Genomic DNA, 233918 nt, shown 5'->3' with positions numbered 1-233918 from the left:
CCTCCCACTGCCTGCTTGCAGGAAAAGCCACAGCAACTGAATAAGTGTAGCCTCGCTTTCGCCGGCTCCCCGTTTGGCGTGGATTCGGCGGCGCGGTGTTGCACGCGTATGCAAATCGGGCCGCGCAGACGCGGCGCCATCTTGGGCATGACAGGCGACGGCCAGACTGAAAGGCCGCGGCCCCTTTACTCACCTTGCCGAATGACAGAAACATCGTTACTCGCCATACGGTTTGGAATGTCTCGCGGCGTTACGCTTGGAGATCGCTTCCACGGAAAGACGCGGTCGGTGGCGCCTTGAGATATGAATTTGATTCATTGATGGAAAACACTTGTGCCTCAAATCATCTTTGGAATTGCTTTTTCCTTTCAAAAATCAGTGTATAAAAGTTATACACATTATATACATTCATTGCATGGTAATTTATATAAAGTTATTTACTATCAGGATTTTATGCTACAATTCAATTAGTTGTGCTTTCACTTTTGCAGTGCCTGTCGCGGCCATTAGGAGGCAGTATGATACAGTCTTGCAGACACCAACTAAGAATTATATCGCTAGTCCATCCATCCATTCATTCATTGTAGTAGCCTTATCCTCATTATGGTTGTAGGCCTGCTGGTGGCTATCCCATCTGTCACTAACCAATCAGCTGCTGCGATGGGTGGGACGGTGCTGGAGCGACGCTCCATTACAGACAGAGAGAATTAGATCATCAGAGGTATAATGATGGAGTTTATCGGCCATAAATTGAATAAAAAAATGCTCTGCCTGTCCAATAATCGGTCTATTCGTACTTGAAATACATTGTGGGTAACAAATGCTATTTTACTCATTACAATTTTTCAAATCGACCTCATCGGTAACGTGTATATTTTTCTCCTGCAAAAAATCGGCACCAGCCTAAAAATAATCCGCAGAATTACACGTCGGTGAAATAGATTCGATTAATTGTTCAAGCCTAAAATTTCGCCACTCGGGCTTATTTTCTCCCCCGTATAGTGCGATTGCCCATTGAAGTTGTGTTGCAATTCTTCTCCGGGACTAATCAGCAGATTTCCTGGATAATAGCATCATTAGCTGCCCCATCGGTGGTAGGGGGCCAGTCTCTGGTGTACGCGGCTGTCAGGTGAGGCCTCGGTGTCATTACGGCGCCCCTGTCCATCAAGATGAGAGCCGTTAACCGAGGCAGGGCCATTCTCTGGGCTTTTATCACTTTATTTGGTGTCCGTCGTCCCACTGTCTGCAGACGGCGGTGGAGGCCATCCATTTCTCCCCGCCGACATTGATGGGGAGGAAGGGCGAGGGCCGCCCCGACGGCGGCGGCATCGGCCGGGAGAAACCCCAAAGAGCAGGGAGGGGTTGTGTTTGTTAGCCTGGTAATTAAGGATGGAGTGGCTTCCGTACGGCAAGACAGGATGAAGCAAATTACCGGAGTCTTTGTGAGGAAATGCTCCTGCCGTTCTCTCCCTCTCTCTCTCTCTCTGTTCGTCCTCAAGGGAGCTCATCATCTTCTCTAACAGTCAGGATGGGATTTTGTACCCTCTATTCCCCGCACCTTCTCCTCGCTCCTCTCTGTCTTGGCGCTGATATCGTTTCACCTTTCGTTGACACCGCTCCTGAAGGCACCTCATAACTGACCACAGCATGGAAATGTAATAGTTAACCTGCAAACTATCATTTGGCTGATTTTTTTTTTCAAACTCACTTCACAACAAGCAGTACTTTGGCAGACAAATTTTAACTAAGCCTTTCAGTTATGTAGTGGTCCTTTCGGCAACGCATTAAACACAAACGGTGCGGAAAAACACGTAGACAGACATGTTATAACAGCACTTAGTAGCCATATATTCTTTATCCTCTGCGAATATTTGTGCTTATTAGTTCCATACTGGCAAACTAACAAAGTTCTACTCTTAATGAACAGTATAACCATGTGTACTGTACTATAAAAAATAGGCTCGAAGGTGTGCATTGGCACACAGCGGAAATTTACCGTCAAGTTGAACATGAAATAACAAACAAAGAGCATAGCTTATCTTTTCAGTCTGCTAGCTTGCCATGCTAAGTAGCATCTAGCTGCGTAACTTTGGCCAATGGATTGAACACAAACAGTGAAGGAATGTAGACAATACAACCGCACTCGTCTATTTTGCCGACCTTTAGGTAATAACCAACGCAAAACAATCTCTAAAATGGTGTTGTTTAATACAAAGGTTTGGTCGGATTGCCTCAAATATTGGGTTGTTCGCTTTTGACCCATAGTCGGGTTATTTTAGAAGCAACCGGTTTTATACTGCATTTCTGGCATGGCTTCCAGATGAGCAAAGTGGATTCCGAACTTGTGCAGGGTTACAAAAAAGTTTCTATTTGACTGTGTCACCACTGCATGGTTTAAAAAAGTACGATATTTGTGAAATATAGTGCTAGTTTTCCGTATTAAAGGCTGGAACAGATTAATGGCATTTCCATTCATTTCAATGCGGAAAGGTGATTTGGAATCTGCGGGTGGGCAAAAACCACGGAATCCATCTTGAAAGGATTAGCGAAATTCAGGCGCTGGCCGAGGAAGCCGAGGCCCCGCGAGCGTTAGCGACGCCTGCAGAAAGCCTTCCGGCAAAGGCGGCAAAGCGAACACTCCGGGGTTTAGAAGTACCCAAAGCATCCTGGGTAATTAGCCATTACGGTGCTGTCACAGAGGGTTCTGCAGTCAATACAGAGATAATTTGGGCAATGGTGAATGACAGTGCTGTCCAGGCTTTTGGGATGATCAAGGACAGATCCAGCTGCACCGGGCATCTGTCAGGCCCATGAATCACTCCCGCAGCCGGCAGCCCGAGCGAGCGAGCGAGCGGAGCAGAGAGAATCGCCCGAGAGGAATGTGCAAGACGCACAAATAAACACGTTCCCCACTTCTCTCCCCCTGGCCGCGCCGGGAAATGGCTATTAAAGGTCTGCCGTTACACGGCAGCCGCTGGAAAAGGCTTGTTACCTTCACTGGCAAATGAATGACATTGGGAATGAGGTGAGGAATAAAAGTCACACCGAGGGGACGTTTCTCACCGTTGTTTTGGCCGCCCGCCTCAAATTGAGCAATGCGCACAACCCGCGCAATTCGAATCATCGGGAATTTAATGTCTGGCGGCAAATGAGCTTTTGACTAAAACGGCCTCGGAATCGAGATGCCGCCGCATCTCTCCGCGCCGTCTTCCGCTGACTTATTGGCATGTTAAAGGCATAACTCTGTTATGATCCCGGCAGGTTTTTTTATGTGGGTAACATGCCATTTATGTCGAAGGACAAGCGCTTTACTGTGCGTTGGGGGTGGCGGCCCGCAGCAATATACCGGAATAGTGTTTTTCTACCATTTTGTCAAAACGGCTTTTTTTCCTCGTGTCCGTCACTCGAGCTGTCAAAATGCATCGACGGGTAATTATCAAATGAATCTGCAGCAGTTGAGCAATTGTTTAACTTCAATTCGTCCAAATCTTTAGATTTCAGCAACTCTCTGGTAACCAAAATATAAGAAAATGAGACATTTGCAAACATCTGCGTTTGCAGAACGGTAAAAATATTACCGGTTATTGTAACAGCATCCCAATTGGTTTGTTTGGGTTGTATAACTTCAATCTGTGTGGCACTGCTTTGTTGTTATTGTTTTTTGCACTAAACACTATTGATGTAACAGTACTGTAGTTTTATTTTTAAATAATAAATGATTTGGCAATATACTATTGTGCAAAATGGAATTTTATCACATTAATCTAAGAAATAATGGATTCTAAAAAAAAAATTTGTAGTGACGGCCCTACCTGTCACAACCATGCTTTATCGTGCATCAGAAATGCCTTATAATTCAATTCTAAAACATTTTGTGGCAAATATCCGAGACATCGTTGGAAAGGCCTGGATGTACTTCAGTGAGGACACTAGGAATTAGTAGCTGGAAAGATATTGACCAAAAATAAATGTCCATAAGGTTGGCCCAAAGAAATAGGCTGCGTCTCAAGAAGATCTTTTCCTTGATTGCTTTTAACCCTTTTAAGTGGTCATGTTATGTTGAATTTTGACATGTTGTCACGGTCTGGGTGAAATTTCAGCTTCCTGGTGCATCCCTTCAATGCTTTCCTTTGACTCTGGTATTGTTTTATTGTACTTTCTATTACATGAGTTAGAGAAAAATTAGTGTCGTCTATTATCATTCGCAGATTTGTATCTTCTGAAGGTATGCATACGTACATTTATAAAGCACAATATTGTTACAGTGATTTCAGAAATGGCTGTAACAATAAGCTGTTTTATAAAGGTCATACTCACAGAGGGTTTATTTCCGTTCTAAAAAATACTCTAGGTCTTCACATTGGTGCAACAGATTTAATCACGGAGGATCCACCCAGGGACTGGAGCTTCCTCTTATCATTCTTAAATCAATATTTTCCCCTCCATGTTAACACAAAGCACACTTTGAGCGCCGGAGTGCAGCAGCCCTATTCTGAGGAGAAACGATATCAGTGGTGAATGCAGAGAAATACATTTTTGACCCTCCAGGACTGCCATCTGTGCGATCGTCTCTATTTTCATACAGTGTTTTTTGTAGTCATGTTATTAAAGGTTTTATGCCCAAGTTTCGTATTGTTTTTACACAGCATTAAAAAATTTACGTAAATTTCCGCATGGTCGAAAGTGGAACAGGAGAGTGTATTTCCTCAGGAAATTGCATGTGAAGGCTGAAAGTTTGAATAAAAAGCGCGGAATGATGTTGAATATATGGAATGATACACAATGACCTATAGGACAAATTAGAAAATTGTAGAAAATTACATTGCAAAAGCCCTTTAAATAACAGATTTTTTTATTTTTTGGGGTGGTATTTACAGTTTGAATTTTTGGTGAACGTATGGAAGCATCAGTCGGTATCAGCGATAATCTGGAACAGTTTGAAATCACCAAAGAAAAATCTAAGAAAGAAATACAGAATCAAATTGACTGTTGGCGCTCCAAAAGTTTGATTTTCGTTTTTCTTAAAGCATAAAAATCGGTAGAAAAACGAACAAAATGCAAATTCGACGTTTTGACATCAGGTTTTCTGCACAGTTTTGTCTATGTGCAGGGAACAAAATAAACACAAAAAATGAAAAACAATAGGGATAACTCACACCATAACTCAATCAAATCACCTAACCTTGAATTATTTGTGCGGTACTTTGTTCAATTTTTTGATCTTTACATGCATTTCGCATCAAAGGGAAAGCATTGAAAAAAGACAAGAAGCTGAAATTTCACCTAGACGGTCACAACATGTCAAAGTTCAACACCATCACTGAGTTATCACACAACCAGGAGTGTAGCGTCCCTTAACTAGAATACTGCGAGAATGATGTGGAAAAAAAAATGAGCCCGAAATGTTCAAAATACCGCACGTGTGTTATTTACCTGAATTTCCCGTAGCAGCTTGCCGCTTCTTGCGAGAAGACATTTTAGTATTCCTCCGGGGTCCATTCCCATATACGCGTCTATAAAGGGAATTTGCAGAGAGTAAAATGAAGACGTTATGACGCTCGTTTGCTGCGCTAGGATATTTTCCTACAAACCGCGCTTTAAACGCCCTTTAATTAGCGTGTCCTTCCTGGCTTTCGATAGGCCAGCGGTAATAACTCACGGGAACTAACGACTCCTAATTGAAATGCTTTACAGTCCAACGCGAGCGATTTTTTTTTTTTCATCGGATTTGGGAGAAAAATCACCAAATGTTTAGCTAGCCAGCTTAAGCTGTGTTATCGCGGCCGGACTTTGTGTGGAAGAGCGTGCCGATGTCAGATCGTGCTCTTTCCGTTGCGTCGGGGGAGGGGCACGCCGGCTGGATGGCGGATCATTAAAATCTCAGTAGATATCGATTTGATCTTTTCATATTGTCAAGGAGAAATCTAATCATAATAGAGCAACGGAGAGTGATATCTCCCTCAAACGCTGCTCGTTATTAAGCCGACTAAAACCGCGCCAAAGACTCCTTAGCGGGAGCGGCGTCTTTAAAGGCCAGCGACGCCGCTTTGACACGTTGAAAACCGATGGAGTGCTATACTTCGTCAGGAGGTCAATATCGTAACTGGGCTTGATGAGGATGAATCATTTAAAAAATAAGAGCATTTACGCAAATTTGATCAGCGGAAACGGCAGATGTTTTGCATTGTATGCAAAATCGCTGTTCGGCTCTCGTGTCATACTTTTTCCGATTTTAAAGATGTCAACCGAATCCCGGTTTACGGCTTACGTTTTTTTTCTTGTTACGAAGTGGAATACTATGTTTTTTTCCTCCCCTTTTTACACCATTTTTCCCTCTTTACAGCATCAGCGACGATTACAAAATTCAATCTATTCAATTCATGCTCATACGTCACTACGCGTCGCTGCATACGTCACGAAGATGCTCGTCTGCTTTCGGTCAGCGCCGCGGCGTTGATGATTACTACGGAAACGAAGCTGGAGATAATCAAGAAATACGAAGAAGGCTAGGCTAGAGAATATGGCCGTAACTAGCTCAAGTCACATAACTCCAAAGGTAAATAAAATGTCATTTTTCCTTTATATATTTTTTATTTTTGATGTTATTTAATGATACACATGAATATTAGATATTAAATGTAGTACTTACTATTATTATTTGGCTTACTTACTTACTATTATTTTGTTAATACATTTTAATATGTATATAAAAATGAGATTTTTTTACACTTCTTTGCTAATTAGCATAGGTTTCTGTTGCCCGCCATATGATTATTATCCCAACTCCGGAACAGATTAATTTTGTATGGCGGGGGTCCACTGTTTGCTATAGATATTGCTATAGATATTTGGAAGATGAATGTTCCTCAAATTGTGTTTTTCTCAACGCTAGGGATTTTCACTCAGCACCATTCAAATTGCTGCAACTATGTCCATTTTCGAGATACCGCCTACCGCGTATTATATGATACATCATTTTAAAGGGAATGAAGTGTGGAATTGAGTCTCAATTTTTATTTTCGGAGACATAAGCCTGGTTTGGGGAAAACATTGCAATAAAATCAGGAGTGGCTTCATTATTTTTTTCATATCAGGCACTTCAATGTGCTTGGTTATATCTTTCAGCTTTAGACTAACCTGTGACCTTTACGAACGCTGTAAAAAATGTACTTGTTTCTTCGAATATAAAAACGGGTGCAGTTTTGCGCTCAAGTTTTTCTCTTTCCTAGACCAGGCTTTGCAAAATATAATTGAGAAGCGCCGCGATAACACCACGTCTTGCCCGATTCTTATCGCCCATATTTCATCGCGCCCCCCAAAAAAAAAAAAAAAAAACGACAGCCATAAGAAGCCGATCATGTCGGGTCACCGTTTGAAAGCGGCTCCTGCCTCCGCCTGCTTTAATTAAACCCACCCAGCGCTCTTTCATCCCGCATGGCCGGGACATTGCTACTCATTATTTCTTAAGTCTCAACACCCAAGACTATGTCAAGAACGCATCCATCATTGACACGCTCGTGGGAGTCAGCAGAATGGTGCGTTTTTTTCTCCACTGTCAGCATCTTTGCCAATTTGCAATCTCCATAGAGGAGCTGTGGGGGGGGAGGGGTGACATATTTTTTTTTTTTATCACCAGAGATGATGTTCAAATGCAGAGATCATGAGCACGGTGGCTTGTTAGTTTTCTAATGGCTGTAATTAACAGGTCCGCATTAGCGCGCCATTCGAAGGAGGCGCCTGACTCTTCATTTGCATGACGGAGGCTCGCCGCGTGTGCAGCAGTGCGGCGCCGCCGCCTTTTTATTTTTTTCCCCCCCTCTCCCATTCATTATGTGCCTAAAGCTTGAGTTATCCTCTCCTTGGCGCGGGGATGAATGTTATTAAAGGCATAGCTGTCTGACACAACTCTAATGAAAAATAGGATGTTTCTGAAGGTTATGTTGCCAGCAAGCTCAGAAATGCCTGCTTCATTTTTTTTTTTTTCCCCCTACCCGGCACAGGCCAATGTAATTCCCACCTCTTGATAGATCTTTTTTCTTAAGTTTTTTTTTTTCTCGTGTGTGGCTTTGTGCAAGGAGCCTCATCATAAAGAGACCTTTATTATCTGTGTTTGGAGATGCTCAACAAAGGGCGAGAATGGACTTTTTGGCAGATCATACACTGGTGAAAAACTGCATCTACGCGTCGGAAAGCGCCGGACGCCGCCACGCTGATTTAATTGGCGTGCGTGTGATGCCGACGTTGGTTCTGCCATAAGGGAAAGGGTGGCCCAACTTTTTCCTCCGCGTAGAGAAAGTTTAAGATCAGTAATGTGTTATATAGAGCTGTAACTAATGCTATTTGATTTCAAATTGATGTTGCGAAAGTCCGTTTTTTTTAACCCTTGTGGCATCATGGTATAAATTATGGAAATTCCTTTAATTTTTTATGGTATCTTAAAAGAATCAATGTGGAAAAAATGACCAGGGAGCTTAAAACATGTAAAATTTTAAAATGCAACAATCCTGACATTTCTATGTGATTGCAGCTGGACGTGTGAGATTTTGTGTGCAAAAATAATCACTGTCCAAATTTTGGACCATATAAAACCTTTATAATTACATTTCTTGAGATGCATTTTAATAGGATTTATGACATTGATTTTCCTGCGATTTTTACAACATTCCGTTAAGCGGCTGTCTAACTATGTCAGCAAACAGAAAATTCTTTGTTGACTTGTGTTTCACCTCAAGACAGTAGGTGGCGGTAGAGACCAGTTAATGGCTATGTCTTAAAGCGTCATCACACGTCATGGACTACAAAGACAGACCATACCATTTACAAAAAAAAATGTTGGTGAGCATTTACAAAATTAGGTAAAAAAGAAAAAAAAAAAGCAACCTGTATAGTTTGCAAAATGTGTGCCCAAGGGTTAAATTGCTTGCCTGTTTGGTTTGTAACATCAGAAAATCAGCAAACAAGTTGATCTTGTTTCCAAATAAATGGCGGTTTGCAAATGTTATATTTTAAACTCAGGCTACTTAATTGGAGGAGTAAAGAAATTTGGGAATATTTACAGTCAAGGGAATGAAGTTCTATGTGGATAGTTTTAGGTATAATCAGTGTGAAAGTAGGGCTGTCCAGATCCAATATTGATATCAGATATCGCTCTGCATCCGCCCAAAAAATAATATCGGACCTCTAGAAAACGGACGGCGGGCCACAAATGGCCCCGGGGCCCTCCTTTGGACACCTCGTCCTTTCACCCGCATCGCCAAGCTTCGTGGCGGACAGCGCGCTGATGACAGCGAGGGACGACCGCTCCGACTCCGGGTCATATTGCGCTTTTCGGTTCTCTGTCAGAGGTGGCGGGTCACGCCAACCCCCCCCTCGGTCGGCTCGGCGCGAACCTTCCCTCCCCCTCGTTTGGCCCCCTCGGTCCCTAACAGCCCCATCAGAGTCACGCGGGAGGCCTGTGACAGGCGCTCCAGATCGCGGCTCAACTTTTACACTTGTATTCCAGCGTGCGCTTTCCTGCAAAGTCACCATGTCAACATCTTTTTATAAGTCCATGACTGTTTCCATCAGCGGGGAAGGAAGGGCACGCTGCAAAATGCAAACTTCACCAAAACACATTGTTGGCGGATTTTCAGTCGGGAAAACTGAGTGTCTTTGTATTAGAAGATTCAATTACGTCAAAGTTATCTCGTTCTAGCGTCTAGGCTTTTTGTTGCATATTTTGTGAATTTGATCAATTTCGGTATTGGCGTAATCCGAAAAATCAATCCCAGGGTGTAATGTTCATAAAATCCAAAATCCACAATGCTTTTTTTTATGTTTGTTTAATGAAAGTCTGCGATAGAGTGAAACCGTTCTAACCGAACCGCCATATAACGAGGGAACGCCGCACTATAACGTGCACTGGATTATAAGGCGCACCTTCAATGAATGGCCTATTTTAAAACAATTTTCATATATAAAGTGCACTGCATTATGGGGCGAATAGAATAGTAGTTACAGTCCTTGCTGGGGTTGCACTATGCATCCACTAGGTGGAGCTGCGCTAAAGGGAATGCCAACAAAACAATCAGATGAATTAGTTCAACTTTATTAAGAGACAATCAGAAATGAACAATAAAAGACGATTTGTGAAAAGTTCTATTTGAAGAATGGGGAAAAGACCTTATGCAGCCCATTAAGATTTTTAATCTGGCCCGCCAAATTTGAAAAATGTATCAATCAGGAGAGTGATAATGTGATCAATGCCGAGATGAATCAAGAGTTGAAAAGAAAATCATTATGATTCAATTAAATATTAAACTTGCAAATTTAAATCAAATTGCAACACAATCTTGTTTTGCTGATTTAAAACCAGTTTCTGGATTTATTTATTTATATAAAATCCTTTTAGTACGGTAAATCCGTGAGTGCTGTCTGTTCTTTTTTTGATGTTATTTGGTTTAAAAACATATACTTCATAACGCCACGGCCTGTCATATTAAATCTTCAGAGTTCTAGCAGCAGCCGAGCCCTTTGCGTGTAATAAACGAGCGATTCTAAACGCAGATGTTTCCGGGTCAGCCACCAAGACCTCGGACAATTTGGTCAGCACCTCTTAAAGCATGGAAATCACAGACAACATCAGGGCGCCCGCCGTGTGTGTTCCCCTCGCCCCCCCCCGAAATTTCTTACAATCCGACGCCGAAGCCGTGACGCCCCAGCGCTGAAATTTCGGGCTCATGACTCATTTTAATTCTTATACGTGGAAATTGAAAGGCCGCGTCCATAAAATATTCTCGGAACAGTTCTTCTGAGAAACTTGGGTCGTCAAATGCAAATACTTTCGTTTGTTGACTTGCGAGTGCTTGATAGCTCCATCACTCGCGCGGCGTTAAAAAAAGAATGTAAAAATGAAAACAAAACATGTAACTATCGTCTCTTGTGTGGCACGCTGGTTTGTTAGGGATGTTTTTGAAGCGGCGAATCTCCGTGTCAGATTATGCCACACCATCCATTTGACTTTCATAAGGTGTTTACGCTTCAGAAATTGTGGCAGTGGCTTCTCTCTTGTGCAAAGGTTTTTACATATGTTGTGCGTTTCAGAATTGCTGCCCCAGTTATAGCTATCATTCTTCAAAAAAAAAAAAAAAACCCTCCAAGGTGGAAAATGGGGCTTGTCACTTAAAGTTTTGTTGTTTATTTTTAAGCTCCTTACTGGACAGCGTAATGGGCCACTTTTTTTGGACAGCAACTAAAAGGCCGTTTCGCTACGAGCTTTGTTATTTTAATCAAATCATTTACACCGCTGATTTATAATTATGGTCCTAAATAGGTGGAGAACAAGAGGCGAGGTGAAATTATTTTCACCACTTGTGTTAATAGATGAAATGATTTCTCAGATTTATAGTCCACGAGCCAAACTTTCCAACAACGACAACAATGTTTTTGGACATTTGTTGTCTTGCTGAGACAAAATGGACACAACAGTGGACACAAATCAATCGGCTTAGTTTCAGGAAGATATATTGTTTGTTTTTATTTTGTCAAGTATTTGGTAACAAGGAAAAGAGAAATCACATGGTGTGGTACCTCAAATACGCACAGGTGATAAACCTAAGGCCCGAGGGCCAGATCCGGCGCGCCACATTGTGTTAGGAAAACAAATTGTGGCAAAACGGCTTGACTAGTCTTTAAATTGCGCAACTTTTGCAAACGTTGTTCAATAATGTTCACTCGCCAAGTTTCTTTTGTTGTTTAAATTGGAATTTTATTGTATGACTGTTGCCAGCGTTTAGCATGATTTCTAGCGTAAATTAGCAGCTAGCTAGCAGTGCTCCTTATTAGCAGTTGAATTACTTTTCAAAAGTAGTTTGACAGATGTCGACTTTGCAGAATTCATGCTGACAATTTGTTTTTTTTTTGCTGTCTACTCAAAAAGAATATATTTAAGAAATACAACTTTTATGTAAAGCATTATTGTATATTAAGAATGTTGTGAAAATCTCGTCTCACTGTCATGGATTCAATTTCGTGAGACATGTTGTCTCGTCACCTTCCTATCATTACTTTACGAATTAAATGCTATAATTCTTGCCCTTTTAGTTTATAAATGTAAAAATAAGATGAGACGGTTAAATGTTTATTTGTCGCAACGGCCCAATGTAACCCTGACTTGAGGTAAAGTAATACAAACAAAAATATGATATATGCAAGACAGAGAAATGACATCAATTCTTTGTAACTACATCAACGGGAAAAAAAAAAATCGATGTAACTATAACAGTGATGATTCAAGTTGTTTACAAATATTTTGCTCATTATGTGCAACACAATTGATCATGTCCAATAATTACTTTTATAATATAAATATGGCCGCTTCAGTACTTTTCAGTTTTCATTGCTATTTTTTGGAAATAGTGAGGCATATTTTGAACAGCTACTTAGTTTCAAGAGTCCAGACATGCAAACCTAGGTATTTTTTTTTTTTTTTTCACTTTTTTTCAGGTGTTTGGCTAATGTAGGCTCTAAAAATTCAATTGAATGTCCGGACTTTGAAAAAAAAAAATACATATTTGGGATCGGATGAGTTAATAATACAAATTCCTTGAAAATTTGGCTCGATTTTTCTCAAAGAGCGATCACGTTTATGGCGGATGATTTACACAAAGCCCGGTACTGATGCCTTTTATACGGACAATATTACTTAACACCTGGGCTCTTGTTAGCGAGGGCAAGTCTGCTGTCGGGATCAGCGGCGCTATCCTTAAGGGATGGGAAGGATGAAACAAGTGCAAGTGTGAAAGGGGAAAAAAAAAAAAAAAAAAAAAAAACCCACAGTGTGATTCCTGTTCAAAGGCGCAGACGACCTCTGACTGGATTAACATTTATTGACAACTGTTCAAGCTTTCCTTTCTTTTCTCTCTCCTCTTTTTTTTTTTGCTCCAGGACAAAAGATTCAAACGTAATCGCGGCGGCTGTTCCGACAACTGATCAACAAAAGCCTCCCTAATAGCGGATTCATTAAGGATTAGAAAGTCTCTATTACAAAACAAATTAAGCGTGCTCTGATCTTAACATATAGGTCGAACGGCGTTCCCGCAAAGTTTAAGCTGTTAGATGGCTGAAAAACTTATTACAGCTTAGCGCTGAGGTAGCACTTTGTTATTGATTTTACGATAGCTAGGTATGATGATTTATGGAGTGCTTGTGTCAGTATAACAAGCTGAAGGACACACAATATCATCTCCAACATCATTAAAATTCAGAGGTCTCCAGAGCTAGCTCATCAAGTACTGTTCACCACCTTGGAATTTCACGCGCAAGACACACACACGCCAGTCAGAAATGACCGGATAAGGTGTGTATCGTGGTGTCCGTTTATCGGTTCATCGTGCGCACCCTCGCTAAAGAGAGAGTTTTTACGCCATTGTTTTTATGGGGTCTTACAGTACCTCAACTTGTAAGTTACCTGACTTGTGGATTGAATTTGCAATACCGGCTGTCGTCCAAGTGAGTTTTTTTTTTCTTTGAAGCTTGATGCTAGCACAATGTACAAACCACTATAGACAAGCTAACAAAACTAGCATCAATGTTGTGATGCTTGTTGACTATGTATTATTCCATGCGGATTTTTGAACACAAACGGTGCAGCAACACACGTCAACAGACACTTCAATACCCAAATGTGTATATTGCAAATCATCTGTGAAAAAATGGTAAATTTTACTTCTGCTTACTGAACTGTTGTGGCAGACGAGATACACACCAGAAATGTGGATGAATTAAATTATAATGTATAAATTATAAAATTATCCAAAATTCCCCAATGTTGGTCCTGTAGTGCTAGGGTTATGAAGTTTTTTATGAAGTGCATTCATGTTATTAAATATAATTGTAGGTTCTTTTGTAAGCTGAAACAATTCAGTGGCATCTCCATTGATTTTAATGAGGAGCTGTTTGAAATTCAAAAGTTTTCAGAAATAAGCAAGTCAAGGAATATTAAAAAAAAAAGAAACTGTACTAGCAAATCCTGATTTACGTTTTCAACAAATATGACAAACTGAAATTAGACTGAAGGTGTATAATCACTGTAATAGCAACAATATGCTTGGCTAAGCTAAACCATTCAATGGGATGTAATATATTAGCATTAAGCTAGCATACTTTCATAGAACGGAGTGGTTTGGTGGACCATAAATGTTTTTAAATACACAATTTAATTTTCTTCGCTTTGAAGGCTTAGTTTTCCTTGAAAAGTCATCTTGAAGTGAAAAATATACAGCTTGGAGCAAACACGGTGCCTTTTGGAGAACAGAGAACAGGTGCTAAGGAATGCTATAAAAGTGTCTTTTAACAAGTTTAACTCTTTTTAATACATCGAAATGTGAATAAAAAGTTACGGAAAGGAAAAACCATTTTTTAAAATGTTTTTTTCATGGGCGGTGCAGTACTCGTGCCATGGGGTTTATTTTTCAGTTTTCTGATGCCATGCTACATCTTAGCCTGACTGTCTTACGCATCCGTTTGAACTGTTTTCACCCTGTTTTGCATTTCACGTGTTTTCCTACAGCATGCTTATGTTGTGATTTGCGTCTAAGCCTGCTTAATGTGCGTATCAATGGCACAGCAGTGCAGTTCAAAAGGTCTCCCTTGAACACGACCAGTGTGCGGCAGTAAACCACCAGACTTGTATGTCAGAAATTTGTGGTACACTAGAGCCCCCTGTGGACAGCCGGCGGTACTGCAGCCTCTTGCTTAACGAGCCCTGGTTGGATGATTTGGCCAAATGCTTATCATTATCTGACTGCTCCTTCCTATTGTTTCTTTGCCGTTTCCAAATGATGCCGTGCTAATCTTCATTTCTCGCGCGATATTTAGCCAATAGGTGAAGAGACACGTGACTGCTTTTCTTAATGCGGTCTACGTTTGTTGCGGGCCGTAAAACATTGCGTTAGTTTCTCTTCAAGAATTAACAAGTCTATAAAGAGGCCAGTCCATTTATTCCTCGTCTTTATTACAATTGCAGGAGAGCTGGAGCCTATTTATGCACAATTTAGACTCTTCATTGACCCTAATGTGCAATTTGTTGGGGAATGTGAGAGGAAACTGGAATACTTTAAAAAGGTGACATTAATAGGTTGAAATTGCTTTGCGAACATGAATATAAAGCTAAACCGGTCATACAGTATATTTATAGGGATTTTTATAGACTCTTTTCAGACCCATACCAGTACGAGTACTCAACAAGTTTGATACCAGGAGACACACAAAAAAGACAAATACTTTTAAAGGTGAACTTAAATGTTTGTGAAATTCATTGTAATTTCCTTTTATTTTACATTAGAGTTCAGTATTGCAAAGTTCTGCCAAAAGAAATCGGTAAATAAGGCCTGGTATTGGCCCGATACCAGTTCTTGTTATCAGTACTCATCCAGCCTTAATACATTTTATTAGGGATGCTGAGTACAAGTATCTTTTTTTTGGTCGCCCAACATGAGTACAAGTACTCACCTCCAGTAGTACCAATACCGATACAAAGTTCTGATACCACTCGTACTTTTGATACCCTCCCACCCCCCCCCCCCAAAAAAAAGTGACACTTTGAAAGAAAGATGATCATAACTTAGCAATTTATAAAACATTGTATGCAATGTATTGTCATTTTCCTTACCTGATATAAAGCTAGGCATCAGCTTGATACTGCTACTTGCGATCGATACTCGGCCATCCTTATACAGACTCGCACACACACACGGACCCATATCAAAACAAGTACACTTGATTGTCACACAAACCAGGTTCTGATACCAATATCACTCAGCAAATATCAAAATCCTCCAAAAATCAACAACAAATGAGACCTATCCTAATTTAGCTTTTTACTTATGACTTTATGAAATTAATTGTAATTTTCTATTATTCCAATTTGTATTTTTTATTTTGTTATTCTAACACTCACACATTTTCATTTATTTAATGTATTTTGGATCAACCGCACCATATACCGTGAAATAAAGTCAGATATCGGCCCGGTATCGATACTTTGTATCGGTACTCGTTCACTCGAGATAGATAGATAGATATGTTGTTTTTTAATTGATTTCTTTATAAAAGAGACAAATAACTAGGATGAGCTTACCGAGTTTGGGCCGCGAGTAGGACGCATGTAGACTTCCGGACCGTGTTTTTCCAGATTCCTCTGGATCTACACCTCCTCCTCCTCTTTGAGGATGCCAGATTCTCTCCATCATCTCCTCCAGCCGCGAGGTCTAACCGGCAGGGCAGGGGCGTGCGCGCGGTCATGCTGGGCGCTGGCAACGTGCTCCCGTCTGCTTGTGAGTGATGCAAGTTACGGGCGACCCCCACCGACCCGACCCAGGCGCGCACGCTAGGAAAAAAGATGGGCTGTAGATGGTGAGACGGGGGGCACTCCTGCTGTGACTTGGCGCACCCCGCTGGACAGCTGGAGACTTAGGGAGAGGAAGCACTGCCAAAGCGGGGCTGACAGAGTAAAGGGGGGGCGCAGGGCTGGGCGAGGCCTGAGGTGGCTCCCATACCTGCAGCTGATCACCGGCCCATCATCTGTAATTATCTCGCGCGGCGAGGTAGAGGGGAAGCGGCTGGACACACATGTTTAAAAACGCAGTCATATACTTTTATCAACCTCATTATGTTGTGTTAGAACAGAGTAGAAATCATCGTCATTTATCAATGGATACATCGCATTGTGAAATTATTCACATTGAGAAAATAATGCTGTTTTTTTTAATGGGATATCTATTGATGGACAAATAGTCTTTCAAAAGTTTCCTCGTTTTTTTTTTACCCCCACAAATTAAAGGACCGTGATTAAAAAAGTTTTTAATAAAACGCAACTAAACACGCCAAAAGAATAAAAAAGAAACGCAAATTTGTCAATGTTGTCCTATAGGTTATCACCACTCCACTTTGCTGTTTCCAAATAAGAGGTCAAGTGTGCTTGCTTCAAGCTGTTCACTACAAATCAAGATGAATGACAATGAAAAAAATGGAACATTGTATTTTTAAAACCAATATGTTTACCATAATTGGATTAAATGGAAAATCGTTTCATATCCCTAAATATCTTAATGCTGACTTAAAACGGGAAATACCATTGAACTCACAGAAATTTACTTTCTACTTATTTATTTTCTAATGGAATTTTCTTTCAGCTCATAAAATGGTGAAAGAATTCTGATTAAGTTATATTTTTATAATAAAAAGCAGCACAGGTTTCTATTGAGCAGGCTTTGTTATGATTTCAAACCATCACATCCTTTAACCCTCCAGCAATACTGTCCCTGGGTCATTTTGACCCAGAGTGTATTTAGTCACCCAAACGCGTCCAAAATGTGTGTAATCCAATATTTCATTTTAAGCAGTGTTTTATGTTCATTTCTATAATAATAACATAAATAACATATATAACATACAATAATAATTCCGGGTCAGTATGACCCGGACTTGTGTTAAATTATCCCAAAGTGTCAAAAAGACAAGTCTTGTGTGTGGAAAGCCCACTCACGTAGTAGTAAGTTTTTTATACCCGTGTTTTACGTTTATTTCCTGGGAATCCTTAAAATATCCTGGGTCAGTTTGACCCGAGGTGATTGGTATTTATCCAGAAGTTTCAGAAACCTTTTTTTTTGTCTGATTCTGCTAATTAACATTTCTCCTGATAACTTTTCCCCCCGAGCCAGCATGAATATTCCCGGGTCATTCCGACCCGAGTGTATAAATGCGTTTTTTTTAATCGATATGACGATTTCACACAAGCCGAGCAGAGGTCCTGTCCTAAAAACTCCATTCGACATTGACCTTAGCTTTCAAACGGGTCAATTTGACCCCCAACATAACAGGCCGGTTTCAAAGCTCAAGGAAGCATTCCGGCAAGCCACCACATGGCCACGTCGCCCGCCGTGTATGCAAATTAGCGCAAAGCGTAGCAATTTACCACAAGACTCTTCATCACAACGCCGTCGAGCCGAAGCCGTTTTACGACGGCGCGCGTCCGTCCCGGTAAGGAATAACTCGGCTTTAATGTGGCGGATACCAAGCTAGCCCTCCCCCAAGCCTCCATCTATTTGCTTAATCTTGATTCATCAGTTACGCAGGCTTATTATGGAGTCCTGACAGCGCGCTCGGGCTCTTGATAAATGACAGCGCTGGAGCCGGATTCAAAACGTGAGGCTCAAGTGCCAATTATCTCGGCGGACCCGGTTAATAAGGGGATCTCTTGTTAACTATGCGATCTCGGCGCGGCCGTCGTTTGTCATTGACGTTTACCTCCGAGGCGGCGGCTCCAGACGCCTCCTTCGCCTAACATATGTAAAACCCGGATCTTTGTTCCTTTAATAACCTTTTATTAACAGCCTGACATCATGATTAAGTCGGGTCCAAACACGCACACAATGAAGTACACAATTACCCCACGCGCCCACGCGCCGGACGATCACAGTCAGCGCGGAGAATAATGAATATCGAGCCGGCGTTTGATCCGTTCTGCGTGGAGAGCCCAATTTGCCAGAGCACCTGGAGCCGTGCCACCGCCTCGGAGTTTTTTGAGTCGGTGACGGATACTCACGGGAGCTTATTTCCACCGGCGTGTCTTCTACGGATTTGTAAAGATGATAAGTGCTTTGACCTTAACTCATCATTACAGCTCGTTAGCGCTTTTGTTTGGAAGGAGACGCAAACAAAGCTGTTTACCGCTAAGTCGGAAACTGTGCGACGGAGGTTGGAGGGTGTTTTTTTTTTTTTTCTTTCTCTCGAGTGAGGTCTCGAGGTCTCGGATTAATCAACGCTTGCTGTGGTCGGTCCTCTCTCTTCGCGCGCGCTAGCGTGCCGTCGGACATGTCGAAGGCCGGCTAACGGGGCCCCTTAATCTGTATTTGCTTTCCTGGGAAAGTAGCAAATAAAATATTTTGTTGGTCTGCATAGCCGAGGGACTTTTGTCTTCCGTCATGAAACACCTCCAGCTCGTAAGAGCAGAAGTTGTAAAGTTCTTCCAGGCCGCGCATGGAACTTTAAGAGTAAAATAGCAAAATTGGTGCCATGAGATTTCTGAGATACAAGCCATCGATTGCTGTTTTTTTTTTTTTTTAACTCATTCAATGCCAGGGACGTATTTTCACGTTTTTTTTTTTTTTAGTAGCGATGTTATAATCCCAGATATTTAAGTATTAAATTTGTACTTAACGCCTTCGGTGCTGAGCGTCATTGGAAAAGGATACCTCTAGAGGGCCAGTATTTTTTTGCATTTTCACTCACCTTTCAAGGCCAACAGAATATTGTGTCTATGTAAATATGGGTGCTGCCATTGAAAGATTGACTTCCATTCTTCACTTACACTTGCATGTCGGTAACAGCTGTGTTGTAAGTGTGGAAACACTGCCATCCAATGGTCACAGTTGTCACTACAGTGCTCAATTGGCTTATATTAGGTGGGCATCAGTCAAGGGTGGCATCTCCTCCAGAAAAAACGTATTTGACAAGAATTTTATTATTTATTATTGTAAATACTATTTTAAAAGGCGAGAATCCTCATCCCAGTAAATGTGTGAAGTACACCAAGCATGTTTATTTCCCGATACTTAAGTATCCAGGATTGAATGTCTGGACTTCTTAAAAAAATGTGAAAATGCGTCCCTGGCATTGAATGAGTTAATGTTTGGAGATGTGAGCTCTTGATCTCTAAAAACCTAGTCACTTAGATTTTATTTATTTATTTTTTCCAATCAATCATTTGCATTATTTAAAGGTGCAGATATTCAGTAGCTTTTTATGGTTTTTTTTTGGAATATTTTTTCAAGCTCTTGTCTAAATGAGGGTCGAAAATGGCTGGTACTAAATGACTTAAGGACGAAAGTAATCAATTCACTTCGTTAAATTAATACAAAAATAATTGATTACTTTAGCTACCTAATTACATACTAAGATTATTGCTTACTTAAGGTAATTAAGTACGAAAATAATTGATCACTTAGGCTCTTTAAAATATAAAAAATATATAATACACAAATATATATCAGTATAAAAAATTATAGTGTTTTTTTTTTCTTTGTGGAAAGCACAGACTGGAACGATTCATTGGCTTTGCTCGTGTGGATGAGAAATTGATTTAAGATACAAGTCTTTTAAGTTCCAAAGACATGTTGCATCTCCAGGCACCACTGTTAAAAACAAAAGAAGTGAAATTTGGAAATAATCAGCTGTTTGTTTTAAACGATTGCCTAAATAAGGAGACCATAGGTGGCCAGGTGGAGTGAGTGGATCTTCACAGCATCCCCACTTCCTGTTAGCCCCCCCCCGCCCCGCCCCTTCTCTTCCAACAGAATGCACGACTGTCTAAGAAGCATCTGCTGATGAAAATAAAGCCTCTTTTCCCTCACATGTAGTGAAGATGATTTGCATAATATCCCCCTCTGTAAGGTGAAAACAGAATAATAATTGGCTTGCCCTTTTCTCTCTGCGTGTTGTAAAACAGTTAGGAATTAATTTGAGGATAACTGTGCAATTAATTCTAAATGCTAAAGATGGCGCGAGGGCTTTGATACGAACGCGGGGAAAGGATACGCAGACGGAGGTCACCAAACGAAAGACGAGTGAAATTGCTGCATTTAAATATGGCGTGTTTTTTTTTTTCATTGGATTCGGCTGAGAAGATGTGTAACATTTTTGCGCCCGTGTATAAGCTAAAACAATTATTTAAATTCATGTTGCAATGTAGTGCAATGTAATTTTGGAGATTGCAAAGACTGCAATCGGGCTTTATTTTTTATACATATATATTTTCTTATATCGTGCCCACATACGATCAGTGCTTTACTCGTTCGATGTCAACACCATAATAATGGATCGTTTTTTTTTTTTATTGTTGTCAGCGACATAAATTGCGTTAAAGAGGGACGTCAATCTAAAAAAAACCAAACAACCTTGACAATATTTTCTGAGTGGCCTCACTTGTATAAACATGTCATTTTGATTGGTTTTGCAAGGTATTATGGGCAAATGAATGTCAAAATTGTTCTGCTTTTGCCATGTGTGTTTAAATCTTAACAAATTCCGCACTGATTTTTGTTTTTCGCCTGTTGGGCTTCTCAATATCAACAAATAGGAACAGGGGAAAATCCTTCGTCTCGATCCTCGTCAGGCAAAATTCTTAATTCCGCGTTCAAGATGGAACCCGTGCTGCCTCCTCGGACACATTCCAATTAGAAAAGCGGCTTGCGCGCCCCCGCGGGTTAGCATCAGAAAGGCTAGTTTGACTTGATAATATTGTCTATCTGACACAAGACTGATTTGACACAATGTTGTAGTCCCATGTAGACCATCCGTGGTTGTGATCGCAGAAGGTGTCATTAGCATAGCGGCGGCGTGTTGGCTGTCCTACCAGGAATAGCAGCTTGATTCCACTGAGAAAAGAGGAACATGCCTCGCCTTGAGTCCCAATTACACCTAATGATGGTGCGAGGATGGAGCACATGCAGATTCCGCCGCACCTCCAAAGTCACATCAGGTACAAGGCCCCATCATTTATCACTCCACTCTTATTCCGTGCCCCTCCCTCAGCAGCCACAGCAACTCACGTGTGCCGTTATTTGTGTTTAACTGCCAAGAATAGGAAAATAAAGCCATTTGCACACACCTGGCTACCGTATTTTACGAACTATAAGGCGCACCGGTTTATAAGGCGCGCCTTCAATGAATAGCCGATTTTAATATGTTTTTATATATAAGGCGCACCGCATTATAAGGCACGTAGAATAGAAGCTACAGTAGTGGCTGGGGTTGCGTTATGCATCCACTAGATGGAGCTGCGCTTAAGGGAATGTTAACAAAATAATCAGATAAGTCCTAAGACTTTATGATTCTGATGAAGACAATCAGACACTAAGAATAAAGATGATTTGTGGAAAGTGCTATCTGAAGAATGAGGAAAAATACAGCTAGATTATATTAAAAGACTGTTTAGATCAATGCCAAAGTTTAAAAAATACATAATTAAGATTCTATTAAATCTTAAACCTAAACTGGATTCATTTCATAAAATTTCATGCTTTCTTTTACAAGGATTTTTTGCGTCTTGTCCCCATATAAAATGCTTCAAAATTGGAGCATATATAGCATATCAAAATTTCAGAGGATTTAAAAAAAAAAAGATCATACAAAATATGTTAATAACTGAAAAATGGGGGTAAAAATGGAAGAACTTTCATGGTGATTAAGTTATTTTTCCGTCCCCCGCTGTATAAGGCGCACCGGCTTATAGGGCGCACTGTCAGATTCTGAGAAAATTGAAGGCTTTTAGGTGTGCCTTGCAGTAGGGAAAATACGGTACATCCTGTTTGAAAACTCCTCACCCTCTGGGAGGAAACATCCCCTCAGAAAAGATCTTCCCGACAAAGACTACGCAGGCGATAGTCCGCCTTTGACCTCACCCTCGGAGCATTGCGCCTGTGATCAATTTAGGCTTTGAAATTCATATTAGCCAAGCGCGAGGGATCTGTGTTACATGTGTCGAGGCAGAGGGGGAGCTAAAGCGTGAGATTTGGCCGGCGCGGCACAAGAGGCGTCTCGCAGCTCGTCGCCGGCTTTTTCCTAATCCCGGCCTGATCTTTGCGTTTGATCCGCCGCGTGTGCCTGAGAGGGCATGAGCGCCAGCGATTGCCGTAATTTAAAGTCGATACTGTGCTCACGAGCCTTCTCCGCGGACTCGCCGAACCTCCTCGGTGGAGGAAGCTGGTCTTGCCGTTTGGCGGAAACTTTCGCAGTCAATTCTGTTTAATCTCCAAACGAAAATGTTTTGTAGCGGGATTTTCATGTACCGTGCAATGGAAAATTTTGAGGTAGACTGAGCAGCACTTCTTTTTGGATTTCCTGAACTCTTTTGTGTACTGTATTCTCCGCACTATAAGGCGCTCCTAAATTATTTTAACAAGCTGATGGTGCGCCTTATAATCGGGTGCGCCTTATATAGGGATCAGTATTGAGTTTGGGATTGGTAGATGCGGAATAAGTAAGCTTTACCTGTTTCTTTTGTGTGTTTACAGTTGAACAAGGTTGCTCATATTGACAGAGTTATTATGCTATTGAGAGTTTAGAGTTATTATTTGAGTTTTTAATGTTATTGCTTTGAGTATCACTATATTGTGATGGAAAAAGTTTTCAAATATGTCATTAATTAAGGGTGAGCCTTATAATCCGGTGCGCCTTATATATGGAAAAAGTTTTAAAATACGCCATTAATTGAGGGTGCGCCTTATAATCCGGTGCGCCTTATAGTGTGGAAAATACGGTCATCCATTTATCTTTGAGAATCCTGAATACAACACAGATTTTCCTTTTCATACTAATTCTTCTCTACTCTGACACAATGGTGACATCACCAGCTCTGATGTTTCTACCCTAGACGCTCTCATAGATCTGAAATTAGAAACGGGGGTCCGATCCACAAATCTGCACCTATGTTATTACACCGTCGCGTGAATGACATGAAATACGGAAGGGGCGGGAGGGCCTGTTGAATCCGTGCGTGTCATGATGTGCGGCGTGTTACGTTGAAACTTTCTTCCAAATGCGCTTCTGTCAAACACTTTGATTGAAGCTGTACATTGCGCTACATTTACGAGGCCAGGGTCACCGAACTCTCGATAGACAGAGGTGAATTGATTCTTTTCGGGGCTAGATTTTCTTTTGATATAGTGTCGTGCCTTTTACCGGGGTGTGGTTTTGCTATTAACGTTGTGGTTTGGCATCCTGCTGATGGCAATGAATGAAAATAAGGAAGCTAGATGTTTAACCCCCGAGCGGTATTTTGATCAGTTTTTGGTCATTTTCTCCCACATGGTTATGATGGTGTTTTAGCCAAGGGGAAAAAAAATGAGCGAATCATAAATGCCTGTCCGTGTGCTCGTCCGAACACCGCTGGCCCACTTATAACTTAAATGACTAGTTTAGTTAACCTTCCTGATTAAGCCTAACACAGTTATGACAGCAACGGCGCACTGTATAATTTCCACAGAATCACCATCAGTCACGGCGCCGGCTCCACCCGCTATAAATATACTCCACCTTGCGGCGGCAGTTTTTGGCCGTCCGATTTTTTTGCGCAGGGGTCCAGAGGTGAGGCACTTTGATAGAACAGCTTGTGAAATATTTGCTGACTTCCATCACCATTGGGACGGCTGTTCTGATGGAGCCAATGATATGTGCCCCCATTAGTCTCCGAGGAGAACCCTTAGCCCACTTCTCTCCCCGATCCGTGCCAATTAAGTAGTAGAATTATGTATATTAGTTGGAGTCACTTGCACTTCCGCGCATATAGGCATAGGGATGACATCGGGATCCCGTTGAATAATTAGGGGGAATTTTCGGAGCCCGGCGAGCTCAATCATATGCTGCCGCATGCTAACTATTTATAACCTGTTAGTTCTCCCTTTTCTCTGTTCTCCTTCTTCTGCTTTTTTCTTAATGTAGTCTCCTGCTCCACTGCTGCGACATTGCCGGAGGTAATTGCCAAAAGTCGACACGGGATCCAAGTCAAGAACGGAGTGCTACTTAAAGAAAAGGGAAAAAGGGCATGGCTTTTTTTCGTATCTTTAGATTGCCCTTCCCTAATTTCAGTTAATGAAGTGAAATAAAATGGAAAATGCTTTAAAAAAGCAATGGATGTAAACAATATCTGTGTATAAACCTCACAGAAAATAATTACATTTACAGCAAAAAAATCCTTTGTGTTTATCTTTGTCAATGATCACCATACATTAGCTTTTGGGGCTCATTTAAATTGATTTTTTTCATGTAGTATTTCTTACAACAGTACAGATGATCCATTTTCAGTCATTTGAGAAATGTGGTTTATTACACAATACTTTGCAACTTTTTTCATTTATCTTGGTAAACACTCCATATACTAAAAAAAGACAAAAAAAATTCCGGAGTTTAAGACACACTTTTTTCTCGTGATTTGAGCCCTCCAGATTATATTGGAGTGTGCTTAATCTGCAGGGTTTTTTTTGTTTTGTTTTTTTGCAAGCCACCAAGAGACAATCCAACAGCAAAGCAAATATATATGTATAAATGTATATGTAAATGTATGTTAGTTCAATGTGTCAACGAGGAAATAGAACTGAAAATATGTGAATTAATGGCTATGATCAAAAAGAGTTTAAAGCATAGTATTAAATATATTTTAAAAATCACTAGAAATTGAATAAGATCTTGTAGAAACATCTTGAAAAGAGAATTGATGACTCCGGCTCTCCTTTCCCACTTGCCAGGGCATTAGAGTAAAAGCAATGTAAAAAGCCATAGAAAAAATTGCAATTACAAACAATGAGCAGAGATAAAGTGGAGCATCCCTAACATAGCCCTGCCCTGTCTGTAAATCCGTCACGCCATGTTTGATCCGTCATCCGTACGACACTCGCCTCCGCGCCGCTTCCTCTTTACGAGGCGGCTGCCGCGCGGAAACGTGCGGTGTCGCGAGCCGGCCTCTTCTTCCCACAGTCATCAGTATTCTAATGACTCGCCACCGCCGTCCCAGCGTGTTTATTTTTAGAGATGGAGAGATTGATGAGAGGCTCGTATCGTCCTTAACCACCAACTAATTAACTAATTAGGACATTCAAATGAACACTTGCAGCGTGGCGCAGGAACGGGCAAACAGCTTATGGCTGTTGGGTAGCACGGCGGTTTGCGATTACGTGAAGTGATGATAGCATCAAATGCTAGTAGCGTCAAGTAGTTTTATACAATTATTTGATTACTGTACGTGATTTCTTTCAGGTTTCTATGCTTGATTATTTTTCTCTTATTACTTATTTTGGCATTTATTTTATTGAACAATGCTATGGCAAAATTATTGAGAGCGTTAGCTAAGCTAATGCTAGCTATTGAAGAAAAATCGGTTTTATTCTCAGTATTTTTCGTGTCTGGTGAGCAACTTATTGTTGTGTGAAGTTATTGAAACAGATATTGCATATAATTGTTGAAAATTGATTGGCAGAGTTTTGACCTACAAATCCACTGCTCATGAACAATATTTTCTTTCCAAATGTAATATTTGTTATACGATCAAATATGATTCGTTTGCCTCCGCTAGCCTAAACACAACATCGTGACTATTATAGTGTTTGTGAAATATGAATCAAACAGCGAAATCACATGGTTTTCATCCACTCAGAGGCGGCCATTTTGCCACTTGCTGTCAAATGAAAGACATCACAGTAGCTCATAAGTAATGACTCTGGAATGAGGTAAGAATATGTCTTTGAGATTGAATGAGTTAAATACGTTTCAGCCTGAGTCAGTACTTTGATCGCCCCCGCAAAACGCTGCATTCCTGTGACATTGCTAGCCGAAATGAGATTCATGAATTCAAGCGCTAATCAGAGCATGTACTCTTGCTCTCACAAGTGTTTGCGCCGATCAATGAGGCGTCATTAATGTACGTCTTATCTCCTCAGCGCCCCAAACCTCATTGTTATTAGTCCCAGATTCCCAATGATTTTTCAAACACGCCCCACTTAGGTTGACTTTGACCTCTGAACTCAACCGAGCTGGAGGTGAAAGTCTGTGAAGGCAAATGTTTTCTTGTCTGTATCATAATTAGTTTTTGTACATTGATATTTTGGCTGATTGACCTTGTGTTTGTCTGTCTGTTGGCCAAAGTTTATTGATGATTAGAATGTTGAGTGTTCGCATTGCCTTTAATGGTTGTGCTGCATTTTGACAATCTTTGGCTCATTTTTTTTCTTCCAGGTCATTGTCAGACAAATCTATAAAGAAGATTAAGACAAGCCCAAACTGGACTGTATGACAGTAAACTCAGACCAACCAAGATTGACTTTTCTTACTTGCGAGGGACAGCGAAAGCTCACCCTCTCGTGTTTGCTTCAGGACTGTCAAATGAGCTGCCGCCCTCGTTTGCTTTTTTTCAATTCGGCAAAGCATTGCACAATACAAACCTAACAAAAAGCCCAAACGCAGATAGGCAGGTGCCGCTGATCTAATTCCGCGCCCCCCTCTGGCAAAAAAAACATTATTTGTACAGCCCTAAATCACCGAAGTCTCAAAGGGCTTTGGTGTAAGGTACACAACAGCGTCCCCTGTCAAAGCTCCCAGAAGGGGAAGGAAAAACTCCAAAAACCCAATTTGGGGAAAATCCGAAACCTTCAGAAGGGACCACAGGTGGGAGGAGCCCCCTTCCAGGCCCACAGCTTGAAGTGGATGCTGCGTGTAGCAAATACAGACAAATAGATAGACATTACAAATACAGGTACACAATATAGATTAGAGAAAACATATTACAGCTTTTGCGCCACCACAGGATATTTTCTGCCCTGGATTTAGTATACTAGGAGAGGATGTTCATTGTATATTTTGCTGTATTCTCTCACTTAATTAGTTTCTTTCCTTGGCATTTGAGCTTGCCAACAGCATTGCTGAATACCCATACACAAGTAAATTGCATTTTCTAGTGCGCTTTGGGGAAAATGCTAACATATAGTACACCAGCTCTAAGCCATCTGAGCGCCTGAGTCCTTTCTAGGGTTAAACTATAGATGTTCTAGCTCATTCCTATCTTTTTTTTTTTGTTCGTAAAGGGAATACAGTACCTTCATCACATGTACTCTCACGCGGTTGTGTTTTAAAGGTTAATAATCCTTTTAATTAAAGGATAAGCCTGCTATCGAGCACAAAATGTAATCACCCAAGGACGGAGAGCTAAAGAGGGAGAATATAGCCGTTGCAATTAGCCCAATGATTAAGGTTTTAGTGCCGGACGGAGATGAGGGAGCTTTGGTAATGTGTCATAAAATTCACCGAGATGTCGGGGCGCCGCCATGATGTCGCCCGGAGCTTTACAGCATGCGCAACGCATGGCCTTGGCGAAAAACCCGGGCTCCCCGGCGCAACAGCTGTTGCCGCTTCAGCGCCGCGTTTGGCACAATATGATCCCGCCATCGGCGAGCCGCATCTGTATTCATCCGAAGCGCTTATCAATAAACACGCCCACGCGACAATAAATGAGCTCTGAGAGGGAGGGGGAAAGAAAGTATCAGACATTCGCTTTAATCGCCGTCGCTGTTAATCAATAAAACGCCTTCATATATTTTAATTAAAGTTTTAGATGCCGCAAATGCCGGCCAAATCTATACGCGCGGCGTTTTGCTTCTTTTTTTTTTTTTTTTTCATTAATGGAGCCAGTTTGGATTGGGGAAGTGAAGCGGCAGCTGCTGATAACTCGTCACACAAGGCAACTTTGTGTTTGGAATTGCTTATTTTTTTTATTTAATTTTTTTTATGGCCCAAAAATAGAATCTTGATTTCCTTCGATCATTCTTGATTATTACAATATTATGCGATTTGAATGAAAGAAATAAACCCAACAAATATTTAAAGATTTGTTTGATTTAAAAAAAAAGGTGAAAATATTGAGCTAAAAACGATTACAGAAGTTAAGTTTAACTATAAATTTAACTGATTTTGGTTAAAAAAAAATTTTAAAAATTAAAAATATTGCCAAAATTAGCATTATTGTAAACCTATGTACAATTTTGTTTGATTTTAATGGAGAAAAAAAAGAACGTACGAAAAGAAATACAAAAAAAACGTATTTGACCAGAATTTATTATTGTTATTACTATTTCAAAAGACGCAAATTCTCATCCATGGCACTGAATGACTTATTTATAGACAAAACATGAACATTTTACTGTTAAAATGCCCGAATACAGATAAATAATAATCAAACACGTCTTATGACCAACTCATCCGGCATTCCGCAACTTTAGCAAAATCTCAATTTGACGATTGAGCTCGTTTTCATATCTTGGATTTTGAAAAAGGACAAATTCATTGAATTTATTGCCCAGAGGATATTAAGAACCCCTGTTAAAAATGGGGCAAAATCTCACAATGCCAATTATTGCCCAGCAAATGACCAGGTAGGCAATATGGAAGCTGTCAGGAAAGGTTAGGAGAAATGAGAGGAAGAAGATGGACTATTCAGACATTCATCATGGCCATCGTGGCCGCTTCCAAATTGAAAATTGGAGGGAAAGCATCCTTCATTTTCTCCAAATTTCAACCAGTTACACTGATTATTGCGGAGAGTGACAGAAAGGCCCAGATAAATAAATAGGATGGTAATTCATCCCACATTGTTTTTTTTGTTTTTTTCCCCCCCTCCTTGCTGTGACAGTAAATGACGAATGAGACTCACATGATGCCTGCGCATGAACTTGTATTAATAAAGCTGATCTGGCCCCGGCCGGAGTTTCTTCATTGGCCGCGCAGCGTTGCCACGTGAGAGCTCTGCTTCGCTCCGCCATCTGTCTCCTTGTATATTCCATTTATACTGCATGCGTGGAAAATGTCTCTTCTGCCTTTTAATGGGATTGTGAGCCAACCGTAAAATGAATATTCTCTTCTTCTGGCCACCGCAAGCGCGCCGGAGCCAAAAGCTTTTGTCGATGTTCATTTCCAACTGCGTTGTACTTTGAATTGCATTTACGGTGTGCTGTAAATTGAAGCGTTGGAAAGCGATGGATTTTTTGTTGGTTTTTTTTGCACGGCATCAGTGTTGTAGTAAGAAGGGTCAAGTCAGTGAGTTGTAAAAACAATAAGCAAGGCTGTGAGTTACGATTGGTTCAATATTTAGCTGACGGAATTTAAGGTAGTTTAATGCAGTGGTTCGCAACCTTTTAAACCAGTGCAAAGCATTTTGGGGTGAAAAAAAAGGGAAAAAAAAAGACTTAAAACATGCCATCAGTGTCTGATTTATTAACATTTGGACCCTTTCAAACTTCAATTGTATTGGTCCATAAAAAAAAAAAAAATCAACCTGAAATGTCCTCTTTTGGATCAGAAAGGAAATCTGTTATCTTAATTTTTAATAAATATTGTTCCTCAAAATAATAATGTAAAGTGTCAGACCTGTTCTCAAAAAGAAGAAATATTTATAAATAAATAGTTGTCCACAGAAAAATATTATATAAACATAAAGTCTCCTTTTTTGGGGTTACATTAGAGATCTATTCACAAAATTAAATCATGAACTTAATTATTAAAAAATATTTGTTCCCCCCCAAAAAACTAATCACAAGTATCAGAACTCTTCTCAAAATAAATATTTGTTCACAGAAAAATACTCAACCTAAAGTATCCTCTTTTGGGATCATAGTGGAAATCTGTTCACAAAAATAAATCATCAACTTGACAGGTAACGAGTGGTGGCACCTACAAAGTTGGGTTGAACCATTCTATGTGGAATGGAGGAAAATCTGGGTTTTTACAATAATAAATTTGAATAACCTAATGAACATAAAATTTGTTAAATGAACTTATATTTTCCTAAAACAATGAATTATTCAATAATTATTTTTTGTTTGTTAATTTCACTTCAAATCTCGAGTACCCCTTGAAGTTCCTTCAAGTACCCCCAGGGGCACTAGTACCCCCATTTGAGAACCACTGGTTTAATGTGTATTCATAGCTTGTTTGGGTTTTATCGATCGTGGGTTTTTAAATGTATCAAGTTAAAAATATGCGATGGGAGGCGGCACAGGTTTATTATTTAGGGACATGTTCTAGTTTGGCAGAAAAAGTAGGCCTCAAGCTGAGGGAAGAAAAAAGTGGGTGTCCCATTAACTGCTGTATGTGTGTCAAGTTTGAGGAAACAATGGTGCCTTGAGATACAAGTTTACTTTGTGCTGTGACTCCGCCCATGACTCAAAAGACTCCAATAAGCCGCAGGGCTCAAATCATGAGAAAAAAGTTAGTCCGGAAAATACGGTATGTTGCTTGAAGGCTTCCAATATTGCAACATTGATACTAACCATTAGAACATCTATAGCATAGGTGTGGAACTCCAGTCCTCGAGGGCCGGCATCCTGCATGTTTTCCGGTTTTCTTTCCCCAACACACCTGATTCAAATAATTAGCTCATTAGCAAGCTCTGCGGGAGCTTCGAAATGATCCCAATCATTTGAATCAGGTGTTTTTGAGGGAAAAGGTTTGAAAACATGTAGGATACCGGCCCTCGAGGACTGGAGTTTGACACCTGTGATCTATAGGTTAGCATTACCATTGCTACCATTGTTTTCAATACACCACATATAATTTTTTGTTTTATGTTTGCTTTGATTGTAAACCTCAACCGAAAGTGGGAGCTTGAAGTCATTTGTGAGTTTCACATCATACGGTATCCCCTTTTTTTTGCCGAGCAAAAAAAAAAAAAACTGCAAATGATGGCTGCGGCACCATGATATCCAATTTGAAAATGTTATTTTGATCAAACCAAATGCATACGAGCCTTTTTTTTTTCTCTCTCTCTCACTTTGCAGCCGGCGGTGGTTGTTGACTCAAGGTGAGACCCGGTATTATCGGCAATCCGGGCTGCTGTTTTTATTGTTATTTTCAGGAACGGGCCCATTTTGTCATTTAATTGAGGCTCATGGGCTAGGCTGTGTAACAGCACGCCGGGGAACAAGACGTCAAGCGGCTGAATTTCCACAGCCATTAACTGTTCCGCACTCAATTAGAATGCATAGGATCCTGACATTTCATAACTTATGAGTCTCGGGGCCGATATAACGGCGCGCTATAAAAGAAACCCGATTCGAAGACACACAACCCAGATCCTTACGTCCTCCTTTATTTTCCGCCGCGGATGAAATCACGACCGGGTAAAAGGTTGTCACGATAGGATCAAAAAAAAAGGCAACTGTGGTTATTGCCGCCGTTTTGTCGGATGTAAAGACATCAGATTACCTTTTGGATGTTTTCTATAGCCGTCAATTAAATGCGGTTTCATGGCAGCCGCCTCCCGTTTCCACGTCGAATAAATCATGTCGCGCGGGAGGATTAACAAGCACGCGTGAATGACGCCGTCATAATACGAGAGGAATGTGAAACGGCAGCAAATCAGCCACTTAATAAAAAGACGGGATTCTAATCTCGGAAAAGGTGATGCTGACAATTAGAATTATGATGATAGAAATGTACTTTGATCGCTACTTGCTTTTCTTTGGTGATCCCTCACCGCCACTTTGCCATCAGACAGCTTCCATTTACCAGGTAATTAATAGCAAGCCATTGCAGCAAAAATGAGCTATTATTTCTAATGAGTTGTGAGATTTCCATAAAGCGTCCTTTCCAGCAGAAACGAAGCTTTCATTTCAAACTAGTTATTTAGCAATTTCTTTTCCCGAGATGGTATTTTCTGTAAGGTGAGGAAGGTAAATTTAAACCAATTTGCAAAAAGGATGCGCCGCTCTCGCTGTTAGCAATTATTCCGCATTGATTGATCGGGTAATTGACCAGGCCCCGGCCGATTAATCGGTTTGTTTTTTTAGCCGTTCGGTCACTAGGTGGTGTACCAAGACAACAAATGACGGCAGGGATGTCTTCGCTTCGGGTGTTTTCTGTTTAAATGGGGAAACAGTCGAAGTGCGGCTGTGTTATGGTAGATCTCCCTTTGTAATGATTGAATGTTTCTTTATTTTTGTCATGGTTCCGGCTGAGCTTAGAGGTGGATATTTTTGAAGATGACTTACCCTACTTGGTCAACTTCCCCCCCGGCCCTAATCATGACCCTTTCGGCATCAGCCAAATGGCAGATATTTGTGAATTATTTTTCCTTTTTTTCATTTATCGGTACCCTTTGATTTTCTACTTTTTTTCAATAATTTACCCCAAAGAAGAAAAAAAAACAAAACCTAAACATGTCATTAGAGTCTAATTTATTAGGTTTTGGAGCCAGTACATTTGTAATGGTATTTGTATGCATATTTTATCCACAAGAAAGAGCGTTATGTCCCTATATCTCATATATATAGAAAACCCAACAAAATCCAATGTTTTGCAGAGGAGCCACTATAGCACAATTTAGCCGCGAGTTGATTCATGTTCCAATTAATTTGCTCTTAACTATGGAGCTGTTCCTGTAAAAATAAAATACAAACATACTGCAGCATAAATGGAGCGTGAATGTGTTCAATTTTTACAGCTGACCCCTGCTATTCGCGGAGAATAGCTATCAGGCCAGTGAAAATCTGCCTATAACCGATGTCCATTGAATGCGTCGAGGGGGAACAATATTTTCTTATAACTAAATTTGCCTGCCTCAGAAAACAAAATCCATATCGGCCTCGCTCTATAAATTACCAACATATTACAAAGACGGACGAGGCAATGTCATTTCTCCACGATAACCTCCGGTCCTTCACACCGGCGAAGAGGCGATGAGTTATACAAGAGAATCACTTCCAATCATAAAGCACCTAACGGGGATTAGAAGCACAGCGGAGGAATTGAAGTCGGGGGGCTGGGCTGATTGATGGCATTTTCTTTGGCTTCTCCGTTGGTGGCAAAGCAATAAACTTAAAAAAGGTGAGAGCCACTGCCTTGAACAACAAAGCGCCTTCGGGGCGGAGCCTCCTATGGGCGACCGCGCCGCCACTCCCCACGATATGACGGATTAACGACAACGGGTTGAGCCCTGCACTTTGGGACGCCCGCAATCTCAATTATGTCCGTCTTAATGTGCGCTGAACAGCCACGCCGGGCCGGGCCACGGACGGGGTAAACACACTTGCAGGAAGCACACCGGTGACAGGATAATAAAGTGCCATGATTGATTCGGCTTGCCGGGGGTGCCGGATCGCTTTGTTGTGCGGGCGGGGTTCTACCAGATTGCGTGTGGGCTTCTGGTGTCTCGTTGCAAGATAAGAGCAGTTTAAGAACGTTTTGATTGGGACGTTTGCTTTCTTATTATGTTTAGACCTTCATAGCTTGTAAAATGTAAAATTGGTCATAGTGTTTGACTGGCGTGAATTTGGTGGTGCTCACCATATTCAGCAAGGTGTCATGTGAGGCGCAGAATTTAGACCTAGAAGCAGACAGAACACAGAAGTGAAAAAGTAGAAAGTCTTTATTCACGAAAATCCAACGTAACCGCAATAATCATGGGAAAGTAAATTAGACTCGCAAACTAGACCCAGAAGCAAACTTGGAATATGGCCTGATAGGACAGCATGAAATTCTGACAATTTCACTGATTTCATTGATTTGTGTCCACTATTGTGTCCATTTTGTCTCAGCCAAGCACACGAGACATCATTGGAAAAGCCGGGACGGTTTCTATTGGACACCCCTGTACCTAGTAGGGTAGCTCAAAAGTGTCAAAATATATAAACCAAAAGCAAATGTCCACTACAGGGGACACAAATATGAATAGTGTCTTTGGAGGCTATATCAATGACCTCAAGCGTATATTCTTTATCCTCTGCAACGAACAACTAATGTTACTGCTGTTACGTATATGTGTGTTTTATACAGTACAAGCAAATGTCTTTCAATAAAAGCAAAACAAAACAAACAAAAAAAAAAGGCTAAAATATTTTTTTTTACATTTTGGTGAATCAAACGATCATACTTGACTCATGGTTACAGGCGTTGTTTCTTATTGTCTTCTCATAAAATTTGAGCTGGGGTTTATGTTCTCATATAAGTAGTTCAGTTAAGTAAAACTATGTAAACGCCCATTTTGGTTTGTCTTTGTGTCGGTGACTCTCCTCTGAGTTTGAAAAGTTAGTTGAAAGGTTTTTTTTTGTTTTGTTTTTTTAATCCTTTATGACATTGAAATTCATCCTCCAATTTTACACTTTAAAAAAAACAGTTTCTCGCGGTATTTTATCCAACGGATGCCACATCCTGGTAGTGCGACAACTAAGTGTTTGTGCCATTTTCAACTTCAACATATTATCACCTTTTGGGTGAAATTTCAGCTCCCCAGTGCCTTCTTTCAATGCTCTTCCTTTGATGTGAAATGCCATTGATTTAAAACTCAAAAGGATTCGACAAAACACCGCGCAAGGGTAAAATCTTAACGCAAACGAAATTCCTTTTTCTAAACGAATCCCGGTATCTAATGACCGCTGCTTGTATGCATGCGTTCACGTTAGTAGTTGCGGCTCTAATGTGGCTTAAAAAAAATTGGAAGCGTTACCTGGCTGATAAGTTGCGAGCAGCAGGCCGTTCCTCTGCGACCGCTGTTGAAAAGAGAGCTAATGTATATTAATGAGGCCTATAAAAGCAACTAATTGAGCATTCCAGATCTTGCTGAGTCGGGTATCTGTGAGTGACACTGTGCAGGTCCAGGACCTCCACCAGACTGACTTTATTAGTTCTCTGAACTGGGATGTAGGTCAGGCCATTAAAAGCAGGAAGGGCTCGCCCACACGGCGCTGTTGGGACAGCCCCAAGTTTGGACAATGTGCTCTAAATAAATAGAAGAAATTTGAAAAAGTTTATCCTTGCTTCAAGTCATTTAATTGTGCGCAATAAACAGTACATCTTGTATATCATTTGTGTTGATACCGTGATTGTTGCTAAACACAGCTTGCATTTAAATTAGGGCTGAACTATTAATGATATTTTAATCACAATGAAGTAGAATGCAATATTCAGGTAGGTCTTTTTTAATGCATTCATTGTTTAACCTTTGTGCAGTGTTTTCATCATGGGGGGGGTATTTTTCTTTTCTGGGTGAAATTTCAGCTTCCTAGTGTCTTCATTCAATGTTTTCCCTTTGAAATGAAATGCTTTTGATGTAAAGCACAACGATTTTTTTTTAAGATTCCGGACATTAAGTCCCAGATACTCAAGTATGAAATCAATACTTTAATACATTAGGGAAATTGATTTCCGGATACTTAAGTTTTAAACGGATACTTGAATATCTGGGATATAATGTCCAGACTCTAGAAAAACGTGAAAATACGTCCCTGGCATTGAATGTTACTTGACATAACCATTAGAATGGAAGTCTAAAGCCATGTTATTTGATAAGGTATCGTAAATCTTAGTGACTTGATTGACCATTTATTTTAATTCACTAAAATGTCAAATAGAGTTTCCAGCATTATTCTTGATATATTTCAACGTTTATAGATTGATAGAAAACTCACATTCATTGAATGTTTGTAGCTTTCAACGTTTAATGCATAGATGGCCCTTTTTTCTGTCTCAGTTTGAAATGCCCGACTGTATTTGAAAGCACCGCGTAGTTAGCAGCTAGCGCTAACGCTAGAGACTTGTGATGTACCCTACAATGCCAAAATAATTGTCTAACAGTTTCTTAGCATCCTAAATCAGTTATTAGGGTTTTTTTTCTTTTTTTTTTTTCTTTTCCAGTGTGCCAAAAGTTATAGACCAAAAACCGTTGTCCTCTGCAGTGGACACAAATAAACCTGGCCGGCTCTCCGGAGGACATTGAAATCACATTTCAGTGTTTTCAAAATCAGTCAGCAGTAGTTTGTATTGTTTGTTTTTTGTTGTTGTTTTTTTTTCAAGATTGCTTGAACCGTTATAAAGATGTACTTAATCAAAATCCAAATGGAGATACATACAATAAGTGTCCACTGGGTACGACACTGAAAATAGCAGTGGACCAATTGAGCAATAAATCACCATCAACAATGGCGATGATATTTCAATAGGGGGCAGCACAGCAGAATTGCAAATTGCTCTTAATATTTAATTGCTCTTTTATAAGGAGACTCAAGTGCAATTTGACTGCAGATTGAAGCACAACATTCTCTTAATCTGCTATCCGCCGTGCGTCATATACGTCAATCAAATCCATTTCCCATATGTTGCCTTAACAACCTTCTGCGTGCTACAACCGGCGTGGATATATCTTTGCCGGGAGCGCCGTAAAAACAGACAACAGTACATCCCGGTAATGGCGCGCACCACGAGGTCAAGAAGATTCCTCTGAGGGGCCGTGTTGTTTTCTTATTCTGTCATCAGCTTTTACTGAAGTGTCATAAGGCGTTTGATTGTAAATCTCGGTGACCTTGAAGACACCGGAGAAAGCGGCGCTCCGTAAACCAATCATCGCACAGCTGCCCCTGTCAGCCACGCTTGTGTTCACACAGTCGCTGTCTGCATTTCCTGATGTTGAGCAGAGGAAGGAAGGAGGAGCTCCTTTCGTGTTTGCGAGGAAGCCTGCGCCGCGTCCTTATCGTGTCAGTAGAAATCCCGTGCGTCAAACGTAATTGAATAAAATACATCTGTTCTTCATTTAAATACGTACAAATGATGGTTATATTTTTCTCTTTGCAACAAAATACCAAAAATACCTCTTACAAGATTTTTAATCGCTTTAATGCCATAAGATAGCTGCAAAGTACAATTGAAGCTAAATGAAACTACTCAAATAATTACAACGTAGTTTCTTGACACCTAATCTTAACCGTTTGTCCTCACTAGCCAATCCCAGTTGTATTTGGGTTGCAGGCAGGGCACACAAACGACCGTTCGCACTCACAAACATACATCAGGGCAATTTGGAGTGTCCATGCATGTTTTGGGGAATGTGGGAGAAATTGGAGTACCTGGAGAAAACCCAATTGGGCACGAGGAGAACATGCAAACTGCACATAGGAAGGCCCAAGCCGGAATTGAACTCACAAACTCCGCATGTAATACAAAATTAAATTGTTTAGTGTTTTGATTGAAATGTATTTTTGAGTACTATATAAAAAAAACTATACAAATTCAATGTCCCATTTTTTATGTACTAAAGTTGTTATGTAGTCATTAGCATTGATTTTTATTAACATCCTGCTGATGTTGTTTCTTTTGAGTTTCTTGTTTTTTCATTCTGCACCTTGCGATTTGTTTGAAATATAAAATACTTTTGGTTTGTGTATTATTATTTTGTAATAAAGTAATAGCAACTAAGATTAAGTATGTATCAGAAAAAACTGACATACATAGCCAAATCTCTAGGTAGCTAGCCTGTTAGCGATGACTAGCTAGCGAGCTACCTAGAGATAGCTGGCTGGGTTTTTAGCTAACAATCGAAAGCCAGCTCGCTAGTTAGCTTTTAAGTCAAAATGTGTATTGTCTAGCAAGAGAAAAATATCTAGCTTGAGTTAGCTGGCTAGCTAGCTCTAGTTAGTTATTTTCTCTAGCCAGCTAGCTCTAGGAAAAAAAAACATTTTTTATCAATATTATATATAGGCGAAGCAGAGATGTCAAAATAGGATTCATTTAAAATTATTAAATTATTCATTTAGGTCTTTTTTTTTTTTTTTTTTAATATTTCCAGTGCGGTTTGAATAATGCGCAACGCTATGTTTAATATTGCTAAAGGTTTCGACACTTTACCAAATGCGAAAATCATTTTAACACTTTCCACACCCAACTGTCGCACCTAATGGAAGAATTTACTAGATCAAGAGAACTCTTGGCAAAAACAACAATCATGTGGCGTATCCTCGCAGTAAAACGTCATTGAGCAACATGTGTGAGTCTTTCAAGAAAAATACTGTTATTTTGTACATTTCTTTTGGTGATCCAAAACAGATGCGGCTCGCTGTTTTCTATCATGCGGACAAGCTGCCGTATCCAAAGCAGCCATATGCTTTCATCACAGTCCGTTTGCTTTGAACCGCTTTAGCTCCACGCAGCCGAACCGGGGAAGTCGACGCGGCCGCTTCGGTACGTGCGAGGCAAGGGAGACCAGGTGGAACACAGATAAAGAAAAAGCGCCGGCGTATGTATTTCCATGCGGCATCCGAGAATGGAGATTAGCATTGAGCCATCAGCGGGGCCGCAGTCCCTCCCCGCCGCCGCTTTTCCGCTGTCAGGCCGCCGCCTCCCCGCTTGTCAGGAGCTCCGACGAGGAGCTGTAAAAACCTTTTCCTCCCCTCCTTAACAACTGCAAAACAACACGCGCTCACCCCGCCCGCCCGTGCGAGGTGCCTGCTTTTTTGAGGCCTCTTGACAGGACGCGCTGCAGGCACAAATTGTAATTCATAAAGGTTAAGGGGGTCAATGCCTTTTATTACCAGTCTGAGTGCATCCAGCTTGATGGGGCCGGCATGCAAATGGAATGTCTCCGAGTGTTCTGTGCAAGGAGTCAAGACAGCGGGTGCGTGCTCGCTTTTGAATGGGAGGAAGTGGAAGGTGTCGAATGGGGCGGAGGGGGGGGCGGATGGCCGCCTCTCTCCGCCTTCCTTCCACAGCCGTGTAGGACCACACAGCCAGGGCCCGGTTAATTAGACGGTGTGACATTGACCCGCCGTAGTTAACGGCCGCTTTGATACCGCCGGCCTGCAATTAATTCATTGTAAAGTTCATGTTTTATCATATGGTTAGCTCTGACCTGGACGGGGCTGCCTTGGACTGGGACCTACTGGTGCAGCTGGGCGTCAGGGGTTTTCGTTCGCAGGCGTAGGAAATTAGCAGCACACTTCTCTGGCGTGCAACATGAATTTGTGCACTATATCACGTTTTATTATTGGCTGGATGGATGCTTTAATGGACATATAGTCTAATTATGTTTTGAAGCGTTTGATTTCTCGGATGTACAGCATGAATAGAACTTGATGTCTTGTCTACACGTAAATGAGGCGCTTTAAACCCGCATATTTACCCCAACGTGTGTAAAAAAAAAAAGAGATAAACTGTATTAATCCTTTCTTGGGAATTAGGTTTTTCTCACGTTAGTAATAGGTATTTGGGATGACTGTTGATTTCGATATGTAGATGATTGTTTACTTTGCTTTTTTAATGTATTTTGAAGAAAAATTTCTGCAGATGATATAGGTCCAGTTGCCCTTACATCACAGCAACATTAAAAGGCAGTGCTCATTAAACTCAATGGCGGCCTCTACTGGGCATTTGCTAGAATGTATTTTTTGTGGGCCATGCTACATGTGTTCCATGCCGCTAGGGCAGGGGTCACCAACCATTTTGAAATTGAGTTTACATGTATAATTGTTAGAAAATCGAAAATAGAAAATCACCACTGTTCTATTACTTGTAAACTATTTGCACAACAGGCCTGCGAACTACTCACGTGATCTTTGGGGGTTACCAGGTGCCCACGGGCATTGCGTTGGTGACCCTTGCACTAGGGCAAGTACATGTAAATATGCAAAATAAATAAATACATTAATAAACAGTAAAAGGCCACAGCTGAGAATGCAACCCTGAACCTCAGAACTGTGATGCAGATTTGCCAACGACTTTTCACTATGCTGCCTTAAGATTGTAATAATTAACTTTACTGTATTTCGTTTGGGGCATATAAAACGTAAACATTTAATTGTTTGATGTATTTAACCTCGGCATCAAATGTGTTTCAGATCATTTATTGTACAGCAATATTGTACAGCAAAATTCACCCCACTCACAAAAAACAAAACCTTGTTTTTACCAACCAAGTTTGTTATGTTTTTTCATAACGCATTTTTAATATAAATACACAATTTGTTTATTTGTTTGACGATAAACAAAGCAGATTGTGTCGTTTGGGAACTGGTTGAATTTCCGAATTGTTCATTTAAATAAAGTTAGATTGAAATGACCTTCCGCTGTCATCATCCGGGTCTTCGCGTTCATCCCTTTACGCATGCGCACTCTTCCACTGTGTTTCGACCTCTGCTGTCGGTAAGTTTGTAATGGCAGTCCGCGAGAAAAAAATATCCAATATCCGTCATCATCCTCTTCCCAGACGTATAATTGTTCCATGCAAAATGCGACAGGCTAAAGAACACTCATCGATGTTCACTTGAATTGCTTTATTTTCTTTGTGAGGCATTTTAACACCCGCTTGACCTTAGTTCTGTCCGCTCTTTCCTCCACAGAGAGACCCGGGCTTCAACCAGACTCGACCGAACCGGTTAAAAAAAAAATACTACCTGCAGTAGAAAATGTACGCCTGTGCAAAATTCGTCTCCTCGCCGGCTCTGGTGAGTTTCTCTTTCTGTTTGTATTTGAACGATTGAAATTGAAAGCGCTGCGCTTTGAATATCGCCGTCAAAGCACGGTGGGCCTATGAATGAACTTGACTGCAGCTTGAATGGCAAGGGTATCTGCAGCTTTGCTAGGTGGCTAATGCTAACTCGGACTTTGACAGTTCTGTTCACAAGATGGTTCAATTTCGATGTTAAAATGTTTAACGTTACATTTTTATTGCAAACTACAAGTTGCATGTAATCTTTACTTTGGGGATCGCGGGCAATGGGGGCTTATTGGCTAAGGTCATTTAGCCTACGCTACAATTCAACTTGTAGCTACCGTCAAGCTAATATTTACGCTTGTTCTAGCTCATTTTAATGGACGTTGTTGTTCAAATGTGAAATGTTCGTCCCCTAATGGAAAAGTTATGCTGTCAATTGCTACAGGTTGATTTAAAAATAAATGAAGGTTAGTACAATGCTGCTGATCATAGTCCTTTAAATGTGCTGCTTCTCTTTTGGGTTTTGTCTTTTTATTGGTTATATTATTGCAATAAATAAACAGCTTGTGTTGTTGCAGGTCCGTGCTGGTTCCCGGGCTCTTTATAGACCCCTGTCTGCCTCTGTGCTGTCCAGGCCCGAGGTCAAAACAGAGGTAAGAACGTATGTGCTTTAGGGGATCTTGCTCAAGGCTGCAAACTCCCTGCAGCTCTTTCAGCCCAAGTTTTTTTTGCTCTTTACTTTTTAATATATAAAAAGCTCACTCATTTTTTTTAATTTACCAAGCTATGATTGATTGATTGCTGATGTTTTAAGGGAATGCACATTTTAATGTTTTGTCAGAACTGTGTTTGTTATTCAGCATGATCATATTTGAGCACTACCACAAGCGAAATGAGGGCGATAAACTTTTTGTGTGTGAGTAAAGAAAACAGCTAATTGGTGATTGGATAGTTTTCAGTAAAAGAAAATATCGGAATCAGTTAAAACACACAATTTGTTGTAACTCCTTTTAATTATGTACTTTCTGAACAGCTTAAAATTTGCCTTTTTTTAATAGACTACATAGATCTTAATTTTAAACTTCCAACAAATATTTCAGGGTCATTACCATGTTTTAAGACGTTAAAACCTGAAAATTAGTTTACGGCGCCCTTCAGAAAAGAAATTCTCAGGAATCATTTAAATATCAGAAGTGTTCAAACTTATTTAACATTTTTTTTTACACAGTGTCCCCAAGGTTTGCAAAATCTCAGTTACCCAAAAAAAATTATTAATTCGCTGAAGTTAATAGTTGTCTGCCACCCAATTTATATAAATATTCAGCCAACGGAAACATTTGTCAAATTGCCGAATATCGGAAAATGGTTGTTCCATCCCTAAGTGAGACCTGTTAAAAAATATCTAATTGTCTATAGATGCCACAAGATGGTGACGAAACACTTTTATTTGAATAAACAAGGATAAACAAAACAAAACTCCTCCCCTTACTCCAACTTAGTTCCTTATCCCCGAAATGCCAAATCAATATGCTTATTAGGAAGAAGGAAAAAAAATCAGCCTGAATGCGCCCTTTTATATTTCAGAGCACCGTTGCCGTGATGCCACAGAGCCCCCTCGCTCAGGTCACACTGAGAGGCTTCCAGACAAGCGCCGTGAGCCGAGACATCGACACGGCAGCCAAGTTTATCGGCGCCGGAGCCGCCACGGTCGGTGTAGCCGGATCCGGTGCCGGAATTGGGACCGTGTTCGGCAGCCTGATTATCGGCTATGCTAGGTGCGATTTCTATACACAGCATAATTGAGGGAATTATTCTATGTACTGACAATTTTTTTTTTCTTCCCCTCCTCCCTCCGCTTGACAGGAACCCATCCCTGAAGCAGCAGCTGTTCTCCTATGCCATCCTGGGATTTGCCCTGTCTGAAGCCATGGGACTGTTCTGTTTGATGGTGGCTTTCCTCATCCTGTTTGCTATGTAAAACTCTGCTGTCCAACTTTCATTACAGATGTGACGACACTTTGTGGCTTCCTAAATTTTGTTCCGTGTTGGTGTCAAGGAAATGTACATTTTCAAGTCGTTCAGGCACTGTCCAAATGAGCGAAAACATGTACAAATGTAAGAGATTACGTGATTATAATTCATGTTTTTGGCTATGTAACAATGTAATATCTGGGATAGGTTGAAAACAACCAAAAAGAAAACATTCTCTGAATGTCATCTATTGTGTGATCAGCCGCCAAAGACTTGCCTGGCTTTCTGAGAGATCTCACGGAAGCTTTTTTTTTTAGGGGGTACATCTATATAAGTCTGGTTAAGTTGCAGTTTTAATAGTTCTGCTTTTGGGCAACAGGTGAGTAGCTTTTGTAAATGGCATTGAATAAATTAGACAATTTAAAATGTCGCTGTACATTGTTTGATTCTTAGTTGTATTTCCATTGTGAAGGATTTCAAAAAGGTTATGAAATATTACTGTTTACTACATAATTGAGTAGAAAAGTTAAAGAGAATTCTATAAATGTGCATAAGTTATGGCTAGGAAATTTAATATCTGAAGAGGCGAAAGGGAAAAATTGAGGTCAATAGAAATTAAAGGGAGATGGGTGGAAGTATTTTAAAACCTTGGCATGTTTTTTTTTTAATACTTATTTAAAATAGCCTCTGCCCATGGTTGTGCAGAATTTTAAACTTTAATATACGGTATACATATATAAAAATATATCATCCTTCAATCGGTATGGCCTCTGTGTATGATGTCATTCTTGTGACGAATGCGGAAGCTGTTAGACACTTCTCGCGATACTTGGCTTCAGAAGTGGGATTTTGGAAAAATCAAGAAGGGTAGTGGCTGGTGGAGGGGGTAAGTAGTGTCCACATCAATGGAGGAATGTTTACGTCGTTACTCGTATGACGTTATCCCTTGGAATATTGACTGCCGAATATGTTGTCGCTCCTGTTATTTTATTGATATCTAACACCCCTTTGTTATAACGGTATTTAAATATGGCGACGGTTGTATGTTCACGAAAGGCTAAGGCTATTTCATGCAAGCGATTGCCAAGTGATGCTCGTTTAATTTTCGCCATTATTCGTTGCTGTGCTTTATTGCAATTTGTACAAACTCGAAGTTTAAAACGTATTTCTTTAGCGAGAGGTGACAGTCGCTCACTGGAACGATAATAGTAAAACGGGAGGATGTGGTGTGAGGATGAGGCATAGGTGTCAACAACTGTGGAAACCGCCCATTTTCCACTTGCTTTGTCCGAATCTTTGCTCTTTTTTTCTTAGCTTCTCCATCTTTTGACTTGGTCTCCTCAAATTTGAATTCGATTGTAATTCTAGCTGCGCATAAAAAAATTCAGTCGCGTTGTCAAACCTGCCACAAAACAATTTAAACCACTTGTTTTTCGCCTCACATTTCAGGCTGACATAACGCGAAACCCTTAATATGAGTGATGATAAACCTTTCCAATGCACTGCTCCTGGCTGTGGACAGGTACATTTTTTTTTACCTTTTTATGTTTCTTTGTCGAATGCAATTGTTTAACAACAATGAGGAAGGTAAGCCCTAATCATTGTCCTGTTTGTCCTCCCAGAGATTTACAAATGAAGACCATTTGGCTGTCCACAAGCACAAACATGAGATGACCCTCAAATTTGGTCCAGCCAGGACCGACAGTGTCATTATTGCTGGTAAAATCTAAGAAAATGCATAAATCCCCCCACAATATGGGAGGGCCATATTGTATTTCTAAATTTTTGTGTCTGAACAGACCAAACCCCCACACCTACCCGCTTTTTGAAGAACTGCGAGGAGGTGGGACTCTTCAATGAACTCACCAGCCCTTTCGATCACGACTTCAAAAAAGGGTCTGAAGATGATATTAAAAAGGTTGACAAGCCCGCCGCTCATCTTGTGTTTTTTCTCACTTCTTGCCCAACGAGCTGATTTGACTTCTCTGTAGTTACCACTGGATTTGTCACCGCTTGCCACCCCTGTCATACGCACCAAAACTGAAGAACCCGCTTCCCTGGAGGCCCATCGAGGCAGCCCTCTCCCTCACCCGGAATCTACCACGAATGATGACAAGGTGAAAAGCTACCATTTTTCTTTGTTAGACCAAGTCACGGGGGTGAATACTGTATGCATCTGATCTACCTCTTTAAATCCACCTCCTAACTAATATCCATATAATCATTCATTCGGCTGCAGTGGAATATCCAAAGTGAAACTTCCAAAAAGTCGTTAGATCTAGTCGCCTTTTGCTTATTTCTCCAAGTATTTTTACTACGATGCTTGCCGAGTACATGTTCTCACTAGCAGAGTTCTTTCAATAAGGCCAAGCATGTTTACTCTGTCAACGTTCTCTTTCTCTGGGCAAAGAAAACAAGAATAGGATTCAACACGTGTTTTAATTTTAACAGAGCTATAAAACACCACTGTGTAAACACGACTGTTTTATCACTTGTCCCTCAGGACTTGTCAAAAGATCAGCATTAAGATGTTTCATGACAGTTTGACATGCTGTCATTAGTTGACTTTTTTTTTTTATGGGAATGAATATAGAAAATGCTTGGACAGCTCTTTAAACATTAAAAAGAAAAAAAAACTAAAAATTGGCTGTCAGGTTGTCTTTTTAACAAAATGGCTAGCCATAAAAGTCATTTAAAATACTGGATATATAAAAGATTTTATCAATTTTTATTTAGCTTAAACATGTTTTAAATGTTATGAACTGGTCGTTTTTTATTGGTTACACTTAATTGAAAGCTGATTTGGGGGTAAAAAAAAAAATCAAAGGTGAATTCAGCCCAAATTTGTTTCCTTTGCAATGAGATGTTCTATGCAATCCCACATGTCTAAACAGTATTAATAATGTGTATACGGAATGTATTAACCTGTTAAGGTTCATGGGGGTGCATGCAATGTATTATAGTTTAAAAAAAAAAAAAAGGCCAGACCAAGGAAATCACATTTTGAAATTTGCGATCGTAAACCATCACGCACGGGATGGTGTTGAACTTTGGAGCTTCCACTGTATTGTCATCACTACACCAGCTTAAAAATGTTCAGCATTTCTAATACCAATAAGCAATTGTTTTTCGAATTTCCCGAAAACTAATCCTATTTTCTCCTCTTCTTCATCTCTTTCCTCGTAAACCCCGGGGCAAAAAAAAAGCGACGTTGTCCGCCGTTGTTGCAGCTGAGATGTTGTGTGATGTTTCCAGGACTTATGTTTGCAGCCAGCCTCACTGCCAACATCCACTATAGTCCATCCTGCATCCCTCCAAGTTCCCAATGTACTGCTAGCAACCTCAGAAGCTAATGTCGTTATACAGCAAGCGCTCCCATCGCCAACATCTAGCTCTGTTATTACCCAGGTCCCATCCACTAGTAGGCCCATAGTGTAAGTAACTTTTAGAAAGAACAGAATCATAGTTAATTTCTTCAAAACTTCATTTCATTTGAACTTTTTTTTTTTTTTTGGTGCAGTTTTGTCTTAGTGGGGCATGTGCTTGTTCTGTTTTTAATTTAAGTGCCGTTTGCAGAATCTTCATTTTGGCTGTAGTCGTTGTTGTTTCTTTTGTAATGTAAAATGCGAATTCCCGGTTTGTTTTCTTCTCATTGACTTGAACTTGAAACAAGTGTAGAGGAAGTGATCGCGTTTGTGTTAAACAGTACAAATGTTCTTCAGATGAAAGCCTGTATACAATCTGTGGACTGTAAATTTCGGACTATAAGCCGCTACCTTTTGTTCACATTTTGAACCCTGTGGCTTATATTGTGATATATCTGCAGGATTTTCTACTAGCCACCAGAGGGCACTCTCCTGGTAAACAAAGGGAGACAGAAGAAGACTTCCAAAATTTTGATTTTCAATTTGAACTGCCGTCTTCCTTGCTACTAGAGTCATTCTCTACTAGTAAACATAAACAGGGATGTTACTATTGTGTTGGTGCAGTATTTTAACAATGCAAGTGTGTTGGTGTTACATCGAAAATATGTTGCTCCTGCTCGTTTCTAAACGTGCAGATATGTTAACTCTGTCGAATGCATGATGTTACTGTGTGCAGACAGTTTCAAAAGAAAGTTTGACAAAAAAACATAAATTAAAAAAAAAAGAATACATGCACCATCCTTATGCTTAAATATCTGCTGTTACAACCAGCGGCTTATAGTCTGGTGCGGCTTTTACACGACAAAATCAATTTTCTACTACATTTTTTTGGTGCGGCTTATATTTTAGCGTGACTTATAGTCCGAAATATACGGTAGTTTAAACAGTCGTTGGTTGTGTGCTGTGCCGCCATATGATTGGTTGGTTAGATTCACAATAATGCTTACTTAAGAGAATCGACATTGATGCCATATAATATCGCAGCAAAACAAACAGTCATATTGCCTGAGCTTGGTGGGTGTTTCTTCATTCTCATCAGTTGCTTGAATGTGACAATGTTTTTATCTTGCCATCACTGCCACTAATGTGCGTGACTTCTTTTTTTTAATTAATTTTTTAACTAACCTCGTGCACTTTTGTTTCCTGCCGCAGGCCAGTGTCTGGCACCTTCCCTGTGCTTTTACAGCTGCCTAACGGCCAGACAATGCCGGTCGCCATTCCAGCCTCCATTACCAGTTCCAGTGTGCATATTCCCACTACGATCCCAGTGAGTGCTGCTCTAGTTAAATATCCAAAGTAATGATCTTCACCTCTTCTTGCTAATCTTTTAACTCATACGCTGATAGCCATTTTCCAGCATTTAGACATTTACAAGGTATTGTATTCAATCTAAAATGGCACATCAATGCCATCTACTGGTGGTTGTGCATTAGATAGTTGTTTCAAAGATGCTCCCCTGCTCATCTCCGTCAAAAAAAAAAAAAACTGACATATTTGTTAATGGCATTGAATAAATTACCACATATTTCATATACTTTTGCTACGTCCTGTTTTGCCTTTTTTTGCAGCGGACTTATGGGGAAATCTATTGCAAAATTTTCATTTGTAGAATATGAAACTAAGCACCAAAACCCCCCTGTTTTTAATGTATCTCTGGGGGCAGCCATCTTGCCACTTGCTGGTTGTCTTCTGAAAATGACACAGCTGCCCAAGTAACAACCAATCATGGAGAAAATGTGTGAGCCGTGATTGGTAGTTACCTCTGCCCTGAGCAACTTGTCAGTCCACTTATTCACTTAAAGTAAATACTTTGTACATCATTAACTTGATAACTAAATTGTTTTTCACGTACAGTTCATACCTTTTAAAACATTTGTTCATTTTTTACATTTCTAATGCCGTGGATTGAAATGACATTCCAACCAATTACAGCTCACCTGTTGATCATGTGGACGTTCGCTGTGATTGGTCGTTTCCTGAGCCTTCAGCACATGCTATTTTCAGTCGAGAGCGAGTGGCAATGCGTTTTTAAAAGCACGCGTTATACCCAAAAAATTATTTAGTCATCAAATGACTTTTTACTGCCGAAAACAGTTAAATAAGTGGAGCATCTTATTTATATTCGACAGACTTGTGGGGGCAAAATTTGGCGGTTGATTCCCCTTTAAACAGAAACTTAAGTTGATCTTGAATTACTTTGGTTGAAAAAAGTCGTGAAAGGGTAGTCGCTGCTCAACTTTCCTGATACCGATCCTTTCCGCCAAACCTAGTAATAACGCTTACTGTGAATGCGCATAGCGAGCCAGTGGTGACAAAATACTCTCACCTTACCTCCAGAGATGCTCGCAAAAAACACTATGCCGGCGTCTTGATCGCGTTTGGTCTGCAACATAGATGCGGGTCACATTTGGATTCCGCATGCCAACGGAATGCGCACCTCAGGTGATGTTCAGACAGCACTTAGTGATTGATTAACGCCACGTTTCGTCCTTGCTCGTTTCCCGTTCTCTTGGACAGCGGGGACTATTTACGACATTGGCACGGCAGATTTGGCAGTCAATTTGGATCTGGGGAGCGAGAGAGGAAAGTAATGGACTTTGTATGGCTGTGACGAATGCGGCACAATTGGCTGAAGCGCAACAGGAAGCGGTCCAGCACACTTTGTCATTTGTCCTTGTTCAAGTCCAATCAACGTTCTTGATTTCTGGCAGAGCGCTTGGATTAGTGCTAATGGCTTTTGCGATTCCATTATAAGTGCGGCTCGCGTTAGGCTTGTGAATCTTGTGCCATAAAGTGGTTGTAAATAAAATGTTACCTTGACTCATCTGAGTTGGTTTAGTGAGGAAGCTCAAATCACACTGAAATAAGAACGCATGAGCTTAACTTCAAAATATTGAAGTAATACATCACAACCAGTATTCAAGCTTTGATCCGTTGAGAAATATTTCACTGCTGGTATGCCAATAAGTTACGATCATGTTTTTTTTTCCATCGTACTCGTGTATTAAACCAGTAGTTTTCCCCTTTTAAATGAATTGACATCCCAGTAGTCTGTTCCAGACCCTATCAAACAAATATTCAGTCTTTCACAAGACTTAAAACATTTAAAGTCTAATAAATCCGATATTTATTTATTGCTTGTGTTTGTTTAAACATTTCATTGGAGGAAGCCCTTGGAAAAAAATAACGCATTTGAAAACGCAATGCAGTGTTCCCTCTCTACATCGATGTTCGCGTAATGCATCTTCAGTTTATTGCAATTTTTAAAATTTATTATTTATTTCATTACTTTTGCAGGTGTACATTCCTATTTTTCTTGCAATTTTTCTGTCTTTTAAGTCAAAAAATAGCAATTTTACTTTTGAAAAAACAAAAAAAATCAACCTCTGCTACATGGATTTTCATTCATAACTATCGATGCTTTACTTGTTTTTTTTTTTTTTTTCCTCCTGTTTTGGCCGGATAAACAAATATTGATTTTGTGGGGTTTCTTTATCATCAAACAAGACAAACTTAAAAAAAAAAAAAAAAGAAAAGAAGGAACAACAACGAAAAGTTCAGTCTACTTTGCCCATTTTGGTTACTGTGGATATTTTTGGGACCGTAACCCCCGTGATAAATGAGGGAGCACTTTATTGAGGAGGGAAAAATAATCGCCATTAAGATTACATTTCAAAGCGCTGAGCTCTACCGCTGACTGCCAACCATCTGATCGGCGGCTCTGAGAGAACAAGTCCTGCTTCTGGACCTCCAACTTGCCTCTCTCATGGCCTCTTCAGCTTCCCTGCCCATATGCTCTCACACAGCCAGGCAGAGGTTCATTAGTGAACACACACACACACACACACACACACACACACAGCGTGTCCATGTGGCGCCGCCTCCACAAAATAACGGCCCATCCGACATAATGAGGCTGAGATATGAGGGAACTCTGCTGTGTGTGCGCGCGCTTTTGTGTGTGTTGCGGGGGGAGCGCGAGGCCGCCTTTTACCGTGGATGACTAATTTTGCGCCGGCGTGTCTCTGTGTGTGTCTGCTGTCAGCTTGTCAGACCTGTCACCGTCGTGCCTAACGTCCCCGGCATCCCCGGACCCCCCTCGCCACAACCGCAGCCCGCCCAGTCAGAAACAAAACTGGTATTTATCATCATTATGTTTTTACATCAATTATTTAGGTTGCTTGCTTGTGTAGAACGTTCCATACGCAGCAATATCCGCTTAGTAAGATGAAGATATCTCATTACATCAGAAATGTTATCAATGGTCTTTGTTTATATTGTGAAAAGGCCTTATGATCTTCTGAGCGTGTTAAATGTCGACGTCCCGCAAATGAATCGCATCAAAAACTATGAACGTTTGTATTTGTGTTAGCTATTCGTTACTAGTTTTTTTCCAAAAAGTGTGAATTAGCTGATCTTTAAATTATTCATAACCTGACCAAATGCTGAGTGACGTTCAAAAACTTGAAAACACAAAAGAATTTGAGAATGAATCAATGCCAATTTCCGTTTGGGGTTTTCAAGTTTTACGCGCAAAATTATTTGTGCACTTCCAAAATGTACGTTACGATAGATTAATATACTAGAGCAGCGGTGTCATTTATTTTATTTTTTTTACTTTAGTGTCTGAAACTTTAAAAATCAACAATATAAATGAAGGCAACATCTATACTTTGTTTATAAAATGTAGTTGTTAAAAATGCAATGTCAAGGCTTTCTGTTGACAGTGATTAATTTTTACTCTTCCAACGCTGCTTCCCATCAAACTTTTTCATTACATTTTAAAATAGCATTTGAGAACATGTCCAGTTTTTGACGTGACAGCACGCTAGTTAACAAGCGGTTCAAGAGACAGTGTGATTGGTTTACAGCAGCAAAATGTATGTGTTTTTATCTGAATATGTACAATGTTAGCTTTAGCTAACGTCAATTTTATGTTTATTCTTCTGTGTAAAAATTTGGTGGAAAGACTATTTTTCCGGAGGCGTTTTTCATTTTTCATGTCATAATTCATACAGAGAGGTCTAATAATAATCCCAAATACAAGCAATTTATATGGATTATTTTTTTTTTTTTTTATGAGAAGGTTAAATAAAGAATTCGAAGAAATCTCCATAGTGCGTTACGAGCAAGATGTTTCGCAATGTGATGAAGCGGGAATCACAGAACCTGTAAGCCTTCCCAGCATGCCTTGCTTTTGGCAATTAACAGATAAACCGCGGACAGGAAGCGAGCGTCTTTGTCGGCACGGAGCGATTGATCGTGACCGGGTTGGAAAAGGAGGAGGAAAGCGAAGGAGGTTTTGCTGGGAATCACGGGATGCGGGGATGACAAACACGTAGACAGCGTTCTCCCCTTTGGCGGAGGGGAGGGGGGCGACGGGCATCCCGCCGCACCCTCAGCGAGACACACCAAGTCGGCCTCACCCCGCATGGAACCTTTTTGTTCAGCAGAATCCTGCCTGACCCGCGTCCTCCCCATCTCCCTCTCTCCCGGCGCCTCCCACGGCACCGGGCTCATCAGCAAACACCTAATGAGCCCACGTCAAGGAAACAGACCCCCGCTCAACCTGGGGGCGGGCGAGACCGCGTATGGGGGAGGGCGGCTCAGAGACCGCTCTTTACAAGGACTGATGATGCTGCAAAGACCACAATAATGATAATTAACTTGCTGAATTTAGAAGATTATACTGTTAATTAGTTGCAAAATAAAGATAAGTAATATAGTAGCAGATGGTTGAATAACACCCATGAGAGGGAGGGTTATTACACTGATGAGCTTTCCATGGCAGAGATGAAATATGAATCTGACTGGCTTCCCCCTTTTTCTCGGGCCCATTCCAAGAGAATAATATCTTGTTTCTGCCAGAAGAGCTTCTGGAAGGGTATTACACCATAAACTCATTTGGTAGATAAATTGGGCTGGCAAAGGTACTTGTTAGAATAATGCGCTCCTCTGTTTTCTCATGTAAATGTATCGCCTCTCACTTTGTTAGCGTTTCCGAGGGCTCATTCTCTTTCACCTTGTTGGCTGCTGTTTGATGCCCGCGCTTGTGGGCGCTGGTGGCTTGAATTATTGTTGGGAGGCATTGCGCGCGTCTGCTAATGAGTGGAGAGAGTTTCGCAAAGTCGAGCTAAGAATGGATCAAGCTGGCAAAGCAGCTAGCAAATATTTGGGGGGGGAAACTGATAGTTCTGACGATTATCCCATTAGTTAACGATCCCAAAGACATATTTGTGTGGGGTTTTTTTTTTGTTTGTTTGCTTTTTAAGAGTCCAAACAATCGATAATTGGTTCTTATTTATAGCATTTTCAAAAAGCATCAAATGTTTGGCTAAAATAAAATGTTGGAAAACAGCCGGTGCAAAATTAATTAAGCACAAAGGAATAAATTAATTACTATTTACCTTATACATCAATATCGATCAATATCATTGCTTTAGTACGTAATTGATTACTTAGTACCTATTCCCTCAAAGTAATCATTTACTTTAGCTCTTAATTACTAAAGTAAATAAAAATAAATACATCAAACAGCACTGAAATAATTGATTAATACCTAACGTCGTTATACATCAGGACTTGACTACCAAAAGTAAGCGATAACTTCTGTACAATTTATTATACATGAATCAATATTATACACTTTAGTGCTCGAGTGTCTCAAGTAAATGATTGCTTTAGTACCAAAAGTAAACAATTACTTTAGTACTGTTACTACCTACTGTCTTATCAGGTAGTAAGGCGAGTCAATTTCTTTATACACAAATCAATATAGATTCATTTCATACTTTTTAGTATCTGAATCAATTGATTACTCAACACTTAATTACCTAAGTAATTGATTGCCTTGTACTTAGGTACCAAGGGTAATCAATTACTTCAGTACTATCAATTGTAAGTTAAAGTAATCAGTATCAATAACTTTAGTACTCTAGTAACTACTTAAGTACTCTAGTAACTTTAGTGTTCTAGTAACTAAAGTAACTGATTACTACCAAAAGTGAACAATTATTTCAGTACTTTTACTATCTACTGCCTTATCAAATAGTAAAGCAGGCAATTACTTCATACATTGAATTAATCAATGTTGATTACTTTAGTACTTTGATTAAGTCATTGATTACTACAGCACTTAATGACCACATCAGTACTATTGGTTACAAAGGTAACCAATTACTCTAGTACTTACCTAAAGTAAATGACTATAGTACCACTTTACTACTTTTACTACCGACATTAATTTATTACTTGCTTCGTAAAGTCGTAAAACATCAGATTACTTTGTACTTAAAAGTTATCAGTATTGATTACTTCATACTTAATTACCGTAATAATTGATTACTTTAATACTTATTGCTTAATGTACTGTAATTTAACACCTCATTTCTCAATTACCTTTGTCATTAATTACGGCTGTGCCTAAAGTCATCGATTTCTTTAGTCGGGCTTTCGTGCCTTTATGCACTTTCCACTTGGACAAACAAAAGCTAGCTTGTGTTGTTCGCTCATTTTGCAGACACCAAAAGGCTCGCTAAGCCAGCAGCTTTCTCCACTCACCAACGGTGACGGCGGCGAAGTCCAGAGCAGCGCCATAACGCACACTGCTGCTCCTGCTTCGCCGGCCCCGATTCCTACTCCTACTCCGTCCACATCCATGTCCTTGTCCCTCGGTCTGACCTCCGACCCGCCACCCGCCAGTGAAGAACCCTCAGCGCATCCTCTTCAGCAGCCGGCCACCTCCACCACAGAGACTCCCGTAAGCGCTCACGCATTCTACCGATTCTTTATTTTTTACCCAAAAATAACAAACAAAAAATGTGTGGCTTATATTACTCCTTTATATGTCAAGGATACTTCCCACTTTCATAGGCAAATTAATTGTAATTTGAACCAATATTGCTAAATTTTGTGATAAGTGCCCTGTTGCCAAATGTTGTCTGCCTCTATTATCATTAGCGATGCAATTTTTCAGCGGATGAACCAGGAATAAAACAGTGGATATTAAACGATATATCTTCTGGAGTTTCTGAAGAAAATACTGTATACCTTGAGATACCACTTTAAATGTCGTTCAAAAATGTATTAAGTTGGGCATGAATGGCAAAGGACTGTTTTCTCTGCTTTTTCTCAATCCGTAAATGCTTTGCACTGGGAACGGGGTACTTGACTTTAAAAAAAAAAAAAAAATAATAATACTTTCACAGGGTTTTTTCCATTTAAAAAAAGTTGAGAAGCCCTGTTCTAAACTGTAGTTCTTTCATTGGATCTTGATAAAAAAAAAAATGCTGAATGTCTTGCAGGCTTCGCCGGCACCCCCTGCGCCAAACCCTCCGAGCGCCGGGGGGCGGCGGCGCAGAACCACAAGCGAAGACCCGGATGAAAAGCGGCGCAAGTTCCTGGAGCGCAACAGGGCGGCGGCCTCGCGCTGCAGACAGAAGAGAAAAGTGTGGGTGCAGTCCTTGGAGAAGAAGGCCGACGACCTCAATTCAGTCAACGGGCAACTTCAGGTACTCCGCCACTGATAATGGCGTGCGCTTACTCTACTGTCAAGGCGTGCAGACTTTTCCTTCTGTCGTGATGAAGTCATTAAAGCCCTTTAATAAGAGAAGCGGCGCCGTGCGTGGGGCCTTTCCATCGATACGTGTCTGTCAATAAAGACGTATCCTCCAGATGTCAGCCGCACGCAAGAGCGTCCTCGCTTCCGTCTCGGCGGTTTACCGAGTGGCCTCCAAACTCTCAGAGGGAAAGGTGTCTGCTCCAACGTGAATTTCGTTACAAGCAATTAAGAATGCAACGCTGACAAGTTCGAAACAGTTCACGTATCGTCTGCGTTGATATGTATGAGTCGGCGGGGGAGGAGAAATCATATCGGTGTTCCAGACAATTAACTCGTTCAATCCCAAAGACGTATTTTTACGTTTTTTTTCTTCATCAATCCATACATTTAATCCATGGTTCTTAGGTCTGAAATGGGTGGTAGAAAAATGATTAATTAAGAAATAAAAAGTATTGAATTTGTAGTAATTTGGTACTAAAAGTAATTGATTACTTTCCGCAAATACTAAAGTAAATGATTAAGTAACAACTTAAAGTAATCTATTACTTTAACAACTAAAGTACTTTTACACTCTTGCGCTTTATTCATTCAGTACAAGCCATTTTTTGGCTTTTCTTTAGCTAAACACAACTAGATACCTGAATGTCTCGCCCCATAAAAAATGTAAAAATACATCTTTGGGATTGAATGAGTTCACGAAGATGTGACGCTCGTGTCGCACCGTCTTGATTTTTTATTTTCATTTGGAGCCTGGAGGAGGGAAAGGACATCAAGAAGATTGAAGTAGTTGAGATTCAGGTGACGGGCTTTTCAACGGGAGAAATAGAAATGTTTAAAAGGGGTGAATAGGGTTGTACCCCGAGTTCAAAGGAGGAAACGGCACATGGAAAAAGAAGAACGGCACATTTTGCACAAAGACATTCATCTGCAGGGCGCTTTGATGCAGACACGGCCCAGTTGATCAGAAAAACCGTCTCTGATGGGGCGCAATTATTCTAACATCATCCTTAACTGGCTTTTTAACGAGGTGTCAGGCCCGGCAGCCCTCGGGGCTCCCAGCATCGAGCAAAACCCATTTGTCCAAACTCTTTTATCTCCGAAACCAAAGCAAGTTTCCTTGATGGCTTTTTGTTGCACCTTTTTTATTCTCGTGGATGAATATTATGATGAAAATAAGCTTATTTCGCAGATCTCAGCAGAAAGGATGTTCTGTTTTGTGATCACAAACAACAAATTAAAAATGAAAAGAACACAAAAGCACCATTAAATTCTTGAAAATGTAAGTAGTAGGTTTTCTTTAAAATAATTGCCGTTTTTTGGTCAATTTTGTGTATCGATGCTTGGTATCGGCGATGTTGGAGTTGAGCATTCGTACTGGTTTCTATCTGAGGAGGAAAAGTGGTGTCGATTCTTGGTATCGGTGATTACTCGAGCAGACTACTCGTACTTGTTTCAGTCTGAAAAGACTCGAAGATCCCTAGTTAATTTGATGGCAAAATTATTTTTCATGTACAGTTACTACTATTAATACTCAACTTTTGACTAGTCATCGATACAGCAGAATTATTTTGTCAACCACAAACCAGTATGAGTATTCGATACCACTGGTAATTTGATACACACATTTTCCCTCCAAAACCCCAAATAATTTAGAAAAAAATTAAATTAAATTATGGAACTTTTTTATTCACGAACATAAAACTGCTTTAAGGGAGCGGCCGGAACTGGTATTAGTTGTCATCGTGAGTACCGATACCTTGAAATAAGGCCAGGTATTGGCCCGAAGGGGATCTGTACACGCCCATCCCAAATATTAATTACCAAAAAAAAAATTTTGCGCCTCCAAATGGCTAATTAAGTGTTCTATGTTTGAAATGGAACAATACATGTTATTCATTGTTGCTGTTTGCAAATTGCACATTTTTGGGCTACCTTCTAAATCGCGTCATTAATTCACACCTCGTGAACTAACACTTTTGATATTTATAAAACAGTCTCATTTCATTGTGCGTGAAAGGTAATGCCGAGGCCAGTGAGAGCACGCTATTAATCAGGCCGGCCAAGACATGCAAATGCGATAACGCCAGGTCCCTCCAGCTGTGTTTAAATCTTTCTTACAATACTTTGATCCCGCCAACCCCAGCTTAGTTAAAAAGATAGAATCGAATCCATCGGTGCCTTTTAGACTAATAGATTGAGCCACTTGCAGCCTCTTAAAGGCAAAAAGAAGGAGCTTAAATCTGCCACCGGTGTTCCACGCGCCCCGCTTGCTTTAAATCCAGTTAAAGTCACCTTCAGCCTTAATGTGGAGTGCTTTTTTTTTTTTTTTTTTTTTTACGACATGCAGAAATCCTGGGCTCCACTGGGAGCTTCAACATCACATGAACGTAAATCTCGGTAGCATTTACAAAATTGTCACCTTTTAGTACACAAGCACTTGTCAAAAAGTACCAAATTGCAGATTTGGGTCATTGAAAATTTATTGTCATCAACTCATTCAATCCAAGTCATATTTTTATGTTTTTTTTTTTTCTTCAGACATTTAATCCCGGCTATATATTTTCTAAATGCATTCATCTGTTTGCTTATTATCGTGTTTCAGAACATCCGGTACTAAAGTAATCAATTACTTTAGCTAGTTTTGTAATGAAGTGTTTGTGTAATTGATTGCTTTGGATACTAAGGTAATTAATTAGTGCTTGAGTACTTACTCAATTACTTTTGTGTATTTATTACCTAAATTACTTTAGTATTCACGTATCTAATGCAATCAATTACTTTAGAACTTTAAGTACCTAAAGTAATAAAATTAAAACTACTTTAATACTATTTGGACCTAAGAAATCAATTACTTTATTATCATTTATCTAATCGTTCACTTCGATACTAAATTACATTAATGATTGCTCATGTTAGTATTGTAGTATCCAAAGTAATCAATTACATTAGTATATTTAGTATATAAATTACTTAAGTACTTTGATACTTGGGGAAAATAAAAAAATGCAAATGTATTTTTGGGAGTGAACGAGTTAAAAAGAAATAAACATAAAAGGGATTGAATGAGTTAAATGTTTAGACGTATTACGGTACCACTGTACTCTTTTTGTTTTCCAACTTGACATTGATATTATGTCAGTGTCGAAAAAGTGGCGCCATTTAACAGTGTCCCCATGCGTCTCCTTTTTCCCCAAATAAGAGTGAAGTCACCCTGCTGAGAAGCGAAGTGGCTCAGCTGAAGCAGCTCCTCCTGGCTCATAAAGATTGTCCTGTGACGGCCATGCAGAAGAAATCTGGATATCACAGTGAGTAATGCGCTATTATTCTCACTTCCGGGCGCCTCGCCGTCAACTCCTCAGAAATGAGCTTGGTGGAATGGTGACTAGCAACAGGAACAGATATTGATACATGCCAACAAACCAGCATTTTCTGGAAACTTGGCAAAAGTTGACATGCTATTAGACAGGCATACTTGGAGACAAATCCTTGCTATGGTCCTTGAATTCATCTAAGGGACCACAGGTTGTTAAGATTCTTATATGACACCTTAATAAATATGTGGTCGGCCGAACCTTTTTTTTTTTCTTCTCTAAGAACATTTCTCTTAAATTCACTGATCAGAATTTTGTGCAAGCCCAACCAAAAGTCATTCTTTTCTGTCTGAGGAATCTGTGGTGTCTATATTTCCAGTATTTATTGTGTTTGTAAATATGCTGCTCAGTTAGTGTCTGCAAAGTTTCTTAAGTCATTCAGTGCCACGGACGAGAATTCTCGCCTTTTCAAATAGTAATAACAGTAATAAATAATAACATACTGGTCAAATACGTTTTTTTATGGAGAAGAGCTAACACCCTTGACTAATCCTCACGGAATATAAGCCAATTGAGCACTGTAGTGCTAACTGTGACCATTGGATGGCAGTGTTTCTGCACTTACAACACAGTTGTTACGTACATACAAGTGTAACTTTAGAATGGAAGTCATTCTTTCAATGGCAGCACCCATATTTACATAGACATAGCCCACAATAATCTGTTGGCCTTGAAAGGTGAGTGAAAATGCAAAAAAAAAAAAATACTGGCCCTCTAGAGGTTTCCTTTTCCAATAGTCCTGTTTTTTTTTCTTTAAGTAAGACTGCAAAGTGAATTGCATCTTAGCCAAAACAGACAAAATTGGACAGTCCAGGATGTCCTCTAATGTGCACAATAGGATTCAGTAGTGTGGCTCCAATGAATCTAAAGCTATAGACTAAAAACAAATGTCCACTACAGTGGACACAAATCACTAAGTTGGGTCTCAGGAGGATACAATGAAATGAAGTTAATAAAGTTGAATATTACATGGTTAGACATGAGCTGATATCCCAAGAAAAAACTAAATAAAACATTCAGAATTTAACAACGTAATAAGAAAATGTAATATGCGAAAAAAAATAGCAGAACGTTACACGTTGAAAGTAATATCACAAGAATCCATTTTTCATATAAGCAGAATAATAAAGTTACACTGATAGTTACACTTTTGTTCGTGAAATCTTTTACTGCATTTATGACAAAGAAAAACGACTTCATTCATTCCCTTAACTTGATTCCGGTGGTGCATTTTATTCTTCAAACATAATAACATCTATCATTACAACTTTATGAACATGGTCCTTTTTCCTTCCCTAATATTCCTTCGTGAATGAGCGGACAGATTTACGTGACTTATTTAGCCTTGTTTAATTAGCAAAGTCCCTCATAAATATCACATGAATTTCATCATAACTTGATTCCCAGCATCTTAGAAATGTCCAATAAAGGATAGAGAAGAGTAATATTTGATGCATTTGTTCATAAGAACTCTTATTAGGAGAGGCCTAATCACGTTTTATTGTAGCGCATAGTGAAGCTAATTGGCTAGCTCGTCGGGCTCGAAATCTCACTTGGATCCAAGTCAGATCCTGACATGACTAATTGAGTAAAGTGCATCATTTCCTTCTGGCTGATCCGCGGCTGCCTCGAGTCTTCCCCGCAAGACCCGAAAAAAGCTTCCTCCTTCACGGTGCTGCCCGGGCGTAGCTGTGGCGAGTCGGAGTAAATTACTCGAGGCTGTCCTTCCAGCTAGCCAACTTGCGCTTGGCACGCTCGGTCCGCCATCTGCTCACTGCAAAGCATAGAAAGCGAGCAGGTAAACGCTTATTTGAGAGCTGGGACATCACAACATCTTTTTGAGCAAATTATGCCCACCTGAACTCACCTGAAATGATTACAGTTGGGAAGAAACCCGAGCTGGAGTTGTGGACAAGCTCCCCACCTTTCGCTTTTTGTAGCCTCAATGAAAATCTTTTGAGGGGAAGCTAACCCAGAAATTTTCAAAAAAATGTTTTAACTCTTTGGGTGCCATAGATGAGAATTCTCGTCTTTTAAAATAGTAATAAATAATAAATCCTCGCCTGATACTTCTTCTGACTAATGCTTACGCAAAATAAACCAATTGAGCACTGTAGTGATAACCGTGACCATTGGATGGCGCTGTTTCCACACGTACAACATAGCTATTACCGACATGCAATTCAAAGTAAGGAATGGAAGTCAATCTTTCGTATGATAGCACCCATATTTACATTGGCATGGCACACAATATTCTGTTTGTCTTGAAAAATGAGCGAAAGTTCTAAATATACTGGCCCTCTAGAGCGTTCCTTTTTCGATAATAAGAGTTAAGGGGCTTCATTAATATAAACACAACACTCAAATTCACTCATTTCCTGGCCAGCTCAGGAAAAATCGACAGCCATTAATGGCGGTGAATGTGTTAAATGTTCTTCCTCGAAAAAATGCCAGCAATTTACAGTGATAGGATAATTGACTGTCACTGCCAGCCCTGAAAATGGATCTTTGATGTCTATATCCGTCAATGGCAGTGAATGAGTTAATATTGTGTACGTTGAATATAAACAAAGCAGCAAAATCGGCCTGTTTTTATTAACTCTGGGGGCGTCCATTTTGTCACTTGCTGTTCACTGAAAATGACATCACAGATCACTTTTTTTTTTAGTTTGAACATGTGACATTGGCAAGCTGAGCCGTGATTGGTCCTTACGGATCCCTGAGCCATTGTGATGTCATTTTCAATTGAGCGCAAGCGGCAAAATGTTTGCCGGGTGGAATTCGCGGCGATATTTCTTAGAATGGCGGGAAATGTACAGGAGAAAATTGGATTGAATTTCCCTTTAAAATGTTAAAAAAAAAAAAAAAAAAGTAGAGCCTGCTTTATTTTGGCAGAAAATGAAAAGGCGGTCTGGGTTCCCTCTCCTCCCCATCCGGATCCAATTAATTCAAGGCGAGTGCCTAACAGCTGGTGGCATTTTGACTCCAAGTCTTGCCTACTCTCTAGTGTGAGCATCATTAAAATCAGGTGCCGTAATCATCTGTCGCCGCAGTCGTTGGCAAGGTAACCAACAACAAATGATGTACATTTGACATAGGGAGCTGTAATTAAAGAAAGGACGTAACGGGGATTAACGAAAAGGCTTTTAGCGCTTTCGCCGGCTCCTCCAAGACGTTTGTCCTCCTCACCGCAGTCGGCGAAAAAGACGAGGGCTGCGAGGAGATGTCGGTCCCCGGCAGCCCTCGGGCCGAGGCCATCCAGCACAGCTCGGTCAGCACCTCCGACGGGGTCGGCTCCTCCTCGGCGGCGCCCGCCTCGGCCAATCGGAGCACGGATGACGGCGGCGCCGCCCGGCCGCCTTCCGGGAGCTGATCGTTCCCGTCCGGTGATAAACGCGATCAAGGGATTGTCCTCCCGCCTCTTTTCGGAACGGTGACTTTTTATTTCGTATTCTCTCTTTGCGTTGATTTTACTCTCTGTAGGCGATGGAGACAAAAGGAAATGGCACTTTAGGTGTATTGTAATGTATGAATTATTTGAAGGAGGTTTCTTTGACACTTCACGGGCAGGGATGGGCATAATCCCTTTATTCATTATTATATGCGGTGGATTTTTCATGTAACACGAGATAAAAGCGGGAGTGTGATTTCCACAGACGGAAGAAGCAGGTTCTTCTGAGATCCGACCTGATCACTTGTGTCAACGTGAAATGGACGAGAAGCTTGAAAAAAAAAAAAGAAACCAACTTTATGGGTTCTTTTATACCCAAATCGGGCAGTGTGTTTGGTGCAAAAAATGGACACAAATATTGTTTTTCTTTTTCCAAGCCATAATTGGGTTATCTTTAAGCCGTTAGTTTTAGAATGCCGGAGAAAATTATAGTAAACTTGTGTCAACAAGTGTGTAGTTAACTAGATGGTGCACAATGGCGCCAAAGCACTGCTTTGATGGAGCTCACAGCTTCGTTCCTTGGCACCAAGATGCAACAATTATCAGCACTTAACTCGTTCCATGCCAATCTTTTATTTGTTTATATTTTTATTTTGTTTTTTTTTTTACTTATATAGCTGTCATTGGAACTTATTTACTACCAGCACAATAAAAATGACGTCTATAGCCGTCATTGGAAGTGAATGAGTTTGGGCCAAACGTTGGTGCTCATGGACCACTTTTAATTATTTAATATTTATTTTTTAATGGACAAATCAGCTTGGTCGCATGTTGAATAATGTTAAAAAAAAAAAAAAAAAAAACGTCAGAATCTACAGTAATTGGTCCTATGTACATTTATTATTGCTACTACAATAAATTCTCATTTTTAAACAATTATTTGCTTTTATTTTTTCGTTTTATTTATTATTTAATTACATTAAATTATTTAAAACAGTTTGAGACGAACTAGCAGGCAAAAGCGAGTTTAAAACATTTAGACTACTGTATTTTTTAAAGTGTAAGGCACACCAAATTGTTAGGCACACTCCAGAAATATGGTGCACTGGGTGCATGAATTAAACCAGTCCGGCAAATGGTTGACTTTTTCAACGTCATAACGACTATATTGATTTTTTTATTTTTTTTAATGAATAGATTTTAAGGGTGCAAATATTCTGAAAATTACGGTAATGTCATGCATGATTCATTAATGTTGAAATTTGAGTCCAATGCCCATCCCTCGTCAAGAGGTTGAATGTTTTTTTTGTTGTCATTTTTTTAACATTAGCACTATTAAAGCAGACACTTTTTTTTTTTGCTTTCTGTATTTTGCACATTTAGAGAAACTTAACGGGTTTACTTTTTTTTTCTTCCAAGCAGTGGCAGCTTTTTGTCACACATACACAATTGTATATGAGTGAATCCGATGTTCCCATTGGACTACTTTTTTATTCGTCGTCGTCGCATTGTGCCGTTTGAATGTTCACTGCGAGAGGATGTTTCAGCAACGTGTAGTTGATTGTAGTCCTGCAGGGGCGTTGCCATGACGACGACCTCTCGCGCAACGCCTTTCATATTTTGGTAGAATTGGTTAGCTGACATTTAAGGGGAACTGGCTGGCGTTTGCTATTGAAATGAGTGTAAATAGCTTCGTGCAGCACACGTGACAATTTGATGCTCTTCTGATTGGTCCTTTTTGAATGAAATCGCGTGAAACACTTCACTGATACAATTGTGTGTTTTAGCTGTTGTACTTTCTAGTTCTTCATAACAATTCTAGCTGAGAGCTCTTTATGAACAATTACTTTTAGGAATTTTCACTAAAATGAGTAATACAATAGGCCCATCGTGATGTTAAAATGAATACTGGTTTACTACTGTGTAGTCATCCAAGATGTTTTTTTTTTTTAGTTTATTTATTTACCTTTAAGTGCTTTCTGCATGACAATAATTCTCTGCGAGAATTCAAGGTCTCAGTCGAATATCGGTCATCAAATAGCGTTATTTTAATTGAAATGCTAAATCAGGGTGTGGTCGTGTGTTCAATGTGTTCTCGTGACTTGTGAATGTTCGCTCTGAAATTCTAATTGATTACTTGTTGTAATAAACATTTTAATAGCTATTTATATTCGCCTGTTGTTTTTTATTTGTTTAGAAATAAGAGAGGGTCTGTGACTTTTAATCAATATCTGAATAATTATTGTATATAAACCGTCAGTCAATCGTAAAAACACGTTGGCTTGGTTTATTTTCATAACCAAATATAGCAAATTAGAAAAATTCTAGTTTTTTTGTGGTGTGTACTGCCATCTAGTGGCACTCTAAAGATCGTTTAAAACGTGAAAGTTGAGGTAGCGGCCCTAAAAAAACATTTTATATAAATATGACAGGTCACCTATTCTTCATTTTCCCTTCAAAATTGGCACCACTGTTTGTGGCAAACTTTAATTAGGAAAAGCAATCCTCCAGGTTTGACATCCATGTTAACAAACAGGATCAGCTTGATAAAATGAGAGCATCACACGTTCTTTTAATTCATTATTGTATGTTTTATTTTTATTTTTTTAAAAAAAGAAGTAAAAAACAGCTTACTGTATTTTGCAATTTTTGAGACATTACCAACAGATGATTAACCAAAAACAATCTTCAAATATTATTTGCATGACGGCATTTTTTTAGTCAGGCGCTACCGTGTTTTTTTTTTCAGGTAGTTGTACTAGCGCCATATTTCCGACAGGTGGCGCCGTAGTCAAGCAAATATGCATGTACCTCTTCCTGGCAACATGTTAGGAATGAGACGAGCGGATTCGGTATTATAAATAGTGCTCAATGACCATAAACAACATTGAATTACAGTGACTACACTACTGTCGTGAGTGCCCAAAATACACTTTAATTGAAATATATAATATTTTATAAACATTGCCCGGTATAAAAGCACAAATTTCCCCACTGCAAAAAACAACTATTATAATAAACATTGTGACATTAATACACACTTAACCTGAAACCAACTTGAATAAGGTGCTATTTAAAGATTTGAATTCACAAATTTGGCTCAATTCTGCCTAGCAACAAGGCGTTTCTTGACAAGTGCATAAGTAGGCCATGCTTGATTAGCTACTGATCACACAAGGGAGAGTTGTAAACATTACTATGTAGGTCACGGCATTCACAAATAACATGTTTGCTTTGGGAGCCGGGGGCTTTACATATACACAAAGCCACAAGCAAATGTTGCTGCTGCGCTGAAACATGAATCTTTCAGGGGATGATGAGTACAAAGCATCGCAGTGTGACGCTTTTCTTCGTGTCGACTGAACATTTGACGCGAAAAGATGAATGGGGTGGGTGATTCTGTTTTTATTTACAACTGACACAGTTGCATTTTGAAGCGCAACAAAGTTGAACTGATGTTAAGGATGCGTTTTAACAATGCATTTTTGTGGGGTAAAATGCATGATCTGTGGGGTTTAAGTCTGGGGATTGACTCAGCCCGATGAAAACTCAATTTTGAACGCCTATGTTGATTTGTGTCATACTCACAGTTTGGTTGCCTCTTTATTTAAACTGCCAGACGAGAATTTCTTTTAACATTTATGATAAGAATATAACGTCCGCCTAAATATGACCAGCTTTTTCAGATGGTCTTTATCGTAAAGGTCTGATTGGAACTTTTTCCCAGGTACCAAATTCAACTTTGGAATCGCAAACGGCGGTGCGAAACGGCTTATTTGGAGCCTCGCAGATGGTACAGTGACAGGCAGATTGATTCCATAATGTGGCAAACGTTTGACCCTTAGCGGTGCGCCCGTGTGGAGCAGCACTTTTAATTAAGCGAGGATTAAGGCCAAACAGCTTCATTGACAGGCAAATGTATCATAAATACAAACGGAGCGACGCCCTGCATGTTTTTCTTCCTTGGGGCATCAGGGGCAAATTTTAAAAAAAACGCACAAGCTGCTGAATAAAAGACGCCGCGGGCTAACAATGAAGAGCTGCTGAGTGCCACTTTTTTTTTTTTTTAAGAATGGGCTTTAACCCCTCAAATCCAGAGAGACGTAGATGAAACAGCTTGATTTACATTTAATTCAGATTATGTAAATACGCTGCTTGTGTCCCAAACCAAACAGGAACAAGCTGCCTGCAGCAGCCACTCAAGATGGCCTCTATTATGATGCAAATGCGCTGCAAGAGAAGATTTGGTTCACACATCATGGGGCCGTTCATTTATTCAGTCAGTTGAGAGATGATAAAAACTCATTACAAGGAGAGGCTGGACAGCCACTTTTAAGTCTGGATGGGCCTAGACTTTTTAAGGTGGAATATTCCGAGCAAACTGGGGGATTTGGAAATACAGTGGGAGCTTATTTAACGGACGGATTGGGGCAAAAGGTTGTCCGTTAAGTGTCCAACATTGGCGTGTGGTTGGCCAAGATAACGGCTCTCTCTATCTCGTCAGGGTTTGTCCAAGATTGCAAACTTCCTTTTGTCTCAAGGAAATGTTGAACGTGCAAAAAAAAAAAAAAATGACACGTAGTTGTTTTTGCAGAGGGCTTACTGTACATGGTATTGGAAAGGGTTTACCTTATCCAAAAATAGCAGGAAAAGACTCGTACCTCTTTGGAGAGTTGCGGAGGCGTAGCCCCAGCGGGCACGTGCACGCGCTCCACTCCGCCAATCCCTCCCCTGAGCATTGGCCTTTGAAAAACGGCTCCAGGAGGTCTCCTCCATTAGCCGCTCGCATTAGTATTCATGCCAGGCTGGTCCGGTCTAGTCGTTTGAGCGCTGCGTCTGCACATTGTCTTTCTGCATGAAATTTGCCTACGCTGTCGCCACTGCTACACCACGCTACACGCTGATGCTAGCATGCTACACCTTTTGTTTGCGTTCCGTTTCAAGGGGTCGATCTTAACACGGAAGCTTTGACCGCGGATGGGGAAGCAATTAGAATTTTAGGGCACCATCCATAGCGCTTCAACAATTGGACCTTTAAAAATATATATATATATTGTCCATATTTTTTCACATGAACTCATTGCAGATTCGACAAAATAATACAATAAAAAAAGTCATCACTCTCTAATGAACAAAAACATGTCAGAAAATTCAAAAAAAGGAAATAAATGAACAAAACAATATATAAAATTAAACAAATACTATAGGATAAACAATTGTAAGTCAAAGGTTTTGCCCGTTTTATTTGTTTATTGTGGAAAAAACAAAGGGGCTAATTTCGCCATTATTTTCATCTAATGTATTTTTGTAAACAAACATCTGTTTAATCAGTTGCCGTAATTTATGGGAATGGACTTCCTAAAAAATCCATATCAGTTCCACCCTAATACAATCTGTACATACCCCCCAATCCTGCATGGAAGCTTTTAAAGAGAAAATCAACCCCCAAAATGTTTTCCTCATAAGAAATTGCATGCAGCTCCATTAGTCCAAACACGGCATTCTGATTCAATCATTCAATCCCAAAGACATATTTATTCATCTTTAGAGTCTAGACATTCAAACTTTGGTAATTATTTACCTTTTTTATAATAATTAGAATAAAAGAGGGTCTGAAAAATAGCTGACAATATATGCTAATAATCCAGTAATTGGTTAATCAATATCAAGATTAAAAAAAAGAACTGTAGTTGTTTTGTTTTAATCGTTTCAATCGTTGCAATTGTTCGCTAATCAATTGTAAAAATATTCGATTGAGCGCTCTCACATCCGCAAGCATCCACTTGCTTACCTTTTCACAATGAAGTGCAACGTTACCACATTCAATGCCATTGACGTCCATAGACGTCAAAAATCCATTTTTACTGGACTGCAATCAGTGAATAAATATGTCAAAAATCCATTTTAACTGTGAATGGGTTTACAGTGCATTTACGAACTATGAATTCGGTACTGCCTGGCGACCGAAAATGACACCGCAATTCCTCAGGGCTCTGATTACGACCAATCACGTGACGTCACATGACCTAATTCAGAAAACGGGCGAACATTTCTTTGGAAGAATCCAATTTCACGCTTACCTAGGAACAAATGAAAGCTAAGATTCAAATCCAGAACCTCTTAACTGTGAGGCAGAATTACTTCTCACTACAGTAGTCTTTTCAAACTGTGTTTGTCTCCGTACTGAATTTGAATGGCGGTGCGAGCGGCCAGCGCTTCTGCTATACACTTCCGACATCAAATTTCAGATCTCACCGTCCTTCCTGTGTAGTGTAGGCTGAACTAAACCTCAAGAGAACGTCAGGATGGTTTTGCCCCTTGAGCTACGACTTACAATGATGACCATATTCCTATTAAGCGCTTTAATTAAAAAAGAAACCTCTCATCCTGCAGCTTCTTCCTGGCTTTCATATTCTGCCTATAAAATGTTACGATGCTCTTTCAGAAGCTGTAAAACATTCCCTGCGCGCTCACTGACATTGACCGCATTACAATGTCAACCCATGGCGCACCTGCCCCCCCCCCCCCACCCCACCCCACCCCCACCCCCCTCCCCCAATCGACCACTGAGTGTGCCCGTGCCTTTGTAAGCACAGTTGCGTTGATTGATCGGCCGTCTTCATCTCGCTCATTAGCGCCTTCGTTACATCGTTCGCCATATTGTGCGCCGCTTTTATGGAGCCGCTTATCCTCGAAGTGGGCACGCCGGCCGCTTTCGGACCATCGTCCAAACAGGCAAAATGGCCGAAAACGTCCGTAGCAGCTGTTGCTTAAGTTCTAACGTACTCCTAAATTTCTCTAAAATCCTGAAAATTCTTGTCCGTTTCGGACTTAAAAATAGAAAAGTAAAAGCCGTTTTTGCCTGTTTAAACTATCGGCTGAAAGCCACTGCTTTGTAAAGGGTTAATGATGCCACTTGTGTGTGTGTGTGTGTGTGTGTCAAATTTCAATAGATATTGCAATGGGAAATTTGAGTTGTCAAATTTCAAATAGATATTGCAATGGGAAATTTGAGTTAAGATTTTTGTGCCTCTTAAAACATAAATAAACAGTTGGTGTGGCCTTGTGGTGACCAGAAAGTTCTATCACGGGTATTATATCGCAAATGCATTTGATCATGTAAATAAAATCGCATTTTAAGGGTTCAACACAGTTTTGTTTTGATTTTTTTTTTGTCCTCAAAGTAATAAGTATCACAGCATTGCAGGACTTAAAAGTATCTCCCAAAATTTGCTGAGGACTGAATTTCTTTCTCATGTCATATTTGATGTTTACATCTCATCCCAAATAAGTATGCAAAAAAGTGGAAATGTGTGGTTGTAGCTCTATCGCCTTTTAGATTTATTGATTCACACACGTGTCAGTGATGTGTCATCAATAGCAAGTAAACATCACAAGAATGACGACTTTGAGGAGGGATCAAAAAAATGTTTTAATTACATATTAGAATGCTTGATTTCTCAAAACTTGTTTTTGTCTGAATCGCCATCCAGATAGCGAGCTAGACAGATGGACAGACCACTCCCACTTGCACCTTTTACGACCGAAGATCCACCTGTAGTTGTTGGATGGTGCAGGTGTTCCTAATGTTGCGGTCGGTGAGTGCATACACACAAATCCGTTTTTTATTTGTACATCAGAGGCCTTTCGCCGGAATACACTCGACATAAATCAGCCGGCCGCGTTCCAATAAATGTCCACGTCGGTGCTTAACAACGTGTTTGAGGATCCACCCAGTTTGCCACAATTAGTTCTGTCTGCTCGAGCTCCCGCGCGGCCCTGTGCTCGTTTCCCCGTGCAGGCCCAGTTAATTTAATGGGATTACGGGCCCCGCTAAACTGGGATTTTCCTATAAAATGTCCCAGTGAAGCTACCGAGGGACGTCCGTTATGAGCTTGACCCAAAGACAAAACAGTCTGAGGGCTGCTAGGTCATTGCGTTTAAGAGGCCGCGCTATGCTAGGCGAGCCCGTAAAAATCTCTGACTGATGACAAGAGCGCAGAGATCCGACTTTCTCTCACGCCTCGTGCGCCAGCTGCTGGTAAATCGGAAAAGTACGCTCCATGTTTGCTTCGCCCCAAACTCAAGATGTTTGTGGACATGGATATAAAAAAAAAAAGTAACAAAACGCTACGACTTTTCAGTGACTGAACAAAGTGATAGAATAACAGTAAAAAAATCATTGCAGCTCTGCTTACCTTATCACTACAGTTTCTGGATTTTAGTCAACTATGGGTGACTTGAAAGTGGCTCTGGATCTTCACCCACCCTCTGCAGATTTTGTCACGGCTGGAAAAATCCAATGTGTAATGTCGATTCACAATGGCTCGATCTCACACGCACATTTTCAGAAATACAGTTGTGCTCATAAGTTTACATACGTTAAGACCAAGCGGTGCTGTACGTACTCTTGAGGCGTGTAAACTTATGAGCACAACGGACTATCGGCATACACCGCAAATTAACACACACAGTTGTGCAAGATTACTAATCCCTAACTAAATTTATGAGCACAACTGTAGGTCATTAACACATTATTTAATTGGTTGTGCAATTTCGCACTAGCTAGCATAGACCACCCAAAGACTCAAGTAAACATTTTCCATATGTCCTTTTTAAATAGACCTTATACCTTGAAATAATGGAAATGACAATTGATTTTGTTACTGTTCTGTATACCAGAAACATCCCCAGCACCGTCAATAAAATTGAATTTCTGATTAATATACAATAATTACATCGAGCAAACAGTGCTTTTCTGTAATTGGTTTTGAATCATTTTTCAGCCTTGGGTGTCAGATTTACATTCAAGAGATTTGATCATTTACATATTGTCATTTTATGGAGATTAACTTCACTACTAGTATTGATGTATTTGGAGCGGGGGTTGAATAATAATCGTAGGCAGGCTATGATGATTTCATATTTTTTCCGCAGGTCCACCATATGATTTCCTTTGTTATGACATTTTTGAGCACTCGCTATGTGTGTAGACATGAGGAAAAAAAAACTTTTGCTGTACTGTTTATTATAAAAAGGTAGAGTCCAGACACGGCATTCTAATGAATATCACAGTTTGAAAATATGAATTAAACAACACACCGTAAAAATAGATTGAGCCAATATTTGGGTTGATTTGACCCGATATTATGTGTATTATGTGTAACAATATGTTTTGAATATAATCCGAGGTCTAGTTATCGTGAAATGATAGTACATGTGGGGTGGCACTTCTCTGGAGGAGGCCATGTTTGTTATAGCTACATACAATGGTAAATGCAGCACCTGCAGCACCCCCTGCTGGCCGTAATGAAAAACGCTCTAAATCTTACGCACTATCCCTTTAAGAAGGATCATTTTAGAAGTTTTTAAATATTTTATTATGATCCGTTGTACCATTCCGTGCCTCAGTTTGTAGTGCTTAGTGTTTGGTTTCCTCTCTGGAAGACGTCGGTAGATGATAAGTATCGACCCCGCAGACATTTGGTGGTCTGTTCACCCATTTTATTGCATCTCTCTGAAAACAAAAATCTTATTAGCCTCCCGTTGTGGGGCACATGTAAGATGGCAACTCCGGCATTCCCTGGACAAGAAAGCAATATTATGGGATTAGGGAGACTTTATCTATATTCATTCAAAGCAAGTCATAAACCCGCCCTGACAGATGCTGGCGATTCCTTGTTTATTGCGCAGATCTGCTCTCACGTCACCCCGTTTGGTCCCAGAGCAAATAACGCGGCGGTTGCCGCGTGAACGACGCCGTGAAGCCGCAGCCCTTCTCGTCTTTGTTCGAGGTGGTCGATGCCGTCCCGCGCGCCAGATAGCCACGGTCTCCTTTATCCCGCCTTTATCTGAGGACGTTAGATAACGGCCCGTTACGAGTTTTTTATTTATTTTCGACCGGCCTTTGGAGGAAGTAGCGGGAGTGTGAAAGTGGAGCCTGAGCCACAGGCAACAACAAACGAGTTTGTCTTTGTGGAGGAGATTACGTAGCATAATTTCTCCGGAATAAAGTGGCGCAATGGAGCATGCTTGGGGGGTGGGGGTTGGATAACCTCTGACAAATGATTCTCTGCTATGGTGCGAATCCAAGTAACGTTTCAAATGCGTGGTTGGATCAAGGGTTCAACCTCTGGTGAAAAACCAGGCAACCTTCTTTGAAAATCCCCGTTATTCCACCGCTTGTGTAACGTCCTTATCTGGATATCATGTGACCGTACGCCAGACAGTGAAGTACGACTATAGATTGTTGGAATGATGGCTTGATGTAACAAGCTTGAAGTGAGGGACTTCAGGGTAAGAGGTTCAGTCGGAGCTTAGATGTTAAGTAATACATCACTGGAGGATCATCATGCGCTAGTATAATATTCAATCAACCGGGAACTAAAAGTATTGTTGTAATTTCTTGATGGGTTAGTGATGGAAGATTTTGGAATGTTTGTTGGAGGAGACAGTCATACGCAAAAAAATTAGTAGCAGGGGATACAGGGTAGAAGATTACTTGCACGGAGGCAGATTCCTTTTTGTAAGATGGTAAAGAACACTCTGGTTGAGAAAGAAATCAAAGACAAAGGAGCGAGTCTCTCGTCATAACGGGTTTGTTTGAAAAAGCGAACTCTTTTTTTAATAAGTTTTGACTCCGATTGGGTTTTTAGTCTCCGGTCTCGCTTATTGATAGCTTTGACAATTATCCGCAATGCATTTGTGACTCTCAAAAGACAGTTAAAATCCAGAAATGTGTACGTTTCAACAGCTTCTGGAGTTGATGGACAAAATATGTTTAGAGTTAATGTAATTCCAAAGTTTAACAAATCAGGCATGGAAGTTTTTTTGGATCTTTTTTGAGCTTTTTTTTCATCCACAAATGCTTTGCGCAACTAACAGGGTATTTGGCTGAAAAAAAAAAAAATTGCAGCGGTTCTGTTATTGTAAAAAGCTTGCAAACACCAGTCAAGGGTAGATATTTAGCTAAAAGTTTTGCGTGGCTATTTGCAGTGTAAATTTGGGACCTGGCGCCTCACGTCAACACATTACCTGAATCAATCGCCTGTTGAAGGTCCCAAATGTTAATTGTAACGCACTACATTGCTCAACTTCAAAATAAATTCCGCTTGCTGCTGACACGAGGACAAAGCGTATGTCACATTCAAACGCGGTCGGACATTTCAAACTCATAAATGCATTGCACATTGATAATTGAAATACTAATATTAATAGTGTCTGTTAATAATGTCATGTTGTTGTAAAATTTAAAAAAAAAATGTTGCTTCAGGTCCCTGGGATAAACCAGCAGAAAAAAAGCTCCACAAAATTTGAAAATTGCTCCACAAATTCAGTCAATGATTCACAAAACTGCTCCGCAAAAAAACAAAAAAAAAAAAAACATGTATGAGGCCAAGCATTTTAAATGGGTTACTTTTATAGAATGCGTAGTGTTTCAGTCAGATTATATTCTCCGGAGACCCAGCCCATTCATTTCCGTCCACAGTTATGTCCATTATGTCTCTGTAAGAAAGCAAAGATGAAACTATCCCACTTGAACACATTAGACATCATTTGAAAGTCCGGATCTCTTCTTCTGAGCGCGGGAGGTCTCAGGAGGGAGGATATGCTGAGTGCTGCCGAAAATAGACATATGGCCCCAGGGCCGAAGTTTGGACACCACTTCAGTAAAAGATTGCTCCAGGGCCAGATATAGCTGAGCATTTTAGCGCAAATGAATCAACCCCCAAAAATTTCCACTTAAGAGGATACGAATCCATAGGCTGGGTCTCAGAAGGTATTCCCTCAACCCTTTAAATAAATTGTTTATTTGTATTTAGTTTGGTTTATTACCGCATTAAAAATCACAACATCGCAGATTGACTGGTGGATATCCAGATGATATTTTTCAGCCATATCTCCCACCGCTTGTTTAAAACTCAACATCATTTATGATTCATGGCGTGCAAATCCCAGACAGAAAAGCTACTTAATGAGACGACGAGATACCACCTCGCCTGAAACTGTGGCCCCAACAAGGTTTTTTTTTTTCCTTTTTTTTTTTGCTGAGCTTGCAACATAAAGCTGCAGCAAATTAAACTCAATTTCTGCAGGAAAGATAAATGAGCATCATGTGGCCGCAACAGCCTGCCTTGAGACAGTGATGTATGGCGCTCCGCTATCATGATTCGCTATTCACGAGCAAGGTCAAAACGCGCTAAGACACACCGCCAGCGACGCAAATGAAATATCGGCTGTTGATATAAGCACGAGCGGCAGTTTAACGGCGGATTCTTTCAAACGCTTTGACACGAGACTATTATGTGAACAAACATGCTGCCGTGCTTGAATTAGCGCCTGCTGTTTGTTTAGGACAATGACGACCCCAGTGAAGGCTATCAGGACGGAGGGAAATTAATTTTATAAATGCGCTGTCATTTAAGGGATATACCCATATGGTCGTCCTGCGGTCTACTTTTTTTTTTTTTAATCATATATTTTCATCGCAAATTCAAGGTAACGCAATAGAAACAAAACCGGTTCCATCCAGTTTTATCTGGAGGAACATTTTTGGTCTCATCAACGGACTTGGGAATCTCCCAGGGAAAAGTGAGTAATATATAGGCTGCCAAATGATAATTAAAATGTTTTATCTCGGCGTGGCCGCACAAAGAGAGCCGTTTCCTCCGGTGAGAGTCAGAACAAAAGGCCGCCGGCGGTGACGAATGGCTCTTTGTGCCCGGGATATTTTGGCGACAAGTCAGGATCACAATCGCCGGTTCATTTCAATATTGCCCGAATAATGTTGTCATTAAGCGTTGAACTGAATCTGAGCTTTCAAGAACCCAATCCGACTTCCTTCAAAGAAGGTAGTCCCACGTCAAAACAGTTTTTTTTAACCCATTCAATGCCAGGGACGTATTTTTACGTTTTTTTTTTTAAGAGTCCAGACATTCAATCCCAAATACTTAAGTATTGATTTAATACTCAAGTATCGGGAAATTAATGCTCTTCAGTATCTATTTAATACTGGGGTTTAATGTCCGGACTTTAAAAAAAAAAAACGTGAAAATACGTCTCTGGCATTGAATGAGTTAATGCAAATGATCAACTACGGGAAATAGAAGAAACCTAAAGTTAAAATGTGGCAGTATATCTATCGTAATACCCTGTTTATTAACTTCACATACTTGTATGCTGTTTATGGAGTAACAACAAATATTTATGAAATAACACATTTTTTTTCACATAAACAGCCACACAAGTGCAAATAAAAGCCGTATTCTTGCCCCTCAAAACATTCATACAAAGTATATTTTGCAGAAACGCTCAATTACAAGCGCTTCATCCAGCATTTAACGCTCACCAAATGAAATTTGAAAATCACATGCGCTAAAAGATGATAGATACAACAAGCCATCTATTTTTTCCATTCTTACATAATTGGACACTCCAACAAGGTTGAACCGTCAATGGGGCTTTCATTATCGCGCCAATTTAGAGGGCTGATTGAAATCAATTTTTCTGCCGTCTTTTGCCATGGTTCATTGAATTTCTTCGGAAAGAAAAGTCCTCTTCTTAATGACTGGTAACAAATGAAGAGTAAGACCAAATCGTTGTCCCCCTCAAACAATTGGAACAGTTTTTGATAGTAACCAAAATTGATTGTTTTCAAATGAATCGACCAAATTTTCTGTTCAGGTTCAAAGCCTTGAATTTGGGACAACAAAACTACATGACTGTGAGAAACATGAGATTTGGTGATCATATTTTGCATTTCTTGTCCATTAATGTGCCCTTAAAGGGACAGTGTGTAAGATTTAGACTGTTTTACATTAAAAAGGAAAAAAATGATTATAAATATCAACAACTTGTAAATAAACATGTTCTTAACAACCAACAGTATGTTTTAAATATAATATTATGTCTAGTTATCATTAAATGTTAATCCATGGGGGGTGGCACTCCTCCAGAGATTTTGCACCAAGTCAGCCAAGTAAACACCATTGTTTCATTTTTTTCGTTACCGTATTTTCCGCACTACAAGGCGCAAACTCCATTAATGACATGTTTTAAAACCTTTTCTACATATAAGGCACACCGGATTATAAGGCGCACCCTCAATTCATGACATATTTTAAAGCGTTTTCAATCGCAATATCGTAATACTCAAAGTAACAACAATGATAACTCAAATAATAACTCTAAACTCTCAATAACATAATAACTCAATGTCAAGCAACCTTGTTCAACTGTAATCACACAAAAGAAACAGGTCAAGCTTACTTTATCACTTCATTCCCCATCCACGAATCCCAATTTCAATATTGATCCATATATAAGGCGCACCGGATTATAAGGCGCACCATCAGTTTTTTAAAAAAATTAAGACTTTTAGGTGCGCCTTATAGTGCGGAAAATACTGTAGCTGAAATGATCAATTACCGTACTTACGTCATTACTTAATTTGTTTATTACCAGCCATTTTACCTCCGCCCCCTCAAAAAAATAATAATGTATATCAAAATATATCTGTTGTATTGAATCTTTGGTACGGAACGTGATTCATAGGCATATATTTAATGGCGGAAAGTGGAAAAAGCATCATCTAGGCCCTTCAATGTACAGCTCAGTACTATAGTTTAGGGACAGCTGGCAGCGCCTTCCATTTGGCAGCAGGGCTCCATTATGTGATCTGTAATCTGCTCAATGTCTGACTGGGCTGCAAAGGACGCAAACCTGTGGCACGCTCCAGCATATTGCAGCCTATGTTTCGCCGGCTGCAGATAAACAGCATCTGCTTGGATTCGCTGGTTCCCATGAGGAGCTATTGGAATTCTTTTATACACCGCCGGTTGTCTTGTTAGCTTAGCTAGCCGGCTGGTCACACGCCAAGTCGATTATTTATTTATTGAGGCTTTAGAGGTGCCCGATGTCAAGGACGCCGGAAGGTTTTTCTAGGTTGTTCTTGGGAGAATTAGCAGCCGAGGTCTTGTGCAGTATTTTTTCCGTCCCTTTGATCTTTACATCAAAGGGAAAGTATTGAAAGAAGGCACCAGGGAGCTGAAATTTCATCCGGATGGTGACAGCATGCCAAAGTTCAAAATGGCGCCACCACTTAGTTGTCAAATTACCAGGAGTGTGCCATCCATTGGCCATTATACTGCGAATAGAATGTAGACAAATTTGTCCAAAAAAAATGATCTGTTGTGTCGCGGGTCAATTCGACCCATTGGAATGTTTGAGTAAATCTTGAATGTATGTTTTTGCGGCAGGAATTCTGGTTATCTTTTTTCTAAACAACATATCAAATTTTAAAAAGATGGCATTTTTGCTCATTTTTGATCGTGTATTTTATTTATTTATTTATTTAGATAATTAAGCTAGCCACGGGTCAGAATGACCCGCAATCCTCACAAATATTACTTCCATTCCTAAGGAAAAAAATAAAATAACGCAAGTTGTTAGTCAGTGTGGTTACACACAAAAAATAGTTTGTGACACTTTAGGATAATTTGACACACACACACTTCCGGGTCATATTGACCCAGAGATACTTTATTATTGCTGTTTCCCAGAATTACCATAACACACTAGTGAAACAAAGTGCGGAATTTGGATTTCACACTTGAAAACAAAAAAAAACGCAGTTTCTTTGCAGTTTCTTGCAAAGAAATGAATATTTATTCATTTTCAAATGTTGAGGTAAAAGAATTAAAAGAAGTAAAAGAATTAAAAGAATTTTGGGAAATGGCCGGCACTTCATCACACATGTCTTGTAAAGCATGTGTCCAGTATGATGCAACTCCTGCAAAACATCCATTCCACGAGTTAGCACATTTTCAAATCTTCCATTTTTAAAACGACGAATTAATGGAATTATTTCCATTTATTGCCCATCCCTTTTCATTGTGAACATCTTGTTATTTTTTTAAAGCTTTTTTATCACTTTGAGCTCACTCTCACTCACTCACTGTTTTTTTTTTTTTTTTGCTTACGTAAACGATTACATAACTTTGTCATTCCCGCAGCTTAACTTGAGGTCGGTTGAACATCACTAAAAGTACATTTTAAGTTTATTGCTGTGAGCCAGGATTTTCAGATTAGGATTCTTACGGCTGTATATGATCCAGAACATGATTATCTGTACGTCTATGATGGACATCCAAATCATATCGAGCGCGGCTGGCCTTTAAATGGGTCGTGCAGTTCAGCGCAGTATAAGAGGAACATTTCCTTATGTAACAACTTTCATGCTGCAGAAAAAAAAATATATCACCATGTACGTAATGGCTTAGTCAATTGCTGTCACAATTACATATTTTTTTAACTGGTAATGCAGTCGAAAATTCCATCACATCATTGATTAAATGAATAATAAATAATAAACAGTAATTGTGTGTGTGTGTGTGTGTGTGTGTGTGCGTGTGTGTGGCATTTATAATCACTATACTGTCCTCCTAAGACTTAGCTATTCATTTGTGTCCACTGTTGTGTCCCTTTGCATACCACGCAAACAAACGAGACATGAATGGAAAGGCCAGGATGTCCTCCAGTGAGGACACTGGGACTTGAATGAGTCAAAAGAGACAAAAAAAATTACAATGACACAAATGAATAGCTGTCGCTATTCCAACAGTCAATTCATCAGCGATTATTTTTTTTGATGGGTCAACTAATCACCACTATTTTTTTTGCCTAAAATTAGGTAAAGCTATGATCCTGCTTCCAGAAGACATTAAAGCGACTGGCCAGATCGATACATAATATACGTTGTCGACTATTCGCTACACAAATGAAGGATATGCCGAAAACCGCGAGAATATGGACAGCGGGCCGAAAATGGCCCCCAAGCCGCAGTTTGGACACCGATACTTGAACCGATTTCCCCTTGGCCGGATATGGATTTAGCATTTTAACGACGTGAAAGATACCGTCCGTCATACATTCTCCCCCTGGAGTCTCATTTCTGGACAATTATGAGAGCCAAGTAAATCAATCAGCGTCAATTAGAGCCCAAGCACTTCCTGCGAGCCAAGCGCGCCGTACGCGCTCTAGAAAAGCCCTCGCAAGTGAACCGGGAAGATGAAGTGGTGCGTTCAAAAGCTTTCCGTATCTTTTATCTATTTGGAACTCAAATTCCCAACCGAGTGAGGACATGAACCGAGCAGGAGACATGCTAGGGAAGCGCTCGCTTTGATTTCTTTTATGTTTTGATGTCACTCCACATCAGTTCACTTTTCTCCAAAGCTCTGCCTCTCAGATTTCCTTTTTTTTTTCTAAACACCCACTGTGAGAGGGAAAAAAAAGTGTAAAAAGGAGTTGGCGCGTCGGGTTTCCGGTCGTGCTCCTGTAGCGCTCAAGTCAATGTGTAAGTGTGACTGTTGCACCTTCGCCGTCTAAAATAGGCTCCGCGATACGGGGGCGTAATCACATTTGACTTGCGGTGCGAATTAAAGAAACAGGCTGCAGATAGGACTCCCGCATTGCTATGGCGACGCCATATTTGATAGAAATCTGCAATGTTGCGTAACGACAAAGCAGGAGAAAATATTTGCGGTTAAGGACAAATAGCATCATGTTAAAACATCACAATACGGTGGCATTTTTTAAACTATTGTATCAGATTTTGAAATGTGCTCATAATTTATGGAGGTTTGTCCTATATACGGTGTATTCTATGAACTAGCCATTACACTTATAAAATATTAAGAGAAACAAAAACATGCCCCCTTTTCATATTTGCTCTTCTCGGAAAATGGAGTACAAACATTTTTCCTTTCAGCTAGAAGATACAATATCGCACTCTATGTTTTCTGGTTCTTAACGCGTATCATGTATATTTGATCGACTTTATTCTATGCCAACCCAGTAAAAATTGAGCGTCGTCTGTAGCCGTCAATGGCAGTGAAACGGTTAAAGGTCCTCTTTTCGTGTATTTTTTTAAATTTACACAAGAAATGAATCATTCTGTTTAACAGTAAAGTGGGTCCCCACCATACGACGTGAATCCGTTCTGGATTTGGGATCGTAAGGCGAAATTGTCGTATGGCGGGCAATAGAAACCGATGCTAATGCGTGCAAAACCCCAGGGAAAAACGTCAGCATTTTATATACGTATTAAAAATGAGTAACAAAATAGTATAGTAAGTACTATTTATGTATAAACATATGTATAAACACATGTATATACATGTATATAAATTAATAATATAACTAAAAATATATAAAAAAATCATCTAGTTTCTTCAACTTTCACTTATTATTGATTACATAGGTTGTATGTGTTTGAAATGAGCAAAGAGGTCGTGCCATGTTGAACTTTGACATGTTGTTACCATCTGGGTGAAATTTCAGCTCCCAGTGTCAATTTCAATGCTTTCTCCTTCATGTGAATTGCCTTTGATGTAAATATCAAAGGTTAAATAGCATTGCAGGTCATGTGAAACATTTTTTTAGCATAGGTTGCGGGCCGAAAAATGTGTCTGGCGGGCCACAAATGGCCCCTAGGCCGTAGTTTTGATACTATTGATTTATATGATTAATTTATTTACTTGGAGGCTAATGAAATTGATGTATTAATCTGAATTGCGATCAATTTGCCAAGAATCCAGAAGGAGGGCAAATACGGCCCGGATTCTTCTTTTTAGGTCATTTTTATTTGACACGTTTTCCAAATTCTTTGGGGTCCATTCACTACCCAATTTCCCAAATCAGTTCTCTCCTAGTGGAAAGCACTCCCATACACCCCTCATTACCAGCGCCGGGTTATCCGACGGCGATGGCCGGTGGGGGGCGGGGTAGCAGCCAGCGTGGCCCGTGAACGCGCGCCGCCATTGGCTGGTGGGATCCATTTAATCAGCCGCGACTACTCCAGGATCCACCCCCGTACTCCTCCCCCTCGCTCCGCCAGCATCCAAACAGCACGCCGCCCGCTTTCCAGCGAGAATATCAGCTCGGCGCAGGGAGGAGAGGATTAACGCCGCCGCTCATCTCATCTCCATACGTCTTGCGGGAGAACCTCACGAGGAATGATCTAGAACCTTTGTCCGTTCCCACCAAGTCCACTCTCAGCGGGAACCTTCTTGTTTTTGGACTCGTTTCAAATCTCGTTCTTCATGTTCGGACCCCGGGCCGTCCCTTCACCCGAGCGAGCTTAGGATGCCGTCCGAAGAGCCCGACGAGGCTCCCAGGGACGACAAGTCTGTAGTGCAAAGGGCCAAACGGGAGGCCAATCAGGAGGAGATCCTGGCGGCCGCTCTGGGCATGAGAATGGGCCCCGAGAAAGCCACGGCGACCTTCTGGCGGCCGCTCAAACTCTTCGCCTATTCGCAGATCACCTCTCTGGTCCGCCGAGCCTCGCTGAAGGAAACGGAGCGGGCGCCCCTTTCGGAGAAAGTCCACAACTTCAAGGTGAGACTGGAATTTCAAGCTTCATTTGTGGCCGGGGGGCAGCTTCTCACGCTTCCCCGGGGGGGGGGAGGGGGTGTCGACGAGGAGAAGATGCGATTATAAACTGTTTCGGTCCGTCCGATGAAAAGAAAATCTGCGGGGTGCCCTGTGTACCGCCGCTGTTAAATTGAACGCCAGATGGAGAGATTAAGCGGATGGAAAATTGTGGTCCAGTGTACGTGTTCTGTACGCCGTAGTTCCAACGCTCCTGTTTTGGTCTGCTCGAAGCTGGAAGAGAAACGTTAGCAGCAAGGCTTCGAACTCTCTCGCCTCCTCCGTCTTTGTTCCCGTCTATTACTTAATGTTCCTTTCGTGACAAAACATGAGCACGGTTCCGGCGTTTAAGAGGCCATTAACGAGAAAAGCACATCTAAGACCCAGGCGGAGCCTCCTCACCGCTGACTTTCTTCCTATCGATGTTCTTCTTTCAAAAAAGGACAACGTTTCACCAATTATGTCAGAAATGGGGCAACCAAACTTAGAGTTACGTTACTTAGGCAACTTTTTTACGTTCTTTAAGAGTCCATTAGATTGTTACTATATTGTAATTAAATCCCAAGTATCTATTTATATTTTTTTCCGGAATTTGGCTAAGAATGGCTATTACTACTGTACATAATTTTAGTCATAAAGTATCAATTACTTTTGGTAAATAACTCATTCAATCCAAAAGACGTACTAATATGTCTTTACAGAGTCCAGACATTTATTGCCAGCTACTCATTTATGATTTTTTTTTGTGTGTAAAGGGGGTCTCAAAATAGTTTTTCGTATATGAAAATGATGGGCGAATAAATTAATTTAGTACCTGAAATCGAGTCGTTGAGACTCTTGAAAGTCCCGTGAAAATACGTACTTAAGTAACTGACTACTTAAAATACCAAAGTAATTTTGTTTTGTAATAGATTAGTACCTAATATATTACATTGGTATCTATTTACCGATGGTAATTGATCAATTTTATTGGTTTAGTACCTAAGTACCAAGATGAATTGATTACTTGACTATTCAATCATTTAAAGCAATTGATTACCGTGTGCTTATTTGCCTAAAGTCATCAATTATTTTAGGAAAATTGCTACTTAAGTAATTAAATACTTGAAGACTAAAGCAACTTAATACTTTATAGTACCTAAAGTAATCCATGACTTTGACAACTAACTACCTAGGGTAAATGTTTACTTCATTAAGTACCTCAGGTAATTGATGACTTTAGTAATTAAGTTCCAAAAGTAATCGATCGCTTGGAACTTAAGTACTAAATTTATCAAATATTTTAGGAAAATTACTACTAAAGTAAATTATTACTTGAATACTTTATTATTACCTAAGGATAATCAATTACATTGCTACCTAGTTGCCAAGGGTAAATGATTACATTATTGCTTAAGTACCTTAAGTAATTGATTACTTCAGTACTTCATTTCCAAGCGTAATTGATAACTTTTGTACTTACCTAAAGTCACTGATTACTTGGCGCTAAATTGATTAAAGTGATTGATTACTTTCGGTAATTAACTACTAAAGCATTGGATCACTTGAAATACTAGTAATTTAGTACTTTTATACATCCTATCTAAAGTAATTAATTACTTTGCGACTACCCTAGAGTAATCAATTACTTTATTACACACTATCCCTTTAATACATGAAGTATTTCTTTTGGTGCTTATGTACCTCAAGTAATCAAGTACTTATGTACTTAAATACCCAAGTAATCAAATACTAAGTGCTTAATTGCATCAAGTAGTAAATTACATCAGTACTTAATACATTTAGCATCTTCTATTTTTAGACATTCCTTTAGACAAACAATAAATTGAATGACTACATTGAATGTAATAATTCAATAATATATTTATGTTGCAGTAGAAATAAATCATATTTGCAGCCAGTAATTTTTCACAACAGGGGACTTTTTCACCTTAGCAAATCTATGTCTCGGACGTAAACATAAAAAACCGTGTTGTGCATTCTACAATTCCAAAAATTGTCCTTTTTTTTTTTTGGAGGTCTGACACTTTATATTGATTATTTTTGGATGGGAAAATATTTGCCACCATATATTTATTAATAATTAAGTTATTTCTTTTTGATAACAGATCTCTTTTAAGAGCCAAAAGAGTACGCCTCAAGTTGCTCCAACCGATTTGATTTTGAAAGCTACAATTCCAGTTTGTTACGCGTTTTATCACGGTTAAAAAAACCAATCCAGAGAATGACGCCCACGTGATAAAAAGGACTCCCAGGAGCTCCCTCGTCCGCATCATGCTCCATAATCACTATAATCTGTCTTTGTTTTCTGTGCTGCAGGTCCATACCTTCCGCGGGCCTCACTGGTGCGGGCACTGCGCCAGCTTCATGTGGGGGCTGATGGCTCAGGGGGTCAAGTGCACAGGTAGCGTTTCGCATCGCTCGCGTGTCTCCCGCTTGATTACAAAGTGAGCATTGCCGTATATGGGTTACTTGGTTTTTAGTACATCTGGAGCTGGATTATTTCCCCTTTTAATCTACAATCCCAACAGTGAAAACATTGGATTAGTGGGGGTCGTTTGATCAAGTGGAACCAGGGCTTCCTTGCTGGGATGTAAACGTCACTCGCGTCATGTTTGTGACAACAAGTTCATTTGGAAAACATGGGATTTGGGTGGGGAAAAAAAATCGTTTTGAACCCAGACTTTTTCTATGTTGTTGTTATACAGTACTGGGTAAAAGGAACGATTATTAGGCTCTAAAAGGCACTCTTAGAAACTGAAGTCGTTCCACATCAAAAAGCATCATCCACATCATACAGATGGCAAAATAAATGCCAAGATGTCTGAAGCTATCATCTGCACAAAATGTGCCTTATTTGAAGCTCTATAATACAATTTACATTTGATTTTTGGTTGCCATTAGCCACATCATACATGTGACAAAAAATACCGAGATGTGGAAAGATTTTATCTGGAGAAAAGTCTCCTGCTTTAAATTTGGCTTAAGGAATGTATAAAATTGATTGTTACTAGTCAATCATTTAATCGATTGGTTGAGTAACTACTACAGTAATCGATTAGTTTTACCTAGAGTAATTCATTACTTCAGTACTTGGGTTCCTAAAATAATTCTTACTTTACTACTTAAATATCTAAATAATTGATTACTTTAGTACTTAGTAATCAATTCCCTACTCCCAGCCATTTTTAACCCGTCCTTTGGCAAAATACTTGAAAAAAAAATACTTAAGTACCTGAGATTGAATTTAAAAAAAAAAAAAAAAAAACGTAAAAACACGTCTTTGGCATTGAATGACTTAATAATCTAATCTGCTTTCCAAATATCGCAGACAAATTTAAACCAAGCTCAGGTTGAATTTGACCCACGTAGCTTTTTTTTTTTTTTTTTTTTTTTACCGTCTGCATCTATGATTATTTACTTTATCCTTATCGATTCAGTTAAAATTCTGTGACCACCTTGTAACAGAGATGAGTCTCAGCTGTTCGAATTCCCACCGTTCTCCGATTCCTTTTTGATGTTTAATCGATGAAACGAAGCGTGCGTGTCACACGTGCGCTCGCTTCGCCGTTAATTGTCGATGCTTCCGTTTTGAAAGCTTCGGCGGCAAGCAAATGGAAAGCGGTACGTTTGCAGTCTGGCTTTCGAGAGTCTGCCGCTGCCATTCCTTCACTCTCCGACACCGGCGCCAGAATCTAGGGCGCCCGAACCTCTCATGGCGCTCACATTTGCATACCAAAAATAAAAAGCGAGCTACGCCGCCCCCTTTTTCTCCGCTTTTGTATGAGCTCAACTGTTTTTGGCTGAGCTCCAGGGAGCCAGCCTTTTTGCTTGGTGCTTGTTGTGCCACATTTGCTCATCACCCCCCACGACCCTGCCCCCCCCCCCCTCCCCCCCGACCCCCCACCCTCCCCTCCAGCCTCATCTCATCATGCCCGTGAAGCAAAACAAAGCTGGCATGTCTCTTTAATGAGGTGCCGAGCTCCGAGCAGCTCTGTTTCCCCACAAATTCAAATGAAGCCGCTTCCACCAATCAGGCGGGTCGCTCAGGCCATCCTTTCAGTTTTATTAAATATGAATTATTTAAGCACAAAAACAAGTGCGGGTCACACACAGAACTCCCTAAAAAAAAAATCACCATTCCAGACTAGGCATGGGCTGATGTTATACTCTTGTGGTGCGACACCCATGAGAATCGATTTTATTTTTAAACAAAATATTGAATATTTAGTACATTAACAAATGTGTACCGCGTTTACAACAAATGAATGAATAAACATAATAACAATCTCCCTGTTTTTTCATTGTTCGTTGCAAATCACAGTGTCAAGAGGCTGAAAAAAAAACTTGAGTCAACTCTGCAAGCAATCGTGATACCATATCACTAGTTCTACTATTGACAAACTGCACTGCATTTCCATGACTGCCCACTTTGAGGTGTAATTAGTATGTAATTATTTTCAAAGTGGCAGCTTGTTGAGTCAACTCTGCAAGTACTAGTGATACCGTATCACTGGTCCTATTATTGTCAAACTGCACTGCGTTTCCAATGAATGCCCACTGTGAGGCGCACTAGTCTTTGACAAAATGATCTATTTTCAAAATAACATTGACAGATATCACTTGTAACCTGTAAAATTATACAGAGAGCAAGTTTGTTTGCCTAGCATGAGCATAAATATGAGTTTTGAAGTTTTTGAGAAACGTCATGTAAGATCCAAAAAAGGTACGAGGTCTTAAGCTTGTCTTTATTTTGATTGGTAACGTTTGGTCCAATGATCTCCCTGAAGTGGTGGCATCATCAAAATCTGGCGTATTTATTGGTTCAGACCAGTGTTTTTCAAATGGGGGGGCGGATGAGCCCAGGCAAAAAGATTTGTTTTTGCCGTGTGAAGTGTAATTGTGATAAAATACAGCTTGGCATCTCTTTTCACGCACTTTGATGCACTTGGGTTTTTTTCTGCTGGGACGACTCTTTAACCTGTATGAATCCTGTAAAAAAACGTAGTTAACAGTTGTTGAAATATTTTTATACCGCTTTTTCCTTATGTCAGTGTTAAAAAGGATACAGCTTTAGGTATATTTATACAATCATTATGTTTAATAATCTTATTTATGGTCGGCATGGCAGATGGGGGGGGGGGGGGGGCGTGAAATGTTTTCTCTTTCCTCGGGGGCTTTGCAAAATATAATCGAGATGCAAACAAGAAAATAAGCAAATTAAAAAAAAAACGATTGCTATCTAATTATCTTCAAAGAGACGGCTTGTCGACTCAACTCTGCAAGCATATTCTGCTCCGTTTACACGCCCCCTTTTTTAGATGTAGCAAAAGTGGAAATCGTTCATTACCAGTGATTATTAGGAGTTATTAAAACCTTTAACTCCTCACCAGCACAGTAAACCTTCGTTTTGGTTGAAATGGCCCATTCCTATTCCAGACGCATCCATAGCAACCAGGCAAAAGCGCTGACGGCACAATAAAAATGGCATCCGCTGTCTGCCGGTGTTCCTCGGACGTCCACCGAAAGCCTCCCTCGGCCCACCTGGGACCCTCGGAGGTCCGCATGGACACACGCAGCACAGGCCTCCTCTATTATACTGCCTGTCAGATACCCTTAAGAGAATCATCTCTTAAGGTAATTACATTTCTGCACCAATGCATATAAACGCCGCATCCTTCACTCCTGGGACCCGCTTCATCTAAATAATGTCTGCAGATCCTGGGAAGTACGCTTTAAAAGGTGCAGGCTTCAGGAAGGAAACCAAAAATATTCAGGGGTGGGTGGAATTAAAAAAAAAAAAAAAGATGAAGAGCTTTTTGAAATGAGACTCAAAAAGATCTAAGAGCTGGAGGAGCTGCTCCATTTGAGTCTGCGAAAGTAGGTCTAGTGTAGCCCGCAGCGGCTGAATTGCCGCTTCCGTTGCCATTGTTGCTGCGTGAACAGCGTTTCTGTAATTCGCAGCGTGCGCCCGCCTCTTATTGAGGCAAGAGTTCCCTGCTCTCCAGTGGTCCCTCGCTCGCCAAAACAAGATGGCCCTGAAACAGCTGTGCCCTCAACCGCATCCATTACGCAATTGACAAGTATATAATCGTCTTTACCCGTTTGTAATAAAGATGTAAACAGGAGTTAGGGTCCTACTTATATGATTTTCTTAGGCCAATGCTGATTTTTGGCAGAAAAAAAGACAGATTTATTTATTTATTTATTAAGCATTTTCACTCACTTTTCAAGGCCAACAGAAAATTGTGTGCTAAGTCTTAAGTGCGCTTTGGCCTCCGTGTCTTTTTTTGGGCTAACGATTCTTCATAAAGTGCTTGTGATATTTTTTGACTCCTCTAGATGGCGCTCTTAGTTCAGAGGCAGGGGTAATTAAATATTTTTTCCACTGCGCTTGTGTTTATTTCTAAACCAACCATTTTGAAAAAAATGCTTCATGAAGCTTCACTTCCTAATCTCTATTTTGTAAGTACATTTTATCCGCCAGAAACACCCATCACTCATAATGATAATGCACATCCATGTAACCTAACAAAAATAATGATGTGCAACTAGATAAGTTATTTTATGTGCCAATTCATTTGTTCTTAATTTGAAAAGAAAACTCTACTGGTCGTGCCGTCGCAATAAAAAAAAAAAAATCCAACATTGGGTTGATATTCCATGAGTATTCCTCCAGTTGCTGTTGAGTGATTTTTTTCCCCTTGTTCATTTATCCCTTTGTTTAAAAAGCCAAAGGGATGGCTGCACCTGTTTTTAGCCTGCAATGAACCTTTCATCCAACATCTGCTCCGTTTTATTTTGCTGTCTGCGCCCAGGTCGGCTTGGTAAATGAGAACGCGTTCTAAATCGCTCCGTAGTTCAGATTCAAGCAGCCGTCGAGGACCGCCGACTGCAGACTCTGTCGCGTATAATAACGCTTGTAGGGAAGTGCATGGCGGGGGGGGGGGGGGGGGGGGGGGGCTTCATGACATTCCTGGTGTACACGTCGATGAGAACACCAAGTCCTTTGTTGTTGTTGTTTTTTTCCTCCTGGCCTAAACACAAAAAAACCTGCAATTATGTCATGTTCTGAATCAAAAACAAAAGCTCAATTAGGTTGGTGAACTGAAAGAATCCATCAACAAAATCTATTATATAGCGCAACAAAGGGCAACTGGGTGTTTTTTTTCTTTTTTGTTGTAGACTGCGGCGTGAACGTCCACAAACAATGTTCCCTTCTGGTTCCCGACAACTGCAAGCCCAGTCTCAGACACATCCGGAAAGTGTACAGCTGCGACCTCACCACCCTGGTGAGCGCCCACAACACGGCGCGACCCATGGTCGTCGACATGTGCGTACGAGAGATCGAGTCAAGAGGTGAGTGCGCCATACATTGTATATTTGTATATATTAGGGACGGGATGACACACAAATCTCACGGGACCAGATATCTCGCAAGATAAAGCCCACAGAAGCCACAGAAGGCGCATTGGACTCACCCTGATATCTTCAAAAGTGATCAGTAGCAACGGCAACCATGTCGGGATGTCAGCATCAAAGTGTGCAGATTTGATTTGATATATATATATATATATATATATATTAGGTGCATCTCTCCAATAACACACGATTCCATATTTATCTCAATGCATGTACACAGTAGTTCATTTTTTTCTGAAGCATCTTCCTTGTCCTTCAGGGCTGAAGTCCGAAGGCCTCTACAGAATCTCAGGATTCAGCGAGTCGGTGGAAGAAGTCAAGACGGCGTTCGACAAAGGTTCGCTTTCCTCTTTTATCCGCTCATGGAGCCAAGACCAACTGACTTGGTGGCACGTCCTCAAACTATAACGCGGGAGATGAATTATAAAGTGACACATCAGAAAGAACTCAAGGGCCTCCTGGGAGTGACGGCCGAGTGTCCCTCACATGCAATGTTGATGCCAAGGCCCTGCGGGGGGAGCAGCTCCAAGCCAAACTTAGAATTCAGAATATTTCAACATCAGGGAAATAACACATGGCAAACATTTTTGATGAGCAAATATGTCCTTATGTTAATTTGTTTTGTATTTCATTTGACATACCTAACATTATGTTCTCTTTAATAGTGTAGCTTGCGGAATGATGATTTTTGAGACATAAAAGCGACCCAGCAAAAAACTAAACAATGGCATATAAATTTACACATATATATATAAATCACAACATTTTTAACTGAGGATTAGCATTTTTCTTTTCATTTTTAAGGGCGAGAAAACTACAGAGATAATGCCAAATAAATATATATTTACGTGTACTTTACGCAACATGTCAACAGAGCCAGAAACAGCAAACGTAAACACAGCGGTGGGAGAATGTTTCAGCCTACTTGGTTTTAACCACAACTTTGCTAGGCCTATAAAAATGTTGTTGAACAATTTACAAAAATATGAAATAAAAAAATAGAATAAAAAATAAAATAAAAATAAATTAACGTTGTTGAACAATTTACAAAAATATGAAATAAAAAAAGGTAATATGGAAACGTTTTCTTTTGCCTTTAATACATTGCTGATGCATCAGCAGATCCTCAAAATCCTGCAAAAAAATGTCATCAGGACATCCCTAATATATATATATATATATATATATATATATATATATATATATATATATATATATATATATATATATATATATATATATATATATTAAAAAAAAAAACTGTATAGGTGTTGACTCTGTCCAGCTGCGTGAAAAAAGCGTTGCTCCAAAGCGATCTTTCAAAATCCCACATGTTGGGCTGTGAATTTTAAGTGGAGCAGCGGACTTTCCCAGACGGGTTTGCGTGAGATGATCCATGACAGAGTGTCATTCCAGCTCACAGCGCTGTGATGTTCAGCCTGCCAGCACAAGTAGGCCACGGCCCGCTCGCCAAAAAGCGCGCAAACCCGCGGGGAGCGGCAATCAAACTGCAACCGACGCTTCCGAAGACACCGCGGGCGTTAATTCCGCGTTCGGTGCCAAAAGTTCGCCTTCTCATCCCGCTTTGCTCCTTCTGTCCTCCCGCCCGCCCGTTGTCCCGTCATCGCAGCCGGCGAGAAGACGGACATCTCGGTGAAAGCCTACGAAGACATCAACATCATCACGGGCGCCCTCAAGCTCTACCTCCGGGATTTGCCCGTCCCCGTCATCTCGTACGACGCCTACCCCGGCTTCATCCGGGCCGCGAGTGAGTCTCGCCCCAAACGTCGGAAAAAGATCCCTCAAAAAAAAGTTGACAGCCGTGTTTATCGCAGAGGTGTCCAAACTACGGCCTGCCGCCCACGTTATTGCATCCCGAAGCGTTTGCTAAAAAAAAAAAAAATACATTTTGACATGTCCCGCAGTATTATTTAATAAACTAATGAAAAGGTTTATTTAAATTCGGTTTCATTAAATAATAACAATCCAGAACATCACATTATACACAGTCTGTAATCGCTTGCTTTATTGATATTTGCCCCGAGGGGAAATTTTGACCCAACTTGGGCTGTTTGATCTTTTAAGGTGTGATATCAAAGAAGAAGCATCCAAAAAGAATCACTAGGAAGCGAAAATATTGTCAAAACATGATGACTTTCAATATGCGTCGCTGCCATCCCCCGCGGATGTCAAATTTAGCCCATGTTGGGCTCATTTACTGCCATTAAAATTTGAAATATTGTCAATTTTGGACGTATTGAAAGCCCGATGATTTATCACGCATTTCCCCCGATTTTTGCATGAATCTTAACGGCGACTCGCAAACGGAGCTCAATAGAAATTTTTCAAAAACCACCAAGCGGTGGTTAATATTCCTATTTTAATTTCATATGTATTATTATACAGCATAGTTACTTTTGCTAGCTGTTCCAAACACTTTACAATATTTTTCTGAATCACTTTAATAATGTGATTTAGAAAAATACCAGTACAACGTTTTATACTATTTTCTTCCGAGTAAAATGTTTAAGGTATTGGTGTTAATCTTCCTGATATATTTACCTGAATAGTTATCAAACAATTCAGTTGGTCAAAATTTGAAATTTGAATAAGGGTTGACATTTTTTTACAATTTTTTTTTAGCTGTTTAAGCTTTTTTTTTTTCAGATTCAGAATAAGCTGTACTTTGTTGACACTTTGTAAAAAGTCAAGTTAACATATGCTGGATGTCGATTTAAATGGCTTTTCTTCTTTTTTTTAATGCTAAAAAGGATACGATTTTAGGTGTATTTCTACTATTTTCGTAGATAAAATCTCATTTTTGATCAGTGCAACGCAGAATGTTTTCCCTTTCCTTAGTTGAGAAGCACTAAGCTAAAGTAAAAGATAAATAACATGGCCATTATGTCTTCACATTTTTCTGTATGCGGCCCTCAGAGGAAAAAGTTTGGACCCCCCAGTTTACTATAAAATGCATTAGCGCACTCTATTTAAAAGGCTAATGGCTTTCACCCATTGATTCGATTTATTCCTTTTTTTTTTTTACCCTGAGCCGCGCCCACTTTTTAATCATGATGTCATTCATCCCTCAGAGTTGACGGACCCGGAAAAGAAGCTGGAAGCGTTCCGAGAGGCGCTGGCCCTGCTGCCCGCCTCACACCACGAAACGCTCAAGTATCTCATGGCGCACTTAAAAAGGTGAGCTATCGATAAACACACTGGGAAAGCAATTACTATTCACTCAATACATATTGATCGCTTCAAAAATTTATTGAGCTAAGGTCCCCGTTTAATACATCGTATTTTTCAGACTATGTCATGTTTTTTTTTTTTTTTTTTTTGTTAGTCTGGCCAGGGGTGTGAAGTGAAATTACCATATTTCACATATATAATTTCATTTTTTTACCTTAACATTGGAAAAAATAGATAAATAAGGGAAATGAATGTTTCTATAGAGTAGAGATTTAGCACAGATTTAATCTTATAGATATACAGTATACTGTAATACTAACAATAATAGTAAAAATAAATACAATATCTTATTCGACTTGTACATTGTATGTCTTTAATACTATATTTATTAAATTCTTTTTAGCACAAGCTTTGAGTCGCATCTTTTCAAATCTATTTCATAGTTCTTCCATAAATTAACACATTCGCTTTACTGGTGGACTGCCCCCTGGTGGCTTGTTAAAAAAATAAAAACCTGACGATAAGCCACACTGGACTATAAACCGCAGGGCTCAAACACTGAGAAAAAAGTTGCGGTTTACTATCTGAAATTCATGGTAAATGAAAAAAAACGTCGAAAAAAACGTATAAATATCTCTTTGGCATTGAATGAGTTAATGATGTTTCTCTTTAGCATAGATTTATCCCAGATTTCATCTATTGGTGGCGGGCCTGTGAAAACACTTGCCTGTCTCGGTTCGGCGTGACCAGATTGATAAATTCAATATTTTCCAATGCTGTATCATTTCCAGGGTGACGCAAAACGAGAAGTCCAACCTGATGAACGCGGAAAACCTGGCCATTGTTTTCGGGCCCACCCTCATGCGCACCCCGGATCTCGACGCCATGAGCGCCCTCAATGACATCCGTCACCAGAGGCAGGTGGTGGAGGTGCTCATTAAAAACGTCGACGCCCTCTTTTGATTCGTTTACTTTTTTGAATGCCCCTCGTATGGACTCTGTATAGATGATAAGTCTCACACTGTGTATCGTACGCCTCCCCATTTCTGTCGGGGGATTCCAGCGTGTAGCTGACGTACCGGCGCGCGGCGGTGCTTTGTGGTCGTATCTCAGCATGCGGAAAAGATTGTTTCACTGTGAGGTTTTTTTTCGTCGCTGTGTGCCGTGGTAGATTTTAGTCCACGTTACTTTCCGCCTATGGCGCGGTCGTCTTTTCAAACGTCGCGGAAGTTCAGCTAAAAATAAGCTACTGATTTTTGGAGGAATTTTGAATACGTCTTATTTTTTTAGGACCTCTTTGTCGAATGAGCCTTTCGGACTTTTTCCTGTCAGTGTGTTCGCATCGGTGCTTTTGCCTGACTTTTGATGTTACTGTATAAACGTTAATGCATTCATTTTGTACGCTCGTCGCAACTTTGCTATGATCGGTTTGAGTGATTAAACTGGTAAAAATTATGTCTTTTGGGCGTGGTCATTTATAACCTGGGCCGTAATTGGCCGTGACCTAAGCACTGAGCAACGGTCGTGTCGTTTTCAGTCGGAAGTAAGGCTGCACGATTAGCTTATAAAGAGTTTATCCTCTGTGATATTGACAAATAAAAAGCCTGATACCGTGCGTGTCAAATAAAGCACTTTGTCATCCTACCGCTAGGGGGCAATGTTTCTCACGTGTTTGCATGGTAAAAGCCCCTGCTTTTCTCACCCTAATCAATTATTTACCAGTATGAAATGGCGTTGAGTTTCTCACCTGATTCCTAATATAACAGTGCTAGCTGTAATTGAGATCCAAAATTGGAATAAATTTGGTTTGAAATGACGAAAAATGACATTTTGATTCAAATTTGCTTAAAAGTAAATAATGTGCTTGGATCTAATGTAATGAATGTGTCACACAAAATTGATTAAAAATATATTTTCGCTGAAAACTGCAAAATTTTTCACATTATGAGAGATATTAAATCTTGCGTGTTGCAGCTGGCTGCGGGGTAACCTTGAGCGAGGCGCCGTTTGTCCTTAGTTATGCCTAATTATTGCCAATGACAGGTTGTCCCTGAAAGCATCACGCCATGTGACTGTGCCTAAACTCCTCCATCACTCACACTAATTCGGTGTGAAACGCAAATCTTGGAGCACACGCGTGCAGATTTACACACGGAGTAACGCTAAATACAAAACACATGCCGTACCTCATTTGTTAAGTTACAACAACGTATAAAGCGTTTAAGAATTATTCTTACTCTATTTGCTCAATATTCTACTCATTATATATTTTTTTCTCACTCATTCACTCCCAAGGACATTTTTTAACGTTTTTTTTTTGTTTGTTTTTTTTTTTTATCAAGAAATTATATATATTATATATTATACAGACATGAAATCATCAAAAGCACATATACTGGTTTATTTTTTTTTTCTTTTTGTGCGTTGGGATTGAGGAGGATCTGAAATAGGCTGGTACTCGGTACCGATTAATTGGTATTTTCCAAGCGAAAAATTGAGATTGGTTGAAAAACATTTTTAATGGTATATATATATATATATATATATATATATATATATTCCTGATACTTGATTCTTCTGTGTGTTTTTTAATTTATTTTTTTATTTCCATCCCCCATAGCACCCAAGACACAATCAATGCTTGACATGCAATCAGTGCGCTGTGGGGCCCTAGCGTCACCTTCATTTAATGTGAGCCAAAGCCTCACTTGTCTCCCGGTGATTGTGCGGCGGAAAAATTGGATTTTTCATTCAAGCGTTTAGCATCCCCCAAATTTATCATAGCGTCATCTCCGCGCCGCCATCAAGCTCCTCATGGATGGCGTGATAAGCCGGCGGCGGGCGGGCGGCGCTTCGTCTACTTGCGCTGGGCCCCGTTGTCACGAAGGAGAGTTCGTTGCAGTGATCCATGAGATAAGTGACCTTTGTCGGCCGTGTTGGCCCGGCTGAATAGATTTATTTTGTTTCGCCGTTGCTCTGGTTTAAATAGCGTGTCCGCGTCCTCCTGTTATTGCTCATTGAGGCGTATGCGTTTAGTAGCCTTGTGTTGTACTCTTTTATTAGGCTTGCCTCACAGGCGTTACATTTTATTTTCTTTCAAATTCAGTGACTCATTCAAAGACTCGGTTATTTAAGATTAAATCATAAATATATGTTTTTCACCAAAGGAGGGGTAAAAGCAGAAGAAACGGTCAAAGAAGGGCTGCACGATTATGGCAAAACTAATAATCGCGGTTATTTTGGTCAGTATTGAAATTATTATTCACTGTGATTCATCGTGTTTGGTCAACATGTCTATTTATTGGCTTTTTTAAACAAGCAGTATATAGACAAGGCTTCAAGGCTCCATACTTACAAATGAAAATAATCAAAGTAAATCATAATTATTGTATAAACACACAGCTCACGTACTTGCTGAGCGCAAACCAATGAAAAAATTGAAGCCTGCGGTATTTAGAACCAAGCACATTCTATTTACTTTTAAGCAAACTGTAATCAATTAGCAGTCAAAATGTCGTTTTCGGTCATTTCAAACCAAATGTATTCAAATATTTTCCAATCGGATTTTTCAAAATGGGTCTCAATTGACGGCTAGCACTGTATATATTAGGAATCAGGAAACTCGACACAAATTCACACTGGTAAATAATATATTAGGGTGAGAAAAGCAAAGGCTTTTGTCATGCAAACATGTGGGAAATATTGCCTCCTGGTGGTAGGATGACAAAGTGCATATATGTGCATATATGTGCGTATATATATATATATATATATATATATATATATATATATATATATATATATATATATATATATTGTGGTGTAAATTTGTAGAATGCAGGGGAAGGTTTGGGACAAATCTCTCTTAATTCAGGCGTTGCCAAAACGGTGATTTGAGCGCTAAGTGAGATGAATGAGGCCTGTGGTTGAGCGAGCAGTTGATTGAACACATGCGGGTTGTGAGGATATTGAGTTGACTGACCCGTCACGGGGGCACCGGCGGAGAGAAAGTACAGGACGCGTGCCTCCAACAAAAGAAAATGTAAAAAATAAATAAATAAATAAAAATTATGTTTTGATAGCATGTTTTTATTTTAAACAAATTTGACTGAAAAAAAATTAATATCGTAAAAGAAATGCATGTCTATGACTTATCAAAAGAAAATCAATCAAACTTGCTGAACACCGTTATGAACTAGTTGAACAGCTAGCTAGCTAGAAAGCTAACAGTCTAACGTCTGTCACTAAAACATATGCCAAACCAAACAAAATGGAGCTAGCTTTCTGAAAAGGATGATTTAGCTAGCTGAACAGGTAGCTAGTTAGACGGGTAAGAGTCTAGCATCTGGTTAGCATGTTATTATTTAAAGCTTTTCTGATTTTTTTAAATTTCAAAATAATGACAATAGCTTTAATATTTTAAAAGAAACGTGAAGTTATGACTTATTTGCGAAAATATCACTAATATGCCAAACAAACTACTGTAGATCTAGCTGGCAAGCTAAAGCGCATGATTAGAATAGCTAATAATTTTGACTTGCAAAACTGCTACCAGATTTTTATTCATCACTTTTTTTATTTTGAAACAATTCAAATATCTTCAATAAAATAAAAAAATGCACATTTAAGACTTCTCTAGGAAATGTTACAAATATGTTTGCCAAACCAAACTAAAGCTTTCTAATTTGATGAACAGCATGATTAGCTAGCTAAACGGCTAACTAGCTACAGTAGTAGCTAACATTCCAGCATCTGGTTGGCATTTTTTTTTAAAGTAAAAACTATCTTCAATAAAAAGAAAAAAAAAATCCCATTTAAAAACTGTTGGGAAACAAACAGATAAAACCAAATGTAGCTTGCTAGCTAGCTGGACAGCTAGCTGCCATCCGTTCTTTTTGTCCAATCAGATTTCTCCATGTGTTGCTATGTCAGTTTAATTTTCTCAGAGCCTTCGGAACGAGTGTTGGAAAAGTAACCTCATCTGTATTAGCATTCTTTTTTTTGTTTGTTTGTTTAAGTGAGTTTAGCGAGGTCATTTATTGCGTCCCCTCGAGGTCGCCGGCCACCAAGTTGGTCACGGTGTATTTTAGTGCGGGATTAGCGCGGCACGCTGTTCTCGCGAGGCACGCCGCGGAATGTGTCCCTCTCGAGTAACCGGCGTCAGCCGTTCACTCGCCCGTCAGCTGCGGGACGACAACAGCCGGGCGTTGGGCACTTGGGAAAGAATGTTTTAGCTAGGTGGACGCGTTGCCGTTCTTCAGCGGTCGAGAGGCGAGAAGACTTTTGGATAACTCCGTTGGCGGCGATGGACGTGCTGGCTTTCCTTTTTCACCTCAGCGTCCTGGCGGGTAAGAGCTGTTTAAAATCAGATTGGAATTTGTCTTTTGTTGGTTTTGGCGCCATTAGCTTTTCAAAAGCGCATTGTTTTAGGAATACTTTTTGAAGAGAATGGCCGAAAACCGAAGCTTGACCCAAATCAAAACTAATGTTGCTATTTGAGTGACAGGGGCACGTGCGCGCCTCCTCGTTTGGGTTTTACTGCCCCCCCCCCCGCCCCCCCCATCTTCTCCTTACTATTGATGGGAAAATGAATCATCATGAAGCACTTGTAATATTATTTTCTTCTTATTTAGTGTAGTATATATTGTAGAGTGTATATTTAGTAATATGTTGTTTCCTGTTCCAATTCATTTGCTCTTAATTTGAAAAGAAACCTGTTTTCCTGTCTCAGAATTTGAAAAAGCATGACAAACTCTTTCATGTTTAAAAATACACTTCTCACTGTTCCACTAAAATGAATGGACATGAGTGGCACGCGACATTCTTTCAAAGGAGTCATTATTTAGTAATATTGTATTTGGCTTCCTGTTCCAATTCATATGCTCTTGATTTGAAAAGAAAATAGTTATCAGAACATAGAATTAAAAAGAAGCATCATTCATTCATTCCTTCTCATTTTTATCGAAAATATATGTTTCTCAATGTCCTATTGAAATAAATGATAGGCACACTAAATTTTTCAGAGGAACTATTCTGTATTTAGTTCAATGTCGGCTCCTCATTTGCTCTTAAATTGAAAAGAAATAGTTCAATTGAAAAGAATTGACATGTTTGGCTGGCTATCTTTTTTCAAATAAGTCTAGTAATAGTTTCCTTCCTGTTCCAATTCATTTGCTCTTAATTTGAAAAGAAAATACCTTTCCTATCAGAGAATTTAGAAAAATCATGACATTAGCTCAGTTATAATCCTGTTAACATTTAAAACACTTCTCAAAATCCCATTGTCCCCACCAAGCCCAAATCAATTCATAAAATGTTCACTTATATGACGCACTTTCATCCTACTGTGAGCTTGCCACTTGCCGCGTTTATTTCTGTCACGTCCGAAAGGGGACACAATCGCTTTGCGACACAATTAGTACAAGCAAGAGCCACACAAGTAGCAAATTGTAAAGGAGCTTTTGTTTGTGGTGAAGCTGGCGCCTGGGCTTCCAACGACGAAACCCGCCTGGTCAAAACCCTCTTCAACGGTTACAACAAGGTGGTCCGGCCCGTCAGTCACTTCAAGGACCCGGTGGTTGTCACCGTGGGCCTGCAGCTCATCCAGCTCATCAGCGTGGTAATATTTCGCGACGCGCACAAAAAAAAGACGATTCTCCGCCGCGATTTAACGTCTTATCGGATGTCGGATGATATTTCCGCAGGATGAAGTCAACCAGATTGTCAGCAGCAACGTGCGACTCAAACAGGTTTGAGGAAGTCACTTTTTAACCCTAAATCTTGCCGTCGTTGAGCTCGTTCATCGCTTTTTCTTGTCCAGCAATGGAAAGATGTCAACTTGCAGTGGAACCCGGAAGATTATGGCGGCATCAGAAAAATCAGAATTCCCTCCACGGACATTTGGCGGCCCGATCTGGTGCTCTACAACAAGTACGTCACGAGGACTTTGATTTTGTTCATATCTACCATTTGTGATTGATATCCCTCCCGAGAGCCAAAAATTCATTCAAAGGGTCCGTGAGCCTGAACGTTTGTCCCAAAATTTGCGCCGTGGAAATTTTACAAAAACTATCATTTAATCTAATGTATACATTTTACAAAAATATCATAATTACTGGATTAAGTGAACGAGTTAAGCGTCACATTTTTGTTTTGTTTTAGAGTGGTGACAAAGCTATTTCCAACTTTTTCCTGAAAAACCTCCAATTTGTTGATTTTTGCAGCCATTTTTGAAACTATCTTTCCAAGGAACTATGTACAATTGATCTGAAAGCTTCATTTTGACAAAACTAGTGCTTTGGTGCCATTATGTGGCATCTATAGTACGAGTCAACAGTCTTCCTGACTGCCAGCTTATTCGTTTGAACCAACTGTTGTGTCCATTTTGTCTTAGCAACGCAGCAAAGAGTTAAAATGAGATCAATGGAAAGGGCAAGATGTCCTCTAGTGAGGACACTAGGACTTAATGGGGTAGTTTACTCAAAACAAATATCCACAGTGGGTACACATGACTAGGTTGCCTTTTTCAGTTGTAAGGTGTCCTCCCGACACACAACCAATGCGTTTGTGTCCACCGTCGTGTCTGCTTAGTCTCAGCAAGACAGCAAAACACAAGACGTCATCAGAGAGGCCAGGACGTCGACTGAGGACACTAGGACTTTATAGGGTACCTCCAATAAGTCAAATATTACGGACCAAAAACGAAGTGGACAAATAAAAAGATCTCAGGAAGACATAGTGGGTGATCTTTTGAAAAGAGGCAAAAACAGCTGTGGGGCTTGTGTCCACTTGCATGTGGACGCTTGGGTAAGGTTTCATTAGGCTAAATATAGCCTGTGTGGGAGACCTTTCACACACACATGCTCTATATGTTATGTCTGACACATAGCGCTCTACCCCCACCGCAACCCCCTCACCCCTCCCTCCCAGGCGCTAGTGTCACCTTGCCTTCTCATTAAAATCACTTGTTCAACACTGTTTTTTTTTTTTTTTTTGGTGCCCGCAGCGCCGATGGCGCCTTTGCAATCGTGCATGAGACCAAAGTGCTGCTGGAGTACACGGGGATGATCACGTGGAATCCTCCAGCCATTTTCAAGAGCTACTGCGAGATCATCGTGCTGCACTTCCCTTTCGACCTGCAGAACTGCAGCATGAAACTGGGTACCTGGACCTATGACGGGAACTTGGTCGTCGTCAATCCTGTAATGACACAAATTCAGATTTATGACTTTGTTTCCGCCGCAATCTTAAAAAAATCAATACATCAAATTCAAATTGGGTAAAATAACCAGCTGAAGGGGTTAAAAATTACACATCGCGTCATTTCAATGGACTTTGTGTTGTTCCTTCTGCGGCGTGCTCTATGGCCACCAGAGGGCGACATTATGCAATATAACCGATGCTAATTGTTAGCTAGTGTTTGACATTTTGCGTGACAACCCCTCTGTAGTAATTTTAATGTATCTTAACATCTTCTTATCAATATTAACCTCGGTCTGACCTTGTATACGACTTGCTGAACTTGTGATTTCATCTACCCAGGATAGCGACCGCCCCGACTTGAGTAACTTCATGGAAAGCGGGGAGTGGGTGATGAAAGATTTCCGCAGCTGGAAGCACTGGGTGTACTACGCCTGCTGCCCCGAAACCCCCTACCTGGACATCACCTACCACTTCCTCATGCTGCGGCTCCCCCTCTACTTCATCGTCAACGTCATCATTCCCTGCATGCTCTTCTCTTTCCTGACCGGACTCGTCTTCTATTTGCCGACGGACTCGGGTAACCCGCTTTGTTTTCTTCATGCTTTTACTGTAACATCATTTTTGAGAAAATATCAAGTCACGGGGAACCTCGTTTAGATGCGTTTCAAGAAACTAGTCAGCATTTTACCGTTTTTAATAGAATCCATTACTAGTCAAGTATATGATCTATAATATTCTATATCCGTTACTATATAAGCTGTGATGTCATTTTCAGCTGGCGGTAATTGGCAAAATGGCCGCCTGCTGAGAAGTATAAAAACAAGAGGATTTTTCTGCTTAATTCATATTCATCTAACACAATATTAGTCCGACTGCCATTTTAAGACAAATGAGGGTACAAAGAACATTTTATGGTCAAGAAAATACTTGAGTTGACCTCCTCTTCCTAGTAGAAGCTCATCCCTTCATGTCAACATAGTTCCTTCACAATGAAACTCTACAAGATAACAAAGCAGTACTTTTACTGTAGCCTATGCTGCAGCACCATCTTGTGGCATTTTCGGGCATTTCAGAAAGTATAGCCAACATTTTGGGGGAGATATTACTGAAGTTTACACAAAACATTTGATCATAGAAATAGTTATTTTTTTATCTTAAGTTGTACAGCTGAACATATGTAATTTAACACCCTTTAACTTATTCCAGCCCAAATCCATATTTTTACCTTTGTTTTTATGAGTCCTGACGTTCATTCGCAAATACTTTGTTTTTTTTAAGCATTTCACTAAAGACGAGTCTAATCATGGTTGTCAATGAAGTAAATAAGTAATGGATTACTTTAGGCAATTACTTACTTTAGTAATTGATTACTTTAGAAGTACTTCAGTACCTAAAGTAATTCAATCACTTAAGTACTTAAGTAGCTAAAGTAACTGATTTATGACTGAATGAGTTAATTACGGAATGGTAACGTACTTTTTTTTAAATTCATGGCTAGCCAAACTAATATTATAATGGTAAAATATTAAACGTAATTATTATCACCTTTTTTTCAGACTGGATTATTGAAAAACATAAAAATATGTTAAATACGAGTTAAATACGGAACGGTAGTGTGCTTTTTCTAAATAAATGGATAGAAAAGCCATTAATAATGGTAAATATTTTTTAAAAATATATTAATATTAATGTATGTATATATTAATCTATATAGCAATATAAAATCTCAGAATTATTATTAATATTATTAGAAATAGCTTGGGTCTTGCAGGTGGGGTTTATGCTATTATAAGGACAAAAATAATCATGGATAAATGACAAAAAATACCAACCGAACGAAATCACGAAGGTAAAATGACGACGCGGCAGCCCGAGGTGTTCCCAACTTCTTGGCGAGCGGCTTTGCTGCTGCGCACATCTGGCTCTGCTCCCACTGCGCAAGTCTGCTTCATTAGCAAGCGTCCCTCCGTGCAGTCGCGTCTGAAAGCAAGCCTTCGCTTTAATGTATAATACATCGCTCGAGTCCCGTTCCCAACGTAGCTGCTGCCAAAATACACTCGATCATAACCGCCAAGCCGTGGGAAACGGCGTGCTTTGCCTTTTACCACCAATAAATGTGATTAAATCAAACGGGTTCGTTTCCAGAGGTCAGAATTCATCAGAGGCATGGTTTTAGAAGCTTCCATCCAAAGCCGCAAACGGTATTTCATGAAGAAAAGCATTCCTCTTCTAAAGTGGATGTCGTCCAGGCGAGAAGATGACCCTGAGTATCTCCGTCCTGCTTTCGCTGACCGTCTTCCTGCTGGTCATCGTGGAGCTGATCCCGTCCACCTCCAGCGCCGTTCCGCTCATTGGGAAGTACATGCTCTTCACCATGGTCTTCGTCATCGCCTCCATCATCATCACCGTCATCGTCATCAACACTCACCACCGCTCCCCGAGTACGCACACCATGCCCAATTGGGTGCGAAAGGTCAGCGGATGACTTTCAGTGTTAGCCCCTTTTTATATAACTGTGCTCTAGTGCCATCTAGTGGGAGTTATAACAGTAACAGGCGAGCTAACTAAATTGATAGCATAGATAGCAGCTAGCCGGATTATTTATGGATGGATGGATGGATGGATGGATGGATGGATGGATGGATGGATGGATGGATGGACAGAAAGCTAGCATAGATAGATAGATAGATAGATAGATAGATAGATAGATAGATAGATAGATAGATAGATAGATAGATAGATAGATAGATAGATAGATAGATAGATAGATAGATAGATAGATAGATAGATAGATAGATAGATAGATAGATAGGTTCCATTAAATGCTAACAGCTAATAAGTCGCTAGCTAATCGTTAAGTAATTGGTCGATATCCATTTCTTTTGTCTTTGGGGGAGCAGCTTTTCATCGAAACCATCCCGAACATTATGTTCTTCTCAACGATGAAGCGTCCCGGAAAGGAAAAGCCTGTGAAGAACATCTACGGGGGCGACTTTGACATCTCCGACATTTCTGGCAACCAGGCCTCTGCCGTGCCCTACCAGTCGCCCATCATCAAAAACCCTGACGTCCGCAGTGCCATCGAAGGAGTCAAGTACATCGCCGAGACGATGAAATCGGACGAAGAATCCAACAATGTAATGCAAACAGCCTTTTTTTTAGTGTTGTTTAGTGTTGTCTAACCCTAACCCTAACCCGAACCCTATTGTTGCTTTGGTCCAGGCTGCTGAGGAATGGAAATTTGTGGCCATGGTGTTGGATCACATCCTGCTGTGCGTCTTCATGGCCGTTTGTCTCATCGGCACGTTAGGCGTGTTTGCCGGACGTCTCATTGAGCTCAGCATGCTCTAGATCAGCGATTCTCAAACTTTTCAAGCCACCTAGAGAAATATACTCCAAGTATGACAATCATGACCAACATTAAAAGACACAAGAGTGATAAGTGTTATCAAAACGAGACAGAGGTTTTATGACTGAAAATTTATGTTTTCTCGTTATTGTAAGCAATCGCAATTTTTTTTAACGTATACTTAAATAATTCAAATGTATTACACATTAAAACGAAAACAAATGCTCAAAAACAATAAGTGATTATTTTGTATACCGCTAGAGGGAGCCCATGTACCACACTTTGAAGAATCACTCCTCGATCTCAAAGTTCATATGAACTTCATTTAATGTTTTTTCTTGTTTGCTGTTTTGGTGCTTTCAAACGACTGTGTTTGTATTTTGCAATATTATTGTGGATTTCTGTATCAAATATCATAATAGTTTTCCCTGATATGAAACTAGTGTATTGAAACACAAGTTAACATGTCTACAATAAATCCTACGAGGATTTTAATGTTCTGTATGTGCATGTTTATGTGTGCTGTGGACATTTTATTATCATTTTTATATTCTAATGAGACTCGGCCTATTTGTGTCCACTGCTGTGTCCATTTTGTCTCAAAGAGTCCGCACAGTTAATTTCAAGCCACCTAAACACATGAGACATCGTTGGAAAAGCCAAGATGTCCTCGACTTTGCACATTAGTGGGTATCTCCAATGTCAGAAGATATACATCAAAAATAAATGTCCTCTAGTGGACACAAATGAATTTGCGGGGTCTCAGAAGGATTTAAATCTCTACTTATTGTTGTTTTTGTTGTTATTTGACCAATAATAAAAGTTTACACTTAAATCATCAACTATTTCAAAAGATGTCTTCAAATATTTTTTTTTTAAACGACTGACGTTCTTGTTGGCTTTCTGCTGCTGATGGAAGGCAAACGTGAGCCCCGCCCCTTCCTTCCTCCCTCTCTTGTGATTGGTCGACTCTCTATCGGCGCTGCTGGCGTTACGAAAGTGAACTGGGAGGGAACGCCCCCCAAAAAACAACAAAAAAAAAAACTGCGGTTCAAAAAGCTGTCAGTGTGACACATTTGCGTATTGCGTAAACGCGTCTCGGCGCCTTCTCGGCGTTTCTCATCAATCGATGTTTTGTTGACAAGCAAACGGCGTCGTTTGTTTCGCGAGTTCATTTTAGCTTGCGGGCTAGCGAACATGATTCGTCCCACCAGATTGTTTGACTGACATTTGAGGGCACGATCAGTGAGGCAACGGTGAGTTTCGGTTTTTCCTCCGCTGACCCTTGCAAATGGCGTGAGTAATTGTTTTAACCACGCAAACACTTTTTTTCCAAACTTATTGATCTAAGTCACAGCTTATACACGAAAAAAAATCGCAGCGTTATCCTGTTAGTCAATATACGTCGATGTTATTTGAACTAAACTGCGTTATTTGCAACACATGACAAATTTATGGTTTAGTTTCCGTGGTTTGAAATGACTAGTGCAAGAACATTTTTATTTACGGGCTGATTGTTTTGGGTGTTGCTGAGGTTATCAGTCGTTTGGTTACCTTTGCTCCAGAGACAAAGATAAATGCAAGTTCTTTCCAAAGACTTTCTGATTTAGTCAAATAATGTGTTTATTATGTTGAACAGTATTACAGGAGTTGTTACAGGCAAAAAACTGGAATATTAAAAACAAGTATTTTGTGTTAAACTGCGTTTTATCGAGTGGAAACCTTTTTTTCGGGGGGGGGGGGCTTTCGGAAGAATATGAACATCTAATTTGTGGAGTTTATTTTTCAATACTACTTTGTTTTTCAGATTGTTACCAGTATGACTATTCACTCTTTGAGTACTCATTGAATCAGTGAACTAAATAAATAATGATTAAACATCAAATGATAAGATCATTCAGTAATTGCATAATTTCACTACATTTCTTTTTGTTTTCTTTCTTTTTTTATTCTTTTCTTATTCTTCTCTTTCTTTTTTTCTTCCAAGACTTGGAATCGTTAGTTTTGAAGCCAAAATCAAAACCTCGGTACATTTGTTTTTATTTGTAGAATTACATTGAACACCTTTTAACTTATGCAGTACCTAAATAATATAGTATATATACCTAAATAATAGTATCTAAATAAATACCTTGTCATGAATTTATGGACTCCTACGAAAAAAAAACGTTTATGGGAGTGATTGAGATGTAAAAAAAAAACAATATATGTATTCAGCTATACAAATGTACAAAACATTTGCAGTAAGAGTGTTAACTGGGAAAAAAACCAAACTTTTGAGTAGTTGTTACGTGAATCGCTTCTTTGAAAATGCTCCAATTGACATGTTTTGCGTTCTGTGTTATCTCACAGTCATGACGTCCATCCATACGTGACATCGGCGGGAAATAACGTCGGCATTATGGAGCTCGGCACCGGCGCCGCCAGCATTTTTCCACGAGGGCCGGGAAACCCGCTGGATCCTTCTGCTCCGTCGTCCAGAATTTCCATCGACAAGCTGCTCCCGGCCCTGCTGGAGTGCTTTGGCGTCATCTCGTGCGGCTACGTCGCCGGCAGAAGCCGCGTCGTCACGTCGGGCCAGGCTGAAGGTCTGGGCAATTTCGTGTCCAAGTTCGCTTTGCCCGCGCTCCTTTTTAAGAACATGGTGCTGCTGGACTTGGGGGATGTCATCTGGCCCTTCATCTGGAGCGTCCTCATAGCCAAAGCGTCCGTGTTTGCCGCGGTTTGCGTTCTGACGCTGCTGGTTTCCAGTCCCGAGAGTCGCTACAGCAAAGCGGGCCTCTACTCCATATTTGCCACCCAAAGCAATGATTTTGCTCTGGGTTATCCGATTGGTACGTATGATGCTTCCGTTCTCCTCTTTTTTTTTTAATATTAATGAATGTGTAGAGTCTGTTACCTGGCTAAAGCATTAGCACAGAGTTTTGGGGTTTTTTTTCCCCCCTAAAAACGAAGCCACTTTATTGTACTTGAACTTATTAAATACAATATAGATCAATCAAGCTATTACACATTGTCCATATCATGTAGTTATTATTTATTTTACCCATTAAAATGTGGATGGTGGGCCACAAATCCACAAAAAGGAGCTTATATTGAACAGGCCAAAGCCCTTTTTAAGAGAAAAGTAGAGCTTTGGTGCCATATTTTAACAAAGTACCCTACTTGCGTGTTGATATTGTTTGTTTTTGCAATATTGATAGGTTACTTTACATTTAGAACATTTAACACAATGTGTCATTTCAAAAAGCAGACATTTAAATCTTGGATCCATATCCTCCAGAGACCCCCCCTATTCTTTCGTGTCCACAATAGTGGACATTAGTTTTTGGTTGGGCTGTATTTTCTGACTCCTTCAACTACTCTGCTAAGTGCCGACGTGCACAGTAGAGTACATCCCGGCCTTTCCTTTGAAGTCGTGTGCGTTTGGGTGTGATGCAAAAACATAACAAATACCTTTCTTTCTGATAAAAATAGATTTGCCGATCTGTCTGCTGTAGTGCAGCGCAAACCACTGGTGAAGATGACCTTTTTACTAATGTTTTGTTTGAAGTATCCACGGTTAGTATCGGCGGCCTCTATAAGTACCCGATACCTTTAAATAAGCCCATTATTGAGCAGATACTGAATCCCAGTGTTGTTATTCTAGTCAACATGTTTGCCACCCACTAAGGAGAAAAAAAAAAAAAGACTTCCTAATTTTTGACTCCATTTGTGTCTTTAGTGAAAGCGCTATACGAGAGCACCTATCCAGAATATGTCCAGTACATCTACTTGGTGGCACCCGTGTCGCTAATGCTCCTCAATCCCATCGGCTTCGCCTTTTGCGAGGTCCAAAGATGGAAGGATCGGCGCGAGCAGCGGCGGGGTAAACTGGTGATCGTGGGCCAGGTGGCGCTCCACGTTCTCCGGAACCCCATTGTCTTCATGGTCCTCGTCGGCATCCTGGCTCATTTTATCCTTCGCCAGAAGATACCGTCCTTCATGGCGGACTTTGTGGACGGTTTAGCCAGCTCCTTCGGAGGAGCGGCTTTGTTCTACTTGGGTCTGTCCATGGTGGGGCAGCTGAAGAAATTAACCAGGTCCGCTGTTGTGACGCTGATTCTGCTCTTGACTGCAAAATTGTAAGTAAAAAAAAAAAACCAAACATCTGGCCTTGTATTTTCATGCTGGTGTTTGTGATGACGGAGCGCCACTTGATTTCCCAGGTTACTGATGCCTCTCATTTGTAAAGAGATGGTGGATCTTCTAGACCACGCCAATCAGTCCAGCCTCTCTAACTACGCATTTCTTTACGGGGTCTTCCCCACGGCGCCCAGCGTCGCTATCTATGCTGCGTACTACAACGCCCACTTGGAAGTGGTGAGTCTTTTAAGTTGGAACAGAATCAAATTTCAATTTGACACATTTGAACCCATTTAGTGCCAAAGACGTATATTTACTGTTTATTTTAAGAGTCCAAACATTTGAATTAATTGATTTGTGAATTATGCACTACAGTAATAATTTAGGTACTTAAGTACAAGAGTAGTCCATTACTTTACGCAATGGAAGTACTGAAGCAAATTTAGGAACCAAAGTAATAGATTACATTCCGTATTAAACTACATAGAGTATTTGAACAGGATATGAATATCTGGCCTCGAATCTCTGGACTTAAAAAAAATATGCATCAAAACTTACCAGTTTGTCCTTGGCAATAAAAGTATTGAGTACTAAAATAATCATCCAAGCTAATGAAGTACTAACTAACTACAAAAACTACAAACTTATCAAGCAATTACTCTAGGTAGTTTGGTGCATATTGTAATCTATTATTTAGGTAATATGTACTAAAACATTACACTACTTTAAATACTAATGTAATCGATTACACTTGGCACTTAACTACATACAGTAATAAAGTATAAAGTTGTGGATTATTCAAATGTGTATTATTATAAAGCTACTGAAAATTCAAATGAAGAGTTTCCTGAAGCCAACACGGTTTTAAATTGATTCTTTTAGCATTTTTGTAGATATGTCAAAACGCCAAATATCCGTGCCGATAATTGGCACGGCTGACGATAGCGCTTCCTCCGATGCCGAGAAATATTTAAGCGATAGCGCTCGAGATCGTGCCGCATTCGATCCCGCGTCGAACGCCGCAAAAAACCATTTCCTCAAACGTCTCACTTATGTTGTTTTGACCGTTTTGCGTCGTCGCGGCCGACGGCGCCCTGCTTCCTGTCAGGTTATTTCCGGAATGGTGATCAGCACTTTGCTCTCCGCCCCCATCATGTTTACCTCGGCCTGGCTGCTCACCCTGCGCCCGATGGATCCCCGGCTCCTCGTCGGCACGTTGCAAGACGTCAGCGTGGATATAAGCGGCGTCTGCTTGGCGGCGCTGGTGAGTCGCGTCACGTGGCGTTGCGCAACTTTCGCACCTGTTTGGACGGATTAAAATGTTTTACAAGGCGGCTGGTTTCCACACTATAAGCTTCATTTCCTCATTCGGTATCACTTTTGACATATTTCTAAGGAAGTTCATTTCGAGTGGGTGTCTGGGTCTCTGGGTTTATTGGTGTTGCGCAACAACCTGGTTGTTCAAAGAGTTTTTTTTAATGTTTTGTCTTGACAGGCAGAAAATGAATGACATCCCAAGCAAACATGACCATCATTGGAAAAGCTAGCATGTCCTCTATTGAGCACACTAGGACTTTTTAGGGTTTCTCCAATAAAAAAGTGGACAAAACTAGGCTGAGTCTCAGGCGGTTAAACCATGAACTCATTCGCCGGAGAGCCAATTTTACTTGGCTGGCAATGAATAATTAAAATGACTGCGACTCCTTTCGTTTGGCAGCAAGTAAGTCAACTTTGGTCACTCCCACAACGGCGCAGGCGCCTGCGTCTAACTGCACAAAAACAACAAGAGAAAGCAACTTCACCCATATGCAGTTACACTGAAATTTTGCACTAGACTTGAGGTGAGCTAGACGCTAGACCTGCAGCGCTTAAACTAAATCAGTCCTCAAATAGTGGGGCAGACCCCACCACGGGGGGCACAAGGGGGCACTGATGACCCCAAGGAAAAGGCTTTTTTTTCCCCTTTTTTGTTATGTTAAATGTAATTGCGATAAAATAAGGAATGGCATCATTTTATTTTAAGTAAGCCAACTGTGTTCACTCCCACAACGGCGCAGACGCCTGTGTCTAACTGCACAAAAATACCAAAAAAAAGAAAACTTCACACTTCATCATGTTGACATCATGTTATCATAAGTGAGTCACCTATGTTCACCCCCACAACGTCGCAGGGGGCCACTTTTTGTTTTAGTTTTAGACTAACACATATAAACGCTGTAAAAAAGTCGCTGTTGATAGTAGTTGAAGATACCCTATGCATTTCCCTGACAGGTGTGGACCATTGCGGTCATGTTTGCGAGTCGAAAGTTCAAGAGGCTACCTCATATGTTCACAACCAACCTCTTCTTGGCACAGGTGAGAACAACGTACACAATCATTTCTGCACGTTTGCCCACTAGGGTTTGCATCATTAACTGGCTTTGCTCGTTGTTACAGTTCCTCGCTTGTTTGGGAACGATCGTGTGGAAATTTGCGGCGAGGCGAGGCAACTTCATCGGCCAGATTTTGTCTTTTACGCTCCTGTGCGTCTCACTCTACAGCACTTATATCTGGCCAGGTACGTCGTGAATCGCAACCACGTCAGGAATACGCGCTCATTTATTATCCGTGTTTGCCTTTCTCGTTTTAGGCTTGATCGCACTTTCTCTCGTGCTCCTGAGAAGGTTTGACCGGTTGAAGGTTTCACCTGGGGTGTTGATTATAGCAGGCTGGGGGTGAGTCAATAACCACCTTGATTTTTTTTTCATTTTTAATGCTCATTTTCCAAGTAATGCTAGTGAGAGTTGTACATTTGAAAGGACAGAAAAAATAAATATCACGACGAACAGGGTTCCCGCATTCATCACCTCCGTGTTGCTTATCTGTGGAGAAAAGCTGCCTGATAACTTCGACTCGTCGCTCTTCTACGGCAAAGCTCAGGTGTGCGGTGAAAATCCATGTTTGTGTTTTGCTTCTTTTCGTAATGCGCGTGTGCTTTGACAGATCATCTGCAGCACGTTTGTGCTGTCCCTCGGTGTACTTCTATCAGGGAGCGCCCTGGTGGTTCTCAGTAGACAAAGCTGGGCCCAAAAAGACCAAAATCCTGTGGGAAATCCATCTGTGGAAGACCTTGTGACTGAAAGTGAACAAGAAAACCAGTATAGGTTGGAACCAGAAACCCAATCCGCAGATCCCGACACGGGTACTGATACTTAACCATCAAGAAGTTACTAATACTTTGATCCCGTTTATGGGTTTATCGAGTCCACATCGGAGATAACATTCGAACACGTATCCTTATTTAGTTCTTCAGTTGGTTGAGTTCACTATCAAATTGAATATTAAAAAAAATTACACAGTGTATTTAAAACAATCCATTAGCTAAATATGAGCACCAGTCAACATTGCGGTGCGTTAACTTATTTAGCTATTTTGACCAGTCGTTTTTCGATAGCTAAATTGTTGAAGTCCAATTATTAGCTTTAAAAAAACACTTGCGTTTTACTGAAAATGACATCACTCGCACTCAAAGCCGGAGTAACGACCAGCTCATCCGCTGGCCGTGTGACATTCACAAGCTGAGCCGTGATTGGTCGTTATCCGAGCCTTCGGTACGTGATGTCATTTTTAGTCGACAGCAAGTGGAACATGTATATTTAAATGTTTTCATTGTACATTAAACATTGTTGCCTTTTATAATCGGAAGCTTGAGCACATTAAGACTTAGTAGGGTAGCCCCAGCGAATCAAAAATGTCCACTACAGTGGACACAACAGGATATTGTCTTTATCCTCTGCAGGGAACAAACGTTCGCACTGCCTATGCACTGAGGCAATGACATGTCTCAAGCATTATAGTGACTCCCACTTAAGTGCTAAGCCCTGCTGCAATTTGATTGGTTGCTACATCCAGGCAGGACTGCCTAGAACTCTAGTGGTATTGAATGAACACTGTTGCATCATGTTATCTGTCCTATACTGCCCCCAGCTGGCAAAAATGAGCACAACAGGACTTCTTTTTAAGTATTTTATTTCTTTGGGTTTATGTGGTGTAACGGCGTTGTATATTTCTGAATTTAACGACACCTTACATTTTTTTGTAGTCCAAAGAAGCAATTTCAGTCATTTTGGGTTTCGCCCTATTATCTTATGATATGCTTTTCCTAGGAACCCGCTTTTGTCTCCTCCCTTCACTAGGTCACTGATAATAAATGATAATTTCCCCTCTTGTTATCAGTTTGCCTCATGCGCGAAAGTGCGCCACCCCAGCCCATGCCTGACATGATCATCAGCACCAATATGAACCACACTGCAAACCCGCTCGCAGGTACCGAAGAAAAAAAACGTTTCATAGTGGAAATTCGGAGGTGTTTCCAAATCTTTATGCTGCTCTATGCTGCCCTCTCAGGTCAAAGTGAGAATAGCAACGACTCAAGCGCATGCCTTGTATTCAGAGTGGAAGAGCAGAATGAGGATGAAGATCCACAAGCGGCCCGCCATGTGCTCTTGTGTTTGCTTTTGGCTGTCGGCTCACTTGCTGTGAGTAAAAAGCATCACCTCAATTCTCTTGATTTTCACCCAAGTGGTTGCACTAACAAATCAACATTCTTCAATTCTTTCTTCCTTTTGAAATTTACGTGCGACAGAACTTGTCCAGCTCCCTGTGGTTGCTATTTTACCAAGACCCGGGCAGACTTTACGTGGAGCTGCAGTTCTTTTGCGCCGTGGCCAATTACGGGCAGGTTGGTGTTCTTATCAAGACTATGAGGACACTATGTCACACGGTATGTGATGGATGACACGTTGTGATTTGCAGGGCTTTCTCTCCTTTGCTCTGTTTGGCCTGGACAAACATTCAATTATTCTGCCCTTTTGGAAGAGGTGAGACCGCTGCAAATGATTCCGTCGTGATGAAATTTTAAGCTTCAACTAAACATGATTAAATATTTGTACTGTGCGTTTAGCGCCCAGGAAGGATAAGGTTGAATATGGGTGCATTTGTGTTGATATGTTGATTTTGTGCCCGTGGATTAGGTTGTGCAGACTGCGGTATGGAAAAAGGCAGGAAGAGCAAGCACAATGTCATGTGAGCGAGGAGATCAGGATGACCTGCGCTGACTTTTTACAAAATCATAAAGAGCAGTGTTTTCATGACATTGTCAGGAAAAGAAGGTGAGGCCATTTCTTCCTTGAAAAAAATAGAATCGTCAAATTCACCATCGCCAAAATAACTTTTTACTAATTGCTGAATACAGCTTGAAGTTCGTGTTTGCTGCGATTTGTTCAGGTGCGGGCTGAGAACTATGGTGGATTGCTTCCTGGGCTGTGAACTTGTGGAGTGGCTCCAGCAGGTAGGCTTGGCTCAGGATCAAGCGGCGGCCATACTTTATGGTACGCGCTTGCTGCGGGGCGGCGTTCTCCAGCACGTCGAGCAGGAACGCGTTTTCCGAGACGCTCCCGTTTATTACTCCTTCGTCACTTAAGCCCGCCGCCCATTCGCGAAGACCCGGACTTGACGGAAAATGCGCCAAAGTGCCAAAGCTCAACCGGAAGCGCTTATTCCGAGCTATGCGAAAGCCGCCATTTACTCAGCGGTCATTTGCTCTCGGGGAGAGATCAAATTTGACATTTCTTTGAAAATGCAAATGAGATGGGGGCGGCACTTCAAATACCTTTAGTACAATTATTGCGCTGGCTTCTATAACGCCGTGAAAGTGTAGCGAACGTGGCCTCCGAATGTAACACATGCCAAAGATGAGTGGAAAATGGCGCCTGACAAGGATATTTCTTATGACTAATATATTGAATTATTACCCTTAAAGGGGACGTCAACCCAAATATTTCTTTACAATGTGTTTTAGGCGGACCCACTTGTCTAAACGCGGCGTTCTGATGAACTCATCCACTCGGTTCAAATTAATCTTTCGTTTTGTTATCTGCCAGGCCAGTATTAAAACGTTTACCGTCGCAATTGGCACTAAATGGGTTAACGAAATTCACATGTTTTCAGTCAGCTCAGGGATGGCCATTTTGCCACTTCCTGTCAACGGATAATGACATCACAGTTTGCAGGGCACAGGTAATGACCAATTACAGCTCAGCTTTGGCATGTCATGTGACCAAACTCGGAAAACAGGTGAGCCGTGATATCTCATTAGCTGAACCCTTAGCAACGGTGATGTCCTTTTCAATTTAGTGTGAAAATGGCCTCCTTCAGAAAAAAAAACAAAAACGAGTGATTTTTTTCTTTATTCATTTCAATTAGGGTGGCAGTTTATAAGAATTTGGTGTTTAAACTAGTGGGGACATGTTATTGTCATGATCATTTTTGGCTTGAATTTTTGTAGTGTTTGATGCCAGTATGTGAGTGAATGTGCACAAAGAAGTGAGCTTATTTCTGTTTGCCTCACTACCAAAGAAGGGAAGATGGAATGTATTTTTTCGGCGTTTTCTATGACGAGCAATAAGAGGTTTGGACTACAAAAAGGGCAGTTATTATTAAGCATATTTATGAATGAAATATAAGTCAGGAAAAAAGCTTTTTTTTCTCAGGTGAAAGACAAATAATATAATATGCAATGACACCTTTTGTACAGTGCTGCTTATTTATGGATTCTTTTGAATAAATCTTCACATATTGTATCCCGCTGTTCTTGTGTGAAGTTAATCAATCAACATGCATGCAAAATATTTGATCCTACAAGTTGTTGAGATAGCTGACGTTTTTTGACTATTGATTAGTTGACTTAGGAGCCTTTGCTGTACAGCTCCATCTCATCCCTCACAGCGCTGGAGAACAAATCCAGCAAAGTTTCCGGCTGCTCGATGCCACGATTAAGTATCTCCTCCATCTTTTTTATTCGCTCACTTTCCAACTTCCTCATACCGAAGATGATCCGCTCTCCCCGCTCCTGCAGAGAATAAACAGCGTTGGTGAATTATTCTTCACGCTGATGGATTTAGCTGGAGTTTGTTTCACCTTGTACGTTTCAATGATGGCGGCCGCAACCTCGTGTTTGGCGAACAAGCTGTGCTTTCTGTCAGGCTTACTCTGAAAGCGAGGCTTCTTCTTTACTGGGTCGTCTGAGCCATAATTGGGAGAACTGGTCTCCTTTAAGTCCACTCGCATGTTCTCCACAAAGATGAAGGGTTTGAACACTGACCTGTTGGCACGGAGACGAGCCGGAAAGTTTTCAGTGGGCATGCAGCAGATATTTCTTTGTGGATTTTTTTATTCTGGTCGATTATACGTTTAAATATGTAGTAGATTTAAAAAAAAATACGGATTTCAAAATTACATCCTTGACAATTGAGTGGCCAAAGAGTAAAAAGGGGTGGCCTTCACCACTCTGTAGCTCTGAAGGTTATGTTACCAATTTGAGGGCGTGACCATCTCTCGTCTTTCTCTTTTTAACCTTTTTACCATTCTGAGCTGTTTTTTTTTCCAGCATTAAGAACAAGTTCCAAGTTAGTTAATGATTGTTACAGATACAAAGGCTTTCTGCAGAGACCTGACAGCCTGAAAAGCCTTAAAATTTGCATCAGACATTTAGATTTGAATATTGTAATGAATAGCAAATAACTCTGTGGCACCCCCTTGTGGACAGGAACAACTTCAGATCACATCCTATCCTGAGCCATTTTCTATTAATTAACGTCCTCCCCAAACACATGAGACATCATTGAAAAGACCAGGACGTCGTCTTCTGAGCACGCTAAGACTTAATATGTCAGCGCCAATGACTGACAAGATATAGACCCCAAAAATGTCCACAACAGTGGACACAAATAGACTGGGTCCCGGGTGGTTAAAAGATGAAGTCATTCACTCTCATTGTCAGCTATAGATGTCAAAGATCCAATTCAAATGACAGGAACCGCCGTTTGTGGCCAACAGAGACGTCAACTGTGTTTACGCTCACAAGAGCGCAATGGCTTGCTGCACCTTTCAGGATCCGGAGTGGCGGTAAAATAGTGAACTCCTGGCAGAGTTGGATCCACGGGTACCACTGACACCATACTGCCTGTTGTCATGAACATGCCCTCCATATTGATGCCACTGTCTTTGTCCCTCAGGATGTCCATCATTGTCTCGGCAGTGATATGCCCTTTAATTCGATGAAAAAAAAGTTATAAGGCTTTCAGGTTAATTTTCTTTTCTCTCTCAAGAAAGCATACGTGAACTAACCATTGTTCTTCCGCAGCATCTTCTTCCCTTCACAGTATCGACTTCCAGATGCCTCGATTCTGCCTGTGTTCATGTAGGAGTAGACGGCGGCAAAGTTGAACGGCGCCTTTCCGTCCCACCAGCCTTTACTTTGTGCGTATTTGCGTAAGTCGGGGTGTTCCCTGTCAATCTTGGTTGTGATGTTGTACTCGTTTGAGATGTTGCGATATCCACCTAAGAGGGACGCATTGAAAACAAACAAACAAACAAAAATAAGATTTCAGATAGCCAGTTTTAAAAAAGTAGATGTCACTGTGGTCGATTTATTGTATTTAGCTAAAGGCACCCTCTAGCGGACAAAAAGTATAATACAATGTCTCGTCGATAAAATTCCACTTGATTCACGGCAACAGCTTCGATAACAAGTTCTCACGTGATTTCTTATTACCTTCCACTCTCTCTGCAGCCCAGTACTTCCCAGAGGTCTCCATCACCCAGGCCTCCTTCCGGTCCGAAATCAGGAAGCTGTTATGGTAAGTGAAGTCACATTGTTCTTCTAAACATGCACCCCCTTGGCCATATTTCTCCAGAAGCTCCGCTATGACATGCACAGATTTCTCAGCAGTGTCAGCTCTTTCAAGTGCAAGTCTGGAAAAAAAAAAAAGTTATTTTCCTTATGACCAATGCAATGCATTTAGAAATGATGCATGGCGGCCTTTTTACCTGACAAGATCCATGCCAAGAAGAGCCTCCTCACCATCAGCGCTTTCTCTTCCCCATACTGCCTCGTTCCCAATACAAACTTGGTGCTCATTTGCACCCATTTCTGCGCCCCAAAGCCACGCCGGTCTGCTCACAACAATTGCATATGTGTGGGCAACTTGCTCTATCTCGATGTAAGTGCACTTTTCATCAGGAAGAGATAGACAAGAAAAAACATGATCAGAAAACAGATTAAGATAGAAAAAAAGAATGCCGAGACTGAAAAACATGCACTTACCTCGACCTTTGACCCCGGCTCGTAGTCTGAGGCTGGGAAATAAAGCACTTCCTGGACTTCATCACAGGGTCTGTCGGAATTCTTTCCAAAGATGATGCGGTGTCCCTCGGTGGAGGGGGGCAGGGCCACAAAGGTGTCACAAGAGCACGGATGCATGTTGGATCAGAAACTGACTGACAAAAAAAAGAACAAAAAAAAGACGTCACTTACGGCACACTTTGCATACTTAATTTTACCATTCAAGCGCAAATAAAACACCATATAATAGATATACCTGCACTAACTGTCTTACACAATCATGACTTGTGTTTGTTTCTCCAACCTCGGTGGCGCAGTTGTTTGCGACAGTCACGTGACAAGGCTTAACCGTGGGTGGTGCATTCCTGTACCTCGGATTTTTCTACAACTTCTACTACTGAATACAATACAATACTCTACTACCGCTACCCTAATTTTGTTTTCGTGCATCAAGTGATTCAAGGACGTGTAACATAAACCTGTGCAGTAATTAAAAATGGTGTTTATGACACTCAATATGTTTGCTTGTAGAAGTATCATATGCGAGGTACTTTTTGTTGTTGAAATTGAAAAAAATTAGCCACAGTGTTTGTCATTCTATTTCACAGATTACAAACCTCGTCAATAAGAGCTACATGACGAGTACTATGCGGTTAAAGGTTTGGATGAGCAGAATGTTTCACTGCGTTTTCTCACCGAAAAACGAATTAATTTCGTTACAGGTAAGTCCTGTAATGACATGTAAGGTTAAGAAATGTGGTCACCAACGTCACACCGCATACAAAATATGGGTTATTCAATGACGTGTCTTAAACTTAAAAAAAAAAAATCAAAAACAGTAATAATGATTCTACGGTTGCACTTTTCCTATTTCGTAGTACACAGCATTTTCCGATAACGATGAATGCATCAAAGACTTCCGCTTCCGTGTGGTACACTTCCGACGAGTGAAGCTATCAAGCGTTAGCTCGAATTTCGTTTCAGTCGGACAGACGATTGTGATATACAGCCATGGGGAAGTCTTTTGCCAACTTCATGTGTAAGAAAGATTTTCACCCTGCGTCAAAGTCTAATATCAAAAAGGTAAGTAAAAATTTCGGAATTTAAGTTTTCTCGTAACCCCTTCCGTTTGCTAGTAAACACAGCTTCCTTCGCTTGGTCTGAGTCGCAGTTTGTTTGCTTAAAATGTCAAGTTCGTTTCTATACAGTAGAATATAAAACGATTTTTGGTATACTTTAGAGATTTAAGCGATTGTACTATTGGAGTTAGTCACAAATTTACAACGTATTCTTTGCAGTGTCGTCCATTTTCAACGAGAGTTCTTAAATGTGCTCCTTTTGCTTGTGCAGGTATGGATTGCAGAGCAGAAACTAACTTTCGAAAAGAGAAGGCAGGAAGACTTGATGCAGGCATATTTGAAGGAGCAGGACACCTACAACAACAGGTACCCTAATAAAGTCATGATCCACCACCAAACAGAACCGCATACGAAATGATCTCTCACGGCACAATAAATATTTTCATTGTCGATGTGATGATTTGAAATGTCATTTTTCTTCTCACATTCAGGGTGTTGATGGGGGACGATCGTGTTAAAAATGGCCTTAATTTTATGTACGAGGCTCCACCAGGAGCATCAAAAGGTTAGCCATCTTGTCCGCCCAAGTCTTTGTGTGCAAAACAAAAATGTGTGCATCTGTAATTTTGTTTGGTCGTTGTGTTCTGCTCCACAAATGCTGTCCCTGCCGTAGAGGAAAAGGCGGAGGTAAAACACCCGGATGTTGACTGTGTCTTTTATAGTCCTTCTTAAAATTATTGCATTGATCATTTATGTCCCTTTTTTGATTATCTGTATCTGTTTTTTGTTCTTAAAGGAGGGAGAAGAAGAATGCAGATTTGAATGGCAGAAGGGAGCCCCCAGAGAAAAGTAAAAAACATGGCTTTTTTTTGGTTTGATTTTCCTCAAAATGAACAAGTCATGGTTGTTATTTAACCCAAATTGTCATTCTTCTTGTAGATATGCTAAAGATGACATGAATATCAGAGATCAGCCTTTTGGAATCCAGGTGATTTGTTGTCATTTGTCTTCTGACTAACAAAAGTGTGTTAAATTTGATTTGACATTTCCTATTGAATACTACAGACTATTTCTGCGCTGAAAAAATGTGACCCAGAAGCTGTTGTTGAATTGTGTATGGTCTCAAACTGTTTCATAAACGGTTGTGTTTTTGAAGTCGGACCGATGAAGTACATGTGAAGCCCGTGTTGATGTTGCAGGTGCGCAATGTGCGCTGCATCAAATGTCACAAGTGGGGCCACGTAAACACAGACAGAGAATGCCCTCTTTTTGGACTGTCAGGCATCAACGCCAGCTCCATGGCAACGGAGGAGGGAGCAGGTACGCTCGCATGACACCTTTTGCATTTCTTGTATGAGAGTAAGGCACAAATAATCATATTCGCTCACCGTACAGATATTGCTGTTAAGACCTTACGATATAGGGCAACTTATTGCGCAACTTATGTGGGGGCGGGCTTTTGAGCTTCTGCTAAATACCCGTAAATAATTTCTGTTTAGGAAAGTGTACTAGAACATCATCTGGTTCATCCAAGTGGAAGGTGCCTGCAAATATCAATTAACTTTAATATAAATCTGAACATAGTCACTTCCTGGTTTTATGGGTGTGTGCTAACTTGTGCAGTGATATTTTTTTGTTATTTTGAAGTTCTTTCCACCCATTTTTTTTATCTGTTCAATTGTGCAAGTTATAGGTCAAATTTGTATTAGGGACTTTAGAATAGAAAGCTTTTATCGGCATTGTATAGCTGGTATACAACAAAATTTGGTACTGCTTTGATTGGTGCCGAATTATGTGTAATAATAAATATCGTAGTAATAATAGAATAAATGCAATAAATAGTATTGAAGAGAAATTATTTATAGTTGGAATTCTCACATTAAAGTTACGTTTTTCACTTAAAAGCTGGTGATCTGACTTTTCCCAGAATTATGACTTTAAAATCACCATAAAGTCAGTTTTAATTTACAGTTAAAACGTTGAGAATAAATTCAAATATCTGACCTCCAAGTGCTATCAGATTTGTCACTTTGAAGTGACAATTTGGGAATAAAAGTGAGAAATCTGCCAACCTTTTTTTCTTCACCGGCCCTGAATCTCTTGTGTTCATTTCAACAGTTAAGATTTGTGATTTATTTTTTTAATTTTTATAGCATGTTTTTTCTTTTGTTCTGGAAATATCTGCTCCAATTAACGATTGTTTACCCCTTTGAAAAAAAAAAAATATTCACGTCGGTGAAACTTGATTTTAGTGTGCAGCCTTATGTAAATCCCACAGTAAGCCGCGTTCATAATATTTTGAGCGCTTACCAACAACAAGTCAAAAATACAACAAACACAATTTGATGTACGTCATACCAAGCAGTTTTACGCTAGCGCCAATCAAATTTGAAACCATTGTTTGGCCTTTTGGATTGAGTGTTGTGGAACATGGAATTTGACCTCCCCTCTTTTCTCTTCGTTTCATTCTTTTTTTTTTTTTTTGAAGTTACATAACACGGGTGTCGTATTTGTCATCAGTGAGCGGAGCTCAGGTCAAAGCCAAAAGATTCCCAAGCTCAAGCTGTCACATTTTCCGCCTTGAGCAGACGTGTACTTGTGCAATCAGTGAGTAACAATCTTCCCCCCTGGGAGAATCCGCTCAACGGCTCCATTTTACGCCACTCTAACGGCCGTCGTCCCCGGGAAAAAGGGAATGATTGTGTATTGTGATTCCCCCGCCCTAACCGCCGCTTTGCCCAAGCCTGACGTTGGGCCATTTGCTCGGCCGGAAGTCGCAGCCACTTGATTTGATGCGAGGTCCGGTTAACAAAAGCCGGCCCGGAAATTCCCGCGGCGGGCGAGGCCGTCGACGGCGCCGTGACCATGTGATTTGCGCTAACAGGACACTCCATGCACCCCTCGGAGCTAATGGCCGAGATGCGCAACAGCGGCTTCGCGCTCAAGAAATGCGTCCTCGATCGGAGCGCCACCGCTTGCGACACGGCGCAGGTAATTGTCTCGTTTTGGGCCATATGCCCTTGAAAAAGAGCAGGCTAACATATATTAGCTTATGCTAGCTGAGAGGGTTTGGCTTTACGGCATTGCATGATTAATCCTTCATTATTGGAGTGAAATAGTTTCTCCGAATTTCATTTTGTGTGATGTGAAAATGGAAAAATGAACTTTGGTGAAGCGTTGGATTCAAACTTTTTACTCTTTCAGTTTTGCTCTAGTAATTTCTAATTTATAATATTATAGACAGTGTCATTTTGTGTGTGTGTGTACTGCGTCAATATAAGATATAGATATACAATAAATCTCATCATTTATTGGAATAGTTATTGTTTGTTAAAATAAGATTACATAAGAAGAGGACCGTGGTGGGGAAAAAAATCATTGCATATTAAATCACAATTAATGAGGCATCAAATGACATTTACACCTATGAGAGCAAAATAAGATATCTTGTATTGATTACCAAAACTGATTGATTTGTGCTGATTGTTTTTTTTTTTTTCAGAGATGCATTCGTCGTTATATCTTGTCACGAATAAACGTAATTGCTGCTTTTATTCATTTATTTATTTGAAGGAATTTATTGCAAGCGACCAAGAAGAAGATCCAGAGGTGGAATTTTTGAAATCTTTAACAACCAAGCAGAAACAGAAGCTCCTCAGGTAAAAAAGTGCTTTTTTTTTTTTTAATTACTACGATTGTATTTTTCATTTTTAAAAACGTGGCAGATTAAGTTGCCAGGAAAGTTATTTAATATTACCTTTTGACTTGATTTGTAAAGAAAAATCTAGAGTAGAATGCTATTACTGTTTTGGTTTTTTTAAATTTCATCGCCTCAATCCAAACGTCAATTTCCCAATTTCCCGATACCCGCAGAAAACTGGACCGTCTGGAGAAGCACAACTCCAAGAAAAAGAAGAGCAAAAAGGAGAAGAAAAAGAGCAAAAGGAAGCATAAGAAGAAGCAGGAGAGCAGCGAGAGCTCAAGCGACAGCAGCAGCGGCGACGACGACGACTCGTCGTCCGGCGACTCCGACGCCAATTTCAAGAGTCGAAACAAGAGCAAGAAGAAGAAGAGGAAGGCGTCCTGCCGCGAGAGCGGCGCCGAGAGGCCACATCAGAGCCGGCAAAAGGCTCCGCGCGCCGGAGAAAGTCGAAGGAGCCCGGAGGAGGCGAGGAGGAAGAAAAAGGAGACGCCCGAGCCAAGTGGAAGGCGAGAGCGGAGCCGCAGCGGCGAGCGGCATCACAGGCGAGACGCTGAGAAGAAAAGAAGGGAAAGGGCGGCGGGCGAGAGGACTCGAAGCAGAAGTCGTGACAGGAGCAGTAGAAAACACTGAGGGGCGCGCAAAAAGCCTTCGCAAGCCTGGATGGTGGATTGCAGTTCGTTTTCCCGCCGGTAGAGGGAGCCCGCTGACAAAATATCATCTGGACCGGGCGAACGATTGAATTCACGCGCTATAAGCGAGACGTTTTGTGTTGTTGTTTTTTTGACTTGTCAAACAGTAATCCGTTATGTATAGGCAACATTTGAAACGTACAATTAAAAAAAAAAAGTACAAAATGTTTTGTTAATGTGTCAATTTTGTTCCCTGTGTTAAATGGATCGCATTGAGTCTTCTCATTATTAAATCAAGTTTGAAATGAACTATCGGAATATATTCCGGTTTTTTTATTCCCATGTTTTTTGTTTAAAATATTTTTGCTACAGAGTTGAGAAATGTCATTTGAATCAAATGTCAGAATTGCAAAGGGGAAAAAACTCTTGCGGAAGGCCATTCTTTACCCGAACACTTTTTCTTCATGATATATTTTTTTTCAAATTACAATTTTTTTGGTCATAGAGTTAAAACATAAATAGAATTGAAATCAAATATCGTGAGCTATAAAACACTAGCCCCAGGCCGTCCTCAACCGATTTAAGTGTTTAATTTTAATTCACCCTAAATGGAGTTTTTGTTTTTGCTCACTATATTTTCCAGGCATGCAAGCGGAACGAATTTTGTTATGTTTACATCCAAATTGAATTGACACCACTATAAGGATAGATATTTATACAGAACTGCATCGTTGTAAAGTCGATTTTTTTTTTTACAGATACCCTGTTTTTTTAAACGCTGACTTTTGTTTACCGTTACAAAGCAAATTAACACATTTTATTCCTTTGCCAATTTTGTTTCAACCCCTCGTTCTCCAAAAAAAAAAAAAAACACCATGTGAATGAGCTTCCTTTTCACACTTTGAACGCCGTGCTGCCGAACACACACAAAAAAAACCTTGAAATGCTTACTCGAACCTTTTCAATTAAACACGTGAGCCCAGAAGGAAGCGTTTTCAAATCCAACATTCGCAACCGGACTTGCCAACCCTCTTTTTTATTATTATTTCGAAATATATATAATTCTTGTTCAAACCGTCCACGAATAAATTCATAAATGATTTGATACTATTCGAATAGCTTCGTTGTCTTCTAGGCAAAGTGAACAAAAGCTCTTTTCTGAGATGAATTACATATGCGATCAAGCAGAAATCCCCAATGAGAAATACAAGACACATGGGGCTGCACGTGCATGTGTTCCAAGTCATAATTAATCGCATTTGCATTTGCCCATGAAATGCCCCCTTTTTTACGCCACATTAAGCAATGATTTCTTCCACGGTGGAAAAATAGCGTTTATGATTTTGACAATCAACGGGCCTACACGTAAAATGTTCCATCACACAATAAGAGCCTTTTCAACGTGTTTTAATTATAAAATGAAAGTCTTATACGTGTGAATTTATACAGGTAAACATTTATATATATTTTTTGAGCAACCAAAAAAACAAAATACAAATCAAACGTAAAGTTTGAGGAAAGCTGTGCACGTACATTGAGTATCCACAAAGTGCATCGAAAAGTAAACTCCCTGACGTTCAGGATTCGAAGCAACACGAATGAAAACAAATCCAAGAACAATAAGAACATGAAATGAGCACGTGGTCTTTAGTCATATACAAGAATGCGACCCAAGTTCAACAGGTTTCCTTCTCCTCTCGGTTCAACAGTCTGGAGGTGAGATTTGGATTTTTTTTTTTTTTTTTAATATATATTTCCCCCACGAATTGTTCCATTTTTAAATAAGCCTCGGGGGTCCGCATGTATATCAGGGCTCGTGGCGGGGGGACTGCTCCTTGACCGTGATCCTGGGGTTGACCCCTTCCAAAATAAGGTCCGGCGACTCGGACCTGGGCGTCTCCAGGTTGCTGGTGTCAGTGTCGCTGTCGCTGCCCTTCTTCCCTCCGCCGCCGCCGCCGCCGCCGCCGGCAGTGTGCGTCTTGATGTGCTTGCTCAGGTGGTCGCTGCGCATGAAGCGCTTGTTGCACACCGGGCACGCGAAGCGCTTCTCGCCGGTGTGCGTCCGCAGGTGTCTCTGCAGCTCGTCGGAGCGCGTGAAGCGCTTGCCGCAGAAGAGCCAGTTGCACACGAAGGGCCGCTCGCCCGTGTGCCAGCGCAGGTGCGCCTTCAGGTGCGACGTCTTGCCGTACACCTTGCCGCAGCCCGGGATGTGGCAACTGTGCAGTCCCTTGCGCCGGAGGCTGGCCCCGGCCGGCCCCAGCCGCTCGGCCTCCTGGCAGTTGGGGCAATCGCACGTGGCCCGCCCGGAGTACCTCCGCGAGGAGCGCGACGAGCCTCCGCCGCCGCCGCCGCCGCCGCCTCCTCCGGAGATCATGGCCGCTGCGGCCGCCGCGGCGGCGGCCGTGCTGTCCGTGTAGGCGGCGGCGGGCAGCACCGTCTTGAAGCCGTCCTGGGCCAACAGGTGCTGGCCGGTGCTCAGCAGGTGCGACGCTCCGGGGCTGATCCCCGTCGAGCTGAAGGCCGAGTGCGTGAGCGACGAGAAGTCCGCGTTGTAGCCGCTCAGCTGCGAGTGGATGGCCTGCGGGGCGCCCGAGTGCAAAGCCCCGGCCGGGTTCTGGACGTCGAGCCACGAGCCCGGATTGCCGTGCACGTCCCACCACGTCGAGGCGCCGTTGGCCACCTCGCCGGAGATGCTGGAGTGGAAGCCGGACTTGTACCAGGACTCGTACGGGTGCGCCATGCCCACCCGCGGGTACAGGCTCTCGGCGGACGGGTGCACCTTGGAGATGAAGGCCGACTGGCCGGATTCCTGGCCGGACACGCCGCCCGCTCCTCCGCCGCCTCCGCCGTTGGCGAAGAGGCCGCCGTAGTCGCCGGAGAAGGCGGCGGCAGACGTCGGCGAGGTGGAGGCCAGGCAGAAGGCGCTGCTGCCGGCGCCGCTGGTCGGCGTGAGTCCCGTGGGGGCGCGGCTGGTCGCCTGCACCGCGAAGCCGGGCAGGGCCGAGCCCAAGTTGCAGCTCGACGCGGATCTCTTCCACGGGTGGAAGCCGCCCTTGGAGAAGGCGCTGGAGTCGGGCAAAGTGCTGAGCGGGCTCGTGTTTCCGATTTTGTTGCAGGTGGCGGCCAGCATCGCTAAGGGGGTCGTTCCGAAACGAGGCTCTTCCTGCTGGGGGAAATTGAAAAAAAAAAAAAAAATCCCACGGACGTGGTCAGAACATTTCTTTTTTTTTTTTTTGCGTCTTTTAAGTTGCCTCGACAAATGAACTCACCCCAAGAATGGAGGTAGCCATATCCAAGTTGTGTCCCCGGCGGCGATGTCCAACCTGCTCGGAACCGGAGAGATCCAGAGCCTCCGCGTTGTGGCTCGGCTCAACACGGGTTCTGTTCTTGCTCCAGGCTCCCGGCTCTACTTTTTTTACTTTGGAGCCAGCGTCTTGTTTTGAAGTGGGGCTCGCAGAGCGCAAACCGCCAATCAGGAAGCCACTTCAGGGAACGCGGAAGTCGGCGGCCAATCGGAAGAGCGAGCGCGCCTCGAGGCGCCGCGGGCCGCGCCCACAAAGCGGCTCCTTCTCTGCCGAGGCTCAGGCTCACGTAATACTGGACCAACACTGGATTTGACGTTTTTTAAATACCCTCCATTTATTTTTATGAATTCTACTCGAATGGCCGCCGTCTCGTTTGCCTCGCTTGGGGCGACTCGTTCCAAAGGTAAGCGTCTTCTTCTTTTAATTCCCTGCACGTTCTTTCTGCAGCATCTCCATCAGGGCAAATGTTGACAGCGGATGACTTCATCAAAGTGCGTGATCTTTATATCGCTCTTGATATTGCTCGGATTTTATATGCATTTTAACTTGTGCATTGTTTGAACAGAGACGAGTACGGAAAAGGAAAGCGCAAGCGAAGACGCCGTAAATTGTGAGTACAGCCCAAATATTTAATAGGTGATGCTTAGCAATGATGATTAATTTGCTGACAGCTGAAAATTCGTGCAGTCGTCATTTATGAGCAGCGACCTCATTCTCATGCTTTCGTGGGCGCGTAACGCTGCCACGTGTTTGGTGTTCTTGTCCTTGCGATTTTTTTAATTTAAAAAATGAAAATATGAGTAAATAGAAAGCTTTGTAAATCACATTTTCATGTACAATAATTTAAACTCACTTCTCTTCGTGTGTATAAATCCTGAAGCAATTTTATTGTAAGCCCAAACGAAGCATGGTGCAATATTCAAAATGATGCCGGTGGACGTGAATTGTTGCTGTTAAGAAAGTATAATAGTTCAAAATCATCGCTATAAAAATGTTACACACGCGCACTGAACGCTTTCACGAGGAAAAATGCTCAACGTGAAATACCTTTGCAATCACGGAAATAACAGTTGAACACAATGCTGCTCAAATTAGTTGATCAAAATGCAAAACGGACATCTGGATTTTAAACGGATTCTCTGAAAATTTTGAAGAGGGTATTAGAATTTCTTCCTAATGTAGGCTATTTAGTTAACAGTCGGCTCTTGATATTAAAGTTAAACCCCTCATGGGCCTTTATAAAGATAAATACACTAACCAACAACAGAAATTCATCAGAAAAAAAAATTATATATATATATATATATATATATATATATATATATATATATATATATATATATATATATATATATATACATATATATATATACATATATATATATATACACACACACACACACGCACACGACAAAATGGGCCCCTCGGGTTGTGTTTGAGCGTAGCCATAGTGGCAATTTTGGTTTTGGACGTGGCTCTGCGTGCTTTCCATTTGCGAGCACTGCCGCGTGCCAATTAGGAGCCCATTACACGCGATTAGGTTGATCAATGTACCTTAAACAAAGGCATGATTTATTTGGGCCAAGCAAACGCTCTCCATCCATTGTAGTGAGTCTAAGTGGGGGTGCGTGCCTTCACCCCCTTTCTCTCTCTCTCTCTCACTAAAAAAAAAAAGAATTGCGACCTCCCCCTGCAGCACTTGCCTCATTCACATCCGCATTACGACTGCCCTCACTTTTTTTTGTTTTGTTTAACTACTAGACAGGCTGCAGGATTATTGGCCATTTTTTTTTATTTGTAATTGTGCCCCCGCTTGGTTTAATTTGTGTCTCTGCAGAGAGCAAGTTGATGTGAGGACATTGACCTCTATGTACGCCACTGCGGTCTCAATCCAGCCTCTCATACAAACAGCGCAAATGTGACGTGAATGCAGTTATGTGCCGGTTACATTTGACGCGCATTATTGCCGCAATTATATGAGCAATTTGTCAAGATGTCTTTTACATTTGGAATAATTCAACCAATTCTAAACGTCCGCTTTGCCACGGCGGCGATGAGTAAGACGAAGGTGAAAGAATGAAATATTTCGATGTCTCAACTGTCCGTGGGGGAGACATTGAAAGAACCTGCCATAATATTGGGCGCACCTGCACGCAGCTTCAAAATACATTTAGAAAATAACCATTGTGTGTATGACTACAATTTCATTGTTCCCGCAGGAGAAAAGAGAAGATACGGCCAAAAAGCCCACGTGTAGGCCTGCCCATATATGGTAAGTGGAAGATTATTTGTGTTGATGATAATACAGCCATAATGCAGACTAATTCAATGCGTGAGAATGTGTCGTATATGCAGGTGCAATGCCCAGATGCGCATAAAATGATTAGTTAGGAAATCAACCGATTGAGGCTTAAATAGATGGGAGAAATATGTAAAGCAATTGCATCATATTTACATACGTTTGCAGCAGAAGAAATTTAACCTTTGGTGAACTTTTGAACCCTTAAGGACCATCAATAAACCCCGTTATCAAAAATACAATGTTTACTTTTACTTTCAACTTATCTTTTCGATAACGTCTGGTCCAATTATAGATATAAAGTTTGTATTTTTTCTGTTATGTTTGTGCAAAAAAAAGAAAAAAAATCAAGGCACATTAAAAAAAAAAATCAGCTTCCTCCCACCAAAATTACAAGTTGAATGATTAAGATAATTATACTAGAGCCTCATTACATCACTGATTAAAAAAAAATACATTTTTTAGGAGCAGTGCCAATGTTTTCTAAGAACATAAATAATCTCTATTATAGAAATGATCATGCATTAATACATTAAAATTAGTCTATCTTTTTAACACATCTTTTCTCCACAGTTTTTTTTTCAAGGAACAAACACACGATATGTATTTTTCTTCTCAAAACACATTTCAAAGTGGAATCATTAAGATCATTTTCTATTAGAGCCTTTGATAAGTAATAATTCATAACCATTGATTTTAATGCATTTTTCCTTTTGGAGCAATAACAGCGATTTAAAAAAACATACAGTATAAACCCTAGGAACCATAAATATTCCATACTCATAATAAAAGTTTTTAAATAATAATTGATTTTTTTTCTTTCAACACATCAAATCTTTTCAGTGATATCATATCTACCAATAGATATAAAGTATGTATTTTTAAAAATATTTTATGCAGTTTTGTCAGAACAACCACTGCTTTTTTTTTTTTTTTTTTCAAGGAACAAAAACATTTTTTTTTTCTTCCAAAAAATATAATATCATTGATTAAGTAATATTTCACAACCAGTGATTTTGATGCATTTTTATTTTTGGAGCAAAATCAATGTAAAGAGTTATAAAAGTGTTTAAATAATCATTTTCTTTCAACACATCACATATTTGATCTTTACAAAGTTTGAAATATCTTTTTTATGTTTTATGCTGCTTTTGTGAGTCATTTAAAAAAAATGCACACTTTAAATAAATCTTTGTAGGTTTTCTTACTTTGCTTAAACTTTATTAAAATCTTAATCATCCGAGAACGAATTAAAAAGCCCAATATTACTTCCTGGCTATATGACCCCGCCTCATGCGAGGCCAGGTATCGGTCCGATACCGAGTCTTGGTATCGGTATTCGCCTCTCCATAGTTTCTTTACATCCTACAATGGATTTGCCAAAGTTCTTGGCCTGCAAATGATTTTTATGCTCACTTTCCCCACTTGTGCGGCCGACGGTGCTTATTGTGTTGCTGTGAATTGTTCCTTGTTTCCCCTGCCCCAAGGTGACCCAAGAGTAGCGCCGATCTTGCTTTCTCCAAAGAGTTGAGCGCATGCACTTTAGCAATCTTGAGCAATTTCACCATTTTATAGGACTTGGTAAACTGTCATTACACCGCCGGGCATTGAGTGAAGGGATTGTCCTGGATTACAGTTCATAATGATGAGCCATTATAAATATGAACGGTTGTTATTTTCTGTACATTTGGAAGACTTTTCTTCCATGAGAGAGGTGGGGAAACTTTTCCATTCGGTGTTTCTAAAATTTGATTAGAGAGGAGCAGTTGGATTGTGTGTTTTGATAATCCACCGTAAGAGGAAAAAAATGGGGGATATCTTGAAAACGTGATTTAAGTTCAACTGAAAATGAACTAAAGCATTGCAGCTGTGTTTTGCAAGTGATTGAAATGACTCTTGATAATTCCATCATGTTCGGCGTGTTCTGTTCTGTTTGAATTTGCTGTTTGTGGGTTTTCTGTTTTGGCCTTTTGTTTTTTGTTTTTTTTTTAAATTGTCTTTTCGAGCTGTGGGGTTTGTGTTTAAATTCATGTCTTTTTTTCCCTCATGTCCGTATCTCATCAGTTTGATTGCGACCACCTGTCCTCGTTAATCTGCTTCCCTTTTCTGTCTACCAATCAGCTCCCTGCTCCTATTGTGTCATGCCCAGGTGTTATTTGTTTGTCTTGTCAGTTTTGAGCGTATGTAGTTTCCCGTTGCCTTTCGGTTTTTGTCAGGTGATTGTCAAAGTTGATGTGGTTGTTGCAGCCTGTTTCTCGGTTTCCTCGTGAGTTTGATTTCTGAGTTTTCCTGAGCCTAAAATCAAGCCTTTGGTATTTTGTATGCAGTTTCTTGAGCTAGTTTATCTTTTTGTCATCTTCATATGAAATGATTATTTTGAGCACACCGCACCTTGTGCCTCCCTGCATTCTGAGCCCGCACCCTCAAAAAGCTTAACATATGGTCCCCGAGCCGTAATTTGCCCTTACGCCTGTACTCAAACATGCAGTTTTGTTTGATTCCGACACACGATTTCCATAATGGATTCTCTGCACCGGTTTACAGTATTTGTCAACTCGCGTTGGGCACTGATGCTTTTCTGGATAGATTTTACCGTCAAGCCAACGGAAGCCGTTCACCACTGTTTGCATTTTCAGGACGTCAACCTTTTTCAGCGTGCTGACAAAGAGTCAGGCTTCTGTTGAAAATGTCCCCTTCTGCACCATTGACCCAAATGAAAGCAGAGTGCCCATTCCGGACCAGCGCTATGATTTCCTCTGTCAATTCCACAAACCCGCCAGGTAGGATGTCGGCCCGTTTGACATCTGCTCATGCTCGTCTTGCTCTCTCCGACCAAACTGCTTTTCGTGATATGTTTTTCCTTCCTCTTGTCTGTGCATGATTGCCGCTCCACTTAAATGACTTTTCTTTTTTTTTTATTTTAAGAAACAACAGCGTTTGAGATGTTAGTCAGTCATAGAGGGTCCTCAAAATGGGCAGTACATACAAGTATAGATCCTCATATTGTGCGGCTCGTGATTTACAATGTGACCTTGAATCTCACTGATAGCCACAATAAAACGGGAGCTGTCAATCAAAACTGCATTCAGCAAAACACAATACGGAGGTACCGCTACTTACGAACGTTACGAAAAACTCGGTTATGAAATGCCCCGAGGGAAAAAATAGTGTCTCTTGTTACGAAAGAAAATTCAGGATACAAAAGATGAAAATTGTTGGAGGATTATAATGCGACGCGAGACATCTGCGCTCGCTCCAAGACTGTGATGTGTAGTTGTTATAGTTTTTAATGCATTTTTATAATTTATTAAAAAGGCAGCTTGTCAAATGTCCATTATTACTGGGCTCCACTGCCAGATATAGACCTTAAAGATTCAAAACATTCTTGATCATTGACGATACTTGTTAGGTTCGAGCAACCTAGAAGATCCAATCAAAAACAAACAGAAGGAAGACAAGGGCCTTTTACTCACGAGGAGAGGGGACAGGAACCTTCACCTTCTCAAAGCTGGTTACAGATGCTTTCTGCTCCTCATTTATTCATTTGGTTTGGCCCTAGGTAGAAAAGTCATCGCTGCCCCGAAGGGTTGGGGGAGACATTTGGCAACAATGTCAACAATCACATAGGTCGAGGACCTGAGAAATGCCTCGCTGTTCCCAACATGACGCAGCTGAGCTCCAATTCACTTCGTGAGCGACTCCACATGGCGTAACGTTGCATGGCGGACGTTATGACACAGCTGAAATAACCGCAAAAGAACTTTTAGCCTTTTCAAAGCACACGCCACAGTTGTGCACAACTTCTTGCTCTGGTGTGTTAGGTGCAGAGATCAACATAAAAGTCACAATTCATTAAGTGGCAGCAAAGCTCACATTCCCTCTGAAAAGGCTCCCTCAAAGAGAGTGACAGAAGTACAGAGGCTTCTTGTCTGTGTTAAGTTTCAGAAGCTATGCGGCATGGTTTGAATTATGCGTAGCGTGGCATGCCCGTTTGATCTCAAGCTGTATACGCGCTGCCATCAACATTTATACGCGCTTTTGGAAGCTCGAAAAGTTATCGAGATGTTTTAGAAGAGCCAAAAGCTCCTTTTTCCCCTGCCATGCTTTTTAATTGCGACGCTTCAATGTAGCATATGTGCAGTACCTCTGCCAAGGCCACACATGCGATCAAATTCGAAATCAAATCAAGAAGTCGTTCGCCTTCAATTTAATAGCGAGGTTGTTTTTCGCCGTTACAGAAATAAATGCCCATGACCTGCGATGTTTTGGAATCCGTCCTATGTAGTTTGCTTTTTGCACAAAGTCAGATGGCATAGACTTCCACGACTCTTTATTATTTTAACATTTTATTTTATTTTTAAGTATTTTTACATTTTTGTTTTGAGAGTCCAGCTATTCGATCACAGGTGTTAATTTGTTTTCTCAATTTTTCAGGTGTTTGGCTAAAGGACGGTCAAAAGGGTTGTGACCAAGTAATCGTTTATTTTGGAAACTTTAGTATAGGAACCACTGCTTTACTTACTTTAGTTTTTAATGTAATAAAGTAATGAACTTTAGCTTTTAAAGTCATTACTTTAGGTAATAAAGTACTAAAGTAATCGAATAGGTACTTAGGTAATTGATTAGTCGATTAGTATCAGCCATTTTTAGACTCTCCTTGAGCCAAATACCTGAAAAATATAAAATAAATAAACAAAGAGCTGGGATTTCATGCCTCTTTAATGCTTCTATAACTCTTAAAAACTTAAAAATATATCTTTGGGATTGAATGATTTGAAAAATGGTAATGGTTAATATTGCTTTTGTGAGGGAAAAAAAAAATCCTCCCAATTTTCTCTATCTAGGAGGCGGCCATTTTGACTGAAAATGCTGTCACATTTAACGACCAATCACAGCTCAGCTTGCAACCTCAGAAAAATAAATACAGATGCGCCTCAAAGAGTTATGTTCCGGATGATTCGTTCGTAAGTTGTTAGCGATAAAATTCAGCCGAAAAAACAATGTCAACGTATTAAGTACAGAGAGCTGCTGTGGCAGAAAAAGACTGTCAAGTTGACTGTTGTCATTATACCATGCTTCTGAAAGGAACTTCAAAATAAAAGCCCGTTGGCGTCATACACCTCTTGCTTTGCTACAATTATTTTGAAGCAATGACTAGCCTCTCAGATCATTTCCTGTTTAACCATAATGGAGAAGATTGGCAGGCAGCGTTCTCCACGTGTACTGTACTGTTTTTCATAGTACTTAGGCCCATTTGTATGACTTATTGTTCGGAAAATGTGTCCATCTTTTCTCAATTGCTGCGGGGGCTTCACTCCATCCTGATTTTCATTTACATATTTGCGAAAAAATATCCTCCTAAGAGCTAGCTCGTTCAGTTTGGTTCATTATAGTGGACTTTGTTTTTTTTGGTCTATATCTTTCGATTTCCTGGAACTACCCAACTAAGTCCTAGTGTGCTCGTTAGAGGACATCCTGGCTTGTCCATTCACGTGTTAGATATTTCACCGCCGTAATTTTCAACACAATATTCTGTCATTGTGACTTAAGACCGTGCTGAAGTTTCTTTTGAGGTTGACGCTAACGTCTCGTGACAACTTGTTGTACGGAATGTTTCACCGACCGATAATGATGCGACGTGTAAACGGAACACCGGTGTTGACAGCGACACACCCCTGTGTTATGGAACACAACTGGCAACATGACACGGCATTGTCACTTGATAGGCAACCGTTCCTGACCTCCGTCCAAAGTCAGCCGGGATAGGCTGCGGCGACCCCGCGACCCTGATGATCAGTAGCGCTATAGAAAACGGACGTATGGACAGTTGGACCAAGATATCTCAAGGTCATTCAATGCCATTTGATGTTGCCGGTGATTATGCGTGAGGAAACAGTGTGACTCACTGGTTTAACAGTATTTATAGTAAACCTTTGATTGCCTCTCCCTTTGATGGATTGCTATTGAATTACTACTCTAATTTGTCATTGTTAGGCTGTCATTCTGCGTCTTCTTCACGTTTATTGTCCAACAGTGAACTTTATAGCTCAATCACTCACTGTATTTCATACTAGGAATGGTCCATGTCACTTAGAACCTAGTACGTAGAGGTGTGCATTTTATACATTTTTGCTGGGCTGTCATTCATCTAATTTTTTTTTTTTATTTTAAATATAATCTACTAAAATTGAACATGAGTTGGGGTGATTAGATATAACTACCCATCTACTCGTCTATTTATTATTTTCTCCACATATCAATTTTTAGACACCAACAAAATTTGCTAACCGGTTAGCTATAGCATGCTAACGATTCCCATTTAAAGTCAACAAACACTAACTACCATTTAGTTCAAGCATACATAATGTTGTAAATTACATGTGATAATGTCCTTAAAGCAGTGCTTTTCAATTATTTTTTTGGAAAAGCCCCCGTTAAGCCTTTTGAGCCCCCTCCTTGCCACCCAAAATTGTATCTTTTTTAACATATATAAGGAACTACCTTAAAATAACTTACAGAAAATGCTTCAACTCTATCCCATGGGGGATTTTTTTTTTGGCTTGATAGCTTGCTAGCTTGTTAGCTAATATGAGGTCAATAACTTCTTCGTCGTCTTTGTTTCTTACCCGCATTCTGCCAATTTTCCAGAATATTCACGTCTTTGATTTTTAAAGTAACAGATGAATCCAATTCATTCGATTTATCGCCCAGACTTAAAGTACGTTATAGCAGTTTGTTTTATCGGCTTTTTGCTGAAAACCTACAAGTGGCCCCTACTACAGTACTGGAGAGCAAATGCCTAAAAAGAAGACTCTAAAGTACGAAAGAAGATGCTGATTATAATTTGAAATGGACATTTGGAGCTTCCTAAAAATGGCGGTTTGCTCTCACATGCGTTGATTCCCAAGCACTGCACATAAAAAAAGGCGAAAAAGAATAGCGTCTGTGTGTAACTAGCCATGTACTGATTATACGCCATGCAGTATTTGGCCACTATGGGTGAGTGATGTGATGGTCACTTCCACGCTAATATTTTTGGGGAGCTGGTTTTTATCCATCCATACTTCCACACAGCTGTTTTCCACGTGAGAATGAGCTGGCAATTGTTCTGTAGTCTTTTAAATTTAATAGCCCAAAGCCACGTTTGTGCTCGTCTGAGTAAGTAACGAAACTGCTCATTTTATGAACGTTGACTTCATTTGCGATTTAATCCTCCTGTTATGTTGAGGGTCAAATTGACCCATTTGAAAGTTAAAGGAAATGATGAATGCAAATTTACAGTACAGGGCTTTTGCTTAGCTTATGTAAAATCAACATATTGATCCAAAATAGCATTTGTATACATTTCTGGGAATGCAATTTTCGTTGTGATGCATTTTCTTAGTTTTTGCAATTTTCTTGATGAATATACAAACCTCGGGTCATAATGACCCGGGAGTATTATTGCTGTTTCTAAGGGGAAAACTTAATCATAAGGTTTGTTAGTGAGCAGAGTCACACACAAAGCAGGTTTCTAAAACATTTAATTAGTTCTACATGAGCACGGGTCAAATTGACCCGGGATTTTATAAATTAAGTATTGTTATTTGTATCTTTGTGAGTGGGTTTTAGTGTGAAAAGGGAGGGTTTTTTTGTGCTTTTTTTTCAGAACTTTTGAATAATTGAATACATCTACGAGTCACATTGCTGTCCCCTAAGAAATGTACATAATGGATTTGGATTACACGCATTTCGGACATGTTAAGGTGATTAAAAACGTCTCCGGTCAAAGTGGTCCAATGACATTATTGCTGTTTCCAAATGGGAAAAATGAATCACAAGATTTGTTAGTGAGCAGGATTACACTCGCATGTTTCTAAACCTTTTGAGTAATTATAACATGAGCACGGGTCAAATGGACCCAGGATTTTATTACTAATCAGGAGGAATACATTTTACATGCAGTCCAAACATTAAGTATTTGTTTCTTTGTGGGTGAGTTTCAATGCAAAAAGTGAGGTTTTGGGATCATTTAATACATCTCCGGGTCATATTGACCCGAGACATTATTGCTGTTCCTAAGAAATAAAAATAATGGATTTGGATTACACACATCTCAGACACGTTTAGGTCCTTAAGTACACCTCGGGTCAAAGTGACCCAGGGACATTATTGTTGTCCCTTGCAAAAAAAAAAAAAAAAAAATGAGAGCGGAATCAAAGGGAAGACACAAATCTTTAATTATACTCATTTAAGAAAATACAGCAGAGACAAAACCTTTGGAAAACACCTTCATCATTGAACAAAGTACGGGAAACCCCTTTTTCACGCTTACATTACGCATTTTGATTTTTGCAAGACCCCGGCGGTACCCGAAACAAGTCACGCATGTTCTACCTCATCTCCTCTCCTGTTCCCAGCAGCTCAGCTGGCCATATTCCAACACGTTTGTTTTCCATCAATTAGTCGTTTAAGCGCTAACACGGTGTGTCATCTTGACAAAAGAGTAATTGATTTGAAGTCTTATCTGCGGGTTTGTGTCACGCATTGTGAGGCCTTGGGGCATTTCGACTTCATTCCAGGCACCTGACTTACTGGTACCTGCTTGTCATTTACGGCTTCCATACTGGGACATTTGGTTATATAAGAGTCAATGTGTGACAAGGGAAAACCCTGGTCGCGCTGAAAAGGAATAGGATAGCATAAGATCCGCATGTTTTTGGATAGAATCAAAGAGCCAACAAACAGCTAATCATAATTTGCGTAAACGCCACGGTTAAGAAGTTAGTCATGATTGTAAACACGTTTAGCTTGTGATTAGCCTCCATTTCACGAGGCATCCTATTTTCAAATGGTTCATTTTTAAGATGGCAAATGAATCGAATTGATTTCATTTTTTGCCAGGCCCTTTTTCCGATTGTTTTTTTGTTTTGTTTTTTTACTCTGAGATCAAAGATCCATTTTTATTCATTCGCTGCCACTGACGGCAAAAGACGTCAAAGTTTTATTTTGAAGAACATTTTTGCTTTAACTTCCCCTAAAATTGGATTCATTCTCTATAGCGGTGGTTCTCAACTTTTTTTCAGTGTCAAATATCTTTTCAGCTAAGTACCCCTTAATCAGTGCCACGCATTTTTGGGTTAAAAAAAAATAAATTAAAAATGCCATCAATGTCTGATTTAATAAATTTTAGACCCTTTCAAAACTTCATTCGTAATGGTCCACACTTATGGATCATAGAAGAAATCTGTTATCAAAAAGAAATAACTCAATTATTAATACATATTTTTGCAAAAATATAATCAATATCAAGTGTCAGACCTGTTCTAAATAATAATAATAATTATATATAAGTATTTGTCCGCAAAAAATATAAAAGATTTAGAGTAGAAATCTGTTCTCAAAATAAATCATTAACTTAATTATTAATAAATATTTGTCCACAAAAAAATAGTCAACATAATGTGTCAGACCTGTTCCCAAAAAGAAATAACATAAATAAATATTTGTCCACAGAAAAATATTCAACACAAAGCATCCTGGAGTTACAGTCGAGATCTGTTCACAAAAATAAATGATTAACTTAATTATGAATATTTTTCCACATAAAATTTTCAACATAAATTTTATAGCTGTTCTCAAAAGGAAATAATTATAAGTAAATATTTGTCCACAGAAAAATACTCAACTTAAAGTGTCCTCTTTTGGGATCATATAGATGTGTTGACAAAAATAAATCATTAACTTGACAGGTAACGAGCGGTGGCACATGACAAGCTGGGTTCAACCATTCTAGTATGGGGGAGAATCTGTTTTTTTACAATAATGATTTTGAATAACCTGTTTTATGAAGTTATATTTTCCTGAAATAATTCGTTCATTCAGTCTTTATTTTCAAAGGATTTTTCCATTTGTGTTTATTTGTTTTATTTAAAATTTCGAGGGGTGATAGTACTCTCAATTGAAAACCACTGCTCTATTAAACAAACAAAAGGTGTAGATAAATAAATAAATCCTCTATGTGTGTGTTTTTTTTGTTTTTGTTTTTTTTCTCATGGGTGTCAGTGACACAAAAAAGTCTTAGGAAAACCCCGCCTTCCATGATTCACAGCTCGCCTCCGAATTCAGAATTAGACCTCTTTGGCGTGAGCGCTAATTCCCACGATTTTTCCTACCGTCCCCGTCATTTACGTCGCGCTACAGCAATTCGACGCAAGCATTCCAAAACTCATGAGAATTTAATGTCCGCTGTAAGGTTGATGGATTTATATGGGGACAATCCAGTCTGTTGACTTCACTTTCCAGAGTTTGCTAGCACGTGAAAGTATGCTAACTGTAAATGTGATCCAGCGTGCAGACGGTTGTAACTCCCTGCCAAGTGTTTCCTGTAAATGATGGCATCCCTCCAGGAATGGTACCTGATGACTCAGTTGCTCACATACTCTGCACGTTCGCAAGCATCCGTAAATATTCCTCTTCTTCATTATGAAATAATAATAATAAAAAAAAAAAAAGGCACGTGCTCATATAAAACTGTTCAAGAAAAATGGACACTATAGAATATGGATAGTGGACTATTAACTCATCGGTTTTATTTTCATGAGCTGGTGAATAAGTTACTGTAAGTCATTCACTGCCATTGACGGCCATATAAGTTAAAAAATTCAATACAAATAAAACAACTGATCTAAGATGGCAGTCCAGACTTGCAATCCTGGTACTTATTTATATATTTTTTTTCTTCTACTTTTTATTTTGCAACTTGCTGTCAGCTGAAAATGATATCGTGTGTACTCACGTAACAACCAATCACGGCTCACCTATTTTCTAGGAAGGTCATTTTTGCAAGCTGAGCTGTGATTGGTTGTTAATCGAATACATACAATGTCATTTTCTGGGGCAGCAAATGTCAAAATGATTTTTTAAACATTGCAACTCATTCAATTCCAAAAGACATATATTATAGTTGTTATTTTTAAATTAAAATCATTATATTCTTTTATTTTGTGAAGTGTTAAAGTAGCAATACCAAAGTCTACCTAAAGTAATCTATTATCTTAGTACTTAATTACCTTAGGATAACTGATTACATCAGCACTTAGTTACCTAAAGTAATAAATTAATCATCATTGCAGCTTTAGTACTTAGTTACTGAAAAAAAGATTACTTTAGTTAAATAAAGTAATCGATTAAGTACTTCATTACCTTAAGTGACCACGTCACCAATTACGAATGGTTTCTGCTTTAAGATTGACCTCAAATAATCAATTACGTAATTTAGCCAAAGTAATTGATGACCGTAGTTATCTAAAGTAATTGCTTACTTTAGTACTTCATTGCCTAGTTACCTAAGTAAATTATCGTTAATAATAATGCAGTACTTGGAAAGTAGTGGTTTTAACCCTCCTTAAACCAAATGTGAAAAAATGCGAGAAAAATAAATGACTTGGGATTGAGTGTCGAGACTAAAATGTCTTTTTGATCCAATGAGCGTTGAACTTATTTTTCTATCATTTCCATGTCCAAACGGTACAAAAATAATACCCGAACAAAATGGCGGTCCCGTTCCCGACTCGTTTCGACCTCGTTCAGCGGCACTCAAGACAAACATGTTTTGTTTGCTTTAAAATAACCCGTCGCTTTTTTTTTTTGTTTAGTCGGTAGGGTTCGTTGTTTTAAGCACCGCGGTGAAATACGGGCCAGGATGATTTTGCGGCGCCGGGATGGTCCTCCTTTTGTTGGCGCTTTGTGTTTGAGGTGCTGTCACAGCATTTAAATGAGCGTTTTGCTCGGGCGAGAATGAAGAGTTTTTGTCAGCTTCCACTCGTGGCGGATGATTAGAGCGAAATGCCTTCCCGTCTCGAGTGGAGATCGCCGCGGCCGCCAAATAAAATCTTGGGTGATTGAAGGTCGCAATATTTTGAATTCTAATGGGCCCGCCAGATGAATTGTCTGAAATGGACTAGCGACTCTTCCTGCTTCCTCCTCCTACTCGGCCCGCCGCCCTTCCTCCCCCCCTTTCCCTCCCCTCCATCCACTGTGAAAAGAACCACTGGGAACGGCAAGGCCCGATGATCATAGAATTATTGGATGGTGATTCTAAACCCCTCAAAGAGGAGTTGCTATGGAGATCTCGTTCCAAACTGTGAAATGATTCCGCTTTGAAAGGCCGGAGGGTCTGAAAGGCGAACGCATCATTGTTCAGGTGGCGCTTGGTTAGGAAATTGCTGCTGCCTTTGCAATCAGCGTCACTATGGCGGTGAAGGACCTGAAAAGGTTTGTTCTCTGATGCGGGACGGCACTTGTGTGCGTGCGGTACCCGCCGCCCTCGCCCTCTAAAACAAATACAACGGTGCGGCTAAAGATCAGGGCCGCAAAGAAATCTGACCTGACGTGGGCTTCTACACCTTACCATTATTCTTCTCAAAAGTATTTCTCATTTTCTTTGAATGCAGCCTAAATGTGAACTTCTTTATTTATGTCATAAAAAACGTGCAGGTTTTCTTTAGAAAAACTGGCGAAATATTTATAAAAATACATGGAAAATGCTGGGAAAAAGGCAAAATAGTGAAAAAAAAATCTGGAGATTTTAGAAAAAGTACATAAACATTGGCAAAAATAATTAAATCATTTATGCTCATGGTAATAATGTTGATGATCAATAATACTTTGAAAAGAATACCTAAAATGTTAAATATTATTATAAATAAACATAATACATTGTTCTTCTCAAGAGTATTTCTCATTTTCTTTGAATACAGCATAAATATGAACTTATTTATTTACAGGTTACTGTGATTATTCATAAAAAATGCAGGTTTTCTTTAAAAAAACCTGGCAAAATATTTGTGAAAATATGAAAAAAAAAGTGAAAATACATAGAAAATGCTGGGGAAAAAAAGCTTTTGAAAAAGTCTAATCACGGTTAATTCTTGAAAAAGAAATCTGTTGATTTTAGAAAAAAAAACGCATGAACATTGGCAAGAATAAAAATAAAATAATTTATGCCAATAGTAATAATTTTAACTATAAATAATGTTTTTAAAAGGTAATTAAATATTACTATAAATAAACATAAATAACATCTCAAATAAATGAAAAAAACAAGGCAATATGTTCATCGAAACTATTGGGGGAAAAAACCTATTGCAGTTAAAACAAGAAACATAGAACAAGATAAAATACTTGCATTTGTTACACCCCCCAAAAAAAAAAAAATACAGCACAGTACTAATATATAACTACAGCTTACACCCCCCAAAAAATACAGCACAGTACAAAAACACTATGGTTGTGCGCATTTTGGCCACTTAGGGGCGGTGTGGTGCACATAGTCATCTAACACACCTGTAGTACGTTACTTTAAATGACCAGAAGAAGAACATTAGACAAAGACTTTACCAACTCCCAGCAACTCCCCAATCCTAGGGGAAATTCGGAGGTTAAATTTGCGGTGTTTTGGTGTTCAGGTTGGTCACTGCAATAACTGCTTCATGCAAAACCACTGTATCATGCATATTGAATTTGATGTTTTTTCTCTGGACAAATTTATTGCCTTCCAGTGCTCTAATGTTTATGAGCCAATTGTTTAACTCTTAAGGATTTTTCCCCTTTTCAAAAACAGGATCAGTGCGCTTTGAAAGTATCATTTAGTCAAGTTGCCTTTAAGGTGCCAATGTATTTACGGTAATTGCTATGTTAGCATGCAAAGGAACGACTTGTGAAGATGTCATCATATAGCTGTCGGTTGCATCAATCCTATAAAAACAGATTTCTGAATAGCCCTCATGTTCATCTGCAGCGTTCCAATACGAGTAAGACACCCATCATGTCCTCTCCGCTCAACACACCCATAAAATAGCTTTTACCGCTCTGAATGCCAGCAGAATTGCGGAGCTGACTTTGCGTGAACATTTTTTTTTTTTAAACAGGAATGCGACTTCTTCAGATGTGCTCTTAGGCGCCTTGCATGCGAAAACACGTGCAGGAAGTTGGAAGCGAATGAATACTGTAATTTGGCGGAATTATGTTGACCACGTCTCCTCCCAGGTAGCGACATCACAGGGCGCGAGCTCAATCAGTATCGGTATTGATCTTTGACTTGACACAGATTGCGGTTCTTGTCTGCCGACGTCATTCAAAAATGATGAGAGCTGAAGCTTCCTTTTTCAGGGAGGAGGGCCATGTTCATTGAAAAACTCAAAACTGCTGGAACGACCCAAGTCCTTTTTACAATCTTCTTAAGAGTCACATTATGCCCCCCCCCACCACCACCACCACTTTGGAGTGTCACTGTAAATCCCAAAATTGGAGGTCTTTGTCAGGCCCCTATTCAGCCAATCCAAAGCCACTCCCTCTAATCACTTTATTCTACCAGTAAAGGAGCACCGATTAAGACTCAAAAGTTTTCCATTGAATTTCATATTTATCGTGTTAAGTAGCTTAAGTTGCTTAAGTTCCCGTACTTAAAAAAAAGTAATAAATGAACTAGCAGACAAAATGCACGCAAACAGCAAAATATGGCGAACATAGTGGACATAACCGGGTGGACGTTTTAGAGTCATGACAGCATAATCAAGAGGACATGAACGAGTTAGCAAGCTGACTGTTCTTTGTCAACAAATATTGTGAATATTTTATCTATAGAATGTTTATCTATAGCCACTGTTTCTATTAAAACCCCTTGGGATTTTTGATGCGTGATATCAAAGGAAAAGCATACAGAAAATCAAAACATGACGACTTTCAATATGCTATCCTGCCGTCCCTTCAATGCTTTCAAATGGGAGATCGAGAGGTACACCCTATAAGTGTCCAATTGAGCCCATGTCAGGCTCAGTTACTGCCATTCAATTTTGGAAATATTGAAAGCATGATGTTTTTGCATGCATTCCTCACGATTTTTGCCTGAATCTTTTCAACTGCAACTTGCGAACAGGGAGCAATAGAAATATTTGTGTTGACACCCCAAAACCACCGGGTGAGGCAGGCGACCAACTTATGACATTTGCAAGCCTTTCAGCGACTTTGATGATTGGCTTAGCCTGGAATCCCATAATGCAAAAGTCTTCAAAAGTCATAGTACTCTAATTATGACTAAATAAATTTCATGAATCTATAAATATACAGCGCAGTTACTTTTGCTTTTTTTGCATTTTTACCATTTTTTGCACATAAATATGTGGATAGTGCTGATCCCAGTCATCGGGATGTTTCCAAAAGGGGCGGCTATCGCATTATGACCGGGAGGACAACAATTTCAGCCAAATGTTCAAAATAAAATAAAACTTACCGAAAACATCATGGCAATATCTTTGCATGGTATCAACCTCGCAAGAGTCAAGGACTAATTGTAACAACCCCCCCCCTCCACACACACACACACACACACACACACTCACAGATTTTCCCTTTCTCCCCTCTTTCTTCCCATGCATTTGTTCCCCGGCTCTGAGCCGTGAATTGGGCGGCTGTAAAGTTGAAGTGAATGTTAAATTAGGCAGAATTAATTGAAGGGAATTACGGTGGAAAATGCGCTGGCCAAAGGAGAATGTCAGCTGATGACTAAATAGTAAGCGATCAGCCGCTCCTGCGCTTGCAAAGTCTTTCTTTGATTGAACTATCAGCTTTTCATGTCACCGATGTAAGATAACACCACAATGTAGATCGGTACAAAAAAATGGTCGCCTTCTCTATTTCCTTCAACACTTTAATTAAGCAAGACTGTAATCAATCACGGAGGATTTAATTTGGAAGCAAAAACAACGCTGGGCAAAATTTGCACGGCAGGGTATCAAAACTACATCGGGATTGCTGCTGGTGCTCGTATATTCTCGCGGCAAACAAAATGATTACGTTGCAGTATATTTCCCAAGTTGGTGCAAACACAATCGCAAATTTTCATTGCAATCAATGCTAAAGAGGGAGCTGGTAAATTGTCGCGGCAAAGCAATAATTCCACTGATTAGCCCCTTTCTGTTGAGCCTAAGTGAACTGTTTATACTGTGGAGTACCTCCGCAAGAGCAGAGCAACCAAAACAAGCTGATTAGACAAAGTAATTGAGTAAGTTCATTTGGGCACGAGCACAACGCGCGCAATGACAGCTTGCGTTCAAATCCGCGGCGGCTGGTGCTACGCTCCGCCGTTCGGTCACATGTGCATCGGCGACGCTAGCTTACAAGATAGTTCGAGGAAAACAATTAATCAGAACAAGCTCACGTGCATTCGAGGGGAGGATTATTATTGTTCGTCTGCGTCATGCGACGAATCTCGCCAATTCGGTGTTGTTGCCGGTGTTGACGCGCTAACATACCTGTGGCTAAGTCTTACCAACAAAGTCAGGTGGCAAAAGGTTTTTTTTTCTTAAGTACAGGTACTGTACTGCTGTCGGAAAAGGATACTTTTCACTAAACAAGCAGTTGTCAAATCTTGCTAATACTGTTACCTGATGAACAAAAAATGCTAAATTAGCTAACAGAGTAGCAATCAAAGTTTCTTGTGGCTTTTAGCGATTGTAATCTGTCAGAGGTTGCAAAAGTATTCATAATTTTCTTCAAATACCGATACTGTTCGTGTGTAAGTAAGGAATACGCTTCACTATACAAGCAAAACAAGCTGATTAGACTAAGTAATTGAGTAAGTTTGTTCCCAAATCTCGCTAATGAATCTTGCTAATATTGTGAACTGAGTTACAAAAAATGCTAAGCTCACCATAAAAACTAAACAAAATTAGTCTTTTTTTCAACGCAAGTATGTTCTGTTTTTTTAGCTAGCTATTACAAAAACAAATAACAAGCAAAACAAACAAAGAAATATCTTCCACTTCATAGCAAATAACCAAACTTGATAATGGTTCGATATTTTTTTTTTAACAAACTGAGATTTTAGACAGCCCTCTCTGCATATTTTTTTTTTATCAATGTAAATGATGGTAGACCCACAGAAGACAAATTTGCCTCAGCCTGGTATGTTCAAAAGTGATCAGTAGCAACTGCAAACGTGTCAGGATTTCAGCATCAAAGTGTGCAGCTTTGATTTAGGGGCGCTGCTAGCTAGCTGCTAATTTATGCTAGATGCTATGCTAAACGCTGTTTTCCTTTTTTTTTTTTTTTTTTTTTTTGGTGCCCCAAATTAGCAATTGGCGCTATGAACCATTTGCACACTACTATAGAAATAGTTGTCACCATCATTGCGACGTGCTTCCGGGAAGACCTTCAAAATAAAAGTGATACAAAACGCTCTTTATTTGGTATGATAAGGTTTCATTTAAAGTGTTGCATTACCCCTTCACCACGTTTGGCAGTTTTGCGCGCCAAAAATCTCATCTTGTGAGACCTCGTCCCATCCTTATTAGTCAGATCAGTTTTCCAACGCGAGAATCTTGTGGGTTTTTAGTCTCACATAAGACACAGAGCTTTCACTGCAAATCATTTTTAGAGCTGACAACATCAAACAATTGAAAGGATGATACAGTATGGTTCCATCTTGGAATCTGTAGCTGTCATTAATGGTTTCCGCTTCATCATCTTTCATGTTCTTGCGCTCCCTGTTTTTTCCAGCTCATGAAACCGCAAGATCTTAATCGATGAAAATCTGAACACTGCTTGACTTTAAGAGCCGTTTTGATCAACTAAGAAATAGAAATTATAGATGTTTCCAAATGTAGCGAGTAGAAGTAAAAAGTTGCCTGGAAAATAAATAAGGCAGTAAATTTAGATACCTGAAAAGATCCTGCGTGCTGTAAATATTTTTTAATTGCCAGAGGTGGGCAGTTTTCCAGAATGAAGGATGCCCATTTTACACTTAAATTATGAGAAAACTTAAAAAAAAAATCACTGACGGATCATACCCATTTTGCTGACAAATGACGGATCAGCAAAAGCTAGCATTAGCTATTATAATATCTAATAATAATAAGACGAAGAATAAAAAAACAACCACCACTCGCCTTATTGACTAGTAATTACGGTAGTTCCTGGCAAATATTTTCACATTTTATTTTCAACAAAATTTTAGTGACCTCTGTTTTTCATTTTTGAAAATTTGGCCACCATGGGTATATATAAAACAACATCCAGTGATGCATTTGCGTGCCTGGAATGAGTCACGCCATCCCCCACAACAAAGGTAATTAGCTAGCTAGCTAAATGCCCCTTTAGCTCGCTAGCTAAATTCCTCTTTAGCTAGCTAGTTGAGCTTATTACCTACGCTTATTAGCTTATATCTTGAACAAGCTTATTAGCTAGCTAGCTAAGGCTACACCACAAACATATACAGTATATATTTGACATGTATGTATATAGCCCAACCACAGTAGATAAATATATTTTATGGATAAAACTTGTAGTTATGACTGTATAAACAGATTCTGCTTGTAGTGGGTTCTAATGTTCGAGGTTCTCGCAGTGTTATTTGATTGACAAGTGACAGTTGTTGTGTGGCTTCTGCGCAGTCAACGAAAACTTCGTTAATCTTTTTAAAGACTCATTTTCTAAAGTTAGGGATTAAACATTTACATTTGTCAGTGTTTACAGTACAATTTGTTAACGTTCCGCCACTGTGCGGAAGACACCATTCAGGAATTAGGCTAACCTAAAATAATCACGCACAACACTAGAAAATGAAAAGGAAATGAGTTTTTTGCAATAATGCCGATGATACTTTTACACGGTACGCATTATACCGACCTGAGTCTTTTGTGGGGTGTTTGTGACACAACTGTGAGTCACCAATATTGGAAGCGCGCTTGGATGTTCCGGCATATTCGTCAGTGGTGTGACAGCTCTTTAATGAGCCAATCATAGAAGTGACGCCGCTTTCCGTCAGGACCTCACCTGTCTGTCAACACTATTTTTATACGCAACCGAAACAGACATCGCGGCGCACACGCCGAGCATACCAGACACGCTTGCTTGAATCCTTCAGCTGGCTTGGACTTCCATGTTGAATGAGATGGCCTTCATTTTATGACAGCGCCGGTTCTTGTTGATTGATTTATAAACATGTTTAGGAAAGTACGACACGCTAAGCTAGTTGTTAGCTCGTCTGTTGCACACTTCGGTTTGAATCTTGACTCTGGCCTTGCGCAGCGGAATTTGTGTGATAATGGAGGACGCATCGCTTGAAAATGAGTATTTCAACTATTATTATTTGTTGTTTATGTACTTATCAATCCCAAAGATGTCAATATTGTAATTGCAGTAAAATAAGAATTGTTTTGTTTTTTTTAGTTACAGGCACATTGATGCACTTAGTTATTTTTTTCATTTTCAGACTAAGCTGTAACCCGTACAAATGCTGTAAAAAAATAATGAACATTTGTTGAAAGTTGATTTAAATTGCTTTTTTCTTTTGTTAATGTTAGAAATTGTAGTTCAAATAGCTCAATTTGTTTCAAATCATCCTCAAATGACTTAAAAACGACATTTGTTTGACATTTGTTTAAAAAAGGCATTTATTTCAAACCTCAGAATTGCAAAGCAAAGATGCTAACAATCACACTGCCGAATTTGATGTCATCAAGTATTTTATTTTTGTAAGTCCATAAATCCTTTCCACTTTTTTGTATTATTTGTCACACAAGCTTTTATGATGAGGAATCACGGCTAAAAACCCATTGATTCTATTTTTACCGATTTGACTCCTTCCTGCTGTTCCAGGTAAGGAAAAAAAATCGATACTGAAGTGCTGTTGTGTGTCCTTGCGCTGCAGGTGTATTTGGCGACGAGGATATCATCAATAGTGAGGGGAGCGCGGACCCCGCGAGGGACATGGAGATCATCCACGAGGAGCCCAGACTGAAGGACGAGGACGCCGAGCGTCCTTATTATTGACAAGCTGGGAAAGACGGCCATTAGAGACACGAGCGGAATATGTGAGTCGGTCTCAGCAGGCTCTTTGCTCCCCCTCCCTCCCTGCGCCGCGGCACAAATAATCACCCTCCCACACATGGCAAAAGAAAAAAAAAAAAGTGTGTTTTTCTTAATCTCCACGCAATAGGTCTCGCCCCTCCTCCGCCCCCCCTTCGCCATTTTCTCCCTTTCTGAGATTGAAAGCGATCAGGGGTCAGGAGTGTGCCGCTGTAGAAATCATTAATAGAGAGTTACTTATTCAGTGGCCGACCCGGGGTCAGCCCTGTAGCCTAATGAAAGTGTTTCCACACACGCTCTTTTTCATCTAAAGTAATACTGCCGTCACTGAACGCGCAGCCGACAGCAGGTGATTCGTCCGTCTACGTCGCGCCATATTTGTTGAATGCAGAAGCAGCCTGCAAAAGTGAAAATAAATTTCATTTTGAGCCACCACAGAGAATCTTCTTAATAAACCACCGAGATTTACAGATTTGTTTTCAAAACATTAGTGAAAAGGAGGGTCTAAAATGAACTGGAGTTAATTCATTCAATGCCAGTTATTTTTCAGACTAATAACTAAATAAGTATTAAATTTAAGGCGTTGGTGAAAAAAATTACCGTAAATTTCAGATGATAAACCACGTCTTTTTTCTTATTAATTGAGTCCTCTTGTTTATAACCCAGTGCGGCTTATCTGCAGTTTTTTTTCAACCGGCCACCAGGGGGCACTCGCCCAGTAAATCAAACGTGTGTATTTGTTCAACGTTTCAATTTATGTAACAACTCTGAAATAGAACTGAAAAGACATGAATGAATAGTTGTGCTCAAAAAGAGTTTGAAAATATATAAAAGATATGTACGTTGAGTAAGATATTGTATAAAGGTTTGCCACATGAAATGTGTAATAACGTTGCTAAACATGCCGGCATATTCAATCTATTGAAGATAGGACCATATACCATCTTTTTGCATAAATATCGGAAGTGCCGACTTGTGGTTTATAGTTCGGTGCGTCTTATCGGTGATAACGATGTTTTTTTTCGTTTTTTTTTGCTCAGTTTTTGCTGCGGCGGCTCATATATAGCTTATATACAGCTTATAGGTTGCGGTAGATGAATAAGTCAAGATATGACTGTATTGAAAAAAAAAGACATTTCAAAGGCCAAAATGTCAAATACGCAATATGTGAGCATGCGTTGATAAGATGCGGCGATTTGCCTGTAAATGTCCCACGACGCCCTTAAGGAGGGGGATGTGGCCTTTTACTGGGAGCGACGTGCCCCCGCCACCGTAAGGCTCGGACCACTCATTACACTAACGAGAGGGGCTATTTCACCTGCTGCACGGCCCACCCCCGCCACGGCGCTCCCGCCCCGCGATCGGCGCAGCCCCACTAACTGGAGCCATTCAGCCAAGGCAGGTGGCCGCTTTGCGCACATAATTGCTGACAATTTTTGGCAATGAATAAAAATGATCTACATTACTCGTCAAAGGTTGTGCGAGGCAAGTCAAATCTATGGAAGACCTCTTTAGATGGCCAGGAAGAATGGCCCTTATCAAAGGCTGTGCCGGGCTTTTAAGACGGGAGGGACGCGCCCTGATTGTCCCCCCCCCCACCCCCCCCTCGGCCGGCTGCGTGGGCCTCGCTCAGCTGCCGCCGGTCCTTTATTTGCATGTTTATGTCGCCATTAAGCGCATGTTTATTTCTCATCTTGAGGAAAAAAGAAACCGTTGACAGTTCTGCCTACGATGACGTTAAACCCATTCGAGTTCTAGCCTATTCTCATCCCGTTGCAATGTGTGAACTATAAATGTATACATGTAGAAACGTGTATATGCTTGTGTTTGTGTCTCTCTCTCTCTTTCTCTCTCTCTCTACATATATGTATATATGCCTGTGCATGTATGTAGGCATATATGTATACATATATATTAGGGTTGGGTCTGCTTTATTGCAAAACAATCCTTTCATTAAAAAAAAAAAAAAACAACAAAACATTTTATTTCAATATTCGCTGTCGTTTTTACCATGGGCCAAAAATTGATCACTGTTTTCCAAATTAAAAGCAGATGTTTCCAAATGTTTCATTTTGATTCAACACAAAGATAATTAAATCCGCTTTTATGGATGACAACCGAAATCTGACAATATTGACTGCCTAGAGATTGAAACGCTGAGGATTTGGTCAATATTTGATTAAACATAATCTATAAACAAATATAAAAATGATAATCGATTAATTTGAAAGAGTAATTTTTGATTGTTTCACCTCATATATATATATATATATATATATATATATATATATATATATATATATATATATATGTATATATATGTATATATATATATGTATATATATGTATATATACAGTATATATATATATATATATATATATATATATATATATATATATATATATATATATATATATATATATACACAGTATATATAGATATAGATATATAGAAATACTTATAAATATATAGATATAGATATATATGTGTGTGTGTGTAATAAACCTTTTAGTATGTTTTAGGTGCTTCAAGCGCCTTAAATGCTGTTTAGATTTTAAGGCATTGCCCATCTTAATAGTATTCGTAATAATAATAATAATCATCATTTTTCAAGATGAAAAAAGTCATTAGCAACAAACTGGTGATGCCCTGGCGCCATACCGTTCCCCGTTTGTTCTTTGTTAGCAAGATTCGCTAACAATGCCGCAGTGTCGTTTGCGGGAGCAAATCTCCATGACTTTTGTCCACACGAACGGTCTCGCAAACAACAATAAAGGCAAAGCAGCCCACCGGCGGCGCTCGGCCTCGCCGTCCGCATGCGTTTGACCCCCGCGGACCCGCACGCCTTTTATTAACACCTGCCTGTTAGGGGAGCGCGGCGCGGCGGACCCGAGCTGATGAGGGAAACCTGGAGCGAGTTCAGGCCGTGTCAGCCGCCGTTTTGCTGTTTCCATTTCACACATGATTAATCTCTCTGTGAAGACTTGGGCCGGGCGGGCGGGCGGGCGGGCGGAGTGTGTGCGCTCGCCTCTTCCCGTGCGCCTCTCCCGCTGGCTGCACTCTGGCTGCCTGACTAAAAGGCCTTTAGAATTCCTGCGGAGAGAGATGTGGCCAGAGTGAATGCAGCTGGCTGGGGGTCAGCGTGTGGAGCTTTTTGCTGCCATTGTGTAATTGAGGCTCTGGCAAGGGTTTTTTTTTTTTTTTTTTTTTTTTTGCCCTCGGTTCTTTCAAAAGCCAGTGTGATTGTGAAGTGCGCTAAGGGTTCGGGGGGGGAAAAGGAGGCAAGGGGAGTGTTTTGAGGGTGGGGGGGGTTTCATATGAAGAGGCAGGTCAAGTTGACGGGAACAATAAGAATGCGTTTGGCTAATTTCTGCCCGGCCGAATCAACAATAATGGGCTCCATTTCTTTATTACAACTTTTCCTAGCCGGTGCCCTCCCATTCTCCACCCTCTTCCGCCTCCACATCCTGTCAAGAACCAGTCTTGACTGTGCTCTCAAGTACCGCTCCATTCACTATATCAGGCGTGTCAAGCTCATTTTTTTGCGACGGGTCACATCGCAGTTGCAGCTCCCCTCGAAGGATTATTCGGACATAAATGTTTAAACAGCTCTTCATATTATGACTTACGCGCAACCAAAGATGGGGACTCGAGACTCGAGAGAGACTTAAATCAGCTTTTTGAGAGACTTTTTACCCATCTTGAGACTTGACTCAAAGTCTTTTTCGCGACTCAACATTAAGAGTCACTATGCTGTGATCTCATTTTTTTTTTTTTTAGGCTGTGCAGCTCCACATTATGACGTATTCGCTACCAAAGATGGGGACTCATATCTTGGACCCATGAGAGATTTAAATCACTATTTTAAAAACTTTACACTCAAACCCATTAAAGACCGGAGACTCAACTCTGAGTCTTATTTTTCGGGAGTCTTGAACATTAAGAGTCGCGATGTCTCCTATGTTATATAGCTAATGTGTGTAAAACCCCAGGTAAAAACATCAAAATTGTATTCTGCACACAAATTAAAAATTGGTATCAAACTAGTACAGTAAGTGGTGTTTATATACGTAATATTCATGCATACAATTAAATACCATGATAAATCAAAAATATGGAAAGGATTTATTTACCTTTGAGCGACGTGATGAGCTTGTTATGGCCAAATTAGCCACGTAGCCTAGCCTAGGCTAGCCATCCTATTTTTTTGTTTTTTCTCCAGCTTTGTTTCCATATAAATCATCTTCTCTCTTTAACATCACTAGCAATCTTGGGACCCTTGGCTAACCCATTCAAGTTTGCCTTAAGCACTAAAATACACAAACAATACAATATTGTAATCACTCACACTAGAACAAAGCTTTAGCATTCCGCCATTTTGAAACGAGTGACGCCGACCAATAGCAGACCAGCATCTTAGTGACGTAAGCAGTGACGCATGTACGGACGTACGACTCGCACTGCCATCTTTGAAGTGTCGTAAGGCGAAAAAAATGGTGTAAAGAGGGGACAAAAAACGTCGCGGTCCACGTCATAGGGTGAAAAAAACGTGAGGCGGGGACGTCGTAAACCGCTATACTGGGAATGTAAAAACTAGATTTTTGATGAATCAGATGAAAAGAAGCAGAAAAAAAAACAAATACATTACTTAATTAGTCGATAAATAATGGCACCACCGAGTACAAACATTTTCTCGGGTTAGGTACGTACTGCAAAGTGCCCGAGGAAGGACCTGTAACCAGCTTCCAATTAGATCCTGCTTATTTCAGTCGTCCCCGAAAACCTGGAGGGAATTTGTCAGGATTTAAAAAACCAAACTGATATCCTGCTTCAAATGTGAGCGCAGTCATTGGTCATTGTTTAGCATTAGGATGCCGCGCATCGGGGAAACGATTACCACGCAACCTGCTGGGTTTATATTCTTTTCATCTTCTTTAATGGCTTCTCGCTCACGCTCGTTTCTTTTAACTCTAAACAGGAAAGAATGTGCAAACTCAAGAGGACGGCGACTTGATGAAACACGTCCACTCGCGCCGTATCGCCAAAGGAACCAGAGAGGTAAGCTGCTCATGTCACGTTCGGGAAATCCAGATTTTCTTATCTTCTTTGTAAATATTAAAAAGGTCTTCAGCTGGTTTTGTACACCGGCGTTGTCATTAGCAGAGGTGGGAATTTTCCAAATTTTTGTTGGTACGTTGTTTGTCAGCGCCCTGGGCTAACTTCTGTCATCGTCAATCATTTTTTTTTCAAGCCCAAGCAAACCGTAATCATCTGTTTGGACGTTTATTTTAGGCACGCTTCCATTATGGCTTTGTCACCACCGCAAGTGGGCATTTTACAAATTCTTGCCGGTCCATCATTTGCCCGCAAAACGGGCCTGCAAAAAAGTTTTTTTTTTATTAAAACATAGAAGAAAACAGAAGATATAGCGTTTTTCTTTTTCGGTATAGGTTTGAGTGATACAAATTTCAAGTCACCTGTATTGTTTTTTGTTTTTCTTTGTTTGTTTATTCGTTTTATTCATCAAGACCACAGGTGTTATACTCCAGTCCTGGAGGGCCGGTATCCTGCAGGTTTTTTCTCCTCAACACACCTGATTGAAATGATTAGGATCATTTTCAAGCTCCCCCAGTGCAGACTAATGAGCTAATCAGTTTAATCAGGGGTGTTGAGGAGAGGAAACCTGCAGGATACCGGCCCTCCAGGACTGGAGTTCCACACCTATGATAAACACCAATGAAGGGTCCATTTTCAATTTGTTTAGAACGTTTCGTCTTTTTTTTTCTTTTCAACTCGTTCATTACAAGTGACAAGTGTTACTCGCCAATTTTGTTTTTCATAGGGTTAGGGTTAGGGTGTTGCAAAAAAACAAACAAAAAACATGAATTTAGCTGTTTAAACACTTTTATAATGGGGAACATTTATCGTCCAAAAGAGCTTAAATGTTCACCTAATATAAAGTTGACTCAAGGGTTCATGTCGCATAAATTGAAACATATCTTTTTTGTTTAGTTTTTAAAGGCCAATAAAGGTCCATTTAAAAAAAAAAAAGTTTGTCTGTTAACTCTTTCACTGCCATCAATTATGTTAAACAACGGAGATGGACCGTGGGAGTTTGATGCTACTCCAGTGTAAAGTTCAATCTCTGAAACAACTTTACTGATGCACAATCACCAGTAGATGGCGTCGAAACCCCGTTTTCAATATGAAATCAGTTTGTGAGTCCACCAAGAAAAAAACTGTTGCATTTTGTGCAACATACCTTAGTTCTAAAGATGAATACAAAAGAACGGAAACAGAGAAACCTTTTTTTTTCCCTGCTTAAAGAAAGTCTGTTTTTTTCAATCCGCAGATGCGGATAATCATTGAACACAATATTCCGTGGGTCTCGAAAATGTCGAAGTACTCCAAAATGGTTGGCAGCGTTAATAGTTGAGACCTTACTGGGTTAGCGTTGCCATAAGGTTTAGAGTCCTTCGTGGCCTTTAGACTTACACTTCCTCGTTCTTGGACAAGTCGACACAAGACAAAAATGACATAATTTCATTGAAGCGCAATGACACATGGCGCTATCATTCCGCCAGTCGCACGCCACCCAAGTTTTGGACGTCTACAAATGCGAAGCGGATGAGCTGGAGGCAGCCTTTCGGTTTCATCTTCCCAGTCACAAAACACATTAACATGACATGCAAGCATAATTCAAGTATCCGTCTTTTTTTATTGCTTTTACTGAACTTTTATTACGCGTTGATCACTTTCTTCATTTCCTCAAATGCGTCGCTGCCACCATGTTGTGTAAGGATGGATGTCGTTCCTGCGAGTCTTGATTTAATTGTCCTAAGACTGCACTAGTGTAAGATGCGTCGCCTTGGCAACTCATTTGTAACATATCCTGGCAGGGAATGGGGATTTTGTCGGCTAAATTTGAAATTATTATACAATATTTGAACGTCAGGATTGATTAGCACCTGGCCATTGTACTGACAGTGTCACTTAGCACCCCTAACACAACATCCTGCCCTGCAACCCCTAAACAGCCCGCAAAACTTCATTAAGCACTACATCGAGCATATGGTCCCCATTTTCCAACAACATTTTCTCAATTCCATACAATATCAAAGAGAGTGAAGGCCCTAAATATCAAAACAGCAAATATAAGTATGTTCAAAGCAAAAAAGTCATTAATACCATCTGGTGATGCTCAGTAAATCACAAGGAGGGGGGAAAAAAAAACTCTTCTACGGACTATTATATTGAAGATGGTTTCACTGCGCATAGTTGGCTTTGTTGCCACATGTTTCTCACAACTGCAGCCTCAGTGGCATGCTTTACAAGTGGCACTTGGTAGCTCGGAAATCCCCACAGAGTACAAAGACTTTGTACAAATATGATGAATAAAAGAAACGTTTGCTCAAATGCACCATTACCATATTTTTCTTGCGTGAACCTCATTTGGCTCATGCTAAGCTAGCTTTGATTCTTCTTTTGGAGTTCGCCAAACATTCTTGAGGTCACAGAATGTTTAATATGCTAAAAAAAAAAGATGTTAAATACATGTGCAATTTACCCTAAAGTCTTTCGATTGCAAGTCTACAGCTTTAAGAAGCTTTTTAGCCCGCAAGCTAGCTTGAAGTTAGCACATCTTGTTGTGATGGCTCTCTGGAATTTACTATTTACTTTGAGTGGATATATTGTTGTGGCTGAAAAATACTGGAATTTGTATGCATATGCTAGACATATGAAAATATTTGAGGAACGTTTGAACCTTGGTTTGGCAGAGTTATTATGAACAACGCACTGCTCTGCAGTGTCAATTGTAATAATCGTCACTTTAAAGAGACTTTAACATGCAGATTTCTGAGGGTGACATGAATAGGGTGACACTCCCTCAATAATTTTAGCCCCCCGACCCCCAAAAGAAGATAATTAAGTTTTAAAAAAGGTAATAATGCTATCATTTTAGGTTTACAGCACAAGTCCCAGGCTTTGGCGGCTAGCGGCTAACGGGATTGTTTACGTCTTGCCATGCGCACGTAACATGAGGTGCATTCAAATTCATTCAGGCATTTTAAAATCACCCAGGATTGATTTATTTACCGTATTTTCCGCACTATAAGGCGCACCTAAGAGCCTGATTTTTTTTTTTTTAAAAGCCCATGGTGCGCCTTATAATCAGGTGCGCCTTATATATGGATCGGTATTGAGATTGGGATTCGTTGATGAGGGTGCGCCTTATATATGGAAAATGTTTTAAAATATGTCATTGGTTGAGGGTGCGCCTTATAATCCGGTGCGCCTTAAAGTGCGGAAAATATGGCACTTATTACCTATTTGACACCTGTGGGCTATCCTCTTAAAAACTGTAAAATGACGCTTTTGGCACTGAATGAGTTAAAGCGCTGGATGTCAGGACACGACCTATGTAAAATTGAGACATAACAACTAAGCTGACAAAATCCATTGTGATTTGGGACACAATTCTCAAAACCGGGATGACTGGCCACCGTATCGCTACTGCACCGTTTTTTTCTTCTTCTTCTATTGCATCAGTGTACTAACCTCAAATTAGCTCACTGAAATTTCACTTTTCCAATTGCATTGTCAGTTTTGTGTATGGCATTCACCTGCGACGGTTCAAACGTTCCTGACACGAAATCCCGTGTGACTGTCAGACAGAGGGAGGAGGTAGAAAAGTCGTAAATCAAATGATTCATGCCTTGTGCAATGGCTAGCCTCCGTCGGAAGAGTTTTGCGTGTGCGCGCATGTTTTTTCTCCCTCTCTCTCGCTCTCTTTCTCTCGCCCAACACTGAGGGATGCAATAAATCAGAAGGTTTTAAACAGGCAAACAGAATAGTGCTGCAGGGTCTCCAGGGCGCCACCATGAACAATGTTGACATCAAAGTGTTGATGTTTGACAAGTGATGAGTCACTTCCCTTGTCCAGAGAGGAGCTCACACCTGTATGGAGATGATTACAGGTAGATCTGGCTGGCCCTAATTGTACAATAAACGCTTGCTCTCAGCCCTAATGGCAGCCGAGACGCCAGACTGCCATTTGCCTGTCGCCAAGCTCCCGTGTGTGATTTTTTTTTTTCTTCTTCTTCTTCTTCACCCCGCAAGCGCAGTTGAGATGATGATATGGTTACAGACTATTCAAAGCAAACAGCTAGACAAATTGCAATCTCAGCTTTAATGTTTGAAGGGGGGGAAAAGCGATCCACGGAATGAGGCGAATAAGGCAATTTTATCCGCGGCGATAAGGGTCGTCATTCACGGCGTTTTCGCGGAATGTTTGAATGTGAAGGCGTTTTGTGTAATTGGTTCATTTGGTTGTTTGTGCGTTCGTTTCAACTTAATGCGCAGTTTCTTGTTTGAAGAGTTTGTGAAGACATTAGACAGCAGATTAAGCAATCATTCTGTTCGAGGAATCAATTGTTTTTTTTTGTAAATGGATAAAATTAGGGCTGGGCAGTATTGACTTAATTGGAAGAATCTGTCATTTTAAAAGTCAAACATTTGAGGATTATCTTAAAACAAGTGTTTTCAGACAAGGAGTTTACACGATTATTTGGTTGTTATTTTCGGTCATTTCAAACCGAATTTAATCCAATCTTTTGCCGATGGAATTTTTCAAAATGCATTCAAAATGAAATTTTCAATTGACAGCTAGCACTGTATATATTAGGAATCAGATGAGAAGCTCAACGCCATTTCACACTGGTAAATAATAGATTGGGCCAGTGGGAAACATTGCTCCCTGGTGGTAGGATGTCAAAGTGCTTGATTTGACTTGTAGTGTCGCCGAGGATCATCTTAATTAATCGTGGCAGTCAATATTGTGATCGCAATTCAAATTCGATTAATTGCGCAGCTCTAATTACTCACAACTTAAGTAAAATACAGGCCATTTTCCACCCTGCTTTACCCTTACATCTAAAAATGAATTAATGACCAGACTCATGGAAGATATGTAAAAATCCTTCTTTCGTTTTTATGAATGTAAAGGCTTTAGGAGAATTTTTGGAGGGGCTTGGAACGGATTAGGCTATTCACGTGCAAAATGCGCCCCTACTTACGAAAAATTGCAAAATGACTTCTGGAATGAATTGATTGAATACGTAGAGATACCATTGAATTTGATTTTTGAATGCGTTTTGTCGGTTTGGCAATGTTTGCTTCTCTCAGTGCACACGCGAGAGATAAGAGCTCCAGGCGTTCCGAAAATGTCCCATTTTCGACCGAGATCATACCGCTTGGAGTTCAGAAGCCACATAGCACGCCGCCCTTGTTTAGAGAAGAATGCGTCAGTATTCGCTTTAGAAAAGCACCATTAATGGGAAGGATCAGACGAGGAGCGAGGCCGGCTTTTATCCCCAGGTTCTCTGCTGGAGACGGTACATCATTTAGCGTAAGAGAAGGGGCACATGGCTCCAATCCTATACGGCGCGTGTGCACCGCAACGCATCCATGTGCGCGTTTGAAGTTTGTCTCCGAGGCGACTCCGCGCTCATTTGGGCGCAGGCGTAATTGCGGCGCGGAGATCAAAGGCGCGCCGGCCCAGCGATGTTCCCGAGGAGACTTTAGCACACGGGCCTCTCGTCTGTGCGACGGGGGCCCGCCCCGCCCCGCCCCGCCCCGCCCGCCGCTCCCCGACCCCCACCTCCCCCATCGCTCCCTCCGGCCCCGCGCTGCCCCTGCACATCCCCGCTCGTAAAAAATGATTAAGGCAGCATTTGTCATGCGTTTATGACTGAGAGGCATTGCGTGATAGCGAATGGCATCTACAAGAGTCTCTCCAAAGGCTTTCTTCTCCTCGGTCCGCAGACGTTTCCTATAGCCGCGTTTGTTTGCGCCAGAGGCTCATGAAAGCGTCGCCGGTGATGCGGCTGCGTGTTTTCACTCATCGGCGCGGATATCGTTTATTTTACAAGGCGTCGACGTCTTTGTCGGGAGAGGGAAGCCCCTCCCTCTCCTCGGGGTTCCGTTTGGGAATGCAGCTGTCAAGAGATTTGAAAAAATTGAGAGGTCGACTCGGTTGCCGGCAAAGAAGTTTTGGTTCGGTTTTTTGGATGTTTTAATTTAATGTAAATTTAATTTATTTAATTTAATTTAAAGTAGTTGATTATTTATGGATATTAGTTATAGGAGTTCATTGCTTTACGTAGTTAAGTATTACGATAAGTTGATACTTTAATGCTAAATTATCGAAAGTAATTGATTACTTTAGCACTGACTTACCCGAAGTAATCAAATACTTAAGTACCTACTTACCCAAAGCAATTATGTACTTATTCTCATTACATTAGAAGTGAATTAGCTAAATAATCTACTATCTTTGCGCTTGTCAGGCGTTCACTGATATACAAAGGGATCTTAAAAAACATTTTCTTAAGACTTTTTTTTACTTCTGTACTGTGTCAGCTTGAGCCTATTCATTTGTGTCCACTGTTGAGTCCATTTTGTCTCAGCAAGACAGCAAAGCAAACTGCATCCCATCCAAACACATAAGAAATCATTACACTAAGACACTAGGACTTTGGAGCATAGCTCCAATGAGTCAAAAGACATAGTCCAAAAATAAATATCCACTAGAGAGGACACAAACCAATAGGCTGACTCACTGGAGGATATACTCGTATTTTTATATTTTAAAAAAGAGCGACAGAATAGAAAGATGCGCCGTTATAGTCGTCCTTCTTGTACAGCCCCCTTTTTTTCCCTTCTATTCCCAAACCATGTGCATTAAAGTAAATTGGCGCCTTTTAAGTTGACGAGTTGACCTTTAACAAATCCTGAGAGCCTGACTTGTCTGTAAATGTCTCTGCAGTCTTGCGTCTCCCGCAGGGTACGTCAATACATGAGGGAGGTTGGACATATTGTGCACTGTGTACAGTATGGCCCCCGATTCGCGTTTATTGACTGACTACCTATCAGTGCGCATAAAACGTTCCTATGAACATTAACGGGCGCAACGTGTGTCTCATCGTGTTTGCCTTCATCGCCGTTGTTTTGTTGTTTCCCGGCCTCCATCTGCTTTCATAGAACAAACTATTCAAAGCACCTCAGCTGGCAATAAACACTTAACATCAGGTACACCTGCACTGGATAACATTAAATTCAACTACTAATATATATATATATATATATATATATATATATATATATATATATATATATATTTGACCTAATGTTGAATATAAAGTACACAATTTTTTTGTTTGTTTTTTGTTTATACTCTAAACACAGTTTGGTTGAACACAACCCTGTTTAAAAATGTCATTTTGTACAAGAGGACATCCAAAATGTTTTTGTTTAGTATGAAACCTGAAAGTTGGGTCAATTTGACTCCAATCTTGGGTCTGTCCTTTGTTTGACCCATAATTGGGTTATTTTTAATCTAGCTGTGTTCAGAGTGTACTTTATCATATTTACACCTAATATCATAATTCCTATAGACTATTTTCATTCAAATTCATCTTATATTATCCTTAAAAATGATAGATTATTTCACATACAAAATAGAAAAGTGTAGATATCTTGCATTGTCCACTTAGCTTAATGCTAACAATGTAAAATGCCATAGACATGCAGCAATTGACATTGTTGTAGCTGCATCAGCCCTTTAATCATTTGAACACAAATGGTGGTGCAACACATGTAAACAGATAATAAAAAATACTCTCAGGTATATACTCTTTATCTTCTGCATTCCCCTGATAGCCAGCCTATTGATTTGTGTCCACTGTTGTGGACATTTATTTTTTGGTGTCTATCTTTTGACTCATTGGAGCTATCCTAGCAAGACCTCATGTGCTCAATAGAGGACATATTTGCCTTTCTGATGATGTCTCATGTTTTTGGGTGGGATGCAATTCATTTTGCTGTCTTGCTGTGACAAAATGGACATGCAGTGGACGCAAATGGATAGGCCGGCTCTGAGGAGGATATAGAGAAAGAAAACAGACGGCATTTCTTTGTTTGTGTGTGTACAAAGCACATAGGAACAATCGAAAGCAGTAAGACAAAACGTTGCAAACGGGGAGTAAATGGACCGCAAGATCACAGTGGTTCACACACATTGAACACAACTTCCCGCGGCCACTGGCAAACCAAATGTTTAAACACATCTGACAATATTCTGTTATTCGCGTTTAAATACTTTTTTATTCATTCCAGAGTGTAGACATTCACATGCGAGCAGAGTGCAATTCCTGCTGAGTTAAAATATATTGAGATTATTATCGTGATTACGCAATTGCTCAGCAACCAATCACGTCTAACCTCTTTGGTCACGTGACATTCACAAGCTGAGTTGTAATTGGACGGTACTTGAGTCCTGAACTGTGATGGATGTCATTCTTCAATTGACAGCATAGGGCAAAATGGCCGCCCCCTGAGATGGATGAAAAAAAACAAGTAATGCATAAAAAAAACAAGTAGATTTTACTGCATGATTCATATTCCTGCACAAACACAATATTATGAATATTACTAATATTATTTATTATTTACCTCCTTTAAGAACAAAAAATCCAAATATAATAATGCAATATCTGCAGTAGGGCTGCACATTTATGTCCAAAATAATAATCACGATTGAAATCACCATTATTCATCATGTTGGATCAACGTGTCTATTTATTGGCCTTTTTTTAAGCAATAAGTCAAACGGAATTTATTCCAATTTTTTGCCGATCAGATTTTTCAAAATGGATCTCAATTACAGCTAGCACTGTATATATTAGGAATCAGGTAAGAAACAATGCCATTTCACACTGGTAAATAATATATCCGGGTGAATAAAAGCAGCGTATTTTATCATACAAAGATGTGGGAAACATTGCCCCCTGGTGGCAGTATGACAAAGTGCATGATTTGACATGTAGTGTAGCCGGCTTTTTAAATGTTAATATCGCCAAGGATCAGCTTAATTAATCGTGGCGGCCAATATATTGATCGCGATTAAAATTCGATTAATTGTGCAGCCCTAACCTGCAGTATTTTGACATTTTGTGGAGGAACATTTAACTCATTCACCGCCATTAACGGCTATGGACGTCAAAGACCTAAATTTACCGGGCGTGTCGCGTGCGTTGTCTTCAAACATCAACACATTCTTTTCTTTGCTACATGTCTTCTGGATCCTTTTCTACCAGCATCTAGCTTGTAGCACATGTCATGCGGGCTCTGTTTGCGCAGTGTGATATTCTAACAAAACACTTTCCCAAGCTAAGACGCACACGCAACAGGCCTGAGTCAGTCCTAATGGATCCCTTCAGCAAGTCGTTTCAATAACAACACAAGAGGCCGTGCGCTAAACCAGAAACAGATGGCCATCATCATAAAGTCCTCGCGGTCCGGCCGGGCATCTTGTCGACCGTCCCTCGTTCTCGTTAATGAAAGGACCGGTCTCGTGTTGTCTCCTTTCGGTGCCGTGCCGGTTCAAGTCCTGGTGCCAGCTCGCCGGCTAATGAGACGGCAGATCAACAGTTTGTCCTGTGATGATCCCGCGTGGCTCTCTACTAAAAGTGCTCACGTCTCCATGCTTTATGAGGACAAAATTTTCACACATTTGGAGGAAAAGAACTTTGTTGAATAGTTTAAAAAAAAAAGACGTTTGCTTCATGATTTGTCGTTTCCAGCTACAGTGACTCCTCATTATTTTGTGGTTGCTTGGTAGCACCGCAGCAAATTTTCCAGTTTTTGAAGCAGTTTTTATAGTTAAGAAGTCTGAGTTTAGAGTTTCATGCCTTCGGTGAAGTTTAATTGCGGATTCATTTTACGTCCTTTTCAATTATTTTTGCAAAGTCCCCCCAGTAAAGAGAACGCGATTGCGTATATTGCAAATAGGATAAACGAACCATTTTTGGGTCAAATTGACCCCAACGTTAATCCTTTTTTGATCCACACTTGGTTTATTTTCAAACAAACTGTTTTTAGAGAGTAAATAAACAAACAATAAATAAATAAAAGTGAATTATAGGTCAATATCCCTCCTGACACCCTGGATATTTAACCACTGTTGTGTCCATTTTGGAAGATAGCAAAGTCAATTTTGTCCCACCCAAACGCATGAGGCATCATAGGAAAGGCCATATATATATATATATATATATATATATATATATATATATATATATATATATATATATATATATATATATACTAGGGGACAGCTGGTTATAAATGACATTAAAGCGAGCTGAATGCAATACATGCTTCCTGTTCTTTCTAATCTGCTCTTAATTTGAAAAGACAACCACACTCTTCCTGTCACAGCATTAAAAAGCATTATATTAGATCTGCTGATACATGCAAAAAGCCTGTTAATATTTCACGGGCCCGTTGAAGCGCGCGCACGGCTCTCCTGGGATAATTGTACCCACATATGATAACCGATGGTCCTACTTAAACATATCACTCGCCGTGAACACGGGTTAACGGTATTCCTTTTATCGCCTTTGTGAACCCACTTAAGGCTTCAGAAATAAGAGAAATAAATTTTGAGATGCCACAGGAGTATTATTTGGCTGTTGTGAATGCAGGGAGCCAAGAAGAAAAAAAAAGACATGCTCACAAGAGAGCATGATTGGCTGATGTTACGTATGTCCTTGATTACTTTCCCTCAGCTTTTATTCTAATAAGTGGCATCCTTTGTACTCCCTGGGACAGCTAGACAGTCTGACACACGATGGGAATAAATATTGCATGTGGTAGACATTAAGCTGTCATCTTAGTGGAAGGGGGGGGTGGGGGGGTAGAAATCTGCGTGGTGTTCCAGGCGCTACACACTTTGCCTGCTCTTGTCACAATTGTCACACTCTGACGACTCCCCCCGCTCGAGCCCGGGCCCTTTATTTTCTCTCGCCCAGTCAACTGCTGTGAATGACAGCGTGGATAAGAAGAAGGATTTTGGTTGAGGTACGACAGTATTCGGGGATACAGTTTGAATTTCAGATCCATTTGAATTTTGTACACAGCTCCCATAATAGCTTTAAGGAGAAGCCTCTCAAAATAGCAGCCATCTGCTTTTTCTTTGACAATCACGCCATGGTTTTGTGGTTCAGGGAAAAGTCAATGAATCGGTACCATAAAATAACAAACTTAAGTACAAAAAAGAAAAAAAAACAAGCCTTAACCTATACATTGTAAAATGAAGATAAACTTTTTGTAGCATTATAGAAAATTATAGCTGTGCAGTGCTTGATTTTGTTATGAGGCCATATCAATAAAAACTTTTGCTCCTATCGCTGATATCGGGCAATTTCAGGTTTATGAAATGTTAAGGTATTTAAATTCATTTGCCCTATTAATAGTATGTTTGTTAGCTTTTTTTGTTTTTCAAATTAACTTTCTATTTGAGCTCTTACCTAGCATAACTAATTGAAAAAAAAAGCAATACAAGGAGGGAGATATGGATGTTGTAGTCAAAGCAGGACTACACTCAGGTAAATCTAAAACTGGAATTAGAAATGCGTTAAAGTCAATAAACTGTGCCCCAAAATAGGATAAATCAATATGGCAAATACAAATGGTTGTTAATGCATTCGCTAAAAAGGGATTGCGTGAGGTGTACATGAAAAACCAGAAATAAACAAAGGAAACCAGAGCTCTGAGTAACGGTGATGTTATATTCATCTGCACATATAAATATAATGTAGTCATTTTTAACAAAAAAAAGAAGGCCATGCTGAAATTCACCACTTGTTTTTTTCTTCTTCGTCCAAATTGACCCCATTTAAAACTCAATAAGTGCACCGCCATCTGGTGGTCAAAACCGGAGTTGCAATGCATTTAATATGTCGTACAAGAAAGTGAGATTAAAACATGAAAAACCTGGAGCGCGACCTGCAAAATAGTGCATTCTTTACCAATATTAAAAGTGACCAAATATCCCTCCGAAATCCCCACGGCGTCTGGAATCAAAGATCTGAGAGTTGTTTCAAGAAATAGAACCTTCCCAACGTTTTGCTGTGATGTGAGACGCCACTCTTAATTAAAGCTGCCCCCATTGTGCGTGCATTGAGATGCGTTTCCTCCGTGCCTTTGTAGGCCAAAAGCGCTTGACAATATTGCCGCTAATGCGGCCCCAGAGTGTCAGATCTCCTCGGGAGAAAGTGGCGTATGATGCATTTCCATCAAGACTTGGCCCCGGGTGTCTGCGCGCTCCTCGCTCGGGAGCTCGCAACTGGGAGGATGAAACGCTTCCCACAGGGCCCCCTTCCTCCGTGACTTCCTGGCCTCAAAAGCCCGACGTGAGCTCACACCTCAAGCTCTTGGTCTCTTTTACCAGAAAAAGCAAAGAGGAAAAGGACTGGGGGATGGGGTTGTTGTTAAAGTAACATTCTACCCCTGGAAAGATGCTCGGCCTGCAAGTATCATCTGCGGCAGGTTTTTCAAAATAGCTATAATGTATTTTTTTTTAAGGAATCTAGCATTTTATAATATTGTTCTGTAGAGGATAAAGAATATATGACTTTGGGCATTATTGTATTGTCAGTGTACATGTGTTGCTGCACCATTTGTGTTTGTGGAATATGAAAATCCGCCCATTATCATCTGTCACTAGAGGCGGCCATTTTGCCCTTGGCTGTTGTCTGAAAGTGGCATCACAGTTGCTCAGGGCTTAGGCAATCATCAGTCATGGCTCACCCGTTTTCTGGGTTCGGTTATTGGTTGTTACCAGAGCTCTGAGTAACGGTAATGTTATTTTCACCTGTCAGCCAGAGGCAAAATGGCCGCCCCCAGAGTCGGATGAAATTGTGTGGATTTTGCTACTTCGTTCATATTCCACAAACACAATTTATGGCACAGAAATGTCTCGAGTTGATGGGTATTTGAACACAAATGGTGCAGCAAAACATGTAAACAGACAACACAACATGGCCAAAGTCATATATTCTTTATCCTCTGCGGAACAATATTTAAAAAATGCTACTTTCCTTACTAAAAACGGCTACTTGCCGCTTGATTCAAATTCCCCCAAAACAATATCCATCATAATACTATACTGTTTTTAGTCGAGTTACATAGAACGTATTATTGTAAATAAAACAGTTGAAAAAAAAAAAAAACGGCCACTTCCTTGAAAAAAGGCCGGGTATCGGCCCAATTCTCATATTTGGTATCATCCATCCCAAATATAAATGCATATGTTTAAAAAGACAAAACTATAAAACATATAATTCCTCCATGGATTTTGAAGTTGGCCACGTGTCCTTGATTTTTCTACACAGTATGCTGAGAAAATCCTCAAAAGTATGGAGACTAATTGAATAAAATCATCATATGTTCTATAAATAAAAAGATGATATATTAAGGACATTTTTAAAAAATACAACAAAAATGTATAAATTAAAAAAAAATGTTCAAAATGTTTTTTTAATTATATATATATATATTTTTTTTTTCTTTTTTTTTTTTCTGAACGCCGAGGGAGCGATTTTGACTCGGTGACTATTCCGCCGCTCGCAAAAGAAGCTCCCACACCATAGGTTAGGGCCCACCTTTGGCAGGCTTAATGGCATAAGCGGCGCCATTAAAGGCAGCCCGTACAAGCACGCGGTCAGGCCCGGGTCATTGTCTCAGCTAGTATTCCGGAACCTCCTATTGTTTCCTCCTCCTGAACCATTTAAGCAGATCAAAGCTCCGACAAAGCAACGGGGTAGCCCCAGGCATGTGGAAACACGGGAATTATGCTACCCCCTCTGGGTTTAAGACAAATAGAGCAAGCCTGGGGGGTGTCTCCCTGCGGGACGTCTCTATTCACACCCAGTCTGTCAGTGGCAATTTTTTTTTTCTGCTCCTTTCCCAATTTGAGGTCATTTCAAAAGTTCCATGATAGCAATTTGCCATATGTGCTGATTTCAAATCATAGCGTGTAGAAAATGAGTATCTCGCCATCTGACTTGGCGCGGGAGGGAGAATTCGAGGAAAGTTAGTCGGAGCTTGTCTGCCAAGCGTTGTTTGAGCCCGCATGCTGCTGAATGATTAGCAGAAATAATGTCGCTGTCACCCTTAATCACATTAAAACGTGGTTAACATTTTTTTTTTTTCCCACTACTTGATATGCGAGAATTTCCACTTGATTTGCGACAAAGGCCGTTGGAATTCCATTAAAAAAAGAATAAAAATTTCAGGCTTCATTTGCTCGGTGGGGCGGGGGTTGCAGCCAGGTCGGAAAGTGCTGAATCCAGATGATTCGAGATGAAGAAAGCACTGACAAGACGTTGAGGACACACTTATGCGCCCCCCTTTTTTTAAATTTTATTTTATCTATAATGAGAGAAATGTTTTACTTGAAATCAAACACGAATTTGTAGAAAAGTACCATGTATATATTCGTAAAAATATCCCAAAATCGATTTCATGGATTAAAAGGTAAAAAATGAAAGGAATCCGCTTCCTGTCGGCTTCCGTGTGTCTGTGTTGGACACGCAATGAAGAATAGAGTTAAATCAGTGCTGACATCCTGACACAGTTGCCGTTGCTACTGATCACTTTTGAACATGACAGGATAAGACGGATGTGTTTCCTGTGGGTCTGATGTCACTTTTTTTGTTGGAAAAAAAAGCATGCAAAGAGTATATTATTTATTTATTTGTTTGTTTATTCATTTTATTTATTTATTTATTTTTTTAACCATCTGAGCATGTGTTTTGTTAAACTAACTCAGCTCCAGCTGAAAAAATGAGGTTGTAACAAAAGCGCCTCCTGTTTGTGTTTCTATTTTTAGCCCCACATTTATACCGGGCATTATTTTCGTTCTCGTGGACTCACTGTCGAGAGGGATCTCGTCAGATGGGATTTTTGTTTCCTTCCATCCCTACTAGTTTGGTTTTGATTTTGCGCAAGGATATTGGAAACGCACCTGCTGCTAAATAAACTAGAAAAGCCTGTTTTGATAAATGAAGATATTTTCTATTCCAACTTTAGACAAAGTCTTGTCTCATTCTAATGGACTCAATCTCGTGAGAGAGACGTCTTGTCCTAAGGGATTTGTGTCTCATTTGCTAGTAGCTTTTGTGCAAATATAAGGGCAAGGCACAAAGCCAGTTTTGATAAATGGAGATTTTTTTTGGTTGGCTTCACTAATGTTTTCTTTTGTTTTCTCTTATTGCCTACCTTATTATTTGCTCTATTACGGAACGTAGTTAAGTAAACAGAATTTCATTGTATGGCGTGACCATGCGTATGACAATAAACTCTCGAATCCTGTTCCTAAAAACATTTGAATCAAACAATGACAGCGAAAAACGTTTTACATAAAGATGTCCCCAGTTTATGCGCCGCGCAGGTCCACAAATAATTGGAAAGACATAAATACAAACGCCCGAGCGGCGCAAGTCAGACGTCAACGGAGTCGACAGAAGCGGTTTTCGGAGCGCCGTCGACGAAGCCTTCCGCCGTCTAATTGACGCCGCTTTGTCTTGCGCACTTGAAGTAAGGGGCTGTTTCATGTTCGCCCGCGCCCGTGTCACTCAGTGCAAGGACCCAGAAGAACCCCGGCGCTCATTTGCCGCCGCAGCCGCTATCCGTCTGGGCTTCGCATTATTAAAATCGTCCATCAGCCCGCCGGCGAGAGCCCCTTAGTCACATGGCTAACTTGGCTGGCCTCTCTTGTCAGGTCTTCACCAATTACGCAACGGTCTACTCCAAAAAAAATCACAACCCTCGACTGGTGCGGAGAGAGCGATTTGCGAATCATTATCCGGGCCGCCCGTAGAGAACCTGAGCTACGCAAATCACTTGCCGCGTTCAGCCAAAAGTGACAAATGCATCCGCTATTATTTCCGATTGGATTTTTTCCCGTTTTAATAGCGAGGATCGGCGGCGCCCGGATAACGTCCAAACATCCACTCACAAAGCGGATCTCCGGCTTTCATGGATGCGCGTCCCAAAAACCGTCTCGCTCTCAGCGTGTTTGGAAAAGCAAACTTCTCCCGTCACGTCGTTCAGATGGCTAATCATGGTCGCCGTCGCACTTTTATCGGAGCGCTCGTGCCGCGGAGGCGCCCGCTCTCCCTCGCCCCGCCCGCTTCGATTCTTCGGCTATTTAAACAGGAAACTTGGATTACACTTAATGACGGGGACACTTTTCCAATCAATCCCGCCCCAGACTTACGTCGTGTGAAAACGGATTCGGAGGCCGCTCTCCTTTCAGACCCGTCCGATCCCGGCCTCCGGAGCTAGTGGGGCTAATCTCGTAATTGCCCCCGACCGCCCTTATATTGTTCGCAATTAGAATGAGCGTTAACGCCGCGTTTGCTGTGCCGCGTCAGGTGTACTGAAAGACAAAGAAGAGAAGCACAAAGGCGTTTAGGGCAAGTGAACGATGAATGGACGTGAATGAGTGCATGGACAATGCGGATGAGTGAAGCGTATGCTCAAATCCCCCCAACTCAATGTCGTAAAACCGAAAGAAAGAAATGAAGCGGAATAGCCATTAAGCTGGGAAAACGCAAAAATGATGTCCTGCATCATCCCATGAAATTAACGCAACACCATGTTTAACGGGATAGATTTTACATTTTCTCTGGCCGCTTATGCTCACATGGGCCGCAAGCTTGCTGGCGCCTATCCCGGTAGCCTTTGGGACACCCTGAACTGCTTGCCGGCCAATCGCAGGGCACACAACTCTTCACCCACCCAATCACACCTCTGGACAATTTAGCGTGTCCAATACAGCTGCCGTGAATGTTTTTGGAGTGTGGGAAAGCGAGGTCGTGCAGGCTTGGGGAGAACATGCAAACCACACACGGGCTGTAAGAAATACTAAATGAATACTAAATTGTTTAAAAACCTCTCATGGATATGCTCGCATCAGCCAATAAGAAAGAGTCCAAGACCAACCGCTTCTTTCCTTGTTTATTTCGTTCTTTTTGACCAGGCTGGTGAAAAACAAAGCGGGCGGACAATCACGACCTTTCGGCAGCAGCCCGTAGGCCAGCAAGACAAGAGTCAAGAGGAGGTACGTACGTTCTGCGCTTCATTAGTATTCCGTGTCAGCGCATTTTACTATCAACTGCGTCCTCCGTGCACTCCTTTAATTGCATGTGCTGATAGAATAATAAATGGCAGAGTAATTACCATTATAAAGGAAAGGATCCCTCTTCTTACCCAACAACTCAGTCAAAGGGTTTTCCTCTAAATTAAGTTTTTAACTGTCATCTGTCATCCGTAGGTATAATTATAACTTGGGCATTTTCGCTTTATTGTTCTTGTGTGAAAACCTCTATAGAGAGAAAAATTATGACAGCAGAGTCTTTTTTTCCTTTTTTTTTTTCCCCCAGCCCTCTCGGCATGGGCTTGAATCCTCAAAAACTAAATGAGTCTACGAGCTTGCTAATTAATCAAAGAAACCACTGGAGAGTTGAATGTCCTATGCGAAACAAAGTGACCCATCATATTCATTTAATGGGTTTATATTAGAATGAATGAGGCCTTGCCGCCGCAGTGTGTCGGCGAGAAAGAATACACAAACAGCTGATTGTGAAGAAGTGTGTGTGTGTGTGTGTGTGTGTGTGTGTGTTGGTTCCTGCACTTATGCTTGAAGCATTTGGAGTTTTTTACCGATATAGTGAGGACATTTAGGCCTTTGCTCAGTTTTTGAGAGGTCAAGACTTGCTTTTAGAGTTTAGGTTTTGAATTGCGTTAAGGTTAGCGGTGTCCAAACTGCGGCTCGGGGGCCGTTTGTGGCCCGCCATCTATTTTTAAGCGGCCTGCCGAATACAGTATAATAGAATGAAAATTTGACACAGCATGCTAGGCTAGCTAAAATGAAAAATAAATACATATAATATAAAATAACTATTGCCAATATTACCAATGAAATAGTTCAAGTATTTTCAAGGTAATTATAAAAAACAATAGCAAAATTTGATTGCTCCACTTGGTGCTTGTCGTCAACGCCTGTGATCGTTAATGATCCTCAAATAGAGCTGTCATTATCCAATATTGTCATAATCGATTCGTCTGTCGATTAATCAAATAAAAGTTCATATTGGATAAAAGTGTATTTAAAAACATTTTTTTCTCTTATGTTTCCTCACCCATTGCTGGTGTTTATTTGGTATCGTTTAGTGATGAAAAACAACAATTAAAAATACCAAGCGAGAGGGCTTTGATGATGTATTCAACTTTTTTAAACTGATGTCGATCATCGGTTCATCAAATGTAAATGATGTTTGCAAATTTTGATTAAACGTCAATATTTACTGTTAGAGGTTGAAATTAGAGGACATTAAATTTAAGTGAATGTCTCCTAACGATTACTCGATTATTAAAATAGATAATCGATTAGTTTTCGATTAATTTTGACAGTTTAAAGTACCCCCCCCCCCCCCCAAAAAAAAGGTCAACTTGAAAGAATTTTCATCCTATACCTTATTTCCTTGAAAAAAAAGTAAAAAAGTAAATAATTGCGGGGTAAATTCAAGGTTAGGGTGAGGATCTAGAAAGTGCATTCGGTACGTCCTCACAAGTATAGCCGTCCAAACGCGCGTCTGTCTCCCGCGAGCAACATAAAAGCAGGTGGCGCCGCCCCGCATCTGGAGTACTTCTCCCCTCGCGACGCGGCGCGCGCACGGGGACCCCCCAACAGATAGCCCGGGAGCGGCGCGTTCCACCCTGCTGGCGGCCTCGCTGATATCACACACTCTCAACTTTGTCACGGTTGCGCTTTAGGCGGTCATTACAGGCCCAGGATAACTTCAATTACTGGCGAGCTGCTGAACAGTGAAAGTGGGGGCCGCATTGATTGAGGAGGGCAACAATTGATTTTGCCCATTACGTCCATGAGAATGTTTCCATCCCGTGCAGATCTGCCTGCCCTCCTCCTGCCGCCGGAGATAAGGAGCCCGCGCATTGTGCCTGCCTAATCTGTGTGACGGAAGATGTCTGCGGCAAAATTGATGTCGCTTTTCATTCCTCTGTTTGGGGGGCCTCCTCCCTCCGTGTCTCCGGGTACGCAGCCCCGGCCGGCTGAGAGCTTTGTGTTAAGGGATTGCCGCGCTCGCGTCGATACAGATGTTGACAAAAATGAACAATGCGGTTTGCTGCTTTTAAAATGCAATGGAGAAAGAAAAACATCTTTTTAAATCAATTATTCTTTCAGGTTGGGCTCCTACCAAAATTGTTTTTTCCTAAAAATCACCCCAGTTATATATATATATATATATATATATATATATATATATATATATATATATATATATATATATATATATATATATATATATATATATATATATATATATATATATATATATATAAAATCAATATTTGTCTGTAGAAAAATATTAAATATTAAGTGTCCTTTTTTGGGGTGAAGAAAAGAGATCTGTTCACAGAATAAATCATTAATTATTCATAAATATCTCTTCACAAAAAAATGATCAACGCAAAGTGTTAGACCTATTCTCAAAGATAAATAATTATACATCAATATTTGTCCACAAAAAAAAATCAGCAAAAAAAGCAGCCTGTTTTGGGATTATAGTAGAGATCTCGTCACAAAAAATAAATGAACTAAATTGCTCCCAAAAAATAGTCAACATAATGTGTCAGACCTGTTCTCAAAAATAAATAATGATAAATATTTGTCCACAGAAAAATATTCCAATTAAAGTTTAGAACAGTAGAGCTGTGTTCACGAAAATAAATCATTAACTTGACAGGTAACGAGAGGTGGCACGTGACAAGTTGGGTCCAACCATTCTAGTATGGGGGAGAATCTGACTTTTTACACTAATAAAATTGAATTCAACATAACATTTGTTTTATGAACTTATATTTCCCTGAAACCATTAGTAAATGCAATCATGATTTTAACCGACTTTTGCATGTATGTTTGCTTGTTTTACTTATCCTGAGTACCCCATGTAGTTCCTTCAAGTACCCCAGGGGTACTGTCACTGTCTTAGACTCTACTAGAACCAGACATGAGCTCACCTTGCATTTCTCTGTGGTGACATCACCACTTTAACTCTTCCCACAGCATGACTGATGGCGCCATTATTTATTCTATAAAAGAAAAAAAAAAGCCATGAAACACTTCAAAGGTTGTTGTTGTTGGTGACATAACAGATTACCAGCAGCCACAGTCACTTTTTGCAGCATTTCGTCAGGCAGGCATCAGCGAGTAACAATATTAAGCCAATATATCTTACACTGTAAAAACTACACTCAGTAACATTATGTTCCCCAGTCCTTTAATATGCTTTATTAGGCAGGCTGGAGGTGAGCATTATCTATCAGCCTTGCTTTTAACAAGAACAATCTGCATCTCTTGTAATGTAGCATATTAAAAAAAATAAAAAATAAAAAAATAAAACACCTCCCTTTCTCCTTTTCCCTCCACATAGACGTTGATGCTGATTAATAGTAGTTAAGCGCACAAGTACTCAGTCAGTGAGATTGCAAAGAGATGGTAATGTATTAGCGCCATTAAATACGCATCATTCTCGTGGCATGAAATATGTTGACCCCGGCCTGATTAGATGCTTAATTAAAAGCGTTCAACAGTTCCTGAGCACACAGGCAAAGATTCGCGGGGGAGCAGGAGAGCTTGACGAGTCCCGGTGATACACGCGTTCGTCACTCGCTAGGCTCGTTTGTCATCGCCGGCCGGTTTGATTTGCGTGCATATAAATTGGACATCAGTCATCCGTGAGGTCTTAGAGGACTCTGGGGGAACAAAATATTTCCAAAACCCGCAGTGTTTTTATTACGTGTGAATTATCGTCGGAATTTACAGCCGAAGTTCAATTTTGATTGAATGCAGTTTAACGCTGGGTCGTGATCATTTTAGGCCCGCTTAAAAACATCTACATGCTAAGACACATTAAGGGAAACAAGCAAAGAAAATCTATGGACCATGCGATCTGTTTTTCTCAATAAAAACATGCTAAAATGTCACAAATCCATTTTCCGGTCATGCTTTGAGATACAAGCGTGGGTCGCATAAGCAGCAGTTTACAATAAATTTGAGATCTCAAGCTGTTTATTGCCACTCGAAGTTGACGTTTACCGTCAATCGTAAAAGAAACAATTGGGCATTGTGTCTTTAAAACAATCCGCACCGCACACCAGGCTTGGCGCTGCTTAGCTTAATGCTAACAAAACATGTGAAATGCCATAGACAAATAGCATCAGTGAGTCTACGCTTTTAGCATGGAGAACACAAATGATGTAATAACACATGGGGAAAGGCAATATATCATTGTTCACTGGCATATATTCTTTATCCTTTGCAAAAGATTGCTGCCATCTTTTGGTCAATAGTGTCAATACATCAGATAAAAATGAGCATTCCACTAAAATAGAGATAGTAACTGCAGAAAAAAATGCACAAAATATCAGGAATTGCTGCCAACAGAAAATGACATCACAGTTGCTAATGCTGCATTCAAGGAAGGTGGAAGTCTTGATTCATCCCACCGGAATTGTCCCAATCCAACCTCATTGCAAACAACAAAGATGGCTGATCTTGATCATTTTTTTTTTTTAATATATATTGTGGTTCATCACAACACATTTTGACCTCCAGCAAACCTTAAGCATTAATGCAGTAATAAAGAAAGAGATCAATTTATGTTTCGAATCTGGTTTTGCATTCACGGTCCGGTCAGCGAAGTCAGGGTTCGTTTTTTTGTTTTTTTTCTACAACTTGGCAACTCGGACTGCAAAGTTCAGGGGGACGTTCAAATGCACTTTTACGCGCGGGAAATCGAAAAACTCGTAATTCCGAATTTCCTCAGGTGCAGCATTAGAGCTCAGTTAACAACAACAGTTTTGTACACAAAATCTTGCGCATCCTGCAACAATCCCATAGAAATGCCACATTTTGAAATTTTACATGTTTTAATCATCTGCTGGAAATTTCAGCTCCCTCATGTTTGTTTTTTTTTTTCTCATGAATAAAAAAAATCAAATGAATTATTTTCTTCATAATTTGTAACATAACGCCACAAGGACTAAACAAGTACCTGGGAGCGAATAAGTAAAGTTCCGTGCCATTACGTGGTTCGGGTGAACAACTTTTCCTCCGACATAAAAGCGGCACTCCAAAGCAGCCATTGTCATGCTGAGTAAATGCGCAGCAGAACTCCCTTCAAGTACAAAGCAGCATTTCCCCCTTCCTTCTGAACTTAATACCATCTGCTTTATTGCTTCAAACTGTGAGATGTTCTGGAATCAGCTGTGAATTACCAAACACTATCTAAAGCGTCTGTCCTGGCCCCTCGCCGCAACGCCGACTTCTTCTTGCCCTTGTGACCACAGAGCCAAGCATCGAGCCGAGACGAGATTACTGGTGCAGAAATCAATAGCAACAAGGAGCGGGAAGCAAAATGCGCTGATAGCGAGGCTGACTTCTTATCGCCGTCCGCGCTGTCCGGGGAAAATACGCTCGAAGGCTCTCCGGGAATCGAGATTTCAGGCCCCAAAACAAAACGTACGTATGCTATCGTCTCATCGGACGCCATCTTGTTCACGCTCTGTAATTCGTCTTCCCCGAAACAATACGTTTGCTCTTTTTCCTCGCTCGGCTCCCCGACGGAAAAACCCCGCAGGCTCGCGGAGAAGATCCAGCGCCGACTTGAAGGGCTTCATTATGGCGCAAGTAATGAAATTCCAGGATTTGAAAGAGGAACGCTGTCAAGGTGAGCGATCGGAGATGAGGCCGAGTCTCCCGTGACGGGTCCGGCCGACAAGTCTGCCGCCGGAAACCGCTCGGCGCTTTTACTCGGGGGAAGAAATTAGTGCGCTCCTCCTGTCAAGTCCGCCCGGCGCTCCCGGTTCTAAACACTGCCGTTGTGGTCCAGCTCTGCATATCTTTATGGCCACACGGGCCTTGGGCGGATGGCGGAAGCTCAGCCATGATCTTTCAGACGATTGACAATGCCGAGCCGTTTGGCTACGGTTGGCAAAGTGGCGGCGGCGGTAATGCGACAGTGATCGAAAGCGGCAAGTTAAATCAGCTGTGAAATTCCGCAAATGGGCTCCGCTTCAAGGATAAGTAGCAAATCATGTATATCTTGTTTTGTGGGAGGCCACTGGATTTTCTTAAATGCTGTTTTTCAGTGGTTATTTAACAATATATGCAAGTGACTTAAAAAAAAAACAACAATTTGATATATACAATATATATATATACATATATATATATATATATATATATATATATATATATATATATATATATATATATATACATTTTTTAATCACAGATAAGCCGCACCCGACTATAAGCCGCAGGCCATAACATCAGATAATTATGCAGAAAGATGGTATATGGATTTTTTTTTTTTTTTTGCAAAACTTGTTGAACATGTTTTTCTCAAAGCTAAGGATTTCAACTTGGCAACATTCCAATTGCTATAATGTTTTTTAAACTAGATTTTTTTACCCACCTCCATGTATATGTATATATAAGGGTTGTCAAAGTTGAAGCATTAACTTTTATTTTTTTATTATCTTTTATTTTTTTTAAAGCCCTAATATATATATATATATATATATATATATATATATATATATATATATATATATATATATATATATATATATATATATATATATATATGCACGTATATTCCAATATTCTTCCTTCTACGCTTGCTATATGATCAAATATATATATTTTTTTCTGTTGCTCTGATCACTTTGCACCTTAGAAGGGAGTCACTGACAAAAAGCCAAAGAAAGATAGATGTCAAGATTAGCCAAGTTTAAATAGTAATTTCAGTCATTTTGTCACAGGCCTCTGAAAAGTGCATGGCGGGCCGCGAATAGTCCCTGGGCTGTAGCTTGAACACACCGTTTTTTTTCTACGAGGAAATGAATCAAGCATAACATTCAACTTTTAACACGTTTCTGTTGAGAAATGCAAGTAAATCCTCAGCAAAAACAAATCCTTGTACGAGTGTAGTATAGCACCGCCGTCTCGCTTACACACCGCTAATTCAATTATCCCGACACAAGCGGACATACCATGAAATCATTTAAATCTCCTTTTCATTCAAGACTTTTTTTTTTAAAAAAAAGCTATTTGATATTTAATGCAGCGGCAGTGTATTGTGCACACCCTTCATAAGCCGCAAACAAAGAGCGAAACGTGTCCGTCCCAGGGGGAGTTCCGCCATTGTTGTCCGAGGTGGCGATCCGAGTGTCGGGTCCTCGCGGCGGCGCGCTCTCTCACTGATCCCTCTTTGGGCCTCATAAGAACATTTCTGACTGTGGCATTAAGGTCTATTTAATGCCAGTTGTGGGAATGGGCCGCCTTGAATGGGGCCAATGTACGGGGGGTATCACATTATTAGTAATCATATCTGCTTAAGCCAAGCTTGCTGCTCCAGATGGCTGCTTTCAAGTGCAAATGAACCAGTTAGACGTGTCTGCTTTAATACATACTCAGGAATCACAAATAGCCATTGATTTTTTTTTTTTTTTTTTCCCCCCCTGTCTCCCTCTCCAACCAGTGTTTCTGGTAGTATTGAGCTTGGATTAAATGGTCCCCTGAGCCTTTAAAGGGACATTGATTCTTCTAATTAATTGCACGCTGTTCAGGAGCCGAATGCATAAACCTGTCCATATTAGCACTTCAAGTCAATTATTTGGAGTTTGCCGGGAAGGGGAACAAATACTTACTGTACACAAAGGAAATGTTAGAACTTGTTCCGTTTCCTTCAGAAGTTTGATGGCACCGCAATCAAAGGCGCATTAACATTTTGTGCCCGCGCGCACGACAGTTGAATGAGCAAAAGAGAGGATTTTTCTCACAGTGGGAATTTAGGCGCCCCTCTAGCAAAACACGGAGGGACGTGAATGTGTGTGCTGGTGTGTGTGCGCGCATTTGTGGAGGCTAGAGAAAAAGACATAAAAAGTGACAGCGTTATTAGAGGAAATAAAAGAGACCAGAAGCTAGTCTTGCTCTATTACTTTCAATTATTGCTACAAGGAGAATATTTAATGTGACAATTAATGAATAGCTGTACCGATCCTTCTATGCATTGTAAAAAACACGACTTGTCATTTCTTTTCGGGTTAAAACAGTGATTTGGAACAACTCGAAAATATAAACCATTGCCATTTATTGCAACAATCTTCGCAAACAACAAATAAGCTACCAAACAGTGAGTTGTAATAGTTTTATAAATTATTAACATGTATAACTACGTTAGTCGGTAAAACAAAGTAAGCTAGCTTGAAAGTATGTTGAAACTACTTTAAAATGTAACTTATTGACATTTACGTCAGCAGTGTTAGTGCAACAAAGCAAGCTAGCAAAACAGTAACAATGACAACAATGTAAGTTGGTTAAACAAAGTAAGCTAGCAAAACAGTAACAATGACAACAATGTTAGTTGGTAAAACAAAGTAAGGTAGCTAAAACAGTAAATTGAAACCATTTTAAAATATAAGTCATTGACATTTATGGCAGCGTTGTTAGTGCAACAAAGCAAGCTAGCAAAACAGTAAGTTTACACAACTTTGAATATAACTTATCGACATTTATGACAGCAACGTTACATAGCGCAAAACGTAATCCAGCAATCCCCAAAATAGGAACAACTTTAAAATAAAAAATAACAATTGACATTAATGGGAACAATGTTAGTTAGCACAATTAGGTAAGCTAGCAAAACAGTAAGTTTACTTGACTTTGAATTTAATTTATCGACATTTATGACAGCAATGTTACATAGCGCAAAAGGTAATCTAGTAATCTAGTAAACCCCAAAATGGGAGCAACTTTAAAATATATATTAATTATTGACATTTATGGGACCTATACTAGCTAGCACAACAAAGTAAGACAGCAAAACCGCAAGTTGTAACATTGTTGATTTATAGCAACAATGGTCATTAGCAAAACAAAAGTAAGCTAGCAAAACAGTAATTTGGAACAACTTCAGTTAAAAATTTGTGACATTTGTGGCAAGAGTGTTACTTGGCACTAAATGTAAGCTAGCAAACCAGAAAGTTAGAACAATTTCAAAATGTAAATTATTATCGACTTTTATGGCAACAATGTTAGGTAACACATTAACGTATGCTTGCAAATCATTTGGCATTTATGGCAGCAATGTTTGTCAGCGCAACAAAGTAGGCTAGCTGTTTCCTCCCAAAAATTTAGTTCGTTTACCTGACATCTTTAAGCAAGGGAAAAATTTGTTCTGAAAAGTGTAAATGTTTATTTCTTTGTTGAAAATGTGTTAAGGCTCATTTTTACATTAGCAAAATTTTAATTTTGAGGGGCTTAATTTGGAATTTTATGTTAGATGTTTGTGTTGTTTTTTTAACAGTGAGTACTTCACCATTTATTTCAAATTGTTGTATGATGTTCAGTTTGTTTGTTTTTTTTCTTCTTCCATTTTATTACAGACCTCATGAGGGGCGATGCTGATGCTGAAGATGGAGACAGTTGGCGTGACTGTTGCAGCGCAGGTCTGACAAACTCCGCCGCCGCCGCTTTCTTTTTTTCCCTTTTTTCTTCACATCCTGTAGGATCAAATCCGGCTGTACGCCAAGGCGCAGGTTGACTAAACTCTGACAGCTTTGCTATTTAAGATCGGGATCAGCCCCCTACTCCAAATTGTAAGGAGCATATTACTCTCCAGATACTTCATTAATCTCCATCACGGCTGCTAGCACTGTCACAGCTGACAGCGGGGACAATGCCACCTGCTCCTCTCCCCACTCGTGCAGATAATGCATGTTTTACAGTAGGCCAGATGTCTACACTCAATAAAACATTTGACAAAACCAACCTGTGAGTGTTTTGGGATGTCTGTATCGAGTGGAGAGCGGCATGGTCGCCGTGATAGCGCCTCTGCCCGCCGCTGATTAGAGAATTAAAAAGACGCAGCTGACACTGACTGCAGCACAGTGGGGACTATTGTAATTAAATTTGTTAAGGGACGCTGATTTGGGGGGGGGGGGGGGGGGGGTCGTAACGCGGTGAGTTTCGGCCGAGGAAGTGGTCATTTTAAACTGTCGCTTGGAAAGTGATGGAGTTGACCTTTCGGAGTACTCTTGTTTTGTGATTTGATAAATTACGGTAAGGACGCTCTTGATGCGGAGAAGAGCATCATTTATAACGTCGTCTGTGGCAATAATGGCACAGAAAAAAATGCACTTCTTTGAAGAAATGTACATTTCTGTCAATCTCAAACCGTGCAGCTGTTTGACACGTTGAAAAGCGTACATATTGGGAAGCTTGAAATGTTGTACTGTTTGCATGTAAACTAGGGTTCTATTCAACAGGCCACAATGATCTGTTTTAAGTTGCAATATCATTCTTCACACTAGATGGCAGACATCTATCAGAAGCACATTGCATTGATGTGGGACACATTGTCCCAATGGGAGTGAAGGGGTTAAGACATTGCTTAAGGGGTGGAAAATATGTCTTTTTAATATTTCAAATGACTTAATGTCTTCATGCTTTTAGATGGCAATTGATGAGTGGAATTTCAGTTGTGGAATATAATTCATATACTAAAAGTAACTTTGCAATTCAATTGGCAAAAACTGAAAAACAAACAAACAAAACGAACAGTAAAAGTGTGGACTCTGAATCCTTAATGAAAAAATAAGCGTTCACACGTTCAAATCCTGTTTAATATTGTTATATTTCATGTTATTCCATACAAATACAAGTACAACCAGAAAATGATTCGCGTCAAAGTCGTATTTTTTTTCCCTCTCCCGATACTTTGTGTGTAAGTGTTTGCGAAGCGTTTATGTTGATGGAATGGCACGGCCACAGCCAAAGTAAGATTGCATTCTCAGTAGGAGTCCGCACAAAGAGCACTAGATCAGCAGTGCTTTTTCCCAATCTCTTGTAACCGTGAAAGCCGCGGAGAACAAAATGCTCTTTTGATGGCGGGGAAAAAAGATTGAATAAAATGGTAATTTTTCAGAAATACTATTGCATATCCAGATTTCGGGCCAAGATGTTTTGGATGTTGCAGTGCATCTTTGCGAGCTAGCAAGCGTCGCGTTTGTCATGGAAATAAGCAGGATTATAGTCATCCAGGTTCTAGATCAGTGCTAAAATATAGGTTGCTGTTTATTGTACTGAGATGTTGTGAAAGACTCTTTCCGTGTCGTGAATAGCGTTAGACTTTAGCCTTTGTGTCTCGGCTTTAAGCGTTTCACGCGGCAGGAAGTCTTGGTAGGAAAACTGTCGCCGTTAACTTGCGCTGGATTCCATACGTCAATGTGTTGTTTTTACGTGACTCCTTTTTGATTGAAACCATGCAAAGCCCCTCAGAGACCACAACGGAGACTTGAGACAAATCTGATGATGATTGATGACGGCGTCGACCGCATCCGATCGTATGTCTTGAGGATGCCCGAGTTGCTCATCTGCGGTCCGGTTTTGTTATTCATAAAATGACATAATTATTTCAGGAGGCATAATGATGATATTTAGTGCGATGATGCACATGTTTAAAGCTAAACTAATGTCTTATTTTGATGTTGATACATTGTTTTAAATCTCTAGGGTAAAAAAATGACACTGGCCATATTGCATGAAAGTCTGGAGGACGTCTAAAGTTGAACACTATTGAAATTGTTCATTTTGGATCAAAATTCAGAGATGAATGGGGTAAAAAAAACTGCATTGGAAACAGTTTAAAATGCCAATTAATCACAATTATTGCAACAATGTTAGCTAGCAAAAACAGTAAGCATGCAAAACAGTACATTGAATCAAGTTTAAATGTAAATTATTGACATTTATAGCAACATTTTTAGCAGGACAAAGCAAGCGATTAAAACAGTAAATTTGAATAGGTTTCATTGCAAATTATTGCAACAATGATAGTTCACACCAAAATTACAATAGCAAAACAGTACGCTAGAACAACTTTCAAATATAATCATTGAATTTTATGGCAACAATGTTTGTCAGCACAGGAAAATAGGCTAACAAAATAGAAAGTTAAGAAAATATAAATTATTGACCTTTATGTCAATATTTGTACAAAAAATGGGCTAGCATAGCAGTAAATTTAAGCATTTATGGCAACAATGTTAGCACAAAAAGTAAGCTAGCAAAACAGCACAGGAGAACAACCTTAAAATATAAATCATTGACTTTTATGGCAACAATGTTAATCTGCACAGCAAAATAAGATAGCGAAACAGAAATTTGGAACAACTTTAGCATATATATTTGTAGGTTTTATGTCAGTAATATTAGCGAACATAACAAAACAAGCTAACTGTTTCCTCCAAAAGAGGTAGTGGGGGCAATTAATCCTGTAAACTGTTTCCATTTTGCCACTGAGTAAATTGATTTGTGGAAATGTAAACACTTTCTTGCCCCATTTTGTACCTCGAATTTAAGTCACAATAAACCAATGCATTGGAAAGCGAACGCAATAGCAGCCGTGAAGCAAGGCATTCTTTGCAGCAGTTTGAAAATTGCAAACCGCCCCGTTAAATCATTCAAAATCATTATCACTTCTTATGAAGCCTATGTAGTGTATTATTGTTCAATGGTGAAACTTGCACAGTTGTGTGGCAATAGTTCAACCTTGTTTTCATTAGGTCTGATTGAATAATTGTCAAAAATCCGAGTGACTTTCAAGAACATTGAATATACATGTTGCCTAAGGGGCAAAAGAGTTCGACAACATAAAAGCAGAACCGCGACAAATTCTCCCTCGGTTGATACGAACTGTCAGCACCATCAATCAAGCGGTGCCACTCGGGCCCGACAAACCGCAGTGCCATCAAACCAAAAAAAAACCACAAAGTGGAAAGCGCCCTTTTAAAAGACACATAAAAGGGGGGAAAAAAAACACAAAGTGCTCTGGTAAATAACACACTAAAGATCTTTAAACAAAGAGTCCTTGGGACAAATAAATATTAATGTTTGCGTAATTCAATAGTTGTGTATTTTGTTTTTTTCCATTATTCATTGTTTATTGTGGAGGCCAGTAAAATGGATACCATGCTGCCATTGTTCTCCAACAAATTTTTTGTAGTACGAGACGTAGACAGTAATACATACTTTATTCGTTTATTTATGTATTTATTTTTGCCATAATGGAGCTACTCCGCTAAAGTGTAAATGATTGAGTCCAAAAATGTTTTACATCACAAAAACAATGAATTATCACTTGGTTTACTTTGGGACTAATTAGCTTTTTTTGTTTTTTTTAAGCTCTCATATGAAAGAAAATAAGAATCAGTGATTTTAAAAGAAATTGCAGGAGTCTTACTTCAAATTCTGACGTTAGAGTAAGAAAGCCAAAATAAATCAAAATTCCGACTTTAATGTCAGAATTCTGACTGATTCTCAGACTTTCTGACTTCAATGTCAAGTGTGAATTCTGACTTTTATGAATTTTTATTCAATATTCAGAGAACTCCTAACTATTCTGAGGAGAAATACAGTTTTAGATTTCTCAGAATTAATTTAAAATCCTGCAAATAAAGTCAGAATTCTAACTTTACAATCAGAATTCAGAGTAAAGTCCAAATTTGAGACTTCTGACTCCCAAGAATAAAATCTGAATTCTGATTTTAAGGTCTGAATAAACACTTTAAAGTCAGAATTTTGACTTTGAAGTGGGTATTCTGACAATAAAGCTAGAATGTTGACTTCTCAGTGGAAATTCTGACATTAAAGTCCGAATTCTGAGACAAAAAATCATCATCCTGCCAGCATTTTTCTCCTTCACTTACCCTAATCTTCTTCTGTGGTTATTGTTTAAAGTGCACAAGAAAAATCAGCAAAGCAGTATGTGATTCGGACCAGCACATGAATATTCATAAGTGATATGCTTTCTTAAAAATCTATGATCCAAAAATGTTTGTGTTTCAGGTGCTGTCCGTTTTCAAACGCCTCTTCTCGCTCATTGGATATTCTAGCCACATGTCTCCACGCTGCACCAATTTCATCTGTCTGGCTCAAGTTCCATTTACAGTGTCCCTCATGGTGCCTCCAGCAGGACACTTTGTCTCTGTGGGCTCCCTCACGACCTGTGACAGCAATTGTTAATATGTTGATGTGAAACACTGTGGACTCAGGCACCCTATGTCTCAACAACAGCGACAAAATGTCTTCAATAATAAAAAAAAAAGTGAAAAGCCAAATGTGTCAGCCTAATGTTTGCCACCACGATTTTGCATCCAGCTTTTAGGGATATCGGACTGAGCTTTTTAACTTTGGAGTTCTTGCAAATTGTTTATACCTTTCCAAAGTCTCCGGAGTAAGACAGATATAGCTGAAGGTTGTTTTTTTTTTTTTTTTCCCCTTAAAGCTGTTGGCAATGGTCTGTGTTTACTTGACACTTGGATTGACAGTGAAGTGATTGGAAATATCCACCATTCACTGCTGTGAGCTCCTGAGTGCACAGAAAGTGCTTTTGTACTCTGGCTGTAATGGGCCAAGTTTGAATTGAAGGTTGAGAGAAATAGCCTCACCGCAGCAGTGCACTCGGAGGAACTGACACACGGAAAAAAAAATCGGAAGTGGGGTCCTGATAGCATCACAGGCAGACACAATAACATGCACAAGCTCAGTCCATTGGATTCTCACAATGCGATGTGTGCAAGGGCTGTGAGGGTGAAATGATACGCATTTCCTTGACCTTAAATTGCGTTATTAAGAATCAGATTCCTCTATTTGAAAACTGATAATTGAATGCAATGATTATGAGGAAACCGAAATCTAAAATGCGCAATCATTTAATTCAGTAAATCTTATCAATTGTTTTGAAACATACTGAGGAAATTATATCAACGTTATGTGAATATTTTTTGCAGGAAATTAATAAATAGGATAATAGTTACCTTTTCGCCTGTCTATGCTGGCCACATATTGTGTAAAGCAAATCCTTTCCTACTAGATGGCAAAAGGTGGATCATTAACCCGCACATAGCCACTTTTTGCTAATTAGTTAATCGTTACCTATATTGTTAAATATGTCGCTTTGCATAAAAAAATCTTGCAAAACTGTACAGTGCGTTATATTGGCATGTGAACAATGTGCTTGTTTCTCAACGCGTTTTCTAGAACAGTTGGTAAGCATGTAAAGATGCTGCTTTTTCCATTAATTTCAGTAGATATGAAGTTAAAAAAGCGTTCTCTAACTCAGTAGTCATATCAACAATCATAATCGCACTGGTAACGTGACAAAATGCAGAACAGGAAAAAAATGTGCCACGGAATGATTGGTGTTATCATCAGCAAATCAGGATACGACGCTTGAAAGTGTCACCCAATCCAACACGGTATATGTAAAGAAGGCGGAACTTCCTGTGTATGACGCCACCACTCCAGTCAACAGTGGAGGCCCCACCCTTTGTGTTGCTTACCGCCAGTCAATCAAAATAGAAACAAATCTTGACAGTTATCACTTAATTGTACGCGGTTGCTGTCAATACTAACTGCCGGCCATGTCGGGTTGGTTGTAGCTGTCGAAACTCTCCGTTTAACGGCAAGTCACGCCATGACTGGTATGGAATTTTTCATCCTATTTCTCACCCACGTAATGCTAACAGGCATCCTCGGGCTAAATTAGCCCGCTAGCATGCTAGCTTGAACACGGCTAATCAGCGACGGAGTTAGCCGCTAACGCTATGCTAGTAGCTAATCGCGTTAGCTCCTTCTAGACACGAACCAATTATCGCTGCACCACTCTGCCGATTTTTTTCTTCTAAACGCATGCAAGTTGACTGTTGTAAACTGCTTCGCCTTTCGACTTGGGGACGAGCTTTGTTCAGATCCTTCGAACTAGTATGTTGTCCTTCACAGCGCCAGAGCAGCCACTGAAAGCAGACGAAATGGCAGCTTTGGACGTAAACAGCAGCCAGAGCAACTTTTTACAACATGATGACGGCACGGGCAATCAGGTGAGAGATCCTTGCGGCATTTTCGTGCACAACACGCGGGGTAGCCGGCGGCTCTCGGGTGCAAAGTTTGGAGGGGTTTTGAACCCCTCAGACAACGCTTCCTCTCAGGCGGTGCAAAAATCCCGCCTTCTTTCTCGGCTCCTGGCAAAGAGACCGCCTGAAAAGCTCCAACACATGTAAACATGACGTGAATTGGTGTCTGAGGGGCTCAACTAAAGCATGTTAATTCCTAGCTACACTTGTGTGACACATCACTTTTTTCTGGCCCACACTAACGGCCACTCAATTTTTTCCCCTTAAACTTGCACATGATGGGTAGGACATTGAGTCATCATCCCTCGACCTGCTTGCAAGCACCTGCACTAAGGTTGGCTCACCGGCATCAGAGGTGGACAGAGGTGCTGCCACTGGTGTGGTAAGTCGGCACCTCTGGTAGAAATGTTAGAATGTGAAGCATCAGATCATGCATCCTCCATCAGAAGGTAGTTCACCACAACAGGCACCAGCTCATTGATCATTTAATTTAGTTCGTCGTGTTGGTATTTGCGTAGAATTTCCAGGAATAATTGATTCATATTAAACGCAGCGTTGCCTGACAGATGTTGGAAATGGGTGTGGACCACTTGATGGAAATGCAAATTTTACAGAGAAGCAAGAAAAGATCCTGCCGCAGGGCCTCACCAAGAAGCCATGTCGAAGGCAATAAAGCGGCGCCAGTTGATTTTTTTTCGTGCTATTTGTGTTTTGACGCGTGATATACAGAATAAAACTGAATATCACGCTGCGATATGATAGCATTAAAAAAAAGCACGAAATTGAAAAATGTCACCGAATGGTCCCGTTCTATTGGCCCATATTCAAATACTGTCCTGTAAATGCAGCGATTTCTAACCAATGTTTTAATTCCATTGTCCATGGGGGTTCAGGATTTTTAATGTGGAACTTTTTCTTTGTAAATTCCAAACATCAAGCTGGGGCCAAAATACATATTTATATTGAGATGACCATATTACTTCACATTTGCCAAAAAAAAAAGACAGAAAAATCCTTGTTATGTATATAAGAGCTTGATGGATCTGGGCTTTTTTGTGGCCAATGTTGATGTTTGGAAAAAACATTCATATAACCTATTTATCGGCTAATTAGTTTAAAAAATAATAATGCTTAAAATAGCATTTGTTACCTCCAACTGCTATATTTGCTGTATTACTTTATATTTGGCAAAAAACATAGAAACAAAGTCACTTCCGCCACGACTTTGATCGAAAAGTTTCTCAAGGCGGAGCTGGGTGAAGAAATGGGCCCAGACGTGGGAATCAAACGCGCACTAAGCCCGAAACCCCCGTCTAGTTCCCTCCATCGTTCCATGGTGGTCCGCTTTCTCCGGTACTCCGCTAAAGAGCGGACCATCCGAGGCGCGTGGAAGAGGCGGCTCCGGATTCAAAATAAACCAGTCATTTTCGGCCACGATTACTCCATGGAAGCGCCGAGCAGAAGGACGGAATACCATCCCTGCGAAGAAGGCAACAAAAGATAAGAACATACGCTTCCAACCCCCCCTAGTGAGGATGCGGGTGTTTTTTGACACCGGTCCGGTCATGTATAACAGCGCGACGCAAGCAGCGCAGGGTCTCCCGAGACGAGGATTGGAGTTGGGCGATATCATCGGCACTTCAAAAGAATGTATTTCTAAATTCTTGGGTACAGAAGGATAGTTGTTTCTTTAGGAATGGAATGTTCAACTCCCACTTGAGCAGTTTATTTTTTTTTTTTTTGAGGACCCCAGCATCAACATTCATGTTTTTATTGATTATAATATATTATTGATATAATAGTATTGTTATACCACATTTTACAGAACTTATCAGATGGATAAATCAAACTTGTGTAAAGACATGATTCATTCTAGAGCTTGGTTATGACAAGAAAATCTAGCATTATCAATTACTACGTTTCCTTTAGACGTTTTATTTGCTGTTGGTTTTGACGTTACATTTTCCAATCTCTTGCATGCAAAATAGTATTTACCTAAAAGATACCTGTCAATCATACATTTGAAGACAGGAGGTTGCACATGAAACCGCAAAGGGCAAATGGTTTAAAGGCTCCTTGCACTAGACAACAATAATAATGCGCTTTTTTTGAAAAATGTTGCATCCAAGGCAGTAATTTGCCCGCGATGCACAAATGATATACAAATTTTGATATTACAAATTTCTGTAATATCCCATCATTTTCTCTCACAGGTTACAGATGAGACATCGGCACAGCTCACGGTGTCTGATAAATGGGAGGTGCTAGCTCCCAGCACGGCTGCAAAAGATGACCCCGGAATGATCCAAATCCAAGGCCAAGGATTATTAACGTCCAACGGACAGTACGTTCTTCCTCTCCAGAGTTTGCAGAGTCAGCCGATTTTCGTGTCGTCGGGAAACGACGCCGCCTCGGCCAATTCAGTGCCTAACATTCAGTACCAAGTCATTCCTCAGATTCAGTCTGCAGACGGACAGCTGAGCTTTGCCCCTTCGGGCATGGACGCCGCAACTCTGAGTCAGGACGCAGGGGGACAGATTCAGATCTTGCCCGACGGCAGTCAGGGTCTGTGCGCGACATCCGCTGCCAGCATTCTAACCAACAACCAGAGCCTCATATCACAGACTGGGAATATCCAGCCGATCCAGGGGATTTCGATCGGCGGCTCCGCATTCAACAACCAGAGTCAGGTTGTTACTAACGTGCCTGTGGGTTTGCCGGGGAACATCACTTTTGTTCCCATTAACAGCATAGACTTGGACGCGCTGGGCTTGTCCGGAGCGCAGACTATAGCGACTGGCGTCACCGCTGACGGCCAGTTGATCATGGCCAGTCAGCCGGAGAGCGGCCCCGGGAATCGGGAGAAGACCAGCGACGACCTCTCGCAAACACTACCAGTGACCGATGCCAACGCGGAGATTTTTGTGCCGACGTCTTCCTCGCAGCTGCACAATACCGCCAGCGAAGCCGGCCGCCTGACCCAAGACGCTTCGTTGACATCCGTGTCCACGCAGCAGGCCGACTCCAACGCCGGCCTCCAGCAGGGCTTCGTCCAACAGACTCAAGCTTCGGCCATCCAGGCGACATCCGCTCAGCCCGTCGTCCAGTTGCAGCAGGTGCCGCTGCAGGCCGCCAACGGGCAGGTGGTCCAGTCGGTGCCTACGGGCGGGCAGGGCGTGCAAAACCTTCAGCTCATCAACCCCGGGACCTTCATCATTCAAGCGCAGACCGTGACCCCGTCAGGCCAAATCCAGTGGCAGACCTTCCAGGTGCAAGGTGTGCAGAACCTGCAAAACCTGCAGCTTCCCACCACCGTCCCCCAGCAAATTACGCTGGCTCCGGTCCAGACCCTCTCACTGGGTTCCAGTCCGGTCGGCGTCAACGCCGGCCAGATCCCCAGCCTGCAAACGGTGACGGTCAATTCGGTGGCACAACAGCAAGGAAATACAGACATGCCGAGAGGTACGCCGTTCATTGCTTGCAATACAATACGATCTTAAATGCTAAGATATGTCTGCTTCTGTGGAGATATTAAGGCTCAGTTCTGAACAACGCTGTAAGAGTGATGAACATGTGCAGTTTGTCCTTTATTGTCCTTTGTGAAATTCTCACCAAAGCCAGAAAATTAACAAAAATGCAGTCTTTCCTGCTTGCATGTACAATGAACCTCAATTAGTATATTATCAGTCTTTTTTTTTTTTCGCTAAATTCTTTGGATCGATGTATGTATGTTGAAATGTTTTTCTGACGTCGCAGTTTTTTTTCCCCCCTTGAAAAAGAATACAACCGTATTGCACACAGCAGTATGACTCCAACTGTGACTTTTCTGCACTCTACAGACATCCGGATAAAGGAGGAGCCCGACTCAGCAGAGTGGCAGCTAAGCTCCGATTCCACCCTAAACACCAGCGATCTGTCCCACCTTCAGGTCAGGCTGGTGGAGGACGAGGACTATGTGGGCCTGGGAGGCAAGAGGCTACGTAGGGTGGCGTGCACTTGCCCCAACTGTAAAGAGTCTGGCGGGAGGTGAGTTCTCGTCGCGGGACCGACTACACGACCGTTCCGGGATGCTCATTGTTGCCGGGCGGTGTTCCGCAGGGGGTCCGCCGTCGGGAAGAAGAAGCAGCACATCTGCCACATCACGGGCTGCGGCAAAGTGTACGGAAAGACGTCGCACCTGCGGGCGCACCTGCGGTGGCATTCCGGGGAGCGACCTTTTGTCTGCACCTGGTTGTACTGCGGGAAGAGGTTCACGCGCAGCGACGAGTTGCAGAGACATAGGAGAACACACACAGGTGCCCCAGGGTCGTCATTTGGATTTCGCCCTCCCTGATTGTGTTTTAAGCTATTTCTTATCGCTCAGCTGGAATTTACCGTAGAGCTCAACAAACAACAAAAATAATTACATTCCTTATTATTATAATGCAAAACACGCTATGTTTTTAAAACATTGCTAGCGCTATGTATTACTGCGCTAATTTATCCTGATTAGAGCGTTTATGTGAAGCACTTTTGTTCATTTGGTCAATGGACTTCAATCTAATCGGGATACATGGTTCTAAGTATGTTCCTGATGGCTGCTATTTGGAACGACAATGTGGAAAAAATATACATAAATGATCGGAAAAGCTTGTAAGAGCAACTTTGGCTGAGCAATTTTGAAGAAAAAAAATAATAGCATTTTTTTTCCTCGCAGTTTTTTGAACATCATTTAATGGATGTTTTTTTCAAGATCCTTTTTTTTTTAATTTATTTTTGTATTTTTTATTTATTTTTTGATCAAGCAATACAATACATGAATCTGCAATAGAACAAATATCAGGTTTTAAATATTTGGCCTTAGAGGTTAGATGTAAGTTAAAATGTGATAATTATATATCACTGTAGTGGACATTTTTTTGGTCCATAGCTTTTGACGCATACGAGTTACCCGACCAATTGTGCTCAGTGGAGGACATCCTGGCCTTTCCAATGGGGTCTCATCGTTTGGGTCAGATGTAATTTTTTTTTTTTAACAGCCACTGTATGTTTCGCGGTCCCTAAAACCTCCAACGCGTCTTGTTTGTCAGGCGAGAAGAAGTTCGTGTGCCCCGAATGTTCCAAGCGCTTCATGAGGAGCGACCACCTGGCCAAGCACATCAAAACCCACCAGAACAAAAAAGGCGTGAACTCGGGCAGCGCCATGGTGACGTCGTCGGTGGAGTCGGCGGGCTCCTCGGACAGCCTCATCACCACGCCGGGCGGGACCACCCTCATCCTCACCAACATCCAGCAGGGCTCCAACAACGCCCAGGACATCCTGGCCAACGCCGAGATCCCCCTGCAACTCGTCACCACTTTGGCGGCCAGCGAAGTCATGGAGTGATTGACGCTCACAAACTCGCAGCATTCTCGTATACTCCTACCTGCATTTTTATTACAGCTTTGAAGAAAGAAAAAAAAAAAAAAGATGATATATATTTTATCATTAACAGAGAAAGTCTGCTCTGCTATGAAGCGGAGTCAAGAATAGAAAAAGACATTGCAGTAATTACACAAGGAAATGCCTTATTTTGTACAATGTACCTGTAGTGTAGTGGCTAGGTATACAGTGTCCGCAATCAACTTTAATATTTTTCCACCCTTTCGTACTTTCACATGACCCCCCCCACCCCATTTTTTCTTTAAGCCAATACTAGGCTTCACCTGTGAGTTTGCGTACTGATATACTGTCCCTAAATCAAGTTTATTTAAGTTTTGCTTTTGTGTTTCCTCATTTTCCCCGCACTCGGCGTGCATCCGGCCAAGCGATTTTCACTGCAATTTTTTTGGATGGAAACAATCACATTTTTGGAATTTCACCTTGAAAAGGACCAACGCGTCAATGGATCATTTGATATTTTTCAACAGATATGTTGGCAACATAATATCGTGTTTACAACTAAAGGCTTCATTGGAAGCAAATGAGTTTTCGCAAAGACTTGAGGAGGATTTTTTTTAAGCCGTTTTTTGGTGATAGTTGCCAAATTTGCCTAAAAACTCAGGGTGAGTTTTGACTGCATAACACAGGTGGAAAACCATCCCTCGTAATGTCACATTTTTGCGACGACCCTTTTCAGACGGACCAAAAGCTCAGAAGAACGGCGGCACCGCTATTATACCTGCTTTCCATGAGTAATTAGCCATGACCCCCCTCCCCCTCCCCCTCCCCCGCCCTCTTAAATTTATTAATGACCCTCATTTCTTTTACCAAATCATCTCAGCTGTGCAATTCACAATCAGTCCAATTTAAGTGTAAATGTCATTTTGAAGATGGTACTTTAAATTTTGAACATCACAGTATGTTCTCTTATGATGAATCATTGTTTTGCATCCATGTCATCAAATCTGTCTAGATTTTTTTTTTTATATATATATATAAGAATTGTTGCATTCCCATGTTAAATGTTTTTATTTGTGCCCCAACATCTAAAGGAACAGTTGAAATGAGGACTTGCTACTTTTTTATATATACACATTGTCCTCAACTGAAACACAGTCCCTTGTGTACTAAGAATTGCAGTTTTTACTTCAGAACTGTACGAAATCTGTCCATAATGTCATATAAACATTTCTGTTACACTTGAAATTGCTTTTTCTGTGTGTGTGTCCAAATATGAAAGAACTTAAAAGTTTACTTTTATTTTTTGACGTTTTTGTTCTCTTAATTCTCTTGTTCTTGTAACTCTGCAGCCTCCTCCCCAACAGTGTGGTCCAGCAGATGTCACTACAGCCAAGGGAGCAACGCCAAGGCCTGGTTGACCCCTTGACCTTCCAAAAAAAAAAAGACAAGTGAGGCCAACAGGAGGTGAGCTCTCCATTGAAAACATTTGAAGCATAAGATGTTTGATAAACTCGTGACATTGAACCGTTTGCAGGGGTGAGTACACCTGCGCGTTACTCCATCACTATTTGAAATCGCAGGTAAGAAATTTTTCGTCATTACATTCATTCTACATTGTTTATTATTGGGGTTGTAGCTCGTGTAGAATTGCACTGCATCATATTTTGCTTTCTTTCTGATTGTTCTCAACAAGGTAACGGCGCAGTAAGGTGTGGGTCGGGGATTCGATTCAATTCAATATAATGTTTGCCCCTAAATGTAAATCGCTACAATGTAATATACGCAATAACGGGCATAATGGGCATCTTGAATGCTGAACAAGCGCCCCGATTTTTCAAAGGTCCACTATCTTAACCCTACAACAAAGGGTTGGAGGCGTACAACAAAATGACCACATGCTGTGTGGCACAAAGGACTCACATAAAAATTGCCTTTCAAGTGTGAATAGGACCGGAGAACAGCAAACCACAGATAACGCATTTTGTGGATTTTTTTTTTTTTCTATAGCGAGTCACTCAAGATTTTTATAATAATGAGCTATACATGTGCAATTCATCCAAAATTAAAGCCGTAGTGTAGTACATCGGTGGTTCTCAACTTTGTATCACTAATGACTGAGGCATGGAATTTTTTGCAAATGAGTTTATAGCGCATTATAACAAAAATATATAATTTGACTTGACTACAAAAAACGAGAACCACTGTAGTAGAGAGTAGAGAACCTGAGTGCATCTAAGTGACAATAAAAGTATTTCTGAATCAATAAGACCCATTTTAAGTGCAAATAAACCATCGATGACATCTGGTGGTGAATGGTGATATTTCAACTTAAAACTACGCTAAATGCACATTCACAGTTTGGTACCTGCAAATTACTAGGCGTAAAAAAATAAATATACATTTATAATTAGTGGACCACGTACAGAATCATTATGATTGCATCAGCCTATTGCATATACGCAGTTGCTCCGATGTCGCATCGGTATACAAACATGTTAACCGAGGACTGGAGTTCAACACCTGTGGCCTAACCGTTACCCTAATTTCATTCAAAATTCAATTTAAACCTATACTCTAAATGTCTTGACCCTCAAAAAAGGTCATGACTCATGGGGTCCACCAAAATGGTCCCCACCATGTACTGTAGAAAAATACGAGGGCGCGCACACACACACACGCACACACACACACACGCAGATGGTTTAATGAAAAGATTTTCAGCTCGCCACAGTTCAACTTTGTAATAAAGTACCTCTAGCTTTTAATAAAATTGGACATATTACTAATTAGACCTTTATTGATATTTCTTTCTTTCAAATATTGTGTACTAAAAAGAGCGCAAGTCATTTAAAAATTTATGAATGGCCACTAGATTTTAATGTGTATGAACATAATTAAAAGAGTGGATGAAAAGCTTTATGGGGTAAATCAGCATGCTTTTTTTTTTGTCAGAAAATAAAAAGCAAGTCAAATGGTGTCGCCTGTTAAAGAAGCATCGTCCACCCCCCCTTCATTTGCATAATTTAATGAATCCAAGTCATTGTAATGCAATACCAAGTGCAGCAAGAACATAGAATGACAGTTTGAGTTAATGAAATGTGTTAACGGTATCATCATTTACTTGTATGTTAATTAGTCCAATTAATTTCCCTTGCTCTGTAATCTGAATATTGTAATAATCTTTGCTCCCCTGAAGGAAGGAAATTCTCACTGCGCACACCTCTGGGAGAATTTGCGTGAAGCATCGTGCCTTATCCGCTCGAACTGGAAGCGCATGTGCCATGAGCTCTTTTGATCAATTATTATTACCTATTTTATTAGTCTTGCATGATTATGATTGTTGTGCAGGGGGGGGGGGGGGGGGGGGGGATGCTTGAAATCATTTGTGTGCCGCATGACTTTATCAAACTCATGACAAATGGACGGAGAACATTTTCTTGCAGCCATAATAGTGCCGAAGAACTCGTAATGACAAAAACTACATCTGCGACATGAATAAAACCCTTCATGTGTTTGCCCAAAGTGAATTCAGGGATTTGTAGTTTCCAAAACATATACTTGAAGAACATTGCTGAAAACATGTAAAGACTGAGAAAAATTTCCTAATTTTCTGGAGTGTGGCGCTAAAACGGTGCTCGATGACGCACTTTAGCTTGAGTTTGAGTCCTCCCTCCCCTGCCATGTAAGAACTTAAGCACCCTTGCTCAAATTAGTGCTTATCTAACCCAAGCGAGCTAGCTACCGGGCTAGCCACGCTCCAATGCCCTCGTTCATATTAGTAGTTATCAGTCAGCTCAGGAGCTAGCGTCGGAGCTAGCGGGCTGTCGCTAGATAACCGCTAATATGAACGCGTGCGCTCAAGCATGGCTAGCTTGGCAGCTAGTGTGGTCGCTAACAGGCTTAGTCCGGATAAACAATAATATGAAGCAGGAATTCCGACAGATACAAAAATGAGCATCTGTGCGTCAAAACAGGATTTATGTGGCTGACAGATCAATCCTCCTTGTGTGGTGTTGAAAAAAAAATCGGATCTTTAAGTTAATGTTTATAGGATGCAATTTCGGCCTTCATTTTTGGGAAAACAAAAGTATGTCTTATACTTGGGGAATTACGGTAATATGAACAAGGTTTTCATCCGTGGCTAGCTGGAGAGCTAGCACTGGAGCTAGCTGGCTTGGGCCAAATCCTGTAAACGAAAGCTAGAATAGGAAATAGCTCGGCAGTTAGCTTTTTGTTTCTGTATGAAACGCCCTGTCGACAGCATACTTTGTTCAATTTTTCAAGTAGATTTGACTGTTGAGTATTATACAGTATATATACAGTACTTACACTTTTCTGTGACATGTCAAAGTAAAACATCATATTTAAATGTGAGGGGAAAGCTTTTTATCTTGCGTGGTCGTGATACTCCCCCAGCCATAAAACGGAAGCGCAGGACCTTTACCGACAACAAGAAAAAGCCGTATTCACGCAATGCTGTTAGCAACGGTATAGAATTCAGGACTAAACTTTCTAACCTTGTCGGTGCAGTCGGCACAAATGACATATTTCGTTCTACTGTCCCTCATATACAAAACACTTGAGAGACGAAGGCGGCTCGGTCTCCATTTGGGTCCAGCTTTTGTGCTTTTTCGCCCAGTCGCGGCGAGATAGGCCTGCAATTTTGCCAAATGACTATTATTTTCCTTTCTCAAGGAACAAGTACAGCGCAATGGATTGTTGATGTCACGCAGCTGCATTCATGTACTGCATCTGTTTTGTGTGTAAAGCACCTCTTCAATCTTTGCATGTAGATGGAATGTATTCTCTAAGTGCCAATCCGCTTAACTCGTTCACTGCCAAAAACGTTTTTATACGTTTTTTTAGGAGTCCAGAAATTATATATATATACATATACTGTATATTGTTTGGCTGGTAGTGAATGAGTTAATTTATTGTTTTCTTTCTTTCTTTCTTTCTTTTTAATCACCAGGATTCAAGGGTGTCCTTTTTGGCATCCCGTCACACTCTTGCCCTTGATCAACTGCACGAGGCAGACAATAGCACTGATCATTTTCCCCCGGCGAGGAAACCCAGCATGGCTCAAGTCAATAACCTGATATTCTCCTTCGACTCAATGCGGACAATTTAGCGCCAGGTCAGCACCTTTCTCTCTTTTTTTTTTCTTTTTTTGAAATCTCGCAGACAATTTAGTGACCTCCCCCCTGAGCACTGACAGGTCCAAAGGAGACAAAACACAATCGTGGCGCCAGCAAAAGCGCTTGCGATGCGACGGCGCGTTTGGGTCTGGTTTTCTCAAGGTGATACCCGGTGTGGGACAAGGAGGTGCTATTATGCAAACTCGATATCCTGCGTGCTTGTAGATGACATTTTTCATGTATTTTCAGTCATTGCTTACCATCGTACACGCGCGTTTGAATTGCTGTGGTTACAAATCATTTGCCATCATCCCCTTACACGGCGAGGCGCCGTTTCGCTTCAAATTAAACGCTCGTTGCAGTCGGGGGGGGGGGGGGGGGGGGGGGATTACGGCCCCGACTCCTCCTTTTTCAGGGGTGAAATTCAAATCGGATCAATCTTCATTGTGGAATTCCTGCCCCGCTGTTTTGCATTTACTGTCAGCCGCATCCAGCTGTGAAAATTCAATCGACAACAATGTCCCACATGATGATGTCCATTGCGCCTGTCTATTTTTTACTGACGAGACAATTGCAAAAAGATGACGCGGGGACACGGCCGCGTAGTTTCCCGCGCTACGCAGAATAACTCCCCTTCGTCTCTCACCTCAAGGTCAAAGCCGACAGCCGCGCTTCGACTGGCCGGAATTGCGGCGGAAGCGGGCGGCGCGCTCTCGGGCGTTGTCTCCGGGGTGACGAGAGCGGGCCGTTCGTCTCGTTCGGCCGATTGGAAGACAATTTCAGATATGACAGGAGAGCTCTTTTGTGTCTGGAAATGTACATTAAACGGTGTCAACAACATCTCCCGAGGTCACGGCGGAGTCCCGCCCGCCGAGAGTGCGGGAATCCACACCGCCGCGTGACGGCTCCGTGGCAGCTTTGACACAGGTAATATGCACGCCGGATGACAGTGGCGCCCATGTGCCGCGGAGACAATAATGTACATATCATTTTCCTCCCTGACTGATTGAAGACTGTAATCTGCGCTGGACTTTGGCTCTGATTACATGTGTCTCGGGGAGCGAAAGGAGGACCGCCAGCAGTGGGCTTTTCAGCACTTCGAGAGGACTCCAGTCCGCCTCGAAGGTGAGCTCAATTTTTGCTCCCATTTTATACTTTCGTCAGACGGAACGCATTCGTCAAGCGGAGATGACATTGGAACAGAGATGTGAACAGCACACAAGGTCACTGACTTTTTTTTTTCCCCCCCAGTTATATTTTTGCTGTAGGGAAAAATATACTTTGAACTGTAGAGGGAGCTCTGGAGCAGAATGGCCCAATTCAGCCCTTCCTGATAAAGAATTATAAAGACGCAGTCAGAATTCTGACGTATTCCCAGAATTATGACCGTAATGTTAGAATTAAGACTTCTGTGACTTCTCAGTGATTTCGGAGAATAGTCCGAATTATGAGAAGGAAACTGGAGTTCCTAATTTAAAATAACAATTTTGAGGAGAAAGTCAGTTCATTTTGGAGTCAAAATTGTGTAAATAATTTACTTAAGTCAGAATTCAAAATTCTGAGAATGGGTTCAAAATATTCTCTAATGATGACTCTGTGAATCAAATGAAAATACTGACTTTAAAGGAAAATCGGATGATCAGAATTCTCAATTTCAAGTGAGAATTTTGACAACCGATTGAGAATCGTGCCTTTAAAGTCAAAATTCTGAGGATGAAGTCAGACTTCTCAGTTTTAAGTCAAAGTCCGGAGAATAAAATGAGGATTCAGAGTTAAAGTCAAACTTCCGACGAGATTAAAGTCAGAATTCTGGGGATAAAATGAGAATTCTGACTGTAACGTGCCGCGGCTCGCTGAAAAATGGACGGTGTGTCTCAAATGTCCCCCTGCCCGTTGTTTGGATATTTTTGCCAAAGCTCATTTAAAAACATCGTTCAGCCAATATCTGGTATTGCTTCTCACGACACAGATTAATTGATTGGCTTTTATTTTTGTTTATTTAAAAGTACATGGGAAGAGGACCTTGAAATAATCCTATTCTCAATATCGAGGAGGGAGGGCGAGACATCACAGTTCGATTCTCCTTTCGCTCGCGACGACATCGGCCGTTTTGTTGGCCCTCCTCTATGAAGTCAACAGTAACTAACAAACCGCTGAACAAATAAACGCAAAAACAAGTCCATTCATCGCGAGAGATTCTACTGGAACCGATTCAAGTTTTGACTGACTGCGGACGCACAACAAGAGGTGAAAATATTCCCCGGCAATGAGTCGTCGTGAGCGTTGGAGGAAGTGGTAATGATGACAGCTCTAACTCAGTTCTGGTGTACTAAAGCATGACGGGCTGTTCAATTGCCCGGAACCCATTAGCGCTCCCCCGAGAGCAACCTTGTAATGTGCGGGGTACCTTCTGTAGAGCGCTGACCTATTGTCAACAGAGAAATCTCTCCCGCTTTTACATGAAGACACATCGCAAAGGTTAATTCTGCTTGGTGAGATTTTCTTTCCGGAGGTGGATCGATGCGTAGAAATGTGTGCGGGAACAACAACGTGCTTTCAAGAGGGATTTTTTTTTCTTCCTCGCGCATGTTCATTGCGGCCCCGCAAATACGATTCGAAACGCTTTCTATTCATTTCAATACAGCGCGTTAATTAGATGAAAAGGAGTTCAAAACAAATGGCACGCAGGGCAACGCAGTTAACTTACTTGCTGAGTGAAAACCAACGAAAACAATGAACCCTGCTTGGAACTTACTTTGAAGCAAATTTTCATCAATTGGCGGTCAAATTGTCATTTTCAGTCATTTCAAACCGAATTTATTCCAATTTCACATTTTTCAATATGGATCTCAATAGAGATGATTCCTATGTATTAGGAATCACGTGAGAAACTCAACGCCATTTCACACGGCTAAACAATATATCAGGATGAGAAAAGCTGATGCTCTTGTTATGCAAACATGTGGGAAACATTGCCCCCTGGTGGTAGGATGACAAAAGCTTTGATTTGACTTGTAGCGCGGCCAGCTTTTTAAACGTTAATATCGCCAAGGATCAGCTTAATTAATCGTGATCGCGATGAAAATTCGATCAGTCATGCAGCCTGACTTAAACCGTCCGCCAAAATGCTCGAGGTCGGCCGGCACTCCCGGGATTTCCTTTTCCCATCGCGCTCGCCACCGAAAGAGTTCATTTACAGTTCGTAGGACACACCCGTGTGTTTGGCCATCATTTTTGCGGGAAAAAAAGTGTGCTATTTCGAGAACAGTACATTTCAAAATGAACAAATGTTTCACTAATCACCTTTTAAAACTTTTAATTTCAACTTCCTAGAGTGCTCGTCTGACATCAGTCGCAAGACGTCACATTAGTAACTTAATCCTCCTTTCCGTAACGGCGGCTCCACTCATTACGCGACTTAGAAGTGCTTCTGCCGCGTTCCTCCTCCCGACGGACTCACGCGAGCACAATTGGAGAGGCGAGCGAGCATCGGGGGCCTCATCATAGCAGACAGATGCAGATGTTCGCCGCTTCCTCCTCCCACGCACTTCTTCTTATATCGGCGTCGGAAAGAAGCGCCTTTTGAAAAACCAAGGAGAGGAAAAGTTTACATTGTGCCAGAAAAAGGAAATGGAAATTACGGGCAGTGTCAGATAATTGAGCTCGTCGCCCGAGACACGCTAATAACAGACAGATGCGCGCGACTTGTCAGTCCGTCGCCGCTCTGACAGACTCTCTTGTGTTGATGAGCTGTTTCAGAGGGCAAATTGTTCCACGCAAAAACGCCATCGTTATTACGAGCCGGCGAGGCGCTCGCTCGCTCGCTCGCTGGCTGGCGTAGCCGATTCAGCTTGAAGTGACAGAATCCAATTGACCGGCACATATTCATGCACTTTATTTTCTTTATTCTCGAGCAACAATGCAGATAATTAGTGCACCAAGTAAAACCCAAAATAGAATTGCATTGTGTCCCCCGGCAAACAATGGCGGAGCTGTCTCAGCAACACGTCTGCTGACATCGGGACGAGCGGGAGGCCGCGTGGAAGACAAGCTGCAATCTGCCTTCAAAGCGCATCGATTTTTTTTTTTTTTCCTCTTATGTTACATAAATTGATAGTCCGACTCCATCTGTTGTTTATGCCGTCTGTGCTGTACATCCTGGCAGTGCGAGTGGATGTCTATTATCCTGTCATCAAAAACTGAAAATATTTCTTCCAACGTTAAGTCATTCAATCCCAAAGACATCTTTTAAAGCTTTTTCCCTTTTTTTTATAAATCCCCAACATTAACTCCTTTAAAAGGAAACCTCTAAACGGCCGGTATATTTAGTATTTCCACTCATTTTTTAAGGCCAACAGAATATTGTGTGCTATATCTTTGTAAATGGGTGGCGTTATATGAAAGATTGATTTCAGTTTCTTACTTTGAATTGTATGTAGGTAACATCTGTGTTGTAAGTGTGGAAACGCTGCCATCCAGTGGTCACAGTTGTCACTGCAGTGCTCAATTGGCATCATACTAGATAAACACTAGGCAAGGGTGGCAGCTACCCTCTATAATAAAACATATTTGACAAGAATTTAACTATTTATTATTTTTATAGCTACTTTAAAAGATGAATATTCGGCACTGAAAGAGTTCAATCCCAAAATCTTTCTTACATTTCTTTCATTGTTCTCAAGTGTTTGGCTAGGAGAGTCTAAAATTGGCCGGCACTAAATGAATTAGCATTCAAGTCTTTTAATTATTTACTGGATCTTTGTGCTTAAGCAAAACAAAACATTAATTTTTTCTTTGGAAAGAAAGGAGCAATATTTTAGCCCTTTTTTCTGACGTATTACAGACCAGACCAGGAGGCGAATTTTAATGTACGTGTGTTTTGCATTAAAAAAAAAGTCCTGTTTTTGAATAATTAAAATGAAAATAAAATTATTTTTTCAATTTGATCAATCGGCAGACTAATCAATAATTTAAAAAAATGGTAATTGCAGCCCTATACACAAGTAACAAGAAAAAAATCATCTTAAATTTCAGTTTAATTTACCTTATGTATTTGTGTTTGTTACAAAAGAAAATAAATTCAATATAGAAGGGATAACAAGTATGTAACATAAATAGGGAAAAAAACAATATTTTTATAGGATTTAAATGACTGTTTTTCATAAGAAAAAGTCATTTTAGGAAGCAGGGACAGGAAACATTCAATTTTTCCAGTTTTAAGTAGTTTAAATTAGACTACACGCAGATCTGATGGTCAGATATTTTATGCTAAATTAGTGATGTAAATGATGCCAAAATTCGGGCAAATCACGGTCCGCCACAATGCGGATGGAGGGCCACAAACGGCCCCCGCGCCGTAGTTTGGACACGGCCGTCCACGGCCATTCGTCACTGAAGTCGGTTCCAAATTCGTCCATTGCAACTTTGAGGAGGAGCGATGCGGCCAATGTGAAGGGTCGCGGGCGCGCCGCCGCCCGCCGCGTCAGCCGTTATCTGGGGGAAATGTGTGTGTCCAGAGGCGAGGGCTGAGCTTTGTGCTGTGGAGCGGGCCACCTCGCGGCCTTTGTATCCGTAACAAGCTAAGCTCAGGCTCCAGCGAAGCGAGAAATTGTAAACTCTCCAGAGAGGAGAGGCCCTACCCGACCCGACCCGGCCCGGCCCGGCCCGGCCCGGCCAGGAGATAAGGGCTCAGTGTTTGCCGCCAATGTGCATGCGGATGAATCTGATAGAGGCCAGTCCCACGCCAGAATGGGAGTGATGATACCTCCCCTTCAACGCTGATTTATGTTTAATCCCCTTTGCCCGCGTATTCACTTGCAAATACTCCCGTCGCCATTAATATGTATTAACGGCCTTCGCGCTCGGCTCAATACAGATTTAGCCCGTTTGTGCTCGCCGCCGTCTTTGACCGGCAAGAATAGAGCGGAACGTGAATTGAGCGTGCGAAATCTTGAGCTTTGTCGCGTCACGGTGTGACCGAGGTTTTCCGGTTACAAGCACACAAGCGACAGTGTTTCGCCGAGAACGCTTCGACTCGCTTCGGTGATTTGGAGTTTTGTCAACGATGTTAGGTAGGGTATGTGATACGCGAATGAGGGTTGTCAAGCAAATCCGCATGTAGGTGGGCTATTCTAATTGGCACTGGTATGTATTTCTGGTAACACAAAAATGTATATTATTTGGAAAATAGGAAAATGTGTTTGGCCAAATGGCAATTTGTGTCACAATTAAGCCTGTAGTTTAACCTACACCCTGCTTAAATGTTTTAATATATCCAGAGCAGTACATTTTTAACTTATTCAATCCCCAAAACATCTTTTTTTTTTTGGGGAGTCCAAATATTCATTCCCAGGGACCGTAATCTTCAATCACACTCTTTCTTTTTCCCCTAAAAATCAAGGCCAAAAGTATGGGTGCATCCTATAAGCAGTAACTTCAAATTAGTGGCACCATTCAAGGAAGATTTATCCGTCACCCGCATGAGCTGGGTTTTGACGCACAGATGAGCATTTTTATAAAGGCCGCATACTTACTTACAATAATCACCGTTACGGGACGAGCTAAAGGGCGGATGTCAGTTGGCCGTTAGCAGCATGACAGTTGTTTTTGTCGCAAAGCTGGGAAAATACCGTAAAGAGGGTAGGAAAAAAACATAGTATTCCACATCGCAACATGAAAAAAATGTAAGCCAGGGATGTTGTAACACTGGGGTCCACTGTATGTATGTGTGTGTGTGTGTGTGTGTGTATATATGTATATATTTATGTATATGTATGTGTATATATACGTATGTATATATATATGTAAATAAATGACTTTAGAGAACCACTGACATAAGCATTCAGTGCTGCTAAATGATCTTAATGATCGTAATCCATTCCAAATGAAATAGCATTATCAATTTTGATTGACACCATCAAAGAAGCATTTGTGGCCCATTGTCAATACAGCCACTTAAATGACTATGAAGAAAGCTCAGCACGATGACCTTTTTTTTCCAAACTGGGTATACTGTACCTGCTTTTGTGCTCGCTGAGTACACAGACCACTTAAGGCTGCTGAATTGTTTTTTTTTCCCATTATTATAGTTATTTCTTCTCCGTTCAAATATGAAATCACATCCATTGTGTTTTCCCCGCTGCCGCTTTTAGCCGCATGGGGATTAAAGATTTAGCCGTGATTCGTCGACACAAAGGAAGCAGGCAAATCAGGTCGACGTTGTTACGGGTTCGGCTTGTTTATTAATATCATTGATGACAGTAAATGATGTCGCGTAACGAGATAAAGAACGTCGGACGGGATTTGCGCGAGACTCCTCTTGTCGGAGGCTTAATCCAGACAAAGCCCTGAGAGGCTCATTAGAGCCCGGTGAGGCCTTAAGCCGGCTCGCCTCGCATTAAAGGCGGCCAGGAGCGCCGGCCTGTCAGCTCACTGGCGCGGCCCGAATCAAGCTGTCAATTACCACACATGTTTATGGAAATTACATGTTTGTTAACATGCTGGAAAAATCTGCTCTCGCCTCGGGCGGATTGTGTTAGGGGAAACAATTTTGCTCGGATGTCAGCTTTCCAACGGGTGAAGGTGATCCTCCTCGCGGCGCCGTCGCCGCAGAGAGGATGGCAAGCCGTCCTTTCGCTCATCCCGCCCGGCGCGCCGCTGACTGCTCCTTGTTTATTAAGGAACTTGCCTCTGTCTTGGCAGTTGTTCAGCCCCTCTTGTAGCCGGCTTCAGGAGCGCGCTGGGGATCGTCGCTTTAACTTCAGAAAAAAAAGACGTTGGCCGACATTTTCTAATTTCAAACGTTATCAATAGATATGTATGTATTATACATTGGATGTAAGATGGATGGATGGATGGATGGATGATGGATGGATAGATAAATAGATGATGTAGCTAGTCAGACAAACAGAGCTAGCATGGATAGCTAACTAGCTACCATAGATAAATGGATAGATAGATAGATGATGTAGCTAGTGTTGGAATTTTATTTCTAATTCAACATAAACTCAAGTTAGTAATCTGACTCCAATTTGTGACCTTACCCAACTGCCACTCATCCAACAATTTGCGCGCTCGTTCTGCAATAGAAAGGTATCAGGAAGCCGGCATTTTCACACACGAGTGGATTTATTCCTAACACGCAGATCTAATACAAGCACCTGGGTCAATACAGCCTGTACGCCGCTGTTGCCACCAGCAGACGTACTCTCATCCGAGTTGCCCAGCAATGAGTTATACTACACAATATGCAAATGGCACATGAACAAAGGCATCCTGGCATTATTTTATTGGCTATGTGTATACTGTTGTTAACTTTAGCTTGCTCTCATTGGTCTTTCTTCCCTTGCAGAATCGCTTGCTCACTCCTCCTGGTTGTAGTTTTCCTCAAAGTTGTTTTTCACCAGGTGCCAAGGCCATCTCGTCCCCGCGACTAGCACCGCTTGCTCTGAAACATTCCATTCTTACACTCCCTTGCACCCCATATTGTTTTGTTCACTTTACAGTCTCACGCTCTCATACACAGAATGTAGCAACATCTAATGAACTACTTTAAGCTCAAACTCTTATATTCCTTTACTAGTCAGACAAACAGAGCTAGCATGGATAGCTAACTAGCGACCATAGATAAATGGATAGATAGATAGATAGATAGATAGATAGATGTAGCTAGTCAGACAAACAGAGCTAGCATGGATAGCTAGCTAGCTACCATAGATAGATAGATAGATAGACAGACAGACAGACAGACAGACATTGAATTTCTGGACTCTGAAAAGAAAAACGTTTTTGGGAGTGAATGAGTGAAAAGTAAACGTGTACACTCTAAATCTATTAATTTCAGTATTTCATTTGTCTTTATCGGGCTCTAGAATTTTTCCCCCCCCCTTTTCTGCATAAAAGCGGCGATTTTAGCCTTCTCCCGAAATTGAGCCGATCGACACGCACATTTCGCACGTCTGGCTGAGCCCATCTTAGACAAGGTAATTTTGTCAGCGCAATTACCACTGTAATATATTCCAAAGTCGGGGCACTCGCTGCTGCTTAGGTGAGCTTCTGACGGCATGTTTTGATTTCTTTGTTTTTCCGCCAATTGTTCTCGGAGATCGCACGCGCGTCTTTTTTTTTTTTTTCTTTGTCCCGTGGTACCGATCGTCCGCGATGCCGTTATTTCGCATTAACGTCGAATTACCTTCACTTAGACCTGCAGCTCGACTCTTACGTCGCGGGTTCGGCGGAGCGGGAAGTAAAAACGGCTAAGGGGGACCCGGGGGTGTTTATGGCGAAGGGGAGTCCTGCCCGTTGTCGGCGGACACGCATTACCTGGCGGGGATGGTGAAAATGCCCCGGAGAATGTCAGCTCGCAGTGAAACTGTCATCACACAATTACCCGAACCATTACGGGTCCCAACATCTTCTCGTAATGGCCGGGCCACTCTTTACAATTCAGATTGTAGTCGCAGTCGGCGGCACTTAAACGCAGCACTCTGTTTTATGAAAAGATAAAGATCTGTGTAATCTGCCGCCGCTCAAGCCTCGCTTGAATGCCTGTCAGCCGACGTTTTTGTCATCCTCAAAAAGTTGTCATGGCACCGCCGCATCTCCTTTTGTCGGATTTCTCGGTGTTGAAGCAGGATGTGAGAGGAAGAGGATGTTTCGGCGGGGAAAGCCCAGTTGCAAATCAAGATGGAAATATGCCGCGTCTCTTAGGCCGGTGCTTACCAAATGGGGTACTTGAAGGAAATCAAGGGGGTACTCTGGACTCTGAATAAAATAAACAAAATCCTTTAAAAATAATTACCGTATTTTCCGCACTATAAGGCGCATCGGACTATAAGGCGCACCCTCAATTAATGACATATTCGAAAACTTTTTCTATATATAAGGCGCACCGGATTATAAGGCGCACCTTCAATTAATGACACATTTTAAAACGTTTTCAATCATAACACAGTAATATTCAAAGTAATAACTCAAATAATAACTCTAAACTCTCAATAGCATAATAACTCAATGTCAATATGAGCAACCTTGTTCAACTGTAAACACACAAAAGAAACAGGTCAAGCGTACTTTATTAGTTCATTCCCCATCTACGGATTCCAATCTCAGTATTTATCCATAATTAAGGCGCACCTGATTATAAGGCGCACCGTCAGCTTTTTAAAAAAATTCAGGCTTTTAGGTGCGCCTTATAGTGCGGAAAATACGGGATTGAAGTAATTAACTGTTTCAGGGAAGTTCAGAAAACACATTTTATGTTCAATAGGTTATTCAATTTGATTATTTTAAAAAGCCAGATTCTCCCCCATACTAGAACAGTTCGACCCAACTTGTCCCGTGCCACCTCTCGTTACCTGTCAAGTTAATGATTTATTTTTATGAACAGATCTCTTCTATGGTCCCAAAAGAGGAAACTTGAAATCGAATTCCGTCCAGAATCTCACGGCAAAATGCCACAGAAGTCACAAGCACCTCAGGACCCGGACCTCCACATCCAGCAGGTTCACCTACCAGGGTTCCTCGAGATCCATATCCTGCCAGTTTTTGATGTGTCTCGCATTCAACACACCTGATTGAAATGATCGGGATCGTTATCAGGCTTCCACAGGGCTTGCTGAATATTTGAACCAGGTGTGACAGGCGAACGAGACATGGAAAATAGGCAGGATATGTGGGGGTTTGCTGGGTGCTCTTAAAAACCACATCATCCTTCTCACTATGTATGTAATATCAACAGTGGCCATAGGCGGCGCCAAAAAACAAAAGTCAAGCACAAACTTACGAACTGTTAAACTAAATCATCTCCAAAACATTATTTCGGGTGCAGCCCATGCGGCCCAGTACCAGTTGGTTGGGGGTTGGGGACCACTGGTCTGAGGCACACCTGTGCACTGACCATAGTGTCTGAATGGATGATCTCAGCAAAGCAGAAGTGCTCACTATCACACATTTAAGATGATTTTTGTACAATGTTAGCGAGAAATGGTAATATTGTGGATCTGGGAAGATTTTTAGATCTTTAAGTCCATCTCATGAAAAATAGGAGCAAAAACAAAAGTCTTGCCTTTATATTTTGTTGAGTGTATATTGTATATTGGCTTGAGGAGAGCCTAAAATCGGCTTGTCGCTTTTTAAAAAAAAATGCTTTGGCAACACAATTTGGAACCCAAGTTGAAATTCTTCAAAGTTCTCGGAAACGATCCGTTGTGGGAACAAGCAATGGGAGCGAGGCGGCTAAAAAGGAGCACGCTGTCGGCGCGCGCGCCAGTAAAACGGCATCTGGAAAGATTCCAGCTGCAGAAAGGCAGGCTGCCAACCCGCCGCCGCTAGCAGATTGGGTTTAACACGCCAGATTGATTGTAATTGTCGGATCAATCCAATGTTTGTAAGCGCTAATGCCCTTTATTACGGTTTGTTTTTCTTTCATGCTTTTTCCCTCTACTGATTCCTCTTCCTCGGGGGAAGCTCCGTGTCACTTCATTCCGTTGTCTGGAGTCTCACCCAAGCGCTTTTTATTCATAAATGTAACCCCAAGTTCACAGACCGCTAAAAAAACTGACACAATGAATTTCTTTTTTTTTTTTTTATAAAAACAAAAAAAAAAGCATTCCATGCGTCACTTGAAGCAAGTGGCTTTTCCAATCAGTTGACCCTGCACAGGTGTGAAGAGGTTAACCATTCTTTTTTTTTTTTTAATCATCTCCTTAACGTCCACTCACAGCAAATGAGGTACGTTTTTTTTTTTTGAAAGTCACGTCTAAATTCTATTCCTCCAGCGCGGCCGATCTCAAAGAGCTAATTTGCCCGTATTGTTGGATAAGGGCTTTCTTTGCAGTTTGGCCAAAGCACGAAGCAATCGGAGCGCAATTATGCCATTTACTGGAAACAGTATGGGGCTGCTGAAAGGTGTACATTTTCACAGGTAAAAGCAAGTCGAATACTTTCCAAGCTGATTGAAATTGTTGTGAGATAAGTGGCTTTTTTCCCCGTGCCTTTGGTTTCTTTTCCTGTTTTCATGGGGGGGTTTCTTTTTTTGTTTTGTCTTTAGCAAAACTAGTTTGACTTTTGAAAATCAACTTTTGATCCTATTATTCTTTGTTCGAGGAGAAAAACGGCGGTTAAAAGACCTTGAAAGTGTATTCGGTTTTTTTTAAATTAATTATTTAATTAATGTGTTTTTGAAATTAATCTTTATTATGTAAAAAATGTGATTTGTTACACACGCATGTTGTGATTTTATAGGTCTTTGGATCATGAATTTATGTCAAATAAGAGCTTATCTACTTTCATTAGATTTGTTGAAATATTTTCTTCAGCAAATGACACCCTTAAAGGGACAATGCGTAAAATGTAGACAGTTTTTCATTACGGAGAGCCATTATCCGTACTTATAAAAAACATGGCCGCCCCCGGAGGAGTGCCACCCCCCCCACGTAATATCATTTAATGATAACTAGAACTACGATTATATCTCATACTGTTGGTCATTAAGAAGAAAGTTTTTGACGTAATAATTTATTCCTTTTTAATGAGAAACAATCAAACTCTTACACAGCAACCAGTTGAATATATTTTTACAAATGTATTAAATGCATTCTACGTCAACAATTGCTTGCTAACCAGGCGGTGATTTTATTTAATTTTGACTACATTTTTGGCAGCAACCTGACCCGGCTTGCAATTTGCAATGTTGACTTATGTTTGGCTTGGGGGGGGGGGGGGGGGTTAGGGTTAGGGTTTGGGGGCGTCTTTCTAAAAGGGGTCCCTGACTCCAAAAAGTTTGCGATCTAAGAGTCGTCAAGTACGTAGTTGAAAGTATCGTTCTTCCTCCGGCGAGGCCCCCGCGTGACTTTTCAAAGTTGCTCCCTGCTGATATTTGTTCTCATCAGTACATTAACACCCCCCCCCCCCCCCCCCCCCCCGCCATTCCCAGCACCTCGCCGGAGCTTAAGCTGAGTCTAACTGCCAGAATTTACAACTCCTCTATTTTTCACACGGCAGAATCAATACCGGCACTGAAGAAGAAGGGATAAAAATTTATGGTATCTTGCAATTTAATGCTTGAAAAGATGCAATTTAAAAGCCCATAAATTGTGAAGGCGCTTCCGCTTCATTGCTCTTGATTCAGCGCTTGCTGTTGGAACTTTGATTTGCGAGTGTCCGCAAAGTGTGATTAACGAGGCGATCAATGTGCGGCGCGGCGCGGCGCACCGTGGCCCTCCTAATGCTCTTCATTAGAATAAATAAAATAAATTGACTGCGGCTCTATGAAAACTCCGTAATGGTTAAAAATCAAAGAGCGTCGTCGGCGCCGGTCGCCGTTTTCGCTCCTCCGGGGCCGAGTCCGCCTCCGTCGCGGTATCCCGGCGGCCCCTGCCAACGGGGACCCCGAGCGAGAAAGGCCCCTCGGCCGGGGGGCCTCTAACGCTTAGTTGACTTGTAATCGTAAATGGCGGCGCCGCGTTGGCAACGTGTCGGCTTTGCGGGGCATGAAATGGCATTTGAAGTTGATCGTCGCTCGGATGAACGCCCGCTCGCCGCTCTTGTTTGGAATAACGTTTATTCCACTTCACCTCATGTTGTCACGCCAAACGGCTCGGCTTTGGCGTTCATGGGTCGCCCCGGGATCGGAGGACATTTTACGCCCATCGGATTTGAAAGAATCCGCAAACAAAATGCTAAAACGTGCAGGGAATTAATTTACTTCTATGGAAAGCGAAATCTAAAAAATAATTAAAGGAATGCTTGAAAATAATCTTAAAATAGCATTTTGTCTTGTCCCGCGTCCTGTAATTACAAAATTGAGTCTCAAAAGAAGTAGTTCATTTGTTTGTTGTTGTTGTTGTTGTTGTTTTTTGGTATTATTTCATATATTAAATAATCCACGTACAAAATACTAAAGCATGCACTTTCTCAGCAAATTTACTTGTCCTGAGACCAAAGCTAAAAAAGAAAAAAAAAAAAAGAGAAAACAAATGTTTGAAAATAGCCTATAAATTGTCCTCTTGGTCAGGTTAACAGCTAGCCAAACAGAAAAAAAAAGCTAAATTTAGCGCAGATTTGCAACCCTGTTACTGTAATTAGAGTACATTTATTTCTTAAATCTTGTCGTAAAAATGGTGAAAATGTTGAGGTTTACTTTTGAAGAATTTCGACTACAAAATGCCCCCCAATTCTGTAAAGACTCCTGGCCACTGTCCTTTTATTCTTATCGCCTCAGTCAAATGAGATTCCCAAACGACCACGATGCCAGTTGTTGCAAATGGATTTCGCTATTGATTTCCTGCCCGCTTAAATCAATGTGCGTAAGCAACAAAAGATGAATGCGGCGTTTTCATCTCATTCAGTTGTATGGACGCAAAGGTTAATCTCACGTGTCATTTGCTTACAAAATCACAGAGGGGGATTTTTAGATCGTTATTGCAAATATCAGATTTGGATTTTTTTTTATATTACATCAGAGGATGAGATTTGTGTTATATGCGGTTCTATACGTGGTGTGCTGTATTTTATAGGGCCCGCTGGATTCATCTAATCTAAGGGTACTTATTTGTATTTAGGGGGTCAATTGTTAATCCCGTGCGGTGGTTATAAATGGTTATACAAAAAAAAATCATCAATATAGAGTGTCAGACCTCAAAAAAAAGAAGTACGGTATGTATCGCTAAGTATTTGTCCACTAAAAAATAACCAACCTAAAGTGTCCTCTTTTGGATCATAGAAGAAATCTGTTATCAAAAGATATAACAATTATTAATAAATATTTCAGGCCTGTTCTCAAAAATTATAAATGAATATTTGTCCACAAAAAAAAAAAAAAAATCAACATAAAGTGTCCTGTTTTGGAGTTACTGTAGAGATCTGTTCACAGAAATAAATGATTAACTTCATTATTAGTATTTTTCCACATAAAATATTGAACACAAATTTGCATACCTGTTCTCAAAAGTAAATATTTGTCCACAGAAAAATATTCAACTAAAGTCTCCTCTTTTGGGATCATAGTAGAGATGTGTTGACAAAATGAAAGAATGAACTTGACAGGTAACGAGAGGTGGCATCTAACAAGTTGGGTGGGGGAGAACCTGGCTTTTCACAATAGTGAAACTGACCATAAAATGTGTATTATGAACTTATATTTTCCCGAAACAATGAATGAATTCAATCATTATTTTGAAAGGATTTTTGCAAGTTTGTTTGTTTGATTTAAACCCTCGAGTACGACCTGAAGTTCCTTCAAGTACCTTCAAGTAATAAACTGCTTGAGAGGGCCTAACGCCAGAGTACTTATTTGTACCTGGGGGTTCAGTTATTAATCCAGTCTCATACATCTCAAAATGGACCCCGACGGTTCCCTATTTTTTTAGCTAATGGGGTTCGGGTTAGGGTTAGGGGTTAGGGTTAGGGTTAAAACCCCCCCACACACACACCTTTTTTTCTTCCACACTGTCAAATGCACGTTAAAGTTAACCTTTCATGCTCGATATGCCGTAATACGGCATGGGGAATTTTTCGTCGGGCAAATTCCCGCGCGGCGTTCCTCTCCCGCTCGGCCCCATCTTGATGAGCTCTCTGCCCATTAAACATGACCCGAGAGCTCATTTCGCTCGGGGCCGTTTAATTGCGTGTTGCCGGGCTACTCGTCTTATTAGGCTAAGTGCCGGCTCCTACGGCGACTCCGTCAAGTGAAGGCGCGAGCCGCAGAACTTTTCCACCTGGCTGCTCCCCCGCCGCTCGTTACCGCAGTCATCATCGCACGAGTCGCTTTCTAATAGATTTGTGTCAATTTACGGATGAAACCCTTCTTTTCACGGCTTTGACCCCGACTTGATACTTCTGATGATTGCAAAGCGTTCGGAATTACCCTGCCAGAAATTGCCGGAAACGCTATTAGACCGATTGCGTCTGCTGGATATGTCGTGCGCTATACGCAGCCAGGTATATTTTTAAGTCGCGTACTTTCATCGGGCCAATGACGGCGTGCCAATCGGGGGCAACGTGTTTGTGCCCGCGGGGGGGGGGCAGGAAGTTTTCAGAGAAACTTTCGAACTCCCGAGCGACAGAATGTTCATCCCGGGGCGGCTTCGGGGTTCCTGTGCGGAGTTTGCGTGTTCTCCCCGTGCCCACATGGGTGTTCCTCCCACATCCCGTGATGTGATTGGCCGGCGACTAGTTCAGTAAACGGCTCGACGGATGGATATTCATCTCGTTTTCGAGATGGTATCGGACTACGTGATCGGCGTGGGAATTTGTCCTCCGTCCCTGAGGACGAGGAAATTGTTGACTTGTCAATTTGGCTTGAGTCCAATGGGTCACTCGATGCCCGCATGTCCTGTCAAGGGGCCTTTTTGCTGACCGGAATGGGAGTTTCCTCGGTTGCGATATAGTCCAAGCCCAGACATGGTAGAAGCTGATATCTTCCATAAGAGAGCTCTGGACGCCCTCATGTAATTATTCCAGCGTGCCGGATTATTTGTGTGTTTTTCTGATGATTTCCCCGGGTACGTCTTTACAAATGGAAGACAATGCCTGCGAATCTTTGTATATTTTTCTTTCAGTCCTGCTAACGTTCCACAAAGCTTGTTTTATACCTGAAACCGCCGAAGAGTGCGGCACGATTAGCTTAAAAACAAGAAAGGACAACTTTGGGTGTTGTCACATTTTTTGGGGGTTGCAAAACAAACCACAAATTTGGGGCGAATTCACCCAAGTAGTGTCAGACACAGAATCATACCCCGAAGCCGCAATCACTGTCCACTCGCCGTTGGACCCCTGACTCCATTAGAATCAGGATACCGCTTTCAAAAAAAACAAAAAAACATCATAGGCCAAATGACCAAAAACAAATGGTAAGGGTTAACATATTTTGCTTTATTTCAGGCACCTTGATGGGTTTTTTTTTTTTTTTTCAGTTTCAGACTAAGTTGTAAATTGTATAAACTCAGAAGGTACACTTATACAATTGTTGTTTTTTTTCATAGATAATATTTATAGCCACTGTAGTGAGTAGCGTGGCGCAAAATGTTTTCTCTTTCCTGTGGGGGGGGTTGAGGGGCTATGCAAAAAAATAAATTAGAAGCACCGATCTAGTCTGAGACATATTGACTTGTTTTAATTTTTGGCGCATTTAATGGATTAAAGTAGCAAAATTTTAAAGTGGCCCTTGCATCATTTAATTTTTCTGTATGTTAAAAAGTCTATAAATGAGGCCCGATCTTTACAAAATCCACAGCTACCTAGTGTATTTTTTTTAATCTATTATATTTATAAATGTATATATTTTCTATTATTTTAGTTTTATCTATTATGTTTATTAATTTATATATATATATATATATATATATATATATATATATATATATATATATATATATAAATTAATAAATATTAATTAATATAAATTAATTTATATATATATATTAATAAATAGATTATATATATTAATATATATATATATATATATATTTTTTTTTTTTTTTTTTTTTTTTTTCCCCAAGTAAACCAACTCTGCATTAAATAGTGTGTACAACCGCTGGCGTAGTATAGTTTATTTCGTGAAAAATTGTAATATATGAGAAGCGACTTTTTACCGAACTATATTTTTGAACGGCGGTTTTCATTGGCTCAGGACAGTTACATTTAAAAAAAAAAAAAACAAAACAATGAGATGTTACGATACCGTTTGAGTGGCAAAGCAAGACGAGGACGTAAACGCCTCACGAAGTAAAACTCAAACGGCCGACTCCTCATCAGCCCGCCGCATAAGGAGCGTTAGGGGGCACACTGCTGTGAATAGGCCTCATCAGCGAGGCCAAGGGTTCACGTCCTCGCGTTCCTTCCAAAGGAGTCGCCGTGCGCGACCCGGGCCAAATAAGCCCCCGGAGGCAATTATTTGCAATCACTAAATGTATTATTCATTTTAAAAGATTTTCATGTTCTTCCACCGGCGTAATTTGCTATTGTTCGAGCCAAAAAAAAAAAAAAAAATGGCGCGCAAAAGCATATCATTGCACAAAGAGATTTTTTTTTTTTTAATGACGGCTTAAAAGTCCGCATTAACTTTGAAAGTGCAAATAAAAGTGAGCCGTATTGTCCGCTTAGGCGAGAATGGCGACGCGTCTCGTCACGGCGCAATCATTAGGCTGTTTTTATTGACCTCATCAGGGCGTATTGTGCTCCGAGAGCTCCGAGAGCTCCGAGAGCTCCGAGAGCTGCGCGTCACACAAGCCGCCGCTTCAGGTGAGCCGGCGCCAAAATGCCACTTCGAGATGCGCAATTATTCCAAACTTTCCCTGCAGTCTTTTTCTTTCCATTTTGCAAAGTAACATAGTGATTGTTCATTTTAAAGAATTGCCAATTCCATCAAGTCGTAATTATTTTTTTTTCCTTGCTTTGTATATTTCTTCCAGATAGGAATGCAATTAGTTGTTTTGTTTTTTTTTCCTCCAGAAAATGATTAAAGTAGATGTAATCAGAAAGGGTTGGGGATAAGTGACCATGTACATAAACCACTTTGTTTACATATTTAGTTTGCTACATATTCAAAATTTTAAATCACTGATGGGGCACAAAGAGATTTGGTTACGAAATGTTTTAGGTCATTTTTGAGTTCCCTCAATCCGAGAATTTCAACCCGCCAAAAAAAAACATAAAAAATAACTTGTTAGTGATACTTGGTTTGTATGTGTGTTTTACCTTTTGTGATATGTTTTTGTATTTTTACGCTTGCCATTATTTTTTGTTTGCGATTCCTGATTTGCAGTTGTGTTTTCTTTTGCAAAGAGCTTTTTTGTTGTTTTTTTCGGCAGATCATTTTCTTTTGCTTTTGTATATTTTTGTTTGCCATTCATTTTTTTGCATGTTTCATATTTTGGTTTTTGATTCCTGGTTTGTGGTTTGTAGTGTTTTACCGTTAGTCATTTGTTTGTTGCTGTTTTTTTTGTTGTTTTTTTTTTGCAATTAACTTTTTTGGCTTGTTTGTTGCTGTTTTTTTGTTGTTGTTTTTTTTTGCAATTAACTTTTTTGGCTTGCTTGGTTATTTGTTTTTGAGATTTGCGCTTCAGGACCACCGTAAATGATGCTGTTAGGCTAACAATATGATTCCCATATCAAACAAATGCAAATGGGCAAATTTATCATCTTGCCAAAATATTTTTTTTTAGCTATAATCATAACAATAGAAAAATCTGCGCAGGACTTCACTTTCTGTAGTAAATAATTCAAGTGTTTTATGAGTTTTTCATTTTGAGCAGAACCATGGAAAAGAATTCAAGTTACCGCGATATGATTGAAAATAATGGCATTTTTTTTAATGCGGACATGATTCAGAGGTGAGAAAATAGCAAGCGTGCCTAATGTTTTGGCGCGATACGCTCTGATGGCCTCTCATCATTTACAATTGGAATAAATAATGCATGCGAGAGGAAATGAGTCTAATTAGCAAGCAGTTTGGGTCCATTGATAAAGCCGAAGCCGGCTTCTATGAGGGGCAGGAAGCCGTGTCATCAGTCAACCCTGACCCGATTAGGATCTGCAAAGGAGGCGGGGCGAGCGCCCCGGTGCAATCAAGGATGGCCGCAAGCCCAATAAGTCCGACGCGAGAGCGACTTGGAGTCACGACTGCGGTCGGGTGCCGACTCGCCAATCTCATTCTCCGCGCCGCATTATGAGAGCGCCCGCGCTTTTCAGGCCGCGCTTAAACACAAAAGAAGGATTTGGGGCACCCCCCTCGCACGCTCCTTTGCGACGCGTCATAGTTGTTAGGGTTTAAGTGGCGTACAAACAAAATGAACAAACATCAACTCCTCGCCAGGACCTAGGCCAGGATTTTGTGTGCAAAAATGATCATTGTCCAAATTTTGCTTTGTTTTTGTTATGTGAAGTGCAATTGCAATAAAATAAGACTTTTTTTTTTAAAGTTACAGGCACTTTGATGTACTCGTTTTTTTTGTTTGTTTTCTGTTTTAAGACTAATCTGTATAAACACTGTAGGAAATGAACAGTTGTTAAAAATGTATTTTAATTGCTTTTCCAGGAGCTTTAGGTATACTTCTAATTTTTCTTTATAGATAATACTCTTATAGTCATTGAGTTGGGGGGTGTTGGCAAAATATTATTGTGAAGCACTCCATTAAACCAATGTATAGCTTACATGCTCTTGCACACACGCTAGGCATTGCGGAGTGGATTTAGTGTGCTTTGTCATTGTTTTGCCTACCTTATTTGGATGATTGAATAACAAACATTAGGGAAGACGATAAGATTTAGCTTTGGTTCCAACCAGAGGTATGATTGTTATTTACTTGAGCAAGTTTTTTTTAAACGCCATTAAAACTTGCACAGACGATTACAGCTGCAAGTAAACTTTCCAAAACGACGGACCGGCAGCAACGGGACGGGCCCGCGTTCCGACGGGACTGCGAATGACGGACCCGCATAAATAATGTAAAACGCCCACCGCTGCTATTGTCACTATACATTTTTCCAACAAGTGCCGTATGTTCATACAGTACGTGGATGTCTGCCAGCGCTATTACGGGAACAGTAATGACTAGCATATAATTAGCCCTCCCACTCCAAATCGACTGCTGGATTTCTCTCATTTCAAAACATAATTGTCTGTGATTGAATCAGAGATAATTCCATGTTCTTTGATGGTGACGGCAAGACCTGTGAATTCCAACAGTAAACAACATGCCGACGCGCGGCAAAACTTTCACCGCCTTTTCAGTGTACTTTTTTCCCTGGAAAGCTAGCGAACGTCACAAAGCCAAGTTGAATTAAGCGCCAACCTGTTGAGGAAGGTTTCCAATCACGCTCGTCGAGAACGAGCGCATTGAGCGTATTCATCTCCGGGCGATGCGCTGTCTCTTTCTCCGAACGTTCTCCGGAGGGACCCCCAGTTAATTGAATACATTAAAGCCAAGCGCCGGGGGCTTTATTTATTTCTCTCCTTTAGCTCAGGCTTGTTTAAAGGAGACCAACTGCTGTTGTTTCGGCGCCCTTCTAGAGTTGAAATGGTCTCTACGCTGGGACGCTGTGCGGGATTGCTGCTTTGAGAGGAGATTTCATGTCACCCACAGACTTACTTATTCACAAGGACCCCCGAGCTTCAAATGTGCCTCTTCCGTGCCAATTTTTGTCACTGTCAAAAGCAATGCGCTAGAACTATTTGATCTTGTCTTTTCTTATAGACTGCTAGTCGAATCGTGGTCTCCGCTAACACTTAAGCGATGTTTGTGGTGGTGTTGTTGCTCAGCGGTTCGAAAATGAGAGCGGTGCGTTTTCCATTTCAAATTGAGAGCTAATCATTTGGAGCAACTCATTGCTAAACTGTGTTATGGAGGTCTTTCTCGATGCGATGCGAAAGCTTGCGCGATTCATCCGATTGACAAAAAATTGGAATAAATTCGGTTTGAAATGCCCAAAAATGACATTTTGACCACCGATTGATTACAACTTGCTTAAAAGAAAATAATGTGCTTGCTTCTATGTACCGTAGGCTTAATATTTTTCATTGATTTGCAATCAGCAATTAAGTTAGCTGTGTTGCCCTGTGTGCCATTTCTTTTCATTATTATTTATGTATTTATTTGAGTTTATTTTTATTATTATTTTATTATTTGTAAGCGTCATGCCTTGAAGCCTTTTTATATACTGCTTGTTAAAAAATAAGCATACTGTATATTTATATATATATATATATATATATATATATATATATATATATATATATATATATATATATATATATATATATATATATATATATATATATATATATATATATATATATATAAAATTGAGGTAGGAGCATATTCTTGTTATTATCATAGCAGCAGGCAAAATAAAAGTTGTTCCTTAAACAATCAGCATAATTACTGCCAGATAGAGTGAATTATGAAGATCATTTGAAGTGTGAAATGCAGACGCTGGCTTTCTATTTGAGAGGGCACTGGGGTGACGTCCCCGGACAATAGTCATTAGTCAACAAGCTCTTCACCTCTATTGTCACATTCATCACGGTGACGCCCGAAAGCCACTTTTACACGCGCGTTACTCGCTCATTAATAACGCGCTACGGCGTTCATCTCGCTTAAAGTTCAGCTACAGTTGGCAAAATATCACCTCAATTGTCTGAAGATCTGATGTGGTTTTTAATGAGGATGATTTTAATTAGAAGAAATCAGGATGAGAAAGTACTGCAGCAAGGTAATCGCAAGTTCGCTTGCTAAGTGTAGTCCAAAATGGATTCAGCAAATTCTAAATTAGCTCAGCATTAGACAAATTATACGTGTTAAAAATACAGTTAGTTTGCAAAGTAAAGTCCACTGTGTGCTCAGTAAAAGCTAACATTTGCCAGAGTACTGTATGTATTTTAAACATTACACAGTTAACATGTTGGTCCAATGGGTACTCATTAAATGCTAACATTAGCCAAAGCATGTGACACAGTTAGCTTGCTAAGTGTAGTCTTTCACCAAATGCTAAATTAGCCTAACATCAGACAAATAATACTTGTTAAACACTTTACAGCTAGCTTGCAAAGTATTGGTCCACTGTGTGCTCATTAAATGCTAATATTAGCAAAATATATTTTTAAACATTACGCTGTTGACATGCTAAATGTAGGTCCGATAGTTACTCATCAAGCCAAAACATGTATTTTTAAATGCTACACAGTTAGCTTGCTAAGGGCAATCCAACATGGATTCAGCAAATGTTAAATCAGCCTAACGTTAGACCGGAGATGTTGAACTCATTTTCATCATAGTTTCAGTCAGAAGGCCGGAATGATTGTGAAGTCAAATACATTTTAAGCGTGTTACAGTGTTAGTCACACACTTGCCTAGTTTTGCTAGTGTTATTTTTTTCTCCCAAAAAAAATTAAATATTGAAGACAACTTGCTCGTTTGGTATTTTAGCCAGAAACCTGAAGTCAAAATGCGGGCCACATAAATGGATGTGGCAGGCCGCATATGGCCCCTGGGCCTTGCCTTTGACACCTTTGCAGTATCCAATACTTGTTAAAAATTACAGGTAGCTTATAAGTACATTATAGGTGCACTTTGTGCTGATTAAATGCTAACATTTGCCAAAACATGATTTTGAACTGAACATTACACTGTTAAAATACCAATGCTAACATTAGCATGCAGCATATCTTAAACATGACACAGTTATCTTGCGAAATGTAGTCCAACGTTTGCTCATCCACTCATACTTTTAGCCAAAATATATTTGATAAACATTACAGTTAGCTTGCTTAGCGTTGTTCCTCCAAATGCTAACATTAGCCAAACGTTTTGGAACTTGACCACAACATATCACAACAAATATATGAGTGAGAAATGGGGAAACTTAAAGGTGCTTTTGCTACTACTCTTCACTGAAAGTGCAATGAAATATTTTTTGAAACGATATCCGGTGTAAGCTTCAACTCTCTAATTAGCATATGTATCACGTTGTAATTTGCCCTGCTTCCTGCTTGCGACCTGAAGTAAGATTTAAAGAGAACAAGGTGATTAAGAGCCACTGTGCCGGGGCCTTTATGTCGCAAGACTGCATATAATGAATAAAGATCCCAAGTTTCTTTTTTTTTTTTTCTTTTTCCCGGAGAAAGTGCCTGGTGTGGGCAGCCTTTAATCACCTAGCTGACAGGAATAACTGCTTTCATTTAACCTTGAGTGAAGATCATGAATTGTAAAGCGTTTAATTGGAAAGAGCATTTAAGAGACGGAAGCGAGCAAATTGTGGCCGATTGAAAGGCCCGCGTTGACAGTCGGAGGCGCCACAATTAAAGCTGATCTGTATTCAGCGGCCATGTCAGCCGCCGCCATTAGCCGCGGGATTGTTTGATCATCTCCGACGACAAACTTTGCGCAGCTTTCCGGAGACCTCCAAAAGACTCGTTTATTATCGCCATCGGCCGCCATAATTGAAACGTCGCCGAACGGGAAAAATAACAACGGAGTCTTTTGCGGGAGCGCGCCAGTAATGACGTTCCCTCGGCAGACGTTGGCCCCGGCGAGGTGAGGAAGTGTGTCAAGTGCCACGCACTCCGACGCGCGCTTAATTGTTTTGCTGTCGTTGACATGAGAGAGGACAAATTCAATCCGCGCGCCAGACGGGTCCTCGGCGACTGAAGCCCGACAGCCCGAGCGGCTCGGGGCCCCAACGGCCGGCCCCCGGGGTCACATTTTACATTTTGCCAATTATATTTAGCCAAAGATTTTCCACAAAATACAAAGTGTTATTTAAATGAAAATAGCTTTGGGATTATTTTGTTAACTAGATCCCCCCCCCCCAAAAGTCAAAGTGGGGAGCCCCTCTTAGTGCCTGAAGGGATCTGTAGAAAAATGGATTTAGAGATTAATTTCACTCTATTTGAACTCCTCATTTGCTACAAGGAGAAGAAATTGTTTTGAGGTCATGTCTCTTTATCAGACTTTTACAATCAGTGATGTTAAACTGTGCACACAGTTTGAATTGGATTGTGTGTGTGTGTGTGTGTGTGTGTTGAAAACTGAATCTTAGTATCATTTAAATGAAAAAAAAATCCAAATTCAAACATTATGATTCTAATTCAAATGTCGTAATGCATTTGTAGAAGCGTAGCGATTAAAATTCAAATATAAGTGATTCAAATTCAATCTCTCATCGCGCAAACCGGTTAACGTTACCAAATCTGTTCAAAAAAAAAAAAAAACTAACAGCAAATTTAAATGAATACATTTTAAGACCATAACAGGGACAGTACATTTACTTTCAAAGTAAGAGCAAATTATATGGAACATGAAGCAACGTATTGATAAATTGTGTTACAGGGAACTTATTTACAAAATGTTGTGTCACTTTGTTTTGTTTTAAATGTACATGGTCATTTTTCGCGAAAGAAAAACGGTTGTAGTTTTTTGAGGGGAGATACTATTTTTGGTTGTTTTTTGGGGGGAAACACCTTCCTGTACATGGTCTTAAAAAAAAAAAAAAAAAAATCACCTTATTATACATTGTCATTTTTTGGGGTATTAAAAAAAAAAAAGCACCTAAACATGGTCATTATTTGCTTAAAAAGACCTTATTGTACTTGGGCGTTTTTTGCGTGGAAAAATAACTGTTTTGGGGTGTAAAATGTCTTTCTTATACATTGTCTTAAAAAAGTAAGGTCTTAATCTTTTATTTTTTGTCGACATGGCTCATGTTCTTGTTTTTTAGATGAATAGGCCTTATTATACATGTTTGGCTTTTGCGAGGAAAAATAACAGCCTTAATACACATACGTCATTTTTTTTGTGAAAAAAAGCCTTAAAAAAAATGTTTTTTGGATAAAAGGCCTTATTATACATGGTCATTTTTAGTGAGGCAAAAAACGCCTTACATTGTCATTTTTTTTAAAAAAGCCACCTTAAAAATGGTCTTTTTCGTCAAAAATATGCCTTTTTTTTTTTTGCGAAACAGACATTAAAACAATAGAAAACCAAACAATACACAAGTTAGCTTTACCCTTAATAACTATGGTATTTGTATTTGTATTTTTTCAAAGATCTTTCTAATGAACGTTGACTTGAGCGGTTATGAATGATGGCAAATTTGAATATTCTCTGCTCTTTTTTTGGCAAAAAATGACTTATTGTTGTTGTTTATGGATAAAAACATCTTATGGTTGCTTATTATAGGAAGAAAACATTACTACCTATGTACTATGTATGTATTTTTTGCAAAAAGTATACAGTACATGCTTATTTTTTGGTTTTGTTTTTTTGCGAAACAGACTAAGACAGCAGAGAAACAAGCAATGCAGAAGTGAGTTTTACCCTCGATAACTATAGTATATTTCAATTTTATTTCTTCCAAAATATTCCTAACAAACGTGAGAGGCTATGGGATGGCAAAATGTGAATATTCTCTGCTTTGCTTTTGCTCACGTGACATGGCAAGTCAGTCGTCTCATAAAAACGTCTCACGTGATGTTATTTACTAAGCCCGGGCTAAAGTAACATTTAACGGAGTTTTTAAAAGGCGTCACGCCATTTGGAGCGATTATGACTTCGTAACATGTCTTTGTTCCTAACTATTAAAAATAAGATGGCAGTTGACAATAAAATTGCAGCGTTTGGTTTTCTCGAGTGCTTTTTTTTTGGGCATGGTCTCCATTATTTTGATACCGGCGAGATGGCGCACATGTGCAACGTTTTCCAGCTGGGATGAAATGGAAACCGCGAACGCGCTCGGTTCGGGATGCCCGGCCGCACTGCGAACAATGTGTGCCGCTTTTAAGTGGTGGAAATAATCTCGGAGATTATTATTAGCGTCTGGCGCTAATTATCCCCGAGCTCTCTCGCTCTCTCTTTCTGGGTGTTGTTTTTAAGAGGAAGGCAGCTTCAAAATACATTGTGTCATGAGAGATATTGTTGGACGGAACATGTCATGACAGTGAGATGCTTTTTTTTTCCCTTTTCTCCTCCAGCCAGCTGTCGCAACAGATTTGAAATATTAAGGAGTCGGGGTTGTATCATTTAGCGGCTGATGTTGTCGTGCGCAGCGAGAGTCGAACAAGTGACGGATTCTCGGGGGACGTGTTGCGCAAAAGTCCAAGCAGCTGTTTGTCTGCAAAAGAACTGGTTTCAAGTCACCTAAACTCAGCGACGGGGTCAAACAAGGAAGAAGCTATGCCGGGTTATTTGGGGTCGAGGCTTTGATATGTTAAACAACTTGAATTCTTAGAATAGGGGTGGCCAAACTAAGGCTCGGGGGTCATTTGTGGCCCGCCGTCCACATTTTTTGGGGCCTGCGGCATGAACGAAACCAGTGGGGGTACTTGAAGGAACTACTCCTGATTTTAAATAAAATAAACATGCAAAAATCTTTTTTAAAAAATTATTATTGAATTAATTGTTTCAGGAAAAAAATAATCTCATAAAAGAAATGTTATGTTCAGTTTCTGGATTGTAAAAAGCCAGATTCGCCCCCACCCTTGATTGGTTGGACCCAACTTGTCATGTGCCACCTCTCGTTACCTGTCAAATTCATGATTTATTTTTTGTGAACACATCTCTACCATAATTCCAAAACAGGATACTTTATGTTGAATATTTGTCTGTATAATATTTATTCATAATGATTTCTTTTTGAGAAGAAGTCTGACACTTAAAATTTTGGATAAAAGGATTAGATGTCATTTTTACAATAAGATGCTGTCTAATATTGAACAATTCTTGAAAGTAAAAAGTCAAGTGTTTGCTTTAAATTGTTTATTATCACATCCAGAAAATTTAACCAACATTCAACAAAACAGCATAACTTTGCCTTTAAGCCTGCTAGCTTAATGTTAAGAAACAAGCTAGCAAAACTAGTATAGCTAACGCGGTGGTTATAAACGTTGAAGCAAATTATGAATTGATAAAATGAAAAAAATACAAATATTTGATCAAATACATTTTTAAATTGCTGTTTTTCATTTCATCCGTTTCTTACGGGACATAACACCGTGACGCTAATGCTAGTCGTTAGCTAGGGCTTTTCGCACTGTTTGTTAATCTTAGCATGAAGCTAAATTGTGCGTTTATGGTCCGCCGGTCATATCCGGTCACTGTGACCTTGTCCGTTTTAGAGATTTGTTTGGACAATATGTATCCACTCTTGTAAAAAATCCTCCCTGTGTCCTGTTTCCCGGATTCACGAGCACGACTGCGACCGGTGTGACCAAGTCTCTGAAGGACTTAATGAAGTAAAAATTAATGAAGCACGTGAGCACCGCCATATCAAGGCCGTACGCTCCTCCATGCCCCATTTATAAAGTATGATCTCAATAAAATCCATCTAATGTACCAGTTCTCACTTTCAGGTAGGAATGGATTCACAGATTATGGCCCAGTGTCCCCCCCCCCCCCCCCCCCCCCCCATCTCCCCCCTCCTGCTGCTAAAGTCTTCCTGCTGAGAATCTCAACTTTCACAGCAGTGTTCAGACCTCGCAACAGGGAAACATGTCACGTTTGGGTTGTCTTCTCCTGGTAAATAAGCTATATCGACAAAGCCTATTGAAAGTTGGAGCAATTGAGTTGCCTGCATTAGAGCTCCCCCGTTAGGTAGCAGCGAGAATGACACTTGTAATCCAAATACAAATGGAAACAACACTTTTTTTATGATAGGTAAAGTGAGTATTTTTTGTGCTTTGCAATCGTTAGAAAGGAATTGCTCATATAATCAAGATTAGCTTGCCCATTTTAGTCATCTATTTTAGAGCCAGAATTATCTTTATTGTCCATTTAATTAAACACCATTAATTAAACACCAGTAAATAAGATGCAGCAGCAATCATAAGCGAAAAAAAATTTTTGTCGCATACATACAAAAGCCGCAGGTCGTAAGATATTTATGGGAGTTTTTTTTAACCTTTTACCTTTTTTTCCCTTTTTTTCCTGCTTTGAGCAACTTTCTATCTTCGACATGTTTAGCACCAACATATTTAATGAAAGTAAGAAAATGGAGGGATATTTTTAACTTAACACCGGCAGAATACTGCAAAGTTAAAAAGCTGTTTAAAGTCAAAATCAATCCTTGCATGGCATCTTCTTGTTCCTCTCTTTAATTTAAAAAAAAACAATCATATATATATATATATATATATATATATATATATATATATATATACATATATATGTGTGTGTGTGTGTGTGTGTGTGTGTGTGTAAAGTTAGGCCAAGCAGATGCAAATCATAAAAACAAAACACACAATGATGTGTTCGCCGGCAAACTGAACGAGTGAATATTTCACCCTATCCCGCTTTTAATAGCAGCACTAAGTGCACTTGTGCTTTTCCTTTGTTAGGGTGACTTGGCAATTTCCTTGTGAGATGGAGCAACTGCAGACAGCTCTTCGCTTGGGATAATGTCACCCGGAGAGCGCAACCAAAGTGCCGTTTCCTTCACATGGCGGGAAGAGGAGGATCATAAATTGATCAACGGTTTCATCAAATAAGGAGCTGTCCCAATTCTCTGGAATGTGTCGAACAGTTGGAGGTGTGTTCTACATTTTTGATGTTTTCTGTAAAGGTTGTAGAACATTTGAGATGCGTCTTCAGATTTCACCTGGAAAAGCCCCCTTATCAGAGACACGGAGGCCTGCCAAACTAACTGGCAATACCGTATTTTCCGCACTATAAGGCGCACCGGATTATAAGGCGCACCCTCAATTAATGACATATTGTAAAACTCTATAATAACTCCAAACTCTCAATAGCATAATAACTCAGTCAATATGAGCAACCTTGTTCAACTGTAAACACACAAAAGAAACAGGTCAAGCTTACTTATTCCCCATCTACCGATCCCAATATCGATCCATATATAAGGCGCACCTGATTATAAGGCGCACCGTCGGCTTTTGAATAAAACGAAGGCTTTTAGATGCGCCCTATAGCGCGTAAAATACGGTAATGAGTTGTGTTTAACCCCTGGCTTGTGATTGTGCCTTGCGGTCTCTGAGGCAAATCAGCAGTCTCCACTTTTCCCTGCAGCCGTAACGGAAATATCAGTCAATCAAAATCTTTATTATGCTACGAAACCATGGCTTATCCCCGCACGCGCGTACAAATAGAAGCTGCAGTTCCCAAAACCTGTAGTGGCTCTCAAAGGAAAACTCGAAACAGTCCGGAGAACTGTTTGCTGACATAAGACAAGCTAATTATACCTTCAAGAAGATCACAATTTGATGTAGAAATTTATGATGGGAATTTTCTGAACTGACTCATAACATGCTGCGGAATTGAAAAAATTCAAATATTCCGCCGAAGTCCGAGCTTAAGGTTGCGTCCGCCGGCCGTCACGTGATGTACGGCCGCGTCCCCGGCTCCGCCCCTCCCTCCGACCCCCGACACCCCCGTCCCTGGGTTAGTGGTACCCCGCAGCCCGCCGCCACACGCTGCTCATTTACTGCTACGCTGGTTTTGGTAATTAGCACCGCGAGGCCTCATTAAATCTGCTCTAATGAATAAATATTGTATTTCATAGCGTGATTAGCAGATCAACTGGATGCTGAAGCCTTGTAAACAATTACTTGGCCAAATATTCATCGCCCCAAAGTGGAAGATCACCGCTATTTAAAACAAGTGCGGGATTATCCAGTGCCGCTCGTACGTTCGGAAATGAGACGTTTTCGCAGGAGTTGCGCTTATACGCAACCAAATCTGGGCCGTGCCGTTCCAGGTATAAAACGTTTTCACACAAGACAACTGATTTACAGTACATTTTCAAAATAAATAAAACTATCCAATATTTATCAATAGACGCTATTCTTCGGTGTTTCTCTAAACTATGAAGCCAGTTGACATCTTTGTTTTTTTACTTACTAAACATTATCATTTTACATGGTCAAGTTTTTTTGCCAAAAAAAAAGGTGACAATAAATTCATTTTGCGAAAAATGATATTCTTACTATTCGTGCTCGATTTTTGTTTAAAAATGTCTCACTTGTGGAAAAACACCTTGCTATACATGGCCATTATTTTGAAAAATTATTTTCCCCAAAAAACTATACTTGTTTTTGTGAAAAAAAGTCTTACTATACATGGTCATGTTTTGGAAAAACACCTTACTATACATGGCCATTATTTAAAAAAAAATATTCTCCAAAAAAACGTTTTTTTTGCGAAAGAAGTCATGGTGGTTTTTGACAAAAAAAAATGAAAAACTGTCTTACTATACATAGCTATTATCTTGAAAAATAGTTCTCCAAAAAAAAAAAAAACTTTGTGAAAAAAAAGTCTTACTATGGTGGTTTTTAAGAAAAAAAAAAGTCTTACTATAGATGGTCGTTTTTGTATAAAATGCTGTTTTGTTTTGCATAAATAAATATCTATTTTACATGGTTATTATTTTCTGGGGAAAAAATGCAAGAAGAGACTTATTTTTGGTGAAAAAAATGGCTTATTTTGCAAAACTATAGTTATTTTTGTTATTTGGCAACAAAAAAAACCCCACCTTGCTCCACGTTTATATTTTGGCTGTTTTAAAGAAGGAAAAAAAAACACCTTAGAGTACACGCTCTTTCATTTAGCTCCACATTTCATCAACAGCAATGAAATCGGGGATATTTCTGCAAAGATCCTGACTTTACTCAATAAAAATAATGTCCAGTTCAGTTAACGCATTCCAAAAGAAGGGCTGAATGCAGCAGCGGGTTACAGGGGGTTAAATTTCAGTCACCTGTCCAGAATCCAACGGGCGAGCACAAAATGAAGCGGAGCGCGCAGGACGAAATGATTTACAGGTACAAGACTCCCATTAGCGTGCACTAATTGTTTCCACGCCATTAGCGGCGGTTATCTAATGAAGGAGATATGAGCGCTACAGTACATCACAGCCAGCGGCTCGGCTCGGCTCGCCATCGCCGAGCGCCGCTCCGTGCCCTTCCACGGGACACGCCCGCTAAGCTAATAGGCCTTCCTAAGGTTGGGCTGGGGGGCGGGGGCTTACATTTCAAACAATGTAAAAGACGGCACTTGCAGCTAATATATGGTACAATATTTACATCCACATAAAAAAAAAAAAAAAATCAAATTCCCCATCAGCTGCGCTCCAAGTTTTATTTGGTGTGTCCGGAAATGTATTTATTAAATAAAATTGTCACCTTAATTGCCTAAAAGCGTTATCGTGGCAGGAAGAACAATGAAATCATCTTAAAAGGATACTAAACTTATTCAGCATTTTTTTTAAGCCGTCAAGTTAGTATTTTATGTCAAATTGTTAACTTTTACAATTATTAAGTTTAGAAAGCACATTTTCCACTTGCCTTGGTTGAACATGACATCAGCTTGCGACCAATCACAGCGCCTGACATCATGTGATGTCATCTTTAGTTGACAGCAAGCTAAGAAATGTTTTTTTTTTCCTCAAACAGCCAAAATATCAATTTCCTACAGCAATAAAAGGCTAAATAAATTTAGTAGCCCTTCCAAGTTGGATTTGCAATTTTTTTTTTTTATTTAAGGTGCAACATATTTGTTTATGTCCAACAAAGGGTGGAATATAAAACTATAAAGAAAATAAAATCATTACAAATAAGAAACCGGAGGGAAAAAATCCTGACGTTAGTCATAGAATTTTGCCGATTTAGGAATTGTGGTCATGAAACATCACCTCATACATCAAGTATCTTGCCTTAAAATTGAACTTTAAAATACGCAGCAGGTATATCTTAAAACTGTACAAACAAATAGGGGCCCATCCCAATCTTAACCACAAAGCCTTTTAGGAAAAACAAAGATCAAAACAGTAGCTAATCAACTTTTTTTCCTTTTTTTTCCCCTAAATGAACTCAGCTATTTGATTTTTAAACCAAATCACAAAAAAGTTCCAGTTTGTAGTCTCCGTTGGCTGCTCATCACTCGCTAATCCCGTCCAGCTCCTTCTTCAAGCTGCAACAGAAAAGCCGCCATGTTAGAGCATTTTGGAATCGAGAAAATATTGTTTGATGTCACATCGAGTTAGAATTTACAATGGAGTAGCATCAAACGTTGCACTGGATGAGCTAATACTACAACATATTTCAGTATTTTAAGGTATTTTGGGATATGGTATCGCTAGTGTTTGCAGAGTTGCCTCAAATAATTAAATCACAATGACAGATTTTTTTTACCTTTCTAGCAAGCATGGAGGATAAGGGGGAGATGTTTGTCTTAACCAATAAAAGCAAAGGAAATGGATGGTGCCATCACTTCTGAGAGATGATTGGATGAAAATGTTGCAAAGTTATGACACTTCGTGCCTTTTTTAGATCGTACAAGATGGCTCTCAAAAAGCGTCTTCGAAAAGTGTTCATTTGCTCACTGACTTGCATGAGGATAAAATTGTTTTTTATATCCTCATGCTAGTCAACCAAACTTGATTTCGGGATAATTATAAGGGTTACAGTTGGTAACATTCAGTTATTTTGAAAAGACGTACGATATTTTCAAGGATTTTTCAAAGTCTAGTGCGCCGTCAGCGGACATACATGGAAGCAGTTGAGGAATACGGTATCACTCGTGCTTGCAGAGTTGACTCAATGAGCTTGCCTCTGAAAATAATTAGCAATCTCTTCTTGGCATGCGTGGTGGATAATTAGGAGCTTTTTGTCTTGAAAATCGCTTATCACTTATTTATTTGCACAAAACATGGTGCACTTTAGTTGGAATGTACCAAATATTCAATATTTTGTTTGAAAATAACATCCATTGTGTTCCATGAACAAAAAAAGCCGAAAGTTTAACAGCGTGACGTTTTATTTTGATCAGACCATCTGTTCTATGCATACAAGGCATCAAATAATGTCTATAAAAAATGATTTCACCTCCTCAAGTAGGCGTGAACGTTGTCAAAACCGTGAAATTTGGCCAGGTAGACCAGGACCCCGGTGGCGCAGCGGCCCTCGCGGGCGCGGCAGAAGCTGCAGTTGCAGATGCCGCGGCACGGCGGGCAGCGCCACTCCTGTCGGGGACCGGCAGAATTAGACAAAGCCGGCGGGACCGTTGTGCGCCATCTTGGCGGAACTGACCGCATCCAGCAGAGCGTCTCGCACTTCTTCCCCGTAGCGGTTGCGCAGGCACGGGCCGCAGAACTGCCCCCGCACGCCCACGCAGTCCGGGTTGCGGCAGTTGGTTTTGGTGTCCACCGTTTTCTGCCGGCACTGGTGGCAAGTGCTTCCCTGGAAGAGAGGCGCGACATTAAAAAAAAAGCGGAAACTTAAAGACAAATACATTACTAAACTAGGTTGAAGTGAATTGAGAAGCTCTGTAGAGTAGTGCTCTACTGTCTTGAATTATGAATTACGTTGGAAGTGAGTTGAGGAACTTCATATACCAAGTAGTGCTATTCACTAGTGACTTGGGGAGCTTCATTCAGACAAAAGTAGTCTTGGGTGACAATGAATTATTTTGAATTATGCCGAATAGCTTTAGACAAAAGTAGTGCTTTTCTGCCATCTTGGAACCAATTAATTATGTTTGATTTAGATGAAAGTCATGTAATTTTCAGTTCAATTAATCAGTTGAAGTGAATTGAGGCGCTGCATTTAGACACAGAAGAGCTTTTACACTTCTTGGGCTCAATTAACCAGGTTAAAGTGAATTGAGGAGCTTTGTTTAGTGCTCTTCTGCTGCCTTAGGACTAACGAATTATGTTGGTGAGTTGAGGAGCTTCATTTAAAAAAAAGGGAGTGCTTATCCACCTTCTTGGGGTCACTGAATAATGTTGAAGTGAGTTGAGGAGCTTCAGTGGAACAAAAGTTGTGTTTTGTGACGTTTGTGGGTGCCATTGAACTATGTTGGTGAGTTGAGGAGCTTCATTTAAAAAAAAAGTAGTGCTTATCCACCTTCTTGGGGTCAGTGAATAATGTTGAAGTGAGTTGAGGAGCTTCAGTGAAGCAAAAGTTGTGTTTTGTGATGTTTGTGGCTGCCATTGAATTATTTTGAAGCGTGTCGAATAGCTTCATTTAGACAAAAGTAGTGCTTTTCCTCCATCTTGGCCCCAATGAACTAGTAGATAAAATGAGTGATTTACTTCCTTTGCCGCCATCTTATTGCACTCCATAAAATAAAAATTAGTATCTGGGCGAAAGGATCTATCTATGTGGAAGTAAGTTGAAGAGTTTCGTTTAAAACAAAATGGGAATTCTAGTTGAAGGCCAGAAGCATTTACAGACATTTAAAAAGCAGATTCCGATAAATCACTAGCATAGTTTGAAATTGGATCATTTTTTTGTTGTTGGGAATGAAAAGTGCATGGGGAAAAAACAAGTGGACTCACAGTGACGCTGTTGTACACCTTCTCCCTCACGTTGTAGCAGATGCGCTCAAGCTCGCCCTCGGTGACCTCGTCCACGGCTCGCACCACGTGAGGGAGGGCCTTGGTGCCGTTGCACGAGCGGCGGCGCACCTGCACACCGATAAAGCCGAACCGTTAGCTTTGCTAGCGGCATCGGCGACAGGACCGCGGACGACAGCTTACGGGCTCGTCCACTTCCTCGTAGCGGCGGCTTCGTCGCACCAGGCTGAATTTGTCCTCTGGTTCTTCCTCCTCTGGCGTCGGGCTGGGCGGGCCTTCAACCAGCGTGCGGGAGCGAGTGTGCGGTCGAGATAGGCGCTCTGAGCTTCTCCTCAAGGCTTGTGGCACGGAACGCCGAGGTGCGCGCCGGGGCTAAAAAATGAGCAGGGTGCACGCTAAGTATCCTGATAGGCTAACGCTTCCTACTTTAAGATACAATAAATAGAATAATAAATAAATTTATTTTAAGAACAAAGAGGGTGTATATGTATTTCCGCATTGTGTGTTAAAAGTAGCTGGATTTAATGCCCACTCTTAAAAATAAAAAATAAGTGGAAAATACGTCCCTGGCATTGATTGCGTTAATAACAATTAGCATCTATGCTAACTTCAATTTGTCTATGGATGCTCACATGTTAGCGTTAAGCTAGCACTTTTGTTACGCTAATAGACATTTGCTAACCCTCCTTTAAAGCTTTGGTATAACATTTGATGCTATCAAATGTTGTTGTTTGAAAGTTTGCAATTATCATAGCAGATTTGCTAGCCTCCTTTTAGATTCGACATTTCACATCATGTTAGCATTAAGCTAGCAGACTTTAGTTGGATCCCGGAGGATGGAAATTGAAACAGGGCGCTAAGAAATTCTTTTGAATGTCATTTTTTTAAAGCAAGTTTTAGTCCATTTACAGTGTTGCTTCACTACATTACGGTTGTGTTATTGTGGCTTGGGTGTTAGTTTACCGTTGTGGATGCAGAAGTCATTTGTTTGGGGAAGAGACCCGGTACTTTGTCGAGTTCTGCCATCAGCTTAGCAAGCTGAAAAAAAACAAAACAAACAAACAAACAAAAACAAGAGATCAACACACAAAAACCAGTCTGATCACTTCACATAGGGGACAGCAAATTTTCCCTACCATCTCTTTGTTTTCTTTAATATTCAGTGCTCTCTTGGTCAAGAAGTTCTCCTCTTCCTCATCAGAGTCCACCACTTCAGGTTGAGGCAGGGGTTCCGACGCGGGTCTCTTTGAGCCCGCCTTTTGGCTCGGGAAGGCAATGGACACCTTCAAAAGGTTTGGCTTGCGGCCTCGTCTCGCAGGCTCAGAATTGACTTTCTGATAGGAAACATATGTGTACATATTTATTTCAATCTAATATGAAACGATAACCCCACGTCCCTTTTTTTTTTTTCTTTTAAACTCACCATCGCTTTCATCTGAGAGTTGATGAGTTCCTCCTCGAACCCAGTGCGGGCATCTTCCTCCGCGGTTACCTTGGGGACTTTCGGCTCGCCGGTCAACCGCCTGGACGAGCGAAGGCCGCTCCTCTGAAATACAAAACGGCGTTGTTAGCGCGGCTCGTCGGACGCTTCGGATCGGTCGACGCGCGTGTTGTTACCGTGTTTGCGAAGCCTCCATCGGAACCAAAACTGTCGCAGCTGTCGTCGGAGGAGGAAGACGATGATGTCTCCACGGGAACCAGGGGAACGCTGCGGAAACTCCTCAAGCTCATCCTGGTGGAGGTAGGCTGGCTTGCTGCACTCTGCGGAAAATTATTGGAGCTCAGTGACGCATGTAAACTAATAAAAGGAAAACGAAGCCTCGCGAAGCACTTGTGATACTTTTTTCTCCTCTAGATCGAGTTCTTCTCGGTTTCCAGATAAAGGCTAGTGCGTTGCGAATGGATTACAATCGCGCTGCATCTTTAAACAGCAGTGCCACCGAGAGGAGCGAAAAAGTCCTTCACGAGGCTTCATTTTCTCATCACTACTATGAACGATTTGAATAAATGTACATAAGATAAGTTACCCCACTTTTGTACGCTAGCTTCTCCCAATCCAATTCAAACACAAGACTGTGCTGTACATAACCACATGAAATATTTCCAAGAAAATACATTGGCTAACTCCAACCTAGCAACATAAACAATGAGATATAAATTTTAAAAATGTGCTGAGTGGTAGAAGGCAAGGAATGATATACATAATGTGTGCGCTAGTTTAAGACAGCTACACCATCACTACTCTGGATGACCACTGGGTGAAATTTAAAAAAAAAAAATCTTTTGGAATTAGTATATTCCAGGTTTGCCTTTTTTTTGGTCAATTTTACTCCTAAATCAAACCATACAGGAAAAATATTGATTTATACATTTATTTTTGAAAGGGAACTTTAAAAAAAAAAGACAAAAAAAACCCAAAAACATTGAATTCCTACTTCGCGATTTTCAGTTACTGCGGGTATTTTGGGGAGGGTAAACCCCCGATAGACGAGACACGCCCAGAAACGCACATGGTTGGCCATTAACTTTTAAACTACTTTTCATGCATTCACTGAAGGACACACAAGCCATCAGACGACGTTCGATTGTTCAAAATCACGATTTATCAACGAAGCTTGAAAAAATTCATTCGTGTACGAAGTAGTGCAGTATTTGTATACAGTATATTTTTAGGTTATATCTGCGCAGTTGTGGCAAAGTTAGTCAAACAATTATGACTTTTGCCAAGTTTCAGGTGCTTGTAAAAGTTTTGACTGAACTACGGCAACGTTTAGACTCGATAGTTTCATCGGTTAAACTGAAACTTTATCTCACGAAAACGGATTGAAAGTGGCGAGTTCGGCGCGACATATAAACCTACAAAAAAGCAAATGTTTGGCGTTACCTTAGAGCGTGTGCACGGCATTTTGATCTTGAAAGTTGTCGTAGGGAGACAGAAAAAAAGACCAACACTGCTGCTCGGCTCTTGAGTTTAGCAGGGAACAATGCACATCCGCTTTCGGGAGCGCGCGCTGTTCACGTTCGTTTCCCGCGCCACTGAAAAGTCCTGGAAGCTAAATAAAAAAAATAATCACTTTAAGAAAATATTTAACATTTTGTAATGTGTGACGAATTAGCTCTCTTCTATTACCCCAATATTGATAGGATTTTTGTATATTTGTGTATTTCAAAAACTCATCTTTTGAAAAATGCATTGTCTATCACGTATAGATTATATGTATCTTCCCTGTGTTTCGGTGTAGCGCGAAATTTTTCTTTCTAAATTTGCATACAGGGCGGGTAAAAGGGTTATTTCCCTCCAGATGAAATTTTCTCCAACACAAATGCCAACTGATACAACAAATATCTTTTGAGAATACTCAAAATGCGATGCGTATTCCTTATAGGTATACGCTTGCGACCTATAGGGCGCTTCACTGCGCTTAATGAAGTTAATAAGGAACAGCGGAAATGTGCAATAGTATTCTGAGCTT

The 233918-nt window shown here is 40.5% G+C and overlaps 11 protein-coding genes and 2 long non-coding RNA genes across 21 annotated transcripts; 9 read left to right on the top strand and 4 right to left on the bottom strand.

Annotated features, from left to right (window-relative positions):
• Positions 1-40418: 40418 nt before the first annotated feature.
• Positions 40419-42784, top strand: atp5mc3a (ATP synthase membrane subunit c locus 3a). Its single transcript, XM_088415794.1, has 5 exons — positions 40419-40476; positions 40674-40778; positions 41347-41421; positions 42353-42543; positions 42632-42784. The coding sequence occupies exons 2-5, from the start codon at positions 40740-40742 to the stop codon at positions 42744-42746; spliced, it is 420 nt and encodes a 139-aa protein (XP_088271920.1). The 5' UTR covers positions 40419-40476; positions 40674-40739; the 3' UTR covers positions 42747-42784.
• Positions 42785-43569: 785 nt separating this feature from the next.
• atf2 (activating transcription factor 2) lies at positions 43570-80453 on the top strand. 2 transcript variants are annotated; one of them, XM_088414836.1, is made up of 13 exons: positions 43570-43625; positions 44189-44261; positions 44362-44458; positions 44539-44657; positions 44731-44856; positions 45995-46173; positions 47317-47431; positions 50210-50302; positions 53684-53923; positions 54468-54674; positions 57924-58029; positions 68980-69084; positions 80382-80453. In XM_088414836.1, the coding sequence occupies exons 2-12, from the start codon at positions 44214-44216 to the stop codon at positions 69045-69047; spliced, it is 1398 nt and encodes a 465-aa protein (XP_088270962.1). In that variant the 5' UTR covers positions 43570-43625; positions 44189-44213; the 3' UTR covers positions 69048-69084; positions 80382-80453. The 2 variants fall into 2 exon arrangements, with proteins under 2 accessions (XP_088270962.1, XP_088270961.1); XM_088414835.1 differs by lacking the exons at positions 68980-69084; positions 80382-80453 and adding an exon at positions 61290-63659.
• On the top strand, positions 80218-92983 carry chn1 (chimerin 1). Its single transcript, XM_088414837.1, has 7 exons — positions 80218-80881; positions 83234-83318; positions 88100-88273; positions 88596-88673; positions 89967-90104; positions 91429-91534; positions 92320-92983. The coding sequence occupies exons 1-7, from the start codon at positions 80630-80632 to the stop codon at positions 92489-92491; spliced, it is 1005 nt and encodes a 334-aa protein (XP_088270963.1). The 5' UTR covers positions 80218-80629; the 3' UTR covers positions 92492-92983.
• Positions 92984-96610: 3627 nt separating this feature from the next.
• chrna1 (cholinergic receptor, nicotinic, alpha 1 (muscle)) lies at positions 96611-103578 on the top strand. 2 transcript variants are annotated; one of them, XM_088415384.1, is made up of 9 exons: positions 96611-96876; positions 98005-98147; positions 98233-98277; positions 98349-98458; positions 99534-99729; positions 100070-100307; positions 101980-102203; positions 102631-102867; positions 102953-103578. In XM_088415384.1, the coding sequence occupies exons 1-9, from the start codon at positions 96834-96836 to the stop codon at positions 103079-103081; spliced, it is 1365 nt and encodes a 454-aa protein (XP_088271510.1). In that variant the 5' UTR covers positions 96611-96833; the 3' UTR covers positions 103082-103578. The 2 variants fall into 2 exon arrangements, with proteins under 2 accessions (XP_088271510.1, XP_088271509.1); XM_088415383.1 differs by lacking the exon at positions 96611-96876 and having other exon boundaries at positions 97139-98147.
• Positions 103579-104129: 551 nt separating this feature from the next.
• On the top strand, positions 104130-113824 carry gpr155a (G protein-coupled receptor 155a). Its single transcript, XM_088415520.1, has 16 exons — positions 104130-104335; positions 105432-105913; positions 106804-107203; positions 107288-107441; positions 108313-108468; positions 109476-109559; positions 109641-109761; positions 109834-109918; positions 110033-110123; positions 110187-110385; positions 111420-111509; positions 111591-111721; positions 111829-111924; positions 111999-112063; positions 112217-112354; positions 112470-113824. The coding sequence occupies exons 2-16, from the start codon at positions 105481-105483 to the stop codon at positions 112663-112665; spliced, it is 2439 nt and encodes an 812-aa protein (XP_088271646.1). The 5' UTR covers positions 104130-104335; positions 105432-105480; the 3' UTR covers positions 112666-113824.
• On the bottom strand, positions 113670-116715 carry scrn3 (secernin 3). 2 transcript variants are annotated; one of them, XM_088415522.1, is made up of 8 exons: positions 116624-116715; positions 116350-116522; positions 116073-116254; positions 115798-115997; positions 115371-115583; positions 115128-115290; positions 114162-114345; positions 113670-114093 (listed from the first exon to the last, which is right to left on the bottom strand). In XM_088415522.1, the coding sequence occupies exons 2-8, from the start codon at positions 116503-116505 to the stop codon at positions 113929-113931; spliced, it is 1263 nt and encodes a 420-aa protein (XP_088271648.1). In that variant the 5' UTR covers positions 116506-116522; positions 116624-116715; the 3' UTR covers positions 113670-113928. The 2 variants fall into 2 exon arrangements, with proteins under 2 accessions (XP_088271648.1, XP_088271649.1); XM_088415523.1 differs by lacking the exon at positions 116624-116715 and having other exon boundaries at positions 116350-116617.
• A 528-nt stretch (positions 116716-117243) lies between these two features.
• Positions 117244-122063, top strand: cirsr (corepressor of RBPJ and splicing regulator). The gene is made up of 10 exons (XM_088416071.1): positions 117244-117450; positions 117718-117812; positions 117938-118011; positions 118120-118133; positions 118243-118295; positions 118386-118434; positions 118646-118766; positions 120331-120437; positions 121020-121105; positions 121320-122063. Exons 1-10 carry the CDS (start codon positions 117379-117381, stop codon positions 121777-121779), a joined length of 1131 nt encoding a protein of 376 aa, XP_088272197.1. The 5' UTR covers positions 117244-117378; the 3' UTR covers positions 121780-122063.
• Positions 122064-123105: 1042 nt separating this feature from the next.
• sp9 (sp9 transcription factor) lies at positions 123106-125417 on the bottom strand. Of its 3 annotated transcripts, XM_088415924.1 has the most exons (3): positions 125048-125417; positions 124558-124944; positions 123106-124471 (listed from the first exon to the last, which is right to left on the bottom strand). In XM_088415924.1, exons 1-3 carry the CDS (start codon positions 125066-125068, stop codon positions 123692-123694), a joined length of 1188 nt encoding a protein of 395 aa, XP_088272050.1. In that variant the 5' UTR covers positions 125069-125417; the 3' UTR covers positions 123106-123691. The 3 variants fall into 3 exon arrangements, with proteins under 3 accessions (XP_088272050.1, XP_088272048.1, XP_088272049.1); XM_088415922.1 differs by having other exon boundaries at positions 123106-124944; positions 125048-125413; XM_088415923.1 differs by having other exon boundaries at positions 123106-124941; positions 125048-125410.
• LOC148423446 (uncharacterized) lies at positions 124574-183342 on the top strand. Of its 3 annotated transcripts, XM_088415925.1 has the most exons (11): positions 124574-125574; positions 125649-125693; positions 127303-127355; positions 130019-130162; positions 147073-147235; positions 152210-152289; positions 169121-169201; positions 174514-174685; positions 174804-174893; positions 178618-178680; positions 183080-183342. In XM_088415925.1, the coding sequence occupies exons 6-11, from the start codon at positions 152245-152247 to the stop codon at positions 183124-183126; spliced, it is 498 nt and encodes a 165-aa protein (XP_088272051.1). In that variant the 5' UTR covers positions 124574-125574; positions 125649-125693; positions 127303-127355; positions 130019-130162; positions 147073-147235; positions 152210-152244; the 3' UTR covers positions 183127-183342. The 3 variants fall into 3 exon arrangements, with proteins under 3 accessions (XP_088272051.1, XP_088272052.1, XP_088272053.1); XM_088415926.1 differs by lacking the exons at positions 124574-125574; positions 125649-125693; positions 127303-127355; positions 130019-130162 and adding an exon at positions 140740-140830; XM_088415927.1 differs by lacking the exons at positions 124574-125574; positions 125649-125693; positions 127303-127355; positions 130019-130162 and adding an exon at positions 141296-141410.
• A 1209-nt stretch (positions 183343-184551) lies between these two features.
• sp3a (sp3a transcription factor) lies at positions 184552-191752 on the top strand. 2 transcript variants are annotated; one of them, XM_088415980.1, is made up of 7 exons: positions 184552-184716; positions 185015-185112; positions 185432-185527; positions 187359-188607; positions 188985-189171; positions 189244-189440; positions 190215-191752. In XM_088415980.1, exons 1-7 carry the CDS (start codon positions 184710-184712, stop codon positions 190508-190510), a joined length of 2130 nt encoding a protein of 709 aa, XP_088272106.1. In that variant the 5' UTR covers positions 184552-184709; the 3' UTR covers positions 190511-191752. The 2 variants fall into 2 exon arrangements, with proteins under 2 accessions (XP_088272106.1, XP_088272107.1); XM_088415981.1 differs by lacking the exon at positions 185432-185527.
• Positions 191753-196046: 4294 nt separating this feature from the next.
• Positions 196047-226309, top strand: LOC148423443 (uncharacterized). Its single transcript, XR_015865712.1, has 3 exons — positions 196047-196572; positions 196658-196770; positions 224474-226309. It is a non-coding gene; the product is annotated as an uncharacterized LOC148423443 (long non-coding RNA).
• Positions 202858-203811, bottom strand: LOC148423444 (uncharacterized). The gene is made up of 2 exons (XR_015865723.1): positions 203688-203811; positions 202858-203402 (listed from the first exon to the last, which is right to left on the bottom strand). It is a non-coding gene; the product is annotated as an uncharacterized LOC148423444 (long non-coding RNA).
• Positions 226310-227209: 900 nt separating the features above from the next.
• cdca7a (cell division cycle associated 7a) lies at positions 227210-233457 on the bottom strand. The gene is made up of 10 exons (XM_088415546.1): positions 233330-233457; positions 232063-232206; positions 231869-231991; positions 231582-231779; positions 231409-231483; positions 230629-230817; positions 230428-230556; positions 229178-229327; positions 228974-229110; positions 227210-228059 (listed from the first exon to the last, which is right to left on the bottom strand). The coding sequence occupies exons 1-10, from the start codon at positions 233348-233350 to the stop codon at positions 228026-228028; spliced, it is 1200 nt and encodes a 399-aa protein (XP_088271672.1). The 5' UTR covers positions 233351-233457; the 3' UTR covers positions 227210-228025.
• Between the last annotated feature and the right edge of the window lie 461 nt (positions 233458-233918).

The sequence above is a fragment of the Hippichthys cyanospilos genome, chromosome 5 (genome assembly GCF_059441005.1).
Source record: "Hippichthys cyanospilos isolate Australia breed blue-spotted pipefish chromosome 5, RoL_Hcya_1.0, whole genome shotgun sequence".
NCBI lineage: Eukaryota > Metazoa > Chordata > Actinopteri > Syngnathiformes > Syngnathidae > Hippichthys > Hippichthys cyanospilos.
This window is presented reverse-complemented; position numbering and strand designations above follow the sequence as displayed.

Excerpts from the sequence above, each read along its gene's own strand:
- sp3a (XM_088415980.1), top strand. Across the intron at positions 185,528-187,358 it reads GAGGTGCTGCCACTGGTGTG|GTTACAGATGAGACATCGGC; the intron begins GTAAGTCGGCAC and ends TTTCTCTCACAG. Across the intron at positions 188,608-188,984 it reads AAATACAGACATGCCGAGAG|ACATCCGGATAAAGGAGGAG; the intron begins GTACGCCGTTCA and ends TGCACTCTACAG.
- cdca7a (XM_088415546.1), bottom strand. The coding sequence starts at position 233,350 with ATGCCGTGCACACGCTCTAAG. Across the intron at positions 230,818-231,408 it reads TGACTTCTGCATCCACAACG|CCCCGGCGCGCACCTCGGCG; the intron begins GTAAACTAACAC and ends CTCATTTTTTAG. Across the intron at positions 228,060-228,973 it reads GTTCACGCCTACTTGAGGAG|CTTGAAGAAGGAGCTGGACG; the intron begins GTGAAATCATTT and ends TTTCTGTTGCAG.
- atp5mc3a (XM_088415794.1), top strand. The coding sequence starts at position 40,740 with ATGTACGCCTGTGCAAAATTCGTCTCCTCGCCGGCTCTG. Across the intron at positions 41,422-42,352 it reads GGCCCGAGGTCAAAACAGAG|AGCACCGTTGCCGTGATGCC; the intron begins GTAAGAACGTAT and ends TTTATATTTCAG. Across the intron at positions 42,544-42,631 it reads CTGATTATCGGCTATGCTAG|GAACCCATCCCTGAAGCAGC; the intron begins GTGCGATTTCTA and ends TCCGCTTGACAG.
- chrna1 (XM_088415383.1), top strand. The coding sequence starts at position 97,842 with ATGTTCACTTATATGACGCACTTTCATCCTACTGTGAGCTTGCCACTT. Across the intron at positions 99,730-100,069 it reads ACTTGGTCGTCGTCAATCCT|GATAGCGACCGCCCCGACTT; the intron begins GTAATGACACAA and ends TCATCTACCCAG. Across the intron at positions 102,204-102,630 it reads TGCCCAATTGGGTGCGAAAG|CTTTTCATCGAAACCATCCC; the intron begins GTCAGCGGATGA and ends TTGGGGGAGCAG.
- cirsr (XM_088416071.1), top strand. The coding sequence starts at position 117,379 with ATGGGGAAGTCTTTTGCCAACTTCATGTGTAAGAAAGATTTTCACCCT. Across the intron at positions 118,296-118,385 it reads AAGGGAGCCCCCAGAGAAAA|ATATGCTAAAGATGACATGA; the intron begins GTAAAAAACATG and ends TTCTTCTTGTAG. Across the intron at positions 120,438-121,019 it reads CCGCTTGCGACACGGCGCAG|GAATTTATTGCAAGCGACCA; the intron begins GTAATTGTCTCG and ends ATTTATTTGAAG.
- chn1 (XM_088414837.1), top strand. The coding sequence starts at position 80,630 with ATGCCGTCCGAAGAGCCCGACGAGGCTCCCAGGGACGACAAGTCTGTA. Across the intron at positions 80,882-83,233 it reads AGAAAGTCCACAACTTCAAG|GTCCATACCTTCCGCGGGCC; the intron begins GTGAGACTGGAA and ends TCTGTGCTGCAG. Across the intron at positions 83,319-88,099 it reads TCAGGGGGTCAAGTGCACAG|ACTGCGGCGTGAACGTCCAC; the intron begins GTAGCGTTTCGC and ends TTTTTGTTGTAG.
- sp9 (XM_088415922.1), bottom strand. The coding sequence starts at position 125,068 with ATGGCTACCTCCATTCTTGGG. Across the intron at positions 124,945-125,047 it reads TGGCTACCTCCATTCTTGGG|CAGGAAGAGCCTCGTTTCGG; the intron begins GTGAGTTCATTT and ends AATTTCCCCCAG.
- gpr155a (XM_088415520.1), top strand. The coding sequence starts at position 105,481 with ATGGAGCTCGGCACCGGCGCCGCCAGCATTTTTCCACGAGGGCCGGGA. Across the intron at positions 108,469-109,475 it reads GCGTCTGCTTGGCGGCGCTG|GTGTGGACCATTGCGGTCAT; the intron begins GTGAGTCGCGTC and ends TTTCCCTGACAG. Across the intron at positions 109,560-109,640 it reads CCAACCTCTTCTTGGCACAG|TTCCTCGCTTGTTTGGGAAC; the intron begins GTGAGAACAACG and ends TCGTTGTTACAG.
- scrn3 (XM_088415522.1), bottom strand. The coding sequence starts at position 116,505 with ATGCATCCGTGCTCTTGTGACACCTTTGTGGCCCTGCCCCCCTCCACC. Across the intron at positions 115,584-115,797 it reads GGCTGCAGAGAGAGTGGAAG|GTGGATATCGCAACATCTCA; the intron begins GTAATAAGAAAT and ends CGTCCCTCTTAG. Across the intron at positions 114,094-114,161 it reads CCATCATTGAAACGTACAAG|GAGCGGGGAGAGCGGATCAT; the intron begins GTGAAACAAACT and ends TATTCTCTGCAG.
- atf2 (XM_088414835.1), top strand. The coding sequence starts at position 44,214 with ATGAGTGATGATAAACCTTTCCAATGCACTGCTCCTGGCTGTGGACAG. Across the intron at positions 44,857-45,994 it reads CTACCACGAATGATGACAAG|GACTTATGTTTGCAGCCAGC; the intron begins GTGAAAAGCTAC and ends TGATGTTTCCAG. Across the intron at positions 53,924-54,467 it reads CCTCCACCACAGAGACTCCC|GCTTCGCCGGCACCCCCTGC; the intron begins GTAAGCGCTCAC and ends AATGTCTTGCAG.
- LOC148423446 (XM_088415925.1), top strand. The coding sequence starts at position 152,245 with ATGAAACACGTCCACTCGCGCCGTATCGCCAAAGGAACCAGAGAG. Across the intron at positions 174,686-174,803 it reads TTCAGGCCCCAAAACAAAAC|GCTCGCGGAGAAGATCCAGC; the intron begins GTACGTATGCTA and ends AAAACCCCGCAG. Across the intron at positions 178,681-183,079 it reads GCGTGACTGTTGCAGCGCAG|GTGCTGTCCGTTTTCAAACG; the intron begins GTCTGACAAACT and ends TTTGTGTTTCAG.